The following is a 210,834-nucleotide window of genomic DNA, read 5'->3' on the forward strand; positions in this document are numbered from 1 at the left end:
ATGACCAGTGAGATATACCTGCTGGAGAGCGTGCTAGAGGTGGGTGTTATCGTGACCAGTGAGCTGAGATAAGGCGGAGCTTTACCTCGCACAGACTTATAGATGACCTGGAGCCAGTGGGTCTGGCGACAATATGTAGCGAGGGCCAGCCGACTAGAGCATACAGGTTGCAGTGGTATAAGGTGATTTGGCAACAAAACGATGGCACTGTGATAGACTGCATCCAGTTTGGTGAGTAAAGTGTTGGAAGCTATTTTGTAGATGACATCACCAACGTCGAGGATCGGTAGGATAGTCAGTTTTACGAGGGTAAGTTTGGCGGCGTGAGTGAAGGATGCTTTGTTGCGAAATAGGAAGCCGATTCTAGATTTGATTTTGGTTAGGAGATGTTTAATATGAGTCTGGAAGGAGAGTTTACAGTCTAGCCAGACCACCTAGGTATTTGTAGTTGTCCACATGTTCTAGGTCAGAATCGTCCAGGGTAGTGATGCTAGTCGGGGGTGCGGGCAGCGAACGGTTGAAAAGCATGCATTTGGTTTTGCTAGCATTTAAGAGCAGTTGGAGGCCACGGAAGGAGTGTTGTATGGCATTGAAGCTCGTTTGGAGGTTAGTTAGCACAGTGTCCAAGGAAGGGCCAGAAGTATACAGAATGGTGTCGTCTGCATAGAGGTGGACCAGGGAATCACCCACAGCAAGGGCAATAGTATATTGTATCTAACAAAGGCAAATCTTTTTTCCATCTTAAAACAGCAGTACGCACTTTTTTTGGTGTCCACCGTTATCAAGCTCCAGTAGGAGGATAAGGCTATTTTCTTTTGTGTCCTCACTATGACCTGGTGTCTGCAGGTACCTGGGTTGTCGTGGCACTATGGCCTGGTGTCTGCAGGTACCTGGGTTGTCGTGGCACTATGACCTGGTGTCCGTCGGTACCTGGGTTGTCGTGGCACTATGACCTGGTGTCCGTCGGTACCTGGGTTGTCGTGGCACTATGACCTGGTGTCCGTCGGTACCTGGGTTGTCGTGGCACTATGACCTGGTGTCCGTCGGTACCTGGGTTGCCGTGGCACTATGACCTGGTGTCCGTCGGTACCTGGGTTGTCGTGGCACTATGACCTGGTATCTGCAGGTACCTGGGTTGTCGTGGCACTATGACCTGGTGTCCTTCGGTACTTGGGTTGTCGTGGCACTATGACCTGGTGTCCGTCGGTACCTGGGTTGTCGTGGCACTGACCCGGTGTCCGTCGGTACCTGGGTTGTCGTGGCACTATAACCTGGTGTCCGTCAGTTGGGTAAAAATTCCGCACTATAGTTACAGTTGAAGTTGGAAGTTTACATACACTTAGTTTGGACACGTTTTTAAACTCGTTCTTCAACCACTCCACAAATTTCTTGTTAACAAACTATAGTTTTGGCAAGTCGGTTAGGACATCTACTTTGTGCATGACACAAGTAATTTTTCCAACAATTGTTTACAGACAGATTATTTCACTTATAGTTCACTGTATCACAATTCCAGTGGGTCAGAAGTTGACATACACTAAGTTTACTGTACCTTTAAACAGCTTGGAAAATTCCAGAAAATGATGTCATGGCTTTAGAAGCTTCTAATAGGCTAATTGACATCATTTGAGTCAATTGGAGGTGTACCTGTGGATGTATTTCAAGGCCTACCTTCAAACTCAGTGCCTCTTTACTTGACATCATGGGAAAATCAAAAGATGTCAGCCAAGACCTCAGAAAGAAAATTGTAGACCACAAGTCTGCTTCATCCTTGGGAACAATTTCAGAACGCCTGAAGGTACCACCTTCATCTGTACAAACAACAGTATGCAAGTATAAACACACACAGCCGCCATACCGCTCAGGAAGGAGACACGTTTTGTCTCCTAGAGTTGAACGTACTTTGGTGCTAAAAGTGCAAATCAATCCCAGAACAGCAGCAGAGGACCTTGTGAAGATGCTGGAGGAAACTGGTGCAAAAGTATCTATATCCACAGTAAAACGAGTCCTTTATTGACATAACCTGAAAGGCCGCTCGGCAAGGAAGAAGCCACTGCTCCAAAACCGCCATAAAGAAGCCAGACTACGGTTTGCAACTGCACATGGGGACAAAGATCGTACTTTTTGGAGAAATGTGCTCTGGTCTGATGAAACAAAAATAGAACTGTTTGGCCATAATGACCATCGTTATGTTTGGAGGAAAAAGGGGGAGGCTTGCAAGCCGAAGAACACCATCCCAACCATGAAGCACGGGCGTGGCAGCATCATGTTGTGAGGGTGCTTTGCTGCAGGAGGGACTGGTGCACTTCACAAAATAGATGGCTTCATCAGGAAGGAAAATTATGTGGATATATTGAAGCAACATCTCAAGACATCAGTCAGGAAGTTAAAGCTTGGTCGCAAACTGGTCTTCCAAATGGACAATGACCCCAAGCATACTTCCAAAGTAAAAATGTGGCAAAATGTCTTAAGGACAACGAAGACAAGGTATTGGAGTGGTCATCACAAAGCACTGACCTCAATCCTATAGAAGCTTTGCAGGCAGAACTGAAAAAGCTTGTGCGAGCAAGGAGGCCTACAAACCTGACTCGGTTACACCAGCTCTGTCAGGAGGAATGGGCCAAAATTCACCCAACTTATTGTGGGAAGCTTGTGGAAGGCTACCTGAAACGTTTGACCCAAGTTAAACAGTTTAAAGGCACAACTGCTTAATGCTGAAACAAATAATTATCTCTACTATTATTCTGACATTCCACATTCTTAAAATAAAGTGGTGATCCTAGCTGACCTAAGACAGGGAACTTTTACAAGGATTAAATGTCAAACGGAGTTTAAATATATTGGGCTAAGGTGTATGTGAAATTCTGACTTCAACTGTAGCTATATAGTTAAATAATTAGACTAGCTAGCTACTGCAACTATTAATATCACATCAACAACGTTACCTCGGACAATCAAAATGCAACTGACAATCTGCCTTTGAGAGTAAACGTTAGCTAACTAACAAGCTACTCCAGATAAATTCACAGAGACGACTTAAAAAAATCTCATACTGTCAATTTACTGTTCACTAGGTAAGCTAGCTAACTTGCTTGCGTGAACATGAGAGTTGCCAAGTTAGCAATGTTAGCTAGCTAGCCAATGTTAGATATTGATTTGCTTCGTCCGCATGAATGACTGTTGAGTGAGAAAGTTAATAATGTTGAGTGAGAAAGTTACAGACGCGCAAATATCATCCCCAAAAAATGCTAACCTCCCCAGTTATTGTAATGGTGAGAGGTTAGCATGTTTTGGGGGTATGATGTTCACTCATTGTTATTCATGATTCATTCAGGACTATCCATAATCATAGTAGCATCTACATTCATGTAGAAGTGTTTAGAAACAAATTATAATACATTATTTACCATTAATTTCTATTGGTCACAAAATAATCTGAAACGCAACCGAAACAAACAACAAATGCATCCAACAAGTTTGTAGAGTCACAAGCTTGATGTAATCATTGCACGCTAGAAATATGGGACCAAATACTAAACTTTCGACAACTTTAATACACATATGTAAATATGTCCCAATACTTTTGAACCCCTAAAATGAGGGACTATGTACAAAAAAGTGTTGTAATTTCTGAACAGTTCACCCGATATGGATGAAAAATAGCCTAAAATTAAAGCTGACCGTCTGCATTTAAACCTCATAGTTATTGAATAATTTAAACTTGGAATACAGAGCCAAAGCAACAAAACATGTGTCGCTGTCCCAATACTTTTGGAGCTCACTGTACGTCAACATTTTGTTGAGAAACAGACAATTGGGCAATAGTGTGTATCAACAGAGCACAAGGCTCACCCTGGCATGACATTTTGATATCCTGGTCTGTGTTTGGTGTAGACTCACCCTGGCGTGATGTTTTGATCTGTGTTTGATGTAGACTCACCCTGGCGTGATGTTTTGATATCCTGGTCTGTGTTTGATGTAGACTCACCCTGGTGTGATGTTTTGATATCCTGGTCTGTGTTTGGTGTAGACTCACCCTGGTGTGATGTTTTTGATATCCTGGTCTGTGTTTGGTGTAGACTCACCCTGGTGTGACATTTTCTATTGTACCCAGCAGAAGGCAGCTTTGTCCCAGGCACTGACTCTGCTGCTCGGGGTGCTGATGTGAAGATACAGTCTGTTTGGCAAGCACACAGGGAACTACAAAGGGTTTCATTGATCACCCCTTTGAGTGTCCCACACCACATAATAGAGTGCAGGCCAATCTACTGAGAGTAGACTGATTGGTTGTGTATAAACAGGAGTTGCAGAATAGCACAGTCTCACTGTAATGTGATTGGTTGTGTATAAACAGGACCAGTCAGTCTCACTGTAGTGATTGGTTGTGTATAAACAGGACCAGTCAGTCTCACTGTAATGTGATTGGTTGTGTATAAACAGGACCAGTCAGTCTCACTGTAATGTGATTGGTTGTGTATAAACAGGACCAGTCAGTCTCTCAATGTGATTGGTTGGGTATAAACAGGACCAGTCAGTCTCACTGTGCTGAGCTGTAATTTTCACTGACATCCTCCACCTCACCCTCCATTCTGTACAGGACAAGCAGTTTCACAACAGTTACAATAGAACGGTTTCTGATTGTCTGTGACAGGTGGCCGACACCCTGCTTTAGACACACCAGTCCACCCAAGGGGAAACGTCTGAATATGCTACAGGTGTGCAGTGCATACAGTATACTTCCTCCAGCGCTTAAACTGTCATTAAAATATTTTTCTGCTGTCACGCCCTGATCGGTTTCACCTGTCAACCCCCCTCCAGGTGTCGCCCATCTTCCCAATTATCCCCTGTGTATTTATACCTGTGTCCTCGGTCTGTTTGTTGCCAGTTCGTCTTGTTCGTTCAAGCTTACCGGCATTTTTCCTGTGAGCTCCTATTGTATCCCAGCCTCTCTTTTCTCGTCCTCCTGGTTTTTGACCATTGCCTGTCCTGACCCTGTACCCGTCCGCCTGACCTCTCTGCCTGTCCCTGACCCTGTACCTGCCCGCCTGACCTCTCTGCCTGTCCCTGACCCTGTACCCGCCCGCCTGACCTCTCTGCCTGTCCCTGACCCTGTACCTGCCCGCCTGACCTCTCTGCCTGTCCATGACCCTGTACCCGCCCGCCTGACCTCTCTGCCTGACCCTGTACCCGCCCGCTTGACCCCTCTGCCTGCCCCTGTACCCGCCCGCCTGACCTCTCTGCCTGTCCCTGACCCTGTAACTGCCCGCCTGACCTCTCTGCCTGTCCCTGACCCTGAGTCTGCCTGTCATCCTGTACCTTTGCCTTACCCTGGATTATCGACCCCTGCCTGCCTTGACCCTGAGTCTGCCTGCACCTGTTGCTACAATAAACATTGTTACTTCAACAGTCTGCGTCTGGGTCTTACCTTGATTCCTGATAACTGCAGGGTTAAATCGGGGTCACCCTGAGTGATATATATATATATATATATATATATATATATATATATATATATATATATATATATATATATATATATATATAATATATATATATATAATATATATATATATATATTACACTCTATATACATCACAGAAGACTTAAATATAACAAAACTGTTTGACTTACTGTAGAAACACAAGATTGATACAGAGTTTTTAGACCCAGAGGCGCAACATAGAGAGACTTCCAGGAATGATTACGAAACAGACCGAACAGACCAGGCTGGGTTTTGGGGTTTGAGAAGTCAATGAGAGAAGTGAAAAATGATTGCTTAGTTGTTAATTTTCTCTCAATCTAAAAGCACAACCTAGATTTGAGCCAATGTCTTCAGTAGTTTAACGTGTTATTACTCCAACCTCATGAACGTGACGAACTGACACGTTTTCATTTTCATCAAAAACAGCTTTATATCGAAGGAGTGCGTGACAACCATTAGACCTGATGACTTGTTTATGCACATGAATGAATATATATATATATATATATATATATATATATAATTACTGGGGTTTTTGGGTTATTAGTCCAACGCTCTAACCACTAGTCTACCTGCTGTCTAGGCTACAGTCTACCTGCCATCTATTTCAGACCTTATGGCATTTTTCAAAGATGAGCATTAATAGGTGAGAACCATTATGTCTGGCCATGTGGAGAACTGCAGCTATAGTGAGGGGAAACTCACAGGTTGGGTCAGGGCCAGCATGAGAGAGGAAGTGTGTCGATGAGTCTAGCTATTAAGTGCCGTTTGAGCATCTTAGCAATACATTGTGTTCTATACTGCTGACAACATTCTATAAGGAAAGAGACAATTATATAATGATATAATGATGATAATCAATTATGTAATGATGAACCAGATTACCCCAGATACCAGACCTAGATGAGTGATAAATCAGTTATAGAATGTTGCCTTCCAGGCCACCTCTCCAGCTGCCTTCCAGGCCACCTCTCCAGCTGCCTTCCAGGCCACCTCTCCAGCTGCCTTCCAGGCCACCTCTCCAGCTGCCTTCCAGGCCACCTCTCCAGCCGCCTTCCAGGCCACCTCTCCAGCCGCCTTCCAGGCCACCTCTCCAGCCGCCTTCCAGGCCACCTCTCCAGCCGCCTTCCAGGCCACCTCTCCAGCCGCCTTCCAGGCCACCTCTCCAGCCGCCTTCCAGGCCACCTCTCCAGCCACTTCACAGGGCACCCTCCCACATGTATAAATAATTTCAAATTCCTTATTAAGAAAACCAGATGGAACCATTTTCTAATTTTTTAAACTTACATATAGCCAGGGGCACGCTCCAACACTCAGACACAATTTACAAACGAAGCATGTGTTTAGTGAATCCGCCAGATCAGAGGCGGTAGGGATGACCAGGGATGTTCTCTTGATAAGTGTGTAAATTGGACCATTTTCCTGTGCTGCTAAGCATTCAAAATGTAACGATTACTTTTGTGTGTCAGGGAAAATGTATGCAGTAAAAACTACAGACCTTTCTTTGGGAATGTAGTGAAGTAAAAGTAAACATTAAAAAATGTATATAAATAGTATAAATATAATATAAATAGTAAAGTACAGATACCACCAAAAATGACTTAAGTAGTACTTTGAAGTATTTTTACACCACTGAGAAGAACTGTGATTTTGACAGATACACCTCTCCAGGTACTTGAAGAAGAGTGTAACCGTTTTGCTTCCGTCCCTCTCCTCGCCTCGAACCAGGAACCCTCTGCACACATCAACCACAGTCACCCACGAAGCATCGTTACCCACCGCTCCACAAAAGCCACAGCCCTTGCAGAACAAGGGGAACAATTACTTCAAGGCCTCGGAGCGAGTGACATCACCGATTGAAACGCTATTAGCGCTATTAACTAGCTAGCCATTTCACATCGGTTACAAGAGCATAAAAGGTCAAGCACCCAGAAGGCAATTTTTTTTTTGCCCCTCTTAAAAAAATTGCAGGAAGTGGTTGGAGGAGATTTTAACTGCTTGTTGAACCCCCTTATTGATAGGTTTCCCAGTGGTATAGCTTCACTCTCTCCTCAAGCTAAGTCACTTAAAGCTATTTGTGATGATCTGGGGTATGCGGATGTCTGGAGAGCTTTTCATCCCTCCAACAGAGAGTTCACTTTTTTTCTCTGCACCTCATGGATGTCAGACTATAATAGATTATTTTTTTATGCCCAGGACGTCTCTGCAGTCTGTTTTATCCGCTAGGATAGGAAGCATAGCCATATCTGATCATGCTGAGGTGATCCTGGACATAAAACTCAACGGGGCATTCAATCGGTCAAGACATTGGAGGTTGAACACAACCATTCTTAAAGACCATACATTCACATATTTTATTACAGAGTTTAAAGCATTTTTCTCTACTCTCAATCAACAGATAACCCCTCACTCCTTTGGGAGACCTGTAAAGTGTATGCCAGGGGTCTGATTATGTCATACACAGCTACTAAGGGACGGAAAAAGTGTGAAAAGCAAAAAATGTTAGAGGGTGAATTAGGAACTAAAGAGAAGGACTACATTAAAACGCAAACTCCTGCCCTATTAAAGGTAATATCAGTCATTAGATCAACGTTAGACTCTCTCCTAACACAGGACGCTGAAAAGAAAATTAGATTTGTCAGGCAAAAGCTATATGAACATGGCGATAAGCCAGGAAAGTACTTGACATACCTAGCTAAAACGAGAGCTGACTCTCAGTCAATTGCTACTATTACTGATTCTGATGGTAATCATTTATATGAAAATAAATTGATAAGTGACTCATTTAAGAAATGTTATACAAACCTTTATGCCTCAGAACTGCCGAATGATGCACCCAAATTAATGTAGAACTTATTTTGTAAGATTGAGCTCCCTACTATCTCCGAAGAGCAGAGGTCCCTCCTTAATGCCCCTATTACCAAGGAAGAGATAATGTTCGCAATTAAGAATCTGCAAAATGGTAAGGCCCCAGGACCAGACAGGTTTTGTAGTGAGTTCTATAAAGAGTTCCATGGCCTGATCCTTGAGCCATTGCGTGATATGTTTAACCACTCATTTTCAAATGACCAACTCCCTCAAACGCTGAGAGAAGCCAACATTTCACTTTTTCTCAAAAAGGGAAAATGTCCAGAGTCTTGTTCCTCGTACAGACCAATTTCCCTTCTGAATGTGGATAGAAAATTGCTTTCTAAAATTCTAGCCACAAGATTAGAGGACTCACTGCCACTAATTGTGAAAGGAGACCAAACTGGCTTCCAGTAAGGGCCGTAAGTCATGCAACAATGTCAGGCGGCTTCTTAATGTAATTCAAGCCTACCAACAAAGTGCTGTGGATGGTCTTGTGCTCTCCCTAGATGCCGAGGAAGCATTTGATCGTGTGGAGTGGTCTTACCTATTATTTGCTTTAAATAAATTTGGTCTGGGTGACAACTTTATAAAATGGGTGAAAGTTCTATATGATGATCCTCAGGCTGCTGTCCTTACTAATGGGCTAAGGTCAAATATCTTCTCTATACACAGAGGTACCTGACAGGGCTGTCCTTTATCCCCCCTCCTCTTTGCACTCATTATGGAACCACTGGCCGAGGCCATCAGGGTAACGCCTGCTATACAGGGGCTGCTCATTGGTGATGTTCACCATAAAATAAGCTTGTATGCTGATGATGTCCTGATATTCATCTCTAGTCCCGAGACTTCAATTACATCTCTTATTAATATTATTGAATTATTCAGCGAATTCTCAGGCTACAAGATTAACCTAACTAAGTCAGAGGCTATGCCACTTGGTAGCCTACACTCTGTACCTAATACTTCTCCCCCCTTCCCTTTTAAATGGTCTCCCTTAGGTTTCATGTATCTGGGTATATTTGTAACTCCTAAATTCCAGCAAATGTACAAAGCCAATTTTGTTCCCTTGTTTGATACAATAAGACAGGATCTGGAGCGCTGGAACTCTCTCCCGATTTCTTGGTTGGGTAGAATATCCCTCTTGAAAATTAACATTTTACCTAGACTACTCTACACAATCCAAATGATCCCAGTATTACTCTCCAATAAGGTAATAAAGGATGTAAATGGATGGCTAAGTTCCTTTATATGGAGTAAACGCAAGCCAAGACTTAAGATGGCAATATTGCAGCTGCCAAGTTCTATGGGCGGCTTGGACCTGCCCAATATCAGGTTCTATCAATGGTGTGCCCACCTTTGTTATATTTCTGACTGGATCACAAATGATGACTCCTCTATTTGGTTAGACATTGAGACTTCTCTTTCAAAATACCCCTTACAGGATCTTTTATTTTTCAAAAGTTTCAAGTCTGTAGAAGATCACTGCAATAATCCCGTTACACTTAACACACTCAAAGTATGGAGGTCAGTTCAACGCTTCCTGGGAAGGTCCAAACTAACCTCTGCTCTTACCCCAATTCTTAACAACCCAGATTTCAGTCCAGGATTGCTGGATGCTGGCTTTAACTTTTGGCTTAATAAGGGCATACGCAGGCTAAATGACTTATTTGCTGATAAGATTTTGTTGTCATTTGAGCAGATGGTCGAGAAATATCGACTCCCAAAGCAGGACTTTTTCCGCTTCCTACAAGTAAGACATTATATTCTGAAGAGCACCACCTTAATTGGTAACCCTGATGTGTCTGTCATTGAAATAATGCTTTTCTTCCCACAAAGGAAAATGCCTGTAAGTCTGTTTTATGATACTTTTAAGGTCCTTTTCTGCTGTCAACACACAGAGGGTGAAACAAGTGTGGGAGAAAGAATTGTCTGTTACTATTGACGAAGAGATGTGGGAGGACATTTGGAGATATGCAAAAACAATATCTATATGTAATCGTACTAGAGCAATCCAATTAAGAATAATACACAGATTGCATATATCCCCAAATCGCAGACATGCTTTTAGCCCCACTTCCTCTTCCCCTCAGTGTCTTAAATGCAAAACTGATACAGGCACCCTAACACATTGTTTATGGTCATGTACCAAAATACAAAGATACTGGTCTGGTGTTCTGCAAGAAATTGAAAAGATCCTAGGGGTTGATCTAGAATTGGACCCAGTTTCTTTACTGTTAGGTCTCCCTAGTAGGCATGTTACTTCTGTGGGTAAAAGGAGGCTTTACAACATCCTTACCTTCGCAGCAAGGAAAAGCATCCTTTTACAGTGGATTAGTGATAAGGTTCCTTCTATTAAAGATTGGCATAAGATACTATTTGAATGGGTGCCTCTGGAATATCTGACATGTACATTGCATTCTAAAACAGACCAGTTCTACAAAGTATGGGAACCTTATCTAAATTACCTAGAACCAGAGGTATCAGCTATTATGCTGCAAGGATTCTCTTAGAATGGCGGGGATCTATGTATTTCAGAACTACACTGTACGTTCCATGTGTGGAACCTAACCTCTTGGTTTAAACTGAGCTTTTTTGTTTAATTTCTGTCTGTAAGTTTGTTTAAAATGTATGTATTGAGAGACACAATGATGGTGATGGGGTGAGAGAAGCACCGAGCGGGAAGAGGAAAATGGTGTAAATATGTATGTGTGTGTGTGCGTACGCGTATATGAGTGTGTGTGTATGTATGTGTATATATATATATATATATGTATATATATGTGTATATGTATGTATATGTGTATGTATATGTATATGTGTATATATATATGTATATGTATGTATATGTGTATATGTATGTATATGTATATGTATGTATATGTATATGTATGTATATGTATATATGTGTATATATATGTATATATGTGTATATGTATATGTATGTATATACGCGTAGATATGTGTAAGTGGGTGCTGTTTTTCTTGTTTTTTTTCTGTATGCTTTGTCTCTGTTGCTGTATCTCTTAATATGGGTGAAAATTGTGAAATTCCAATAAAAATACTGTTACAAAAAAAAAACTGCAGGAAAGAAGCAAGCCAAGACAAACCATACTGAACAACAACAAACAACTGTTCTACCTGAGAAAATACACTGAATGAGAAGATTCAGATTCCTCCAACGAGGAACACTTCTGAATTGTGTGCATGGGGGCACTTTAACAATTCCAAATCCAAGGAAGTCTGGGTGCAGTGCTGGGACACACACTGTCACACCGACACACACTGTCACACTGACACACACACACACTGACACAAACACACACACTGCCACACTGCCACACACTGACACAAACACACTGTCACACTGACACACACTGCCACACACACTGTCACACACACACTCACACTGTCACACACACACTCACACTGTCACACTGTCACACTGACACACACACTGCCACACACTGTCACACAAACACACACACACACCAGAAAACTGCAGGTGTTTAGTTTAGCCTAGTTGTTGTTTGGTTGAGAAAGAGGGTAAAATAATACATATTTTATTATTTATATTTATTATTATTTCTGCCAAACAAAATGTTAAACATGGCAATGTTGCTCTCATGGTCTCAATAAAGGCGTTCAATAATTAGTTGCATGTCACGGTTTATGCACTTTTTCATTCTGTTACAATTCACACCAAACACTGTCACAATTAACCCAGACCATAGGGTAAATTGTGACACTTCACTCTTTGTATCTAAGACAACACCATGCATTTGCAGTTTGATTTACATATATAATAACCACACCATTTTTTAAAATTTTTTTTTTTAATATATATATATATTTTTTTATTTATTTATTTTTATTTTTTATTTCACGTTTTTTTAACCAGGTAGGCAAGTTGAGAACAAGTTCTCATTTACAATTGCGACCTGGCCAAGATAAAGCAAAGCAGTTCGACACATACAACGACACAGAGTTACACATGAAGTAAAACAAACATACAGTCAAGGTCTGTAGGTAAAAGACAAATGTAGGTTGTTTGTATCAAGTTTTGAATACAATACCATTAACGATCAAATGAGAATTGAGACAAGTGTTAAAATCATCCCTGGTCTCCCCTAGCCTATAGTCCAAGTTAGAAGCATACACATATTAACCCATCATTTAGAAGCTCAATACTGCAGTGAATATATCCTGTCAATTTAGACAGTGAAATAAAGCATGGCACATGCTGTGGCTGCGCTGAGTGCGCGCTCTCCGACTTCCCAGTTCCCCGGTATGCAGCTCGAAAAGCTACCCTATTGTTTCTGTTTTTAGGGACAATACACGTACCCTACCTCGGCCACAACAACACAATGTAATGAAGAATGTTATTGTTTTCAAATGAGTACAAAACTCTAGTCTAGGCTGTAAACTGCAGTGAATAGCCTTTGAATAACCACTCAAAAGCCTGGCGTTTTGAATGCATATTCATTTCGAAATGACTGCATAAAGCCTGCCTGATTGGGAAACTATTTGGATCAGTTATGAGGTTTTTCACGGCAGTTTAGTCTATAGGTCCAGGCACATTAGAAGGCCAGTAATCTGGTGTATTTTGACAGAAACATACTAATGCAGTGATTTCTAGTGGCGCGCATATGAATTATGATAAAGCGAGAGCGCAGAGGAAGTTGTATATATCGTTTCCGCGTGTGGCTTCCATGTTTTAAAATCGTTTGCAAATGAGGTGAATAGGAGAAGCAGTTTCTGCCTATCTTCATACTGTTCTGTCTTTGCTGTCGTAAAGTAAGAGGCCCCTATTGCCAGCTAGAGTAGGTGAGCATGCCAGGACGTTTGCAGCATAGCAGGCATGCTGGATCCTGTTGGAAACCACAAAAGCAGCAGATGGCATGTTCTCAAGTGTGTCTTGATTCTGTAATAGTTGATTCCTGCAGAATTCTTGCACGTTTAATCAAGCAAATAGTAGCACTGGACTATTTAGATTGGCAAAACTATTGTAATTTTTGACAGGTGAAAATATGACAGTAATAGTATTTGATAGAGTAAATATTTTACTGCACATTTATAAATGTATTATTGACTTCCAATGAACGAGTTTTGGGTAAAACGCTCTGGCCCCTTTAAGAAAACCGGGCCGTTTCTATGGTTACTACTTGTACACAAAGAGCTGGCGGCAGAAGCTGGGAAGAAAAGTGCTACTTTCACACCTTGCCAGGTTTGTGAACCACACAATAGAATATTTACGCATGAATTATAGATTAATGTGTGTTTTGTGTGTTTTATAGACAATAGAATATTTACACAATATAATATTTACGCATGAATTATAGGTTCATGTGTGTTTTGTGTGAATTATAGATGAATGTGTGTCATGTGTGTTTTGTCGTTGACTTAATTAGGCTACTATACCTCACAACTGTTTGGCCCAACAGACTGCAACCATGCTTGAGGAATCTGAGCCAAGACCCCAAACAGGGTTAGACCCGTCCATGAACCGTCATCGACCTGCATCAGAAAAAACACAGGTTAGCACTAACTAACGATTTTATCATGCCAGTTTGATTCTTACAGTAACTAGGCTTTTTTTAAACCATTTTTTTACCAAGTAAATTGACTGAGAACACATTTTCATTTACAGCAACGAACTGGGAAATAGTTACAGGGGAGAGGAATGAGTCATTTTGACGCTGGGGATGATTAGGTGACCGTGTTGGTATGACGGCCAGATTGGGAATTTAGCCAGGACACAAGGGTTAACACCCCTACTATTACGATAAGTGGCATGGGATTCTTAATGACCACAGAGAGTCAAGACACCTGTTTAACGTTCCATCCGAAAGACAGCACCCTACACAGTGATTGGGGCAATGTCCCCAATCACTGCCCTGGGGCATTGTTTGGAGACCAGAGAAAATAGTGCCTCCTACTGGCCCTCCAACATCACTTCCAGCAGCATCTGGTCCCCTGTACAGCGACCGACCAGGACCAACCCTGCTTAGCTTCAGAGGCAAGCCAGCAGTGGGATGCAGAGTGGTCTGCTGCTGGCTAATTAGTAGGCCTAACTATGTGGTAATGTCAGTGTGTTTCATTCAAGAAGAGTCATTGACTAACATTATAGGCCTAAGTCTAATGCTACGTTATATTTTCCAATAGGACATTTCACATTTATTGGCAAGCATCTTCAAGGATCTCTACACAACAGAGATTATTGGGAAAGACACAGTTGCCATTCTCACCAAGACAAGAAGGGGAGGCAACAACTACCATGACAAATATGTGGAGGATCTTCAACAGGTAGCTAGCTACTCATTCAACAACTACAAAATATAGCTAGCTAGCTATGTGCCCTCACTGCCCTGTGCAAACTGTGTGTGTGTCTGTGTGTCTGTGTGTGCGTGTGTGTGTGTCTGTGTGTCTGTGTGTGTGTGTGTGTGTGTGTGTGTGTGTGTGTGTGTGTGTGTGTGTATGTGTGTGTGTGTTGACCTTCATCAGTTTCATTTACAGATAGAAAATGAAGGAGGCTTTTATATCTAAGATAATTTAAATAAAATATGTGTTTATATGCTTCAAGATCGCCTTTTTTGGTCATGTTTTTGCAACTCATTTACCAATCACATCATGTTTTGTGTCTTATCCAATTGTGATAGGTCACTGAACTGATAGGAGTTAATTTTGAAATATATACGCAATAGCCTCCTTCAGTTTGTTCTCTGTAAAACTCAGATGGATAAGGGTCAGTTTATTATAAAGAAGCACTGTCATCAAAGAGATGCAGAATTTTCTCTTCACTTCAGTTTGCTCTTCAATCGCTAGTCTTTGGAACAAACGGTTCCAATGGTAAGACTCTATGCCGGAGCTATGCCTACATTATTATTTTTTACTGCAAATTTGCGGGTCAAATTTAATAATTTCATTAACCATGTTGCGGGCCGCTATTATTTGTTTAATAACAACCAACCTTGTTAGCCATGTTACCTAGATGGACAACAACCTGGTCACTTGCCCAGTATGTTGGCACTGGGAAAGTTATTGGATACTGTTAGAGTTGCGTAAATTCGAATCTGGTATCAGGATAAATATAACAATGAGTCACCGATTTTATACTATGTATTTTTTATTAGCTAAGTAATAAATGGCAAATGCAACTTTCGTATATACGGGCTCACTGTAATACCACGCAGGGCAGAACAGAGAACTGACAAGTTGTATGTAAACAGTATTCTTTATACTGTGATAGACATAGTTCCAACCCATCTGTTGGCCTATCACAGTAGAGGCTGGGCGTGGTTTAAACTTGCCCAGCCTATTGCAGGCGCTCAGGCGGGTCCCCGCCTCTTGGCGCTTCTTGGAGTCCTCCCTCCGTCGATGTATAGATCCTTACTATTCTGGTATCGCAGCCTAGTTAGAACAGTTGCACAGTTCCTGCTATTGTGTTGTTCAGTATTTTTCCATCTCAGTTAAACCTCGTGATGACCACCCCTCCCTATCACAACTTTGTAAAATACAGCAAGTCACACCATGTGCTCAATATTGTTACATCCAAACACAAGGACAAAGCATCTGCTGGGCTGTTATCTACAGTTTTGCAACATGCAGGTCACACCATGTTACTCACTTCTTGTCACACACAAACAGGCAAGTAGCAAGCAGTTGTTTAATCTCAATGATGCTCCAGTGCACAAATGCAGACACCTCACACAACCAACATCAGATAATATTTAATCATATATATCTAATGGCTATAATGTAAAATACAGGATCCAACAATACCTATTCCAGGTGATGTGAAAGGTAGGATTCATAGGCCTCTTAATTTAATGTTAGGGTTTGACATTAGGGTTAGACATCAGGGTTAGGATTAGACATTAGGGTTAGACATTAGGGTTAGACATTAGGGTTAGACATTAGGGTTAGGGTTACACATTAGGGTTAGATGTTAGGGTTAGACATTAGGGTTAGTGTTAGATATTAGGGTTAGGGTTAGACATTAGGGTTAGACATTAGGGTTAGGGTTAGACATTAGGGTTAGTGTTAGACATTAGGGTTAGGGTTAGACATTAGGGTTTGATATTAGGGTTAGGGTTAGACATTAGGGTTAGGGTTAGGGTTTGGGTTAGTGTTAGATATTAGGGTTAGACATTAGGGTTAGACATTAGGGTTTGACATTAGGGTTAGGGTTAGACATTAGGGTTAGACATTAGGGTTAGACATTATGGTTAGGGTTAGACATTAGGGTTTGACATTATGGTTAGGGTTAGACATTAGGGTTTGACATTAGGGTTAGTGTTAGACATTAGGGTTAGACATTAGGGTTAGACATTAGGGTTAGACATTAGTGTTAGTGTTAGACATTAGGGTTAGACTTTAGGGTTAGACATTAGGGTTAGTGTTAGACAGTAGGGTTAGGGTTAGACATTAGGATTAGACATTAGGGTTACACATTAGGGTTAGGTTTAGACATTAGGGTTAGGCTTAGTGTTAGACATTAGGGTTAGGGTTAGACATTAGGGTTAGACATTAGGGTTAGACATTAGGGTTAGTGTTAGACATTAGGGTTAGACTTTAGCGTTAGACATTAGGGTTAGTGTTAGACAGTAGGGTTAGGGTTAGACATTAGGGTTAGGCATTAGGGTTAGACATTAAGGTTTGGTTTAGACATTAGGGTTAGGGTTAGTGTTAGACATTAGGGTTACACATTAGAGTTACACATTAGGGTTAGGGTTAGACATTAGGGTTAGTCATTAGGGTTAGACATTAGGGTAGGGTTAGACATTAGGGTTAGGGTTAGACATTAGGGTTAAACATTAGGGTTAGACATTAGGGTTAGTGTTAGACATTAGGGTAGGGTTAGACATTAGGGTTAGGGTTAGACATTAGGGTTAGGTTTAGACATTAGGGTTAGACATTAGGGTTAGACATTAGGGTTACACATTAAAGTTACACATTAGGGTTAGGGTTAGACATTAGGGTTAGTCATTAGGGTTAGACATTAGGGTAGGGTTAGACATTAGGGTTAGGGTTAGACATTATGGTTAGGTTTTGACATTAGGGTTAAACATTAGGGTTAGACATTAGGGTTAGACATTAGGGTTAGACATTAGGGTTAGTGTTAGACATTAGGGTTAGACTTTAGCGTTAGACATTAGGGTTAGTGTTAGACAGTAGGGTTAGGGTTAGACATTAGGGTTAGGCATTAGGGTTAGACATTAAGGTTTGGTTTAGACATTAGGGTTAGGGTTAGTGTTAGACATTAGGGTTACACATTAGAGTTACACATTAGGGTTAGGGTTAGACATTAGGGTTAGTCATTAGGGTTAGACATTAGGGTAGGGTTAGACATTAGGGTTAGGGTTAGGCATTAGGGTTAAACATTAGGGTTAGACATTAGGGTTAGTGTTAGACATTAGGGTAGGGTTAGACATTAGGGTTAGGGTTAGACATTAGGGTTAGGTTTAGACATTAGGGTTAGACATTAGGGTTAGACATTAGGGTTACACATTAAAGTTACACATTAGGGTTAGGGTTAGACATTAGGGTTAGTCATTAGGGTTAGACATTAGGGTAGGGTTAGACATTAGGGTTAGGGTTAGACATTATGGTTAGGTTTTGACATTAGGGTTAAACATTAGGGTTAGACATTAGGGTTAGTGTTAGACATTAGGGTTAGACATTAGGGTTAGGGTTAGACATTAGGGTTAGGGTTAGACATTAGGGTGAGATATTAGGGCTAGGGTTAGGGTTAGACATTAGAGTTAGGCATTAGGGTTAGACATTAGGGTTAGGGTTAGACATTAGGGTTAGACATTAGGGTTAGTGTTAGACATTAGGGTTAGACGTTAGGGTTAGACATTAGGGTTAGTGTTAGACATTAGCGTGAATCAGTAGGGTTAGACATTAGGGTTAGGGTTAGACATTAGGGTTAGACATTAGGGTTAGACATTAGGGTTAGAGTTAGACATTAGGGTTAGACATTAGGGTTAGACATTAGGGTTAGACATTAGGGTTAGGGTTAGACATTAGGGTTAGATATTAGGGTTAGTGTTAGACATTAGGGTTAGGCAGTAGTGTTATTGTTAGACATTAGGGTTAGATATTAGTGTTAGTGTTAGACATTAGGGTTAGGCATTAGGGTTAGACATTAGGGTTAGGCATCAGGGTTAGACATTAGGGTTAGACATTAGGGTTAGACATTAGGGTTAGTGTTAGACATTAGGGTTAGACATTAGGGTTAGACATTAGGGTTAGGTTTAGACATTAGGGTTAGGGTTAGATATTAGGGTTAGACATTAGGGTTAGGGTTAGACATTAGGGTTAGACATTAGGGTTAGACATTAGGGTTAGGGTTAGACATTAGGGTTAGATATTAGGGTTAGACATTAGGGTTAGGGTTAGACATTAGGGTTAGACATTAGGGTTAGACATTAGGGTTAGGGTTAGACATTAGGGTTAGACATTAGGGCTAGGGTTAGGGTTAGACATTAGGGTTAGGGTTAGGGTTAGACATTAGGGTTAGTCATTAGGGTTAGACATTAGGGTAGGGTTAGACATTAGGGTTAGACATTAGGGTTATATATTAGGGTTAGGGTTAGACATTAGGGTTAGACATTAGGGTTAGTGTTAGACATTAGGGTTCGACATTAGGGTTAGACATTATGGTTAGTGGTAGACATTAGGGTAAATCATTAGGGTTAGACATTAGGGTTAGACATTAGGGTTAGGGTTAGACATTCGGGTTAGACATTAGGGTCAGGGTTAGACATTAGGGTTAGACAGTAGTGTTAGTGTTAGACATTAGGGTTAGACATTAGGGTTAGTGTTAGACATTAGGGTTAGGCATTAGGGTTAGTGTTAAACATTAGGGTTAGACATTAGGGTTAGTGTTAGACATTAGGGTTAGACATTAGGGTTAGTGTTAGACATTAGGGTTAGACATTAGGGTTAGACATTCGGATTAGGATTATACATTAGGGTTAGACATTAGGGTTAGGGTTAGACATTAGGGTTAGGTTTAGACATTAGGGTTAGACATTAGGGTTAGACATTAGGGTTAGTGTTAGACATTAGGGTTAGACGTTAGGGTTAGACATTAGGGTTAGACATTAGAGTTAGACATTAGGGTTGGTGTTAGACATTAGGGTTAGACATTAGGGTTAGACATTAGTGTTAGATTTTAGGGTTAGACATTAGTGTTAGACATTAGGGTTAGACATTAGTATGTTAGACATTAGGGTTAGACGTTAGGGTTAGGGTTAGACATTAGGGTTAGACATTAGGGTTAGACATTAGGGTTACCTGTGTGGTTAATTAGAATATATGACTTCGTGGCTAGTGAGGGTTAGTGTTAGTGCCAGCTATTGACCACTCTGCAGAGCTCCAGAACAAGATTCATGACAAGAAATGCTAACCTGCATTTGGCGCATCAGTGCAACCAATGAACATTAAGTATGGGAAAGGAAAGGGGATACCTAGTCAGTTGCCCAACTGAATGTATTCAACTGAAATGTGTCTTCTGCATTTAACCCAACCCCTCTGAATAAAGGTCCCTGTGTTTGTGTTTTTCTACATAACTTCTCACTGCTTGAGCCTCCAGGTCCATTCAGAGTACAGCCGTCGGATGCGTGATGCTGACATGTTGGAGAACCACATCATTCAGGCTCGGGTCCAGGCCACGGCCACAGAGAGCAGGGCCCACACCAAGGTGGTGGAGGAGGTGGGAGAGGCCTACCAACAGCTGGGTCTGCCTCCAGGTACACTGGTCTGGATCACTCTTTAATGCTACTATATCACTAGCCTCTAGGAGCTAGGGTATTACAAACTGTACCGTGGGACGCCTTGTGAAGGGATCACTGCAATAAGCCTTGTGTTTTGTGAAGAGATCACTGCAATAAGCCTTGTGAATCGATCACTGCAATAAGCCTTGTGCTTTGTTAATAGATCACTGCAATAAGCCTTGTGAATAGATCACTGCAATAAGCCTTGTGCTTTGTGAAGAGATCACTGCAATAAGCCTTGTGTTTTGTGAAGAGATCACTGCAATAAGCCTTGCCACCTAAAATAAGTGTGTGTTTGTTTCCTCAGTCAGGTGGACCTTCATGTGGTGTGTTGACAATGGCCTTCTGAAGAGTAACAACTTGATCTGTCCAGAAGACTACATCACAGGACTGAACCCGCTCATCAAAGCCCCCAGAGGTACAGTAGTATGCCCCTCAAAGCCCCCAGAGGTACAGTAGTATGCCCCTCAAAGCCCCCAGAGGTACAGTAGTATGCCCCTCCCTCAAAGCCCCCAGAGGTACAGTAGTATGCCCCTCCCTCAAAGCCCCCAGAGGTACAGTAGTATGCCCCTCAAAGCCCCCAGAGGTACAGTAGTATGCTCCTCCCTCAAAGCCTCCAGAGATACAGTAGTATGCCCCTCAAAGCCCCCAGAGGTACAGTAGTATGCCCCTCAAAGCCCCCAGAGGTACAGTAGTATGCCCCTCAAATCCCTAAGAGGTACAGTAGTATGCCCCTCCCTCAAAGCCCCCAGAGATACAGTAGTATGCCCCTCAAAGCCCCCAGAGGTACAGTAGTATGCCCCTCAAAGCCCCCAGAGGTACAGTAGTATGCCCCTCAAAGCCCCCAGAGGTACAGTAGTATGCCCCTCCCTCAAAGCCCCCAGAGGTACAGTAGTATGCCCCTCAAATCCCCCAGAGGTACAGTAGTATGCCCCTCAAAGCCCCCAGAGATACAGTAGTATGCTCCTCAAAGCCCCCAGAGGTACAGTAGTATGCCCCTCAAAGCCCCCAGAGGTACAGTAGTATGCTCCTCAAAGCCCCCAGAGGTACAGTAGTATGCCCCTCAAAGCCCCCAGAGGTACAGTAATATGCCCCTCCCTCAACGCCCCCAGAGGTACAGTAGTATGCTCCTCAAAGCCCCCAGAGGTACAGTAGTATGCCCCTCCCTCAAAGCCCCCAGAGGTACAGTAGTATGCCCCTCCCTCAAAGCCCCCAGAGGTACAGTAGTATGCCCCTCAAAGCCCCCAGAGGTACAGTAGTATGCCCCTCAAAGCCCCCAGAGATACAGTAGTATGCTCCTCAAAGCCCCCAAAGGTACAGTAGTATGCCCCTCCCTCAAAGCCCCCAGAGGTACAGTAGTATGCCCCTCCCTCAAAGGCCCCAGAGGTACAGTAGTATGCCCCTCCCTCAAAGCCCCCAGAGATACAGTAGTATGCTCCTCAAAGCCCCCAGAGGTACAGTAGTATGCCCCTCAAAGCCCCCAGAGGTACAGTAGTATGCCCCTCCCTCAACGCACCCAGAGGTACAGTCGTATGCTCCTCAAAGCCCCCAGAGGTACAGTAGTATGCCCCTCAAAGCCCCCAGAGGTACAGTAGTATGCCCCTCAAAGCCCCCAGAGGTACAGTAGTATGCCCCTCAAAGCCCCCAGAGGTACAGTAGTATGCCCCTCCCTCAAAGCCCCCAGAGGTACAGTAGTATGCTCCTCAAAGCCCCCAGAGGTACAGTAGTATGCCCCTCAAAGCCCCCAGAGATACAGTAGTATGCCCCTCAAAGCCCCCAGAGATACAGTAGTATGCCCCTCAAAGCCCCCAGAGGTACAGTAGTATGCCCCTCAAAGCCCCCAGAGGTACAGTAGTATGCCCCTCAAAGCCCCCAGATGTACAGTAGTATGCCCCTCCCTCAAAGCCCCCAGAGGTACAGTAGTATGCCCCTCAAAGCCCCCAGAGGTACAGCAGTATGCCCCTCAAAGCCCCCAGAGATACAGTAGTATGCTCCTCAAAGCCCCCAGAGGTACAGTAGTATGCCCCTCAAAGCCCCCAGAGGTACAGTAGTATGCCCCTCAAAGCCCCCAGAGATACAGTAGTATGCTCCTCAAAGCCCCCAGAGGTACAGTAGTATGCCCCTCAAAGCCCCCAGAGGTACAGTAGTATGCCCCTCAAAGCCCCCAGAGGTACAGTAGTATGCCCCTCCCTCAAAGCCCCCAGAGTTACAGTAGTATGCCCCTCCCTCAAAGCCCCCAGAGGTACAGTAGTATGCCCCTCCCTCAAAGCCCCCAGAGGTACAGTAGTATGCCCCTCCCTCAAAGCCCCCTGAGGTACAGTAGTATGCTCCTCAAAGCCCCCAGAGGTACAGTAGTATGCCCCTCAAAGCCCCCAGAGGTACAGTAGTATTCCCCTCAACGCCCCCAGAGGTACAGTAGTATGCCCCTCCCTCAAAGCCCCCAGAGTTACAGTAGTATGCCCCTCCCTCAAAGCCCCCAGAGATACAGTAGTATGCTCCTCAAAGCCCCCAGAGGTACAGTAGTATGCCCCTCAAAGCCCCCAGAGGTACAGTAGTATGCCCCTCAAAGCCCCCAGAGGTACAGTAATATGCCCCTCCCTCAACGCCCCCAGAGGTACAGTAGTATGCTCCTCAAAGCCCCCAGAGGTACAGTAGTATGCCCCTCCCTCAAAGCCCCCAGAGGTACAGTAGTATGCCCCTCCCTCAAAGCCCCCAGAGGTACAGTAGTATGCCCCTCAAAGCCCCCAGAGGTACAGTAGTATGCTCCTCAAAGCCCCCAAAGGTACAGTAGTATGCCCCTCCCTCAAAGCCCCCAGAGGTACAGTAGTATGCCCCTCCCTCAAAGCCCCCAGAGGTACAGTAGTATGCCCCTCCCTCAAAGCCCCCAGAGATACAGTAGTATGCTCCTCAAAGCCCCCAGAGGTACAGTAGTATGCCCCTCAAAGCCCCCAGAGTTACAGTAGTATGCCCCTCCCTCAAAGCCCCCAGAGGTACAGTCGTATGCTCCTCAAAGCCCCCAGAGGTACAGTAGTATGCCCCTCAAAGCCCCCAGAGGTACAGTAGTATGCCCCTCAAAGCCCCCAGAGGTACAGTAGTATGCCCCTCAAAGCCCCCAGAGTTACAGTAGTATGCCCCTCCCTCAAAGCCCCCAGAGGTACAGTAGTATGCTCCTCAAAGCCCCCAGAGGTACAGTAGTATGCCCCTCAAAGCCCCCAGAGATACAGTAGTATGCCCCTCAAAGCCCCCAGAGATACAGTAGTATGCCCCTCAAAGCCCCCAGAGGTACAGTAGTATGCCCCTCAAAGCCCCCAGAGGTACAGTAGTATGCCCCTCAAAGCCCCCAGATGTACAGTAGTATGCCCCTCCCTCAAAGCCCCCAGAGGTACAGTAGTATGCCCCTCAAAGCCCCCAGAGATACAGTAGTATGCTCCTCAAAGCCCCCAGAGGTACAGTAGTATGCCCCTCAAAGCCCCCAGAGGTACAGTAGTATGCCCCTCAAAGCCCCCAGAGATACAGTAGTATGCTCCTCAGAGCCCCCAGAGGTACAGTAGTATGCCCCTCAAAGCCCCCAGAGGTACAGTAGTATGCCCCTCAAAGCCCCCAGAGATACAGTAGTATGCTCCTCAAAGCCCCCAGAGGTACAGTAGTATGCCCCTCAAAGCCCCCAGAGGTACAGTAGTATGCCCCTCAAAGCCCCCAGAGGTACAGTAGTATGCCCCTCCCTCAACGCACCCAGAGGTACAGTCGTATGCTCCTCAAAGCCCCCAGAGGTACAGCAGTATGCCCCTCAAAGCCCCCAGAGATACAGTTGTATGCTCCTCAAAGCCCCCAGAGGTACAGTAGTATGCCCCTCAAAGCCCCCAGAGATACAGTAGTATGCTCCTCAAAGCCCCCAGAGGTACAGTAGTATGCCCCTCAAAGCCCCCAGAGGTACAGTAGTATGCCCCTCAAAGCCCCCAGAGGTACAGTAGTATGCCCCTCAAAGCCCCCAGAGGTACAGTAGTATGCCCCTCCCTCAAAGCCCCCAGAGGTACAGTAGTATGCTCCTCAAAGCCCCCAGAGGTACAGTAGTATGCCCCTCAAAGCCCCCAGAGATACAGTAGTATGCCCCTCAAAGCCCCCAGAGATACAGTAGTATGCCCCTCAAAGCCCCCAGAGGTACAGTAGTATGCCCCTCAAAGCCCCCAGAGGTACAGTAGTATGCCCCTCAAAGCCCCCAGATGTACAGTAGTATGCCCCTCCCTCAAAGCCCCCAGAGGTACAGTAGTATGCCCCTCAAAGCCCCCAGAGATACAGTAGTATGCTCCTCAAAGCCCCCAGAGGTACAGTAGTATGCCCCTCAAAGCCCCCAGAGGTACAGTAGTATGCCCCTCAAAGCCCCCAGAGATACAGTAGTATGCTCCTCAGAGCCCCCAGAGGTACAGTAGTATGCCCCTCAAAGCCCCCAGAGGTACAGTAGTATGCCCCTCAAAGCCCCCAGAGATACAGTAGTATGCTCCTCAAAGCCCCCAGAGGTACAGTAGTATGCCCCTCAAAGCCCCCAGAGGTACAGTAGTATGCCCCTCAAAGCCCCCAGAGGTACAGTAGTATGCCCCTCCCTCAACGCACCCAGAGGTACAGTCGTATGCTCCTCAAAGCCCCCAGAGGTACAGCAGTATGCCCCTCAAAGCCCCCAGAGATACAGTTGTATGCTCCTCAAAGCCCCCAGAGGTACAGTAGTATGCCCCTCAAAGCCCCCAGAGATACAGTAGTATGCTCCTCAAAGCCCCCAGAGGTACAGTAGTATGCCCCTCAAAGCCCCCAGAGGTACAGTAGTATGCCCCTCAAAGCCCCCAGAGGTACAGTAGTATGCCCCTCCCTCAAAGCCCCCAGAGGTACAGTAGTATGCTCCTCAAAGCCCCCAGAGGTACAGTAGTATGCCCCTCCCTCAAAGCCCCCAGAGGTACAGTAGTATGCCCCTCCCTCAAAGCCCCCAGAGGTACAGTAGTATGCCCCTCAAAGCCCCCAGAGGTACAGTAGTATGCCCCTTAAACACCCTTTGGAATGCACGTAATTTAGAACAGGTCATCCATTTTAAAGTACTCTGAAAACACTTTACCCTTCAGTGTAAGTCTCTTTTAACTCTGTCAACTGTCTGTCTGTCCTCCCAGACATGTCCCCCCCAGGCTTTGCCAAGCCGACTGTGTCCTACAACAGACACATATGCTACCTTCCCCAGGACGATGGCTACACAGTGATCCCTCCCCCAGAGCGGACAGCCCAGAGCTTGCTGGAGGAGTCAGAAACGTCCCTCACCCTTGCCTGTAGCTCAGACACCTGCACCCCCCGAAGCCTACCTAGCCAGGTAGGACACACATAGGTGGTCTTGTTTGAAGGCTTGTTTTGAATACTGTGAAGGGGTGGGTTAAGATTTGGGTATGGACGAGTCTCAGGTCACCACTGATGTGACCTCTCCTCTGCTGGTGTTGACGAGTCTCAGGTCACCACTGATGTGACCTCTCCTCTGCTCTATTCCAGAAGGTGTGCAGAGTGAGGAAGCCTAAGTGGATGTATGAGCTGAGTGCTAAGAGCAGAGCAGAGGAGAGGGCTGGCCTTCAGAAACTACAGCAGAGACACAAGTTCCTGCGGAACCCCAGATTCCTTCCCCCCAACGCACACCAGGGGGGCAAGTCGCTCATCCTGCTTTGGGAAAAGGGAGACAGGGGAAGGAAGGGGCAAAAGCAGGAGAGGTAGGACTCTGTTCAGCTTCATGTGTTTGCAGAACTAGGTAGCCTAGGAGTCAATGGAGTCAGAAACTGTTTGGACTTGTAGCATCCCAAATGGCCCCCTATTCCCTATTACATGCACTACTTCTGACTAGTGCAGGGTGTTTCACTGGGATCAGGGAATAGGGGGCCGTTTGGAACGGAACAATTCTCTTCTATGCTACAAGCGCAAACCGACACAGGAAGAGCAGCTCTGAACGCTTACTGCTTGGTTCTAGAAGTAATGACATGTGTTGACTAACAGGATGAACTCCAGTCCATGATCCGTTTCTGACTCCATTGGTTATTCATATGCAAGGTTGGGCTGTGGGGCGGCAGGTAGCCTAGTGGATAAAGTGTTGGGCCAGTAACTGAAAGGTTGCTAGATCAAATCCCGAGCTGACAAGGTAAAAATATGTCGTTCTGCCCCTGAACAAGGCCACTGTTCCTAGGCCGTCATTGTAAATAAGAATTTGTTCTTAACCGACTTACCTTGTTAAATAAAGGTATAATTAAATATGGGCAAGATAATCCTTCCTCAATATTAGGTGTAAATTAGTTCTATATGACTTCCTTCCTGTCTGAACATCAGTTACCCTCATACCTGACTGTCACGAATCCCGCCGAAGATGGTGCCTGTTCGGGCGGCGCTCGACGGTCATCGTCGCCGGCCTACTAGCTGCCACCGATCCCCTTTTCTGTTTCATTTAGTTGTGTCTGATTAGTTGCACCTGTTTTGTGTTTAGGTTGGGATTGTGGGCTATTTAAACCCAGTAAGCCCACCGGCTTTTGTGCGGGCTTGTTTCTCTGTTTGTTTTTTGGATGTGATATTATCTGTATTTCTCCGGACTTTTGTGTCCTGTTTTTGGGCCGGTCATTGTATGCGCCTGGTGTTTTGGCGTGACCTACTTTTCTCCGGAATAAATACAGTTGTCCTTTACCCTCTGCTCTCTGCGCCTGACTCCGCCCACACTACTCCTAGAAGTCGTAACACTGACCTGGAAAACTATGATCTCAGTGAAACACCCTGGTTCAGCAAAAAAAGAAACGTCCTCTCACTGTCAACTGCATTTATTTTCAGCAAACTTAACATGTGTAAATATTTGAATGAACAAGATTCAACAACTGGGACATAAACTGAACAAGTTCCACAGACATGTGACTAACAGAAGTGGAATGGTGCGTCCCTGAACAAAGGGGGTTTCAAAATCAAAAGTAACAGTCAGTATCTGGTGTGGCCATTAAGTACTGCAGTGCATCTCCTCCTCGTGGACTGCACCAGATTTGCCAGTTCTTGCTGTGAGATGTTACCCCACTCTTCCACCAAGACACCTGCAAGTTCCCGGACCTTTCAGGGGGGAATGGCCCTAGCCCTCACCCTCCGATCCAACAAGTCCCAGATGTGCTCAATGGGATTGAGATCCGGGCTCGTCACTGGCCATGGCATAACAGTGACATTCCTGTCTTGCAGGAAATCACACACAGAACGAGCAGTATGGCTGGTGGCATTTGTCATGCTGGAGGGTCATGTCAGGATGAGCCTCCAGGAAGGGTACCACATGAGTGAAGAGGACGTCTTCCCTGTAACAGACATCGTTGAGATTGCCTGCAATGACAACAAGCTCAGTCTGATGATGCCGTGACACACTGCCCCAGACCATGACGGACCCTCCATCTCCAAATCGATTCCGCTCCAGAGTACAGGCCTCAGTGTAACGCTCATTCCTTCGACAATAAACGCGAATCCGACCATCATCCCTGGTGAGGCAAAACCGCGACTCGTCAGTGAAGAGCACTTTTTGCCAGTCCTGTCTGGTCCAGCGACAGTGGGTTTGTGCCCATAGGCGATGTTGTTGATGTCTGGTGAGGACCTGACTTACAACAGGCCTACAAGCCCTCAGTCCAGCCTCTCTCAGCCTATTGCGGATAGTCTGAGCACTGATGGAGGGATTTTGCGTTTCTGGTGTAACTTGGGCAGTTGTTGTTTCCGTCCTGTACCTGTCCCGCAGGTGTGATGTTCGAATGTACTGATCCTGTGCAGGTGTTGTTACACGTGGTCTGCCACTGCGAGGATGATCAGCTGTCTGTCCTGTCTCCCTGTAGCGCTGTCTTAGGCGTCTCACAGTATGGACATTGCAATTTATTGCCCTGGCCAAATCTGCAGTCCTCTAGCAGGCATCTTTCTTTTGGTGTTTTTCAGACTCAGTAGAAAGGCCTCTTTAGTGTCCTAAGTTTTCATAACTGTGACCATAATTGCCTACCGTCTGTAAGCTGTTAGTTTCTTAATGACCGTTCCACAGATGCATGTTCATTAATTGTTAATGGTTCATTGACCAAACATGGGAAACAGTGTTTAAACCCTTTACAATGAAGATCTGTGAAGTTATTTGGATTTTTACGAATTATCTTTGAAAGACAGGGTCATGAAAAAGGGACTTCTCTTTTTCTGCTGAGTTTATGATCCCAGTGAAACACCCTGGATCAGCATGATGTCATGTCTATACAAAACATGATGCTTCTGTCCCAAATGGCACTCTTTTCCCAATGTTGTGCACTTCTGCCCATAGGGGTCTGGTCCAAAGTAGTGAACTATATAGGAAATAAGGTGCCATTTGGGAATGCAGGCAATGAACGCTTGTGTGTTTGTTTGAGACATGATGAGAATTAGCACCTGTTGGTTTTCAGAGTCACTCCATCCATAGCCTGCTGGTGTAGCTGTTTTTTTCAAAGAAGAACATAGAAGAATATATAAGAAGATAGATTTAACAATGTCAAATCATCTGACTGAGAACATACTGACAGCACCACAGGACCATTACACCCATCATCTGACTGAGAACATACTGACAGCACCACAGGACCATTACACCCATCATCTGACTGAGAACATACTGACAGTACCACAGGACCATTACACCCATCATCTGACTGAGAACATACTGACAGCACCACAGGACCATTACACCCGTCATCTGACTGAGAACATACTGACAGTACCACAGGACCATTACACCCATCATCTGACTGAGAACATACTGACAGCACCACAGGACCATTACACCCATCATCTGACTGAGAACATAATGACAGCACCACAGGACCATTACACCCATCATCTGATTGAGAACATACTGACAGGACCATAACACCCATCATCTGACTGAGAACAGACTGAGAGCACCACAGGACCACTACACCCATCATCTGACTGAGAACATACTGACAGCACCACAGGACCATTACACCCATCATCTGACTGAGAACATACTGACAGCACCACAGGACCATTACACCCATCATCTGACTGAGAACATACTGACAGGACCATAACACCCATCATCTGACTGAGAACATACTGACAGCACCACAGGACCACTACACCCATCATTTGACTGAGAACATACTGACAGCACCACAGGACCATTACACCCATCATCTGACTGAGAACATACTGACAGGACCATAACACCCATCATCTGACTGAGAACATACTGAGAGCACCACAGGACCATTACACCCTTCATCTGACTGAGAACATAATGACAGCACCACAGGACCACTACACCCATCATCTGACTGAGAACATACTGAGAGCACCACAGGACCATTACACCCTTCATCTGACTGAGAACATAATGACAGCACCACAGGACCACTACACCCATCATCTGACCCTTTGCTATGAGACTTGAAATTGAGCTCAGGTGCATCCCGTTTCCATTGATCATCGTTGAGATGTTTCTACACCTCGATTGGAGTCCACCTGTGGTAAATTCAATTGATGGGGCATGTTTTGGAAAGGCACACACCTGTCTATATAAGGTCCCACGGGTGACAGTGCCTATCAGAGCAAAAACCAAGCCCTGAGGTTGAAGGAATTGTCCGTAGAGCTCCAAGACAGGATTGTGTCGAGGCACAGATCTGGGGAATGGTACCAAAAAATGTTGTCTGCAGCATTGAAGGTCCCAAAGAACACAGTGGCCTCCATCATTCTTAAATGGAAGGTTTGGAACAACCAAGACTCTTCCTAGAGCTGGCCGCCAATCGGGGGAGAAAGGCCTTGGTCAGGGATGTGACTGACAGCACCACAGGACCATTACACCCATCATCTGACTGAGAACATACTGACAGTACCACAGGACCATTACACCCATCATCTGACTGAGAACATACTGACAGCACCACAGGACCATTACACCCGTCATCTGACTGAGAACATACTGACAGTACCACAGGACCATTACACCCATCATCTGACTGAGAACATACTGACAGCACCACAGGACCATTACACCCATCATCTGACTGAGAACATAATGACAGCACCACAGGACCATTACACCCATCATCTGATTGAGAACATACTGACAGGACCATAACACCCATCATCTGACTGAGAACAGACTGAGAGCACCACAGGACCACTACACCCATCATCTGACTGAGAACATACTGACAGCACCACAGGACCATTACACCCATCATCTGACTGAGAACATACTGACAGCACCACAGGACCATTACACCCATCATCTGACTGAGAACATACTGACAGGACCATAACACCCATCATCTGACTGAGAACATACTGACAGCACCACAGGACCACTACACCCATCATTTGACTGAGAACATACTGACAGCACCACAGGACCATTACACCCATCATCTGACTGAGAACATACTGACAGGACCATAACACCCATCATCTGACTGAGAACATACTGAGAGCACCACAGGACCATTACACCCTTCATCTGACTGAGAACATAATGACAGCACCACAGGACCACTACACCCATCATCTGACTGAGAACATACTGAGAGCACCACAGGACCATTACACCCTTCATCTGACTGAGAACATAATGACAGCACCACAGGACCACTACACCCATCATCTGACCCTTTGCTATGAGACTTGAAATTGAGCTCAGGTGCATCCCGTTTCCATTGATCATCGTTGAGATGTTTCTACACCTCGATTGGAGTCCACCTGTGGTAAATTCAATTGATGGGGCATGTTTTGGAAAGGCACACACCTGTCTATATAAGGTCCCACGGGTGACAGTGCCTATCAGAGCAAAAACCAAGCCCTGAGGTTGAAGGAATTGTCCGTAGAGCTCCAAGACAGGATTGTGTCGAGGCACAGATCTGGGGAATGGTACCAAAAAATGTTGTCTGCAGCATTGAAGGTCCCAAAGAACACAGTGGCCTCCATCATTCTTAAATGGAAGGTTTGGAACAACCAAGACTCTTCCTAGAGCTGGCCGCCAATCGGGGGAGAAAGGCCTTGGTCAGGGATGTGACCAAGAACCCGATGGTTACTCTGACAGAGCTCCAGACGTCATTTGTGGAGATGGGAGAACCTTCCAGAAGGACAACCATCTATCTCTACAGTACTCCACCAATCAGGCCTTTGCGGTAGAGTGGCCAGACGGAAGCCACTCCTCAGTAAAATGCACATGATAGCCTGCATGGAGTTTGCCAAAAGTCACCTAAAGGACTCTCAAACCATTAGAAACAACATTCTCTGGTCTGATGAAACCAAGACTGAACTCTTTGACCTGAATTCCAATTGTCACGTCTGGGGGAAACCTGGCACCATCCCTATGGTGAAACATGGTGGTAGCAGCATCATGCTGTGGGGATGTTTTTCAGCTGCAGGGACTGGGAGACTAGTCAGGATCGAGGGAAGATGAACGGAGCAAAGTACAGAGAGATCGTTGATGAAAACCACAGCCAAGACAATGCAGGAGTGGCTTCGGGACAAGTCTCTGAATGGAGTGAGTGAGTGGCCTAGCCAGAGCCCCATCGAACAACTCTGGAGAGACCTGAAAATACCTGTGCAGAGACGCTCCTCATCCAACCTGACATACCCAAGAAGATATTTCTAAAAACATGTTTTTGCTTCATCATTATGGGGTATTGTGATGTCATTATGGGGTATTGTGATGTCATTATGGGGTATTGTGTGTAGATTGATGAGGGGAAAAAAACTATTTAATCAATTTTAGAATAAGACTGTAATATAAAACAAAATGTGGAAAAAGTCAAGGGGTCTGAATACTTTCCGAATGCACTTTACACACCCACCAGACACCACTACGGGTTTCTTCACTCTACCCAAACCAAAAACTCACTCAGTTATGTATAGAGCCATGTCTTCGTGGAATGATCTGTTACTCAGTTATATATAGAGCCATGTCATCATGGAATGCTCTGCTACCAGGGGTTACTCAGGTAAAGCAGATTTAGCCTTAAAAAACAGATTTAAAACCATATTGTATCACAGAGCCTCTCCTCTTTCTAAAGCTCTCATTAACTGTTCTGTATATAATTATATTAATATGTATATACTGTAGGAATAGTGTGTAAATACAGTAGTCATTTGTTTTTTTCTCTTGATGTCTTTATTGTTATTTAATTTAATATTGTCTTATGTTGTTCTTGTCTATAACTGTTATGTACCCTGGTGTATTTTATGTTTTGTTTGGAACCCAGGAAGAGTAGCTGCTGCATGTCAACAGCTACTGGGGATCTATTCAACTAAACCATAACACTTCAAGGCTAACAAGCACACACATTTTCTTCAAAAAAATGTCAGTTTCTAGTTCCATTAGATTTTAGTTGTTACATTCCTAGAAGTCAGCTTCCTTCCATTATTGGGTGTATATCAGCGGCAGCATGGAGACAACCCTGAAGTTGGAAACTTAATGTTTAAATCCTGTTGGGGATTAATCAGAATTAGTTGGGTAACATAGATAAGATGTTTTATTTTCATGATATGCTTATGAGTTACTTCTCATCAGAATGTATTTTGTTGTACTATAGTGGTGGCCATTTGCAGTCATCTGTTCTCTGTCAGGACTATGTTGCTTGGGCCGCAGAGAGGGGAGAGTTCAAGCGTGTCATCATGTGTAAACATATATTTTAAACCATGTGAAGGGATGATTGATGGGGAACCAATTATCTCTTGGCTCCACTGTGTCTGTGTGCCAGTCACTCCCTACTTTTCCCATCGGGAGAGGAGGATGGCAGTGTCTGGAACCATTTTATGTTCCCTCTCTCGTTGCCCCTATCTTGACCTAGAGGCTCACTTTCCTCTCCATGAGCTTGTCCAGAATTGGTTGTATTTGGGATGGGAGTATCTAAAATGACAATTGATATATACCATTGGGTGGGGGTAATGTCTTGGTACCATTTTGTACGATAATTTATAGCCAATGCTGTCTGGCTAGGGGATACTCCTCTCTGAAGTAAAGTCTTTCTTTGTCTAAGTTCCTAAGACCTGTGGTTTGTCATGTCGACTAGGGGGGGTGGATCTTTGCTATAAAGGATCCCAGTTGCCATTATGTTGACGACTCTCAACTTTTCATTAGAGATACTGAATTGTTGAAAGTCAAAATGCTATTGCAAAAGCTTAATTATTATTAAAGGTGAAGATTAAGCATCATTCTGACTGGTGTGTGATTTGCTCTCTCATCATTTGGTAATTAAGGAAATTTCCACGACAATCCTAATGTGGTTAACTTAATAATTACCTGGAGTAGACATGCATGACACTTATACAGTATATTCAGGACACACAAACCTGTCTGTTTTCTGTGTGTCATTGTGTTTTTCATCAGTTGCCCAGTCTGTCTACCTATCACAGCGCAGTAAATAATGCCCCATAACCTGTCTTCATGTTGTTCCCCCCCAGATCCCCAGCTGAGCCCATCCCTGTGTTCCTGGCCAATCCACCTGTTGTCTTCTTCACTGACTACAGAGTGGGACAGGTATTTGAGGTATGTACTGACGACAGTGGGACAGGTATATGAGGTACGTACTGACGACAGTGGGACAGGTATATGAGGTACGTACTGACGACAGTGGGACAGGTATATGAGGTACGTACTGATGACAGTGGGACAGGTATATGAGGTACGTACTGACGACAGTGGGACAGGTATATGAGGTATGTACTGACGACAGTGGGACAGGTATTTGAGGTATGTACTGACTACAGTTGGACAGATGTATGAGGTACGTAACGAATACAGTAGGATGGATGTATGTACCTCATACGAGGTACGTATCGACTACAGTAGGACAGATGTATGTGGGACATATCAACTACAGTGGGACAGATGTGTGAGGTACGTACTGACTACAGTGGGACAGATGTATGAGGTACATATCAACTACAGTAGGAGAGATGAATACGGTACGTATTGACGACATTGTTCCTGGCCAATCCACCTGTTGTCTTCTTCACTGACTACAGAGTGGGACAGGTATTTGAGGTATGTACTGACTACAGTTGGACAGATGTGTGAGGTACGTAACGAATACAGTAGGATGGATGTATGTACCTCATACGAGGTACGTATCGACTACAGTAGGACAGATGTATGTGGGACGTATCAACTACAATAGGACAGATGTGTGAGGTACGTACTGACTAGATTAGGACAGATATATGAGGTTACGGAACTGACTACAGTAGGACAGATGTATGTGGGACGTATCAACTACAATAGGACAGATGTATGAGGTACGTACGTACTGACTAGAGTGGGACAGATGTATGAGGTACATATCAACTACAGTAGGACAGATACATACGGTACGTATTGACGACATTGGGACAGGTGTGTGAGGTACGTACTGACTACAGTGGGACAGGTGTTGGAGGTACGTACTGACTACAGTGGGACAGGTGTATTGGGTACGTACTGACTACAGTGGGACAGGTGTGTGAGGTACGTACTGACTACAGTGGGACAGGTGTGAAAGGTATGTACTGACTACAGTGGGACAGGTGTGTGAGGTACGTACTGACTACAGTGGGACAGGTGTATGAGGTACGTACTGACTACAGTGGGACAGGTGTATGAGGTACGTACTGACTACAGTGGGACAGGTGTCTGAGGTATGGTACAGAAACAAACCTTCACCTCACTTTTCCCCACTGGAGTAAAATCTCTTATCTATTGTAGTCATAACGTTCCAAATCAAAAAATCAAATCAAATTTATTTGTCACATACACATGGTTAGCAGATGTTAATGCGAGTGTAGCGAAATGCTTGTGCTTCTAGTTCCCGACAATGTAGTAATAACCAACAAGTAATCTAGCTAACAATTCCACAACTACTACCTTATACACACACGTGTAAAGGGATAAAGAATATGTACATAAAGATATATGAATGAGTGATGGTACAGAGCGGCATAGGCAAGATGCAGTAGATGGTATCGAGTACAGTATATACATATGAGATGAGTAATGTAGGGTATGTAAACAAAGTGGCATAGTTTAAAGTGGCTAGTGATACATGCATTACATAAAGATGCAGTAGATGATATAGAGTACAGTATATACGTATACATATGAGATGAATAATGTAGGGTTTGTAAACATTATATTAAGTAGCATTGTTTAAAGTGGCTAGTGATATATTTTACATCAATTCCCATTATTAAAGTGGCTGGAGTTGAGTCAGTGTGTTGGCAGCAGCCACTCAATGTTAGTGGTGGCTGTTTAACAGTCTGATGGCCTTGAGATAGAAGCTGTTTTTCAGTCTCTCGGTCCCAGCTTTGATGCACCTGTACTGACCTCACCTTCTGGATGATAGCGGGGTGAACAGGCAGTGGCTCGGGTGGTTGTTGTCCTTGATGATCTTTATGGCCTTCCTGTGACATCGGGTGGTGTAGGTGTCCTGGAGGGCAGGTAGTTTGCCCCCGGTGATGCGTTGTGCAGACCTCACTACCCTCTGGAGAGCCTTACAATTGTGGGCGGAGCAGTTGCCGTACCAGGCGGTGATACAGCCCGACAGGATGCTCTCGATTGTGCATCTGTAGAAGTTTGTGAGTGCTTTTGGTGACAAGCCAAATTTCTTCAGCCTCCTGAGGTTGAAGAGGCGCGGCTGCGCCTTCTTCACGATGCTGTCTGTGTGGGTGGACCAATTCAGTTTGTCTGTGATGTGTACGCCGAGGAACTTAAAACTTACTACCCTCTCCACTACTGTCCCATCGATGTGGCTAGGGGGGTATTCCCTCTGCTGTTTCCTGAAGTTCACAATCATCTCCTTAGTTTTGTTGACGTTGAGTGTGAGGTTATTTTCCTGACACCACACTCCGAGGGCCCTCACCTCCTCCCTGTAGGCCGTCTCGTCGTTGTTGGTAATCAAGCCTACCACTGTAGTGTCGTCTGCAAACTTGATGATTGAGTTGGAGGCGTGCGTGACCACGCAGTCGTGGGTGAACAGGGAGTACAGGAGAGGGCTCAGAACGCACCCTTGTGGGGCCCCAGTGTTGAGGATCAGCGGGGTGGAGATGTTGTTACCGACCCTCACCACCTGGGGGCGGCCTGTCAGGAAGTCCAGTACCCAGTTGCACAGGGCGGGGTTGAGACCCAGGGTCTCGAGCTTGATGACGAGTTTGGAGGGTACTATATGGTGTTAAATGCTGAGCTGTAGTCGATGAACAGCATTCTCACATAGGTATTCCTCTTGTCCAGATGGGTTAGGGCAGTGTGCAGTGTGGTTGAGATTGCATCGTCTGTGGACCTATTTGGGCGGTAAGCAAATTGGAGTGGGTCTAGGGTGTCAGGTAGGGTGGAGGTGATATGGTCCTTGACTAGTCTCTCAAAGCACTTCATGATGACGGAAGTGAGTGCTACGGGGCGGTAGTCGTTTAGCTCAGTTACCTTAGGAACAGGAACAATGGTGGCCCTCTTGAAGCATGTGGGAACAGCAGACTGGGATAAGGATTGATTGAATATGTCCGTAAACACACCAGCCAGCTGGTCTGCGCATGCTATGATGGCGCGGCTGCTGATGCCGTCTGGGCCTGCAGCCTTGCGAGGGTTAACACGTTTAAATGTTTTACTCACCTCGGCTGCAGTGAAGGAGAGTCCGCATGTTTTGGTTGCGGGCCATATCAGTGGCACTGTATTGTCCTCAAAGCGTGCAAAAAAGTTATTTAGTCTGCCTGGGAGCAAGACATCCTGGTCCGTGACGGGGCTGGTTTTCTTTTTGTAATCTGTGATTGACTGTAGACCCTGCCACATACCTCTTGCGTCTGAGCCGTTGAATTGCGATACTACTTTGTCTCTATACTGACGCTTAGCTTGTTTGATTGCCTTGCGGAGGGAATAGCTACACTGTTTGTATTCGGTCATGTTTCCTGTCACCTTGCCCTGATTAAAAGCAGTGGTTCGCGCTCTCAGTTTCACACGAATGCTGCCATCAATCCACGGTTTCTGGTTTGGGAATGTTTTAATCGTTGCTATGGGAACGACATCTTCAACGCACGTTTTAATTAACTCGCTCACCGAATCAGCGTATTCGTCAACGGTGTTGTTTGACACAATACGAAACATATCCCAGTCCACTTGATGGAAGCAGTCTTGGAGCGTGGAATCAGATTTGTCGGACCAGCGTTGAACAGACCTCAGCTCGGGAGCTTCTTGTTTTAGCTTCTGTCTGTAGGCAGGGAGCAACAAAATGGAGTCGTGGTCAGCTTTTCCGAAAGGAGGGCGGGGGAGGGCCTTATATGCGTCACGGAAGTTAAAATAGCAATGATCCAAGGTTTTACCAGCCCTGGTTGCGCAATTGATATGCTGATACAATTTAGGGAGTCTTGTTTTCAGATGAACCTTGTTAAAATCCCCAGCTACAATGAATGCAGCCTCAGGATATGTGGTTTCCAGTTTGCAAAGAGTAAAATAAAGTTAGTTCAGAGCCATCGATGTGTCTGCTTGGGGGGGAATATATACGGCTGTGATTATAATCGAAGAGAATACCCTTGGTAGATAATGCGGTCGACATTTGATTGTGAGGAATTCTAAATCAGGTGAACAGAAGGACTTGAGTTCCTGTATGTTGTTGTGACCACACCACGTCTCGTTAACCATAAAGCATACGCCCCCGCCCCTCTTCTTACCAGAAAGATGTTTGTTTCTGTCGGCGCGATGCGTGGAGAAACCAGCTGGCTGCACCAACTCCGATAGCGTCTCTCGAGTGAGCCATGTTCCTGTGAAGCAAAGAATGTTACAGTCTCTGATGTCCCTCTGGAATGCTACCCTTACTCGGACATCATTAACCTTTGTTGTCAAGAGACTGGACATTGGCGAGTAGTATGCTAGGGAGTGGTGCGCGATGTGCCCCCGGAGCCTGACCAGAAGACCGCTTCGTTTCCCTCTTTTACGAAGTCATTGTTTTGGGTCGCCGGCTGGGATCCATTCCGTTGTCCTGGGTGAAATTGCAGAACACAGGATCCGCTTCGGGAAAGTCATATTCTTGGTCGTACTGATGGTGAGTTGACACTGCTCTTATATTCAGTAGTTCTTCTCGACTGTATGTAATGAAACCTAAGATGACCTGGGGCAACCAATGTCAGAAATAATAGGAACGCGAAGCGAGGCGGCCATCTCTGTCGGCGCCAGAAGTAAAAGGACTGTTGTCTAGTGTTTCTCTTATCTATTGTAGTCATAACGTTCCAGGACCGTTGGCTAGTGTTTCTCTTATCTATTGTAGTCATAACGTTCCAGGACCGTTGGCTAGTGTTTCTCTTATCTATTGTAGTCATAACGTTCCAGGACCGTTGTCTAGTGTTTCTCTTATCTATTGTAGTCATAACGTTCCAGGACCGTTGTCTAGTGTTTCTCTTATCTATTGTAGTCATAACGTTCCAGGACCGTTGGCTAGTGTTTCTCTTATCTATTGTAGTCATAACATTCCAGGACCGTTGGCTAGTGTTTCTCTTATCTATTGTAGTCATAACGTTCCAGGACCGTTGTCTAGTGTTTCTCTTATCTATTGTAGTCATAACGTTCCAGGACCGTTGTCTAGTGTTTCTCTTATCTATTGTAGTCATAACGTTCCAGGACCGTTGTCTAGTGTTTCTCTTATCTATTGTAGTCATAACGTTCCAGGACCGTTGTCTAGTGTTTCTCTTATCTATTGTAGTCATAACGTTCCAGGACCGTTGGCTAGTGTTTCTCTTATCTATTGTAGTCATAACGTTCCAGGACCGTTGTCTAGTGTTTCTCTTATCTATTGTAGTCATAACGTTCCAGGACCGTTGGCTAGTGTTTCTCTTATCTATTGTAGTCATAACGTTCCAGGACCGTTGGCTAGTGTTTCTCTTATCTATTGTAGTCATAACGTTCCAGGACCATAAAAAATCCTACAATGTGATTTTCTGGATTTTTTCTCTCATTTTGTCTGTCATAGTTGAAGTGTACCTATGATGAAAATTACAGGCCTCTCTCATCTTTTTAAGTGGGAGAACTTGCACAATTGGTGGCTGACTAAATACTTTTTTGCCCCACTGTATATATATATATAACATTCTATTGGTTGGAAGAATTTTGTATAATAATTTAAATTGAAAAATTATGTTTTTAATCTGCCGTCATCTTGCACATCAGTTCATAAACAATGTGCCAAAGAATCACTACATCGAAAATCTCTTCCCAACTATTTTGTTATCTATAGTGCCTTCGGAAAGTATTCAGACCCTTTGTCTTTTTCCACATTTTGTTACGTTACAGCCTTATTCTCAAATGTATTAAGTAGTCCCTGCCCATCAACCTACACACAATACCCCATAATGACTAAGCAAATCAGGTTTTGAAATTTTTTTTTTTTCAATACGGCATAAATGTTTTGGTACCCTTCTCCAGATCTGTGCTATCCTGTCTTGGAGCTCTTTGGACAATCCCTCGACCTCATGACTTGGTATTGGCTTTGACATGCACTGTCAACTGCGGGACCTTATATAGACAGGTGTGTGCTTTTCCAAATCATGTCCAATCAATTGAATTTACCACAGGTGGACTCCAATCAAGTTGTAGAAACATCCCAAGGATGATCAATGGAAACAGGATTAACCTGAGCTCAATTTACAGTCCCATAGCAAAGTTGCTAAATACTTACGTAAATAAGGTATTTCTGAAAATGTATTTTTGCTTTATCATTATGTGGTATTGTGTGTAGATTGCTGAGGATTTCTATTTATTTAATCAATTTTAGTATAAGGTAACTTAACAAAATGTGGAAAAAGTCGAGGGGTCTAAATAGTTTCCCCAGGCACTGTGTCTACATGTTGTCATAACATTCCAGGACTGTTGTCTAGTGTTTCTCTTGTCATTGTACTCATAAGACCTCTGATATTCCCTGGTTTTGTTGAACTACAACCCTGTGATTCTGGTTCACCAAGGCTTCAATAAACGACGACAGTGGAATCCATTATTTGCAATGATTGACCTCTTCCTCTCCTCTCCTCTTCCTCCTTCAGACTACAGTGGAGCTGAGGAACATGACTGCTACCAGCCGACATGTCCTGGTCCTCCCCCCCACCACCCCTCACTTCTCCCTGGGTCTCGGTCAGTACTCTAACCTCCCCCCACCCCCCCTCACTTCTCCCTGGGTCTCGGTCAGTACTCTAACCTCCCCCCACCACCCCTCACTTCTCCCTGGGTCTCGGTCAGTACTCTAACCTCCCCACCACCCCTCACTTCTCCCTGGGTCTCGGTCAGTACTCTAACCTCCCCCTCACCACCCCCCCCCCACCACCCCTCACTTCTCCCTGGGTCTCGGTCAGTACTCTAACCTCCCCCTCACCACCCCCCCCATCACCCCTCACTTCTCCCTGGGTCTCGGTCAGTACTCTAACCTCCCCCCACCACCCCTCACTTCTCCCTGGGTCTCGGTCAGTACTCTAACCTCCCCCTCACCACCCCCCCCACCACCCTCACTTCTCCCTGGGTCTCGGTCAGTACTCTAACCTCCCCCCACCACCCCTCACTTCTCCCTGGGTCTCGGTCAGTACTCTAACCTCCCCCCACCACCCCTCACTTCTCCCTGGGTCTCGGTCAGTACTTCCCCCCACCACTAACCCTAGACTTCCCCCCACCACTAACCCTAACCTTCCCCCCCACCACTAACCCTAACCTTCCCCCCCACCACTAACCCTAAACTTCCCCCCCACCACTAACCCTAACCCTCCCCCCCACCACTGACCCTAACCTCCCCCCCCACCACTAACCCTAAACTTCCCCCCACCTCTAACCCTAACCTTCCTGGGGGGAGATAAAGCTTAAGAGGGTGTGAACGATTCTGAATGGGTGTAGACAAAGAAGTGCTCTCTAGTTGCTACTAGGGAAAAGGTATTAGGGAAAAAAGTGGCTTCTGTAAACCTGAAGGAGGGAACAAGGTATCAACGACCAATCATATTCACCTGAAAAAAGTGAAATCACACCCAACAGGCCAAGCCCGCCCTCAGAAGTCCTCCTTCCTGGCTAATACCGGGGCTCGCATTCATTTCCTCAATTCAGTTCCTCACTTCAGCATGCCTAAAATACCCTGTTGTCACTGGGGCAAAATATGTTATACATTTTTTCCTCCTTCAGGAAACAATAGTTATATTTATAACTGTACGTTCCCTTTCAGTCGTCATTCGGTATAACATACTATGGGGACATAGAATCACACCCCAAGCCGGCAGCCCACTGCAGCGAAAATACACACAGGTTTCACTGGCTCCAAAAAGGGTTTACAGAAGCCACTTTTTTCCCTAGTAGCAACTAGAGAGCACTTTTTTGTCTACACCCATTCAGAATTTATCTCCACCCATCTCTTTAAGAATTGATCCGAGCGTTCTGTCCTAGCAACAGCAGTCAAGCACCCAAGCTAACTGGCTAACAGTTGTTGCAGTGATATTCTATTAACATGGACACTTGCATGGTGGAGTCTTTTGTTAAGACATGTACCTAGCTAGCTAAACAATGAACCATAATCACAACTCATGACATTACTACCCTGCATGAATCTGAAGGTAGCTGACCAACCAGGTTCAATGTTAACTAGCTAACATTAGGCTATAACTAGCAATGCAAATGGCTCTGAGATACGAATAGTGAGATCATACACGTAACGTTATCCAGCGAGCCAGACAGCTAACGTTAGCTAGCTAGCTAACAGTACACTTTAACTTGAAATGAAAATACTTTATGAAATGTGACTTTATGAAATGTGTAATATCTGAAAATGTAGCTAGCTATACTATCTTACCAGGATACATCATGGTTGGACGCTTCTCCCTGTCACGGATGCCATGGTTGCCCTTAGTTTGAATATGTTTATTTAATTATTTTATTTTTTTACCTTTATTTAACTAGGCAAGTCAGTTAAGAACACATTCTTATTTACAATGATGGCCTACCAGCAGGGATGGGGGGCTGGTATTAAAAATAAATTAAATACAAATATAGGACGAAACACACATCACGACAAGAGATACAACACTACACTACATAAAGAGAGACCTAAGACAACAACATAGCATGAGAGCAACACAACAACAAAATGGTAGCAACACAACATGGCAGCAACACAACATGGCAGCAGCACAACATGGTAGCGTACAAAACATTATTGGCACAGACAACAGCACAAAGGGCAAGAAGGTAGAGACATCAATACAATCCTATTACACCGGCTCTGAAGCTCGTCGGATGTGGCAGGGCTTGCAAACTATTACGGAAGGGAAACCAAGCCGCAAACCTTTTATGCTCGCTTCGAGGCAAGCAACACTGACTCATGCATGAGAGCACCCACTGACCTCTAAACAGGGCAACATTCACAAGGCCGAAGGGCCAGACGGATTACCAGGACGTGTAATCAGAGCATGCGTGGACCAACTGGCAAGTGTCTTCACTGCCATTTTCAACCTCTCCCTGAACGAGTCTGTAATGCCTACATGTTTCAAGCAGACCACCATAGTCCCTGTGCCCATGAAAGCGGAGGTAACCTGCCTAAATGACTACCGCCCCGAAGCACTCACGTCGGTAGCCAGGAATTTCTTTGGAAGGCTGGTCATGGCTCACACCAACACCATCCCTAGACCCACTCCAATTTGCATACCGCCCCAACCGATCCACAGATGACGAAATCTCAATTGCACTCCAGACTGCCCTTTCCCACCTGGACAAAAGGAACACCTATGTGAGAATGCTGTTCATTGACTACAGATCAGTGTTCAACACCATAGTGCCCACGAAGCTCATCACTAAGCTACGGACTGTGGGACTAAACACCTCCCGGTGGATCCTGGACTTCCTGACGGGCCGCCCCCAGGTGGTGAGGGTAGGTAGCAACACATCTGCCATGCTGATCCTATTTAGTAAATATTTTCTTGAACCACAGTGTTGGTTAAGGGCTTGTCAGTCAGCATTTCATGGTAAAGTCTACAGTGTTGGTTAAGGGCTTGTCAGTCAGCATTTCATGGTAAAGTCTACACTGTTGGTTAAGGGCTTGTAAGTAAGCATTTCATGGTAAAGTCTACACTGTTGGTTAAGGGCTTGTCAGTAAGCATTTCATGGTAAAGTCTACACTGTTGGTTAAGGGCTTGTCAGTAAACATTTCATGGTAAAGTCTACACTGTTGGTTAAGGGCTTGTCAGTCAGCATTTCATGGTAAAGTCTACACTGTTGGTTAAGGGCTTGTCAGTCAGCATTTCATGGTAAAGTCTACACTGTTGGTTAAGGGCTTGTCAGTCAGCATTTCATGGTAAAGTCTACACTGTTGGTTAAGGGCTTGTCAGTCAGCATTTCATGGTAAGGTCTACACTGTTGGTTAAGGGCTTGTCAGTCAGCATTTCATGGTAAAGTCTACACTGTTGGTTAAGGGCTTGTCAGTCAGCATTTCATGGTAAAGTCTACACTGTTGGTTAAGGGCTTGTCAGTCAGCATTTCATGGTAAAGTCTACACTGTTGGTTAAGGGCTTGTCAGTCAGCATTTCATGGTAAAGTCTACACTGTTGGTTAAGGGCTTGTCAGTCAGCATTTCATGGTAAAGTCTACACTGTTGGTTAAGGGCTTGTCAGTCAGCATTTCATGGTAAAGTCTACACTGTTGGTTAAGGGCTTGTCAGTCAGCATTTCATGGTAAAGTCTACACTGTTGGTTAAGGGCTGGTCAGTCAGCATTTCATGGTAAAGTCTACACTGTTGGTTAAGGGCTTGTCAGTCAGCATTTCATGGTAAAGTCTACACTGTTGGTTAAGGGCTTGTCAGTCAGCATTTCATGGTAAAGTCTACACTGTTGGTTAAGGGCTTGTCAGTAAACATTTCATGGTAAAGTCTACACTGTTGGTTAAGGGCTTGTCAGTCAGCATTTCATGGTAAAGTCTACACTGTTGGTTAAGGGCTTGTAAGTAAGCATTTCATGGTAAAGTCTACACTGTTGGTTAAGGGCTTGTCAGTAAGCATTTCATGGTAAAGTCTACACTGTTGGTTAAGGGCTTGTCAGTCAGCATTTCATGGTAAAGTCTACACTGTTGGTTAAGGGCTTGTCAGTCAGCATTTCATGGTAAAGTCTACACTGTTGGTTAAGGGCTTGTCAGTCAGCATTTCATGGTAAGGTCTACACTGTTGGTTAAGGGCTTGTCAGTCAGCATTTCATGGTAAAGTCTACACTGTTGGTTAAGGGCTTGTCAGTCAGCATTTCATGGTAAAGTCTACACTGTTGGTTAAGGGCTTGTCAGTCAGCATTTCATGGTAAAGTCTACACTGTTGGTTAAGGGCTTGTCAGTCAGCATTTCATGGTAAGGTCTACACTGTTGGTTAAGGGCTTGTCAGTCAGCATTTCATGGTAAAGTCTACACTGTTGGTTAAGGGCTTGTCAGTCAGCATTTCATGGTAAAGTCTACACTGTTGGTTAAGGGCTTGTCAGTCAGCATTTCATGGTAAAGTCTACACTGTTGGTTAAGGGCTTGTCAGTCAGCATTTCATGGTAAAGTCTACACTGTTGGTTAAGGGCTTGTCAGTCAGCATTTCATGGTAAAGTCTACACTGTTGGTTAAGGGCTTGTCAGTCAGCATTTCATGGTAAAGTCTACACTGTTGGTTAAGGGCTGGTCAGTCAGCATTTCATGGTAAAGTCTACACTGTTGGTTAAGGGCTTGTCAGTCAGCATTTCATGGTAAAGTCTACACTGTTGGTTAAGGGCTTGTCAGTCAGCATTTCATGGTAAAGTCTACACTGTTGGTTAAGGGCTTGTCAGTCAGCATTTCATGGTAAAGTCTACACTGTTGGTTAAGGGCTTGTCAGTAAGCATTTCATGGTAAAGTCTACACTGTTGGTTAAGGGCTTGTCAGTCAGCATTTCATGGTAAAGTCTACACTGTTGGTTAAGGGCTTGTCAGTCAGCATTTCATGGTAAAGTCTACACTGTTGGTTAAGGGCTTGTCAGTCAGCATTTCATGGTAAAGTCTACACTGTTGGTTAAGGGCTTGTCAGTCAGCATTTCATGGTAAAGTCTACACTGTTGGTTAAGGGCTTGTCAGTCAGCATTTCATGGTAAAGTCTACACTTTTGGTTAAGGGCTTGTAAGTCAGCATTTCATGGTAAAGTCTACACTGTTGGTTAAGGGCTTGTCAGTCAGCATTTCATGGTAAAGTCTACACTGTTGGTTAAGGGCTTGTCAGTCAGCATTTCATGGTAAAGTCTACACTGTTGGTTAAGGGCTTGTCAGTCAGCATTTCATGGTAAAGTCTACACTGTTGGTTAAGGGCTTGTCAGTAAGCATTTCATGGTAAAGTCTACACTGTTGGTTAAGGGCTTGTCAGTCAGCATTTCATGGTAAAGTCTACACTGTTGGTTAAGGGCTTGTCAGTCAGCATTTCATGGTAAAGTCTACACTGTTGGTTAAGGGCTTGTCAGTAAGCATTTCATGGTAAAGTCTACACTGTTGGTTAAGGGCTTGTCAGTCAGCATTTCATGGTAAAGTCTACACTGTTGGTTAAGGGCTTGTCAGTCAGCATTTCATGGTAAAGTCTACACTGTTGGTTAAGGGCTTGTCAGTCAGCATTTCATGGTAAAGTCTACACTGTTGGTTAAGGGCTTGTCAGTCAGCATTTCATGGTAAAGTCTACACTGTTGGTTAAGGGCTTGTCAGTAAACATTTCATGGTAAGGTCTACACTGTTGGTTAAGGGCTTGTCAGTCAGCATTTCATGGTAAAGTCTACACTGTTGGTTAAGGGCTTGTCAGTCAGCATTTCATGGTAAAGTCTACACTGTTGGTTAAGGGCTTGTCAGTCAGCATTTCATGGTAAAGTCTACACTGTTGGTTAAGGGCTTGTAAGTAAGCATTTCATGGTAAAGTCTACACTGTTGGTTAAGGGCTTGTCAGTCAGCATTTCATGGTAAAGTCTACACTGTTGGTTAAGGGCTTGTCAGTCAGCATTTCATGGTAAAGTCTACACTGTTGGTTAAGGGCTTGTAAGTAAGCATTTCATGGTAAAGTCTACACTGTTGGTTAAGGGCTTGTCAGTCAGCATTTCATGGTAAAGTCTACACTGTTGGTTAAGGGCTTGTCAGTCAGCATTTCATGGTAAAGTCTACACTGTTGGTTGAGGGCTTGTAAGTAAGCATTTCACGTTAAGGTCTACACCTGTTGTAGTCGGCACATGTGACAAATACAATAGGATTTTATTTGATTTAGTGTTCTATTATTAAAGTGACCAGTGATTCCATGTCTATGTATATAGGGCAGCAGCCTCTAAGGTGCAGGGTTGAGTAACTGGGTGGAAGCTGATAGTGATGGCTATTTAACACTCTGATGTCATTGAGATAGAAGCTGTTTTCCAGTCTCTCTGTCCCAGCTTTGATGCACCTGTACTGACCTCGTCTTCTGGATGATAGCGGGGTGAACTGGCCGTGTCTCGGGTGGTTGAAGCCCTTGATGATTTTCTTGACCTTCCTGTGACACTGGGTGCTGTAGATGTCCTGGAGGGCAGGCAGTGTGCCCGCGGTGATGCGTTGGGCAGACCGCACCACCCTCTGGAGAGCCCTGTGGTTGCGGACGGTGCAGTTGCCGTACCAGGCGGTGATACAGCCCGATAGGATGCTCTCAATGGTGCATCTGTAGAAGTTTGTGAGGGTCTTAGGGGACAAGCTGAATGTCTTCAGCCTCCTGAAAGTCTTCACCATTGAACCATTTCAAATTGTCAGTGATGTGTACGCCAAGAAACTTGAAGCTTTTTAGCTTCTCCACTGCAGTGCCATCGATGTGGGGGAGTGCTCACTCTGCTGTCTCCTGAAGTCCACGATCAGCTCCTTAATTTTGTTGACGTCGAGGGAGAGGATATTTTCCTGACACCAAACTGCCAGGGCCCTCACCTCCTCCCTGTGATAATGCATCAGACCTACAGCATGAACCTCAGTCCTACTGTTTTTATTAGTGTAATGTTACATAGGCTTACATTTTTGAAGTCAGCTGTAGAGAGAGTCTATTTACACAAGATGATAAATAGTGAAGTGAAGAACAAACACCATTGTAAATACAACCCACGTTTATTTATTTTCCATTTTGTACTTTAACCATTTGCACATCGTTACATCACTGTATATACAGTTGAAGTCGGAAGTTTACATACACTCAGGTTGGAGTCAATAAAACTTGTTTTTCAACCACTCCACAAATTTCTTGTTAACAAACTATAGTTTTGGCAAGTCGGTTAGGACATCTACTTTGTGTATGACACAAGTAATTTGTCCAACAATTGTTTACAGACAGATTATTTCACTTATAATTCACTGTTTCATAATTCCAGTGGGTCAGAAGTTTACATACACTAAGTTGACTGGGCCTTTAAACAGCTTGGAAAATTCCAGAAAATTATGTCATGGCTTTAGAAGCTTCTGACAGGCTAATTGACATAACTCGAGTCAATTGGAGGTGCACCTGTGGATGTATTTCAAGCCCTAACGTCAAACTCAGTGCCTCTTTGCTTGACATCATTGGAAAATCAAAAGAAATCAGCCAAGACCTCAGAAAAAAATTGTAGACCTCCACAAGTCTGGTTCATCGTTGGGAGCAATTTCCAAACGCCTGAAAGTCCCACGTTCATCTGTACAAACAATAGTACGCAAGTATAAACACCATGGGACCACGCAGCCGTCATACCGCTCAGGAAAGAGACGCGTTCTGTCTCCTAGAGATGAACGTACTTTGGTACGAAAAGTGCAAATCAATCCCAGAACAACAGCAAATGACCTTGTGAAGATGCTGGAGGAAACAGGTACAAAAGTATCTATATCCACAGTAAAACGAGTCCTATATTTACATAACCTGAAAGGCCACTCAGCAAGGAAGAAACCACTGCTCCAAAACCGCCGTAAAAAAAGCCAGACTACGGTTGGCAACTGCACATGGGGACAAATATCTTACTTTTTGGAGAAAAGTCTTCTGGTCTGATGAAACAAAAATAGAACTGTTTGGCCATAATGACCATCGTTATGTTTGGAGGAAAAAGGGGTAGGCTTGCAAGCCGAAGAGCACCATCCCAACCGTGAAGCACGGGGGTGGCAGCATCATGTTGTGGGGGTTCTTTCCTGCAGGAGGGACTGGTGCACTTCACAAAATAGATGACATGATGAGGACGGAAAATTATGTGGATATATTGAAGCAACATCTTAAGTCAGGAAGTTAAAGCTTGGTTGCAAAATGGTCTTCCAAATGGACAATTACCCCAAGCATACTTCCATTGTTGTGGCGAATTGGCTTAAGGAAAACAAAGTCAAGGTATTGGAGTGGCCATCACAAAGCCCTGACCTCAATCCCATCGAAAATTTGTGGGCAGAACTGAAAAAGCTTGTGCGATCAAGGAGGCCTACAAACCTGACTCAGATACACCAGCTCTGTCAGGAGGATGGGCCTCATGCTTCTACACCTGCATTGTTTACTGTTTGGGGTTTTAGACTGGTTTTCTGTACAGCACTTTGATATATCAGCTGATGTAAGAAGGGCTATATAAATACATTTTATTTATTTCGGCTACCCAAAACGTTTGATCCAAGTCAAACAATTTAAAGGCAATGCTACCAAATAATAATTGAGTGTATGTGAACTTCTGACCCACAGGGAATGTGATGAAATAAATTAAAGCTGAAATAAATCATTCTCTCTATTATTATTCTGACATTTCACATTCTTCAAATAAAGTGGTGATCCTAGCTGACCTAAGACAGGGAATTTTTACTAGGATTAAATGTCAGAAATTGTGAAACTGATTTTAAATGTATTTGGCTAAGGTGTATGTAAACTTTTGACTTCAACTGTATATATAATATGACATTTGTAATGTCTTTGTTCTTTTGGAACTTTTGTGAGTAATGTTTACTGTTAATTTTTGTTGTTTATTTCACTTTTGTTTATTATCTACTTCACTTGTTTTGGCAATGCTAACATATGTTTCCCATGCCAATAAAGATCAATGCTAACATATTTTTCCCATGCCAATACAGATCAATGCTAACATATTTTTCCCATGCCAATAAAGATCAATGCTAACATATGTTTCCCATGCCAATAAAGATCAATGCTAACATATGTTTCCCATGCCAATAAAGATCAATGTTAACATATGTTTCCCATGCCAATAAAGATCAATGTTAACATATGTTTCCCATGCCAATAAAGCCCCTTGAATTGAATTGAAATACAACTGCGGTCTTAATGATTCTGAGTAAAGAGGAGATAATGTTGAGTCCCAAATATCACCCTATTCCCTATATAGTGCACTAAAGTCCTGGTCAAGAGTAGTGCACTATAAATGTAATAGGATGCTGTATGGGATGCAGTCACTGACGGTGTTGTTGTGTCATCAGGCAGGTTTCCAGGCGAGGGGGGTATCGTAGCCCCTGGGATGTCCTGCCAGTACACAGTACTGTTTGCTCCAGACTCCCTGGCTGACTACCAAGACTTCCTGGTTGTAGAGAGTCAGGCCCAATACCCACTGCTGGTTCCCATCGAGGCCCGCAGACCGCCACCTATACTGACACGTGAGTGGTCCTAACCTCCGCCCATACTGACAGGTGAGTGGTCCTAACCTCCGCCCATACTGACACCTGAGTGGTCCTGACCTCCGCCCATACTGACACCTGAGTGGTCCTGACCTCCTCCCATACTGACAGCTGAGTGGTCCTGACCTCTTCCCATACTGACAGCTGAGTGGTCCTGACCTCTTCCCATACTGACAGCTGAGTGGTCCTGACCTCTTCCCATACTGACACCTGAGTGGTCCTGACCTCTTCCCATACTGACACCTGAGTGGTCCTGACCTCCTCCCATACTGACACCTGAGTGGTCCTGACCTCCTCCCATACTGACACCTGAGTGGTCCTGACCTCCTCCCATACTGACAGCTGAGTGGTCCTGACCTCCTCCCATACTGACAGCTGAGTGGTCCTGACCTCCTCCCATACTGACAGCTGAGTGGTCCTGACCTCCTCCCATACTGACAGCTGAGTGGTCCTGACCTCCTCCCATACTGACACCTGAGTGGTCCTGACCTCCTCCCATACTGACACCTGAGTGGTCCTGACCCCCTCCCATACTGACAGCTGAGTGGTCCTGACCTCTTCCCATACTGACACCTGAGTGGTCCTGACCTCTTCCCATACTGACACCTGAGTGGTCCTGACCTCTTCCCATACTGACACCTGAGTGGTCCTGACCTCCTCCCATACTGACACCTGAGTGGTCCTGACCTCTTCCCATACTGACACCTGAGTGGTCCTGATCTCCTCCCATACTGACACCTGAGTGGTCCTGATCTCCTCCCATACTGACACCTGAGTGGTCCTGACCTCTTCCCATACTGACACCTGAGTGGTCCTGATCTCCTCCCATACTGACACCTCAGTGGTCCTGACCCCCTCCCATACTGACACCTGAGTGGTCCTGACCTCTTCCCATACTGACACCTGAGTGGTCCTGACCCCCTCCCATACTGACAGCTGAGTGGTCCTGACCCCCTCCCATACTGACAGGTGAGTGGTCCTAACCTCCCATACTGACACCTGAGTGGTCCTGACCTCCTCCCATACTGACAGCTGAGTGGTTCATACTACCTAACGAGCAATGATGTTATTATGATCATTGATTGCTCCGTATAGCGTAGCCTAATGCAGTACACCTCTAACCAAACTGTTGCCCTTGAGTGTTACCTAAAGAAAATTGAAAACAGAATAAAAGTGTACTTAGTTAGTGATTAAGCTCATTCTACCACACACCCTTATGTGTACTGACTTGGTTTGTCCCTCTGTCTTGTGTCCGCCCAGTGCCCAGTGTTCTGGACTGTGGCTACTGTCTGGTAGGAGGGGTGAGATTCAGACAGTTCCTGTGTTGTAATGAGGGCCTCAGTGCTGGAACCTTCTGTATCCTCCCCCGGAGACAGTGGCCCGCCTCCAACATCAGGGTAAATACAATCACCTCTGGGTTAGGGTGTTAGGGTTAGAGGTCAAAGGGTAAATACAATCACCTCTGGGTTAGGGTGTTAGGGTTAGAGGTCAAAGGGTAAATAAAATCACCTCTGGGTTAGGGTGTTAGGGTTAGAGGTCAAAGGGTAAATAAAATCACCTCTGAGTTAGGGTGTTAGGGTTAGAGGTTAAAGGGTAAATAACCCATGTCACACCCTGGCCTGACCAAAATAATAAAGAAAACACAAAATACTTCGACCAGGGCGTGACAGAACCCCCCCCTTCCCCTAAGGTGCGGACTCCCGGACGCACATCAAAATCAATAGGGAGGGTCCGGGTGGGCGTCTGTCCATGGTGGCGGCTCCGGCGCGGGACGCGGACCCCACTCAATCAATGTCTTAGTCCCTCCTGCTCGCGTCCTAGGATAGTCCACCCTCGCCGCCGACCATGGCCTAGTAGTCCTCACCCAGAATCCACCTGGACTGAGGGGCAGCTCGGGACTGAGGGGCAGCTCGGGACTGAGGGGCAGCTCGGGACTGAGGGGCAGCTCGGGACTGAGGGGAAGCTCGGGACTGAGGGGAAGCTCGGGACTGAGGGGAAGCTCAGCACTGAGAGGAAGCCCAGCACTGAGGGGAAGCTCAGCACTGAGGGGAAGCTCAGCACTGATGGGAAGCTCAGGCAGGTAGTTGGATCCGGCAGATCCTGGCTGGCTGGTGGTTCTGGCAGATCCTGGCTGACTGGCGGATCTGGAAGAGTCTGGTTGACTGGCAGATCTGGAAGAGTCTGGTTGACTGGCAGATCTGGAAGAGTCTGGTTGACTGGCAGATCTGGAAGAGTCTGGCTGACTGGCAGATCTGGAAGAGTCTGGCTGACTGGCAGATCTGGAAGAGTCTGGCTGACTGGCAGATCTGGAAGCGTCTGGCTGACTGGCAGATCTGGAAGAGTCTGGCTGACTGGCAGATCCTGGCAGACTGACGGATCTGGCTGCTCCATGCTGACTGGCGGCTCTGGCTGCTCCATGTAGACTGACAGCTCTGGCGGCTTCTTACAGACTGGCAGTTCCTTGCAGGCTGGCAGCTCTGGCTGCTCCATGCAGACTGGCAGCTCTGGCTGCGCTGAACAGGCAGGAGACTCCGGCAGCGCTGGAGAGGAGAAAGGCTCTAACAGCGCTAAACAGGCGGGAGACTCCGACAGCGCTGGAGAGGAGGAAGGCTCTGACTGCGCTGAACAGACGGGAGACTCCGGCAGCGCTGTAGAGGAGGAAGGCTCTGGCAGCGCTGGATAAGCGGGAGACTCCGGCAGCGCTGGAGAGGAGGAAGACTCTGGCAGCGCTGGACAGGCGAGGCGCACTGTAGGCCTGATGCGTGGTGCTGGCACTGGTGGTAGAGAACACGCACAGGAAGCCTGGTGCGGGGAGCTGCCACCGGAGGGCTGATGCGTGGAGGTGGTACTGGATAAACCGGACCGTGCAGGCGCACTGGAGCTCTTGAGCATCGAGCCTGCCCAAATTTACCTGGCTCAATGCCCACTCTAGCCCGGCCGATACGAGGAGCTGGTATGTACCGCACCGTGCTATGCACCCGCACTGAAGACACCGTGCGCACCACAGCATAACACGGTGCCTGCCCGGTCTCTCTAGCCCCCCGGTAAGCACAGGAAGTTAGCGTAGGTCTCCTACCTGGCGTAGCCATACTCCCTGTGAGCCCCCCCCCAATACATTTTTGGGGCTGACTCTCGGGCTTCCATCCGCGTCGCCGTGCTGCCTCCTCAAACCAGCGCCTCTTCGCTTTCGCCGCCTCCAGTTCTTCTTTGGGGCGGCGATATTCTCCAGGCTGTGCCCAGGGTCCTTTTCCGTCCAATATCTCCTCCCAAGTCCAGAAATCCTGTGATCGCTGCTCCTCCTGCCACAGCCTGTCACCACGCCGCTTGGTCCTGTTGTGGTGGGTGATTCTGTTACGGTTTTCTTCGGGTGAAGTAGAGTCGGACCAAAATGCAGCGTGGTTGATTCGATACATCTTTAATAAAGACGAAAAAACTAACGATACAAAACAACAAACGGAATGTGAAAACCTATACAGCCTATCTGGTGACAACAAACACAGAGACAGGAACAATCACCCACGAAACACTCAAAGAATATGGCTGCCTAAATATGGTTCCCAATCAGAGACAACGATAATCACCTGCCTCTGATTGAGAACCAATTCAGACAGCCATAGACTTTGCTAGAGAACCCCACTAAGCCACAATCCCAATACCTACTAAAACCCCAAGACAAAACACACCACATAAATAAACCCATGTCACACCCTGGCCTGACCAAAATAATAAAGAAAACACAAAATACTTCGACCAGGGCGTGACAATTATGGTCTGTAGGACAGGATTATATTATGGTCTGTAGGACAGGGTTATATTATGGTCTGTATAACAGGGTTATATTATGGTCTGTAGGACAGGGTTATATTATGGTCTGTAGGACAGGGTTATATTATGGTCTGTATAACAGGGTTATATTATGGTCTGTAGGACAGGGTTATATTATGGTCTGTATAACAGGGTTATATTATGGTCTGTAGGACAGGATTATATTATGGTCTGTATAACAGGGTTATATTATGGTCTGTAGGACAGGGTTATATTATGGTCTGTAGGACAGGGTTATATTATGGTCTGTAGGACAGGGTTATATTATGGTCTGTATAACAGGGTTATATTATGGTCTGTATAACAGGGTTATATTATGGTCTGTAGGACAGGGTTATATTATGGTCTGTAGGACAGGGTTATATTATGGTCTGTAGGACAGGGTTATATTATGGTCTGTAGGACAGGGTTATATTATGGTCTGTATAACAGGGTTATATTATGGTCTGTATAACAGGGTTATATTATGGTCTGTAGGACAAGGTTATAATATGGTCTGTATAACAGGGTTATATTATGGTCTGTAGGACAGGGTTATATTATGGTCTGTAGGACAGGGTTATATTATGGTCTGTATAACAGGGTTATATTATGGTCTGTAGGACAGGATTATATTATGGTCTGTAGGACAGGGTTATATTATGGTCTGTATAACAGGGTTATATTATGGTCTGTATAACAGGGTTATATTATGGTCTGTATAACAGGGTTATATTATGTCTGTAGTAATTCTTGATCTCTCACTGCCAGTCTGTAGTAACTACCAGCTTTGCTGAGGAGCCCCCGTTTGCAGTCAGCCCCTCCCTATTTGAGCTGCAACCTGGGCAGACCACAGTGGTGGAGGTGAGTCAATCAGCCGTTTTGGTCATATCACAGCCTCTAAAGTCAGACAGTGCTTTGTCTGCACTGAGAAACTGTGTGTGTGTGTCTGCGTGTGCGTCATGTCCCAGGTGGTGTTCTTCCCAATGCTGGCAGAGAGTTGCTCCCAGGTCTTCACCATAGTATGTGACAACTGCCAGGTCAAAGACATCACTGTACAAGGTGTGTGTCTGTCTCCAGGTCAGGGCCAGCTGATAGGTCTAGAGCTGGTGTGTGTCTGTCTCCAGGTCAGGGCCAGCTGATAGGTCTAGAGCTGGTGTGTGTCTGTCTCCAGGTCAGGGCCAGCTGATAGGTCTAGAGCTGGTGTGTGTCTGTCTCCAGGTCAGGGCCAGCTGATAGGTCTAGAGCTGGTGTGTGTCTGTCTCCAGGTCAGGGCCAGCTGATAGGTCTAGAGCTGGTGTGTGTCTGTCTCCAGGTCAGGGCCAGCTGATAGGTCTAGAGCTGGTGTGTGTGTCTGGGGAAGAAGAGGTCCCTGCTCTCGGAGAACTCTGTGACGTCACAGCTGAACACTATGTCCGCTTCCCCACTGCCAACCCTCACTCCGTCCAACAGAAGACACTCACCATCAGGAACAACACGTAAGTCCTGCTACCTGCCCTAACCCTTAAAAACTCCTAAAGTCGATGTCAGCGCCCCCACATACATCTAATTAGCATATTTTAAAAACCCTATTATTACCCGTCAGTTTTAACTAGACTAGAGATATCTGTTTTTTTACATTTGATACGTCTCAATCCTCCGATGTCACACTTCCCCATCTGTGGTGAAAGGTGACAGAGTTCGAGTGGTGTGTATCAGACCATGAGACATCTGTGGTGAAAGGTGACAGAGTTCGAGTGGTGTGTATCAGACCATGAGACATCTGTGGTGAAAGGTGACAGAGTTCGAGTGGTGTGTATCAGACCATGAGACATCTGTGGTGAAAGGTGACAGAGTTCGAGTGGTGTGTATCAGACCATGAGACATCTGTGGTGAAAGGTGACAGAGTTCGAGTGGTGTGTATCAGACCATGAGACATCTGTGGTGAAAGGTGACAGAGTTTGAGTGGTGTGTATCAGACCATGAGACATCTGTGGTGAAAGGTGACAGAGTTCGAGTGGTGTGTATCAGACCAAGAGACATCTGTGGTGAAAGGTGACAGAGTTCGAGTGGTGTGTATCAGACCATGAGACATCTGTGGTGAAAGGTGACAGAGTTAGAGGGGTGTTTGACAGACCATGAGACATCCCATCTGTGGTGAAAGGTGACAGAGTTCGAGTGGTGTGTATCAGACCATGAGACATCCCATCTGTGGTGAAAGGTGACAGAGTTCGAGTGGTGTGTATCAGACCATGAGACATCCCATCTGTGGTGAAAGCTGACAGAGTTCGAGTGGTGTGTATCAGACCATGAGACATCCCATCTGTGGTGAAAGGTGACAGAGTTCGAGTGGTGTGTATCAGACCATGAGACATCCCATCTGTGGTGAAAGGTGACAGAGTTAGAGTGGTGTGTATCAGACCATGAGACATCCCATCTGTGGTGAAAGGTGACAGAGTGGTGTTTGACAGACCATGAGACATCCCATCTGTGGTGAAAGGTGACAGAGTTTGAGTGGTGTGTATCAGACCATGAGACATCCCATCTGTGGTGAAAGGTGACAGAGCTAGAGAGGTGTTTATCAGACCATGAGACATCCCATCTGTGGTGAAAGGTGACAGAGTGGTGTTTGACAGACCATGAGACATCTCATCTGTGGTGAAAGGTGACAGAGTGGTGTTTGACAGACCATGAGACATCCCATTTGTGGTGAAAGGTGACAGAGTGGTGTTTGACAGACCATGAGACATCCCATCTGTGGTGAAAGGTGACAGAGTGGTGTTTGACAGACCATGAGACATCCCATCTGTGGTGAAAGGTGACAGAGTGGTGTTTGATAGACCAGGAGACATCCAATCTGTGGTGAAAGGTGACAGAGTGGTGTTTGTCAGACCATGAGACCCCCCATCTGTGGTGAAAGGTGAGAGAGTTAGTGGTGTTTGACAGACCATGAGATATCCCATCTGTGGTGAAAGGTGACAGAGTGGTGTTTGACAGACCATGAGACATCCCGATAATTGGTATTTTCACTAAAACGCCTGTAGCATTCGAACGGTTTGAGCTACAAACTAATGTGACCCCTCTGTAGAAATGCGAGACTCTCAGGAACACTAGGACACCCACAGGCCTCACAAGGTTAATCTGAAGGTCCCCCGGTAGCAGTCAAAACATCAAGTATATATGGAGACTGTTCCGTGACAAAAATAAGGGGTTAAATACATGTAAAAAAATAAATTAAATATAATGTTTCCTGATCTTTCTTCCAGTACAGATATAGGACAGACTCTTCAGAACAAACTTCCTTTTATTTTATTTTTGGGGGGGGGACTATCTGTTGTTTCATGTAGTGAATCTGTTATTCAATGCGTTTGTATGGGCTAATAAATAAATATTTAGATATTTATATTTTGATAATTCATGGGATCTCAAAATTCTAAATCAAATAGCTAAATGATCCTTGGAATGACTTTCTTAAAACAATTCCATATATATCTTAATAGAAGCCCCCTCCCCACCTGGGATCAGCAACAACACGTTAGACCAGCTACCTGCCCTAACCCTTAAACTAACCACCATCAACAACAACACGTTAGACCAGCTACCTGCCCTAACCCTTAAACTAACCACCATCAACAACAACACGTTAGACCAGCTACCTGCCCTAACCCTTAAACTAACCACCATCAACAACAACACGTTAGACCAGCTACCTGCCCTAACCCTTAAACTAACCACCATCAACAACACGTTAGACCAGCTACCTGCCATAACCCTTAAACTAACCACCATCAACAACAACACGTTAGACCAGCTACCTGCCCTAACCCTTAAACTAACCACCATCAACAACAACACGTTAGACCAGCTACCTGCCCTAACCCTTAAACTAACCACCATCAACAACAACATGTTAGACCAGCTACCTGCCCTAACCCTTAAACTAACCACCATCAACAACAACACGTTAGACCAGCTACCTGCCCTAACCCTTAAACTAACCACCATCAACAACAACACGTTAGACCAGAACCCCTTTCCAAATGTAATGTTTCAGATCTGATCTATATGTTTCTGTAGATGTTTGTAGAAATCTCTCTTTCTGTAGAATACTTTTTCTCACTTTTTTTTCCTCTCTGTCTTTGTCTCTCTGTCTGTCTCTGTCTCTGTCTGTCTCTGTCTGTTTCTACTCTCTCTCTCTGTCTTGTTTCTACTCTGTCTGTTTCTACTCTCTCTCTCTGTCTGTCTCTGTCTGTTTCTACTCTCTCTCTGTCTGTTTCTTCTCTCTGTTTCTTCTCTCTCTCTGTCTGTTTCTACTCTCTCTCTCTGTCTGTCTCTGTCTGTTTCTACTCTCTCTCTGTCTGTCTCTGTCTGTTTCTTCTCCCTCTCTGTCTGCTTCTTCTCTCTCTCTGTCTGCTTCTTCTCTCTCTCTGTCTGTTTCTTCTCTCTCTCTCTCTCTCTATATGTCTGTCTGTGTGTCAGTCACTTGGAGCTGACGTTCCATTGGCAGATCATGCAGCCCAACTTGCAGACCCTCCTCCCTGGGGAGATCCCTGACCCCGCCCACATCCAGTACCACTTGGCCAATGACGACGTGTTCTACGTCAGCCCCGCCTCCGGCCTGATAACCCCCCTACAGGACCATGAGTTCCTCCTTACATACCAGCCCCAGCAGGTAACCTCTGACCTCTAACCCGACTGGACCATGAGTAGCTGTAGGGTGTGACTCACTAGGTGCATCAGTGTAGTAAACGTTGATGTGTGTTTTCTCCAGTTGATGGACTACCACCGTGTGTGTCACCTGGTAGTGAGGGACGTCCCAGAGCTGCCCAGAGAGGATGAACCTCTGGACACCGCCCCCAAGGTGAACGATGTGATTGTCATGGAGATAGAGGTCAAAGGGTTGACACAGGCCTACCAGGTCCTGTTGGAGCCTTACTCTATTCATATCCCTGGAGAGGTGTTCATAGGCACCACCATCCGCAGGAGCTTCAAGGTAATCAGTTATGATAGTACATCAATGAGATACTTTATGTTTACCCAGTGGGCAAATTGACCAAGTGACGCGCTTACATCCAAATTGGCCAAGTGATGCGCTTACGTCCAAATTGGCCAAGTGACGCGCTTACGTCCAAATTGGCCAAGTGACGTGCTTACGTCCAAATTGGCCAAGTGACGCGCTTACGTCCAAATTGGCCAAGTGATGCGCTTACGTCCAAATTGACCAAGTGACGCGCTTATGTCCAAATTGACCAAGTGACGCGCTTATGTCCAAATTGGCCAAGTGATGCGCTTACGTCCAAATTGACCAAGTGACGCGCTTATGTCCAAATTGACCAAGTGACGCGCTTATGTCCAAATTGGCCAAGTGACGCGCTTACGTCCAAATTGGCCAAGTGACGCGCTTACGTCCAAATTGGCCAAGTGACGCGCTTACGTCCAAATTGGCAAAGTGACGCGCTTATGTCCAAAAGCAGTTGGTGAACTGGTGATGTCTTTGCCCACAGGGTAAGTACAGTAGTCTATGTTCTCTTCTCCAGACCACCATGGTACCAGTAGTCTCTGATGGTCTGTTCTCTTCTCCAGACCACCATGGTACCAGTAGTCTCTGATGGTCTGTTCTCCAGACCACCATGGTACCAGTAGTCTCTGATGGTCTGTTCTCCAGACCACCATGGTACCAGTAGTCTCTGATGGTCTGTTCTCTTCTCCAGACCACCATGGTGTCAGTAGTCTCTGTTCTCTTCTCCAGACCACCATGGTACCAGTAGTCTCTGATGGTCTGTACTCTTCTCCAGACCACCATGGTACCAGTAGTCTCTGATGGTCTGTTCTCTTCTCCAGACCACCATGGTACCAGTAGTCTCTGATGGTCTGTTCTCTTCTCCAGACCACCATGGTACCAGTAGTCTCTGATGGTCTGTTCTCCAGACCACCATGGTACCAGTAGTCTCTGATGGTCTGTTCTCCAGACCACCATGGTACCAGTAGTCTCTGATGGTCTGTTCTCCAGACCACCATGGTACAAGTAGTCTCTGATGGTCTGTTCTCCTCTCCAGACCACCATGGTACCAGTAGTCTCTGGTGGTCTGTTCTCTTCTCCAGACCACCATGGTACCAGTAGTCTCTGATGGTCTGTTCTCTTCTCCAGACCACCATGGTACCAGTAGTCTCTGATGGTCTGTTCTCTTCTCCAGACCACCATGGTACCAGTAGTCTCTGATGGTCTGTTCTCCAGACCACCATGGTACCAGTAGTCTCTGATGGTCTGTTCTCTGCTCCAGACCACCATGGTACCAGTAGTCTCTGATGGTCTGTTCTCTTCTCCAGACCACCATGGTACCAGTAGTCTCTGATGGTCTGTTCTCTTCTCCAGACCACCATGGTACCAGTAGTCTCTGATGGTCTGTTCTCTTCTCCAGACCACCATGGTACCAGTAGTCTCTGATGGTCTGTTCTCCAGACCACCATGGTACCAGTAGTCTCTGATGGTCTGTTCTCCAGACCACCATGGTACCAGTAGTCTCTGATGGTCTGTTCTCCAGACCACCATGGTACCAGTAGTCTCTGATGGTCTGTTCTCTTCTCCAGACCACCATGGTACCAGTAGTCTCTGATGGTCTGTTCTCTTCTCCAGACCACCATGGTACCAGTAGTCTCTGATGGTCTGTTCTCCAGACCACCATGGTACCAGTAGTCTCTGATGGTCTGTTCTCTGCTCCAGACCACCATGGTACCAGTAGTCTCTGATGGTATGTTCTCTTCTCCAGACCACCATGGTACCAGTAGTCTCTGATGGTCTGTTCTCTTCTCCAGACCACCATGGTACCAGTAGTCTCTGATGGTCTGTTCTCCAGACCACCATGGTACCAGTAGTCTCTGATAGTCTGTTCTCCAGACCACCATGGTACCAGTAGTCTCTGATGGTCTGTTCTCTTCTCCAGACCACCATGGTACCAGTAGTCTCTGATGGTCTGTTCTCCAGACCACCATGGTACAAGTAGTCTCTGATGGTCTGTTCTCTTCTCCAGACCACCATGGTACCAGTAGTCTCTGATGGTCTGTTCTCTTCTCCAGACCACCATGGTACCAGTAGTCTCTGATGGTCTGTTCTCTTCTCCAGACCACCATGGTACCAGTAGTCTCTGATGGTCTGTTCTCTTCTCCAGACCACCATGGTACCAGTAGTCTCTGATGGTCTGTTCTCCAGACCACCATGGTACCAGTAGTCTCTGATGGTCTGTTCTCTGCTCCAGACCACCATGGTACCAGTAGTCTCTGATGGTCTGTTCTCTTCTCCAGACCACCATGGTACCAGTAGTCTCTGATGGTCTGTTCTCCAGACCACCATGGTACTAGTAGTCTCTGATGGTCTGTTCTCTTCTCCAGACCACCATGGTACCAGTAGTCTCTGATGGTCTGTTCTCTTCTCCAGACCACCATGGTACCAGTAGTCTCTGATGGTCTGTTCTCTTCTCCAGACCACCATGGTACCAGTAGTCTCTGATGGTCTGTTCTCCAGACCACCATGGTACCAGTAGTCTCTGATGGTCTGTTCTCTGCTCCAGACCACCATGGTACCAGTAGTCTCTGATGGTCTGTTCTCTTCTCCAGACCACCATGGTACCAGTAGTCTCTGATGGTCTGTTCTCTTCTCCAGACCACCATGGTACCAGTAGTCTCTGATGGTCTGTTCTCCAGACCACCATGGTACCAGTAGTCTCTGATGGTCTGTTCTCTGCTCCAGACCACCATGGTACCAGTAGTCTCTGATGGTCTGTTCTCTTCTCCAGACCACCATGGTACCAGTAGTCTCTGATGGTCTGTTCTCCAGACCACCATGGTACCAGTAGTCTCTGATGGTCTGTTCTCTGCTCCAGACCACCATGGTACTAGTAGTCTCTGATGGTCTGTTCTCTTCTCCAGACCACCATGGTACCAGTAGTCTCTGATGGTCTGTTCTCTTCTCCAGACCACCATGGTACCAGTAGTCTCTGATGGTCTGTTCTCTTCTCCAGACCACCATGGTACCAGTAGTCTCTGATGGTCTGTTCTCCAGACCACCATGGTACCAGTAGTCTCTGATGGTCTGTTCTCTTCTCCAGACCACCATGGTACCAGTAGTCTCTGATGGTCTGTTCTCCAGACCACCATGGTACCAGTAGTCTCTGATGGTCTGTTCTCCAGACCACCATGGTACCAGTAGTCTCTGATGGTCTGTTCTCTTCTCCAGACCACCATGATGCCAGTAGTCTCTGTTCTCTTCTCCAGACCACCATGGTGTCAGTAGTCTCTGTTCTCTTCTCCAGACCACCATGGTGTCAGTAGTCTCTGATGGTCTGTTCTCCAGACCACCATGGTACCAGTAATCTCTGATGGTCTGTTCTCCAGAACACCATGGTACCAGTAGTCTGTGATGGTCTGTTCTCCAGACCACCATGGCACCAGCAGTCTTTGTCTCTTCAGATGTGGAACAACAGCAGATCCAGAATCGCCTTCCATTGGGAGAGGAGCGGTGACTGTCACATCATGGAGGTGGAGCCCCCTGCTGGGGAAATAGGTACACATCATGGTCACACACAGATAGATAGAGGCCAATGTATAAATAACATATATGTATATATATTTCCTTTATTATTTCCCCCTAACCCTACCACCCATCCCCTAATTGGAGTAAACGAATGAACAACAACACTTGGGCGTATATTTCCAGCTTATCCATACTGTATACATTTAACAGACAGTCTATATATTTAGTCCACATCCTTCCAGCTTATCCATACTGTATACATTTAACAGACAGTCAATATATTTAGTCCACATCCTTCCAGTTTATCCATACTGTATACATTTAACACACAGTCTATTTATTTAGTCCACATCCTTCAGCTCCACTCAACCCCTCCCATTTATCTCTGAAAACCATCCAGTTTTTATTTCTATTTGCCATATATTTTTCAACTGTGCTGTCTGTGATGTTTCACAAAAGTTCTGAAATATGTTAATATGTTAGAAATATGTTATCTGCATAAGTATGCAGATCCTTTGCTATGAGACTTGAAATTGAAGTCAGGTGCATCCGGTTTCCATTGATCATCCTTGAGCTGTTTCTACAACTTGATTGGAGTTCACCTGTGGTAAATTCAATTGACTGGACATGATTTGGAAAGGCACACACATGCATATATAAGGTCCCACAGTTGACAGTGCATGTCAGAGCAAAAACCAAGCCATGAGGTCGAAGGAATTGTGCGTAGAGCTCAGAGACAAGATTGTGTCGAGACACAGATCTGGGGAAGGGTACCAAAAAATGTCTGCAGCATTGAAGGTCCCCAAGAACACAGTAGCCTCCATTATACTTAAATGGAAGAAGTTTGGATCCACCAAGACTCTTCCTAGAGCTGGCCGTCCAGCCAAACTGAGCAATCGGGGAAGAAGGGCCTTGGTCAATGGTCACTCTGACTGACAGAGCTCCAGAGTTCCTCTGTGGAAATGGGAGAACCTTCCAGAAGGATAACCATCTCTGCGGCACCACCAATCAGGTCTTTATGGTAGAGTGACCAGACGGAAGCCACTCCTCAGTAAAAGGCACGACAGCCCGCTTGGAGTTTACCAATAGGCACCTAAAGGACTCTCAGACTATGAGAAAGACTGCTCTGGTCTGATTAAACCAAGATTGAATTCTTTGGCCTGAACACCAAGCATCACATCTTGAGGAAACCTGGCACCATCACTACGGTGAAGCACGGTGGTGGCATTATCATGCTGTGAGGTTGTTTTTCAGCAGCAGGGACTGGGAGACTAGTCAGGACCAAAGAAAAGATGAACGGAGCAAAGTACAGAGAGATCCTTGACGAAAACCTGCTCCAGAGCACTCAGGATCTCTGACTGGGGCGAAGGTTCACCTTCCAACAAGACAACGACCCTAAGCACACAACCAAGACAATGCAGGAGTGGCTGCAGGACAAGTCTCTGAATGTCCTTGAGTGGCCCAGCCAGAGCCCAGACTTGAACCCGATCAAAGATCTCTAGAGAGACCTGAAAATAGCTGTGCAGCAACGCTCCCCATCCAACCTTGAGAGGATCTGCAGAGAAGAATGGTAGAAACTCCCCAAATACAGGTGTGCCAAGCTTGTTGTGTCATACCCAAGAAGACTCTATGCTGTAATTGCTGCCTAAGGTGCTTCAACAAAGTACTGAGTAAATGGTCTGAATACTTATGTAAATGTGATATTTCCTTAAATGAAACTGGTATGCTTTTTCATTCATCACAATTTTCTTTAGCCAATTTTGGTTGGTAATGCAGGGCTGACAGACAAGTTCCTAACTTCATCCCCTTTCTACTTGCCTCTTCCATTTTTGCAGTAATTATGCAATTTGTTGGTTGTAATTCTGGTGAGAGCAGACATTTCCATATTTTTTTGTTAGCTGCATCTATGACATAACTCCACCAGTCCTATTTATAAAGATTATACAAAAAGTCTAATTATTCCCCAAATATTGTTTTTTTTAACCATCGAGGTCTAATGCTTTAATATTTAATCATTTCTGCCCTCTGAATTCATATTCATTATATAAATAGGCCATATAATTTTGGCTGACTTGCCGTTCCAAATAAAATGGAATATTTTTTGCTCATATCATTTTAAAAACAAGTTGCTCGGTGTAGGCAAAACCATAAGCAAATCGGTAAACTGGGATATGACTAAAGAGTTAATCAGGGTAAACTGGGATATGACTAAAGAGTTAATCAGGGTAAACTGGGATGTGACTAAAGAGTTAATCAGGGTAAACTGGGATATGACTAAAGAGTTAATCAGGGTAAACTGGGATATGACTAAAGAGTTAATCAGGGTAAACTGGGATATGACTAAAGAGTTCATCAGGGTAAACTGGGATGTGACTAAAGAGTTAATCAGGGTAAACTGGGATGTGACTAAAGAGTTAATCAGGGTAAACTGGGATATGACTAAAGAGTTCATCAGGGTAAACTGGGATGTGACTAAAGAGTTAATCAGGGTAAACTGGGATATGACTAAAGAGTTAATCAGGGTAAACTGGGATATGACTAAAGAGTTAATCAGGGTAAACTGGGATATGACTAAAGAGTTCATCAGGGTGATTTTTCCACAAATAGACAGGTATTTTCCTTTCCACGGTAGCAAGATCTTACCTATTTTTGCCAACTTTCTATTAAAATTGAATGTAGTGAGATTATTTATTTATTTTGGGATATGTATACCGAGTATATCCACATCACTGTCAGACCATTTCATACGGTAATGTAGGAGTTGTATGTTTTAGTGATCCAATACGTAATATAGTAAGTACACTGATCATCATTTGGTTGTATTCCAGAGAGGTTATACAAAGTATCTAGATCCTCTATGAGGCTGTGCAGGGATCCACATTGTGGATTTAAAAGAAAACATGAATCATCAGTGTACAATGATACCGTGGTTTTTAAGCCAGGGATTTCAAGGCCCTTGATGTTATTGTTGGATCTGATTTTAACAGCTAACATTTTGACAGCCATAATAAATAGATATGCCGATAGTGGACAACCTTGTTTTACTACTCTTGACAGTTGAATACTTTCTGAGAAGTAGCCATTATTTAGTATTTTACACCTGTGGTTAACTTTAACCCATTTTAAAAGAGACTCTCCAAAATATTTCAGGCACTTATCAAGTTGATGTCGGAAGTTTACATACACTTAGGTTGGAGTCATTAAAACTTGTTTTTCAACCACTCCACAAATGTCTTGTTAACAAACTATAGTTTTGTCAAGTCGGTTAGGACATCTACTTTGTGCATGACACAAGTCATTTTTCCAACCATCGTTTACAGACAGAATATTTAACTTATAATTCACTGTATCACAATTCCAGTGGGTCAGAAGTTTACATACACTAGGTTGACTGCGCCTTTAAACAGCTTGGAAAATTCACGAAAATTATGTCATGGATTTAGGAGCTTCTGATAGGCTAATTGACATCATTTGAGTCAATTGGAGGCGTACCTCTGGATGTATTTCAAGGCCTACCTTCAAACTCAGTGCCTCTTTCCTTGACATCATGGGAAAATAAAAAGAAATCAGCCAAGACCTCAATAAAAAAATTGTAGACCTCATCCTTGGGAACAATTTAAAAGTTAATCTGTACAAGCAATAGTACGCAAGTATAAACACCATGGGATCACGCAACCGTCATACCGCTCAGGAAGGGTCTCCTAGAGATGAACTTACTTTGGTGTGAAAGTGCAAATCAATCCCAGAACAACAACCTTAGAAACAGGTAGAAAAGTATCTATATCCACAGTAAAACGAGTCGTTATAACCTGAAAGTCTGCTCAGCAAGGAATAAGCCACTGCTCCAAAACCGCCATAAAAAAGCCAGACTACGGTTTGCAACTGCACATATATGGACAAAGATCGTACTTTTTGGAGAAATATCCTCTGGTCTGATGAAACAAAAATAGAACTGTTTGGCCATAATGACCATTGTTATGTTTAGAGGAAAAAGGGGGAGGCTTGCAAGCCAAAGAACGTCATCCCAACCGTGAAGCATGGGGGTGGCAGCATCATGTTGTGAGGGTGCTTTGCTGCAGGAGGGACTGGTGCACTTCACAAAATAGATGGCATCATGAGGTAGGAAAATTATGTGGATATATTGAAGCAACATCTTAAGACATCAGTGAGGAAGTTAAAGCTTGGTCGCAAATGGGTCTTCCAAATGGACAATGACCCCAAGCATACTTCCATTGTTGTGGCAAAATGCCTTTAGGACAGCAAAGTCAAAGTATTGGAGTGGCCATCACAAAGCCCTGACCTCAATCCTATAGAACATTTGTGGGCAGAACTGAAAAAGTGTGTGCGAGCAAGGAGGCCTACAAACCTGACTCAGTTTGGCCACTAGAGGCCGCTACCATTCTCTATGAGGTCATGGCATAGAGTTGGAGGCCCCTGCTGGGGAAATAGGAACATGTCATGGTCACATCATAGAGGTGGAGCCCCCTGCTGGGGAAATAGGAGCATGTCATGGTCACATCATAGAGGTGGAGCCCCCTGCTGGGGAAATAGGAACATGTCATGGTCACATCATAGAGGTGGAGCCCCCTGCTGGGGAAATAGAAACATGACATGGTCACATCATAGAGGTGGAGCCCCCTGCTGGGGAAATAGGTACATGACATGGTCACATCATAGAGGTGGAGCCCCCTGCTGGGGAAATAGGAACATGTCATAGTCACATCATAGAGGTGGAGCCCCCTGCTGGGGAAATAGGAACATGTCATGGTCACATCATAGAGGTGGAGCCCCCTGCTGGGGAAATAGGTACATGACATGGTCACATCATAGAGGTGGAGCCCCCTGCTGGGGAAATAGGAACATGTCATGGTCACATCATAGAGGTGGAGCCCCCTGCTGGGGAAATAGGAACATGACATGGTCACATCATAGAGGTGGAGCCCCCTGCTGGGGAAATAGGAACATGTCATGGTCACATCATAGAGTTGGAGGCCCCTGCTGGGGAAATAGGAACATGACATGGTCACATCATAGAGGTGGAGCCCCCTGTTGGGGAAATAGGAACATGTCATGGTCACATCATAGAGGTGGAGCCCCCTGCTGGGGAAATAGGAACATGACATGGTCGCATCATAGAGTTGGAGGCCCCTGCTGGGGAAATAGGTACATGCCATGGTCACATCATAGAGGTGGAGCTCCCTGCTGTGGAAATAGGAACATGTCATGGTCACATCATAGAGGTGGAGCCCCCTGCTGGGGAAATAGGAACATGACATGGCCACATCATAGAGGTGGAGCCCCCTGCTGGGGAAATAGGAACATGACATGGTTACATCATAGAGGTGGAGCCCCCTGCTGGGGAAATAGGAACATGTCATGGTCACATCGTAGAGGTGGAGCCCCCTGCTGGGGAAATAGGTACATGACATGGTCACATCATAGAGGTGGAGCCCCCTGCTGGGGAAATAGGAACATGCCATGGTCACATCATAGAGGTGGAGCCCCCTCCTGGGGAAATAGGAACATGACATGGTCACATCATAGAGGTGGAGCCCCCTGCTGGGGAAATAGGAACATGACATGGTCACATCATAGAGGTGGAGCCCCCTGCTGGGGAAATAGGAACATGACATGGCCACATCATAGAGGTGGAGCCCCCTGCTGGGGAAATAGGAACATGTCATGGTCACATCATAGAGGTGGAGCCCCCTGCTGGGGAAATAGGAACATGTCATGGTCACATCATAGAGGTGGAGCCCCCTGCTGGGGAAATAGGAACATGCCATGATTCAGCCAGACTGTTTATAAGAGATGAACATGAATTATACATTTCAAGACATTTAGCAGAGGTGCAGCAGAACTCTGTAGCTTTAGTAGATTGACTGATTAATGTGTCTAGTAGACTGGTCGGTTGACTGACTAGTTAGTAGACTGTTCAGTTGACTGACTGGTTAGTAGACTGGTCAGTTGACTGACTGATTTGTAGACTGGTCTGTTGGCTGACTGGTTAGTAGACTGGTCTCTTGACTGACTGGTTAATAGACTGGTCTCTTGACTGACTGATTTGTAGACTGGTCTGTTGGCTGACTGGTTAGTAGACTGGTCTGTTAGCTGACTGGTTATTAGACTGGTCTCTTGACTGACTGGTTAGTAGACGGTCTCTTGACTGACTGGTTGGTAGACTTGTCTGTTGACTGACTGGTTAGTAGACTGGTCTGTTGGCGGACCCGTTAGTAGACTGGCCTGTTGGCTGACTGGTTAGTAGGCTGGTCTGTTGGCGGACTGGTCAGTAGGCTGGTCTGTTGGTGGACCGGTTAGTAGACTGGTCTGTTGGCTGACTGGTTAGTAGGCTGGTCTGTTGACTGACTGGGTAGTAGACTGATCTGTTGACTGACTGGTTAGTAGACGGTCTCTTGACTGACTGGTTGGTAGACTTGTCTGTTGACTGACTGGTTAGTAGACTGGTCTGTTGGCGGACCCGCTAGTAGACTGGCCTGTTGGCTGACTGGTTAGTAGGCTGGTCTGTTGGCGGACCCGTTAGTAGACTGGCCTGTTGGCTGACTGGTTAGTAGGCTGGTCTGTTGGTGGACCGGTTAGTAGACTGGTCTGTTGGCTGACTGGTTAGTAGGATGGTCTGTTGACTGACTGGGTAGTAGACTGGTCTGTTGACTGACTGGTTAGGACACTGGCTAGTAGCCTGCTGTTTACTGACTGGTTAGTAGACTGGTCTGTTGGCTGATTGACTGGTTAGTAGACTGGGCTGTTGACTGACTGACTGGTTAGTAGACTGGTCTGTTGACTGACTGACTGGTTAGTAGACTGGGCTGTTGAATGACTGACTGGTTAGTAGACTGGGCTGTTGACTGACTGGTTAGTACACTGGCTAGTAGCCTGCTGTTTACTGACTGGTTAGTAGACTGGTCTGTTGACTGACTGACTGGTTAGTAGACTGGGCTGTTGACTGACTGACTGGTTAGTAGACTGGTCTGTTGACTGACTGACTGGTTAGTAGACTGGTCTGTTGACTGACTGGTTAGTACACTGGCTAGTAGCCTGCTGTTTACTGACTGGTTAGTAGACTGGTCTGTTGACTGACTGACTGGTTAGTAGACTGGGCTGTTGACTGACTGACTGGTTAGTAGACTGGGCTGTTGACTGACTGGTTAATAAAGCTAATCTGAAAACAAGACTCCCTAAATTCTATCAGCATATTGATTGTGCAACCAGGGCTGGTAAAACCCTGGAACATTGTTATTCGAACTTCCGCAACGCATATAAGGCCCTCCCCCGCCCTCCTTTCTGAAAAGCTGACCACGACTCCATTTTGTTGCTTCCAGCCTACAGACAGAAACTAAAACAAGAAGCTCCCGCGCTCAGGTCTGTTCAACGCTGGTCCGACCAATCTGATTCCACACTTCAAGACTGCTTCGATCACGTGGACTGGGATATGTTCCGCATTGCGTCCAACAACAACATTGACGAATACGCTGATTCAGTGAGCGAGTTCATTAGAAAGTGCATCGGGCGATGTCGTACCCACAGCAACTATTAAAACATTCCCAAACCATAGTGGAGTTTGGAGTGTGACTGTTTGAGGTTGTGGACAGGTGTCTTTTATACTGATAACAAGTTCAAACAGGTGCCATTAATACAGATAACGAGTGGAGGACAGAGGAGCCTCTTAAAGAAGAAGTTACAGGTCTGTGAGAGCCAGAAATCTTGCTTGTTTGTAGATGACCAAATACTTATTTTCCACCATAATTTGCAAATAAATTCATTAAAAATCCTACAATGTGATTTTCTGGATTTCTTTTTCTCATTTTGTCTGTCATAGTTGAAGGGTACCTATGATGGAAATTACAGGCCTCACTCATCTTTTTAAGTGGGAGAACTTGCACAATTGGTGGCTGACTAAATACTTTTTTGCCCCACTGTACATGTATCACTAGCCACTTTAAACTATGCCACTTTTATGTTTACATACCCTACATTACTCATCTCATATGTATATACTGTACTCGATACCATCTACTGCATCTTGCCTATGCCGTTCTTTGCCATCACTCATTCATATATCTTTATGTACATATTCTTTATCCCTTTACACTTGTGTGTATACGGTAATAGTTTTGGAATTGTTAGTTAGATTACTCGTTGGTTATTACTGCATTGTCGGAACTAGAAGCACAAGCATTTCGCTACACTCGCATTAACATCTGCTAACCATGTGTATGTGACCATTAACATCTACTAACCATGTGACCAATAACATCTACTAACCATGTGTTAGTGACCATTAACATCTACTAACCATGTGACCATTAACATCTGCTAACCATGTGTATGTGACCATTAACATCTGTTAACCATGTGACCAATAACATCTGCTAACCATGTGTATGTGACCATTAACATCTGTTAACCATGTGACCAATAACATCTGCTAACCATGTGACCAATCTAGAAGAAAAAGAAACGCACACCTATTAAGACGAGGTGCTGGCTAGCGGAGTAGAACACCTATTAAGACGAGGTGCTGGCTAGCGGAGTAGAACACCTATTAAGACGAGGTGCTGGCTAGCGGAGTAGAACACCTATTAAGACGAGGTGCTGGCTAGCGGAGTAGAACACCTATTAAGACGAGGTGCTGGCTAGCGGAGTAGAAACTTGAAAATAAAAGAGAGCCGCACACTCTTGGAGCTCAGATGCAAAAATTTAATACCAACGTTTCGACAGCCAAGCTGTCTTCATCAGGGTATAATCACAAACACTGCGGGATGACTTGTTTATATAGTGTCAAAAGACACAGGTGTCTGTAATCATGGCCAAGAGTGGCCTAATATCATTGGTTAATTATCAAATATTAAAATGTCATACAAAGAACAGCATACAAACAACAAATGGATAGCATACGATCATAGATCGTTTTCTTGCCTCACATCATTATGTGGAAACGGTATATTGATGATATTTTTGTTCTATGGAGGAGTGATGCCAAACAGCTCCAGGCGTTCCATGGAGGAGTGATGCCAAACAGCTCCAGGCGTTCTATGGAGGAGTGATGCCAAACAGCTCCAGGCATTCCATGGAGGGGTGATGCCAAACAGCTCCAGGCGTTCCATGGAGGAGTGATGCCAAACAGCTCCAGGCGTTCCATGGAGGGGTGATGCCAAACAGCTCCAGGCGTTCCATGGAGGAGTGATGCCAAACAGCTCCAGGCGTTCCATGGAGGAGTGATGCCAAACAGCTCCAGGCGTTCTATGGAGGAGTGATGCCAAACAGCTCCAGGCGTTCTATGGAGGAGTGATGCCAAACAGCTCCAGGCGTTCCATGGAGGAGTGATGCCAACAGCTCCAGGCGTTCCATGGAGGAGTGATGCCAAACAGCTCCAGGCGTTCCATGGAGGGGTGATGCCAAACAGCTCCAGGCGTTCCATGGAGGAGTGATGCCAAACAGCTCCAGGCGTTCCATGGAGGAGTGATGCCAACAGCTCCAGGCGTTCTATGGAGGAGTGATGCCAACAGCTCCAGGCGTTCCATGGAGGAGTGATGCCAAACAGCTCCAGGCGTTCTATGGAGGAGTGATGCCAACAGCTCCAGGCGTTCCATGGAGGAGTGATGCCAAACAGCTCCAGGCGTTCCATGGAGGGGTGATGCCAAACAGCTCCAGGCGTTCCATGGAGGGGTGATGCCAAACAGCTCCAGGCGTTCCATGGAGGAGTGATGCCAAACAGCTCCAGGCGTTCCATGGAGGAGTGATGCCAACAGCTCCAGGCGTTCCATGGAGGGGTGATGCCAAACAGCTCCAGGCGTTCCATGGAGGAGTGATGCCAAACAGCTCCAGGCGTTCCATGGAGGAGTGATGCCAAACAGCTCCAGGCGTTCCATGGAGGAGTGATGCCAAACAGCTCCAGGCGTTCCATGGAGGAGTGATGCCAAACAGCTCCAGGCGTTCCATGGAGGAGTGATGCCAAACAGCTCCAGGCGTTCCATGGAGGAGTGATGCCAAACAGCTCCAGGCGTTCCATGGAGGAGTGATGCCAAACAGCTCCAGGCGTTCCATGGAGGAGTGATGCCAAACAGCTCCAGGCATTCCATGGAGGAGTGATGCCAAACAGCTCCAGGCGTTCCATGGAGGAGTGATGCCAACAGCTCCAGGCGTTCCATGGAGGGGTGATGCCAAACAGCTCCAGGCGTTCCATGGAGGAGTGATGCCAAACAGCTCCAGGCGTTCCATGGAGGAGTGATGCCAAACAGCTCCAGGCGTTCCATGGAGGAGTGATGCCAAACAGCTCCAGGCGTTCCATGGAGGAGTGATGCCAAACAGCTCCAGGCGTTCCATGGAGGAGTGATGCCAAACAGCTCCAGGCGTTCCATGGAGGAGTGATGCCAAACAGCTCCAGGCGTTCCATGGAGGAGTGATGCAACACAGCTCCAGGCGTTCCATGGAGGAGTGATGCCAAACAGCTCCAGGCGTTCCATGGAGGAGTGATGCCAACAGCTCCAGGCGTTCCATGGAGGAGTGATGCCAAACAGCTCCAGGCGTTCCATGGAGGAGTGATGCCAACAGCTCCAGGCGTTCCATGGAGGAGTGATGCAACACAGCTCCAGGCGTTCCATGGAGGAGTGATGCCAAACAGCTCCAGGCGTTCTATGGAGGAGTGATGCCAAACAGCTCCAGGCGTTCTATGGAGGAGTGATGCCAAACAGCTCCAGGCGTTCCATGGAGGAGTGATGCCAAACAGCTCCAGGCGTTCCATGGAGGAGTGATGCCAAACAGCTCCAGGCGTTCCATGGAGGAGTGATGCAACACAGCTCCAGGCGTTCCATGGAGGAGTGATGCCAAACAGCTCCAGGCGTTCCATGGAGGAGTGATGCCAAACAGCTCCAGGCGTTCCATGGAGGAGTGATGCCAAACAGCTCCAGGCGTTCCATGGAGGAGTGATGCAAAACAGCTCCAGGCGTTCCATGGAGGAGTGATGCCAAACAGCTCCAGGCGTTCCATGGAGGAGTGATGCCAAACAGCTCCAGGCGTTCCATGGAGGGGTGATGCAAAACAGCTCCAGGCGTTCTATGCTTTTCTTAACTCCTGTTCTGAGCATCTGAGATTTACTATGCAATCTGATACACGTCAAATCAGTTTTCTTGATCTTCTGATCTTGTGTGAAGATAATGTTCTATACACTGATCTTTACAGGAAACCTACTGATCGTAACAGCTTGTTGAGGGCTGATAGTTGTCACCCACTTCCCCTGAAAACAGTTTGCCCTACAGCCAATTCTGTCCAATCAAAAGAATTTGAAAAAAACAATCAGATTTCTACAGAAATATGGCTGAGACGCAAAGAAAGTTCAAGGAGAGGGGCTACAAGAGTGATCAGATTAATATTGCCATTGAGAAAATTCAAAACAAAACGAGACATGACCTTTTTCAAGGTCAGTCTCGCAAAAAGATGCATTCTTGTATTCTAACTACCTGCTATTCAAAGTGTTCTGAACAAATTAAGGGAATTGTTCACAAGCATTGGCACATCCTAAAATCCGATGATGGTCCGAAAACACATTACCAAGACTTTCCCTTGGTCTTATTCTCGCGGGGCAGAAATCTCAGAGACCAATTGGTAAACTCTGATTTACCACCCCAAGATATTCCTGAACAACGTCTATTTGCGCCCCTACTGGATGGAAATTACAAATGTAATGGCTGTGCTCAATGCAATGGCACTTATAAATGTAGATCCTTCAAACACCCCCAAACAGGGAAACAGATCCCAATAAATGGTGTTATTACGTGCTCCACTAAGGCAGTTATTTATCTTATAACTTGTTCTTGTGGTAAAAATTATGTAAAACAAAGCGCGAATTAAAAGTACGTATTTCAGAGCATCGTAGCATCATTAGGTGTAAAAACTTTACTTATCCAGTTGCGGCCCACTTCTTGGAGGCAGGCCACTCGATTTCGTCTCTGCGTTGTATTGGCATTGAACATGTCACCCTCCCGCGGAGAGGGGGTGACCTTGATAATTTATTGTTAAAACGAGAGGCTGCCTGGATCTTTAATTTAAAGACCCTTGCTCCCTTCGGTCTCAACGTAGACTTTGATCTGAAGCCATTATTGTGACTTTGCCATTGTGGTTGTTTGTAAATTTGTGTAGTCAAATGAATCTATGATCGTATGCTATCCATTTGTTGTTTGTATGCTGTTCTTTGTATGACATTTTATTATTTGATAATTAACCAATGATATTAGGCCACTCTTGGCCATGATTACAGACACCTGTGTCTTTTGACACTATATAAACGAGTCATCCCGCAGTGTTTGTGATTATACCCTGATGAAGACAGCTTGGCTGTCGAAACGTTGGTATTACATTTTTGCATCTGAGCTCCAAGAGTGTGCGGCTCTCTTTTATTTTCAACCATGTGACCAATAACATCTACTAACCATGTGTATGTGACCATTAACATCTACTAACCATGTGTATGTGACCATTAACATCTGCTAACCATGTGACCATTAACATCTGCTAACCATGTGTATGTGACAAATACAATTTGATTTAATAGAATGCTCTGTTGCCTGACTAGTGGTTAGTAGACTGATCTGTTGTCTGACTGGTTGACTGTGTGTTTGTGGTCCAGAGATGAACGAGTGTTTTGACCTGGAGCTGGTTCTGACCGGAGGGCGACCAGGTGCGGTCATATCCAGACTGCTGTGTCATGTTCAGCACCATCACCAACCTGTTGCTCTGGTCATACAGGTCACCTTCAAGGTGAGAGAGACTCCTATCATAGCTGTCTAAACGGCATCATCCGCTGAGTTAGTCATTCTCAGAGAGACTCATATCATAGCTGTCTAAACGGCATCATCCACTGAGTTAGTCATTCTCAGAGAGACTCATATCATAGCTGTCTAAACGGCATCATCCGCTGAGTTAGTCATTCTCAGAGAGACTCATATCATAGCTGTCTAAACGGCATCATCCGCTGAGTTAGTCATTCTCAGAGAGACTCATATCATAGCTGTCTAAACGGCATCATCCGCTGAGTTAGTCATTCTCAGAGAGACTCATATCATAGCTGTCTAAACGGCATCATCCGCTGAGTTAGTCATTCTCAGAGAGACTCATATCATAGCTGTCTAAACGGCATCATCCGCTGAGTTAGTCATTCTCAGAGAGACTCATAATCATAGCTGTCTAAACGGCATCATCCGCTGAGCTAGTCTCAGAGAGACTCATATCATAGCTGTCTAAACGGCATCATCCGCTGAGGTAGTCATTCTCAACACGAGATTTGATTGGAGAGTATTACCTGACAGTTAAACATTCTGAAAAGTATTGTATAGTGCTCTACCAGTACAACAGACGTATCCTTCATCTTTGTGTAACCTCGCCAACTCTACTTCCTCCGGTGTGTGTTGGTGTGTTCCAGGGTCCGCAGGTGTCTGTGACTGTTCCCAGTCTTGACCTAGGTCTAATGCAGCTAGGTGACCAGACCCAGGCCACCATGGTCCTCACCAACACCACTCATCTAGAGGCCTTCTGGAGCCTGGGGCCAGAGAAGGCAGAGAGGACAGACAGTCTGGAGTCTGGGAAGGCAGAGAGGACATACAGCCACCACACACAGGTAAACACACTAACAAGTGAGTTAAAGGTAAGTTAAAGTAAAACACTGAAATATCACACATACTGTAATATTGAGGTATTGCCTCTGGTCGCCCTGGTAACAGTGTTTTACAACAGTTTGTCCGTTTGTACTGAGACCTGATAGTCCCATTGTTGTCCTCTGTTGGTGTTTGTCTTCTTCTCCTGTGTTGCTAGATCACAGTGCAGCCGTGTAAAGGAGTGCTGCCCCCTCTGGCCTCCTGCAGTGTAGACATCCTCTTCAGACCCCTGTTCTGTCAACACTTTGACACCGTTCTTGAGCTGGCTGTGGAGAATGGCCAAGGATGGTGAGGATTTCACCTATGCCTTCAGCACTAATTGTACCAATAGGAAATCCATTTATTAGCTAGCAAGATCTATATCTGTGAATCAACAACCTCTAGCTGTACTGGTTCTGTCTCCAGTCACCTCTAAATGTACTGGTTCTGTCTCCAGTCACCTCTAACTGTACTGGTTCTGTCTCCAGTCACCTCTAACTGTACTGGTTCTGTCTCCAGTCACCTCTAACTGTACTGGTTCTGTCTCCAGTCACCTCTAACTGTACTGGTTCTGTCTCCAGTCACCTCTAACTGTACTGGTTCTGTCTCCAGTCTCCAGTCACCTCTAACTGTACTGGTTCTGTCTCCAGTCACCTCTAACTGTACTGGTTCTGTCTCCAGTCACCTCTAGCTGTACTGGTCCTGTCTCCAGTCACCTCTAGCTGTACTGGTCCTGTCTCCAGTCACCTCTAACTGTACTGGTTCTGTCTCCAGTCTCCAGTCATCTCTAGCTGTACTGGTTGTGTCTCCAGTCACCTGTAACTGTACTGGTTGTGTCTCCAGTCACCTGTAACTGTACTGGTCCTGTCTCCAGTCACCTCTAACTGTACTGGTTCTGTCTCCAGTCACCTGTAACTGTACTGGTCCTGTCTCCAGTCACCTCTAACTGTACTGGTCCTGTCTCCAGTCACCTCTAAATGTACTGGTTCTGTCTCCAGTCACCTCTAAATGTACTGGTTCTGTCTCCAGTCACCTCTAACTGTACTGGTTCTGTCTCCAGTCTCCAGTCACCTCTAAATGTACTGGTTCTGTCTCCAGTCACCTCTAGCTGTACTGGTCCTGTCTCCAGTCACCTCTAACTGTACTGGTTCTGTCTCCAGTCACCTCTAACTGTACTGGTTCTGTCTCCAGTCACCTCTAGCTGTACTGGTTCTGTCTCCAGTCACCTCTAGCTGTACTGGTCCTGTCTCCAGTCACCTCTAACTGTACTGGTTCTGTCTCCAGTCTCCAGTCATCTCTAGCTGTACTGGTTGTGTCTCCAGTCACCTGTAACTGTACTGGTTGTGTCTCCAGTCACCTGTAACTGTACTGGTCCTGTCTCCAGTCACCTCTAACTGTACTGGTTCTGTCTCCAGTCACCTTTAACTGTACTGGTCCTGTCTCCAGTCACCTCTAACTGTACTGGTCCTGTCTCCAGTCACCTCTAAATGTACTGGTTCTGTCTCCAGTCACCTCTAAATGTACTGGTTCTGTCTCCAGTCACCTCTAACTGTACTGGTTCTGTCTCCAGTCTCCAGTCACCTCTAAATGTACTGGTTCTGTCTCCAGTCACCTCTAGCTGTACTGGTCCTGTCTCCAGTCACCTCTAACTGTACTGGTTCTGTCTCCAGTCTCCAGTCACCTCTAAATGTACTGGTTCTGTCTCCAGTCACCTCTAGCTGTACTGGTCCTGTCTCCAGTCACCTCTAACTGTACTGGTTCTGTCTCCAGTCTCCAGTCACCTATAGCTGTACTGGTTCTGTCTCCAGTCACCTCTAGCTGTACTGGTCCTGTCTCCAGTCACCTCTAACTGTACTGGTCTTGTCTCCAGTCACCTCTAACTGTACTGGTTCTGTCTCCAGTCTCCAGTCACCTCTAAATGTACTGGTTCTGTCCCCCTCTCCAGTCACCTGTAACTGTGTTTTGTACGTGTCTTCCCCCTCTCCAGTCACCTGTACCTGTCTGTCCCCCTCTTCAGTCACCTGTAACTGTGTTTTGTACGTGTCTGTCCCCCTCTTCAGTCACCTGTAACTGTGTTTTGTACCTGTCTTCCCCCTCTCCAGTCAACTGTAACTGTGTTTTGTACCTGTCTTCCCCCTCTCCAGTCACCTGTAACTGTGTTTTGTACCTGTCTGTCCCCCTCTTCAGTCACCTGTAACTGTGTTTTGTACCTGTCTTCCCCCTCTCCAGTCACCTGTACCTGTCTGTCCCCCTCTTCAGTCACCTGTAACTGTGTTTTGTACCTGTCTTCCCCCTCTCCAGTCACCTGTAACTGTGTTTTGTACCTGTCTTCCCCCTCTTCAGTCACCTGTAACTGTGTTTTGTACCTGTCTTCCCCCTCTCCAGTCACCTGTACCTTTCTGTCCCCCTCTTCAGTCAACTGTAACTGTGTTTTGTACCTGTCTTCCCCCTCTCCAGTCACCTGTAACTGTGTTTTGTACCTGTCTTCCCCCTCTCCAGTCACCTGTACCTGTCTGTCCCCCTCTCCAGTCACCTGTAACTGTGTTTTGTACCTGTCTGTCCCCCTCTCCAGTCACCTGTAACTGTGTTTTGTACCTGTCTGTCCCCCTCTCCAGTCACCTTTCCCTATCTGTCCCCTTCTCCAGTCACCTGTACCTGTCTGTCCCCCTCTTCAGTCACCCGTATCTGTATTCTGTACCTGTCTGTCCCCCTCTCCAGTCACCTGTATCTGTGTTTTGTACCTGTCTGTCCCCCTCTCCAGTCACCTGTACCTGTCTGTCCCCCTCTTCAGTCACCCGTATCTGTGTTTTGTACCTGTCTGTCCCCCTCTCCAGTCACCTGTACCTGTCTGTCCCCCTCTCCCGTCACTTGTATATGTGTTTTGTACCTGTCTGTCCCCCTCTTCAGTCACCCGTATCTGTGTTTTGTACCTGTCTGTCCCCCTCTCCAGTCACCTGTACCTGTCTGTCCCCCTTTCCAGTCACCTGTAACTGTGCTTTGTACCTGTCTGTCCCCCTCTCCAGTCACCTGTAACTGTGTTTTGTATGTGTCTGTCCCCCTCTTCAGTCACCTGTAACTGTGTTTTGTACCTGTCTGTCCCCCTCTCCAGTCACCTGTAACTGTGTTTTGTACCTGTCTGTCCCCCTCTCCAGTCACCTGTAACTGTGTTTTGTACCTGTCTGCCCCCCTCTTCAGTCAACTGTACCAGTCTGTCCCCCTCTTCAGTCACCCGTATCTGTGTTTTGTACCTGTCTGTCCCCCTCTTCAGTCACCCGTATCTGTGTTTTGTACCTGTCTGTCCCCCTCTCCAGTCACCTGTATCTGTGTTCTGTACCTGTCTTCCCCCTCTCCAGTCACCTGTAACTGTGTTTTGTACCTGTCTGTCCCCCTCTCCAGTCACCTGTAACTGTGTTTTGTACCTGTCTGTCCCCCTCTCCAGTCACCTGTAACTGTGTTTTGTACCTGTCTGTCCTCCTCTTCAGTCACCTGTAACTGTGTTTTGTACGTGTCTGTCCCCCTCTCCAGTCAGCTGTACCTGTCTTCCCCCTCTCCAGTCACCTGTAACTGTGTTTTGTACCTGTCTGTCCCCCTCTCCAGTCACCTGTACCTGTGTTTTGTACCTGTCTGTCCCCCTCTCCAGTCACCTGTACCTGTGTTTTGTACCTGTCTGTCCCCCTCTCCAGTCACCTGTAACTGTGTTTTGTACCTGTCTGTCCCCCTCTCCAGTCACCTGTAACTGTGTTTTTTGCCGGTCTGTCCCCCTCTCCAGTCACCTGTAACTGTGTTTTGTACCTGTCTGTCCCCCTCTCCAGTCACCTGTAACTGTGTGTTGTACCTGTCTGTCCCCTTCTCCAGTCACCTGTACCTGTCTGTCCCCCTCTCCAGTCACCTGTAACTGTGTTTTGTACCTGTCTGTCCCCTCTCCAGTCACCTGTACCTGTCTGTCCCCCTCTCCAGTCACCTGTAACTGTGTTTTGTACCTGTCTGTCCCCCTCTCCAGTCACCTGTAACTGTGTTTTGTACCTGTCTGACCCCCTCTTCAGTCACCTGTAACTGTGTTTTGTACGTGTCTGTCCCCCTCTCCAGTCACCTGTCGGTGCAGGCAGATGTCCACTCTCCTCAAGTGTGTCTGTTAACCTGTGATCTGGTATTCTCTGAGATCTATGTCGGAATTCCTGCCCGGGGATCCATCACCCTGATCAACCAGACCCTGCTGCCTGCTCACTACACCTGGACCATGGTGGGTCACCTACCTGTTCACTACACCTGAACCATGGTAGGTCACCTACCTGTTCACTACACCTGAACCATGGTGGGTCACCTACCTGTTCACTACACCTGAACCATGGTGGGTCACCTACCTGTTCACTACACCTAAACCATGGTGGGTCACCTACCTGTTCACTACACCTGAACCATGGTGGGTCACCTACCTGTTCACTACACCTGAACCATGGTGGGTCACCTACCTGTTCACTACACCTGAACCATGGTGGGTCACCTACCTGTTCACTACACCTGAACCATGGTGGGTCACCTACCTGTTCACTACACCTGAACCATGGTGGGTCACCTACCTGTTCACTACACCTGAACCATGGTGGGTCACCTACCTGTTCACTACACCTGAACCATGGTGGGTCACCTACCTGTTCACTACACCTGAACCATGGTGGGTCACCTACCTGTTCACTACACCTGAACCATGGTGGGTCACCTACATGTTCACTACACCTGAACCATGGTGGGTCACCTACCTGTTCACTACACCTGAACCATGGTGGGTCACCTACCTGTTCACTACACCTGAACCATGGTGGGTCACCTACCTGTTCACTACACCTGAACCATGGTGGGTTCTTTAGAGAGACTTCTCCTCACTCATTAGTTTTGCTGCCACAGTATCTAATCTATTCCATCTGTGATCCTCCCCTCTCTCCTCTCCCCTTCTTCCGTCCCCCATTCCTCCCTCCCTCCATCAGCTCCAGGGCCAGCATGCGTCTCTGTGCTCGGCTAGTTTCACTCCCTCCTCTGGAACTCTGGGACCCAACGCCAAGAAGGACGTCACCGTGGCCTTCACAGCTCACACTGATGTTAGTTTACTACATTAAACACAGTTCATACTGATGTTAGTATACAGTCGTTGCCAAAAGTTTTGAGAATGACACAAATATTAATTTTCACAGTCTGCTGCCTCAGTGTGTATGATTGCAATTTTCAAATACTCCAGAATGTTATGAAGAGTGATCAGATGAATTGCAATTAATTGCAAAGTCCCTCTTTGCCATGCAAATGAACTGAATCCCCCAAAAACATTTCCACTGCATTTCAGCCCTGCCACAAAAGGACCAGCTGACATCATGTCAGTGATTATCTCGTTAACACAGGTGTGAGTGTTGATGAGGACAAGGCTGGAGATCACTCTGTCATGCTTATTGAGTTCGAATAACAGACTGGAAGCTTCAAAAGGAGGGTGGTGCTTGGAATCATTGTTCTTCCTCTGTCAACCATGGTTACCTGCAAGGAAACACATGCTGTCATCATTGCTTTGCACAAAAAGGGCTTCAAAGGCAAGGATATTGCTGCCAGTAAGATTGCACCTAAATCAACCATTTATCGGATCATCAAGAACTTCAAGGAGAGCGGTTCAATTGTTGTGAAGAAGGCTTCAGGGCGCCCAAGAAAGTCCAGCAAGCGCCAGGACCGTCTCCTAAAGTTGATTCAGCTGCGGGATCGGGGCACCACCAGTACAGAGTGTGCTCAGGAATGGCAGCAGGCAGGTGTGAGTGCATCTGCATGCACAGTGAGGCACAGACTTTTGGAAGATGGCCTGGTGTCAAGAAGGGCAGCAAAGAAGCCACTTCTCTCCAGGAAAAACATCAGGGACAGACTGATATTCTGTAAAAGGTACTGGGATTGGACTGCTGAGGACTGGGCTATAGTCATTTTCTCTGATAAATCCCCTTTCCGATTGTTTGGGGCATCCGGAAAAAAGCTTGTCCGGAGAAGACAAGGTGAGCGCTACCATCAGTCCTGTGTCATGCCAACAATAAAGCATCCTGAGACCATTCATGTGTGGGGTTGCTTCTCAGCCAAGGGAGTGGGCTCACTCACAATTTTGCCTAAGAACACAGCCATAAATAAAGAATGGTACCAACACATCCTCCGAGAGCAACTTCTCCCAGCCATCCAGGAACAGTTTGGTGACGAACAATGCCTTTTGCAGCATGATGGGGCACCTTGCCATAAGGCAAAAGTGATAACTAAGTGGCTCGGGGAACAAAACATTGATATTTTGGGTCCATGGCCAGGAAACTGCCCAGACCTTAATCCCATTAAGAACTTGTGGTCAATCCTCAAGAGGCGGGTGGACAAACAAAACCCCACATTTCTGACAAACTCCAAGCATTGATTATGCAATAATGGGCTGCCATCAGTCAGGATGTGGCCCAGAAGTTAATTGACAGCATGCCAGGGAGGATTGCAGAGGTCTTGAAAAAGAAGGGTCAACACTGCAAGTATTGACTCTTTGCATCAACTTCATGTAATTGTCAATAAAAGCCTTTGACACTCATGAAATACTTGTAATTATACTTCAGTATTCCATAGTAACATCTGACAAAAATATCTAAAGACACTGAAGCAGCAAACTTTGTGGAAATTATTTGTGTCATTCTCAAAACTTTTGGCCACGACTGTACTACATGAAACACAGCTCAGACTGGTGTTAGTTTACTACATTTAACACAGCTCAGACTGGTGTTAATTTACTACATTAAACACAGCTCAGACTGGTGTTACTTTACTACATTAAACACAGCTCAGACTGGTGTTAGTTTACTACATTTAACACAGCTCAGACTGGTGTTAATTTACTACATTAAACACAGCTCAGACTGGTGTTAGTTTACTACATTAAACAGCTCAGACTGGTGTTACTTTACTACATTAAACACAGCTCAGACTGGTGTTAGTTTACTACATTAAACACAGCTCAGACTGGTGTTACTTTACTACATTAAACACAGCTCAGACTGGTGTTAGTTTACTACATTAAACACAGCTCAGACTGGTGTTAGTTTACTACATTAAACACAGCTCAGACTGGTGTTAGTTTACTACATTAAACACAGCTCAGACTGGTGTTAGTATCCAGCCACCCCGCTGTACATTATATTATAAGTACCTATCCATCCACTGGACACTGAACACAGCTCTCTACAGCAACTACAACTAAGAGCAACACACCTCTAAGTGACTGATGTCTGTCTCATCTCTCCATCCCTGTCTTTCCCTGTAGATGGAGTTAAGTGCAGTAGCAGCGTTGTGTGAGGTGACAGGGATGAAAGATCCTCTGGTTTTACGATTCTTCTCTAAAGCCCAGAGACTCAACGTGTCCTACTCTCTACCTAGAGACTGGTACGTGTCCTACTGTCCACCTAGAGACTGGTACGTGTCCTACTGTCCTACTGTGTACCAGTCTCTAGGTAGCAAGGACATTGTTATATTCAGAGGTAGACTGGCTTTGGCAGCAAGAACATTGTTATTTTCAGAGGTAGCTGGCTTTGGCAGCCAAAACAGACAAATGCATCTAGGTAGAGCATGCTAGATAGCTAAATAGCTAATTACAACAGGTGTTCAGAACATGCTAGGTAGCTAATTACCACAGGTGTTCAGAACATGCTAGGTAGCTAATTACCACAGGTGTTCAGAGCATGCTAGGTAGCTAATTACCACAGGTGTTCAGAGCATGCTAGATGGCTAATTACCACAGGTGTTCAGAGCATGCTAGATGGCTAATTACCACAGGTGTTCAGAGCGCACTAGATAGCTAATTACCACAAGTGTTCAGAGCATGCTAGATGGCTAATTACCACAGGTGTTCAGAGCATGCTAGATGGCTAATTACCACAGGTGTTCAGAGCATGCTAGATGGCTAATTACCACAGGTGTTCAGAGCATGCTAGATAGCTAATTACCACAGGTGTTCAGATCACGCTAGATAGCTAATTACCACAGGTGTTCAGAGCATGCTAGATGGCTAATTAGATGGCTAATTAGATCATGTGTGACAAGCATTTCGCTACACTCGCATTAACATCTGCTAACCATGTGTATGTGACAAATAAAATTTGATTTGATTTTCTCTCCAGTCCCAGATTAGAAGCAGAGGACCCTGCTGTATCGTTGGTTCTGGACTTTGGAGACAACGTCCTGTTGAAGCGACCAATTACCAAGCAGCTGGTTATGACCAATCACACAGCAATCCCAGCCCCCTTCACTCTGGAGGCGGAGTACTTCACTGGACACGCCCCCTCACCACCAGCCGGCCAATCGCAGCAGAGGTACAGTCTGTATTTTCTTAGTTTATGCGGGGTCGCCTGAAATCTCTAACATCTGGTTTTCAGGGATACAGTATCTTCAACATGGCTTCCGTTACCCCTGAAAACCGGATGTGGGAACTATTTTTACGCCTGCTACGTTAGGTTATTATTCTCTAAACCATCTGTTCATGTGTTTCATGCATGAGTGTTTTTCTTTGAATTGTTTGCATCGAATAAATACTTTTGTCTCACCTCTGTTATGTTAATCTGTGCATTGACTCTGTGTTTCAGGGGCCTGCATGTGAGGAAGCCTTTACACCCTGTCCAAGCTAAGAAAGTAGAGGACAAGGCACAGGAAGGTACACAGTAGGATTCATTTACACATAAATCATTTCATGTTTCATCCCCTGAATACAGTACATCTGACTGAACTGTGTTGTGACTGTGTGGTCCTGTATATACTGACAGGGTTTGTGAGTGGGCTGTTGGCCCATGGAAAGGGCGCAGCGTTCTTCGTCCACCCAGATTGTGGCATTCTGGGAGCGTTTGAGACTCAAACCATCGACATCACATCCTTCACCAACATGTGGGGGGAATACAGAGACCAGCTCATCTGTAAGGTACGACACTACTACTAACCCCTAACCCCTAATACTAACCCCTAACCCCTAATACTAAACCCTAACCCCTAATACTAGCCCCTAACCCCTAATACTAACCCCTAACCCCTAATACTAACCCCTATAGCCCCTAACCCCTAATACTAACCCCTAACCCCTAATACTAACCCCTAACACTAACCCTTAACACTAACCCCTAATACTAACCCCTAACCCCTAATACTAAACCCTAACACCTAACACTAACCCCTAACACTAACCCCTAACACTAACCCCTAATACTAACCCCTAACCCCTAATACTAACCCCTAACACTAACCCCTAACACTAACCCCTAATACTAACCCCTAACACTAACCCCTAACCCCTAATACTAACCCCTAACACTAACCCTTAACACTAACCCCTAACACTAACCCCTAACCCCTAATACTAACCCCTAATACTAACCCCTAACCCCTAATACTAACCCCTAACCCCTAATACTAACCCCTAACACTAACCCCTAACCCCTAACACTAACCCCTAATACTAGCCCCTAATACTAACCCCTAATACTAAACCCTAACCCCTAATACTAACCCCTAACACTAACCCCTAACCCCTAATACTAACCCCTAATACTAAACCCTAACACTAACCCCTAACACTAACCCCTGACCCCTAATACTAACCCCTAACCCCTTATACTAGCCCCTAATACTAACCCCTAATACTAAACCCTAACCCCTAATACTAACCCCTAACACTAACCCCTAACCCCTTATACTAACCCCTAATACTAACCCCTAATACTAAACCCTAACCCCTAATACTAACCCCTAATACTAACCCCTAATACTAACCCCTAACACTAACAACCTAATACTAACCCCTAGCCCCTACTACTAACCCCTAATACTAACCCCTAATACTAACATCTAATACTAACACCTAATACTAACCCCTAATACTAACACCTAATACTAACCCCTAATACTAACCCCTAACCCCTAATACTAACCCCTAACGCTAACCCCTAATACTAACCCCTAACCCCTAATACTAACCCCTAATACTAAACCCTAATACTAACCCTTAACACTAACCCCTAACCCCTAATACTAACCCCTAATTCTAACCCCTAACCCCTAATACTAATCCCTAACCACTAATATTAACCCCTAATACTAACCCATAACCCCTTATACTAACCCCTAATACTAACCCCTAACCACTAATATTAACCCGTAATACTAACCCATAATACTAACCCCTAACATTAACCCCTAATACTAACCCCTTACCCCTAACACTAACCCCTAACCCCTAATACTAACCCCTAACACTAACCCCTAACCCCTAATACTAACCCCTAATACTAACCCATAAGCCCTAATACTAACCCCTAACCACTAACACTAACCCCTAACCCCTAATACTAACCCCTAATACTAACCCATAACCACTAATATTAACCCCTAATACTAACCCCTAATACTAACCCCTAACCCCTAATACTAACCCCTAATACTAACCCATAAGCCCTAATACCAACCCCTAACCACTAATATTAACCCCTAATACTAACCCCTAACCCCTAATACTAACCCCTAATCCGTAATACAAACCCCTAATATTAACCCTTAACCCCTAATACTCACCCCTAATACTAACCCCTAACCACTAATATTCACCCCTAATACTAACCCCTAACGCTAACCCCTAATACTAACCCCTAACCCCTAATACTAACCCCTAATACTAAACCCTAATACTAACCCCTAATACTAACCCCTAATACTAACCCCTATCCCCTAATACTAACCCCTAACACTAACCCCTAATACTAACCCCTAACACTAACCCCTAATACTAACCCCTAACCCCTAATACTAACCCCTAATCCGTAATACAAACCCCTAATATTAACCCTTAACCCCTAATACTCACCCCTAATACTAACCCCTAATACTAACCCCTAACCACTAATATTCACCCCTAATACTAACCCCTAACACTAACCCCTAACCACTAATATTAACCCCTAATACTAACCCCTAATAATAACCCCTAACCCCTAATACTAACCCCTAACCCCTAATACTAACCCCTAACCCGTAATACAAACCCCTAATACTAACCCCTAACCACTAATATTAACCCCTAATACTAAGCCCTAACCACTAATATTAACCACTAATACTAACCCCAAATACTAACCCCTAACCCCTAATACTAACCCCTAATACTAACCCCTAACCACTAATATTACCCCTAATACCAACCCCTAACCACTAATATTAACCCCTAATACTAACCCCAAATACTAACCCCAATACTAACCCCTAACCACTAATTTTCACCCCTAATACTAACCCCTAACACTAACCCCTAACCCCTAATATTAACCCATAACCCCTAATATTAACCCCTAACCACTAATATTAACCCCTAATACTAGCCCCTAATACTAACCCCTAATATTAACCCCTAACCCCTAATACTAACCTCTAACCCCTAATACTAACCCCTAATACTAACCACTAATATTAACCCCTAATACTAACCCCTAATACTAACCCCTAACCACTAATATTAACCCCTAATACTAACCCCTAACCCCTAATACTAACCCCTAATATTAATCCCTAACCACTAATATTAATCCCTACCCCTAATACAAACCCCTAATACTAACCCCTAACCCCTAATACTAACCCCTAATACTAACCCCCCTCCCCTAATACTAACGCCTAGCCCCTAATATTAACCCCTAATACTAACCCCGAACCCCTAATACTAACCCCTTCTACTAACCCCTAATACTAATCCCTAATACTAGTGGTAGTAGTTGTAAAAGTAGTAGTAGTGGCAGTAGTAGTAGTAGCAGTTATAGTAGTAGTAGCAGTAGTAGTAGCGGTAGTAGCAGCAGTAGTAGTAGTAGTAGTAGTAGTAGTAGTAGTAGTAGTAGTAGTAGCAGCTGTCTGTACCTGTCTTCTGTCTCTGTGGTAGGTGGGGGACCTCCAGCCCAAGCTGATCCCCATTCAGATGACAGTGATGGGCTGTCCTCTTTACTTCCAGATGATTGGTCCACAGCCAGACAGACAGAACCAGGGACCAATCATACGGTGAGCTGGATTCCGAGTACTGTAGCTGAGTGTAACTATATCTTCTGATACGTTCTATAACTTCCTCATAAATCTCCCAATGACCTATCTGCATCTTTACCTACCTACCTGTCTCTTCTCAGGTTTGGTACTCACGTCTCTGGAGGAGACACAGTGTCCCGCTCTCTACGTCTGAACAACACAAGCCCCTACGGTAAGATCTCAGCTCTGGAAACCTCAGACATCCTCTTGTCAGATGGACCTGTTTCCTTAAAGGGACAAACTTTAGTCAAGTGTGAACACATTATTGCTGTGTGTTTTATGTCAGATATCCGTATGGACTGGGAGAGCTACAACGTGGACCAGGAGGACAGGAAGCTGCTGGATGTGGTGGTTGCCTACGGAGACGCCTTTCCCCTGAAGGACGTAGACGGCAACGAGGTGGTTGGGGGCGGGGCCATGTCTAATGATACTCCGCCCACTTTGGACCGGAGCCACACACCCAGCACTGAGGGAACAAGCTCCTCCCTCAAGAGCAAGTCTGTGAGTGGATGGAGACACCTGTCCTTCATAGACATGACAACATATTTCTACCAAAACAATTATGGGTTCAACATGATCACAACATGTACAATGTGCCACAAGTATGGATTTAACATGATCACAACATGTACAATGTGCCACAAGTACAGTGGGGCAAAAAAGTATTTAGTCAGCCACCAATTGTGCAAGTTCTCCCACTTAAAAAAATGAGAGAGGCCTGTAATTTTCATCATAGGTACACTTCAACTATGACAGACAAAATGAGAAAAAAAATCCAGAAAATCACATTGTAGGATTTTGTATGAATTTATTTGCAAATTATGGTGGAAAATAAGTATTTGGCCACCTACAAACAAGCAAGATTTCTGGCTCTCACAGACCTGTAGCTTCTTCTTTAAGACGGTCCTCTGTCCTCCACTCGTTACCTGTATTAATGGCACCTGTTTGAACTTGTTATCAGTATAAAAGACACCTGTCCACAACCTCAAACAGTCACACTCCAAACTCCACTATGGCCAAGACCAAAGAAAGAGCTGTCAAAGGACACCAGAAACACAATTGTAGACCTGCACCAGGCTGGGAAGACTGAATCTGCAATAGGTAAGCAGCTTGGTTTGAAGAAATCAACTGTGGGAGCAATTATTAGGAAATGGAAGACATACAAGACTACTGATAATCTTCCTCGATCTGGGGCTCCACGCAAGATCTCACCCCGTGGGGTCAAAATGATCACAAGAACGGTGAGCAAAAATCCCAGAACCACACGGGGGGACCTAGTGAATGACCTGCAGAGAGCTGGGACCAAAGTAACAAAGCCTACCATCAATAACACACTACGCCGCCAGGGACTCAAATCCTGCTGTGCCAGACGTGTCCCCCTGCTTAAGCCAGTACATGTCCAGGCCCGTCTGAAGTTTGCTAGAGAGCATTTGGATGATCCAGAAGAAGATTGGGAGAATGTCATATGGTCAGATGAAACCAAAATATAACTTTTTGGTAAAAACTCAACTCGTCGTGTTTGGAGGACAAAGAATGCTGAGTTGCATCCAAAGAACACCATACCTACTGTGAAGCATGGGGGTGGAAACGTCATGCTTTGGGGCTGTTTTTCTGCAAAGGGACCAGGACGACTGATCCGTGTAAAGGAAAGAATGAATGGGGCCATGTATCGTGAGGTTTTGAGTGAAAACCTCCTTCCATCAGCAAGGGCATTGAAGATTAAACGTGGCTGGGTCTTTCAACATGACAATGATCCCAAACACACCGCCTGGGCAACAAAGGAGTGGCTTCTGTAGTGGAAATTTCCTGTATTTACCAAATCATGAGAGCAAACCACACACAAGTCAGAGTTATCATAAAGTCCATCTTTAATTATATGAGCTCCATCACAACCCCTGTGACTCTCAGATCAATTCAGTGTCTATCAATGAATTCTCTGAGAGTCCTTACACATTGCAACTGAGATCCTTTATAGCAAAGACACACATAGTGTCACGTTCTGACCTCTATTTCCTTTGTTTTGCATTTATTTAGTATGGTCAGGGCATGAGTTGGGTGGGCAGTCTATGTTTGTTTTTCTATGTTTTGGGGCAGTTCTATGTTTTCGGCCTAGTATGGTTCTCAATCAGAGGCAGGTGTCATTAGTTGTCTCTGATTGAGAATCATACTTAGGTAGCCTGGGTTTCACTGTTTGTTTGTGGGTGATTGTTCCTGTCTTTGTGTAGTGTTCACCAGATAGGCTGTATTAGGTTTCACGTTCCGTTTGTTGTTTTCGTATTCATTTAGTTATTTCATGTATCATTTATTTCATTAAAGAACATGAGTAACCACCACGCTGCATTTCGGTCCTCTCTTTCAACAAACGAAGAACGCCGTTACAGAATCACCCACCACAACAGGACCAAGCGGTGTGGTAATGGGCAACGGAAAAAGCAGCAGCAGGAGCAGCGCGAGGAGGTATGGACATGGGAGGACGAATTAGACGGAAGAGGACCCTGGGCTCAGCCAGGAGAATATCGCCGTCCCAAAGAAGAACTGGAGGCGGCGAAAGCGGAGAGGCGCTGGTATGAGGAGGCAGCGCGGCGTCGTGGATGGAAGCCCGGGAGTCAGCCCCAAAAATTTCTTGGGGGGGGGCTAACAGGGAGTATGGCTACGCCAGGTAGGAGACCTGAGCCAACTTCCTGTGGTTACCGGGGGGCTAGAGAGACCGGGCAGGCACCGTGTTATGCTGTGGAGCGCACGGTGTCCCCAGTGCGGGTGCACAGCCCGGTGCGGTACATTCCAGCTCCGCGTATCGGCCGGGCTAGAGTGGGCATCGAGCCAAGTGCCATGAAGCCGGCTCTACGCATCTGGTCTCCAGTGCGTCTCCTTGGGCCGGCTTACATGGCACCAGCCTTGCGCACGGTGTCCCCGGTTCGCCTGCATAGCCCAGTGCGGGCTATTCCACCTCGCCGCACTGGCAGGGCGACCGGGACCATTCAACCGGGTAAGGTTGGGCAGGCTCGGTGCTCAAGAGCTCCAGTGCGCCTGCACGGCCCGGTCTATCCGTCACCACCTCCACACCCCAGCCCTCCGGTGGCAGCTCCCCGTACCAGGCTGTCTCTCCGGCCCATCCGTCCAGAGCCTTCCTCCTCTCCAGCGCTGCCGGAGCCTCCCGCCTCTCCGGCGCTACCAGAGCCTTCCTCCTCTCCAGCGCTGCTGGAGTCTCCCGCCTGTTCGGCGCTAGGAGAGCTACTCAGCCCAGCGTTGCCGGAGCTTCCCGTCTGCCCAGCGCCATCTGAGCTTCCCGTCTGCCCAGCGCCAGCGCCGCCCGTCTGCCCAACGCCGCCAGCGCCTCCCGTCTGCCCAGTGCCGCCCGTCTGCCCAGCGCCGCCAGTGCCGCCCGTCTGCCCAACGCCGCCAGCGCCGCCCGTCTGCCCAGCGCCGCCAGTGCCGCCCGTCTGCCCAGCGCCGCCAGTGCCGCCCGTCTGCCCAGCGCCGCCAGTGCCGCCCGTCTGCCCAGCGCCGCCAGTGCCGCCCGTCTGCCAGGAGCCGCCAATGCCGCCCGTCAGCCAGGAGCCGCCAGTGCCGCCCGTCAGCCAGGGGCCGCCAGTGCCGCCCGTCAGCCAGGGGCCGCCAGTGCCGCCAGTCAGCCAGGGGCCGCCAGTGCCGCCAGTCAACCAGGGGCCGCCAGTGCCGCCCGTCAGCCAGGGGCCGCCAGTGCCACCAGTCAGCCAGGGGCCGCCAGTGCCGCCAGTCAACCAGGGGCCGCCAGTGCCGCCAGTCAGCCAGGGGCCGCCAGTCAGCCAGGGGCCGCCAGTGCCGCCAGTCAGCCAGGGGCCGCTAGAGCCCCTCCGCCCGGAGCAGCTGCCCCTCTGTCCCGAGCAGCTGCCCCTCTGTCCCGAGCTGCTGCCGCCCCTCTGTCCCGAGCTGCTGCCGCCCCTCTGTCCCGAGCTGCTGCCGCCCCTCTGTCCCGAGCTGCTGCCGCCCCTCTGTCCCGAGCAGCTGCCGCCCCTCTGTCCCGAGCAGCTGCTTCACCTCTGTCCCGAGCTGCCCCTCTGTCCCAAGCAGCCCCTCTGTCCAGTGGGGTCATTGAGAGGGGTGGGCATGGTGAGTAAGCCACGGAGGCGGACAATAAGGCGGACTAAGACAATGGCGAAGTGGGGTCCGCGTCCCGCGCCAGAGCCGCCACCGCGGACAGACGCCCACCCAGACCCTCCCCTATAGGTCAAGGTTTTGCGGCCGGAGTCCGCACCTTTGGGGGGGGGTACTGTCACGTTCTGACCTCTATTTCCTTTGTTTTGCATTTATTTAGTATGGTCAGGGCGTGAGTTGGGTGGGCAGTCTATGTTTGTTTTTCTATGTTTTGGGGCAGTTCTATGTTTTCGGCCTAGTATGGTTCTCAATCAGAGGCAGGTGTCATTAGTTGTCTCTGATTGAGAATCATACTTAGGTAGCCTGGGTTTCACTGTTTGTTTGTGGGTGATTGTTCCTGTCTTTGTGTAGTGTTCACCAGATAGGCTGTATTAGGTTTCACGTTCCGTTTGTTGTTTTCGTATTCATTTAGTTATTTCATGTATCGTCATTTATTTCATTAAAGAACATGAGTAACCACCACGCTGCATTTCGGTCCTCTCTTTCAACAAACGAAGAACGCCGTTACACATAGCCAGACAGCATTGGCTATAAATTATCATTCAGCTTTGTCTTCTAAACTATGTTCTTTTCTCGCTCTCAGGACCATAAAACAAAACCTCATCAACAGGCATATATCAAATACACCCCTCCTGGACAAGATCACAGAGACACAGTGACTGGCACACAGACATTGTGGAGCCAAGAGATAATTGGTTTAAAAGATATGTTTACATATGAAGACAAGCTTGACCTCTCCCCTCTCTGCGGCCCAAGTAACTGAAACCTGACAGAGAACAGATAACTGCAACCGACCGGCCAACAGTATTATCCAAAAATAGACATTCTAATGACATATCTCACATAAGCATGAAATAAAAATAATAAAACATATTATTTATAAATGTTACCTAAATAATTCTGATTCCGCCACGACACTTCGTAAGAAGCATTTCAAGGTCCTGGAGTGGCCTAGCCAGTCTCCAGATCTCAACCCCATAAAAAAATCATTGGAGGGAGTTGAAAGTCCGTGTTGCCCAGCAACAGCCCCAAAACATCACTGCTCTAGAGGAGGGTTAGGGTTAGGGGCCAAAATACCAGCAACAGTGTGTGAAAACCTTGTGAAGACTTTACGTTTGACCTCTGTCATTGCCAACAAAGGGTATAAATTCCTAAAAAATCCTACAATGTGATTTTCTGGATTTTTTTTCTCATTTTGTCTGTCATAGTTGAAGGGTACCTATGACGTACATTACAGGCCTCTCTCATCTTTTTAAGTGGGAGAACTTGCACAATTGGTGGCTGACTAAATACTTTTTTGCCCCACTGTATGTGTTTAACATGATCACAACATGTACAATGTGCCACAATTATGGGTTCAACATGATCACAACATGTACAATGTGCCACAATTATGGGTTCAACACGTACAATGTGCCACAAGTATGGGTTCAACATGATCACAACATGTACAATGTGCCACAATTATGGGTTCAACATGATCACAACATGTACAATGTGCCACAAGTATGGGTTCAACATGATCACAAGATGTACAATGTGCCACAATTATGGGTTCAACATGTACAATGTGCCACAATTATGGGTTCAACACGTACAATGTGCCACAAGTATGGGTTCAACATGATCACAACATGTACAATGTGCCACAAGTATGGGTTCAACATGATCACAACATGTACAATGTGCCACAATTATGGGTTCAACATGATCACAACATGTACAATGTGCCACAAGTATGGGTTCAACATGATCACAAGATGTACAATGTGCCACAATTATGGGTTCAACACGTACAATGTGCCACAAGTATGGGTTTAACATGATCACAACATGTACAATGTGCCACAAGTATGGGTTCAACATTATCACAACATGTACAACGTTGTTACTGTGATAAGCATTCTGTTGTGTCGATGTGGCTGCGGATACCATCACATAAGCATGTATCAATGGTTGTTCCTTCTCACCTGGAGGACCTTGAGGAGGAGAAGGAGGAGGAAGGATCTGTCCACTCTGCGTCTCCTCAGAAGAGGCTCTTCTCTGTCTTCATCAGGCCGCATGAAGGCAACGCCTCCGACTACCCATACTGCATCACTCCACAGCAGATAGTACGTATAGCATACTACCCATACTGCATCACTCCACAGCAGATAGTACGTATAGCATACTACCCATACTGCATCACTCCACAGCAGATAGTACATATAGCATACTACCCATACTGCATCACTCCACAGCAGATAGTACGTATAGCATACTACCCATACTGCATCACTCCACAGCAGATAGTACGTATAGCATACTACCCATACTGCATCACTCCACAGCAGATAGTACGTATAGCATACTACCCATACTGCATCACTCCACAGCAGATGGAGGGCTTGTTTGACATTGCAGCCAACAGTGCAGGCGATTGCCGACTAACTGATCTGTGTAAATAGTCCGGGTGGCCATTTAATAAATTGTTCAGCAGTCTTATGGCTTGGGGGTAGAAACTATTCAGGAGCCTTTTGGACCTAGACTTGGTGCTCCGGTATTGCTTGCCGTGTGGTAGTAGAGAAAAAAGTCTATGACTTGGGTGACTGGAGTCTTTGACTATTTTTTGGGCCTTCCTCTGACACCGCCTAATATAGAGGTCCTGGATGGCAGGAAGCTTGGCCCCAGTGATATACTGGGCCGTACGCACTACCCGCTATAGCACCTTACGGTCAGATGCCGAGCAGTTGCCATACCAGGCGGTGATGCAACTGGTCAGGATGGTGCAGCTGGAGCAGCTCGATGGTGCAGCTGGAGAACTTTTTGAGTATCTGGGGACACATGCCAAATCTTTTCTGTCTCCTGTGGGGGAAAAGGTGTTGTCGTGGTGTGTCCACAGCTGTCTTGGTGTGTTTGGACCATGATAGTGTGTTGGTGATATTGACACCAAGGAACGTGAAACTCTGGACCCACTCCACTACAGCCCGTCAATGAGAATGGGGGCCTGTTCGGCCCGCCTTTTCCTGTAGTCCACAATCATCTCCTTTGTCTTGATCACGTTGAGGGAGAGATTGTTGTCCTGGCACCACACGGCCAGGTCTCTGACCTCCTCCCTTTAGGCTGTCTCGTCATTGTCGACTGTTGTGTCATCGGCAAACTTAATGATGGCGTTGGAGTCGTGGATGGCTGTGCAGTCATGGGTGAGTCCCATCGATGTGAATTTTATTGTATTTTTTTATTTTTTTATTTCACCTTTATTTAACCAGGTAGGCCAGTTGGGAACACCTTTATTTAACCAGGTAGGCCAGTTGTGAACAAGTTCTCATTTACAACTGCGACCTGGCCAAGATAAAGCAAAGCAGTGCGACACAAACAACACAGAGTTACACATGGAGTAAAACAAACATACAGTCAATAACACATTAGAAAAGTCTATATACAGTGTGTGCAAATGTATAAGACTAGGGAGGTAAGACAATAAATAGGCCATAGAGGCAAAATAATTACAATTTAGTATTAACACTGCAGGGATAGATGTGCAGATGATGATGTGCAAGTAGAGATACTGGGGTGAAAAAGAGCAAAAATAAATAACAGTATGGGGATGAGGTAGTTGGGTAGGCTATTTACAGATGGGCTGTGTACAGGTGCAATGATCGGAAAGCTGCTCTGACAGCTGATGCTTAAAGTTAGTGAGGGAACAACAGGCCCTCCGATTTCACACACTGAACTCTATCTGAGAAATCAAATCAAATCAAATGTTATTGGTCACATACACATGGTTAGCAGATGTTAATGTGAGTGTAGCGAAATTCTTGTGCTTCTAGTTCCGACCGTGCAGTAATATCTAACAAGTAATCTAACAATTCCACAACAACTACCTTATACACACAAGTGTAAAGGAATGAATAAGAATTTGTACATAAAAATATATGGATGAGCGATGGCCGAACGGCATAGGCAAGATGCAGTAGATAGTATAGAGTACAGTATATACATATGAGATGACTAATGTAGGGCATGTAAACATTATATAAAGTGGCATTGTTTTTAGTGACTAGTGACACATTTATTACGTCCAATTGTTTGTTATTAAAGTGGCTATAGTCTTGAGTCAGAATGTTGGCAGCACCCACTCAATGTTAGTGATGGGATATGTTCCGGATAGCCTCAAACAACAACATTGATGTATACGCTGATTCGGTGAGCGAGTTGGTGAACCAGGCGAGGCAATCAAGGCTGTTGAGTCTGCCGATAAGAATGTGGTAATTGACAGAGTCAAAAGCCTTGGCCCAGGTCGATGAGGACGGCAGCACAGTACGGCCTTTTATCGATGGCGGTTATGATATCATTTAAGACCTTGAGCGTGGCTGAGGTGTACCCATTACCAGCTTGGAAACCAGATTGCACAGCGGAGAAGGTACGGTGGGATTCGAAATGGTCGGTGATCTGTTTGTTATCTTAGCTTTCGAATACTTTAGAAAGGCAGGGCAGGATAGATATAGGTCTGTAACAGTTTGTGTCTAGAGTGTCTACCCCTTTGAAGAGGGGGATGCCCGTGGCAGCTTTCCAATCTTTAGGGATCTCAGACAATTTGAAAGAGAGGTTTAACAGGCTAGTAATAGGGGTTGCAACAATTGCGGCGGATAAATTTAGAAAGAGAGGGTCCAGATTGTCTAGCCCAGCTGATTTGTAGGGGTCCAGATTTTGCAGCTCTTTCAGAACATCAGCTATCTGGATTTGGGTGAAGGAGAAGCGGGGTGGGGGGGGGGGGGGTGCATAGCTGTTGGCCGGGGCAGGTGGAAAGCCCTGGAAAAATGCTTATTGAAATTCTTAATTATTGTAGATTTATCGATGGTGACAGTGTTTCCTAGCCTCAGTTCAGTGCAGTGAATAGGGGCGTGTTTGGCCCTCTTTTTCCTGTAGTCCACGATCAGCTCCTTTGTCTTGCTCATGTTGAGGGAGAGGTTGTAGATTTTTGTTGAGAATCTGGGGACCCATGACACATTTCTTCAGTCTCCTGAGGGGGAAAGGTGTTGCCTTGCCCTCTTCACGACTGTCTTGGTGAGTTTGGACCATGAAAGTTTGTTGGTGATGTGGACATCAAGAAACTTGAAATTCTCGACTCGTTCCACTACAGCCCTGTCGATGTGAATGGGGGCTTGTTCAACCGTCCTTTTCCTGTAGTCCACGATCAGCTCCTTTGTCTTGCTCGCATTGCGGGAGAGGTTGTTGTCCTTGCACCACACTGCCAGTTCTCTGACCTCTTCCCTATAGGCTGTCTCATCGTTGTCGGTGATCAGGCCTACCACTGTTGTGTTGTCAGCACGCTTAATGATGGTGTTGGAGTCAAATCAAATCAATTCAAATTTATATATATAGCCCTTCGTACATCAGCTGATATCTCAAAGTGCTGTACAGAAACCCAGCCTAAAACCCCAAACAGCAAGCAATGCAGGTGTAGAAGCACGGTGGCTAGGAAAAACTCCCTAGAAAGGCCAAAACCTAGGAAGAAACCTAGAGAGGAACCAGGCTATATGGGGTGGCCAGTCCTCTTCTGGCTGTGCCGGGTGGAGATTATAACAGAACATGGTCAAGATGTTCAAATGTTCATAAATGACCAGCATGGTCGAATAATAATAATAAGGCAGAACAGTTGAAACTGGAGCAGCAGCACAGTCAGGTGGACTGGGGACAGCAAGGAGTCATCATGTCAGGTATTCCTGGGGCATGGTCCTAGGGCTCAGGTCCTCCGAGAGAGAGAAAGAAAGAGAGAATTAGAGAGAGCATATGTGGGATGGCCAGTCCTCTTCTGGCTGTACCGGGTGGAGATTATAACAGAACATGGCCAAGATGTTCAAATGTTCATAAGTGACCAGCATGGTCGAATAATAATAAGGCAGAACAGTTGAAACTGGAGCAGCAGCACGGCCAGGTGGACTGGGGACAGCAAGGAGTCATCATGTCAGGTAGTCCTGGGGCATGGTCCTAGGGCTCAGGTCCTCCGAGAGAGAGAAAGAGAGAAGGAGAGAATTAGAGAACGCACACTTAGATTCACACAGGACACCGAATAGGACAGGAGAAGTACTCCAGATATAACAAACTGACCCTAGCCCCCGACACAAACTACTGCAGCATAAATACTGGAGGCTGAGACAGGAAGGGTCAGGAGACACTGTGGCCCCATCCGAGGACACCCCCGGACAGGGCCAAACAGGAAGGATATAACCCCACCCACTTTGCCAAAGCACAGCCCCCACACCACTAGAGGGATATCTTCAACCACCAACTTACCATCCTGAGACAAGGCTGAGTATAGCCCACAAAGACCTCCGCCACGGCACAACCCAAGAGCGTCAAACGGCGTCAACCGGAGTCGTGCTTGGCCACGCAGTCGTGGGAGAACAAAGAGTACAGGAGGGGACTAAGCACTCACCCCTGGGGGGTCCCGGTGTTGAGGATCATCGTAAAAGATGTGTTGTTGCCTACCCTTACCACCTGGGGAGGCGGCCCGTCAGGAAGTACAGGAAGTATAGGATCCAGTTTCAAAAGGAGGTGTTTAGTCCCAGGGTCCTTAGCTTAGTGATGAGCTTTGAGGGCACTATGGTGTTGAATGCTGATCTGTAGTCAATGAACAGCATTCTCACATAGGTGTTCCTTTTGTCCAGGTGTGAAAGGGCAGTGTGGAGTGCGATTGAGATTGCGTCATCTGTGGATCTTTTGGGGCGGTATGCGAATTGGAGTGGGTCTAGGGTTTTCGGGATGATGGTGTTGATGTGAGCCATGACCAGCCTTTCAAAGCACTTCATGGCTACCGAGGTGAGTGTTACGAGGCGGTAGTCATTTAGGCAGGTTACCTTCACTTTCTTGGGCACAGGGATTATTTTGGTGGTCTGCTTGAAACATGTAGGTATTACAGACTCGGTCAGGGAGAGGTTGAAAATATCAGTGAAGACACTTGCCAGTTGGTCAGCGCATGCTCTGAGTACACTTCCTGGTAATCCATCTGGCCCCACGACCTAGTGAATGTTGACCTGTTTAAAAGTCTTGCTCAGCTTGGCAATGGAGAGCGTGATCGCACAGTCGAGCCTTTAGCTCGATGCGGATGTTGCCTGTAATCGACAGGCTTCTTGTTGGGATAATGTAGCGTAGCATCCGCGTCATCTGACCATTTCCGCAGGTACTCTACCTCAGATGAGCAATACCTCAAGACTTTGTTAATATTAGACATCGCGCTCCAGCTGTTATTGAAAAATAGACACACCCCCCCAAGCCTTGTCTTACCAGACATAGCTGTTCCTGCAGATGCACGGAAAACACAGCCAACTGTGTATTATCTGTGTCGTGGTTCAGCCTCATCTCGGTGAAACATAAGATATTACAGATTTTAATGTCCCGTTGATAGGATAGTCTCAACCGGAGATCATCTAGTTTATTTTCCAGTGATTGCACGTTAGCCAATAGAACGGATGGTAGAGGCGGGTTTTGCCGACTAATTCTCACACCCCGATCTCTGCCCCTTCTATTTCCATTTTTTCTTCACTTGGGCCTGGTCTCGGAGAACTAGTATATCCTTCAAATAATTAATTTAAAAATCTTTGTCCAGTTAGAGGTGCGTAATTGCTTTTCTGATATCCAGAAGCTCTTTTCGGTCATAAGAGACAGTAGCAGCAACATTATGTACAAAAAACCCCACAAAATAGCACAGTTGATTAGGAGCCCGTAAACCAGTGCTATTATCATCAAATCCAGTCAGTGATGAGAGAATAGTCAGATTAACTGATATCTGACATGGTGGCATAGCAGGAAATTGGAGTACCGTGAACCAAGAGGTTGTGAGTTCAAATCCCAGGTGAGGACATGTTGAATAATAATGACAGAATAATTTAACAGGACATGTTGAATAATAATGACAGAATAATTTAACATTCACAATGTAATTGTGTGTCAATATGTCAGTTAAAAGCACTGTGTGTGCACTGTGAATGCAACGTTCACATGAAACGTATCTAGAACATGAATATCTTATGTTCTGTGCACATGGCAACCATGTTCTGTGTATGCTTGGTGGAACTCCGAAGAAGACGTCAGCTTGACTTAGAAATGTCAGTCATCAGTTTACATCCTGTACAATAGATTAAAGTGAGCATAAAGAAATCTCTGTCTTCTTTTGTTGTTGAGTGCTCCAACTCCTCCTTTCTACCTCAAATTTGTCCTTTTGGAAGTTTTTCTTGGTAATCCATTCTCATGTTTGGTGGAAAGTTGATTGAATACTCTCCTAACCCACAGAAAACTGGACACATTCATGTTTTTGCAATGTTCTCATTTAATATGTCTATAACATTAATATATTATGTTCTGAGAACATGGTAACCATGCTCGGTAAGTTCTTTTTGATATGAAGGGAATGGTCTCTTGGAAACATTCCTTGCACATAACGGAAACATTCTTATGAAAACGCTAGTTAATGACCTAATGAGACTCTTAAGGGAATGTTTGTTGTTAGCTAGGTACAGCAGACTGCCCATACATACTGCCTCACTACCCATATCTGCATCACGCCACAGCACACTACCCATACTGCATCACTCCACAGCAAACTACCCATACTGAACCACTCCACAGCAAACTACCCATACTGCATCACTCCACGGCAAGCTACCCATACTGAATCTCTCAGCCCCAGGGAGAGGCATGCAGGCGGGCTGGGAGTGTATGGCTTTAGGCCTATAGGCCTGGAGGTCATGAAGGTCAAGGGAGTAAGCTGTACACTCTCAGGTCCAGAGAGAGGGGTGTTGACCCTGGGTGTGAGTATAGGCCTATAGGTCTGGAGGTCAGGAAGTTCCAGGGAGCGTATCGGAGAAGACCGCTTTAACCAGTGTCGATCGGGGGCCTGAGTCTTTCTGATCGAGACTCAGCACGTGGATGGTGCGAGGTTGTTTGGGAATGCAGCCCAAACCGGATGGTAAACTCCATCTAAGGCTTAATACCGGCACGAGACTGATTATTGACAATTACTGTTAGGGAAAGTTGAAAAAAACTTTGAAGAAAGAGTTCAAGAGGGCGTGAAATTGTTGAAAGGTAAATGGGTGGGGTCCGTACAGTCCGCCCGGAGGATTCAACTCGGGTCAGGGTCGGTGGGTCCGATGTGGTAGGATCCCCTTGTGGGACTGACCCCCGATCGGGCTCAGCCTCCCCGGGCTCATTTCCTCCGTCGTTGGTGCGCCTCGACAGGCTCTGGGTCGGCTTGGAAGGGCTGGGGGCAAAGTTGGCTACCGGTTTCGGCCGTGAGCTTACAGCGCCCCTGCTCCGTACTCGCCGCTTCCCGGGGCCAAGGACTTAGTACCCGCTGTGTCATGTCTCCCTATGGGGGGGGGGGGGGGGTTGTGACTGTCAACCAGGTCGGACCACGTTGCGTCGCCAGGGCGGGGATTGGCTCACGTAAACTGGCGCCAGGGGTCAGCAGCGATGTTGGCAACCCACCCGACCCATCTTGAAACACGGACCAAGGAGTCTAAGGAGTGGCTCTCCCATAAGCACCAAACAGGTAGCAGCTGGTTCTGGTTCTGGTCTGTTTAAACACCAATGTGATAGCAGCTGGGTCTGGTCTGCTTAGTTCATTGACGCTATATGTCTCTCTTCCTCTTCCATCTCTGGATAGTACATACAGCAGACTACCCATACAGCATCACTCTACAACAGATAGTACACACAGCAGACTACCCATACTGCATCACTACAGCAGACTACCCATACTGCATCACCCCACAACAGATAGTATGTCCATCTTTAAGAGACCATCACGTTAATTGTGCTGTATACAGCAGACTGGAAAGCAGGTATGTTGACCAGTCTTATAACCTTGTTGTTATTCCAGAATGTCCCAGCAGGGGGAAGCAGCACCATCCACGTCTCCTTCACTCCCCTGACCCTGTCAGAACTGACCTCTAATGCTACCTGTGTATCCTTCGCTTTGGGCTTCATGAGCCTTGACTCCAAGGTAATATGGTTCCTTCCAAATTTGATGTGCCATGATTCTGTCACCATGTTATGTTTGGTACTCACATGTGTGTCTTTCCAGGTGTCGTCCTGTATCCCAGGTAAGGTTCAAAGGGCTCAGGGTCAGGATCTGGAACCTCTCAGATTGGACCTCCAGGCCTCCGTCAGACCTGCCGTGTAAGAAACCACTATTGACCATTATGCTTAATTGGGTGGTTTCCAAGACTAAAACGTACAGTGCCTTGCAAAAGTATTCATCCCCCTTGTCGTTTTTACTATTTTGTTGCATTACAACCTGTAATTTAAATAGATTTTGGGGGGATTTCATGTAATGGACATACACAAAAAAAGTCCAAATTGGTGAAGTGAAATTAAAAAAATGACTTGTTCCAAAAAATTCAAAATAATTATGAACGGAAAATTGGTGCGTGCATATGTATTCATCCCCTTTGCTATGAAGCCCCTAAATAAGATCTGGTGCAACCAAATACCTTCAGAAGTCACATAATTTGTTAAATAAAGTCCACCTGTGTGCAATCTAAGTGTCACATGATCTCAGTATATATACACCTGTTCTGAAAGGCCCCAGAGTCTGCAACACCACTAAGCAAAGGGCACCACCAAGCAAGCGGCACCATGAAGACCAAGGATCTCTCCAAACAGGTCAGGGACAAAGTTATGGAGAAGTACAGACCAGGGTTGGGTCATAAATAAATACCCTAAACTTTGAAAATCCCACGGTGCACCATTAAATCCGTTATTACAAAATGGAAAGAATATGCCACCACAACAAACCTGCCAAGAGAGAGCCAAACTCATGGACCAGGCAAGGAGGGCATTAATCAGAGAGGCAACAAAGAGACCAAATATAACCCTGAAGGAGCTGCAAAGCTCCACGGCGGAGATTAGAGTATCTGTCCATAGGACCACTTTAAGCCGTACACTCCACAGAGCTGGGCTTTACGGAAGAGTTGCCAGAAAAAGCCAATGCTTCAAGAAAAAAATAAGAAAACATGTTCGCTGTTCACCCAAAGGCATGTGGGAGACTCCCCATACACATAAAATAACGTACTCTGGTCAGATGAGACTAAAATTGAGGTTTTTGGCTATCAAGGAAAACGCTATGTCTGGAGCAAACCCTGTTTTTCATCGGCAGGGAGTGAGAAACTGGTTGGAATTGAAGGAATGATGGATGGAAATAAATACAGGGAAATTCTTGAGGAAACCTGTTTCAGTCTTTGAGACTGGGACGGAGGTTCACCTTCCAGCAGGACAATGACCCTAAGCATACTGCTAAAGCAACACTCAAGTGGTTTAAGGGGAAACATTTAAATGTCTTGGAATGGCCTAGTCAAAGCCCAGACCTCAATCCAATTGAGAATCTGTGGTATGACTTAAATATTGCTGTACACCAGCAGAGCCCATCCAACTTGAAGGAGCTGGAGCAGTTTTGCCATGAAATGTGCCAAGCTTATAGAGACATACCACAAGAGACTTGCAGCTGTAATTGCTGCAAAAGGTGGCTCTACAAAGTATTGACTTTGGGGGGTGAATAGTTATGCACACTTAAGTGTACAGTTTCTTTTGTCTTATTTCTTGCTTGTTTCACAATAAAAAATATTTAGCATCTTCAAAGTGTTATGTAAATCAAATGATACAAACCCCTCAAAAATCAATTTTAATTCCAGATTGTAAGGCAACAAAATAGGTAAAATGCCAAGGGGGGTGAATACTTTCGCAAGCCACTGTTCTTTCAATGGAGATTCTCCATTGAGCTTCCTTTAAGTCCAGGACTTGGCTTAATCGGCGTCCGCGAAAACTATCCCAATGTGTGGCAGAACAGATAGGTTTTCAGTAGGTTTACAGAACAGTAGGTTTACAGAACAGATAGGTTTTCAGTAGGTTTACAGAACCTATCTGTTCTGTAAACCTACTGTTCTGTAAACCAACTGAATGTGTAGCATTATATCCCAATGTGTAGCAGAACAGATCTGTAAACCTAGCTGTTCTGTAAACCTAGCTGTTCTGTAAATCAACTGTTCTGTAAACCTAGCTGTTCTGTCAACCTAGCTGTTCTATAAACCTAGCTGTTCTGTAAATCAACTGAATGTATGAAATTGTAGAGCAGGTGGTCATCTCTTCAGCCTGTCAGTGACTTCCTGTCTGTGTTCATCTCTTTAGCCTGTCAGTGACTTCCTGTCTGTGTTCATCTCATTAGCCTGTCAGTGACTTCCTGTCTGTGTTCATCTCTTCAGCCTGTCAGTTACTTCCTGTCTGTGTTCATCTCTTCAGCCTGTCACTGACTTCCTGTCTGTGTTCATCTCTTTAGCCGGTCAAATCAAATCACATTTTATTAGTCACATGCGCCGACTACAACAGGTGTAGACCTCAGAGTGAAATGCTTACTTACAAACCCTTAACCAACAATGCAGTTAAAAAGAATATGGATAAGAATAAAAAAAAGTAACAAGTCATTAAAGAGCAGCAGTATAATAACAATAGCGAGACCATATACAGGGGGGTACCGGTAAAGAGTCAATATGTGGGGGCACTGGTTAGTTGAGGTAATATGTACATGAAGGTAGAGTTATTAAAGTGACTATGCATAGATGACAACAGAGAGTAGCAGCTGTGTAAAAGATTGTCTGAGTAGCCATTTGATTAGGTGTTCAGGAGTCTTATGGCTTAGGGTTAGAAGCTGTTTAGAAGCCTCTTGGACCTAGACTTTGCGCTCCGGTACCGCTTGCCGTGCAGTAGCTGAGAGAAAAGTCTATGACTAGGGTGGCTGGAGCCCCAGTGATGTACTGGGCCATTCACACTACCCTCTGTAGTGCCTTGCGGTCAGAGGCCGAGCAGTTGCCAGCTGTAGAACCCTTTGAGGACCCATGCCAAATATTTTCAGTCTCCTGAGGGGGAATAAGTTTTGTCGTGCCTTCTTCACGACTGTCTTGGTGTGCTTGGACCAGGTTAGTTTGTTGGTGATGCTTTCAACCTGCTCCACTGCAGCCCCGTCGATGAGAATGGGGGCGTGCTCGGTCTTCTTTTTCCTGTGGTCCACAATCATCTCCTTAGTCTTGATCACGTTGAGGGAGAGGATGATGTCCTGGCACCACACGGCCAGGTCTCTGACCACCTCCCAAAAGGCTGTCTCATCATTGTCGGTGATCAGGCCTACCACTATTGTGTCATCTGCAAACTTATTGATGGTGTTGGAGTCGTGTCTGGCCGTGCAGTCATGAGTGAACAGGGAGTACAGGAGCGGACTGAGCACGCACCCCTGAGGGGTCCCCATGTTGAGGATCAGCGTGGCGAATCAGCGTTGCTACATACCCTTACCACCTAGGGGCGGCCCGTCAGGAAGTCCAGGATCCAGTTCCAGAGGGTGGTGTTTAGTCCCAGGGTCCTTAGCTTATTGATGAGCTTTGAGGGCACTTCCGTGCCGACAGAGATTGCAGCCTCGCTTCGCGTTCCTAGGAAACTATGCAGTATTTCGTTTTTTTATGTGTTATTTCTTACATTGTTACCCCAGGAAATATTAGGTTTTATTACATATAGCCGGGAGGAACTATTGGATATAAGAGCAACGTCAACTCACCAACATTACGACCAGGAATACGACTTTCCCGAAGCGGATCCCCTGTTTGGTCCACCACCCAGGACAATGGATCGGATCCCAGCCGCCGACCCAAAACAACGGCGCCGCAGAAGGGGCAGACGGAGCGGTCTTCTGGTCAGGCTCCGTAGACGGGCACATCGCGCACCGCTCCCGAGTTTACTACTCACCAATGTCCAGTCTCTTGACAACAAGGTTGATGAAATTCGAGCAAGGGTTGCCTTCCAGAGAGACATCAGAGATTGTAACATTCTTTGTTTCACGGAAACATGGCTCACTCTGGATACGTCATCAGAGTCAGTACAGCCACCTGGTTTCTTCACGCACCGCGCCGACAGAAACAAACATCTCTCTGGTAAGAAGAGGGGCAGGGGTGTATGCCTTATGATTAACGAGACGTGGTGTGATCATAACAACATACAGCAGTCATTTTGTTCACCTGACATAGAATTCCTTACAATCAAATGCCAACCGCATTATCTACCAAGAGAATTAACTTCGATCATAATCACAGTCGTGTATATCCCCCCCAAGCAGACACATCGACAGCCCTGAAATAACTTAATTTGACTCTATGTAAACTGGAAACCACATATCCTGAGGCTGCATTTATTGTAGCTGGGGATTTTAACAAGGCTAATCTGAAAACAAGGCTCCCTAAATTTCATCAGCATATCGAATGCGCGACCCGGGCTGGAAAAACCCTGGATCATTGTTATTCTAACTTCCGCAATGCATATAAAGCCCTCCCCTGCCCTCCTTTCGGAAAATCTGACCATGACTCCATTTTATTGCTCCCAGCCTATAGAAAGAAACTAAAACAGGAAGCACCCGTGCTCAGGTCTGTTCAATGCTGGTCCGACCAATCGGATTCCACGCTTCAAGATTGCTTCAATCACGTGGACTGGGATATGTTCCGCATAGCGTTGGACAATAACATAGATGAATTCGCTGATTCGGTGATCGCGTTTATTAGCACGTGCATCGGTGTCTATTAAAACATTCCCCAACCAGAAACCGTGGATTGATAGCAGCATTCGCGCAAAACTGAACTCGCGAACCACTGCTTTTAATCAAGGCAAGGTGACCGGAAACATGACCAAATACAAACAGTTTAGCTATTCCCGCCGCAAGGCAATCAAACAAGCTAAGCGTCAATATAGAGACAAAGTAGAGTTGCAATTCAACGGCTCAGACACGAGAGGTATGTTGCAGGGTACAACAGTCAATCACGGACTACAAAAGGAAAACCAGCCCCGTCGCGGACCACAATGTCTAGCTCCCAGACAAACTAAACAACTTCTTTGCTCGGTTTGAGGACAATACAGTGCCACTGACACGGCCCGCTGCCAAAACCTGCGGGCTCTCCTTCACTGCAGCCAACGTGAGTAAAATATTTAAACGTGTTAACCCTCGCAAGGCTGCAGGCCCAGACGGCATCCCCAGCCGCATCCTCAGAGCATGCGCAGACCAGCTAGCTGGCTGATGTGTTTACGGACATATTCAATCAATCCTTATCCCAGTCTGCTGTTCCCACATGCTTCAAGAGGGCCGCCATTGTTCCTGTTCCCAAGATAGCGAAGGTAACTGAGCTAAATGACTATCGTCCTGTTGCACTCACTTCCGTCATCATGAAGTGCTTTGAGAGACTAGTCAAGGACCATATCACCTCCACTCTACCTGACACCCTAGACCCACTCCAATTTGCTTACCGCCCCAAACAGGTCCACAGACGCTGCAATCACATTGCACACTGCCCTAACCCATCTGGACAAGAAGAATACCTATGTGAGAATGCTGTTCATCGACTACAGCTCAGCATTTAACACCATAGTACCCTCCAAACTCGTCATTAAACTTGAGACCCTGGGTCTCAATCCCGCCCTGTGCAACTGGGTACTGGACTTCCTGACGGGCCACCCCCAGCTGGTGAGGGTAGGTAACAACATCTTCACCCCGCTGATCCTCAACACTGGGGCCCCACAAGGGTGCGTTCTGAGCCCTCTCCTGTACTCCCTGTTCACCCATGACAGCGTGGCCATGCACGCCTCCAACTCAATCATCACGTTTGCAGACGACACAACAGTGGTTACCAACAACGATGAGACGGCCTACAGGGAGGAGGTGAGGGCCCTCGGAGTGTGGTGTCAGGAAAATAACCTCACAATCAACGTCAACAAAACAAAGGAGATGATCGTGGACTTCAGGAAACAGCAGAGGGAGCACCCCCAAATCCACAGACTGGACAATAGTGGAGAAGTTGGAAAGTTCCTCTGCGTACACATCACGGACAAACTGAAATGGTCCACCCACACAGACAGCGTGGTGAAGAAGGCCCAACAGCGCCTCTTCAACCTCAGGAGGCTGAAGAAATTTGGCTTGTCACCAAAAACACTCACAAACTTTTACAGATGCACAATCGAGAGCATCCTGTTGGGCTGTATCACCGCCTGGTACGGCAACTGCTCCGCCCACAACCATAAGGCTCTCCAGAGGGTAGTGAGGTCTGCACAACGCATCACCGGGGGCAAACTACCTGCCCTCCAGGACACCTACACCACCCGATGTCACAGGAAGGCCAAAAATATAATCAAGACAACAACCCGATCCACTGCCTGTTCACCCCGCTATCATCCAGAAGGCGAGGTCAGTACAGGTGCATCAAAGCTGGGACCGAGAGACTGAAAAACAGCTTCTATCTCAAGGCCATCAGACTGTTAAACAGCCATCACTAACATTGAGTGGCTGCTGCCAACATACAGACTCAACTCCAGCCACTTTAATAACAAACAATTGAACGTAATAAAGGTATCACTAGTCACTTTAAACAATGCAACTTTATTTAATGTTTACATAGCCTACATTACTCATCTCATATGTATATACTCTACTCTATACCATCTACTGAATCTTGCCTATGCCGTTCGGCCATCGCATATATTTTCATGTACATATTCTTATTCATTCCTTTACACTTGTGTGTAAAAGGTAGTTGTTGTGAAATTGTTAGATTACTTGTTAGATGTTACTGCACGGTCGGAACTAGAAGCACAAGCATTTCACTACACTCACATTAACATCTGCTAACCATGTGTAGGTGACAAATAAAATGGTATTTTATTTCATTTGAATGCTAAGCTGTAGTCAATGAATAGCATTCTCACTTAGGTGTTCCTTTTGTCCAGGTGGGAAAGGGCAGTGTGGAGTGTGATTGAGATTGCATCATCTGTGGATCTGTTTGGGCAGTATGCAATTTGGAGTGGGTCTAGGGTTTCTGGGATAATGGTGTTGATGTGAGCCATGACCAGCCTTTCAAAGCACTTCATGGCTACAGACGTGAGTGCTGCGTGTTGGTATTACAGACTTGGACAGGGAGAGGTTGAAAATGTCAATGAAGACACTGTCAGGGACTTACTGTCTGTGTTCATCTCTTTAGTCTGTCAGTGACTTACTGTCTGTGTTCATCTCTTTAGCCTGTCAGCAACTTGCTCTGTTTTCCTCTGACTCCCTCATAGCCTGTCAGTGACTTGCTCTGTGTTCCTCTGACTCCCTCATAGCCTGTCAGTGACTTGCTGTGTGTTCCTCTGACTCCCTCATTGCCTGTCAGTGACTTGCTGTGTGTTCCTCTCCTTTTTCCCCCATAGCCTGTCAGTGACTTGCTGTGTGTTCCTCTGACTCCCTCATTGCCTGTCAGTGACTTGCTGTGTGTTCCTCTCCTGACTCCCTCAGAGCCTGTCAGTGACTTGCTGTGTGTTCCTCTGACTCCCTCATTGCCTGTCAGTGACTTGCTGTGTGTTCCTCTCCTGACTCCCTCATAGCCTGTCAGTGACTTGCTGTGTTCCTCTGACTCCCTCATAGCCTGTCAGTGACTTGCTGTGTGTTCCTCTCCTGACTCCCTCATAGCCTGTCAGTAACTTGCTGTGTGTTCCTCTGACTCCCTCATAGCCTGTCAGTGACTTGCTGTGTGTTCCTCTGACTCCCTCATTGCCTGTCAGTGACTTGCTGTGTGTTCCTCTCCTGACTCCCTCATAGCCTGTCAGTGACTTGCTGTGTGTTCCTCTGACTCCCTCATAGCCTGTCAGTGACTTTCTGTGTGTTCCTCTGACTCCCTCATAGCCTGTCAGTGACTTGCTGTGTGTTCCTCTCCTGACTCCCTCATAGCCTGTCAGTGACTTGCTGTGTGTTCCTCTGACTCCCTCATAGCCTGTCAGTGACTTGCTGTGTGTTCCTCTGACTCCCTCATAGCCTGTCAGTGACTTGCTGTGTGTTCCTCTGACTCCCTCATAGCCTGTCAGTGACTTGCTGTGTTCCTCTCCTGACTCCCTCATAGCCTGTCAGTGACTTGCTGTGTTCCTCTCCTGACTCCCTCATAGCCTGTCAGTGACTTGCTGTGTTCCTCTTTAGCCTGTCAGTGCAGATGGAGGAGGAAGAGGAGTGTCTGGAGTTCTGTGCTGTGGCTAGTGATTTAATACAGGGCGAGCCACACAATGAGGTGGGTCTGAGACACCTGCCAAACCACCTACATATTTAAATATGTCCTCCAGGGGGTTTTGAACTTTTCCTGTTGGAAAGTGATATCCCAATAATAAAATACAGTAAAGGACACACACTAAAGGGCACGAAAAATGTTTTGAGTAAAATAGTGTTTTTTGTACTTTACTGTGTTTATACTTGACGTTGCTTTTCAACAGTAAAATATATATTTTTAACCACTGGACATTTTTCTGTCTGCCCTGTTGCATTTCTTCCATTTACAGGCACATATTTTGTCATTGGGTAACTTCTCTACCATGTTGTGTTTTCTCAGATGGTCCAGAGGAAGTGTTCCGTCACACGGACGTTCCAGTTGAAGAACAGTACAGAGATGCCTCTGAGTTTCAGGCTGAGCACCCAGCCTCCCTTTTCTGTACTGCAGCCTAGAGGGTGTGCCGAGACAGCCGGCTGCTCCTCCCCCAGCCACAGCCACCCACCTGGGGAGAACAAGCTACTGCTGCTGCAGCCACGACACAACAAGCAGGTAGGTTAGTACATAGGTACCTAACAATACACCAGAACACATCAGTAGATACCTAACAATACACCAGAACACATCAGTAGGTACCTAACAATACACCAGAACACATCAGTAGATATATACCTAACAATACACCAGAACACATCAGTAGATACCTAACAATACACCAGAACACATCAGTAGATAGATACCTAACAATACACCAGAACACATCAGTAGATACCTAACAATACACCAGAACACATCAGTAGTAGATACCTAACAATACACCAGAACACATCAGTAGTAGATACCTAACAATACACCAGAACACATCAGTAGATAGATACCTAACAATACACCAGAACACATCAGTAGATACCTAACAATACACCAGAACACATCAGTAGATAGATACCTAACAATACACCAGAACACATCAGTAGATAGATACCTAACAATACACCAGAACACATCAGTAGATACCTAACAATACACCAGAACACATCAGTAGGTACCTAACAATACACCAGAACACATCAGTAGATACCTAACAATACACCAGAACACATCAGTAGATACCTAACAATACACCAGAACACATCAGTAGATAGATACCTAACAATACACCAGAACACATCAGTAGATACCTAACAATACACCAGAACACATCAGTAGATACCTAACAATACACCAGAACACATCAGTAGATACCTAACAATACACCAGAACACATCAGTAGATACCTAACAATACACCAGAACACATCAGTAGATAGATACCTAACAATACACCAGAACACATCAGTAGATAGATACCTAACAATACACCAGAACACATCAGTAGATACCTAACAATACACCAGAACACATCAGTAGATACCTAACAATACACCAGAACACATCAGTAGATACCTAACAATACACCAGAACACATCAGTAGTAGATACCTAACAATACACCAGAACACATCAGTAGATACCTAACAATACACCAGAACACATCAGTAGATACCTAACAATACACCAGAACACATCAGTAGATACCTAACAATACACCAGAACACATCAGTAGATAGATACCTAACAATACACCAGAACACATCAGTAGATACCTAACAATACACCAGAACACATCAGTAGATACCTAACAATACACCAGAACACATCAGTAGATACCTAACAATACACCAGAACACATCAGTAGATAGATACCTAACAATACACCAGAACACATCAGTAGATAGATACCTAATAATACACCAGAACACATCAGTAGATACCTAACAATACACCAGAACACATCAGTAGATACCTAACAATACACCAGAACACATCAGTAGATACCTAACAATACACCAGAACACATCAGTAGATAGATACCTAACAATACACCAGAACACATCAGTAGATACCTAACAATACACCAGAACACATCAGTAGATAGATACCTAACAATACACCAGAACACATCAGTAGATACCTAACAATACACCAGAACACATCAGTAGATAGATACCTAACAATACACCAGAACACATCAGTAGATAGATACCTAACAATACACCAGAACACATCAGTAGATACCTAACAATACACCAGAACACATCAGTAGTAGATACCTAACAATACACCAGAACACATCAGTAGGTACCTAACAATACACCAGAACACATCAGTAGATACCTAACAATACACCAGAACACATCAGTAGATAGATACCTAACAATACACCAGAACACATCAGTAGATACCTAACAATACACCAGAACACATCAGTAGTAGATACCTAACAATACACCAGAACACATCAGTAGGTACCTAACAATACACCAGAACACATCAGTAGATACCTAACAATACACCAGAACACATCAGTAGTAGATACCTAACAATACACCAGAACACATCAGTAGATACCTAACAATACACCAGAACACATCAGTAGATAGATACCTAACAATACACCAGAACACATCAGTAGATAGATACCTAACAATACACCAGAACACATCAGTAGTAGATACCTAACAATACACCAGAACACATCAGTAGATAGATACCTAACAATACACCAGAACACATCAGTAGATACCTAACAATACACCAGAACACATCAGTAGATACCTAACAATACACCAGAACACATCAGTAGATACCTAACAATACACCAGAACACATCAGTAGTAGATACCTAACAATACACCAGAACACATCAGTAGATAGATACCTAACAATACACCAGAACACATCAGTAGATAGATACCTAACAATACACCAGAACACATCAGTAGATACCTAACAATACACCAGAACACATCAGTAGATACCTAACAATACACCAGAACACATCAGTAGTAGATACCTAACAATACACCAGAACACATCAGTAGATACCTAACAATACACCAGAACACATCAGTAGATACCTAACAATACACCAGAACACATCAGTAGATAGATACCTAACAATACACCAGAACACATCAGTAGATACCTAACAATACACCAGAACACATCAGTAGATACCTAACAATACACCAGAACACATCAGTAGATACCTAACAATACACCAGAACACATCAGTAGATAGATACCTAACAATACACCAGAACACATCAGTAGATAGATACCTAACAATACACCAGAACACATCAGTAGATACCTAACAATACACCAGAACACATCAGTAGATACCTAACAATACACCAGAACACATCAGTAGATACCTAACAATACACCAGAACACATCAGTAGGTACCTAACAATACACCAGAACACATCAGTAGATAGATACCTAACAATACACCAGAACACATCAGTAGATACCTAACAATACACCAGAACACATCAGTAGATACCTAACAATACACCAGAACACATCAGTAGATAGATACCTAACAATACACCAGAACACATCAGTAGATACCTAACAATACACCAGAACACATCAGTAGATACCTAACAATACACCAGAACACATCAGTAGATACCTAACAATACACCAGAACACATCAGTAGGTACCTAACAATACACCAGAACACATCAGTAGATAGATACCTAACAATACACCAGAACACATCAGTAGATACCTAACAATACACCAGAACACATCAGTAGATACCTAACAATACACCAGAACACATCAGTAGATACCTAACAATACACCAGAACACATCAGTAGATACCTAACAATACACCAGAACACATCAGTAGTAGATACCTAACAATACACCAGAACACATCAGTAGATAGATACCTAACAATACACCAGAACACATCAGTAGATACCTAACAATACACCAGAACACATCAGTAGTAGATACCTAACAATACACCAGAACACATCAGTAGATACCTAACAATACACCAGAACACATCAGTAGATAGATACCTAACAATACACCAGAACACATCAGTAGATAGATACCTAACAATACACCAGAACACATCAGTAGATAGATACCTAACAATACACCAGAACACATCAGTAGATACCTAACAATACACCAGAACACATCAGTAGATACCTAACAATACACCAGAACACATCAGTAGGTACCTAACAATACACCAGAACACATCAGTAGTAGATACCTAACAATACACCAGAACACATCAGTAGATACCTAACAATACACCAGAACACATCAGTAGATACCTAACAATACACCAGAACACATCAGTAGTAGATACCTAACAATACACCAGAACACATCAGTAGTAGGTACCTAACAATAGGTGTTGTGCAGAATAACAGTTCCATTTCTGTCATATCAAGGTGCAGTGCAGTATAAACTGGATCAGTGTAAACTATATCAGTATAAACTATATCAATATAAACTGGATTAGTGTAAACTATATCAGTATAAACTATATCAATATAAACTGGATTAGTGTAAACTATATCAGTATACACGGCAGGGTAGCCTAGTGGTTAGAGCGTTGGACTAGTAACCGGAAGGTTGCAAGTTCAAACCCCCGAGCTGACAAGGTACAAATCTGTCATTCTACCCCTGAACAGGCAGTTAACCCACTGTTCCTAGGCCGTCATTGAAAATAACAATTTGTTCTTAACTGACTTGCCTAGTTAAATAAAGGTAAAAAAATATATTAAAAAAAATCAATATAAACTATATCAGTATAAACTATATCAGTATAAACTGGATCAGTGTAAACTATAACAGTATAAACTGGATCAGTGTAAACTATAACAGTATAAACTGGATCAGTGTAAACTATATCAGTATAAACTATATCAGTATAAACTGGATCAGTGTAAACGATAACAATATAAACTGGATCAGTGTAAACTATATCAATATAAACTATATCAATATAAACTATATCAGTATAAACTATATCAATATAAACTATATCAGTGTAAACTATATCAGTGTAAACTATATCAGTATAAACTATATCAATATAAACTATATCAGTGTAAACTATAACAGTATAAACTGGATCAGTGTAAACTATAACAGTATAAACTGGATCAGTGTAAACTATATCAGTATAAACTATATCAGTATAAACTGGATCAGTGTAAACGATATCAATATAAACTGGATCAGTGTAAACTATATCAATATAAACTATATCAATATAAACTATATCAGTATAAACTATATCAATATAAACTATATCAGTGTAAACTATATCAGTGTAAACTATATCAGTATAAACTATATCAATATAAACTATATCAGTGTAAACTCTAACAGTATAAACTGGATCAGTGTAAACTATAACAGTATAAACTGGATCAGTGTAAACTATATCAGTATAAACTATATCAATATAAACTATATCTGTATAAACTATATCAGTATAAACTATATCTGTATAAACTATATCAGTATAAGCTATATATGTATAAACTATATCAATATAAACTATATCAGTATAAACTATATCAGTATAAACTATATATGTATAAACTATATCGATATAAACTATATCAGTGTAAACTATAACAGTATAAACTGGATCAGTGTAAACTATAACAGTATAAACTGGATCAGTGTAAACTATATCAGTATAAACTATATCAATATAAACTATATCAGTGTAAACTATAACAGTATAAACTGGATCAGTGTAAACTATAACAGTATAAACTGGATCAGTGTAAACTATATCAGTATAAACTATATCAATATAAACTATATCTGTATAAACTATATCAGTATAAACTATATCTGTATAAACTATATCAGTATAAACTATATCAATATAAACTATATCAGTATAAACTATATCAGTATAAACTATATATGTATAAACTATATCGATATAAACTATATCAGTGTAAACTATAGCAGTATAAACTGGATCAGTGTAAACTATAACAGTATAAACTGGATCAGTGTAAACTATATCAGTATAAACTATATCAATATAAACTATATCAGTATAAACTATATCTGTATAAACTATATCAGTATAAACTATATATGTATAAACTATATCAATATAAACTATATCAGTATAAACTATATCAATATAAACTATATCAGTGTAAACTATAACAGTATAAACTGGATCAGTGTAAACTATAACAGTATAAACTGGATCAGTGTAAACTATATCAGTATAAACTATATCAATATAAACTATATCAGTGTAAACTATAACAGTATAAACTGGATCAGTGTAAACTATATCAGTATAAACTATATCAATATAAACTATATCAGTATAAACTATATCAATATAAACTATATCTGTATAAACTATATCAGTATAAACTATATATGTATAAACTATATCTGTATAAACTATATCAGTATAAACTATATCAATATAAACTATATCTGTATAAACTATATCAATATAAACTATATCTGTATAAACTATATCAGTATAAACTGGATCAGTGTAAACTATATCAATATAAACTATATCAGTATAAACTATATCAATATAAACTATATCTGTATAAACTATATCAGTATAAACTATATATGTATAAACTATATCTGTATAAACTATATCAGTATAAACTATATCAATATAAACTATATCTGTATAAACTATATCAGTATAAACTATATCAGTATAAACTATATCTGTATAAACTATATCAGTATAAACTATATATGTATAAACTATATCAATATAAACTATATCAGTATAAACTATATCAGTATAAACTATATCAATATAAACTATATCAGTATAAACTATATATGTATAAACTATATCAGTATAAACTATATCAGTATAAACTATATCAGTATAAACTATATATGTATAAACTATATCAATATAAACTATATCAGTATAAACTATATCAGTGTAAACTATGTCAGTGTAAACTGTATCAGCGTAAACTATATCAGTGTAAACTATGTCAGTGTAAACTGTATAAGCGTAAACTTTATCGGTGTAAACTGTATCAGCGTAAACTGTATCAGCGTAAACTATATCAGTGTAAACTATATCAGTGTAAACTACATCAGTATAAACTATATCAGTGTAAACTATATAAATATAAACTATATTAGTATAAACTATATCATTGTAAACTGTATCATTGTAGACTATATCAGTGTAAACTGTATCAGCATAAACTCAGTGGACATATTGCATGTACATATAGGGATTCTACAATGGGACTTCCAATATCCTTTCCTCCTGTGGTTGGCAGGTGAAGGTGGCGTTCCACAGCTCTCTATCCATGCTGGCCTATCTGAGGCAGTCTGCAGAGGAAGTCCCGCCCAACGTGTCTCTGGTTACCAATGAGAGTGGAGAGAGGAAGCTGAGGTTCCGGCAGACCCTGTCAGTGCATTACAACAACAACAGTCTGCAGGTAACAGATCATTCATAGTGATAGTAAGATATATTTACAGTCATTCTGATTTAACAGTGGTCATCCATACATGCTTTGGTTCAGAATACATGGTGTGCTAACTGTCTGTACTCCTGCCCTGTTCTGTCCTGTCTTTAAACCTCTCCTGTCCGCAGACCGTGCCACTCTGTGCCCACCTGTCCCTGCCCACTGTAAGTCTGTCCTGTGACAGTCTGGACTTTGGTACCTGCTACGTGGGTCAAACCCTGGTCAAGGAGGTCCATCTTTCCAACCGAGGAGGCTCCTCTAGCTACTGGAGAGTAATCATAGGTAACCATGGTCCTGTAGTTACTAGAGCACTCATAGGTAACCATGGTTCTGTAGTTACTAGAGCTCTCATAGGTAACCATGGTCCTGTAGTTACTAGAGCTCTCATAGGTAACCATGGTCCTGTAGTTACTAGAGCACTCATAGGTAACCATGGTTCTGTAGTTACTAGAGCACTCATAGGTAACCATGGTCCTGTAGTTACTAGAGCTCTCATAGGTAACCATGGTCCTCTAGCTACTGGAGAGCTCTCATAGGTAATCATGGTTCTGTAGTTACTAGAACTCTCATAGCTAACCATGGTTCTCTAACTACTGCAGAGCTCTCATAGGTAATCATGGTTCTGTAGTTACTAGAGCTCTCATAGGTAACCATAGTCCTGTAGTTACTAGAGCACTCGTAGGTAATCATGGTTCTGTAGTTACTAGAGCACTCGTAGGTAACCATGGTCATGTAGTTACTAGAGTTCTCATAGGTAACCATAGACCTGTAGTTACTAGAGCACTTTTAGATAACCATGGTCCTGTAGTTACTAGAGCACTTTTAGGTAATCATGGTCCTTTAGTTATTAGAGCACTCGTAGGTAACCATGGCACTGTAGTTACTAGAGCACTCGTAGGTAACCATGGTCATGTAGTTACTAGAGTTCTCATAGGTAACCATGGCACTGTAGATAGTAGAACACTCATAGGTAACCATGGTCCTCTAACTGCTGGAGAGCTCTCATAGGTAACCATGGTTCTGTAGTTACTAGAGCTCTCATAGGTAACCATGGTCCTGTAGTTACTAGAGCTCTCATAGCTATCCATGGCCATGTAGTTACTAGAGCTCTCATAGCTATCCATGGCCATGTAGTTAGTAGAGCACTCATAGGTAACCATAGACATGTAGTTACTAGAGCACTCATAGGTAACCATGGTCCTGTAGTTACTAGAGCACTTTTAGGTAACCATGGTCCTTTAGTTATTAGAGCTCTCATAGGTAGTTCTCATGTAGCTCTCATGTAGTTACTACAGCACTCATAGATAACCATGGAGAGCCTTACGGTTGTGGTCTGAGCAGTTGCCATACCAGGCGGTGATCCAGCCCAACAGGATGCTCTCGATTGTACATCAGTAAAAGTTTGTGAGTGTTTTTGGTGACAAGCCAAATTTCTTCAGCCTCCTGAGGTTGAAGAGGCGCTGTTGTGCCTTCTTCACCACGCTGTCTGTGTTGGTGGACCATTTCAGTTTGTCCGTGATGTGTACGCAGAGGAACTTAAAACTTTCCACCTTCACTACTGTCCCGTTGATGTAGTTACTAGAGCACTCATAGGAAACTATGGATCTGTAATTACTAGAGCTCTCATAGGTAACCATTGTACTGTAGCTACTGGAGAGCTCTCATAGGTAACCATGGTTCTGTAGTTACTAGAGCTCTCATAGGTAACCATGGTTCTGTAGTTACTAGAGCACTCATAGGTAACCATTGTACTGTATTTACTGGAGAGCTCTCATAGGTAACCATAGTTCTGTAGTTACTAGAGCACTCATCGGTATCCATGGTTCTGTAGTTACTAGAGCTCTCATAGGTAACCATAGTTTTGTAGTTACTGGAGAGCTCTCATAGCAAACCATGGTTCTGTAGTTACTGGAGAGCTCTCATAGGGAACCATGGTTCTGTAGTTACTAGAGCTCTCATAGGTAACCATTGTACTGTAGTTACTGGAGAGCTCTCATAGGTAACCATAGTTCTGTAGTTACTAGAGCACTCATAGGTAACCATGGTTCTGTAGGTACTAGAGCACTCATAGGTAACCATTGTACTGTAGCTACTGGAGAGCTCTCATAGGTAACCATGGTTCTGTAGTTACTAGAGCACTCATCGGTATCCATGGTTCTGTAGTTACTAGAGCTCTCATAGGTAACCATGGTTCTGTAGTTAACCAGAGATGGCATTGTCACATTAATTTGAATGATTGGACCAAGGCGTTGTCGTGGAGTAGATTAGATCGTTGTCGTAGACTCCGGACCGTAGATCACTGACTGGGGACCGTCGCTGCAGGCTCCTGACTGGGGACCGTCGCTGCAGGCTCCTGACTGGGGACCGTCGCATGAGGCTCCGGACTGCAGACCGTCGCATGAGGCTCCGGACTGCAGACCGTCGCATGAGGCTCCGGACTGCAGACCGTCGCAGGAGGCTCTGGACTGGAGACAGTCGCAGGAGGCTCTGGACTGCAGACCGTCACAGGAGCCTCCGGACCTTGGATTGCAGGAGGCTCTGGGCCATGGATCATCACTGGAGGCTCTGGGCCATGGATCATCACTGGAGGCTCTGGGCCATGGATCATCACTGGAGGCTCCGGGCCATGGATCATCACTGGAGGCTCTGGGCCATGGATCATCACTGGAGGCTTCGGGCCATGGATCATCCCTGGAGGCTTCGGGCCATGGATCATCACTGGAGGCTCCGCACTGGATCATCACTAAGGTCTGGAGCGTAGAGCTGGCACAACGTGTCCTGGACAGATGACAACCTTCGCACGGCAAGTGCGGGGTGCTGGCATAGGACGCACTCGGCTGTGGAGGCGCACTGGAGAAACGGTGCGTAGAACTGGCACACATTGTACCGGAACGGTGACACACACCTCAGGGTGAGTGCGTGGAGGAGACACAGGACGTACCGGACTGGGGAGGCGCAATGGAGGCCAGATGCTTGAAACTGGTGCATATGACACCGGACTGGTGTCACGCTCCTCAGCACTCCCGCTCTGCAGCGCTGTCAACGCCAACACCTCTCTCCGGAATCTTTGGGGCTGTCTCTCTCCGGAAAATTGGGGCTGTCTTTTGGGCTTGCGTCCTGGCTGCTAAACCTGGCATCGTTGCTGTTCCTCCTTCGCTGCTTCCGCCTGTTTCCATGGCAGGCTTTTGTCTCCTGCCATTATTTCCTCCCAAGTCCAGGATGTCCTCCACTCCTGGCTTTCCTCCCAGGCCCAGGATCCCTGCTCCTCCTGGGCACGCTGCTTGGTCCTGGGGTGGTGGGATCTACTGTTACGTGCGTTTGAATGATTGGACCAAGGCGCAGCGTGCGTAGAATTCCACATGTTTAATAAAATATTAAACTCACCAAACAAAACAGAAGAAAACAAAACATGACGTTCTGGGCGGCTCACAGGCAGCTACACAAAAAACAAGATCCCACAATCTAAGGTGGGAGAAAGTGCTGCCGAAGTATGATCCCCAATCAGAGACAACGATACACAGCTGCCTCTGATTGGGAATCATACTAGGCCAACAAAGAAATAGAAACATAGATTTGCCCACCCAAGTCACACCCTGACCTAACCAAATAGAGAATAAAAAAGTCTCTCTAAAGTCAGGGCGTGACAGGTATTGATATAGCTGGATTTGTAACATAAGTTCCATATGCAACCAAATATTTTGCTCTGCAACCAGGTCTTTTATTTTGGGAGCGTTAACCATTTGTTTATACTTTGTTCAGTCATGTTACCTCGTTGCCTAGTATCGTGTCTTTGGCTATGCCGGATTAAGTGATATGACATGCTATTCTATAAAATAATTTCTCCGTAATTAATATTACCTGATTGAGCTAATCATGTAAATGTAATTAACTAGAGAGTCGGGGCACCACAAAATAATATTTATAGAGCTGTTATCTTCCGAATAAACTCTTAAAGACCTAATAATATTTTGCATCAATAGCAGTCAATATTAATTGTCACCTTAATTCAGTTTCATCTGAAAGTTGTAAATTCTTGGTTATCTTCACGAACCCTGGCTAACAAGTTGAATCAGCAATACAATAGTGGGTTTAATTATTTATTTACTAAATACCTAACTAATCTCACAGAATTACACATACACATAATTAATCATAACTTGATTGCAAATTACGTCATAAAGGAAAACGTCCCTAGCGGGCGGAACAGATATGACAGCTTGTTACACAAAAAAAGAAGTGGCTGGCTGAGTGAAAGAGCGGGAAGACTGAGAAACAAAGGGCGAAGCTGTGCTATCGTAAATACACTATCTTATGCATTCTAAATTACCGCCCATTTGGAAAAGGAAAATGCAATAAATATTTACTCTGAGCTGCGCTTCAGTAGGTTGGTGGTAGATGGAGGGCTCCGTGATAAATGCAATTGATTGGACATGATTTGGAAAGGCACACAGTTGACAGTGCATGTCAGAGCAAAACCAAGCCATGAGGTCGAAGGAATTGTATGTGGAGCTCTGAGACAGGATTGTGTCGAGGCACAGATCTGGGGAAGGGTGCAAAAAAATGTCTGCAGCATTGAAGGTCCCCAAGAACACAGTGGCCTCCATCATTCTTAAATGGAAGAAGTTTGGAACCACCAAGATTCATCCTAGAGCTGGCCGCCCGGCCAAACTGAGCAATCGGGGAGAAGGGCCTTGGTTAGGGAGATGACCAAAAACATGAGGGTCACTCTGACAGAGCTCCAGAGTTCCTCTGTGGAGATGGGAGAACCTTCTAGGGAGGACAACCATGTCTGCAGCACCTAGGACGGAGAGCGCACCAGAAGAGTGGGGGTCTACAGCGGTGCGATTCCCACCAGAGGCGAGATACGGGAGACGCGGTGGTGAAGGACAACCGAGCAGCACCTGGGGAGGGGTGCTCCATGGAGGCAGAGAGACCACCGGAGAAGGTGCAGTGGGAGGATGGTAGTGCAGAGGGAGGATGGTAGTGCAGAGGGAGGATGGTAGTGCAGAGGGAGGATGGCAGTGCAGTGGGAGGATGGTAGTGCAGAGGGAGGATGGTAGTGCAGTGGGAGGATGGCAGTGCAGTGGGAGGATGGTAGTGCAGCATGGTAGTGCAGAGGGAGGATGGTAGTACAGAGGGAGGATGGCAGTGCAGTGGGAGAATGGTAGTGCAGTGGGAGGACGGCAGTGCAGAGGGAAGATGGTAGTGCAGTGGGAGGATGGTAGTGCAGAGGGAGCATGGTAGTGCAGAGGGAGGATGGTAGTGCAGAGGGAGGATGGCAGTGCAGTGGGAGGATGGCAGTGCGGAGGGAGGATGGTAGTGCAGAGGGAGGATGGTAGTGCAGTGGGAGGATGGTAGTGCAGCATGGTAGTGCAGTGGGAGGATGGTATTGCAGTGGGAGCATGGTAGTGCAGAGGGAGCATGGTAGTGCAGAGGGAGGATGGCAGTGCAGTGGGAGGATGGCAGTGCAGTGGGAGGATGGTAATGCAGCATGGTAGTGCAGAGGGAGGATGGTAGTGCAGAGGGAGGATGGCAGTGCAGTGGGAGGATGGCAGTGCGGAGGGAGGATGGTAGTGCAGAGGGAGGATGGTAGTGCAGAGGGAGGATGGTAGTGCAGTGGGAGGATGGTAGTGCAGTGGGAGGATGGTAGTGCAGCATGGTAGTGCAGTGGGAGGATGGTATTGCAGTGGGAGGATGATAGTGCAGAGGGAGCATGGTAGTGCAGAGGGAGGATGGCAGTGCAGTGGGAGGATGGTAGTGCAGCATGGTAGTGCAGAGGGAGGATGGTAGTGCAGAGGGAGGATGGCAGTGCAGTGGGAGAATGGTAGTGCAGAGGGAGGATGGTAGTGCGGAGGGAGGATGGTAGTGCAGAAAGAGGATGGTAGTGCAGTGGGAGGATGGTAGTGCACTGGGAGGATTTTAGTGCAGCATGGTAGTGCAGTGGGAGGATGGTATTGCAGTGGGAGGATGATAGTGCAGAGGGAGCATGGTAGTGCAGAGGGAGGATGGCAGTACAGTGGGAGGATGGCAGTGCAGTGGGAGAATGGTAGTGCAGAGGGAGGATGGTAGTGCAGTGGGAGGATGGCAGTGCAGTGGGAGGATGGCAGTGCAGAGGGAGGATGGTAGTGCAGTGGGAGGATGGTAGTGCAGTGGGAGGATGGTAGTGCAGTGGGAGGATGGTAGTGCAGAGGGAGGATGGTAGTGCAGAGGGAGGATGATAGTGCAGAGGGAGGAAGGTAGTGCAGAGGGAGGATGGTTGTGCAGTGGGAGGATGGTAGTGCAGCATGGTAGTGCAGTGGGAGAATGGTAGTGCAGCATGGTAGTGCAGTGGGAGGATGGTAGTGCAGAGTGAGAATGGTAGTGCAGAGGGAGGATGGTAGTGCAGTGGGAGGATGGTAGTGCAGTGGGAGGATGGTAGTGCAGAGGGAGGATGGTAGTGCAGTGGGAGGATGGTAGTGCAGTGGGAGGATGGTAGTGCAGTGGGAGGATGGTAGTGCAGTGGGAGGATGGTAGTGCAGTGGGAGGATGGTAGTGCAGAGGGAGGATGGTAGTGCAGTGGGAGGATGGTAGTGCAGTAGGAGGATGGTAGTGCAGAGGGAGGATGGTAGTGCAGAGGGAGGATGGTAGTGCAGTGGGAGGATGGTAGTGCAGTGGGAGAATGGTAGTGCAGTGGGAGGATGGCAGTGCAGTGGGAGGATGGTAGTGCAGAGGGAGGATTGTAGTGCAGTGGGAGGATGGTAGTGCAGTGGGAGGATGGTAGTGCAGCATGGTAGTGCAGTGGGAGGATGATAGTGCAGAGGGAGCATGGTAGTGCAGAGGGAGCATGGTAGTGCAGAGGGAGGATGGCAGTGCAGAGGGAGGATGGCAGTGCAGTGGGAGAATGGTAGTGCAGTGGGAGGATGGCAGTGCAGTGGGAGGATTGTAGTGCAGTGGGAGGGTGGTAGTGCAGCATGGTAGTGCAGAGGGAGGATGGTATTGCAGCATGGTAGGGGGGTATGTGCCTTTGTAAGATTGGATATTGCTTATAACATCAGATAGGATTTAAGCAATGATCTGGCGATTGTTTGCTGGATATATAGGAAATTATTTTGTTAGGGGATTTCAATACTGATATCTGCAGAAAGGATAGGCCAACCCACAATGTATTTATGCATTTCTGAAACCTGTGAAGCATGGGAGTGGGCAGATTTCCTCGTCCTTCTCACCAGCTGTGATTTTGGGCAGCTCCATGATAAGAAATGTGACTATTCCTGGTGTAAAAGCAATTTTGAAACCTTTTGGAAACAGAACACATTTTATACACAATTCAAAAAGCATGCGATTGATTTCAAACAAACCAGAAGGGGTGTAAAATGCGCCCGTGATTGGTGATGGTATGTTAACTCTCTGTCTGCAGACTCTGGTGAGGAGGAGGAAGGGTCAGAGTTCAGAGTGACTCCTGACTGTGGGGTCCTGAAGCCGTTGGAGTATCCTGTCTCCTCTTCCACACAGCCCCTACAGATCAGCTTCACAGCCAGGTAACTACCCCCTAACTAACACACAGCCAGGTAACTACAACCTAACTAACACACAGCCAGGTAACTACAACCTAACTAACACACAGCCAGGTAACTACCTCCTAACTAACATACAGTCAGGTAACTACCCCCTAACTAACACACAGCCAGGTAACTACCCCTAACTAACACACAGCCAGGTAACTACCCCCTAACTAACACACAGCCAGGTAACTACCCCCTAACTAACACACAGCCAGGTAACTACCCCCTAACTAACACACAGCCAGGTAACTACCCCCTAACTAACACACAGCCAGGTAACTACCCCCTAACTAACACACAGCCAGGTAACTACCCCTAACTAACACACAGCCAGGTAACTACCCCCTAACTAACACACAGCCAGGTAACTACTCCTAACTAACACACAGCCAGGTAACTACCCCCTAACTAACACACAGCCAGGTAACTACCCCCTAACTAACACACAGCCAGGTAACTACCCCCTAACTAACACACAGCCAGGTAACTACCCCCTAACTAACACACAGCCAGGTAACTACCCCTAACTAACACACAGCCAGGTAACTACCCCTAACTAACACACAGCCAGTTAACTGCCCCTAACTAACACACAGCCAGGTAACTGCCCCCTTAACGAACACACAGCCCCTACAGGTAACACCTCAATAACCACATCTACTGTATTCCTACAAATATATCTTGATGTGGTTTAGTTACATATTTCTCTGTATGGTCTAGTTATATAGGTCTCTATATGGTTTGGTTACTGTCCATAGGTCTCTCTCTATATGGTTTGGTTACTGTCCATAGGTCTCTATATGGTTCACTTCCATATCATTACTGGTTCTCTACAAGTCTAATTTGTCTCCTGTAGCAAGGAGAGGGAGTTCCAAGCCACAGCCGTAGTAAAGGGGTTCCTGGGGGAGCCCCCCTTATCGCTACACGTCCAGGGACGCGGCTCCTTCGACCAGAGATTTGTGTCTCTACTTACTGACATTTAGTCTCAGGGGACATGACCTTAACCTGAGAACACTGGCAACAGTTGTGTGCACTCTTTGCATGTATTTATCACGCCTTGTACTTAGTGAATAGCACAGGAGGTTGGTGGCATCTTAATTGGGGAGAACAGGCTTGTGGTAATGACTGGAGCGTAATAGGTGGAATGGCATTAAATAAATCAAACACATGGTTTACATGGTTTGATGCCATTCCATTTGCTCCATCCCGGCCATTACCTGGAGCTGTCCTCCCCTCAGCAGCCTCCACTGGTGTGTATGATGTTACTGTATGATGTTACTGTGTACGTTGTTGGTTTATGGAAATGAACAATTCAACTATTCACAAGTGTTTCTGTGTTTTTATTGAGCATGACGCTGAGCTTTCAATGGACTGTTAGAACCCAACTCATAACTCACTATCAACTGTTCTGTCCAGAGGTCCAAGATGATTTATTGTTTTATAATACTGGTATTCTGAACAGAAAGACCTGCATCTGATACCACATTCTGTCACATTCATCAACAAATTTAAATACACTTTGGAAAAAGGAAGAAAGGTTGGAAGTCAATCCAGGGAGGCAAAAAGGACATTGTCGAAGTTTAATTTGGTAAGACAAAAGCTGCGAAAAGAGAGTTGAAAATAAAGAGAAGGGGAGGGACAGAAAAGTAATGTTTGGAAATATAGCCTATATATGAAGGGACTATGTGTTGACTATGTGTCAACTTTCACAGTGAAAGCCTTTATTTATACATTGTGTGTGAATGAATTGAACATCGTCAAATGCATCACTAAAGAATATTGTGCCGACAGAGATGGCCGCCTCGCTTCGCGTTCCTAGGAAACTGCAGTTTTTTGGTTTTTTTACGTGTTATTTCTGACATTGGTTGCCCCAGGTCATCTTAGGTTTCATTACATACAGTCGAGAAGAACTACTGAACATAAGAGCAGCGTCAACTCACCATCAGTACGACCAAGAATATGACTTTCGCGAAGCGGATCCTGTGTTCTGCCTTTCACCCAGGACGACGGAATGGATCCCAGCCGGCGACCCAAAAAAACGACTTCGTAAAAGGGGGAAACGGAGCGGTCTTCTGGTCAGACTCCGGAGACGGGCACATCGTGCACCACTCCCTAGCATTCTTCTCGCCGATGTCCAGTCTCTTGACAACAAGGTTGATGAAATCCGAGCAAGGGTAGCATTCCAGAGGGACATCAGAGACTGTAACGTTCTTTGCTTCACGGAAAGATGGCTCACTGGAGAGACGCTATCGGAATCGGTGCAGCCAGCTGGTTTCTCCACGCATCGCGCAGACAGAAACAAACATCTTTCTGGTAAGAAGAGGGGCGGGAGCGTATGCTTCATGGTTAACGTGACGTGGTGTGATCATAACAACATACAGGTACTCAAGTCCTTCTGTTCACCTGATTTAGAATTCCTCACAATCAAATGTCGACCGCATTATCTACCAAGGGGACTCTCCTTCACTGCAGCCGACGTAAGGAAAACATTTAAACGTGTCAACCCTCGCAAGGCTCAGGCCCAGACGGCATCCCCAGCCGCGCCCTCACAGCATGCGCAGACCAGCTGGCTGGTGTGTTTACAGACATATTCAATCAATCCCTAGCCCAGTCTGTTGTTCCCACATGCTTCAAGAGGGCCACCATTGTTCCTGTTCCCAAGAAAGCTAAGGTAACTGAGCTAAACGACTACCGCCCCGTAGCACTCACTTCCGTCATCATGAAGTGCTTTGAGAGACTAGTCATGGACCATATCACCTCCACCCTACCTGACACCCTAGACCCACTCCAATTTGCTTACCGCCCAAATAGGTCCACAGACGATGCAATCTCAACCACACTGCACACTGCCCTAACCCATCTGGACAAGAGGAATACCTATGTGAGAATGCTGTTCATCGACTACAGCTCGGCATTTAACACCATAGTGCCCTCCAAGCTCGTCATCAACCTCGAGACCCTGGGTCTCGACCCCGCCCTGTGCAACTGGGTACTGGACTTCCTGACGGGCCGCCCCCAGGTGGTGAGGGTAGGCAACAACATTTCCACCCCGCTGATCCTCAACACTGGGGCCCCACAAGGGTGCGTTCTGAGCCCTCTCCTGTACTCCCTGTTCACCCACGACTGCGTGGCCACGCACGCCTCCAACTCAATCATCAAGTTTGCGGACGACACAACAGTGGTAGGCTTGATTACCAACAACGACGAGACGGCCTACAGGGAGGAGGTGAGGGCCCTCGGAGTGTGGTGTCAGGAAAATAACCTCACACTCAACGTCAACAAAACTAAGGAGATGATTGTGGACTTCAGGAAACAGCAGAGGGAATACCCCCCTATCCACATCGATGGTAGTGGAGAGGGTAGTAAGTTTTAAGTTCCTCGGCGTACACATCACAGACAAACTGAATTGGTCCACCCACACAGACAGCATCGTGAAGAAGGCGCAGCCGCGCCTCTTCAACCTCAGGAGGCTGAAGAAATTTGTCTTGTCACCTAAAGCACTCACAAACTTCTACAGATGCACAATCGAGAGCATCCTGTCAGGCTGTATCACCGCCTGGTACGGCAACTGCTCCGCCCACAACCGTAAGGCTCTCCAGAGGGTAGTGAGGTCTGCACAACGCATCACCGGGGGCAAACTACCTGCCCTCCAGGACACCTACACCACCCGATGTCACAGGAAGGCCATAAAGATCATCAAGGACAACAACCACCCGAGCCTATCATCCAGAAGGCAAGGTCAGTACAGGTGCATCAAAGCTGGGACCGAGAGACTGAAAAACAGCTTCTATCTCAAGGCCATCAGACTGTTAAACAGCCATCACTAACATTGAGTGGCTGCTGCCAACACACTGACTCAACTCCAGCCACTTTAATAATGGGAATTGATGTGAAATGATGTAAAATATATCACTAGCCACTTTAAACAATGCTACCTAATATAATGTTTACATACCCTACATTATTCATCTCATATGTCTGCGTATATACTGTACTCTATATCATCTACTGCATCTTTATGTAATGCATGTATCACTAGCCACTTTAAACTATGCCACTGTGTTTACATACCCTACATTACTCATCTCATATGTATATACTGCACTCAATACCATCTACTGTATCTTGCCTATGCCGCTCTGTACCATCACTCATTCATATATCTTTATGTACATATTCTTTATCCCCTTACACTTGTGTCTATAAGGTAGTAGTTTTGGAATTGTTAGCTAGATTACTTGTTGGTTATTACTGCATTGTCGGAACTAGAAGCACAAGCATTACGCTACACTCACATTAACATCTGCTAACCATGTGTATGACAAATAAAATTTGATTTGATTTGAGATGGGAAAGCATCATACAACTGACCTAACCGTTTGGAACAGGTTCCCTTAGGATGTACTGTTTACTCCTATCTGAAGACTGGGGGGCATTTAGGAAGTACTGTTTACTCCCATCTGAAGGCTGGGGGGCATTTAGGATATACTGTTTACTCCCATCTGAAGGCTGGGGGGCATTTAGGATGTACTGTTTACTCCCATCTGAAGGCTGGGGGGCATTTAGGATATACTGTTTACTCCCATCTGAAGGCTGGGGGGCATTTAGGATGTACTGTTTACTCCCATCTGAAGGCTGGGGGGCATTTAGGATATACTACGCATCGCTAAAATATCTGAAAGATTATGATCACACTTCCTCAATTCAAATATTATGGCGACATTATACCATAGATGGTTTGGTATGGTTTAGAAACTTTAGAACCAAGCTTGAGTTCTCAGTGTTATTACGCCTAGAAAAAAACTCCAGGCTTCTATCATAACTGTGAATTTATTGAAAAAAAGTAAGAATTACAGGGGTCAATTTGGAAAAATGAATCCCATCCCAGTCATCCTCTGGGATAACAGACATTCTAGAGTAATAATTACATAACCAACGTTCTCTAGTAATACAGGACCCGTGCAAATAGTGCTTAACTAATCTACCCCATGTTATTCCATATCACCATCTAACTAATCTACCCCATGTTATTCCATATCACCATCTAACTAATCTACCCCATGTTATTCCATATCACCATCTAACTAATCTACCCCATGTTATTCCATATCACCATCTCCTAACTATTCTACCCCATGTTATTCCATATCACCTTCTAACTAATCTACCCCATGTTATTCCATATCACTCTTTCAGCCCCTAACATTGAACATTTCAAACAAAATCACATATTTACAGATTGATTTGTACAGCGCTATATCAAAGCACAATGATGCATTGCTTTCCTGAAATGCAAGGCACTTAAAGATTTATCAGACTTTGGCAAGGCATTAACATACAGTAATCTACGGAATGATTAACCAGTCAGTTCTCGTGCCGTCATTTATATGGAATCCAAAAACATGCACTCTCTGATGAATCACACAACTGACAAACTGTTAGTACTCAATAGTCAGGGCAGGAACACCTCAACGGTTAATCATCGGCTGATTCTGTCAAAGGTGTAAGAAGCATCACAGTGTAAACCCTTCATCAATATTATTATTGATCAGCTCCCTCTAAGGTCCAGGGTACTCAAACACTGCTGCAGCTCCCATCCCTGTTCCGATACACATGGACACCACGCCATAGGCCCTGGGGAACAGAACATGGGTTATTGTGAGCAAGGCTAGGGGGTGGCGATGAGACTACTTTCTAGACTATTTAGTAGATATAGCACAAGAGGTCATACGATTGAGGATTCGATGGGACTAGACATATCCTTACCTCCTGCCCCGGCGTTTGAGTTCGTTGAGCAGGGTGACAACCTGGCGGGCCCCGGTGCAGCCCAGAGGGTGACCCAGGGCGATGGCTCCTCCGTTAGGGTTCACCTTCTCCAGGGGGATCCCCAGCTTCTCCACGCAATACACAGCCTGGGACACACATAGTCAAAACAGTCAAAAGTTTGGACAGACCTACTCATTCAATTTAACTTTACCTTCTCCCTAAGTTTGTTTTATTCACTGCTTTAGCACACTCCGCCAACCCTGATGTCCTTGCCGTGTCTGAATCCTGGCTTAGGAAGCCACCAAAAATTCAGAGGTTTCCATCCCCAACTACAACATTTTCCATCAAGATAGAACTGCCAAAGGGGGAGGAGTTGCAATCTACTGCAGAGATAGCCTGCAAAGTTCTGTCATACATTCCAGGTCTATGCCAAAACAGTTTGAGCTTCTAATTTAAAAAATGAATCTCTCCAGAAATAAGTCTCTCACTGTTGCCGCCTGTTTATAGACCCCCCTGAGCTCCCAGCTGTGCCCTGGACACCATATATGAATTGATTGTTCATTCTGTTAGGTGACCTAAACTGGGATATGCTTAAAACCTGTTGAGGATATGGCAGACTTATGCCCCCTTTGGAGGAATTGGGTACCCCTAGTAAACTGAAAAAAAAATCTGTCAAAAATTGCTAATATGCATATAATAATTTTTATTGGATAGAAAACACTCTAAAGTTTCTAAAACCGTTGGAATTATGTCTGTAAGTATAGCAGAACTCACAGGGCAGGCATTCTTCCAAACTAGTTTTTGTGGTCATGAAAGTTGGAGCAACTTTGACGTCATCGCCCCCACCCTTCCCAACCAGTTATGATTCTGGGGAGACTTTCTATGTCTTCCACTAGATGTCCTCATTCAGTAGAGCTTTTAATCGTTCAAATCCCGCGAGAATTGGCCCTATGGGAGTGAAATTAGTGTGTGCCATGAGAAAATATGTTGTGCGGTGGGGCGCGAATTGTTCCCAGCCATTCCTTTGTTCCAGCACCCAGAGGAAGGACAAGCAATGACCAGTTGAATTGAAAATTGTTTTATATGTCTATAACATCCTAAAGCTTGATTCTGCACTTAGTTTGACCAGTTTAGTCGACATATAATATGTAATTTTGAAGTTTTGATGCGCAACTTTTCCGGACCAGAGGACATTTTGGGTGCATTTCAGCTGATGTTATTAGCAGTAGCTAATACAAAGACGCAAGACTTGAAACCAAACGATGTATTGGGTAAGTATGAACCTTTCCAGAACATTCTGAACGAAGACCATCGAAGGTAAGGGAATATTTATGCTATAATCTGTGTTTCTGTTGACTCCAACATTACGGAGAAATGTAGCTTATATCTGAGCGCCGTCTCAGAATATTGAATAGTGTGCGATTTCTGTAACGTTAAAAAGAAATGTAACAAAGCGATTGCATAAAGAAGCAGTGTATCTTTCTAACTATATGTAGAACATGTATATTTAGTCAAAGTTTATGATGTCTATTTACGTTATCTTGCCGCGCTACCTAGATTTCCTGCGGACATTTTTGAGTAATTTCTGAACATGAATTCAATGTAAATGGACATTTATGGATATACAGTGCCTTGCGAAAGTATTCGGCCCCCTTGAACTTTGCGACCTATTGCCACATTTCAGGCTTCAAACATAAAGATATAAAACTGTATTTTTTTGTGAAGAATCAACAACAAGTGGGACACAATCATGAAGTGGAACGACATTTATTGGATATTTCAAACTTTTTTAACAAATCAAAAACTGAAAAATTGGGCGTGCAAAATTATTCAGCCCCTTTACTTTCAGTGCAGCAAACTCTCTCCAGAAGTTCAGTGAGGATCTCTGAATGATCCAATGTTGACCTAAATGACTAATGATGATAAATACAATCCACCTGTGTGTAATCAAGTCTCTGTATAAATGCACCTGCACTGTGATAGTAACAGAGGTCCGTTAAAAACGCAGAGAGCTTCATGAAGAACAAGGAACACACCAGGCAGGTCCGAGATACTGTTGTGAAGAAGTTTAAAGCCGGATTTGGATGCAAAAAGATTTCCCAAGCTTTAAACATCCCAAGGAGCACTGTGCAAGCGATAATATTGAAATGGAAGGAGTATCAGACCACTGCAAATCTACCAAGACCTGGCCGTCCCTCTAAACTTTCAGCTCATACAAGGAGAAGACTGATCAGAGATGCAGCCAAGAGGCCCATGATCACTCTGGATGAACTGCAGTGATCTACAGCTGAGGTGGGAGACTCTGTCCATAGGACAACAATCAGTCGTATATTGCACAAATCTGGCCTTTATGGAAGAGTGGCAAGAAGAAAGCCATTTCTTAAAGATATCCATAAAAAGTGTTGTTTAAAGTTTGCCACAAGCCACCTGGGAGACACACCAAACATGTGGAAGAAGGTGCTCTGGTCAGATGAAACCAAAATTGAACTTTTTGGCAACAATGCAAAACGTTATGTTTGGCGTAAAAGCAACACAGCTGAACACACCATCCCCACTGTCAAACATGATGGTGGCAGCATCATGGTTTGGGCCTGCTTTTCTTCAGCAGGGACAGGGAAGATGGTTAAAATTGATGGGAAGATGGATGGAGCCAAATACAGGACCATTCTGGAAGAAAACCTGATGGTGTCTGCAAAAGACCTGAGACTGGGACGGAGATTTGTCTTCCAACAAGACAATGATCCAAAACATAAAGCAAAATCTACAATGGAATGGTTCAAAAATAAACATATCCAGGTGTTAGAATGGCCAAGTCAAAGTCCAGACCTGAATCCAATCGAGAATCTGTGGAAAGAACTGAAAACTGCTGTTCACAAATGCTCTCCATCCAACCTCACTAAGCTCGAGCTGTTTTGCAAGGAGGAATGGGAAAAAAATTCAGTCTCTCGATGTACAAAACTGATAGAGACATACCCCAAGCGACTTACAGCTGTAATCGCAGCAAAAGGTGGCGCTACAAAGTATTACCTTAAGGGGGCTGAATAATTTTGCACGCCCAATTTTTCAGTTTTTGATTTGTTAAAAAAGTTTGAAATATCCAATAAATGTCGTTCCACTTCATGATTGTGTCCCACTTGTTGTTGATTCTTCACAAAAAAATACAGTTTTATATCTTTATGTTTGAAGCCTGAAATGTGGCAAAAGGTCGCAAAGTTCAAGGGGGCCGAATACTTTCGCAAGGCACTGTATGTTTTGTTTGATAAAGTTCATATTTATATTTAAAAAATCTGAGTTTACATTGGCGCGTTACGTTCAGTAGTTCCAAAAACATCCGGTGATTTTGCAGAGAGCCACATCAATTTACAGAAATACTCATCATAAATGTTGATGAAAATACAAGTGTTATACATGGAACTTTAGATACACTTCTCCTTAATGCAACCACTGTGTCAGATTTCAAAAAAGCTTCACGGGAAAAGCACACCATGCTATAATCTGAGTACAGCGCTCAGAGAACAAAACAGCCAAACAGATATCCACCATGTCGTGGAGTCAACAGAAGTCAGAAATAGCATTATAAATATTCACTTACCTTTGATGATCTTCATCAGAATGCTCTCCCAGGAATCCCAGTTCCACAATAAATGTTTGATTTGATCGATAAAATCCCTCATTTATGTCCAAATACCTCCTTGTTGTTTGCGCCTTTAGTACACAATCCAAAATCACGATGCGCAGGAAAGTCCATGTGAAAGTTCAGACGAAAAGTTATATTACAGTTCATAGAAACATGTCAAATGAAGTATATAATCAATCTTTAGGATGTTTTTATCATAAATCTTCAATAATGTTCCAACCGGAGAATTTCTTTGTCGGTAGAAAAGCAATGGAACTCGAGCTAACTCTCACGTGAACGCGCGTCATGAGCTCATGGCACTCTGCCAAACACCTGGCTCAAACAGCCCCTATTCGCCCCCACTTTCACAGTAGAAGCATCAAACAAGATTCTAAAGACTGTTGACATCTTGTGGAAGTCTTAGGAAGTGCAATATGACCAATATTTTTGCCTACCATATGAATTATGTTATACTCACAGACATCATTCAAACAGTTTTAGGAACATCAGTGTTTTCTATCCAAATATACTAATATGCATATATTAGCAACTGGGCCTGAGTAGCAGGCAGTTTACTCTGGGCACCTTATTCATCCTAGCTACTCAATACTGCCCCCCAGTCCCAAAGAAGTTAACAAACCTACAAACAAGCTTCAATGCCATACAACACTCCTTCCGTGGCCTCCAACTGCTCTTAAACGCTAGTAAAACTAGATGCATGCTCTGCAACCGATCGCTGCCCGCACCCGCCCGCCCGACTAGCATCACTAACTTAGAATATGTGGACAACTACAAATACCTAGGTGTCTGGCTAGACTGTAAACTCTCCTTCCAGACTCATATTAAGCATCTCCAATCCAAAAGTAAATCTAGAATCGGCTTCCTATTTCGCAACAAAGTCTCCTTCACTCATGCTGCTAAGCATACCCTCGTAAAACTGACTATCCCACCGATCCTTGACTTCGGCGATGTCATCTACAAAATAGCCTCCAACACTCTACTCTGTAAACTGGATGCAGTCTATCACAGTGCCATCCGTTTCGTCACCAAAGCCCCATATACCACCCACCACTGCGACCTGTATGCTCTAGTCGGTTGGCCCTCGCTACATATTCATCTCCAGACCCACTGGCTCCAAGTCATCTATAAGTCTTTGCTAGGTAAAGCTCCGCCTTAGCTCACTGGTCACCATAGCAACACCCACCCGTAGCACGCGCTCCAGCAGGTATATTTCACTGGTCATCCCCAAAGCCAACACCTCCTTTGGCCGCCTTTTCTTCCAGTTCTCTGCTGCCAATGACTGGAACGAATTGCAAAAATCCCTGAAGCTGGAGACCCTTATCTCCCTCTCTAACTTTAAGCATCAGCCGTCAGAGCAGCTTACTGATCGCTGCACCTGTACACAGCCAATCTGTAAATAGCCCATCCAACTGCCTACCTCATCCCCATATTGTTTTTATTTACCTTTTTTTTTACTCTTTTGCACACCAGTATTTCTACTTGCACATCAACATCTGCACATTTATCACTCCAGTGTTAATTTGCTAAATTGTAAATACTTCGTTACTATTGGCCTATTTATTGCCTTACCTCCTTACTCCATTTGCACACACTGTATATAGATGTTTCTATTGTGTTATTGACTGTACAGTTGTTTATTCCATGTGTAACTCTGTGTTGTTGTTTGTGTTGCACTGCTTTGCTTTATCTTGGCCAGGTCACAGTTGTCAATGAGAACTTGTTCTCAACTGGCCTACCTGGTTAAATAAAGGTGATCTGGCCTACCTGGTTAAATAAAGGTGATCTGGCCTACCTGGTTAAATAAAGGTGTTCTCAACTGGTCTACCTGGTTAAATAAAGGTGATCTGGCCTACCTGGTTAAATAAAGGTGTTCTCAACTGGCCTACCTGGTTAAATAAAGGTGAATAAAATAAATACATTTCGCCGAATTTCGCCTAAAGGTTACTAGTTTGCGTCCCCGATTAAAGGATATATCCAAAGAAATGGCAATAGAAACAAAGGTAAAACAAAGACATTTGCAGTTATTTCAGCTGCTGGATGTGATTGTGTGTTAGTTGGCTAGCAAGCTAGCTAGCAAAGGATAAGTAATGTTAGTCTTAACCTAGCTATCCTCCATAATTATCTTATTGACTTGACAATCAGCTGGCTTTTGCCTATTTATAAATCATTTATTGAATCATTATTTGCTGAAGTTTGTTGCTTATTTATAAATGATTTAATAAATCATCATTTATTGTTGAAGTTCTTGTCTCGGGGTGGCAGGTAGCCAGGTAGAGCGTTGGGCCAGTAACCGGAAGGTTGCTGGATCAAATCCCCGAGCTGACAAGGTAAAAGTCTGTCATTCTGCCTGAGCAAGGCAGTTAACCCACTGTTCCCCGGGCGACGACGACGTGGATGTCGATTAAGGCAGCCCCCCACACCACTCCGATTCATAGGTTGGGTTAAATGCGGAAGACACATTTCAGTTGAATGCATTCACAGTTGTACAACTGACTAGGTGTTGATCTATTGAACCATTACAAGGTCGTTTTTACAGTTGAAACTTGTTTTAAATTGTGTCTTTTTTTAAATAGGTTGAAACCTGTTATTATAAAAGCAATAAGGCCCTTAGAGGAACCAGGCTGTCAGTCTGTGGCTGTCGGCCTGTGTCTGTCAGTCTGTCAGCCTGTGTCTGTCAGCCTGTGTCTGTCAGCCTGTGTCTGTCAGCCTGTGTCCAAAGTACTACAACTCTATACAGAGACTCACCTGGCTGGCGAACGCCTCGTTGATCTCAAACACGTCAATATCAGCTACAGTCAGACCTGAGGAGATGACGGAGTTTGTTAAAGACCCTTTTAGCGGAACAGATAAATCAAAAGGTGTCCGGCATCCCAGAACCGCTACCACCCAGAGCCGCTACCACCCAGAGCCGCTACCACCCAGAGCCGCTACCACCCAGAACCAAATGTCACATACAGAACACGTCCATGTGGACATAATCCAAGCTCTAAAAGATCTGTAGTGGTCTGTACTCACCGGCCTGCCCCAGAGCAGCAGGGATGGCATAGGCTGGTCCGATACCCATGACGTCAGGGGGTACCCCCACCACAGCACTGGCCTTCAGCACCCCCAGGACTGGCAGAGACAGGGACTCCACCACGGACCTCCTGCCCACCAGCACCGCTGCTGCACCGTCACTCACCTGGCTGGAGTTACCTGGACCAGGGGAGAGGACCTCATCAGCTGGGGCAGAGAGATGGTGTGTGTGTGTGTGTGTGTGTGTGTGTGTGTGATCTCCCCACCTGCGGTGGTGCTGCCGTCAGGTTTGAAAGCCCCTCTGAGTTTGGTCAGCCCCGCCAGCGTGGTACCGGGCCGGATCCCATCGTCCTTGGTTACGGTAACCGTACGTTCAGAGCCGTCCTCGTCAACAAACTTTGTGGTTACTGGGCAGATCTCCTGGTCAAATATCCCCTGCTTCTGAGCCTGGCTGGCCCTAGGAGGAGGCTGAGAGTTAGAGGCTGTCTGGATGAACAGGGCACTGAATACATCTCTAGTGCACTATAGGGCTCTGGTCAAAAGTAGTGTACTACAGGGCTCTGGTCAAAAGTAGTGTACTACAGGGCTCTGGTCAAAAGTAGTGTACTACAGGGCTCTGATCAAAAGTAGTGCACTACAGGGCTCTGGTCATTTGGGACGCAAACTTTAACTACTGCAGGAGAATAATTATATCATAACAGCTCCATGGTAATATTATATCAGTGGATAACAGCTCCATGGTAATATTATATCAGTGGATGACAGCTCCATGGTAATATTATATCAGTGGATAACAGCTCCATGGTAATATTATATCATAACAGCTCCATGGTAATATTATATCATTACAGCTCCATGGTAGTATTATATCATAACAGCTCCATGGTAGTATTATATCAGTGGATAACAGCTCCATGGTAATATTATATCAGAGGATAACAGCTCCATGGTAATATTATATCAGAGGATAACAGCTCCATGGTAATATTATATCAGTGGATAACAGCTCCATGGTAATATTATATCAGAGGATAACAGCTCCATGGTAATATTATATCAGTGGATAACAGCTCCATGGTAATATTATATCAGTGGATAACAGCTCCATGGTAATATTATATCAGTGGATAACAGCTCCATGGTAATATTATATCATAACAGCTCCATGGTAATATTATATCAGTGGATAACAGCTCCATGGTAATATTATATCATAACAGCTCCATGGTAATATTATATCAGTGGATGACAGCTCCATGGTAATATTATATCAGAGGATAACAGCTCCATGGTAATATTATATCAGTGGATAGCAGCTCCATGGTAATATTATATCAGTGGATAACAGCTCCATGGTAATATTATATCAGTGGATAACAGCTCCATGGTAATATTATATCAGTGGATAACAGCTCCATGGTAATATTATATCAGTGGATGACAGCTCCATGGTAATATTATATCAGAGGATAACAGCTCCATGGTAATATTATATCAGTGGATAGCAGCTCCATGGTAATATTATATCAGTGGATAACAGCTCCATGGTAATATTATATCAGTGGATAACAGCTCCATGGTAATATTATATCAGTGGATGACAGCTCCATGGTAATATTATATCAGTGGATAACAGCTCCATGGTAATATTATATCAGTGGATAACAGCTCCATGGTAATATTATATCATAACAGCTCCATGGTAATATTATATCAGAGGATAACAGCTCCATGGTAATATTATATCAGTGGATAGCAGCTCCATGGTAATATTATATCAGTGGATAACAGCTCCATGGTAATATTATATCAGTGGATAACAGCTCCATGGTAATATTATATCAGTGGATGACAGCTCCATGGTAATATTATATCAGTGGATAACAGCTCCATGGTAATATTATATCAGTGGATAACAGCTCCATGGTAATATTATATCATAACAGCTCCATGGTAATATTATATCAGAGGATAACAGCTCCATGGTAATATTATATCAGTGGATAACAGCTCCATGGTAATGTTATATCAGTGGATAACAGCTCCATGGTAATATTATATCAGTGGATGACAGCTCCATGGTAATATTATATCAGTGGATAACAGCTCCATGGTAATATTATATCAGTGGATGACAGCTCCATGGTAATATTATATCAGTGGATGACAGCTCCATGGTAATATTATATCAGTGGATGACAGCTCCATGGTAATATTATATCATAACAGCTCCATGGTAATATTATATTAGTGGATGACAGCTCCATGGTAATATTATATCATAACAGCTCCATGGTAATATTATATCAGTGGATAACAGCTCCATGGTAATATTATATCATAACAGCTCCATGGTAATATTATATCAGTGGATGACAGCTCCATGGTAATATTATATCAGAGGATAACAGCTCCATGGTAATATTATATCATAACAGCTCCATGGTAATATTATATCAGAGGATACCAGCTCCATGGTCATATTATATCAGTGGATGACAGCTCCATAGTAATATTATGACAGAATTACTGACTTACTTCTGCTGAGAGCTGAAGGCGAACGCATCCTGCTTCTCTCTGGAGACACCGAACCGCTCTGCCACATTCTCTGAGGTGATGCTGCCGCCGAAACACACAGATTAGTATATGGTGACACACACCACAGCCCGGGCACATTATCAACACAGACAACATGACACCACTGCAGTCAGTCCCACGGAGAGATGCTCAATTGATATTCACAGTAGTAGTACAATGTGGTACAGAGAGCAGTGACTGACCCCTGTTACTATGGTTACCACTGTGTTCCACTGTGAGACTAACCTGAGTCAGAATAAATGCTGCATGGGGCTAAAGTCAGAAACCTGTATTCTAACTGCTGCTACTGTACTGTGTTCAGAGGAACAGGAACACATTCTATATTCTAACTGCTGCTACTGTACTGTGTTCAGAGGAACAGGGACACATTCTATATTCTAACTGTTGCTACTGTACTGTGTTCAGAGGAACAGGGACACATTCTATATTCTAACTGCTGCTACTGTACTGTGTTCAGAGGAACAGGAACACATTCTATATTCTAACTGCTGCTACTGTACTGTGTTCAGAGGAACAGGAACACATTCTATATTCTAACTGCTGCTACTATACTGTGTTCAGAGGAACAGGAACACATTCTATATTCTAACTGCTGCTACTGTACTGTGTTCAGAGGAACAGGGACACATTCTATATTCTAACTGCTGCTACTGTACTGTGTTCAGAGGAACAGGGACACATTCTATATTCTAACTGCTGCTACTGTACTGTGTTCAGAGGAACAGGGACACATTCTATATTCTAACTGCTGCTACTGTACTGTGTTCAGAGGAACAGGGACACATTCTATCTGCTGCTACTGTACTGTGTTCAGAGGAACAGGGACACATTCTATATTCTAACTGTTGCTACTGTACTGTGTTCAGAGGAACAGGGACACATTCTATATTCTAACTGCTGCTACTGTACTGTGTTCAGAGGAACAGGGACACATTCTATATTCTAACTGTTGCTACTGTACTGTGTTCAGAGGAACAGGAACACATTCTATATTCTAACTGCTGCTACTGTACTGTGTTCAGAGGAACAGGGACACATTCTATATTCTAACTGCTGCTACTGTACTGTGTTCAGAGGAACAGGGACACATTCTATATTCTAACTGTTGCTACTGTACTGTGTTCAGAGGAACAGGAACACATTCTATATTCTAACTGCTGCTACTGTACTGTGTTCAGAGGAACAGGGACACATTCTATATTCTAACTGCTGCTACTGTACTGTGTTCAGAGGAACAGGAACACATTCTATATTCTAACTACTGCTACTGTACTGTCTTCAGAGGAACAGGAACACATTCTATATTCTAACTGCTGCTACTGTACTGTGTTCAGAGGAACAGGAACACATTCTATATTCTAACTGCTGCTACTGTACTGTGTTCAGAGGAACAGGGACACATTCTATATTCTAACTGCTGCTACTGTACTGTGTTCAGAGGAACAGGGACACATTCTATATTCTAACTGCTGCTACTGTACTGTGTTCAGAGGAACAGGGACACATTCTATATTCTAACTGTTGCTACTGTACTGTGTTCAGAGGAACAGGAACACATTCTATATTCTAACTGCTGCTACTGTACTGTGTTCAGAGGAACAGGGACACATTCTATATTCTAACTGCTGCTACTGTACTGTCTTCAGAGGAACAGGGACACATTCTATATTCTAACTGCTGCTACTGTACTGTCTTCAGAGGAACAGGGACACATTCTATATTCTAACTGCTGCTACTGTACTGTGTTCAGAGGAACAGGAACACATTCTATATTCTAACTGCTGCTACTGTACTGTGTTCAGAGGAACAGGGGAATAACACACTGAGCTAGCATTAACTGGATACGTTGTTGCAAACTTGCAATACCCAACATACATTTCCAATTCTCTGTGAAACTTTCTAATCAGCCTTTGTCAACGACATTGCCGCTAGATTTGTATAGCCTAGCCATTATTCACATAGCATCATATAGCCTAGCCATTATTCACATAGCATCATATAGCCTAGCCATTATTCACATAGCATCATATAGCCTAGCCATTATTCATATAGCCTTGCCATAATTCATATAAATGGTTATGCACAACCTTACCCCATAGGTATGACACAGTCTCTAGCCTTCTCATAGTCCATAAGTCTGGAGCTCACATCGCCTGGTTCCCCAGCGTCACGCAGAGACATGCTCTCCACTCTGGAGACAAGACAAAATAACTGTAGCCATTTAGGAACCTGGACTGTTTCGGCAGGTTATAGGTTCAACTTCTATACTGTTCAGGAACCTGGACTGTGTCGGCAGGTTATACAGTGGGGAGAACAAGTATTTGATACACTGCCGATTTTGCAGGTTTTCCTACTTACAAAGCATGTAGAGGTCTGCCATTTTTATCATAGGTACACTTCAACTGTGAGAGGCGGAATCTAAAACAAAAATCCAGAAAATCCCATTGTATGATTTTTAAGTAATTGCTTGTAAGTAGGAAAACCTGCAAAATTGGCAGTGTATCAAATACTTGTTCTCCCCACTGTAGGTTCAACTTCTATACTGTTCAGGAACCTGTACTTTATATTAAGAGTGAAATAGGATCCATTCTTATTAAGGCATACAAGGTTAAAACAGGAGACTATACTAACCCACAGGCCAGACCCATATCATATGACCCACTCCTGATGGCTCCTGGAACATAGAGAAAACACATGTTAACTAAATCAACTCTATCATGGTTGTGTGATAGTTCCTAAAGATGGAGTTTGTAGCCACAAATGAGGGCTAAAGAGTTAATCTAGTTACATATGCCTACACACTAACACTGTAATATGTGGGATTATTACCTGCGATGTTGAACAGAGCCTGTAGTCCAGAGGAACACATCCTGTTGACGGTGTAGACAGGAACAGTCTCTGGGAACTCACTAGGAAAGACATACATTCCTGGTTAAAACCATTCAGTGCCATTCTATTTACCTGTGAGTCATATCTAACACTAAGGCAGACTCACCTGAGGAAGTGAGCCACTCTGGCCATGAGAGCACCTGCCCCAGGCTGTAGAACATTACCTAGAGGTCAGAAAAATATTACTGCTAAAGTATACATTAAACATGACTTACAAACCCTTATCATAGGTCTTCTATGAGGTAGGTAGCCATTGATTACTCACCCACACAGATGTCCCCTAGTCTCTCAGGTGACAGTCCCACATCTACCAGGACCGCTGTCATCACACAACTCAACAGCTCGTCTGGAGTGGTGTCCTGACAGACAGACAGACAGAACATTGAGTTACACATTGGTCATTCCACCTCACAAAGGAGAAGAGGATTTGACACCCACCATCTCAGATTGTTCTGAAATTGTTTCGGTAGTTAGAAACAGATACGATTAGCATTTCTGAAACATTATTTTGTTGAAAGATTACACTTTGAGAAATTAAGCTAATTGATTGCACCCAAATTGTTTATAGGATTCATATAATATTCAATAACTATAGTAGCTAAAGTCTGATTTGGACTAAATTCCTTAACAATGATTAAAACATGGCCACAAGCCACCAATGGACCCTCCAAACCCCACATTAACCCCAACAGCCAGTACACAGTGTCAGTTCTCAATGTTTGACCAGTACTATAAAGCTGGGACGTGGAGCATTGTTTGTTCAACATACTGTTTGTATTCTCAGTGAATTTGGTGGTGTTTTTCCCCCCTGTTCAGATAAATTAGTAATTGAAGTGGTTAGGTTTATGTCCCATCACCTTGTGCTGGGGACAATAAAAGGTCACACTAAAATGTGCCGTTTTGACACAACACAATGCCACAGATGTCAAGTTTAGAGGGAACGAGAAATTGGCATGCTGACCAGATCTGTTGCCAGAGAATTGTAATGTTAATTTCTCTAGCATGAGCTGCATCCAACGTAGAATTTGGCAGTACGCCCAACCGGCCTCACAACCACAGTCCACATGTATGGCGTTGTGTGGGCGAGCGGTTTACCGATGTCAACAGAGTGCCTCATGGTGGCAACGGCGTTATGGTATGGGTAGGTATAAACAAACACAACTGGATTTTAACAATGGCAATTTGAATGCACAGAGATACAGTGACGAGATCCTGAGGCCCATTGCCGTTCCATTCATCCGCCGCCATCACCTCATGCATGATAATGCACAGCCCCACGTCACAAGGATCTGTATACAATATCTGGAAGCTGAAAATGTCCCAGTTCTCCCATGGCCTGCCACCCATTTATTTATTTTTTAACCTTTATTTAACTAGGCAAGTCAGTTAAGAACAAATTCTTATTTTCAATGACGGCCTAGGAACAGTGGGTTAACTGCCTTGTTCAGGGGCAGATCAACAGATTTGTACCTTGTCAGCTCGGGGGTTTGCAACCTTCCGGTTACTAGTCCAACGCTCTAACCATTACGTTACCCTGCCGCCCCGTCCTCTGAGCATGTTTGGGATGCTCTGGATCGACGTGTATGACAGCGTGTTCCAGTTCCTGCAACTTCGCACAGCCATTGAAGAGGGGGACAACATTCCACAGGCCACAATCATCAGCCTGATCATGAAAAGGAGATGTGACACGTCGCATGGTGGTTACACCAGATACTGACTGGTTTTCTGATCAAAGCCTCTACTTTTTTCTATTCCCAGTCATGTGAAATCCATAGATTAGTGCCTAATAAATGTACTTCAATTTACTTTTCCTTATATGAACTGTACCTCAGTAAAATGGTTGAAATTGTTACATGTTGCGTTTATATTTTTGTTCAGTATAATATGGCTACAATGTTGTTTGGTTTATTATTTGAACAATGGCTGAGATTATTCAGTGCCTTCTTCATATGTCACACCTGCCAAGTGGATATGTTATCTTGGCAAAGGACACATGCTCACTAACAGGGATGTAAACAAATATATGTGCACAACATATATAACATTTCTGGGATCTTTCATCTCATGAAACATGGGACCAACACTTTACATGTTATATTTTGTATTTTTCTTTATAAGTAATAACTAGTGATTCCAGATTGCTGGTAAAAACAGTTGAGGAAATGTGCTTTTTCTCTGTGACCAAAACATTTTTAAGCTGATATGGGAGTGAATACATTGATGCGGCATATCAAACTGGGACAACGTTGTAAATTACACTGGCAAGTATAAGAACATTTGCCAGGGCATATTATTTCATTATAAATCTGATTATTTCACATGCAGATATGGGAAGCTAACTTTAAAGTCTCTTCAACTCCAAAATCGCCATCTTGGTTTAGCTTGGCGTTAAATAAGCAGCCTATTTTGCATCGATAACCAAATATAATCTCAGCGTCTGTTCAAACAATTACAGTGCCTTGCGAAAGTATTCGGCCCCCTTGAACTTTGCGACCTTTTGCCACATTTCAGGCTTCAAACATAAAGATATAAAACTGTATTTTTTTGTGAAGAATCAACAACAAGTGGGACACAATCATGAAGTGGAACGACATTTATTGGATATTTCAAACTTCTTACAACAGTTTTAAACTTCTTCACAACAGTATCTCAGACCTGCCTGGCGTGTTCCTTGTTCTTCATGATGCTCTCTGCGCTTTTAACGGACCTCTGAGACTATCACAGTGCAGGTGCATTTATACGGAGACTTGATTACACACAGGTGGATTGTATTTATCATCATTAGTCATTTAGGTCAACATTGGATCATTCAGAGATCCTCACTGAACTTCTGGAGAGAGTTTTCTGCACTGAAAGTAAAGGGGCTGAATAATTTTGCACGCCCAATTTTTCAGTTTTTGATTTGTTAAAAAAGTTTGAAATATCCAATAAATGTCGTTCCACTTCATGATTGTGTCCCACTTGTTGTTGATTCTTCACAAAAAAATACAGTTTTATATCTTTATGTTTGAAGCCTGAAATGTGGCAAAAGGTCGCAAAGTTCAAGGGGGCCGAATACTTTCGCAAGGCACTGTACCATTATGTAGCCTTATTAGAATCCAAAAACAGGTGGTTTAGAAGTGATAAGTCTATTTTGAAACGTGAAAATAGATAGATGTGCTTCTTATTCTGTGACAAAAATATGATTATTTTTTTGCTGATATCGGAGCGAATGCATTGAATCAACATATCAAATCAGGATATGCCAGGGCATATTATTTCATTATAAATCAGATTATTTCACATGGAGATGTGGGAAGCTAAAAGGCTAGCTAGTTTGCAGTGTTAATCCAAATAGCTAGCAAGGTAAAACGAGGCAAAAAGAGAAACTCCTCTTTTGCTTCCACCACAAATGAGAAGACAATAAGAAAACCTCTGTCACCCCCTTGTGAATGTTGCTATATGGGAGTCTGGACCAGCAAGGTATCGCGTTATCAAAAGGTGTGTTTCTAAAAATAAAATCTGACTCCACCTAGCGCACGCCCATAGATCTACGCATGTGAAGTTTGTAGCGTCTCTAAACATATTTGGTGTGCAAGAGAAGCAGAGATGAGGGACATTTTTTACAGATGTCAACTAGATTGAAGCATTCATTCTATCGATTCATGACATTTGTGTTTATTTAGTCTTCTAGGGCAACAAGTGACCGAAGAAAAGCTGAAATGCATCTAAATTATAGACAAGTTGACTAACAAATAGTCTGCCAAAATGTCAGAAATTATAAGCAGAAACATAGGCCTGTCAAAAAAAGTTCCACCGTCTCTGACTGTACAGCACATTTTCTATATTGGCGGGTTATGGTCGGGTCTGGACCTCTGATTTTCACTTTATCACATATAGTCAGTGGTTGCAGATGAGTTATTAGAAATTGCAGGCGGGTGAACAAACAGCTGACCCGCACAACACTAGTTGCTACATTCCAAATTATATTGGTGACTAGTTGCAGTGGTTGGTGACTAGTTGCAGTGGTTGGTGACTAGATGCAGTGGTTGGTGACTAGATGCAGTGGTTGGTGACTAGATGCAGTGGTTGGTGACTAGATGCAGTGGTTGGTGACTAGATGCAGGGGTTGGTGACTAGATGCAGGGGTTGGTGACTAGATGCAGGGGTTGGTGACTAGATGCAAGGGTTGGAGACTAGTTGCAGTGGATGGTGACTAGTTGCAGTGGTTGGAGACTAGTTGCAGTGGTTGGTGACTAGATGCAGTGGTTGGAGACTAGATGCAGTGGTTGGAGACTAGTTGCAGTGGTTGGAGACTAGTTGCAGTGGTTGGAGACTAGTTGCAGGGGTTGGAGACTAGTTGCAGTGGTTGGAGACTAATTGCAGTGGTTGGAGACTAGTTGCAGTGGTTGGAGACTAGTTGCAGTGGTTGGAGACTAGTTGCAGTGGTTGGAGACTAGTTGCAGTGGTTGGTGCCTTAATGGTGCAGCTTGTTGTACATAACATATGTATTTTCTGTTTAGCCATGCACTGTTTAGCCATGCATGAATTTCAACTTTGTCAATGTTTTCATCATCTGTAATTATGAAGTGCTTTGAAACGCAGGTCATGACACCATCATCCCAGACACCCTAGACACACTCCAATTCAAATACCGCCCCAACAGATCTACAGATGACGCAATCTCAATCGCACTCCACACTGACATCTCCCACCTGGACAAAAGGGGAAGTAACTATGTGAGAATGATGTTCTACAGCTCAGCGTTCAACAACATAGTCCCCTCCAATCTCATCACCAAGCTTAGGACACTGGGTCTGTACACCACCCTCCACAACTGGATCCTGGACTTCCTAATGGGCTGACCCCAGGTGGTGAGGGTAGCCAAAAACACCTATGCCACACTGACCCTCAACACAGGGACCCCTCAGGGGTGTGTGCTTAGTCCCCTCCTGTACTCCCTGTTCATCTACAACTGCGTGGCCACGCATGACCAATACCTTCATCAAGTTCGCTGATGACACAGCGGTTGTAGGCCTGATCAACAATGCTGATGAGTCAGAGATTTAGCAGTAAGCCCAAGGAGCTGATCATGGACTACAGGAAAAGGAGGGCCGAACACGCCCCAATCCACATCGACAGGGATGTAGTGGAGCGGGTCGAGAGCTTCAAGTTCCTTAGTATCCACAACACTAAGGACTTAACGACTGTGCGGACCATGTTAAGAGGGCATGACAGTGCCTCTTCCCCCTCAGAAGGCTGAAAAGATTTGGCCCTCGGACCCTAAAAGTTTTACAGCTGCACCAGAGATCATCTTGACTGGCTGATTCACAGTTTGGTATGGCAAAGCGCTACAGAGGGTGGTGTGGACAGCCTAGTACATCACTGGGGCCGAGCTCCATGCCATCCAAAATCGCTATCAGGCGGTGTCAGAGGAAGGCCATGAAAAATTGCAAAAGAAAACTGAGGATGGATCAACAACATTGCAGTTACTCCACAATACTAACCTAATTGACAGAGTGAAAAGATAGAATAACAATATTCCAAAACATGCATCCTGTTTGCAACAAGGCACTAAAGTAATACTGCAAAAAATGGGGCAAAGAAATGAACTTTATGTCCTGAATACGAAGTGTTATGTTTGGATCAAATCCCACACAACACATCACTTTGTACCTCTTTTCATATTTTCAAGCATGATGGTGGCTGCATCATGTTATTGGTATGCTTGTCATCGGCAAGGACTAGGGAAAAACAGAATGGAGCTAAGCACAGGCAAAATCCTAGAATAAAACCTGGTTCAGTCTGCTTTCCACCAGACACTGGGAGATTCATTAATCTTTCAGCAGGAGAATAACCTTAAACACAGGCCAAATCCACACTGGAGTTGCTTCAATCTGATTCTAACATGTACTGATTTAGGGGTTTGAAAACTTATGTAAATGTAATATTTCTGTATTTCATTTTCAATACAGATCACAAAATGTTTTAAAAAACATGTTATCACTGTTATTATAGGGCAGGGGTTCCCAAACATTTTTGGCCCGCAAACCCATTTTGATATCTGAAAATTCTCACGAACCCAATCATGTGAAAAAAAAAACGTAAGTAACAGCCAATGTTTCGTTTTTTATTTGGGGCTATGGCAGTCAATTGAAAAACATTCTAACAGTATTTCTGATTGTCTTCTCAACTCACCATCACATAATTTTAAAATGGGGCTATGACAGCCAAAAATAAATGTGTCTTCCGCATTTAACCCAGCCTTAATCGACATCCACGTCTTCAGCGCCCGGGGAACAGTGGGTTAACTGCCTTGCTCAGGGGCAGAATGACCAATTTTTACCTTGTCGATTGCAAACATAACGTATCTTACTAATGTATCGTATCTTATAAACGTATCTTACTAATGAGATGGGTGTGCTTGATGCAGAGCTTCTCAAAGTCAGGGGGCGTGGTCGACAGTGTGCACTGCAGCTCTGCTGACATCCAACCTGGTTTTGGTTTTAATGCAGACGAGAGCACTGAATCCAGCTTCACACAGACATGGGCTGGCGGAGAGTAGCCTACCATTCGTTTTATGGTGCTTTTAAGCCAACTGGAAACTCTGAAAAAGGTCAAATCATGACGTCAGTGATCTTCAGGTCGGAAAGTCGGAGCTCTAGAAAAAGGCCCAAGTTCCCGAGTTGGAATTCCGAGTTGGATGACTGTTCAAAAGATTTTTCCCAGTCGGAGCTCGTTTCTTTCTGACTTCCCAGTTGTTTTGAACTCAGCATTAATGCTCAGAGGTGACGGCAGGGTATTTATTCCCTTTGAGTCAGGAACCAAAACTCCTTCGTAGTGACCCGTGAATGCGTTGTCTGAAGCATTCGGTCACATGACAGCTCAATCAGCTGTTCAATTTCACTTATGTCAACTGAGCCAGGATCACAGTCAAACGGATTGGGAAGAAGGTCCCAAAATGCTCTTCCAAGCATTGGAGATGAGCAATCACCACTAGTGTGGGACAATTGCTGATGCTGTTTCCTGTTATTTTCTTTTCATTACACAGAAAATCAACCAAGTCTGTTCTTTTTACATCCATTGTGAATAACAACAGTTCCTCTCTCAATGTGAAACATCTTTCCAACACTCCCCCTCGATAACCACCAAGCCTCGGTGTGAAATAGAACACTCCCCCTCGATAACCACCAAGCCTCGGTGTGAAATAGAACACTCCCCCTCGATAACCACCAAGCCTCGGTGTGAAATAGAACACTCCCCCTCGATAACCACCAAGCCTCGGTGTGAAATAGAACACTCCCCCTCGATAACCACCAAGCCTCTGTGTGAAATAGAACACTCCCCCTCGATAACCACCAAGCCTCGGTGTGAAATAGAACACTCCCCCTCGATAACCACCAAGCCTCGGTGTGAAATAGAACACTCCCCCTCGATAACCACCAAGCCTCATTGTGAAATAGAACATCATCATACTATGATCCCATAGCTCCACAGTTTTGTGAAGAGGTGTGTGCGTAGTGGATGTGGTATGATGTAGTTTACAATCAAAGTTACTTACGGCAGTATATCAGAGCTCTGTGCTCAGCTCTTTTTCCGCCAGTTGCTCTCTGTGTATCATACAATGAGTCCATATGGCAGAGGGAGACTCATTCATAACTAGAGTGCAGAGGTCTGCCCGCCGTTCCGCCATAGATGGAGCCCCTTCTGTGCAAAAGCCCACCATTTGATCCCATATGGAATCTGTTTTTCATCAATATAGTCACGCAGCACACTGAACATCCCCTGTGCCGTTTCATGCTTGAGAATCGTGAGACAGAACAATATGTCCTTGTGAATAGCATCCCCCGACATGTACAGCAAACAAAAATCAATGCATGGGCATCGACCCTCAAAGCTAACGTCCATTTGGAGAACATCAGCTGGGCCGTTTTTGAGTCGTTCAGTCAGAGCATAAATTCTTTGTTTAACAGTTTTACCTGACACATTTATTGATGTGAGTTCTCTTTGCCTCTGCCTCCCCACACATTGGTTTCACTATATCAATTACAGCTGATAATATCAATATCTCTGCAGTAGTTTTTTAATTTCATAGCGTAGCAGGCCCAGCCGTTCACCATGATTTATGTGCAACGGTCAAGTGCAGTCTTTTCCCATGATCTAAGGGCACTCTCGCATTGAATTTGATCTTTTAGATTAGAATAATTGTAATTTACATTTTTAAGGTTAACCACATTACAATGATTGAGATATATATATATATATACACACACACACACAATTTATTATATATATATATATATATATATATTTATTTATTAATGTTTTTTTGTTTTTTTTAAAGGATTTTTGAAATACTCCTTTGACCACATTTTCATATCTGGCGACCCCACCCCTAGTTTTGGTACCGCTGTTAAAGGGTATTGTGTGTAGGTGGATGAGATTTCTTTATTTTTTTTCATCCATTTTGAATTCAGGCTTTAACACAACAAAATGTGGAATAAGTCAGGAGTATGAATACTTTCTGAAGGTACTGTATGTGTAATGTAATGGAATTGAGTCATGATCAAGGGCTAATGCCGCGTTCATAACAACTGGAAACTCGGGAAAATACGAGGTCAAATCATGACGTCAGTGATTTTCAGTCTGGGAAGTCGGAGCTCTAGAAAGAGAAACGCGTTCCGGAGTTGGAATTCGAGTTGGATCAAATCAAATGTATTTATATAGCCCTTCTTACATCAGCTGGTATATCAAAGCAAGTAGTCAAGCAATGCAGGTGTAGAAGCACCATTCAAATAGATTTTTCCCAATCTGAGCTTTTTCCCAGTTGTTTTGAACGCGACGTTAGTCCTCCTTACCTTGAAAGATCCTTTTTTAGCCTTGCCGATAGCAGTCCTCAGCCCGTGGACCACCACTATATCATCTGGACTGGCGGATAAAGCACTACATTTTGCCCCGGAGACAATAGGAACACTGTGGGTTTTGAACGTGTTCGGTGGCGATAAATGACCAAAAACTACCTTTACTCTGTGCATTGCGGTGGTAAAATAAGTAAGTAAACTGATACTTGAAGCTAAACTATCCACAGATATGCAACCACAATCAAGCCCGTGCAATGCACAAACACTGTCTATTCGCAAGCGTCTACGCAGGAATGGTGAATGTGTTACAGTGTATTGTGAGGCCAGAGTTCGCCTCTTGCAACAATGGGAGCGTTCGACATTTCAGCCGACTTTAAAGGCAAGTCGAGGCTGAGTGATCTACAAGTAACCTCGCATCATAAATAACTTGTCAATGTTAGTTGTAGATCAGTCAGTCATTTACAATTTTCCTATGATACATCACGGTGTTGATGCTCTCGAACACGGCCAATGTCTCCAGCCATTGAACTTTGGTTTCCACTAGTTATTACAGCCACAAAGTAAAAATGGGCTATAACGTAAATATTAATGAAAATAAAAACGTGTTTTTTGGTCTTAATTTGAGGTTAGTATTAGGCATAAGGTTAGCAGTGTGGTTAAATTTAGGTATAAAGTTAAACGTTAAGATGCATTTTAAAAATAGGGGGGTTTAGGACTTTGTGGTTGTGGTAACTAGTGACGACCCTGAACTTTGGCATATTTCCTTGTTACGATAAGCTACGGAAAATATGGAGGGACGAAATAGATGGGTCTGGTACCGTTTGCATTATACTTTTGGGAAGGACTGGAGTGCTCAGTAAACGTAATAAACAGTGTCAGTCCCAAATGTAAATGCGCATGTCCAATCATTTCTAGCATATCAAATAAATACGTGGCGGCAGGTGGTTAGAGCGTTGGACCAGTAACAGAAAAGTTGCCGGATCGAAACCCCGACCTCTCGTTCTGCCCCGGTAGGCCGTAATTGTAAATAAGAATTTGTTCTTAACTGACTTGCCTAGTTAAATAAAGGTAAAAACAAAACTTCAACTTTAATTCAAACGTTTGTCTCGTGTCTCTACTCTGACATGTATCCACCGGGGGGCAGCAGATAGCAGTTCGTGGAGCCAGTCCTCAAAGTGTCATCATTTTTCGATGCACACGTTCTTGCAGACATCAGAACCAGTGCTCTGAGGGGACTCTTACCGTTCTGCTAGCAGCAGGATATTATGCTGCCAGCATGATTGATTATTTTTTAATTCTCAAAATAAGAGTCCCCCCTGCAAAGACATGCATGCTAAACTTGGGGAATATCGATGTTTTAGCACTAGTGCAGTACAACTGTTTTTCACGTGAATGTCCAGAAAATTGTTAGACTCAAGCCAAAGCATCATGTCTGACACAAACAGGCTCCTGAGCTTATCCTAACTAGGAAAGTCAACCAATTCTTATTTAGAATGACAATCTACCCCGGCCAATTGTGCGCCGCTCTATGGGACTCTCAATCACGGCCAGTTGTGATACAGCCTGGAATCAAACCAGGGTCTGCAGTGACACCTTTAGCACTGAGATGCAGTGGCTTAGACCACTCAGGAGAAGCAGTCTAAGCTAACATAATGGCAACACAGACTGAGTTGATCCTTGTTTTACTTACACTGTCTCTATGCACACCCACAGGACTCTGAACATTTTAATTGAACCTTTATCAAACTAGGCAAGTCAGTTAAGAACAAATTCTCATTTACATTGATGGCCTACTGGGGAACAGTGGGTTAACTGCCTTGTTCAGAAAGAGAGATTTTCACCTTGGTGATTCGATCCAGCAACCTTTAGGTTACTGGCCCAAAGCTCTAACCACTAGGCTACCTGCCACACATTTATACTGACTCTACATACATTCATATATAATCATCATATACACTGCTGCTACTCTGTTTATCATATATCCTGATGCCTAGTCACCTTACCACTATACATATCTACCTCCATCACTCCAGTACCCCTGTACATTGTTAATATGGTACTTACTGAGAAACCAATACGTTATTCCAGCGGACCATTTAAGCAAGACAACGTATTCCATCGAAATCGCCCCGCTATTATTTAGAATGGATGGGTCTGGTGTGCAAAAGAGCAAAAAAAGTCAATAAAAACCATATGGGGATGAGGTAGGTAGATTGGATGGGCTATTTACAGATGGACTGTGTACAGCTGCAGCGATCGGTGAGCTGCTCAGATAGCTGATGTTTAAAGTTAGTGAGGGAGATATAAGTCTCCAACTTCAGTGATTTTTGCAATTCGTTCCAGTATGGCCTATTTATTGCCTTACCTCCTTACTCCATTTGCACACACTGTATATAGATGTTCTATTGTATTATTGACTGTGTTGTTTTTTGTCGTGCTGCTTTGCCTTATCTTGGCCAGGTCTCAGTTGTAAATGAGAACTTGTTCTGTGCTGGTCTACCTGGTTAAATAAAGGGTTATATATATAAATACCTGGTTAAATAAAGGTGATCTGGCCTACCTGGTTAAATAAAGGTGATCTGGCCTACCTGGTTAAATAAAGGGTTAGGGTTATATATATAAATACCTGGTTAAATAAAGGGTTAGGGTTATATATATAAATACCTGGTTAAATAAAGGTCAAATAAAAACATGATTTTACCACAGTCTTTTTGTTAACAGTAAGGCTTCCATATGATTCCACCACAACATGTTTTCATTGTTTTTTACACTTAAATGGTCAATATAGTATTATTAAGGACACCTTCTTAATATTGAGTTGCACCCGCCCCTTTTGCCCTCAGCCTCAATTCGTCAGGCCGATGTTGACTACAATGCTTCTCTCAGGCCCATGTTGACTACAATGCTTCCCACAGGTCCATGTTGACTACAATGCTTCTCTCAGGCCCATGTTGACTACAATGCTTCCCACAGGCCCATGTTGACTACAATGCTTCCCACAAGCCCATGTTGACTACAATGCTTCCCACAGGCCCATGTTGACTACAATGCTTCTCTCAGGCCCATGTTGACCAAAATGCTTCCCACAGGCCCATGTTGACTACAATGCTTCCCACAGGCCCATGTTGACTACATAGCTTCTCTCAGGCCCATGTTGACTACAATGCTTCCCACTGGCCCATGTTGACTACAATGCTTCTCTCAGGCCCATGTTGACTACAATGCTTCTCTCAGGCCCATGTTGACTACAATGCTTCCCACAGGCCCATGTTGACTACAATGCTTCCCACAGGCCCATGTTGACTACAATGCTTCTCTCAGGCCCATGTTGACTACAATGCTTCCCACAGGCCCATGTTGACTACAATGCTTCTCAGTTTCTGTAGTGGAGGACCTGTTGGGCTGTTTATTCTTAGCACTATGTGTTCTCTCCCAGGTGCTTGTAAGAGCACGGATGACAGACTGTTAGTATTCCAGTTGAGGTAGTTTAATGCTGCACAGGGCAATACAACCTAACAACATGGCTGTGACTTCACTAATGAATGATCAGAGGAGTGCAACTGCACAGGACTATCCAGCTGCACCATCATCCTCACACAACTGCATGAACTTGAATGTATATAGCTACATCCACAAGGCTCATTGCTAACACAAAACCCACATAATCTATACAGTAAACATCCATACAACCACAGCTCATATAAGACTAGACACTGGTGGACATTATACAATACACTGAAATTAGATGATATAAACAACAGGGTCAGCAAGCTTACAGATGCTAGCTTGCTGTAAAAACACTATGTAGCATAACCAAGACAAGTGTGTCCACAACACATGAAGAGTAAGAATTATGAACTCACGTTTCTGACGGGCGCACACTGGCCTTGGCTAAAACAAAGAATGCTAACTAAAAAAGGTCATCACAGGAGATGGCTGGAACTTATTACTTTGCTTGTGTACTTTCTCTAGTTACTTCCGTTTCCTCAGTTAGAGATCGCCCGGCCTGCTCTGCTCGACATCACCGGTGGGTGGAGCTACAGTCCCCTATGATTAACTAATATTTACTCTCAATAGTCTTTCGTACAACAGGGATGCTGGTCCATGTTGACTCCAACGCTTCCTACAGTTGTGTCAAGTTGGCTGGATGTCCTTTGGGTGGTGGACCATTCTTGATACACAGGGGAAACTGTTGAGTGTGGAAAAACCCAGCAGGGTTGCAGTTCTTGACACAAACCTGTGTACTTGGCACCTACTACTATACCCTGTTCAAAGGCACTTAACTATTTTGTCTTGTCCATTCACCCTCTGAATGGCTCATATACCCAATCCATGTCTCAATTGTCTCAAAGCTTACAAATGATTCCATAACCTGTCTCCTCCCCTCATCTACACGGATAGAAGTGGGTTTAAGAAGTGACATCAATAAGCAATCATAGCTTTCACCTGGATTCACCTGGTCAGTCTGTCACGAAACGAGCGGGTGTCCTTAATGTTTTGTACACTCAGTATAAACATTCAAAAGGCATCACACCAAAGGACTAAGAAACTGACCTCTTATGGCAATGAAGTGCAATATTTTGATAAATATTTCTATAAAGCTTCCAGTGTATTCAGGTCATGTGATCCAGCCATGTCTTCTGTACTGCCTCATTCCAGGAGAACCCTCCCCAGCGCAATGGTGCCCAAATACTGGATCAATGATTAATAACAGAACTGTGCTTTTAGGGACAAAATGTAATTAATCATAACTATTTGGTAATATCATGACTATACTCGGGGACTATTATTTATTGCAATACATTTCTGTGTAATTACTATGAAGTAGGTGAAGGGAATTAAATGACATTTTTCATTCATTTCAAAGGTCAAAGTTCCACAACCTTAACCTGGGACAGTCACACCATTGAACAATTGTCATGTTTGGTTCAAAATTGCAAGAATCCAAAATGATACACTGCATGAATCTACTCATTATCCAAGTTAAAAACAAAGCTTTTAGTATTATATCACAATTTTAGCCAATTTAAGTCAAATAATATTTGTGTTTGCCATCATGGATACGAAAAGTCAGGTCAACTACCCAATATACAGTACATATCTTATTGCACTTTTATATGAAATGACATTAAAATGATACCTGTTAGATTCCCATGCTATAGAGATTGTACTGATCCAGACAGTGGCTCATGACAAGGAGCAGTATGTATGTACTGTTGGGAATGACTGACTGGGCGTTTGATTGGAGCTTATTCGTAATGGAGTCCTCCTATAGGACGACAAAGCCTCAAAACAAAGCCTCCTGTTGATCTTTTGTACATGTATCATGTAGTTAGGCCTAATAAATCAAATGTCTAAGACCATGATGTGTCTATCTTTCTTACATGTTGTTTGTTAGTATTAACAATAATAAGCCCTTTTCTATTCTATTCTAATCTCACTTTTTCAAAACTCATTATTTTTTATCATTTGAAAATACATTTAAACATCTAATAAAAATCTACTAGACCTACATTATTAGCAAACAATTACCTAAAAGTGTGTTAGTTAATTACAGTGTTACAAAAGCAACAGTTTTGTAACAGCTTAACTTCAGCCTGTGTGTTATAAAACCTAAGATGTGTGGGGCTAGCCACAATAGTAAGAATTTGCGGTTCACCTTCAAAATAAAAGACGCACATTGAAACTGATCCAAACGGATACAACGAGTGGAAAGGTGCCATATTTGGACTAGATAATGACAAACAAAGTTGGAATGTTATAAAACTGCTATATGTTATATAATACAATAATTAACACTTTTTTTTTTTTTTACCCCTTTTTCTCCCCAATTTCGTAGTATCCAATTGTTGTAGTAGCTACTATCTTGTCTCATCGCTACAACTCCCGTACGGGCTCGGGAGAGACGAAGGTTGAAAGTCATGCGTCCTCCGATACGCAACCCAACCGCACTGCTTCTTAACACAGCGCGCAGGACAACAGGCCCTCCGATTTGACACACTGAACTCTATCTGAGAAGTAATTGGTGAACCAGGCGAGGCAGTCATTTGAGAATCCAAGGCTAATGAGTCTGCCGATAAGAATGTGGTGATGGACAGTGTTGAAAGCCTTGTGGGAACTATTGGAGTCAACATGGGCCAGCATCCCTGTGGAACGGTTTGACACCTTGTAGAGTCTATGTCCTGACGAATTGAGGCTGTTTTGAGGCTAAACGCGAGTACAACTCAATATTAGGAAGGTGTTCCTAATGTTTGATATACTCTGTGTATGTACAGCCTTACCAACGGATTGTGCAGTATCAGCCTTCTGATGCGGTTACATGCACACAATAATGTGATTATTGTGGATAGTCAGATTAATATAATAGTTTTGTTTTAAAATGTTTACAGGTTTTGCAGGAAGAACGATTTTGTTAATAATGAAGTTTACATGACACATCTGAAATAAGGCTACCTGATGGGACTTTTGATAAATGCAGAAAATTGTCAATGAAAATAAACATTCTACCACAGTGACAATGTTATTTTTGGGAAGCATATTGATTCTGAGCTGGGACATATAAAGTTTGGAAACTACTTCTACTATGCTACATTTAGTTGTTCTGAACTCACTTCACACTAAAGAGGGAGGCTCTCGGCTGGTGCACAGATCCTATATGCAGATTAAAGTGTTTATATGTCGTAATAATTTGAAATATTGCTCAGAAAACTAAGTGTTTTAATTGGCATATGCTTACTTCGATTTTGACCTTAAGATAAGCAGAGTAAGATGTTTACATGACTATTACACAATCTGCCGACTGCTACATTCAGTTTAATATCTAAATATTACTGTGCATGTAAATGTACACAGTGACACCTACAGATTACAATTCCAAAGAGTCTACAGAAATATTAGTGTCGTAGCTCTTATTACAGGACTTTGACTGTGGGGAAATCCCCTTCCCAGTCAGTCTATTGTGTGTATTGGACATTCATATTGGGCTCTACAGCCTTACCCTGTTTCATGCGTGCACAATCCAGAGGTATCAGCCTACTTACTCAGTGACACCCACAGAACACAACTGTGTAGAGTTTACCATGACATTAATATTTGTGTAGACTCTTTTGAATTGTAATCTGTGTAATCTCCATTTCATTGGTGTCCACTCCACAGGTAAGGCTGTACAGTCCAATATGAATATCCAACACAAACAGTGTGTGTATTTCCCCAATTCAATTATTCAGTCTAATACAGCCAGTGGGATTTAAAATGTTTTTTTTTTTACTGTTTGTCAAATTGATTAAATATAGTATTTATCTTTTAAAGTTGTATAATATGGCATTATTCCACTATTTGTATTAATTTGGATCAGTTTCAATGGGGGGGGGGGGGGCTTTTATTTTGAAGGCAAACCACACGTTCCGCTGTTGTGCCTCATCCTTATTGTGGCTAGCTTCACACAAGTCAAGCCCAGCTGTGTCTGCAGGCAGGCAGCATCGGCTACATAACCACGCCGGGAGAGTAGTGCACTCAACACATCTACTATCGCAGACGTGTTTAGCTGTAGAATATGTCTACCTCACGGACAGTCATATGTTTGCTGAGAAACGACTTGCGTCTTCACGACAATGAGGTAAATTGATTCTAAATTAGATCAGAAATGTGTCTAGTAGTCTTGGAACAAAACGATTCCAAAATGTGTACCGCTGACTTGTTCAATGCGATACAATGTTGCGCTTTCTCTTCACTAATGTAAAGTATATTTGGTTTTATCGTGCATTCTCTGATCATTTTATTTCTTCTCATCTGACACCAATAAACAGAAATAAATGCTAAAATCTTCTTGTGGTATAATGGCGGTCCGCAAACAAACGTTATGCCGGTCATACACTACACGAGGTCGCCACGTTTTTGGCCATCCCAGACGAATAGACATGATCGGGGTGAAATCCTGTTTCCTTGGGCTAGAAAGTTGCCTGGGTCCCCAAACTGCTTGTTCCGGTCTAACGTAACGTAGCGGCAGTAAAATACATGTCTGCAACTAGGGCTGAGGTCCAAACACTTAAGAAACACCCTCGCCTTGTGTCCTTGGGGGAATCCCCGTCACCATCTTTGGGGGGTGGTCCAAATGATTTAACCAAGCAAGGGAGGTTTGCAACATATACCCCTCAGACCTCGTTTTTAGTCGCTTTTGCGAGTGTACAATTATGTTCACTCCCGGGCCTGAAACTCCCCAGAATTTAATTCCGATGAATGTACATCAACGTCCGCGAAAGTTAAAAACATCAATGGAGAAGTCAATTTAAGTGTAAGTAAAAATGAATGTAAATAAGTTAGAAATTGTGCTGCATATAACGGCTTATAACACATTTTCCTCCTTCAGAAGCTCCAGCTAGGCAGGCTGTTATTTATCTAATTAGTTTACTAGCTATCATACAGTAAGGGTATATTAATCATTATATATTTAATGTAAGTAGACATGCACTCATAATTGACTGTAGAGCATATAAACCACTCACAAGCTACCGGTGGCTGAAAACACAATCACCGTGGGATAAATCTGTAAAGAATTTCCAGGCAGTGGCGGTCCATGTAAAAAAAAAACCTTCCTCCCTCGCCCCTCGCCCTGCAAGTGTACACTCGTCAGATGTCATCAGAAGTGTCAACTTAATTTGAGGGCTGGGGGGATAGGGTGTGTCTTCAGGGGATAGGGTGTGTCTTCAGGGGATAAGGTGTGTCTTCAGGGGATAGGGTGTGTCTTCAGGGGATAGGGTGTGTCTTTTGTGTGTGTGTTTGGACTGCACATAGATCACCCTACTACACACTGGTCTTGAAGAAGAAGAAATGTCATGGGAGGTTCTCTTCAATTCGGTAAACTTGGAGGAGTTGTTCGGATGGAGTTTTGCCACAGAGTTTCTAAACCCAGAGGCTTAACAACTTGAGTCTTCTGGGAAAGCTTGCCAAACAGGCCAGGGTTGGAGAAGTGAGAAATTATTTTTTAGTTAATTTTCTTAATCTAAAGGCACAACCTAGATTCTAATATTTTAAGTAGTTGAACATGTTATTACTCCAACCTTGTGAAAGTGACAAACTGACACGTTTTCATTTTCATCAAAAACAACTTTTATATTGAAGTAGTGCCTTTTGACAAACAGTTTGGCACGGGACCACGGGTCAATGACGTGTTTCTGTGCATGAGCTTCGCTAGCCAACGTCGCCATGAGACAACGCCTACAAGTGTGATCAGGGATTTCTATTGGAGAAGCAGTATTTGCCTATCTTCATAGTATACGGTCTTAGGTGTAAAGTCCAAAAGCGGAAGTCCTGTCACAGGCCCTCTTTCCTATTGGTCAGTGCTATCTGGGATCTCTACCATTTAAAATGTAGACTTCAATGGGGTAGGGACGTCCCAAGGAAACCGGATTGCACGGACCATTTCCCCTGAAAAGCGGAACATCTGGTTAGTGGAGACTCGGCAGCACTGAGGTTATAATAAGAACCAACTGTGCACTAGCACTCCGTGCACACAGGTAGCAGCACGAGCAGTCCAAACACACACATCATCACAACACATTTAAGTGTGTGCCCTCAGGCCACTACTGTACTACCACATATCGACAACAAAAAAATCTATCTGTACGTGTGTGTATAGTGCGTATGTTATCGTGTGTGTGGATGTGTCTGTGCCTATGTTTGTGTTACTTCACAGTCCCCGCTGATCCATAAGGTATATTTTTATCTGTTTTTAAAATCGGATTCAGTTACTTGATGTGGAATAGAGTTCCATGTAGTCATGGCTCTATGTAGTACTGTGTGCCTCCCATTGTCTGTTCTGGACTTGGGGACTGTGAAGAGACCTCTGGTGGCATGTCTTGTGGGGTATGCATGGGTGTCTGAGCTGTGTGCTAGTAGTGATGAAGTCAATCTCCACTTTGAGCCAGGAGAGATTGACATGCATATTATTAATATTAGTTATCTGTGTACATCCAAGGACCAGCTGTGCTGCCCTGTTTTGAGACAATTGCAATTTTCCCATGTCCCTCTGTCACCTCACCACATGACTAAACAGTAATCCAGGTGTGACAGCTAGGGCCTGTAGGACCTGACTTGTTGATAGTGTTGTTAAGAAGGTAGAAACTAGGGCCTGTAGGACCTGCCTTGTTGATAGTGTTGTTCAGAAGGTAGAAACTAGGGCCTGTAGGACCTGCCTTGTTGATAGTGTTGTTAAGAAGGTAGAAACTAGGGCCTGTAGGACCTGCCTTGTTGATAGTGTTGTTAAGAAGGTAGAAACTAGGACCTGTAGGACCTGCCTTGTTGATAGTGTTGTTAAGAAGATAGAAACTAGGGCCTGTAGGACCTGCCTTGTTGATAGTGTTGTTAAGAAGATAGAAACTAGGGCCTGTAGGACCTGCCTTGTTGATAGTGTTGTTAAGAAGGTAGAAACTAGGGCCTGTAGGACCTGCCTTGTTGATAGTGTTGTTAAGAAGGTAGAAACTAGGGCCTGTAGGACCTGCCTTGTTGATAGTGTTGTTAAGAAGATAGAAACTAGGGCCTGTAGGACCTGCCTTGTTGACAGTGTTGTTCAGAAGGTAGAAACTAGGACCTGTAGGACCTGCCTTGTTGATAGTGTTGTTAAGAAGGTAGAAACTAGGGCCTGTAGGACCTGCCTTGTTGATAGTGTTGTTAAGAAGGTAGAAACTAGGGCCTGTAGGACCTGCCTTGTTGATAGTGTTGTTAATAAGGTAGAAACTAGGGCCTGTAGGACCTGCCTTGTTGATAGTGTTGTTAAGAAGGTAGAAACTAGGGCCTGTAGGACCTGCCTTGTTGATAGTGTTGTTAAGAAGGTAGAAACTAGGGCCTGTAGGACCTGCCTTGTTGATAGTGTTGTTAAGAAGGTAGAAACTAGGGCCTGTAGGACCTGCCTTGTTGATAGTGTTGTTCAGAAGGTAGAAACTAGGGCCTGTAGGACCTGCCTTGTTGATAGTGTTGTTCAGAAGGTAGAGTAGCGCTTTATTATGGACAGACTTCTCCCCATCCTAGCTACTGTTGTATCAATATGTTTTGACCATGACAGTTTACAATCCAGGGTTACTCCAAGCAGTTTAGTCACCTCAACTTGCTCAATTTCCACATTATTCATTACAATATTTAGTGGAGGTTAACGGTATAATGAATCATTTGTCCCAAATACAATGCTTTTAGTTTTTTAAATATTTAGGAGTAACTTATTCCTTGCCACCCATTCGTAAACTAACTGCAGTTATTTGTTAAGTGTTGAAGTCATTTCAGTCTCTCTAGTAACTGACGTGTATAGTGTTGAGTCATCTGCACACATCGACACACTGGCCTTACTCAAAGCCAGTGGAATGTCGTTAGTAAAAAATTTTAAAAAGTAAGGGGCCTAAACAGCTGCCTTGGGAAATTCCTGATCCTACCTGGATTATGTTGGAGAGGCTTCCATTAAAGAACCCTCTGTGTTCTGTTAGACAGGTAACTCTTTATCCATAATATAGCAGGTGGTGTAAAGCCATAACACAAGTTTTTCCAGTGGCAGACTATGATCAATAATGTCAAACGCCACAATGAAGTCTAACAAAACTGCCCCTACAATCTTTTTATCATCAATTTCTCTCAGCCAATCATCAGTCATTTGTGTAGGTGCTGTGATTGTTAAATGTCCTTCCCTATAACCGTGCTGAAAGTCTGTTGTCAATTTGTTAACTGTAAAATAGCATTGTATCTGGTCAAACTATTTTTTCCAGAAGTTTACTAAGGGTTGGTAACAGGCTGATTGGTTGGCTATTTGAGCCAGTAAAGGGGGTTTACTATTCTCCTATTAGGTAGGGGTGCTGTTAGCTTAGCTTCCCTCCACTTCAGCTTCCCTCCAGGCCTGAGGGGGCACACTTTCTAGTAGGTTAGGATTGAAGATACGGCAAATAGGAGATGCAATATCGTTCTCTATTATCCTCAGTAATTTTCCATCCAAGTTGTCAGACCCCGGTGACTTGTCATTGTTGATAGACAACATTAATTTGTTCACCTCTTCCACACGTACTTTATGAAACAATCATTAAAGTAGTTGTCAATATCGTTGGGTTTTGTGATGAATGAGCCATCTGATCTGATGGAGTTTACATGTTTGTGCTCCAACAGCTTTTTACTATCATTTTTATATAATTTATTTTTGTTTCATAGTATAGTTAAAAAATATATATATATATTTATATTGCTGGTTAGCTAGCCAGCTAAAGATAATTAAGTGAGCATGTGACGAGGACATGGCTGCTTGCTAGGTGAAGTTTACTTGTGATTATTTACTTTTTAAAATACGCTGTCATTGGCTGTGGCAAGCTACTCACCGTCAAACCACCATGCCCACTCACTCGTCGTGATTCACTCGTCGTGATTTACAGGCTGAACGATGTTCAATGAGCAGCTCGTAGAGCGTCCTCTATCTGTGGAATAAATAAAGACACAAATATTGTTTTGTAACCCCTGTTATCCATCTGTTTCACTGGGCCCAGTACTCTATTGTAACCCCTGTGTTATCCAGCTGTTTCACTGGGCCCTCTACTCTATTGTAACCCCTGTTATCCAGCTGTTTCACTGGGCCCTCTACTCTATTGTAACCCCTGTTATCCAGCTGTTTCACTGGGCCCTCTACTCTATTGTAACCCCTGTGTTATCCAGCTGTTTCACTGGGCCCTCTACTCTATTGTAACCCCTGTTATCCAGCTGTTTCACTGGGCCCTCTACTCTATTGTAACCCCTGTGTTATCCAGCTGTTTCACTGGGCCCTCTACTCTATTGTAACCCCTGTTATCCAGCTGTTTCACTGGGCCCTCTACTCTATTGTAACCCCTGTTATCCAGCTGTTTCACTGGGCCCTCTACTCTATTGTAACCCCTGTGTTATCCAGCTGTTTCACTGGGACCTCTACTCTTTTGTAACCCCTGTTATCCAGCTGTTTCACTGGGCCCTCTACTCTATTGTAACCCCTGTTATCCAGCTGTTTCACTGGGCCCTCTACTCTATTGTAACCCCTGTTATCCAGCTGTTTCACTGGGCCCTCTACTCTATTGTAACCCCTGTGTTATCCAGCTGTTTCACTGGGCCCTCTACTCTATTGTAACCCCTGTTATCCAGCTGTTTCACTGGGCCCTCTACTCTATTGTAACCCCTGTGTTATCCAGCTGTTTCACTGGGCCCTCTACTCTATTGTAACCCCTGTTATCCAGCAGTTTCACTGGGCCCTCTACTCTATTGTAACCCCTGTTATCCAGCTGTTTCACTGGGCCCTCTACTCTATTGTAACCCCTGTGTTATCCAGCTGTTTCACTGGGACCTCTACTCTTTTGTAACCCCTGTTATCCAGCTGTTTCACTGGGCCCTCTACTCTATTGTAACCCCTGTTATCCAGCTGTTTCACTGGGCCCTCTACTCTATTGTAACCCCTGTTATCCAGCTGTTTCACTGGGCCCTCTACTCTATTGTAACCCCTGTGTTATCCAGCTGTTTTTCTGGGCCCAGTACTCTATTGTAACCCCTGTGTTATCCAGCTGTTTCACTGGGCCCTCTACTCTATTGTAACCCCTGTTATCCAGCTGTTTCACTGGGCCCTCTACTCTATTGTAACCCCTGTTATCCAGCTGTTTCACTGGGCCCTCTACTCTATTGTAACCCCTGTTATCCAGCTGTTTCACTGGGCCCTCTACTCTATTGTAACCCCTGTTATCCAGCTGTTTCACTGGGCCCTCTACTCTATTGTAACCCCTGTGTTATCCAGCTGTTTCACTGGGCCCTCTACTCTATTGTAACCCCTGTTATCCAGCTGTTTCACTGGGCCCTCTACTCTATTGTAACCCCTGTGTTATCCAGCTGTTTCACTGGGCCCTCTACTCTATTGTAACCCCTGTTATCCAGCTGTTTCACTGGGCCCTCTACTCTATTGTAACCCCTGTGTTATCCAGCTGTTTTTCTGGGCCCAGTACTCTATTGTAACCCCTGTGTTATCCAGCTGTTTCACTGGGCCCTCTACTCTATTGTAACCCCTGTTATCCAGCTGTTTCACTGGGCCCTCTACTCTATTGTAACCCCTGTTATCCAGCTGTTTCACTGGGCCCTCTACTCTATTGTAACCCCTGTTATCCAGCTGTTTCACTGGGCCCTCTACTCTATTGTAACCCCTGTTATCCAGCTGTTTCACTGGGCCCTCTACTCTATTGTAACCCCTGTGTTATCCAGCTGTTTCACTGGGCCCTCTACTCTATTGTAACCCCTGTTATCCAGCTGTTTCACTGGGCCCTCTACTCTATTGTAACCCCTGTGTTATCCAGCTGTTTCACTGGGCCCTCTACTCTATTGTAACCCCTGTTATCCAGCTGTTTCACTGGGCCCTCTACTCTATTGTAACCCCTGTGTTATCCAGCTGTTTCACTGGGCCCTCTACTCTATTGTAACCCCTGTTATCCAGCTGTTTCACTGGGCCCTCTACTCTATTGTAACCCCTGTTATCCAGCTGTTTCACTGGGCCCTCTACTCTATTGTAACCCCTGTTATCCAGCTGTTTCACTGGGCCCTCTACTCTATTGTAACCCCTGTTATCCAGCTGTTTCACTGGGCCCTCTACTCTATTGTAACCCCTGTGTTATCCAGCTGTTTCACTGGGCCCTCTACTCTATTGTAACCCCTGTTATCCAGCTGTTTCACTGGGCCCTCTACTCTATTGTAACCCCTGTGTTATCCAGCTGTTTCACTGGGCCCTCTACTCTATTGTAACCCCTGTTATCCAGCTGTTTCACTGGGCCCTCTACTCTATTGTAACCCCTGTGTTATCCAGCTGTTTCACTGGGCCCTCTACTCTATTGTAACCCCTGTTATCCAGCTGTTTCACTGGGCCCTCTACTCTATTGTAACCCCTATTATCCAGCTGTTTCACTGGGCCCTCTACTCTATTGTAACCCCTGTGTTATCCAGCTGTTTCACTGGGACCTCTACTCTTTTGTAACCCCTGTCATCCAGCTGTTTCACTGGGCCCTCTACTCTATTGTAACCCCTGTTATCCAGCTGTTTCACTGGGCCCTCTACTCTATTGTAACCCCTGTTATCCAGCTGTTTCACTGGGCCCTCTACTCTATTGTAACCCCTGTTATCCAGCTGTTTCACTGGGCCCTCTACTCTATTGTAACCCCTGTTATCCAGCTGTTTCACTGGGCCCTCTACTCTATTGTAACCCCTGTTATCCAGCTGTTTCACTGGGCCCTCTACTCTATTGTAACCCCTGTTATCCAGCTGTTTCACTGGGCCCTCTACTCTATTGTAACCCCTGTGTTATCCAGCTGTTTCACTGGGCCCTCTACTCTATTGTAACCCCTGTTATCCAGCTGTTTCACTGGGCCCTCTACTCTATTGTAACCCCTGTGTTATCCAGCTGTTTCACTGGGCCCCCTACTCTATTGTAACCCCTGTTATCCAGCTGTTTCACTGGGCCCTCTACTCTATTGTAACCCCTGTTATCCAGCTGTTTTTCTGGGCCCAGTACTCTATTGTAACCCCTGTGTTATCCAGCTGTTTCACTGGGCCCTCTACTCTATTGTAACCCCTGTGTTATCCAGCTGTTTCACTGGGCCCCCTACTCTATTGTAACCCCTGTGTCATCCAGCTGTTTTACTGGGCCCTCTACTCTATTGTAACCCCTGTTTTATCCAGCTGTTTCACTGGGCCCTCTACTCTATTGTAACCCCTGTGTTATCCAGCTGTTTCACTGGGCCCTCTGCTCTATTGTAACCCCTGTGTTATCCAGCTGTTTCACTGGGCCCTCTACTCTATTGTAACCCCTGTGTTATCCAGCTGTTTCACTGGGCCCTCTACTCTATTGTAACCCCTGTGTTATCCAGCTGTTTCACTGGGCCCCCTACTCCATTGTAACCCCTGTGTTATCCAGCTGTTTCACTGGGCCCCCTACTCTATTGTAACCCCTGTGTTATCCAGCTGTTTCACTGGGCCCCCTACTCTATTGTAACCCCTGTGTTATCCAGCTGTTTCACTGGGCCCCTACTCTATTGTAACCCCTGTGTTATCCAGCTGTTTCACTGGGACCCCTACTCTATTGTAACCCCTGTGTTATCCAGGTGTTTCACTGGGCCCAGAGGAATGCTGAACACATCGTTCCCCTGTACTGTTTCGACCCTGGTCATTACCTGGGGACAGCCAACTACAACCTGCCCCGTACCGGCCCCTTCCGCCTGCGCTTCCTACTGGACAGCATCCAGGACCTCAGGACCAGTTTGATACAGAGAGGCAGGTGAGAGGAGCTGAGCTGAGCCACAGCCATACCACACCACAACCATACCGCACCACATCATAACCATATTGTACCACACCATAACATACCACACCATAACCATAATGTACCATAACCACATACCACACCATACCAGTAATGTACCACACCATAACCACAATGTACCATAACCGTAATGTACCATAACCACATACCACACCATAACCATAATGTGCCATAACCACATACCACACCATAACCATAATGTACCACCCTATAACCATTATGTACCCCACCATAACCATAATGTACCATAGCCATGTACCACACCATAGCCATTCCATAACCATAATGTACCACACCATAAACATAATGTACCATAACCACATACCACACCATAACCATAATGTACCATAACCATGTACCACACCATAGCCATGATGTGCCACACCATAACCATAATGTGCCATAACCACGTACCACACCATAACCATAATGTACCACCCTATAACCATTATGTACCACACCATAACCATAATGTGCCATAACCGTGTACCCCACCATAACCATAATGTGCCACACCATAACCATACCACACCATACAATACATCTGTCGTTCTGCCACTGAATAAGGCAGTTAACCCACTGTTCCTAGGCCATCATTGAAAATAAGAATTTGTTATTAACTGACATGCCTATTTAAATAGGCAAGGTTAAATAAAATAAATAATTACAACACCATACCCAAACCGTACCATACCACTCCATAACCATACAATACCACACCATAGCCATAATGTACCATATCACACCATAGCAATAATGTACCATATCACATCATAATGTATCATAACCATAATGTACCACACCATATCCATACCATACCACAATGTACCATACCTTACCATAGCTAACCATACTGTACCACACCATAACCATACCATACCACAATGTACCATACTGTACCACACCATAACCATAATGTACTATACCATAATGTACCGTACCATAACCATAATGTCCCATAACACACTATAACCATACGTACCATAATGTACAACAGCCGCTATTTAAGCAATTTCCCCCTACAGTGTCATTCTGAACGTCGCATAATCGAGGAAACTGCACAAACCCGAGTCCCACCAATTGAGATTTACTAGCAAGCTAAAATGATAATATAAGATACAGTCTAGGCTATTGATTAGAACTTAGTACAATGAAACAGGTCCCTAGTGGACCAACACAATACGACACGTGTTAAACAACATGGGGATTTAAGAGAGAGAGAAATATACATTTGGGTGCATTTGTTAGCGATGCTTGTATTTTTTTAATATCTTTTTTTACCCCTTTTTCTCCCCAATTTTGTGGTATCCAATTGTTTTAGTATCTACTATCTTGTCTCATCGCTACAACTCCCGTACGGGCTCGGGAGAGACGAAGGTTGAAAGTAATGCGTCCTCCGATACCCAACCAAGCCGCACTGCTTCTTAACACAGCGTGCATCCAACCCGGAAGCCTATGCACCTATGTGTCGGAGGAAACACCGTGCACTTGGTTAGCACGCACTGCGCCCGGCCCGCCACAGTAGTCGCTGGTGCGCGATGAGACAAGGATATCTCTACCGGCCAAGCCCTCCCTAACCCGGACGACGCTAGGCCAATTGTTACGACAGAGCCTGGGCGCGAACCCAGGGTCTCTGGTGGCACAGCTGAGGCTGCAGTACAGCGCCCTTAACCACTGCGCCACCCAGGAGGCCAGCGATGCTTGTTTTGACCCTAACCTTGCCCCAAACTGCTGCTCTTATTGGTCAGAATATAATGATGTAATTACGTGTCGAAGGTCTCCGATGGGGGTCTCTGCGTGGACCATTTCGGCTTCTCAGATGATGCACTTCTCTGGTTGCAGGGTGTAACTCTCTGGTTGTCCTCACGATGTCAGTGTCCTTTGTCTTAGTGGTCTGTTTCCTCGCCCTTGTTTCCGAAAGGGGACTTCTGAGGACAGCCAGCCCTGTCGCTCAGGGCTCACAGTGTAGGAATGAAAGCAGTGTAGACACATAATTCGATGGAGAGTGGTGACTGGGTGGTCCCATTTGAATTCACCCTCGTAGACTCAGCTACTCATCCATAGCATAGCTAGAAGGTTCCTTTGTCTTCAACCTTGTGTTGTGTTTTGGGTTTGTTGACTACTCAGACCTGCAGTTCAGTTCACTTAATGTAAATCTAAATTCTTAACTCACATGTTTTATACCCTCGAGTCAGAACCGATTAATCGGCCAATGTAATAAAATAAAAATAACATTTAAAAAAATGTATTTGTAATAATGACAATTACAACAGTACTGAATTAACACTTATTTTAACTTTATATAAAACATCAATAAAATCAATTTAGCTTCAAATAAATAATGAAACATGTTTAATTTGGTTTAAATAATGCAAAAAAGTGTTGGAGAAGAAAGTAATATGTGCTATGTAAAAATGTGTGCCATGTAAGAAATCGTTTCAGTTCCTTGCTCAGAACATAAGAACATATGAAAGTTGGTGGTTCCTTTTAACATGAGTCTTCAATATTCCAAGGTTAGAGGTTTTAGGTTGTAGTTAATATAGTATTTATAGGACTATTTCTCTCTATACCTTTTGTATTTCATATACCTTTGACTATTGGATGTTCTTATAGGCACTATAGTATTGCCAGTGTAACAGTATAGCTTCCGTCCCCCTCCTCACCCCTACCTGGGCTCGAACCAGGAACAAATCGACAACAGCTACACTCAAAGCATCGTTACCCATCGCTCCACAAAAGCCGCGGCCCTTGCAGCGCAAGGGAAATAACTACTCCAAATCTTAAAGTGAGTGACGTTTGAAACAGTATTAGCGCACACCCAGCTAACTAGCTAGCCATTTCACATTGGTTACACCAGCCATTAGGCTGATAGGCTTGAAGTCATGAAGAGCTGCTGGCAAAACGCACAAAAGTGCTGTTTGAATGAATGATTACGGGCCTGCTGCTGCTCTATCAAATCAGACTTAATTATAACATAATAACACACAGAAATACGAGCCTTTGGTCATTAATATGATCGAATCCGGAAACTATCATTTTGAAAACAAAACGTTTATTATTTCAGTGAAATACGGAACCGTTCAGTATTTTATCTAACTGGTGGCATCCTTAAGTCTAAATATTCTTGTTACATTGCACAACCTTCAATGTATGTCATAATTACTAATTCTGGCAAATTAGTTCGCAAAGAGCCCGGCAGCCCAAGCTGTTGCATATACCCTGACTCTGCGTGCAATGAACGCAAGAGAAGTGACACAATTTCACTTGGTTAATATTGCCTGCTAAACTGGATTAGTAGTTATAACTAGTGATTATGATTGATTGATTGTTTTTTATAAGATAAGTTTAATGCTATCTAGCAATTTAACTTGGCTTCTACTGCATTTGCGTAACAGGCAGGCTACTCGTGGAGTGGAATGGTTAGAGCGTTGGACTAGTTAACTGTGCGGTTGCAAGATTGAAACCCCTGAGCTGACAAGGTGAAAATCTGTCGTTCTGCCCCTGAACAAGGCAGTTAACCCACAGTTCCTAGGAAGTCATTGAAAATAAGAATGTGTTCTTAACTGACTTGCCTAGTTAAATAAAAGGTATAAAAATAAATATTTAAAAAAGATAATCGGAAATCGGCGCCCAAAAATTGTTATGAAAACTTGAAATCGGCCCTAATTAATTGGCCATTCCGATTAATCGGTCGACCTCTAGTCAGAAGTGGGCTTTCCGCCTTTAGGGCAATTCTCTGGGCGTACCAAGGTACGAGGCAAGGTCTGGATTTTACTCAGATCCAATTTAGACAACTAACTTCACATTTCATCTTTACAAAAACATTCTCTTTCATCTGGACATTTTCCACAACGTACAATGTACACCGCTCAAAAAAATAAAGGGAACACTTAAACAACACAATGTAACTCCAAGTCAATCACACTTCTGTGAAATCAAACTGTCCACTTAGGAAGCAACACTGATTGACAATACATTTCACATGCTGTTGTGCAAATGGAATAGACAACAGGTGGAAATTATAGGCAATTAACAAGACACCCCCAATAAAGGAGTGGTTCTGCAGGTGGTGACCACAGACCACTTCTCAGTTCCAATGCTTCCTGGCTGATGTTTTGGTCACTTTTGAATGCTGGCGGTGCTTTCACTCTAGTGGTAGCATGAGATGGAGTCTACAACCCACACAAGTGGCTCAGGTAGTGCAGCTCATCCAGGATGGCACATCAATGCGAGCTGTGGCAAGAAGGTTTGCTGTGTCTGTCAGCGTAGTGTCCAGAGCATGGAGGCGCTACCAGGAGACAGTACATCAGGAGACGTGGAGGAGGCCGTAGGAGGGCAACAACCCGGCAGCAGGACCGCTACCTCCGCCTTTGTGCAAGGAAGAGCACTGCCAGAGCCCTGCAAAATGACCTCCAGCAGGCCACAAATGTGCATGTGTCTGCTCAAACGGTCAGAAACAGACTCCATGAGGGTGGTATGAGGGCCCGTCGTCCACAGGTGGGGGTTGTGCTTACAGCCCAACACCGTGCAGGACGTTTGGCATTTGCCAGAGAACACCAAGATTGGCAAATTCGCCACTGGTGCCCTGTGCTCTTCACAGATGAAAGCAGGTTCACACTGAGCACATGTGACAGACGTGACAGTCTGGAGACGCCATGGAGAACGTTTTTCTGCCTGCAAAATCCTCCAGCATGACCGGTTTGGCGGTGGGTCAGTCATGGTGTGCGGGGGCATTTCTTTGGGGGGCCGCACAGCCCTCCATGTGCCCGCCAGAGGTAGCCTGACTGCCATTAGGTACCGAGATGAGATCCTCAGACCCCTTGTGAGACCATATGCTGGTGCGGTTGGCCCTGGGTTCCTCCTAATGCAAGACAATGCTAGACCTCATGTGGCTGGAGTGTGTCAGCAGTTCCTGCAAGAGGAAGGCATTGATGCTATGGACTGGCCCACCCGTTCCCCAGACCTGAATCCAATTGAGCACATCTGGGACATCATCTCTCGCTCCATCCACCAACGCCACGTTGCACCACAGACTGTCCAGGAGTTGGTGGATGCTTTAGTCCAGGTCTGGGAGGAGATCCCTCAGGAGACCATCCACCACCTCATCAGGAGCATGTAGGGAGGTCATACAGGCACGTGGAGGCCACACACACTACTGAGCCTCATTTTGACTTGTTTTAAGGACATTACATCAAAGTTGGATCAGCCTGTAGTGTGGTTTTCCACTTTAATTTTGAGTGTAACTCCAAATCCAGACCTCCATGGGTTGATAAATTTGATTTCCATTGATAATTTTTGTGTGATTTTGTTGTCAGCACATTCAACTATGTAAAGAAAAAGTATTTAATACAAATATTTCATTCATTCAGATCTAGGATGTGTTATTTTAGTGTTCCCTTTATTTTTTTGAGCAGTGTATAAACATCAAGCATATATTAGGAAAATTCCTAAATTTACAATGTTTTCGTTATAACGTCGTCCTTTAACTTTTAATAACATAAAAAAAATTACATTCATTTTCATATTCCATCTATCGTCATTACCATCATTGTTGCTGACAAAACCTTTTGTCCCAAAGTCCATTAATTGCATGTTAATGTTCTGAGGCCAGTTCTCCATGGTGAGAGGACAAAGGAATTTTGTCTGCTGCCTTAGATTTACAATGGCCGTGAGGTGTCATAAAACCCTTCCATCTCCATCTCTTTCCCTCTAGTGGGTGTGAGAGATCTCTCTGTAGGATTGTGGTCTTTAGTAACCTGACCCAAGCAGGCCTGTCATGACAATATTGTACCACACCATAACCATACCATGACCATAATGTACCACACCATAACCATACCACACCATAACCATACGAGGAAGAGCTTGGTTTTGTTTGTTTGGAAAGTGTGTTGTTTAAAAGTATATTGGAAAGTTCTTGGTAGCTACCTGGCTTCTTATGTTGGATCCCGTAATGCAGTTGGCATCAGTTGCTGGGACTGCTTGCATCTTTCCAGTGATCCTGCCGACCAAGTGACGGGTCTGAGGAGCTATTTCGCGTCGCAGCTTGCCTAGCTGCTAGCTAGCTGGACATCAAGCTAGCAAGGTGTCCTTGAACGCAGCCCGCGACACGGTTAGCCATTATGGCTGGGACCTTGGATTGTCCCGGGTTTGTGGCTGTCTAGATCCCTGCTGTTTGTTGTTTTCAATCTTCCCTGTGACCCTGTCTGGAACTGGGAGGAGTATAAGCCTATCATACGTTGCTACCATGACAAAGACCAACGCCGATGGGAGTACCGTTGAGGACAGTGCCAATGGTGTCTCTCTATCACATGTGAAGGATCTTTTTAAACAAACAAAAAGAGACCTATAAGTTGTTACAACAAGAAAAGTTTAAAGTGTTTTGTCCAAATACTGGTGGATTCACACTTATAAAAGAATGAACAACCTGACCAGAGGGGTCCAGGACCTGAAGAACAGTTTGCAGTTCTCCCAGAGCTCGACGAGTTTAAACGGGAGAACGACAAGATGACAGCAATCTGGAATCCTGCGTGGAGTCTGAGGACAAAGTGAGGGGAAATGATCTCTGAGAAATTGAAGATGGACCACAGGAAGATTGAGGTGAAGCGCGCCCACAGGACTGGAAAACCCACCACTGGGCCCAGGTGACAGGCCCAGGTGACAGGCCCATGTGACAGGCCCAGGCCGATGGTGGTCAAGTTCCTGAGGTTCAAGGACAAGTTAGCTGTTCTGGAAAGAGCCAAGAACTTGAGAGGAACGTATATTCCTCAACGAGGACTATCCTGAAGCTGTGCCCCAGAAGAGGAAAGAACTGATCCCAGACATGAAAGCTGCCAGAGCGTGTGGGGACATTGCTTATAACCGCTACGACAGACTCCCTGTCCACCCTCCCTCCCAAAAGCCTGGAAGGGATGAGAGAGCCAAGCCTATGGGTTCGTAGCCTCAACCCCGCAGTACACACACACACGCCAACTGATTAATGGACTGCTGAATGTATATTGTTTTCTCTTGCTTTGTCTGCTCTTTTCCATGTTGTCTATCTCTGATCAGCTACTCAGGAAAGGGCTGAAAATAGCCCATATTAATATATGTGGCCTTAGAAATAAGGTTCATGAAATCTATAACTTGCTAACATCAGATAACATTCATATTAGCCATCTCTGAGACCATACCATAACCTTCATGTACCACATCATAACCTTAATGTACCACATCATAACCATAATGTCACACACCATAATGTACCATGACCGTAATGTACCACACCATAACCATACCACACCATAACCATACAAGGAAGAGCTTGGTTTTGTTTGTTTGGAAAGTGCCACACTATACCAATAATGTACCGTAGCCTTGATATACTACATCTAAACCGCAATTTGCCGCATCTTAACCGTAATGTACCATAACCGTTATATGCCACACCAAAGCCACCATGTACCATAACCCTTATGTACCGTACCATACCGTGTTCATAATGTACCACATTATAACCACCATGTACCACACCATAACCATAATGTACCGTTGCCTTTATGTACCTCATTGTTGTCTTTATGTACCACATCATACCCATAATGTGCCATAGCCTTCATGTATCGCACCATAACCATTATGTACCACGCCATAACCACACTGTACCACATCATAACCATAATGTACCATGGCCTTAATTTATCACACCATACCCATTATGTACCGCTCCATACCCATGATGTAACACATCATAACCATAATGTACCATAGCCTTACTTTATCACACCATATCCATAATGTACCACACCATAACTGTAATGTACCGCACCATAACTTGAATGTACCATAATCATAATGTACCACATCATAACCGTAATGTACCATAATCATAATGTGCCACACCATACCCATAATGTACCACACCATAACCGTGATGTACCACATCATAACCACAATGTACTGTACCATAACCTTAATGTACCATACTCATAATGTACCACACCATAACCATAATGTGCCACAACTTTGAGGTCAGTAAGTCATACTTTGCATGGCTGATGCTCCTAACCTATAGCAGGTAGTATAGCCCCTGTCTTAATCTCTCCAGCTCTGTATTATATATATATATATAGTGATAATAACAATGGCTGGTTCAGGACACACCTGGGCTTCTACAGGTTTTCTTGGAGTGGTCTGCCAGAGATACGGCTTGCCGATTCAGTGCCTTTTTATATCCCTGTTGAAGACACATTTTTTATAAAGATTATTTTAATGTATGGTTTCAAATGAGCATTGATTTCAAACACTTTGTTACTTGTCTTGAAAGCGCTATACTATACTATTGCCTTAGTTACTATTGTTTACATTAACAGAGCCGTCATCCCATTCTGTTTCTACGAGAGAGAGAGATGACCATCCACTACCCAGGATGCAGCTTGCTCTCAGACAGTGTTAACTGGGGCTGCTGTGTGTTTTTTCTTCCAGCACCCTGGTGGTGAGACGGGGCAGGCCACAGGAGGTGGTTGGTGACCTCATTAAGCAGCTAGGTTCTGTTAGCGCTGTGGCCTTCCATGAAGAGGTTAGTAACTTAGTACACAACATATTAACTCTTATTTAGCTAGCAACATCATATCTATCAATATATGTATCTTACTCACCACTATAGATACTGTATCTAATACATTTATTTAAATTGACTGATTTCCTTATTTGAAAGGAAACTGTTGCGTTTATATTTTTGTTCACAGATGCAGTACCAATCAAAAGTACACCTACTCATTCAAGGGTTTTTCTTTATTTTTACTATTTTCTACATTGTAGAATAATAGTGAAGACAGTCAAATAATATTACTAAAAAATATTCACATTCATGAAATCACAAGTGCCTTATTGCAAAACACAGCTTAGCCTTTTGTTAATCCACCTGTCGTCTCAGATATTGAAATGATGCTTTACAGCGAAAGCAATCCAAGCGTTTGTGTAAGTTTATCGATCGCATGACAAAACATTAAGTACACTTAGCATCAGGTAGCTTGGTCACGAAAATCAGAAAAACAATCAAATTAATCGTTTACCTTTGATGATCTTCAGATGTTTTCACTCACGAGACTCCCAGTTACACAACAAATGTTCCTTTTGTTCCATTAAGATTATTTTTATATCCAAAATACCTCCGTTTGTTTGACGTGTTATGTTCAGAAATCCACAGGAAAGAGCGTCACGACAACGCAGACAAATTCCAAATAATATCCGTAATATCCACAGAAACATGTCAAACTTTTTTAAAATCAATCCTCAGGTTGTTTTTAAAATATATATTCGATAATGTATCAACCAGGAGTGTAGGTTTTTCAATAGGACAGGGAGAAACAATGGCCGCTTTACTCTGTAGCGCAAAACTCACTCTGAGAGCCCCCACCTATCCACTTACGCAATGTGATCTTTGTGGCTAATTTTTCAAAATAAAAGCCTGAAACTATGTCTAAAGACTGTTGACACCTTAGGGAAGACATAGAAAAAGGAATCTGGTTGATATCCCTTTAAATTGAGGATAGGCATGTATAGGAACAGAGAGGTTTCAAAATAAGAGGCACTGTTTTCTATCCTAATCTGTCAATTATATGCATATTCTAGCATCTGGTCCTGGGAAATAGGCCGTTTACTTTGGGAACGTTATTTTTCCAAACATAAAAAGAGTGCCCCCTGGCTTCAAGAGGTTAAGTGTGCTTTGAATTCTAAATAAATCACTGACAGTGTCACCAGCAAAGTTCCCCCACACCATCACACCTTCTCCTCCATGCTTCACGGTGGGAACCACACATGCAGAGATCATCCGTTCACCTACTCTGCGTTTCACAAAGAAACGGCGGTTGGGACCAAAAATCTGTAATTTGGATTCATCAGACCAAAGGACAGATTTCTTTTTTTCAATGACTGCCAGGAACGGTGTGTTAACTGCCTCGTTCAGGGGCAGAATGACAGATTTTCAGTTTGTCAGCTCGGGGGATCCAATCCTGCAACCTTACAGTCAACTAGTCCAACGCAATAACGACCTGCCTCTCTCTCATTGCACTCCACAAGGAGACTGCCTGTTATGTGAATGCAGTAAGCCAAGGTAAGTTGCTAGCTAGCATTAAACGTATCTTATAAAAAACAATCAATCATAATCACTAGTTAACTACACATGGTTGATTATATTACTAGATATTATCTAGCGTGTCCTGCGTTGCATATAATCTGACTAAGCATACAAGTATCCAAATATCTGACTGAGCGGTGGTAGGCAGAAGCAGGCGTGTAAACATTCAGTCAAACAGCACTTTCGTGCGTTTTGCCAGCAGCTCTTCGTTGTGCTTCAAGCATTGTTTAGGTCTTCAAGCCTATCAACTCCCGAGATGAGGCTGGTGTAACCGAAGTGAAATGGCTAGCTAGTTAGTGCGCGCTAATAGCGTTTCAAACGTCACTCGCTCTGAGCCTTCTAGTAGTTGTTCCCCTTGCTCTGCATGGGTCACGCTGCTTCGAGGGTGGCTGTTGTCATTGTGTTGCTGGTTTGAGCCCAGGGAGGAGCGAGGAGAGGGATGGAAGCTATACTCTTACACTGGCAATAGTAAAGTGCCTGTAAGAACATCCAATAGTCAAAGGTCAATGAAATACAAATGGTATAGAGAGAAATAGTCCTATAATTCCTATAATAACTACAACCTAAAACTTCTTACCTGGGAATATTGAAGACTCATGTTAAAAGGATCCACCAGCTTTCATATGTCCTCATGTTCTGAGCAAGGAACTGAAACGTTAGCTTTCTTACATAGCACATATTGCACTTTTACTTTCTTCTCCAACACTTTGTTTTTGCATTATTTAAACCAAATTGAACATGTTTCATTATTTACTTGAGTCTAAATTGATTTTATTGATGTATTATACTAAGTTAAAATAAGTGTTCATTCAGTATTGTTGTAATTGTCATTATTACAAATATATGTATTTTTAAATCGGCCGATTAATCGGTATCGGCTTTTTGGGCCTACAATAATCGGTATCGGCGTTGAAAAACCATAATCGGTCGACCTCTACTCTGAAGCATTTATTTGGACTGCAATCTGAGGTGCAGTTAATTGCTAATTTCTGAGGCTGGTAACTCTAATGAACTTATCCTCTGCAGCAGAGGTAAACCTGGGTCTTCCTTTCCTATGGTTGTCCTCATGAGAGACAGTTAACTCTAATGAACTTATCCTCTACAGCAGAGGTAAACCTGGGTCTTCCTTTCCTATGGTTGTCTTCATGAGAGTCCGTTTTATTGTAGCACTTGATGGTTTTTGCAAATGCACTTGAATTATTCCGTATTGACTGACCTTCATGTCTTAAAGTAATTATGGACTGTTGTTTCTCTTTACTTATTTGAGCTATTTTTGCCATAATATGGACTTGGTCTTTTACCAAAGAGGGCTATCTTCTGTATACCACCCCTACCTTGTCACAACACAACTGATTGGCTCAAAGGCATTAAGAAGAAAATAAATTCCACAAATCAACTTTAAGAAAGCACACCTGTTAATTGCAATGTATTCCAAGTAACTATCTCATGAAGCTGGATGAGAGAATGCCAAGAGTTTGCAAAGCTGTCATCAAGGCAAAGGGTGGCTATAATTTGTTATTTCATTGTTTTGATGTCTTCACTATTATTCAGCAGTGTAGAAAATACTAAAAATAAAGGAAAACCCTTGAATGAGTAGGTGTCCAATCCTTTATCTCGCATCTCTATCATGCTATATCTCTAACATTCTATATCTCTAATTCTATATCATTCTATATCTCTATCATTCTATATCTATATCATCCTTTATCTATATCTCCCGTCACTCTATCAGCCTATATCTAGGTATATATCTATATATCTCTACACCTTAGTAGTCCAGGTCTCTCCTTAAAATGGGTATTTTTGTCTCGATGAGACTAACCTGGTTAAATTAAATCAGAGAGTATAGACTTATACATGGGTTGATAGTTTACCAACAAATCTGACGAGTGCGCAACTGTGGGGCAAACAGACAAGGTTGGCTTAAATTGTGGACAAGATGTGAGCTAAATTTAGTCTCCAACACGTTTGCAGAATGAGTACTTATTGTCTCTCATTCATCATTAAGGTTGTTGGTTTGCTAGCTAGAGAATTTTAGCCATATTAGTATAGATCTTAGTCAAATGCCTCAAAACAAGTCATGGTATCAAGAACAAGATGGAACTAGCTGAAACGAGTCACTTACGATTCCTCACATGGCAGTTGCTTGTCATTGTTGCTAGAGATCTGACCATTCAGAATCACACTCCTTCCGTCCTAATCAATGTGTTGTGCTTTCTTATCCACTCCTGTAGGTGGTGCCAGAGGACCAGCAGGTGGAGAGAGGAGTGAGGGATATTTGTTCTCAGATGAAGGTTAAAGTTCACACCTGCTGGGGGTCGACACTATACCACCGAGACGACCTCCCTTTCAACCACCTATCCAGGTGAGAGAAGACCACAGGGGTCAAGATCAAGTTCATTTGATTTTATTCATGTGACAGAGAAAGTCGTCCTCTGATATTGGGCTGCTCAGCGCAGGCTCTCACTACCTGGATAATCACTACAATATGAAGTCAGGCTCTCTGCCTGGATAATCACTACAATATGAAGTCAGGCTCTCACTGCCTGGATAATCACTACAATATGAAGTCAGGCTCTCACTGCCTGGATAATCACTACAATATGAAGTCAGGCTCTCACTGCCTGGATAATCACTACAATATGAAGTCAGGCTCTCTGCCTGGATAATCACTACAATATGAAGTCAGGCTCTCTCTGCCTGGATAATCACTACAATATGAAGTCAGGCTCTCTCTGCCTGGATAATCACTACAATATGAAGTCAGGCTCTCTGCCTGGATAATCACTACAATATGAAGTCAGGCTCTCACTGCCTGGATAATCACTACAATATAAAGTCAGGCTCTCTGCCTGGGTAATCACTACAATATGAAGTCAGGCTCTCACTGCCTGGATAATCACTACAATATGAAGTCAGGCTCTCGCTGCCTGGATAATCACTAAAATATGAAGTCAGGCTCTCTCTGCCTGGATAATCACTACAATATGAAGTCAGGCTCTCTCTGCCTGGATAATCACTACAATATGAAGTCAGGCTCTCTCTGCCTGGATAATCACTACAATATGAAGTCAGGCTCTCTGTCTGGATAATCACTACAATATAAAGTCAGGCTCTCACTGCCTGGATAATCACTACAATATAAAGTCAGGCTCTCACTGCCTGGATAATCACTACAATATGAAGTCAGGCTCTCTCTGCCTGGATAATCACTACAATATGAAGTCAGGCTCTCACTGCCTGGATAATCACTACAATATGAAGTCAGGCTCTCTCTGCCTGGATAATCACTACAATATGAAGTCAGGCTCTCACTGCCTGGATAATCACTACAATATGAAGTCAGGCTCTCACTGCCTGGATAATCACTACAATATGAAGTCAGGCTCTCTCTGCCTGGATAATCACTACAATATGAAGTCAGGCTCTCTCTGCCTGGATAATCACTACAATATGAAGTCAGGCTCTCTCTTCCTGGATAATCACTGCAATATGAAGTCAGGCTCTCACTGCCTGGATAATCACTCAATATGAAGTCAGGCTCTCTCTGCCTGGATAATCACTACAATATGAAGTCAGGCTCTCTGCCTGGATAATCACTACAATATGAAGTCAAGCTCTCTGCCTGGATAATCACTACAATATGAAGTCAGGCTCTCTCTGCCTGGATAATCACTACAATATGAAGTCAGGCTCTCACTGCCTGGATAATCACTACAATATGAAGTCAGGCTCTCTGCCTGGATAATCACTACAATATGAAGTCAGGCTCTCTGCCTGGATAATCACTACAATATGAAGTCAGGCTCTCTCTGCCTGGATAATCACTGCAATATGAAGTCAGGCTCTCACTGCCTGGATAATCACTGCAATATGAAGTCAGGCTCTCTGTCTGGATAATCACTACAATATGAAGTCAGGCTCTCTCTGCCTGGATAATTACTACAATATGAAGTCAGGCTCTCACTGCCTGGATAATCACTACAATATGAAGTCAGGCTCTCTCTGCCTGGATAATCACTCAATATGAAGTCAGGCTCTCACTGCCTGGATAATCACTCAATATGAAGTCAGGCTCTCTCTGCCTGGATAATCACTACAATATGAAGTCAGGCTTTCTGCCTGGATAATCACTCCAATATGAAGTCAGGCTCTCTTTCCCATGTAATCACTACAATATGAAGTCAGGCTCTCTCTGCCTGGATAATCACTACAATATGAAGTCAGGCTCTCACTGCCTGGATAATCACTACAATATGAAGTCAGGCTCTCTCTGCCTGGATAATCACTACAATATGAAGTCAGGCTCTCTCTGCCTGGATAATCACTACAATATGAAGTCAGGCTCTCTTTCCCATGTAATCACTACAATTTCAAGTCAGGCTCTCTCTGCCTGGATAATCACTACAATATGAAGTCAGGCTCTCACTGCCTGGATAATCACTACAATATGAAGTCAGGCTCTCTGCCTCAATAATCACTACAATATGAAGTCAGGCTCTCACTGCCTGTCTGGATAATCACTACAATATGAAGTCAGGCTCTCTCTGCCTGGATAATTACTACAATATGAAGTCAGGCTCTCACTGCCTGGATAATCACTACAATATGAAGTCAGGCTCTCTCTGCCTGGATAATCACTCAATATGAAGTCAGGCTCTCACTGCCTGGATAATCACTACAATATGAAGTCAGGCTCTCTCTGCCTGGATAATCACTACAATATGAAGTCAGGCTCTCTCTGCCTGGATAATCACTACAATATGAAGTCAGGCTCTCTCTGCCTGGATAATCACTACAATATGAAGTCAGGCTCTCACTGCCTGGATAATCACTACAATATGAAGTCAGGCTCGCCTGTGATAGGTTGCCTGACATGTAACCCTGCTCTGCTCTATTCTCTCCTGTGATAGGTTGCATGACATCTAACCCTGCTCTATCCTCTCCTGTGATAGGCTGCCTGACGTATACACCCAGTTCAGGAAGGCAGTGGAAACCCAGGGCAGGGTGAGGCCGGTCTTGCCCACCCTAGACCAGCTGAAGCCTCTCCCCCCTGGGTCAGGTCTGGATGAAGGCCTCATCCCCTCCCCAGAAGACCTGGAGCAGACAGATACTGTGAGGGACCCTCGCTCTGCCTTCCCCTGCAGCGGGGGAGAGACTCAGGCCCTGGCCAGACTACAGCACTACTTCTGGGACACGGTGAGTACATTTTAGTCATGTATCCAGAACAACTTACAGTTAGCGCATTCATCTTCATATGGCGAGGTGAGACGACCACTTCTCTGTCACAGCAAGTAGGACACTTTCCTCAATAAAGCTGCTACATTCTCATAATGTAGGTTAGGGTCCAGTAGTGTTCTGTTATAATGTAGTTTAGGGTCCAGTAGTGTTCTGTTATAATGTAGTTTAGGGTCCAGTAGTGTTCTGTTATAATGTAGGTTAGGGTCCAGTAGTGTTCTGTCATAATGTAGGTTAAGGTCCAGTAGTGTTCTGTTATAATGTAGTTTAGGGTCCAGTATTGTTCTGTTATAATGTAGGTTAGGGTCCAGTAGTGTTCTGTTATAATGTAGTTTAGGGTCCAGTAGTGTTCTGTTATAATGTAGTTTAGGGTCCAGTAGTGTTGCTGTTATAATGTAGGTTAAGGTCCGGTAGTGTTCTGTTATAATGTAGGTTAGGGTCCAGTAGTGTTCTGTTATAATGTAGGTTAGGGTCCAGTAGTGTTCTGTTATAATGTAGGTTAAGGTCCGGTAGTGTTCTGTTATAATGTAGGTTAAGGTCCAGTAGTGTTCTGTTATAATGTAGTTTAGGGTCCAGTAGTGTTCTGTTATAATGTAGGTTAGGGTCCAGTAGTGTTCTGTTATAATGTAGTTTAGGGTCCAGTATTGTTCTGTTATAATGTAGGTTAGGGTCCAGTATTGTTCTGTTATAATGTAGGTTAGGGTCCAGTAGTGTTCTGTTATAATGTAGGTTAGGGTCCAGTAGTGTTCTGTTATAATGTAGTTTAGGGTCCAGTAGTGTTCTGTTATAATGTAGTTTAGGGTCCAGTAGTGTTCTGTTATAATGTAGTTTAGGGTCCAGTAGTGTTCTGTTATAATGTAGGTTAGGGTCCAGTAGTGTTCTGTTATAATGTAGGTTAGGGTCCAGTAGTGTTCTGTTATAATGTAGTTTAGGGTCCAGTAGTGTTGCTGTTATAATGTAGGTTAGGGTCCAGTATTGTTCTGTTATAATGTAGGTTAGGGTCCAGTAGTGTTCTGTTATAATGTAGGTTAGGGTCCAGTAGTGTTGCTGTTATAATGTATGTTAAGGTCCGGTACTGTTCTGTTATAATGTAGGTTAGGGTCCAGTAGTGTTCTGTTATAATGTATGTTAGGCCCAACATCAACACACAGTATGTGATAATTGCACATTTCTAGGTTTTGTGGTAAAAAGAATATAGAGGAAGATATGTGTTTCCAATGATGTCATCGGTGTGCATCATGTGATTTTAACCAATTATGACGAGGCTTGCCTGCTAATTTCCTACTAATTGGTTGATTATGTCATTGGAAACATATCTTCCTCTATCTGTTTACTACCAAACATAGAAACGAGAACCATTTTTACATATGTTGATATTGGGGTGGTGCTGGAAAGAATGGGTATGGGTACGAACTGCAAGGGTACAATTATGTACCTATACCTCACAGGGCACCACTACAGGGATAAGTGTTTGAGGACAGTTCAGTACTTTTTGGAGAGTGTATCAGCAACGTCAGTGCTAGTAAGAAAAGTCAATATCAACCTCCCCTCCCTAGTCACACGTCAACCTCTCCTCCCTAGTCACACGTCAACCTCCCCTCCCTAGTCACACGTCAACCTCCCCTCCCTAGTCACACGTCAACCTCCCCTCCCTAGTCACACGTCAACCTCCCCTCCCTAGGCACACGTCAACCTCCCCTCCCTAGGCACACGTCAACCTCCCCTCCCTAGGCACACTTCAACCTCCCCTCCCTAGGCACACGTCAACCTCCCCTCCCTAGGCACACGTCAACCTCCCCTCCCTAGGCACACGTCAACCTCCCCTCCCTAGGCACACGTCAACCTCCCTTCCCTAGGCACACGTAAACCTCCCCTCCCTAGGCACACGTCAACCTCCCCTCCCTAGGCACACGTCAACCTCCCCTCCCTAGGCACACGTCAACCTCCCCTCCCTAGGCACACGTCAACCTCCCCTCCCTAGTCACACGTGTATAGGACTGGGGCTCTCCTCAAAGTCTAAATGGTGTGGAGCAGATAGTTAGTTAGCTGTTAGCTGTAGTCAGCTGTTTAGTGGAGCAGATAGTTAGCTGTTAAGTGGAGCAGAGCCCTGGCTGCTTTAGTGTGGTGGATGTCACTGCATGATCTACAGCATTGGATAGGAACATGTTACTCGTGTTAAAGTAGTAGTGGTACATTCATCATGAAAACCTTTCATTTGGTCCAATGATAATATAGCAGACATACAGTACCAGTCAAAAGTTTGGACACACCTACTCATACCAGGGTTTATTTTTACTATTTTCTGCATTGTAGAATAATAGTGAAGACATCAAAACTATGAAATAACACGTATGGAATTATGTAGTAACCCAAAAAGTGTTAAACAAAACAAAATATATTTGAGATTCTTCAAAGTAGCCACCTTGATAACAGCTTTGTACACTCTTGGCATTCTCTCAACCAGCTTCACCTGGAATGCATTTAAATTAGCATGTGTGCCTTGTTAAAAGTTAATTTGTGAAATTTCTTTCCTTAATGCTTTGAGCCTATCAGTTGTGTTGTGATAGATAGGGGGGTATACAGAAGATAGCCCTCTTTGGTAAAAGACCAAATCCATATTATAGCACAAACAGCTCAAATAAGCAAAGAGAAATGACAGACCATCATTACTTTGACTCACCTTCATGTCTTAATCTGAAAATGTCAAGAACTATGAAAGTTTCTTCAAGTGTAGTCCCAAAAACCATCAAGCACTATGATGAAACTGTCTCTCATGAGGACTGCCACAGGAAAGGAGGATCCAGAGTTATATCTGCTGCAGAGGATAAGTTCATTAGGGTTACCAGAAATTGCAACCCAAATAAATGCTTCACAGAGTTCAAGTAACAGACACATCTCAACATCAACTGTTCGGAGGAGACTGCATGCCTAACCCTAATCATGCCTTCATGGTCGAATTGCTGCAAAGAAACCACTACTAAAGGACACCAGTAATAAGAAGAGACTTGCTTGGGCCAAGAAACACGAGCAATGGACATTGGACCGGTGGAAATCTGTCCTTTGGTCTGATGAGTCCAAATGTGATATTTTTTGGTTCCAACCTTCTTCTCTTTGTGAGACGCAGAGTAGGTGAACGAATGATCTCCGCATGTGTGGTTCCCACTGTGAAGCATGGAGTAGGAGGTGTGATGGTGCTTTGCTGGTGACACTGTCAGTGATTTATTTAGATTTCAAGGCACACTTAACCAGCATGGCTGCCACAGCATTCTGCAGCGATATGCCATCCCATCTGGTTTGCACTTAGTGGGTCCATCATTTGTTTTCAACTGAACAATGGCTATTTGACTAAGAAGGAGAGTGATGGAGTGCTGCATCAGATGACCTGGCCTCCACAATCACCTGACCTCAACCCAATTTGAGATGTTTGAGATGGAGTTGGACCGCAGAGTGACGGAAAAGCAGCCAACATGTGCTCAGCATATGTGGGAACTCCTTCAAGACTGTTTGGAAAAGCATTCCTCATGAAGCTGGTTGAGAGAATGTCAAGAGTTTGCAAAGCTGTCATCAAGGCAAAGGGTGGCTACTTTGAAGAATATAAAATATATTTAGATTTGTTTAACACTTTTTTGTTTACTACATGATTCCATGTGTGTTATTTCATAGTTCTGATGTCTTCACTATTATTCTACAATGTAGAAAATACTAAAATAAAGAAACCCTTGAATGAGTTGGTGTGTCCAAACTTTTGACTGGTACTGTATGTGTTTGTTGTGTAGGATATTGTGATACAGCTGGTATATGTCTCATGCAGGATGCTGTGGCTACCTACAAGGAGACTCGTAACGGCCTGATAGGACTGGACTATTCCACAAAATTTTCCCCATGGTAAGTACCAGCATAGCCACGGGAGGTACGGGTGTTGAGGGTACTGCAGCACCCCCTGAACAATCAGAATAAAGTTAAAGTAGTTCACTGAGCCTTTACTAGTATTAGCAACCCGATATAGATGTCTGTAGCGCAGGCAACAATGTTTTTCAGCGTCTTCACTTTGGCAAAAACTTAGTTGTATGATTAAGAACAGTAGCTTGTAAGATTCAATAGTTGGATTTGTAAGAGTTGTTGCCCTGCGATTGTCATTCTAATGTAATCCAGAAAGAACAAAACCCTGTCCTCAAACATTTACATCAAATGGTCCATAGTTACGGGCAAAGACACAAAACATCCACATCAAACTAAATACTTTTCTTGATCAAATATCATGGAAAACAACACCATTCTTTTGGGAATATTGGTGCTTGCAACACCAGGGTTGTGGGTTCAATTCCCACAGGGGACCAGTATGAAAATGTATGCACTCACTATAAAATGTATTCGCAGACAATAGACTGTATCTATAACTGTATTCTACAGGTTGGCTATAGGCTGTATCTCCCCTAGGCATATCTACCAACAGATCAAGAAGTATGAGAGTGAACGAACAGCCAATCAGAGCACATACTGGTGAGTTCCTTCCTGCTATCTCATATCCTGTTGTTTTCAGGAACATGAGGAGATCAGTCACTAAATCCATGTTTATCTCCTGTTATGTACAATACCAGTCAAAGGTTTTAGAACACCTAATCATTCCAGGGTTTTTATTTCTACTATTTTCTACATAGTAGAGCTGTCATCAAGGCAAAGGATGGCTACTTTGAAGAATCTAAAATGTAAAATATATTTTTATTAAACTTTTTTTTTTCTTACTATATGATTCCGTATGTGTTATTTAATAGTTTTGATGTCTTCACTATTCTACAATGTAGAAAATAGTAACAATAAAGAAAAACCCTGGAATGAGTGTGTCTAAATGTTTAACTTATAACTATAGCTGTGATGAGCCAGGCTAGCAGGGTGGCTGGGTAGGAGATGCACCTTTCAGTGTACTTAGTTCAGGTAACTGAATAGACTGTGAATTGAATAGAAGAAGTGATGGGGTTTTATTAAGCAAGACTGACTGTACATGTCTTCCAACAGGGTAGTATTTGAGCTGCTCTGGAGAGACTATTTCAAGTTTGTAGGAGCCAAATACGGAGACAGACTGTTTGACATCAAAGGTAAAGTTGGAAAGCCAGTTGTATATGTTGTCATCTGAAGCTTATTGCACATTATCTCATGGTGGTTATGTGTTTTCATCAGGCCTTCAGGACAAATCGATCCCTTGGAAGAAGGACATGAATCTGTTCAATGCATGGAAAGGTTAGGGAGAAATCATTACAAATCTATAGTCTTTACAATACCACTCTGATCTACGAGGTGACTACACAGAGCTGTATAAGGCAAGTATAGGGAACTGAACATCTGTGGGATGCACTGTGGTAAATATACCGTAACAATGTTCAAACTATCATCTCTCATACTACTGAGTTGTTGTGACTCCTCTGTCTCATTGTTCTAGAGGGTCGTACCGGGGTGCCGTTCGTTGATGCCAACATGCGAGAGCTGGCGCTGACGGGGTTTATGTCTAACAGGGGTCGCCAAAACGTAGCCAGCTTCCTCACCAAGGACCTGGGACTAGACTGGAGGATGGGGGCCGAGTGGTTCCACTACCTTTTGGTGAGGCTCCTGGCCAGGGTTAGTGTTAGGGTTGGGACCTGGGACTAGACTGGAGGATGGGGGTCGAGTGGTTCCACTACCTTTTGGTGAGGCTCCTGGCCAGGGTTAGTGTTAGGGTTGGGACCTGGGTTAGGACCTGGGACTAGACTGGAGGATGGGGGTCGAGTGGTTCCACTACCTTTTGGTGAGGCTCCTGGCCAGGGTTAGTGTTAGGGTTGGGACCTGGGTTAGGACCTGGGACTAGACTGGAGGATGGGGGTCGAGTGGTTCCACTACCTTTTGGTGAGGCTCCTGGCCAGGGTTAGTGTTAGGGTTGGGACCTGGGTTAGGACCTGGGACTAGACTGGAGGATGGGGGTCGAGTGGTTCCACTACCTTTTGGTGAGGCTCCTGGCCAGGGTTAGTGTTAGGGTTGGGACCTGGGTTAGGACCTGGGACTAGACTGGAGGATGGGGGTCGAGTGGTTCCACTACCTTTTGGTGAGGCTCCTGGCCAGGGTTAGTGTTAGGGTTGGGACCTGGGTTAGGACCTGGGACTAGACTGGAGGATGGGGGTCGAGTGGTTCCACTACCTTTTGGTGAGGCTCCTGGCCAGGGTTAGTGTTAGGGTTGGGACCTGGGTTAGGACCTGGGACTAGACTGGAGGATGGGGGTCGAGTGGTTCCACTACCTTTTGGTGAAGCTCCTGGCCAGGGTTAGTGTTAGGGTTGGGACCTGGGTTAGGACCTGGGTTAGGACCTGGGACTAGACTGGAGGATGGGGGTCGAGTGGTTCCACTACCTTTTGGTGAAGCTCCTGGCCAGGGTTAGTGTTAGGGTTGGGACCTGGGTTAAGACCTGGGACTAGACTAGAGGATGGGGGTCGAGTGGTTCCACTACTTACTGGTGAGGCTGGTGCCCAAGACTAAATCAACCCCTAGCCCCTACCTTTGACCCCTAGCCTCCCTCTGCACTTAGATCTGAAAGGATAGTACAGATGTATCCAAGGTGGTGGGAACTAGACCCAGCCTGTGATAGGACAGATGTATCCAAGGTGGTGGGAACTAGACCCAGCCTGTGATAGGACAGATGTATCCAAGGTGGTGGGAACTAGACCCAGCCTGTGATAGGACAGATGTATCCAAGGTGGTGGGAACTAGACCCAGCCTGTGATAGGACAGATGTATCCAAGGTGGTGGGAACTCGACCCAGCCTGTGATAGGACAGATGTATCCAAGGTGGTGGAAACTAGACCCAGCCTGTGATAGGACAGGTGTATCCAAGGTGGTGGGAACTAGACCCAGCCTGTGATAGGACAGATGTATGTATCCAAGGTGGTGGGAACTAGACCCAGCCTGTGATAGGACAGATGTATCCAAGGTGGTGGGAACTAGACCCAGCCTGTGATAGGACAGATGTATCCAAGGTGGTGGGAACTAGACCCAGCCTGTGATAGGACAGATGTATGTATCCAAGGTGGTGGGAACTAGACCCAGCCTGTGATAGGACAGATGTATCCAAGGTGGTGGGAACTAGACCCAGCCTGTGATAGGACAGATGTATGTATCCAAGGTGGTGGGAACTAGACCCAGCCTGTGATAGGACAGATGTATCCAAGGTGGTGGGAACTAGACCCAGCCTGTGATAGGACAGATGTATCCAAGGTGGTGAGAACTAGACCCAGCCTGTGATAGGACAGATGTATCCAAGGTGGTGGGAACTCGACCCAGCCTGTGATAGGACAGATGTATCCAAGGTGGTGGGAACTAGACCCAGCCTGTGATAGGACAGATGTATGTATCCAAGGTGGTGGGAACTAGACCCAGCCTGTGATAGGACAGGTGTATCCAAGGTGGTGGGAACTAGACCCAGCCTGTGATAGGACAGATGTATCCAAGGTGGTAGGAACTAGACCCAGCCTGTGATAGGACATATGTATCCAAGGTGGTGGGAACTCGACCCAGCCTGTGATAGGACAGATGTATCCAAGGTGGTGAGAACTAGACCCAGCCTGTGATAGGACAGATGTATGTATCCAAGGTGGTGGGAACTAGACCCAGCCTGTGATAGGACAGATGTATGTATCCAAGGTGGTGGGAACTAGACCCAGCCTGTGATAGGACAGATGTATCCAAGGTGGTGAGAACTAGACCCAGCCTGTGATAGGACAGATGTATGTATCCAAGGTGGTGGGAACTAGACCCAGCCTGTGATAGGACAGATGTATGTATCCAAGGTGGTGGGAACTAGACCCAGCCTGTGATAGGACAGGTGTATCCAAGGTGGTGGGAACTAGACCCAGCCTGTGATAGGACAGATGTATCCAAGGTGGTGAGAACTAGACCAAGCCTGTGATAGGACAGATGTATGTATCCAAGGTGGTGGGAACTAGACCCAGCCTGTGATAGGACAGATGTATCCAAGGTGGTGGGAACTAGACCCAGCCTGTGATAGGACAGATGTATCCAAGGTGGTGGGAACTAGACCCAGCCTGTGATAGGACAGATGTATCCAAGGTGGTGGGAACTCGACCCAGCCTGTGATAGGACAGATGTATCCAAGGTGGTGAGAACTAGACCCAGCCTGTGATAGGACAGGTGAATCCAAGGTGGTGGGAACTAGACCCAGCCTGTGATAGGACAGATGTATCCAAGGTGGTGGGAACTAGACCCAGCCTGTGATAGGACAGGTGTATCCAAGGTGGTGGGAACTAGACCCAGCCTGTGATAGGACAGATGTATCCAAGGTGGTAGGAACTAGACCCAGCCTGTGATAGGACAGATGTATCCAAGGTGGTGGGAACTCGACCCAGCCTGTGATAGGACAGATGTATCCAAGGTGGTGAGAACTAGACCCAGCCTGTGATAGGACAGATGTATGTATCCAAGGTGGTGGGAACTAGACCCAGCCTGTGATAGGACAGATGTATGTATCCAAGGTGGTGGGAACTAGACCCAGCCTGTGATAGGACAGATGTAGCCAAGGTGGTGAGAACTAGACCCAGCCTGTGATAGGACAGATGTATGTATCCAAGGTGGTGGGAACTAGACCCAGCCTGTGATAGGACAGATGTATCCAAGGTGGTGGGAACTCGACCCAGCCTGTGATAGGACAGATGTATCCAAGGTGGTGAGAACTAGACCCAGCCTGTGATAGGACAGATGTATGTATCCAAGGTGGTGGGAACTAGACCCAGCCTGTGATAGGACAGATGTATGTATCCAAGGTGGTGGGAACTAGACCCAGCCTGTGATAGGACAGATGTAGCCAAGGTGGTGAGAACTAGACCCAGCCTGTGATAGGACAGATGTATGTATCCAAGGTGGTGGGAACTAGACCCAGCCTGTGATAGGACAGATGTATCCAAGGTGGTGGGAACTCGACCCAGCCTGTGATAGGACAGATGTATCCAAGGTGGTGAGAACTAGACCCAGCCTGTGATAGGACAGATGTATGTATCCAAGGTGGTGGGAACTAGACCCAGCCTGTGATAGGACAGATGTATGCAAGATGGTGGGAACTAGACCCAGCCTGTGATAGGGCAACATGGAACTAAAATCCTAAGGCTTTTATTTAGATAAATGTCTGACTGTGGGTATACCTATTGAATGGTTTCAGGTCACACCAGGCTGGTTAGGAGACCAGTAGTGGACAGTTACCGGAGGTCTGACCAATCAGTTCCATCTCTCTACTTCCAGGTGGACCATGACGTGAGCAGTAACTATGGTAACTGGCTATACAGCGCGGGGATAGGAAATGACCCGAGAGAAAACAGGAAGTTCAACATGATCAAACAAGGACTCGACTACGACAACAACGTATGTTTCAGTCTGACCAATAAACACTGTAGAACTACCACAGTTTTTACCTGAAGGTGAAAGACCTGCAACATTGGCATGTCAGATTAGATCATCCCGTCTCCAAAGCTAGTTGCTTCATAACTAGTTATCTGATGTTATGATGTCTGCTTCCTTGGGGTTAACACATAAAGGGAGGAGGATGCTATAGCAATATACCATACAATTACCCAGAAAGTTTCTGCTATGGCAACTTTGAGAAACTGTTTGGAATAACTAGTGATTGTCCCCTTGAAGAGGATAGGAGACAATGTTAGACACTGGTTTGTAATAAGTGATTGTCTCTTGTGGTGGAAATTCTACCTTAAACTAATAATGAGGAGAGGCATACTCAATAATCAATCAAGGTATTATAATAAGGACGAGGGCGCACCACCCACGCAGGTGAAATGGAGTGAGAGCCTCCTGTACAAAGAGTACGTAAGCCTCATATACTCTAGCTATCTTATGCAAACACATGATCTTATGCACGTGTGTGTACAGAAGGAGAGACGAACCTGTGTTACGGGGTACAGACTATAATGAAAAGGTTGTCTCAGTCTGTCACAACTGAGTGAGGACAATAGGTGCCAAGGTGACAGGAAGTCACTCCAGACATACTTCCTCTAACAGCAGCTCAACGGTTCCCCCAAGATGGGCAAGCAAGCACCTTTCACTGTCGGCCCAAATGATGTACAGTCGTGGCCAAAAGTCTTGAATGACACAAATATTCATTTTCACGAAGTCTGCTGCCTCAGTTTGTATGATGGCAATCCCCCAAAAACATTTCCACTGCATTTCAGCCCTGCCACAAAAGGACCAGCTGACATCATGTCAGTGATTCTCTCGTTAACACGGGTGTGAGTGTTGACGAGGACAAGGCTGGGGAGCACTCTGTCATGCTGATTGAGTTCGAATAACAGACTGGAAGCTTCAAAAGGAGGGTGGTGTCTGGAATCATTGTTCTTCCTCTGGCAATCATGGTTACCTGCAAGGAAACATGTGCCGTCATCATTGCTTTGCACAAAAAGGGCGACAACAGGCAAGGATGTTGCTGCCAGTAAGATTGCACCTAAATCAACCATTTATCGGATCATCAAGAACTTCAAGGAGAGCGGTTCAATTGTTGTGAAGAAGGTTTCAGGGCGCCCAAGAAAGTCCAGCAAGCACCAGGACCGTCTCCCAAAGTTGATTCAGCTGCGGGATCGGGGCACCACCAGTACAGAGCTTACTCAGGAATGGCAGCAGGCAGGTGTGAGTGTATCTGTACGCACAGTGAGGTGAAGACTTTTGGAGGATGGCCTGGTGTCAAGAAGGGCAGCAAAGAAGCCACTTCTCTCCAGGAAACACATCAGGGACAGACTGATATTCTGTAAAATGTACAGGGATTGGACCGCTGAGGACTGGGGTATAATCATTTTCTCTGATAAATCCCCTTTCCGATTGTTTGGGGCATCCGGAAAAAGCGTGTCCGGAGAAGACAAGGTGAGCGCTACCATCAGTCCTGTGTCATGCCAACAGTAAAGCATCCTGAGACCATTCATGTGTGGGTTGCTTCTCAGCCAAGGGAGTGGGCTCACTCACAATTTTGCCTAAGAACACAGCCATGAATAAATAATGGTACCAACACATCCCCGAGAGCAACTTCTCCCAAACACCCAGGAACAGTTTGGTGCCTTTCAGCATGACAATAATCCCAAACACACCGCCCGGGCAACGAAGGAGTGGCTTTGTAAGAAGCATTTCAAGGTCCTGGAGTGGCCTAGCCAGTCTCCAGATCTCAACCCCATAGAAAATCTTTGGAGGGAGTTGAAAGTCCGTGTTGCCCAGCAACAGCCCCAAAACATCACTGCTCTAAAGGAGATCTGCATGGAGGAATGGGCCAAAATTCCAGGAACAGTGTGTGAAAACCTTGTGAAGACTTACAGAAAATGTTTGACCTCTGTCATTGCCAACAGAGGGTATATAACAACGTATTGAGATAAACTTTTGTTATTGACCAAATACTTATTTTCCACCATAATTTGCAAATAAATTCATTAAAAGTCCTACAATGTGATTTTCTGGATTTTTTTTCTCATATTGTCTGTCATAGTTGAAGTGTACCTATGATGAAAATAACAGGCCTCTCTCATCTTTTTAAGTGGGAGAACTTGCACAATTGGTGGCTGACTAAATACTTTTTTGCCCCACTGAATATCCACAGTAAAACAAGTCCTATATCGACATAACCTGAAAGGCAGCTCAGCAAGGAAGAAGCCACTGCTCCAAAACCGCCATCAAATAGCCAGATTATGGTTTGCAACTGCACATGGGAACAAATATTGTACTTTTTGGAGAAATGTCCTCTGGTCTGATGAAACAAAAATAGAACTATTTGGCCATAATGACCATCGTTATGTTTGGAGGAAAAAGGGGGAGGCTTGCAAGCCAAAGAACACCATCCCAACCGTGAAGCACGGGGGTGGCAGCATCATGTTGTGGGGGTGCTTTGCTGCAGGAGGGACTGGTGCACTTCACAAAATAGATGGCTTCGTGAGGATGGAAAATTATGTGGATATATTGAAGCAACATCTCAAGACATCAGTCAGGAATTTAAAGCTTGTTCGCAAATGGGTCTTCCAAATGAACAATGACCCCAAGCATACTTCCATTGTTGTGGCAAATTTGCTTAAGGACAACAAAGTCAAGGTATTAGAGTGGCCATCACAAAGCCCTGACCTCAATCCTATAGAAAATGTGTGGGCAGAACTGAAAAAGCTTGTGTGAGCAAGGAGGCCTACAAACTTGACATAGTTACACCAGCTCTGGCCAAAATTCACCCAACTTATTGTAGGAAGCTTGTGGAAGGCTACCTGAAACTTTTGACCCAAGTTAAACAATTTAAAGGCAATGCTACGAAATACTAATTGAGTGTATGTAACCTTCTGACCCACTGGGAATGTGATGAAAGAAATAAAAGCTGAAATAAATCATTATCTCAACTTTTATTCTGACATTTCACATTCTTAAAATATAGTGGTGATCCTTCCTGACCTAAAACGGGGAATTTTTACTTGGATTAAATGTCAGAAATTGTGAAACCTGAGTTTAAATGTACTTGGCTAAGGTGTAGGTAAACTTCCGACTTCAACTGTATGTTCTACACACACACACACACAACATGAACCTTTCACCCAGAAACAGGCTCCAAACATAACAGCTCTATCACTGGTGTGCAGAATATAACACTTTGTCTCCAGTTAAGTGAAGAGGAACCGGTTAGTTTCTGTCAGCTCTTGGGTAAGCGACCGGGGCGGCAGGGTAGCCTAGTGGTTAGCGCGTTGGACTAAAGGTTGCAAGTTCAATTCCCCGAGCTGACAAGGTACAAGTCTGTCATTCTGCCCCTGAACAAGGCAGTTAACCCACTGTTCCTAGGCCGTCATTGAAAATAAGAATTTGTTCTTAACTGACTTGCCTAGTCAAATAAAGGTAAAATAAAAAAATCATGGGGTCCTGCTACACACACAGAACAGTTAGAACAGGCCTCTTATTAATACACACACACACGGTTCTATCTGTATATGCATTAGTTTCTTTAACAATCTCAAGACCAATGCCTAGGCTTAAAGAAGATATTTCAGTTCACAAGCATTAATAAGATTTAACTTCAAAATGCCCTCACACTCTCCTCTTCAAGGACACTATGTTAAACACTAGGTTTGTAATAACTAGTGATTGTCTCTCCTCTTCAAGTAAACTATGTTAGACACTAGGTTTGTAATAACTAGTGATTGTCTTTCCTCTTCAGGGGGACTATGTTAGACACTGGATCCCAGAGCTCAAGGGGATCAGAGGGGGGGAGGTCCACGCCCCATGGACCCTTAGCTCCGCCTCCCTGTCTCACGCACTGGTGTCCCTCAACGACACATACCCTTCCCCCATTGTCATGGCACCAGAATGGAGTCGCCACACCAACAAGAAGCCGGTGGGTGTTGTTAAAGATGTGAATTTCATAGAAAAAGGAAGTGGTGTATGTAGATCTACGTTTCTAGAATGGCTCTACCAGTTATGACTAATGTACAATCGGGTGAGAAGGGCCTTGGTCAGGGAGGTGACCAAGAACCCGATGGTCACTCTGACAGAGCTCCAGAGTTCCTCTGTGGAGATGGGAGAGCCTTAGTTTTTTTTTTAGTTTTTTTTTTCTTCCCAATTTTTGTTTTTAATAAATTGGCAAAATGTCTAAAGACCAGTTTTTACTTTGTAATCATGGGGTATTGTGTGTAGCTTGAGGAAAACAATTAATTTAATACATTTGAGAATAAGACGTAACGTAACAAAATGTGGAAAAAGTCAAGGGGTCTGAATACTTTCCGAATGCCCTCTATATAACATTCAAAGGACCCAAATGGTCATAAGAATAATTTAAGAATTTAATTGATTAATTAATTTGTTTTTGTGCTAACAACCTGTCCCAAAAATGTCACTTCACGGTCGTTGTCTCTTGAGACATTTGTTATGTGAACCTGTCTTTATAAAAAAGGTACTTCAAGACTATTCTCTCTTGACACATCAATTTCAAGGTTTTGGTTCTAAATGTAAAGTCTTCTGCAGACTGGTGCTGGGCCCTCGGCCAGAGGAAAGACTGGTCCATCCCACACCCCTAAACAACACAAGGACAGAGGAATAGACTTCTACTTCTCCAAGAGCAAGAACTTCTGATGGAGCAGACTGACTGAAAAGACTGAAAGAACTTTTGGGCTTCCGCAAGGAAATGGTTTGACCCATCCCCGCTTTGTATGGGTGGATGGTTTGACCCATCCCCGCTTTATATGGGTGGATGGTTTGACCCATCCCCGCTTTATATGGGTGGATGGTTTGACCCATCCCCGCTTTATATGGGTGGATGGTTTGACCCATCCCCGCTTTATATGGGTGGATGGTTTGACCTATCCCCGCTTTATATGGGTGGATGGTTTGACCCATCCCCGCTTTATATGGGTGGATGGTTTGACCCATCCCCGCTTTATATGGGTGGATGGTTTGACCCATCCCGCTTTATATGGGTGGATGGTTTGACCCATCCCCGCTTTATATGGGTGGATGGTTTGACCCATCCCCACTTTGTATGGGTGGATGGTTTGACCCATCCCCGCTTTATATGGGTGGATGGTTTGACCCATCCCCGCTTTATATGGGTGGATGGTTTGACCCATCCCCGCTTTGTATGGGTGGATGGTTTGACCCATCCCCGCTTTATATGGGTGGATAGTTTGACCCATCCCCGCTTTATATGGGTGGATGGTTTGACCCATCCCCGCTTTGTATGGGTGGATGGTTTGACCCATCCCCGCTTTGTATGGGTGGATGGTTTGACCCATCCCCACTTTATATCGGTGGATGGTTTGACCCATCCCCGCTTTATATGGGTGGATGGTTTGACCCATCCCTGCTTTATATGGGTGGATAGTTTGACCCATCCCCGCTTTATATGGGTGGATGGTTTGACCCATCCCTGCTTTATATGGGTGGATGGTTTGACCCATCCCTGCTTTATGTCGATGGATGGTTTGACCCATCCCCACTTTATATGGGTGGATAGTTTGACCCATCCCTGCTTTATATGGGTGGATGGTTTGACCCATCCCTGCTTTATATCGGTGGATGGTTTGACCCATCCCTGCTTTATATCGGTGGATGGTTTGACCCATCCCTGCTTTATATCGGTGGATGGTTTGACCCATCCCTGCTTTATATCGGTGGATGGTTTGACCCATCCCCGCTTTATATGGGTGGATGGTTTGACCCATCCCCGCTTTGTATGGGTGGATGGTTTGACCCATCCCCGCTTTGTATGGGTGGATGGTTTGACCCATCCCCGATTTGTATGGGTGGATGGTTTGATCCATCCCCGCTTTGTATGGGTGGATGGGTTGACCCATCCCTGCTTTATATCGGTGGATGGTTTGACCCATCCCCGCTTTGTATGGGTGGATGGTTTGACCCATCCCCGCTTTATATGGGTGGATGGGTTTACCCATCCCCGCTTTATATGGGTGGATGGTTTGACCCATCCCCGCTTTATATGGGTGGATGGTTTGACCCATCCCCGCTTTGTATGGGTGGATGGTTTGACCCATCCCCGCTTTATATGGGTGGATGGGTTTACCCATCCCCGCTTTATATGGGTGGATGGTTTGACCCATCCCCGCTTTATATGGGTGGATGGTTTGACCCATCCCCGCTTTGTATGGGTGGATGGTTTGACCCATCCCCGCTTTGTATGGGTGGATGGTTTGACCCATCCCCGCTTTATATGGGTTTATGGTTTGACCCATCCCCGCTTTATATGGGTGGATGGTTTGACCCATCCCTGCTTTGTATGGGTGGATGGTTTGACCCATCCCCGCTTTGTATGGGTGGATGGTTTGACCCATCCCCGCTTTGTATGGGTGGATGGGTGTGTGACACATGGTTTTGAGAAGGTACTGCTGAGTGGGTGGTGTGATACAGACAACTCTTTTGTTTCTGTTTTATATTGCCACTGTTTTTTTATGTTTCATATGTTTTATCAATTTCTATTGACTTGTTACATCACAGAACCATTTGAGGTAGTACCTGTATTGGTTGTTTTTTACTCTCTACAAAAGCAGCCATGTCTTTATAATGGTTCATAATAAACATGTTGATGCTGGTTGTAATGTTTCCTATTTGTATTTATTATGGATCCCCATTTAGTTCCTGACAAGGCAGCAGCTACTCTTCCTGGGGTTTATTATTGATCCCCATTAGTTCCTGTCAAGGCAACAGCTACTCTTCCTGGGGTTTATTATGGATCCCCATTTAGTTCCTGACAAGGCAGCAGCTACTCTTCCTGGGGATTATTATTGATCCCCATTAGTTCCTGTCAAGGCAGCAGCTACTCTTCCTGGGGATTTAATATTGATCCCCATTAGTTCATGTCAAGGCAACAGCTACTCTTCCTGGGGTTTATTATGGATCCCCATTAGTTCTTGCCAGGTCAGCAGCTACTCTTCCTGGGGTTTATTATGGATCCCCATTAGTTCCTGACAAGGCAGCAGTAGCTACTCTTCCTGGTGTTTATTATGGATCCCCATTAGTTCCTACCAAGGCAGCAGCTACTCTTCCTGGGGTTTATTATGGATCCCCATTAGTTCCTGACAAGGCAGCAGCTACTCTTCCTGGGGTCCAGCAAAATGAAGGCAGTTATACCATTTTTAAAACATTACAATACGTTCCTTACAGAATTCATAACACACTGTGCCCTCAGGCCCATACTCCACTGCCACATATCTACAACACAACATCCATGAGGTTTACATCTAATTGTTGTATAAGATGAATGAGTGAGTATGATACTGGTTACACAATTTTACAATGTGATTTTGGACTGTTTAATGAAGGAAACTCCAATTCCCTTTTGAGTTTAATTAAATCAGAGGACCGCCCCTGAGCCCAGTTAGGGTTGGGCATCCTGGGACAGGCCCTTTTCTGCAACTCCTGAATAAAACCCCAACTTTGAGAAATTGTCAACCAGACCATGTTCTCCTCCATTGCTGAATCTTTTAACCATACCATGTGGTTAAACTCTTAGACTATCGATACAGACAGAATAAGAACAAGTCTTTGATATTAATTACTGCAGCTAGGAATTCGGTATCATTGAACGCAAAGAACGACAACCGCCGGAACATCCATTCTATAACGAATGAAAGTCACTCTGAACAACACACTCTAACCACAACAGAGAGCGAGAGGGAGAGAGACGGACAATTCTGCAAAATAAAAAAACTTTTCACCAGCGATCAAGACGACACACTGAGCGTAAATATATATATTGATTGCAATTGTTCCCGAATGAGTGAGCGTTCATGTGCAAAGGATTAGCATTTCAATTGTTATAATGATCAACTCTGTAGTGACTTCTCAGCTGACCCCCACTCCCCGTTTTGTCCACCAAGCCGCCATGCCGGTTTAGCCCACTAGGGCACATTCCCTTATCATTTCTTGTAACCATATTGACTTTGTTTGTTTGTTTATGCATTTCTGTGAATTACTTAGTTAGTTAATAAATAAATTATTTAAGACAATTGATGTATGGATGACTCATAGTGAAGACTGGGTTTGTGCAGATAACCAACAATTTACGACGTTTGGAATGAGACTAACGTGAGGTAAAGTAAATAAAGCATTCATGAGAAGACTATGGATTAGATATAAAAATATCTGAAAAGTTATTTTAGGAAATGATAATTATGTAATTGAATATTTTCCTTGGTGCCCCGACTTCCTAATTAATTACAGTTACATGATTAATTAGTTTGATCGCGTAATACTAATTACAGAGAATCTTTGATTAAAAACTAAGTCTTCAATTTAATGATAGATGCAATAAAATGCAAATTAATTACTTAAAAATCATACATTGTGATTTTCTGGATTTTTGTTTTTTTCTGGATTCTCTCATAGTTGAAGTGTACCTATGATAAAAGTTACAGACCTCTACATGCTTTGTAAGTAGGAAAACTTGCAAAATCGGCAGTGTATCAAATACTTGTTCTCCTCACTGTATGTTTGTTTTCATGGTGTAGTTTCTAATACTTTTTATTCAGATTTGTCACATGATTTCTCAATTTGCAGTACGTTTGCCAATCATTTGTGCAACCAGACCTATTTGCCATTCCTTTTGCCTCATCCCTCTCACCCATACACTTTTTCAATTCCTCATCAATCCACGGGGATTGAACAGTTTAGTCATGTTCTTAATGGGTGCTTATTAGTAACTGGAATAAGGAATTTCATAAATGTGTCAAGTGCAGCGTCTGGTTGCTCCTCATTACACACTACAGACCAGCAAATATTCTTTACATCATCAACATATGAATCACTACAAAACGTATTGTATGATCTCTTATACACTATATTAGACCCAGCCTTTGGAACTTTGGTTTTCCTAGATATGGCTATTTATATTGTGATCACTACATCCTATGTATTTGGATACTGCTTTGTAGCAAATATCTGCAACATTAGTAAATATGTGACCAATACATGTTGATTTAATTCCTGTGCTGTTTGTAACGACCCTGGTGGGTTGACTGATAACCTGAACCAGGTTGCACTGGTTACCGTTTGAAGCTTTTTATTTTTTATTTTATTTGAATTTTAGCCCTTTTTCTCCCCAATTTCCTGGTCTCCAATTGTGTAGTAGCTACTATCTTGTCTCATGGCTACAACTCCCGTACGGGCTCGGGAGAGACGAAGGTTGAAAGTCATGCGTCCTCCGATACACAACCCAACCAAGCCGCACTGCGCCCGGCCCGCCACAGGAGTCGCTGGTGCGCGATGAGACAAGGATATCCCTACCGGCCAAGCCCTCCCTAACCTGGACGACGCTAGGCCAATTGTGCGTCGCCCCACGGACCTCCCGGTCGCGGCAGGTTACGACAGATCCCTAGGACCATGCCTCAGGACTACCTGACATGATGACTACTGTCCACCTGACTGTGCTGCTGCTCCAGTTTCAACTGTTCTGCCTTATTATTATTCAACCATGCTGGTAATTTATGAACATTTGAACATCTTGGCCATGTTCTGTTATAATCTCCACCCGGCACAGCCAGAAGAGGACTGGCCACCCCACATAGCCTGGTTCCTCTCTAGGTTTCTTCCTAGGTTTTGGCCTTTCTAGGGAGTTTTTCCTAGCCACCGTGCTTCTACACCTGCATTGCGCGCTGTTTGGGGTTTTAGACTGGGTTTCTGTACAGCACTTTGAGATATCAGCTGATGTACGAAGGGCTATATAAATACATTTGATTTGATTTGATTTGACAGAGCCTGGGCGCAAACCCAGAGTCTCTGGTGGCACAGCTGGCGCTGCAGCGCCCTTAACCACTGCGCCACCCGGGAGGCTGAAGCTTTTTCTTGAGTGGGCAGCTTGATGAAAGCCAGTCAATATTTAAATCACCCAGAAAATATACCTCTGTTTATCACACACACTATCAAGCATTTCACACATTTTCCAGATACTGACTGTTAGCACTTGGTGGTCTATAGCATCTTTCCACCAGAATGGGCCTTAGGTGAGGCAGATGAACCTGCAGCCATATTACTTCAACAGTATTTAACATTTTCCAGATACTGACTGTTAGCACTTGGTGGTCTATAACAGCTTCCCACCAGAATGGGCCTTAGGTGAGGCAGATGAACCTGCAGCCATATTACTTCAACAGTATTTAACATTTTCCAGATACTGACTGTTAGCACTTGGTGGTCTATAGCATCTTTCCACCAGAATGGGCCTTAGGTGAGGCAGATGAACCTGCAGCCATATTACTTCAACAGTATTTAACATTTTCCAGATACTGACTGTTAGCACTTGGTGGTCTATAGCAGCTTCCCACCAGAATGGGCTTTAGGTGAGGCAGATGAACCTGCAGCCATATTACTTCAACATTATTTAACACGAGAACCTCTAAGTTTTACAGGAATGTGGTTCTGAATATAAACAGCAACACCTCCACCATTGGCATTTCTGTCTTTTCTCAGTTCTAACAGTGGACTTCCTCCTAGGGCACACCGCCTCAGTTTTAACAGTGGACTTCCTACTAGTGCACACCGCCTCAGTTCTAACAGCATAAATCTGGTTCATAGGCACATGATTGCTACATACAATAGCTGTAGGATCAGCAGAAGCATTCAGGACAGTTAGAGAGACATAACTTAGGTTACTTACATTGTGTCTACCAACACCCCTGGTACATTTCCTGAAGCATTATGATGACTCAGCAACACAATGGTAGAGATTAAATGAGTTAGGCTTGAGTCATTGATAAGTCATTGTCTCAACACAGCCTTATAGTGCTGTGAAAGGATCCAGGATCCCACATGATTTGGGTGGATCCCATCCTCCTTATAAAAAGTGTTCTGTTTCCAAAAGGTATCAAAATTGTCAACAAAAGTTATACCCATTGAGCTGCAATAATCACATAGCCAGTTGTGAAGAGAAAGAATCATGCTAAAGCGTTCAATGCCACGATTCAGAGATGGCACAGAGCCAGATATGATGGGTCTTTTATTAGTATCTAGCAGAGAGTCAATCAGCTCTGTGAAATCCAGTTTCAACTGTTCAGAGCTGCCCTTCATAATGTCATTAAAACCCACATGGACTACTATAGAATCAATGTCCATGTCCTGGTGTAGTACATTCAGGAGCAGCTTAGTAATGTTATTAAAACCCACATGGACTACGATAGAATCAATGTCCATGACCTGGTGTAGTACATTCAGGAGCAGCTTAGTAATGTTATTAAAACCCACATGGACTAGGACAGAATCAATGTCCTGGTGTAGTACATTCAGGAGCAGCTTAGTAATGTTATTAAAACCCACATGGACTACGATAGAATCACTGTCCATGTCCTGGTGTAGTACATTCAGGAGCAGCTTAGTAATGTCATTAAAATCCACATGGACTACGATAGAATCAATGTCCATGTCCTGGTGTAGTACATTCAGGAGCAGCTTAGTAATGTTATTTAAACCCACATGGACTACGATAGAATCACTGTCCATGTCCTGGTGTAGTACATTCAGGAGCAGCTTAGTAATGTTTATTTACTCCAGCTTCGGGATAGAACATTGTTTTTGCACCAGGAACAGTCACATTTCTTACCATGGAGCTGCCCAAAATCAAGGACGAGGAAATCTACCCACTCCCATGCTTCACAGGTTTCAGAGAACCCTTTAAGGACGGGAGAGAGGCAGGATAACTTGAGCTGGGGGGAAATAGTGACCGCTGTTGAATCTGAAAGTGTGGCAAGTGAAGATTGTGATAATGAAGAAAGGAACAAAACGAGCAAAAGTTGTAGTAGAAGACGAGGACCGGCCCAATAATGCATTTCTTATTGGACTGTGTTTTTTGGACAAGGAGATATATTTGGGAAATTCATTTGTAATATCGAGGAGCAGTGAGAAAGGTGGATTCAATCAAGGTGACTAGAAGCGGCCATGTTTTGGTTAAGCTGGAGACTCGTTGGATAAACAGTACCAGTCAAAATCCTGGACACACTAATTTGAGAGTTTTTCTTTATTTTTACTATTTTCTAAATTTTAGAATAATACTGAAGACATCAAAACTATGAAATAACACATTTGGAATCATGTAGTAACCAAAAAAGTGTTAAACAAATCAACATATATTTTGTATGTTAGATTCTTCAAAGTAGCCACCCTTTGTCTTGATGACAGCTTTGCACACTCTTGACATTCTCTCAACCAGCTTCACCTGGAATGATTTTCCAACAGTCTTGTAGGAGTTCCCACATATGCTGAGCACTTGTTCGCTGCTTTTCCTTAACTCTGCGGTCCAACTCATCCCAAACCATCTCAATTGGGTTGAGATCAGGTGATTGTGGAGGCCAGGTCATCTGATGTAGCACTCGATCACTCTCCTTGGTCAAATAGCCCTTACACAGCCTGGAGGTGTGTTTTGGGTTATTGTCCTGTTAAAAAACAAATGATAGTCCCACTAAGCGCAAACCAGATGGGATGGCATATCGCTGCAGAATGCTGTGGTAGCCATGCTGATTAAGTGTGCCTTGAATTTGAAATAAATCACAGACAGTGTCACCAGAAAAGCAGCATCACACCTCCTCCTCCATGCTTCACGGTGGGAACCACACATGCGGAGATCATCCGTTCACCTACTCTGCGTCTCACAAAGACACGGCGGTTGGAACAGAACATCTCAAATTTGGACTCATCAGACCAAAGGACAGATTTCCACCTGTCCAATGTCCATTGCTCATGTTTCTTGGCACAAGCAAGTCTCTTCTTCTTATTGGTGTCCTTTAGCAGTGGTTTCTTTGCAGCAATTCGACCATGAAGGCATGATTAGGGTTAGGCATGCAGTCTCCTCCGAACAGTTGATGTTGAGATGTGTCTGTTACTTGAACTCTGTGAAGCATTTATTTGGGCTGCAATCTGAGGCTGGTAACTCTAATGAACTAATCCTCTGCAGCAGAAGTAACTCTGGGTCTTCCTTTCCTGTGGCGGTCCTCATGAGAGACAGTTAACTCTAATGAACTAATCCTCTGCAGGAGAGGTAACTCTGGGTCTTCCTTTCCTGTGGCGGTCCTCATGAGAGACAGGTTCATCATAGCACTTGATGGTTTTTGGGACTGCACTTGAAGAAATGTTCAAATTTCTTAAAATGTTCCACATTGACTGATCTGGCACACCTGTTAATTTAAATGCATTGCAGGTGACTACCTCATGAAGCTGGTTGAGAGAATGCTAAGCTCCTCCCTGCTCTCCTGTGTCACTCGCTCCCTCCCCCTCCTGCTAGAGCGGCACCTCTCTCTCCCTCCTCTCACGCTTTATCAGCTCTGGATAATAAAGTAGCTTAAACAATGACTTTCTGCTGCTTACCTCACTAGGATTGAACAATCCGACCAGGCCTATATGGAACGGGTCTACTTGTCCTCGGTTCCATTCAGAACAGATCTCTCTATATTTATTTATTTATTTAGGCATATCAGGTCCGGGTGGGAAAGCCCCAGGTCCATTTCAGAATGGGTCCAGGGCCTCTACTCTGATATCACCTACTATTGAAATTACCTTAAGAAAGTTATATGCAAAACAAAACATTACTTAAAAAAACTATTTGTTTACAAGCTGTACTTCTAGTTTATGGTTGATGCAGCTTGTTGGCCATTAGCCAATCTGTTTTTCTCAAGGAGTTCAAAACGTGAATGCATCCCAACTGGTATTTATGACTTCACAACTGGTAATTACCACCACCCCACTTGGTTATGAACTCTGCATTAGTGTCAGGGGTTTCTTTTATGCCTGGTACATTAGGTTATGATCACCTTATCATCCCCAGCTTCCAATTGGCTCATTCATCCTGTCTCCTCTCCCCTGCAACTCTCCCACAGTTTTTTTGTAGTAAAAGAGGCTGTGTAATCTAGGCCTACCTGGTAAATAAAGGGTTAATAATATACAACTCATCCATGCCATGGTGGTTAACCTTGACCTTTATCCAAGCTATTTCATAGATAAGCCTGGCCTACACTACAGCTTAGACTCAAAACACCTTCCAAATTGCTCACAAAAAATACCTTACAAAAAAGACCTTACAAATTATTCACAAAAAGACCTTACAAATTACTCACTAACACACCTTACAAATTACTCGCTAACAAACCTTAAAAATTACTCACAAATAAACCTTACAAATTACTCACTGGTAAGCCTTACAAGTTACTCTAACAAACCTTACAAATTACTCACAAAAAAGGCCTAACATATTACTCACTAACAAGCCTTACAATTTACTCACTAACAAAACTTACAAATTACTTACTTACTTACAAACCTTACAAATTACTCACTTACAAACCTTACAAAATGCTCACTAAAAATACCTTACAAAACAAAAGTTATATATAATCTACACATCACTGTGTATGGATAATTATCTACACTATGTATGGAGAATTATCTACACATCATTATGTATGGAGAATTATCCACACATCACTATGTATGGAGACTTATCTACACATTTTGTATGGAGAATTATCTACACATCATTATGTATGGAGAATTATCTACACATCATTATGTATGGAGAATTATCTACACATCATTATGTATGGAGAATTATCTACACATCATTATGTATGGAGAATTATCTACACATCATAGAGCTGCAAAACCTGGACCCGTACAAATCAGCTGGGCTTGACAATCTGGACCCTCTATTCCTGAAACTATCCGCCGCCATTGTCGCAACCCCTATTACCAGCCTTTTCAACCTCTCTTTCATATCGTCTGAGATCCCCAAGGATTGGAAAGCTGCCGCAGTCATCCCCCTCTTCAAAGGGGGCGACACCCTGGACCCAAACTGCTACAGACCTATATCCATCCTGCCCTGCCTATCTAAGGTCTTCGAAAGCCAAGTCAACAAACAGGTCACTGACCATCTCGAATCCCACCGTACCTTCTCCGCTGTGCAATCTGGTTTCCGAGCCGGTCACGGGTGTACCTCAGCCACGCTCAAGGTACTAAACGATATCATAACCGCCATCGATAAAAGACAGTACTGTGCAGCCGTCTTCATAGACCTTGCCAAGGCTTTCGACTCTGTCAATCACCGTATTCTTATCGGCAGACTCAGTAGCCTCGGTTTCTCGGATGACTGCCTTGCCTGGTTCACCAATTACTTTGCAGGCAGAGTTCAGTGTGTCAAATCGGAGGGCATGCTGTCCGGTCCTCTGGCAGTCTCTATGGGGGTGCCACAGGGTTCAATTCTCGGGCCGACTCTTTTCTCTGTATATATCAATGATGTTTCTCATGCTGCGGGCGATTCCCTGATCCACCTCTACGCAGACGACACCATTCTATATACTTCCGGCCCGTCCTTGGACACTGTGCTATCTAACCTCCAAACGAGCTTCAATGCCATACAGCACTTCTTCCGTGGCCTCCAACTGCTCTTAAACGCTAGTAAAACCAAATGCATGCTTTTCAACCTTTCGCTGCCTGCACCCGCACGCCTGACCAGAATCACCACCCTGGATGGTTCCGACCTTGAATATGTGGACATCTATAAGTACCTAGGTGTCTGGCTAGACTCTAAACTCTCCTTCCAGACCCATATCAAACATCTCCAATCGAAAATCAAATCAAGAGTCGGCTTTCTATTCCGCAACAAAGCCTCCTTCACTCACGCCGTCAAACTTACCCTAGTAAAACTGACTATCCTACCGATCCTCGACTTCGGCGATGTCATCTACAAAATTGCTTCCAACACTCTACTCAGCAAACTGGATGCAGTTTATCACAGTGCCATCCGTTTTGTCACTAAAGCACCTTATACCACCCACCACTGCGACTTGTATGCTCTAGTCGGCTGGCCCTCGCTACATATTCGTCGCCAGACCCACTGGCTCCAGGTCATCTACAAGTCCATGCTAGGTAAAGCTCCGCCTTATCTCAGTTCACTGGTTACGATGGCAACACCCATCCGTAGCACGCGCTCCAGCAGGTGTATCTCACTGATCATCCCTAAAGCCAACACCTCATTTGGCCGCCTTTCGTTCCAGTTCTCTGCTGCCTGTGACTGGAACGAATTGCAAAAATCGCTGAAGTTGGAGACTTTTATCTCCCTCACCAACTTCAAACATCTGCTATCTGAGCAGCTAACCGATCGCTGCAGCTGTACATAGTCTATTGGTAAATAGCCCACCCATTTTCACCTACCTCATCCCCATACTGTTTTTATTTATTTATTTTTCTGCTCTTTTGCACACTAATATCTCTACCTGTACATGACCATCTGATCATTTACCACTCCAGTGTTAATCTGCATAATTGTAATTATTCGCCTACCTTCTCATGCCTTTTGCACACAATGTATATAGACTCCCCTTTTTTCTACTGTGTTATTGACTTGTTAATTGTTTACTCCATGTGTAACTCTGTGTTGTCTGTTCACACTGCTATGCCTTATCTTGGCCAGGTCGCAGTTGCAAATGAGAACTTGTTCTCAACTAGCCTACCTGGTTAAATAAAGGTGAAATAAAAATTTTTAAAAATTAAATGGAGAATTATCTACACATTATGTATGGAGAATTATCTACACATCATTATGTATGGAGAATTATCTACACATCACTATGTATGGAGAATTATCTAAACATCATTATGTATGGAGAATTATCTACACATCACTATGTATGGAGAATTATCTACACATTATGTATGGAGAATTATCTACACATCATTATGTATGGAGAATTATCTACACATCACTATGTATGGAGAATGATCTACACATCATGTATGGAGAATTATCTACACATCATTATGTATGGAGAATTATCTACACATCACTATGTATGGAGAATGATCTACACATCATGTATGGAGAATTATCTACACATCATTATGTATGGAGAATTATCTACACATCATGTATGGAGAATTATCTACACATCACTATGTATGGAGAATTATCTACACATCACTATGTATGGAGAATGATCTACACATCATTATGTATGGAGAATTATCTACACATCACTATGTATGGAGAATTATCTACACATCATTATGTATGGAGAATTATCTACACATCACTATGTATGGAGAATTATCTACACATCACTATGTATGGAGAATTATCTACACATCATTATGTATGGAGAATTATCTACACATCACTATGTATGGAGAATTATCTACACATCACTATGTATGGAGAATGATCTACACATCATGTATGGAGAATTATCTACACATCATTATGTATGGAGAATTATCTACACATCATGTATGGAGAATTATCTACACATCACTATGTATGGAGAATTATCTACACATCACTATGTATGGAGAATTATCTACACATCATGAATGTAGGGTAAACGATTCAGCCCATAACAGGGCTCATAGCCCCCCTCCTCCCAGTCCTAGAACAGCCCAGTCCTAGAACAGCCCAGTCCTAGATGTTTGTCCTCATGGTTCCTGTCCCACCCAGTCCTAGAACAGCCCCGTCCTAGATGTTTGTCCTCATGGTTCCTGTCCCACCCAGTCCTAGAACAGCCCAGTCCTAGATGTTTGTCCTCATGGTTCCTGTCCCACCCAGTCCTAGAACAGCCCCGTCCTAGATGTTTGTCCTCATGGTTCCTGTCCCACCCAGTCCTAGAACAGCCCCGTCCTAGATGTTTGTCCTCATGGTTCCTGTCCCACCCAGTCCTAGAACAGCCCCGTCCTAGATGTTTGTCCTCATGGTTCCTGTCCCACCCAGTCCTAGAACAGCCCAGTCCTAGAACAGCCCAGTCCTAGAACAGCCCAGACCTAGAACAGCCCAGTCCTAGATCAGCCCAGTCCTAGACCAGCCCAGTCCTAGAACAGCCCAGTCCTAGACCAGCCCAGTTCTAGAACAGCACAGTCCTAGACCAGCCCAGTCCTAGACCAGCCCAGTCCTAGAACAGCCCAGACCTAGAACATACCTAGAACAGCCAGTCCTAGACCAGCCCAGTCCTAGAACAGCCCAGACCTACAACAGCCCAGTCCTAGATGTTTGTCCTCGTGGTTCCCGGCTCAGAGCAACAGGCTACACATCTGCTGCAGGTCTAAAGGTCC

At 44.5% G+C, this 210,834-nt stretch overlaps 3 protein-coding genes across 5 annotated transcripts; 2 read left to right on the forward strand and 1 right to left on the reverse strand.

The window, feature by feature from the left end:
* The first annotated feature begins 13,782 nt into the window (after window positions 1-13,782).
* LOC139420502 (DLEC1 cilia and flagella associated protein) lies at window positions 13,783-125,827 on the forward strand. The gene is made up of 37 exons (XM_071170709.1): window positions 13,783-13,866; window positions 14,495-14,635; window positions 19,932-20,088; window positions 20,420-20,530; window positions 25,263-25,456; window positions 25,630-25,841; window positions 33,562-33,646; window positions 40,147-40,234; window positions 49,517-49,690; window positions 50,972-51,108; window positions 54,287-54,379; window positions 54,487-54,577; window positions 54,831-54,993; window positions 57,974-58,166; window positions 58,266-58,487; window positions 61,958-62,051; window positions 74,662-74,792; window positions 75,454-75,648; window positions 75,843-75,973; window positions 79,751-79,904; window positions 80,647-80,757; window positions 82,965-83,083; window positions 83,818-84,009; window positions 84,280-84,347; window positions 84,457-84,608; window positions 87,603-87,718; window positions 87,841-87,911; window positions 88,026-88,240; window positions 93,850-93,984; window positions 101,733-101,855; window positions 101,937-102,031; window positions 109,872-109,959; window positions 110,275-110,484; window positions 117,115-117,276; window positions 117,432-117,599; window positions 124,714-124,820; window positions 125,701-125,827. The coding sequence occupies exons 1-37, from the start codon at window positions 13,783-13,785 to the stop codon at window positions 125,825-125,827; spliced, it is 5,109 nt and encodes a 1,702-aa protein (XP_071026810.1).
* Window positions 125,828-129,657: 3,830 nt separating this feature from the next.
* LOC139420115 (acetyl-CoA acyltransferase 1) lies at window positions 129,658-160,171 on the reverse strand. 3 transcript variants are annotated; one of them, XM_071169846.1, is made up of 12 exons: window positions 160,091-160,171; window positions 143,015-143,108; window positions 142,856-142,913; window positions 142,690-142,769; window positions 142,492-142,534; window positions 141,953-142,051; window positions 139,801-139,881; window positions 137,529-137,719; window positions 137,263-137,442; window positions 136,993-137,048; window positions 130,611-130,756; window positions 129,658-130,478 (listed from the first exon to the last, which is right to left on the reverse strand). In XM_071169846.1, exons 2-12 carry the CDS (start codon window positions 143,073-143,075, stop codon window positions 130,403-130,405), a joined length of 1,071 nt encoding a protein of 356 aa, XP_071025947.1. In that variant the 5' UTR covers window positions 143,076-143,108; window positions 160,091-160,171; the 3' UTR covers window positions 129,658-130,402. The 3 variants fall into 3 exon arrangements, with proteins under 3 accessions (XP_071025947.1, XP_071025946.1, XP_071025945.1); XM_071169845.1 differs by lacking the exon at window positions 160,091-160,171 and adding an exon at window positions 155,453-155,537; XM_071169844.1 differs by lacking the exon at window positions 160,091-160,171 and adding an exon at window positions 151,587-152,114.
* Window positions 159,052-199,353, forward strand: LOC139420114 (cryptochrome DASH). The gene is made up of 13 exons (XM_071169843.1): window positions 159,052-159,204; window positions 167,702-167,874; window positions 176,383-176,476; window positions 180,271-180,401; window positions 182,992-183,235; window positions 187,086-187,159; window positions 187,685-187,774; window positions 188,288-188,367; window positions 188,450-188,509; window positions 188,709-188,866; window positions 192,541-192,660; window positions 196,469-196,645; window positions 197,272-199,353. The coding sequence occupies exons 1-13, from the start codon at window positions 159,142-159,144 to the stop codon at window positions 197,377-197,379; spliced, it is 1,572 nt and encodes a 523-aa protein (XP_071025944.1). The 5' UTR covers window positions 159,052-159,141; the 3' UTR covers window positions 197,380-199,353.
* The last annotated feature ends 11,481 nt before the right edge of the window (window positions 199,354-210,834 follow it).

This window comes from Oncorhynchus clarkii, chromosome 11, assembly GCF_045791955.1.
Source record: "Oncorhynchus clarkii lewisi isolate Uvic-CL-2024 chromosome 11, UVic_Ocla_1.0, whole genome shotgun sequence".
Lineage (NCBI taxonomy): Eukaryota > Metazoa > Chordata > Actinopteri > Salmoniformes > Salmonidae > Oncorhynchus > Oncorhynchus clarkii.

What these genes read in the sequence shown, in the direction of transcription:
- LOC139420502 (XM_071170709.1), top strand. Translation starts at nt 13,783, where the DNA reads ATGCTTGAGGAATCTGAGCCAAGACCCCAAACAGGGTTAGACCCGTCC. An exon ending in TTACATACCAGCCCCAGCAG is followed by an intron (nt 58,167 to 58,265) that starts GTAACCTCTGAC and finishes TGTTTTCTCCAG; the next exon opens with TTGATGGACTACCACCGTGT. An exon ending in CTCACTACACCTGGACCATG is followed by an intron (nt 79,905 to 80,646) that starts GTGGGTCACCTA and finishes TCCCTCCATCAG; the next exon opens with CTCCAGGGCCAGCATGCGTC.
- LOC139420115 (XM_071169844.1), bottom strand. Translation starts at nt 151,763, where the DNA reads ATGCACAGAGTAAAGGTAGTTTTTGGTCATTTATCGCCACCGAACACG. An exon ending in TGACGGCAGCACCACCGCAG is followed by an intron (nt 137,443 to 137,528) that starts GTGGGGAGATCA and finishes CCCCTGGTCCAG; the next exon opens with GTAACTCCAGCCAGGTGAGT. An exon ending in CTCAAACGCCGGGGCAGGAG is followed by an intron (nt 130,479 to 130,610) that starts GTAAGGATATGT and finishes TCTGTTCCCCAG; the next exon opens with GGCCTATGGCGTGGTGTCCA.
- LOC139420114 (XM_071169843.1), top strand. Translation starts at nt 159,142, where the DNA reads ATGTCTACCTCACGGACAGTCATATGTTTGCTGAGAAACGACTTGCGT. An exon ending in TGCGTCTTCACGACAATGAG is followed by an intron (nt 159,205 to 167,701) that starts GTAAATTGATTC and finishes TGTGTTATCCAG; the next exon opens with GTGTTTCACTGGGCCCAGAG. An exon ending in AGTGGTTCCACTACCTTTTG is followed by an intron (nt 188,867 to 192,540) that starts GTGAGGCTCCTG and finishes CTCTACTTCCAG; the next exon opens with GTGGACCATGACGTGAGCAG.